Genomic DNA, 281162 nt, shown 5'->3' with positions numbered 1-281162 from the left:
GTTAGTAGTTCAGATTCATGTAGAGAGCTTGCAATAAATCTTTACAGCCATTTGAACTACCTGAATCTCCTGCTTTCCCGGGGGGTTGACAATAGCTGCAGGAATCTGATGCTGCAAATGGTTCTTAAGGCAGCCTTTGCCAAGAGCCTGAAGTGTGGTCATGTGAAAACGAAATTTCGAACCCAAAAGTCCCCCCAGATATGTCCACCATAGCTTGGAATGGCCACTGAGCTACCAGTTGTAAGTCAAGGGCTACCTCTATGCCAGTGTTTCTCAACCTTGGAAGCTTGAAGATGGGTGGACTTCAATTCCCAGAATCCCCCAGCCAGCAGCGCTGGCTGGGGGATTCTGGGAGTTGAAGTCCACCCATCTTCAAGCTACCAAGGTTGAGAAACACTGCTCTATGCAATGTTCTGTTTATGTCAGGGGGTTGAGCTTGCAAAGTTTTTATGCTGAACCTATTGAGCATTCATTAATCGTGGGCACAAAACAGACTGTCAATTAAAAATGTGTCAGGAATTATCTTGTCAGGCTGTGAAAGGCTTTTCCTGTGAAATCCTCAGCATCTCTACCCCCCTAGCATTTCCCTTACGGGTATCCCAGACTGCATTATGCATTTACTGTTTTTTACTGTATATTAAAGATGAAAACTTGACATGAATTCGATTCAGAGTATACACCTTTTCCGACACGGTGAAATATGCCCTTAATTCTACTGCTTTTACATAAAGCCACATTGCCTCTTGCCACAGTAGGTGGCAGCATCAACCAATTTTGGCCATTCTCCAAAAAAAAAAAAAAAGCAGATTTAGATCTAGTTAGCTCAAAAAATGCAGCCTTTCTTAACATGAGCGCAGTGGTGAAATGTAAAATTTGTTACTACCGGTTCTGTGGGCATGGCTTGGTTGAGGGTAATGTGACTGGGTGGGCGTGGCCAACTTTTTTGTTTTTAACTTTTAAAGCATTTTTTCTACAACCTCTTCAGCCGAAGAAGTTGTTAAAAAATGCTTTTAAAAGACTCTGACGATCCCAGCTGAGTTGCCTGATCGTCAGAGGCTTTTTTTTTCTTTTAAAAACATTTTTTTGGCCGAAGAGATTGTAGAAAAAATGCTTTTAGAAGTAAAAAGAAAAGTCTCTGATGATTGCGTGGCTCAGCTGGGCATTGAGGGGGTGGGGCGCAGGGATTTTTGCTACCGGTTCTCCGAACCACCAGCCGCCATCGCTACTGGTCCGAACCGGGAGCATTTCACCCCTGCATGAGCATCAGTGTCTGTAGGGGGGAACAAGAGGTCAGACTACACAAATATTTGCCCATTCAACTCCCAGAATTTCCCAGTCAGCCCTGCTGGATGGGGAATTCTGGAAGTTGAAGTCCACACATCTTTGAAGTGGCCAAAGTTGACAAACACTGTACTAGTGAGTATCTGCGCATTTTCCGCCGTGCTCTTAAAACCCTCCTATTCCAGCAAGCCGGCCTAGCCTAATTTTCTCCCCTTTCTTTTAATTTTTTAAACTGAAATTTTAATTTGTTTTAAATTATTGGGATTTTTAATTGTCTTGGGCTAAATTATTTAATTTGGTTTTAAATTGATTCTAACTTTTGTATTTATGTATTTTATTCTGTGCCTGTTCACCGCCCTGAGTCCTTCGGGAGTAGGGCGGTATATAAATTTAATAAAACATAAACAAACATAAAACATCTGAGCGTAAAGGTTAAAGATGAAGGAAATAGCTTGGTTGAAAGAAAAGGTGCAGGTGCACCGGACAACCCAGTGCGATGAGCTTGAATCATCACCTTTTCTAAGCTCTCAGAAGAGCCTAGATGAGAAACACCAAAGCCCTGAAAAGAGAAAACATTAAATTGTCCTCTCACACTCCACACTTAGGTAAGTAGGTGGCGAGTCCTCCCCCATGCCAACATCATTTTCTGCCGCACAGTGATAGGGCTCCAAGTCTTTCCGGATGTCCTTCAGCTTCACCTCTGGTCCACTACCTGCTACCTTCAGTGGTGCCTTTTCTGGCCCAAAGAACCAGTGGTAGGTGGTGGGTGATGGGTTTCCATGGCTCTCGCATCTCAGAGTGGCGTCGTCGCCTTCTTTTAGCCTTTGATTCCCAATGACCAAGATAGTTGCATTTTTGGGAGGATCTGAGAGAGAAAATCAGAATGCAAGGAGGTTTGTATAGGCTGGGCTCATCGCACCTCCAAACATTGCTGTCTTCTTCATCTCTTTCCCTGCCCCCACAGATCAAAAATAGGATTCAATGTCAACCAAGGCATCGGGTTCTAAAGGCAGTTGACCTTCAACTCTAGGCAGCTGCAGCTGGTGTGGCCAATAAAGATTGGGAGTTGTGGTGTACAACAGTTGACCAGCTTTGACCTATATATTACTGAATCCATAAGGAGCATGCAGACAGAGGTGGAGCCTTTGCAAAAACTCATTAAGGGGTTGCAATCATTGGTGGATCTTTTCTATCTTGCTCTACGGAGCGGAGAGTTGGTCTCTGACAGAAAGCCACTTGAGGAGACTAGAAGCATTTAAAATGTGGATTTACAAGCAGCTGGCTGTTACGTACAAACTGGATTGACAAAATCACAAATGAGGAGGTGATAAGCTGCCTGGGAAAGCCAAGGGAAATCATCAAAACCATAAAAAAAACAAAAGTTAGAATATTTTGGACATGTGATGTGACACCCGGAAAAATATGGCATCCTTCATTTAATCCTCCAGGGAAAGATTGAAGGCAAATGAGGTTCAGGCAGAAGAAGAACATCCTGGCTTCAAAATCTAAGGGATTGGTTTGGATATAACTCAACAGCACTTTTTCATGCAACTGTTGATAAAAATAGGATCGCCAACATGATCGCCAATGTCTGATGATGGATATGGCACAAGAAGAAGAATCATTGGGGAGCAATGTGTTCTCCTAAGTATGTTTTGGAAGGGAGGGGTGGGCTTCTTCCCAAGAAATTTAAAAAAACAACAACCTGTCAATCAACAGGAGTGCTGATCTACCCCCAGCTTAGCAAGTACTTAGGAGGCAGAGGCTTGGCGGCACAAGGAAACAACAGCCAATGGTTTAATAGCCAGCCAACAACATCCCAATCTTACATCTAAAAAGCTGAAGAAGCTTCTTGGATGAGAAGCGAAACATCTTCAAACAAAAACATGAAAGTTCAGTTGCCTCTTGAAAAAAGCACCTTTGGGACAAGTATGACCTGGATGACCGAGAATCTTCATAGATGTACATCTAAAAAGCTACACACGACAGCCACACAATACCACACCAGAAGAGCACATAGCACACTGAGAAGTTCCCTGAAGATGGCCTCCATCAGGAGTGCAAAAGCTTGGAAAACAAAACCTCTGTCCCTGTGACAGGCCCAGATTGGATCCTGCATTAAAAAAAAACCCTCCAAGCAAGATGTCAGAGGGAGACCTTTCTCTCCCCCATTCAATCAACATGAGGAACCAACCCCCTTGAAACTTCAGAAAAAAAGGAACAGAGTGGGAAATAGAAAACCCTGGAGGAGAAAATAAGATCCAGATCTTCCCAAACTTATATTATATTTGATATTGCCCATTGTGGGTGATATCAAATATATGTTTACTGTTTACTATTACTATTTTTACTATTAACTATTTACTAAGACTATATTACTATTCTTCTTCTCATCCTTCCTGTTACCTATCTCCTTTTCTATTTATGACTATAACCTTGTTGCTTGTATCTTTACGATTTATATTGGTTTTATTTAAGTTTCCTAGTATGATTTTGATTGCTTATTTAGCAGCCTATGACTGTCACTAAGTGTTGTAGCTTTTGATTCATGATGAATGTATTGATGATGACTGATCATGATTTGTCATTTATATCTTCGATATACACTGAGAGTTTATGCACCAGAGACAAATTCCTTGTGTGTCCAATCACACTTGGCCAATAAAGACTTCTATTCTATTCTATTCTATTCTATTCTATTCTATTCTGTTCTGTTCTGTTCTGTTCTGTTCTGTTCTGTTCTGTTCTGTTCTGTTCTGTTCTGTTCTGTTTTGTTCTGTTCTGTTCTATTCTACCCTACCCTACCCTACCCTATTCTAGCCTACCCTACCCTACCCTACCCTACCCTACCCTACCCTACCGTACCCTACCCTACCCTACCCTACCCTACTCTACTCTACTCTATTCTAGCTTTGTTCTGATTGTTCCTTCCCAAGACAAACCTAACAGAGGTTGTCCCAAAAATGCTTTTTCAAAAGGCAACTGGGCTTTCTTTGTTTTTCCTTGAAGACATTTCGCTTCTCATCCAAGAAGGGAAGAAAATTCTTGGTTGAGAAGCAAAACATCTTCAAGGAAAAACAAAGAAAGTCCAGTTGCCTTTTGAAAAAGCACCTTTGGGATAACCATGACCTGGATGATTGAGAATCTCCATAGAGACCTAACAGATATTAGACCCAATCAATAGCATTGGCATGGGCACCATTATACTGATAAGTATCACAGGTATTTCAGAATAAAATAGACCAGATCAGGTGCCATTTCCACTGCTGAACTGGGACACTTACACTGAATATTCAGGCTGATCCCATTGTAAATCTGTTGCTTGTTTGGAAATGTTGCAGTACATCGCAAGTATCTGCCATGGTCTTTGTGGGAAGGGATATAGTTAAAACTTGATTCTGTCCGCCAGGATCCACCTGTTAAATATTCTTGGATTGTGACAGCTTTGTTTTCGTCTAGATTCCAGGTGAGGATCGGTGGAGACAAAGGACAGGTGTGCAGGACTGAACAAGACACTTGGGTGGGATCCCCTTCCGTCACTAGTCCCAGATCACTCAACTCCAGCTGGTTAGGGACATCTGAGAAGGGTATCAAAAGAGAGCAAATGAGTTGTAGGATGAGTGGGGACACTTACCAGTCAGCCAGAATTACTACAAGTAGTAATTTGGTCTACCCAATTATGGGTATGGTCTACCCAATTATGGGTAAATGCTCCGTCCCTTTATTTTTTTATCGATAAAAACATAAATTCAACACTACAAGTAGTCCTTCATTTATGGCCACTTGTTTAGCAGCTGTTCAAAGTCACGACGGTGCTGAAAAAAATAGCAAAAAAAAAAAAAGATTGTAAAATCAGGTGCAACTCATTTAACAACCACTCCGCTTAGCAACAGATAGTCTGGTCCCAACTGTAATCATAAGTTGAGGACTTCCTGAAGTTTTGCTATGGAACACTGGGCTAAAATTTGTACTCTTTTTTTTTTTTAAAAAATGAAAGACATCAAAATAATTCAGGCAATAGATATAATTTACAGTATCACCATCATCTTTTAATGACCCCATAATCCTTTGTGGGGTGGAGTCTGGGAAACTGAATGAAGCTGAGTGTTTACTGGCCAGATGCCCTTCCTGTCGCCAATGCAGAGTTTTGTCCAGCAGATATATTCTCATTATGTCCAGAGAGAGAAATATCTGCCTCTACCTAGGATTGAACTCATAGCCTTCTGATTGTGAGGTGAGAGCTCCACCTCTAGGCCACTGCACCACTCATATAATTTACAGTATCTGAAATTTAAAATACATGTGCAATTACATGTGCAATCTTTGCCAAAATAACAATGGATGCAGTTTGGGTTATGAAAGAGAGGGGCGAAGTGTAACTGCAGCAACTTATAGGGGACAATTGGAGCTGGTAGCTCCTCCTCTGACCACACCAGCAACCATATTATGACTGAAGCGTGCTAGATTCATGGCAAAGATGGAGCTGGGAGAAGAAGAAGAAAAACACTAATTTACAGCTAAATGGCTAGATACTGTATAGCTTAGTGTCAGCACTTCAAGCTGCATTTACTCTAGTGCTGACATAAGAAGGAGAAGCGGAGGCGTCTGGAAAGGGACGTTTGACTTTTCACCTACTTATTTTCCCTGGAGATAATATCCCCTAGGAGATGGGATGGGAGGGGGGAAATTCCTTTGAGCTGGAGCAGTAGATTAGGGGTAGAGTGACTTGGAAGATGGCCAATGAGTGCAGGGGAGTGGGGAACGGAAAGGGAGGGTTTTGGGTCTGGAAGTCAGTGTTGGCTACGATGAGTCGGATTTAGAATGTCGTGCTCAATAAATGGGAGTTTTTATCAAAGACTTTGTTTGAAATGCAATTTATTTGAGACGACCTCGAAACTTGACACTTAGTCCTTCAAACCAACATTGCTTATTGGATGGGATCCAAAGCAAGTCAACTCTGTCAGAGCATATTGGATGGTCAGATGTTACAAAAGGCAGATAGTTCCTCAACCAGCTAAGCCCCCTAGGCAGTGGTGGGATTCAAGTAATTTAACAACCGGTTCTCTGCCCTAATGATTTCTTCCAACAACCAGTTTGCCAAACTGCTCAGAAAGTTAACAACCGGTTCTCCTGAAGTGGTGCGAACTGGCTGAATCCCACCACTGCCCCTAAGGCTTTATAGGTAATATCCATCACCTTCAATCACCCCTGGAAGCCAACTGGCAACCACTATGGCTTATGTAGAAGGTTATTACATGGCAGAGCAAGGCTTGGCCATCATTGCTAGGGTTGCCACGTTTTGGACCAGCTGTAGTTTATGAATGGTTTTCAAAAACAGCGCGGTATACAGCAAATTGCAACAGCCACCTACAAAATGACCAAGGTAGAAAGAAATGCAATTGGCACATAGGTTAAACTTCTACAAAAGTCGTTCTGGCCACAGCTTTTATCTGTTCCTCAAAATCCAGCTATTTATACAACATCCCAACCAGGAAAAGATTTCCATCCTCAGAGGAGATTTTAGCCTAAAGATGCACTAACCTGTTACCACTACCTGGACAGTGACATCATGGAAGGGATGATTGACCGAGCCAGGGTTGATCCAGACGTAATATCTCATGGCATCCTCCATCTCTACTGGATTGATGCTGAGAGTACAGTTGCCTTTTTGCAGATTTCCCACCACTTCCGTTCGTCCCTGGTAGGCTGGAAGGACATTTCTTAGCGTTTTGCTGTTGTAGATTTCAGGGTAGTTCCAGAAATGATACTGGTACCAAGCCACACTGCTGTCCCGAGAATCCCATGAATCTGGGAAGGTGAAGGAACATGGGATGACCACACAGGATCCTTTTAAGGCTTGGATGGAGCTGGGCAGGATGGAACTCCAGGATGCAGAGACAGGGCTGTCAAAGAGAACTGGAGAAAAGTTGGGGAGGGGAGGTAAAAAAAAGGAGAGGGTTTCAACTGGAGCTAAGATACCCCATGGCCAGTGGTGAAATTCATTTTTTTTTACTACCGGTTCTGTGGGCGTGGCTTGGTAGGTGTGGCTTGGTGGGCGTGGCAGGGGAAGGATACTGCAAAATCCCCATTCCCACCCCACTCCAGAGGAAGGATACTGCAAAATTCCCATTCCCTCCCACTCCAGAGGGAAGGATATTGCATTCCCACCCTACTCTGGGGCCAGCCAGAGGTGATATTTGCCGGTTCTCTGAACTACTCAAAATTTCCACTACTGATTCTCCAGAACCTGTCAGAACCTGCTGGATTTCTCCCTCTGCCCATGGCCCTCATCATCTGAAGGGAACCAATTGTGATGTATCTTAGTTCTTCTGATTCTAGACAAGTTGGGGAAGGGGAGGATGCATAGTAAAAGAAGCATCCTGCTGGAACACATCAAATATCTATCTTAGGGCTGTCAGGCCTGTGGGGCCAGCCTGGAAACAGCAAAGGACCAGCCATCAGTGCCTCTGCCAGCAAAAATGGAACTCGGTGGAGCTGCGTGGCCCCCCAAGCTCCGTTTTCACTGGCAGAGGGCTGCAGGAGGCTGTCACGGCCAAAAACGGGGCACCATTTTTGCTGGCAGAGGGCTATCACAAGAAACTAAAAACAAAACAAAAGGAGAAATGCTTCCCCTTTTGCATTTGAGCATGTAAGAAGGGACAAGATAGGAGAAAGGGAAAGAGGAAAGACAAAGAAAAGAAAGGGAAGATGGGAAGAGAGCAAGGAAGGAAAAATAAGGAAATGGGAAGGAAGAAGAAAGGAGAATGAAGAGGGAAGGAACAGAAGAAAAGGAAGGAAGGAAGGAAGGAAGGAAGGGAGGGAGGGAGGGAGGGAGGGAGGGAGGAAGGAGATTATAATGAGAGTGAGGGAGGGTCTCAGGGAAGTCCTACCTTAGCATTTGGCCACCCCAGGTGCCCCCAACATGAGTGACATCAAGCTGGCCATGCCCATCATGGCCACGCCCACAGCCCAACCAGAGGTGAAATGTACTTACCTTTCCTACCAGCTCGCTGATGTGCATGCACCAGGTTGTCATCTGTGCATGCGCAAAGTCTTCTGCACATGCGCAGATGGTCAAAACCTGGTTTTGGGGGGGCGGAGCCTCCCGCCGCCAGTGCTACTGGCTCTCTGAACTACCCTACCAGCTTCCGTGAGCTGGATAGAGCTGGCAGCATTTCACCCCTGACCCCAACCCTCCGAGGTCAAACACAACCCTAATGCACCCCTTAATGAAATCGAGTTTGACACCCCTGATCTATCTAGTCCACCATTCAGTTGACACAATAGTCAATTAATTGTCAATGGAATCCTTCATACAAGACCTAAACATGATGGCCACTTATGGCCCCCAGCAACCAATCCAGAAGACCACTTTGTCCTGATGCTTTATAACTTACCTAGGAGAAATGTCAGAGGGAGATATTCATTGGATGGTTTCATGTTGCAGAGTCTCTTTGGGGGTTGCAACTTGGAGATTGCCTCAAGGGTGGGGAACGGCAACTCCTTGTTCTGGTCTTCTCGGTCATGCACAATCAAACTTTCCAATGAGCAAAATTGATTGGAAGAGAAAAAGTTGAAAAGCTGAAGGAGATGAATCAGAAACCGAAATTGAGACTTTAGTAGAAGATTGTTTTAAATATAAATCATGGCCAAATACTGATGAAAAAAATTCATCCTATGCATTCTGAAAGACATTGTAGATGAAAAAAATTTTTTTTTCTGTTGTCTTTAAATTGTATAACCTGTAAGGCTTGAACCACCAACAGAAGGACTAACTCTCCACATTGGGAGGACAAATAACCTTTGTCTTTTGGGTTTCTGCCACATCAAGAATGTTGAAAGCCTCCATCATCTCTGCCATTTTTTAAAAAAAGATCTCCTTTCACTTTTGTTGCTTAAACATATATTAGTGTTGAAACACCGTCAAGCTCCTGGCAGAGATTCTTCTAATCTGACGAAAGTGGGAGAAAGGATTCTTGCAAGAAATGGCAAGAGACTACCCCATCCCTCTTCTCCAGCCCAGCCCAACCCAATCCAACCTCTTTCATGGCTTAGGGCCTGGGTATCTGTGAGACCACCTTCTGCCGCCAATAGCCTCCCACCGACCGGTTCGCTCGCACAGAGAGGGCCTCCTCAGGGTGCCGTCGGCCAGACAGTGTCGGCTGGCGACCCCCAGGGGGAGAGCCTTCTCTGTGGCAGCACCCGCCCTCTGGAATGACCTACCCCCTGAGATACGCACGATATCAGACCTCCGGACTTTTCGTCGGGCCCTGAAAACACACCTATTCCATCTAGCTGGGCTGGCTTGATCCCATCCTCTCAGTTTTAATTGAATTTGGTTTTAATTGGGTTGTTTTTAATATCTTGGGCCGAAATTATTTAATTGTTTTTTAAATTGTTTTTAAATTTTATATGTAATGTTTTATCTTGGCTGTACACCACCCTGAGTCCCGCAGGAGAAGGGCAGTATAGAAATAAAATAAAATAAATAAAAATAAAATAAATAAATGAAAAGCAAAAGTGATCAAGGAATCACCTGATCAGGCAATGAAAAACACCGAGACCAATTTTTACCTCCACTAATTTCTCTCTGATGTTCCATTGTTGATGTCCTTCTATGGCCGTGATGGCGAATCTATGGCACGTGTGCCACAGCTGGTACGCAGAGCTCTCTCTGCGGGCACGCGAGCCATCCCCAACTCAGATCCAGCGTGCATGCGTGTGTGCACCTCCCGCCTCCCAGCCGATTTTTGGGATGCGCGGGGAATGGGGCACATGCAGGAGACGCGTGCACATGCACGGGGGAAAGGGGGTCATGCACCAGGAGGCTGCAGGGAAGCCTCCTAGGCCCAAAATGGGGGGCGGTGGGTGCAGGGTTCCCCCCTATAGCCCATTTTTGGGACCAGGAGGCTGCAGGGAAGCCTGCTAGGCCCAAAGCAGGGGGCAGGGGGGTTGCGTGCGCATGCACGGGGCAGGGGGAGTGGGGGGAGTCACGTGCACATGTGCGGGGGCAGGGGGTGGGGGGGTCATGCATGCATGCACGGGGGGGGCACATTGCAATATGGGTGCCGGCACACGCACATGCCTTCGGCACATGACGTGAAAAAGGTTAGCCATTACTGTTCTACAGATTCCTGAGCAGATTATTAACTTCTTTTCTGAAACATGATTATTCTCACAATGATCACCCATCTCAGCACTGGTTGGCTTGCTATTGATGCCCACTTAAACTGTCCTGAGATATTTGGCTGCCTAAGATCACATTTAAGATGATACTCTCTCCTTTCCATTGCTAGGGTACAAAGGGATCACATCGTCTGAACCAAAGGATTTATTCATACAAGGTGTGGTGGTGACTCATTAGAAGAACTGCGTGTATTTAAAGGTCATTTGCTGCCCTCTGCACGAAACGTGGACTACAGTCATTAGAAGTAGTTTCCTGATGAGTAACCGGCTACTTTATCCTTTGGCTAAGGCTGCTAGACGAGTAATGAGTAGTCTAACCTGGGGGTGAAAAACTGCACGCTTGATCTTGAGAAGGGAGCAATGAACTGTTAAAGGAGGAGGAAAAGATCAGCTGGTCTGGGGGAAGGGAAAGAGTGAGAAAGAAATTCAAAATAACCCCACTTACTGCCCCTGTGTATGGTTTGCCAATTGCACAGTGACAGATAGGACACCACTCCAGAGGGTTAATGTCATTACACAGAGGATCATTGATTGCCCCCTCCCCTCTTTGGAAGAGCTCTATAGCCCCCACTGCCTTAAGAAAGTTCAAAACATTCTTAAAGATCCATCTCATCCTGGATACCCTTTTTTTTTTTTAAACTATTACCATCTGGCAGACGGTACAGAGCAATAAAAACAAGGACAAATAGGCTGAACAACAGCTTCTATCCCAGAGCAGTAACTATATTGAATTCTACTATGGTGCAATATTAATGCAATATCAGGGGGTTTTAATTCAATTGTATAGAATGTGAAGGATGTGTCTTTTCCATTTTATTTTTTTATGTATAATGCATACTGAAGATGGCATTTCATTTCGTTGTATGAGGTGCAATGACAATAAAGTAAACTAAAACTAAAAATTTTGGGGTTTGGGGTTTTTTTGGTATAATATGTGCTGAATAACTTCCAGCCTGCACTTCAGGGATAACATTTCTCTCTGCTATTGAGACTCATTTTATTATTATTATTATTATTATTATTATTATTATTATTATTATTATTATTATTATTATATTTATTTTATAAAGATGGTTGGTGGCAAAATTCAGATCCTGGTGCTAATTTTAAGAAGGGCATTTGGCTAAAAGGCCTCCTCCCTCTCTGAAAAAGAAAGAAAGAAAGAAAGAAAGAAGAAAGAAAAAAAGAAAGAAAGAAAGAAAGAAAGAAAAAGAAAGAAAGAAAGAGAAAGAGAGAAAGAAAAAGAAAGAAAGAAAGAGAAAGAGAGAAAGAAAAAGAAAGAAAGAAAGAAAGAAAGAAAGAAAGAAAGAAAGAAAGAAAGAAAGAAAGAAAGAAAGAAAGAGCAGCAGCAGCAACATTCTGGCTTCCAAATGCGACACATTTCAACTGCATGTGAATTTTTGTTTCAGCTCCGGGCTCTGGACACAATTGTCAATTTGCTAATGATCGTTGTGCATGGAAATTGCTTGCAGCGTAAATGCTGAATCTTTCCTCTCCCATCTCTCTCTCTCTCTCTCTCTCTCTCTCTCTCTCTCTCTCTCTCTCTCTCTCACACACACACACACACACACACACACACTCACACACACACACACACACACACACACAGACAGCCAGACAGCCAGACAGACCAGTGGTGGGTTGCTCCCAGTTCACACTGGTTCTATAGAACCGGTAGTAAAACCGGCGGGAGGCTCCGCCCACCGACCCTGATGTCATCAAAATGCGCATGCGCGTGGCCCCATTGCGAACCACTAGTAAAGGTAAGTAGAACCCACCCCTGAGACAGACAGAGATCAGAAGTGAAACCATAAACTGGGCAGCTGTAACTACTGCTCGTGTCCTATCCTGTCCTTTTCTTCCATCTCTATAAAGTTTCCGGTGGCATCTCCACAGCCTTCCTTCTCCTGAAGCCAGCTGGGTGACCTTGGGCCAGTCCCTGACTCTCAGCCCTAGGAAGGAAGCAATGGCAAAGCACTTCTGGAAAAAAAAAAAAACCTTGCCTAGAAAACTGCAGGGAACTTGTCCAAGCATTCTCTGAGAACTGGTCACAATTGAACAGAAAAAAAACAAAAACAAAAAAAAAGGGGGGGACCCACCTCATTAGATCATTCTTTCTCAATGCGCACACATAAAGCACAGCTGGTGCTCACTGGCATTCCTACACTTCGACGTTAGATTGGTACCCCCATCACTCTCCATCCTTATTTTTCTGACAGTTTTATCATTTCAGCCGAGGTAACAGAAGTAGTCAGTCACACAATCACATTCTTTCCAAGGGGCCAGAAGAACGACACCTTAAGAGGGCACATTTCCAGCAATTTCCTAACCCTCACAGTATAAGTTTCTTCAATGCTTTAAGGGTCGATACGAATTGTTTGCCTTCGACTCAGTGCAGTGGTGGGTTGCTACCGGTTCGCCCCGGTTTGGGCAAACTGGTAGCAGCGGTGGCGGGAAGCTCCACCCACCCGCCCGGACGTCATCAAATACAATCTGTGCATGTGCAGAAGTGGCATGCGAGCGAACTGGTAGCAAAGGTAATTGAAGCCCACCCCTGACTCAGTGTGTTCATTGAATCCAGCGGCTGTGGTTTGTAAATTAAGGACTCAAGAATTCAACTACTGTGATTTATATCAATAAACTGCATCGTTAAATGAGACATGGTTTTTAACATGACAACACCGTGTCGATTTCCACTAAACCTGGAGATCTTGGAAGGACTGGAACAACTTGCAATCTCCAGAATTTGTTGAGATTTTACAAATATGCTAAAGAAACTGGATCCTGAAGCTGCTCCCAGCCTGTACAGAATATATTGACCATATTAAATGCCTCCAGTGACACTTAGACCAAATGGACAGCCTTGCCACCAACAACAGTTTTTCTTTCTGAGGTTGAGTAGATATCAGCCTTGCACATATGTTCATATTTTTGTTAGGTACAGTACCAGAAAAATACATACATACATACATACATACATACATACATACATACATACATACATATATATATGTAGGTCTTTGGTTATTCGGGTCTTCTCCCACGTAAAATTGGAAGTGTCTTGGTGACGTTTCGACGAAGTCTCATTCGTCATCTTCAGGCTGGTGTTCTTGGCTTCGTGCTTCCAGGAGCTGAACCAAGTTCCCACCCAATCAGCTCACACCCCCACTAGCAGTTAAAAGAAAGAGACAGCTGCGATCTCACATCGCTCCTGGAAGCACGAAGCCGAGAACACCAGCCTGAAGATGACGAATGAGACTTCGTCGAAACGTCGCCAAGACACTTCCAATTTTACGTGGGAGAAGACCCGAATAACCAAAGACCTACATACAAACACCCGCGAAAACATATATATATATATAAATAATAATAATAATAATAATAATAATAATAATAATAATAATGGGGAATTTGTATTTAATATTGCTTTGATGGCAGCAAGAATTGTATTTGCACAGTATTGGAAAAATGAGGAAACCCCGAGAGAAGAAGTTGTAATTAAAAAAAAATATTAGATTGCGTAGAAGTGGATAGGCTGACATTAAAGATAAAAGAAAAGGAAGCTACAGAGTACTTTCAGCTATGGGATTTGGATGGTTGGATAGTAGAGGTAGAAATTAGGAGCTGGGAAAAACATTATTATGTAAGCAATCAACCCAGACAGTACACTATTCGCAAAGCACTTATGTATGTTAAATGAAAATGTACAAATAAACTGTTTTTTAAAAAAAGCTCGAAGAAAAATGTTCCTTTCCAGTCTTGAATGGGACACCATGCCTGAGCCCAGAGATTATTCTAGCAGTGTGTCGTCCCACCACCTCCCGTCTAGATAAAATTCTATGTATATTTTCTTGGCTTTTGTGTTTTGTGCACAAAGCTATTGCTTTAGGAGAGGCATGTGGCTCTCAACCGCTTGCAAATTAGAAAAACCTCTTCTAAAATAGGCTTTTCCACTGTGGCATTTCAATTTTTTTAAAAAATATATATATTCTATTTTAATACAAACATTTCATCTTTCATTAAACAGCGTGTCATCTGGGTACAAATATTTTGTGCAATAACAATTAACATGTACAGCCATATTTGATATTTTGTCTATTCTTAACTTAATACTAATACCTAACATGCCAGCTATTATAACAATTCTCTTCTTAGCTTATTTAACTTTATTAAAGCATTTTCCCGTATTTCACTTCTCTATTTTTCTTTCATTTTCATATTTGTCCTCTAACCATTGATAGAATAACTCCCATATACTATACTAACCAGAATCTTTTCCTTTCCTTTAATTGTGTGACGCTGTGGCATTTCAAAATTATTGCAGGTGCACAGGCAGATAAAATATTGACTGATGGATCTCTTAAAACTATGGGTGCTATCTAATATCAGGAATAAAAAGTTTCTGGCACATTAGCTCAATAGACTGACCAGCTGTCAAAGCCCTTTTTGTTTTAAGCATCAAAACTGTGGGATGTTGAGTGCAAAAATATAGATAGCAAATTCAGAATTTGGTCGGGATCTGTCTTATCCCTTTGGGAATGTTGTCCCAAAGGTGCTTTCTCAAGAGGCAATTGGACTTTCTGTTTTTTCTTTGAAGACGTTTCGCTTCTCATTCAAGAAGCTTCTTCAGCTCTGACTGGATGGTGGGGAATGGAAGGATTTATACTCCTTGATTCCCACCATCCAGTCAGAACTGAAGAAGCTTCTTGGATGAGAAGCGAAACGTCTTCAAAGAAAAAACAGAAAGTCCAGTTGTTTCTTGAAAAGGCACCTTTGGGATAACCATGATCTGGATGACTGAGAATCTCCATAGACCCCGGGAATATTCCTCTTGTCTGTGGAAGATGCCAGGGATCTACCCAAGGGGGAGGGAGAACAAGATTCCATCCCAGCTGTCTAAAACTGATGAAGGCACCAAAGCAGATATACTTTATAGAATCTATTAAGTTCAGGTTGGATACTGTAAAACCCTGGTAAGATCCTGCTCTCTGCTGGAGCCCTGTGCAGATTTGCAGGTATGGGTCTGTGCCCCAATTAGTGGAGAGATGCCTTCTGCTGAAGTGGGATGGCGGGCAATTCAAAGGAGGGGGGGCATGAGCCCAACCTTCTTCCCTCCCCCCTCTCCCAATTCCTCTCTCAGCTATGAGATAACTAACAATAGTTTTTTTATCCTGGCTACCCATCTTGGCTCTGTTCTTAAATGCCTCTCCCAGATCGCCCTCCTGTCCCCGAGCTCTCCCAGAGGGGCTCACCTGTCACAAGCCGGGGGGACCCCAGCTGCTCCCCCCCATCAGCACCTGCACCGGGAACAGCGGCTTCTTCATGCTCTATTTCTTCTGCTCACTGACAGCCTGTTTACCACTTCATCCCGCCCTACTCGCTCTCCCCCCCCCCCGAATGCTCTCCCCGTGCTTGTCAACTATAAATAATACTCTCGCGTGTAGCCAGGAATTGCCAGGTTTTGCTGAGCTGCCATTCTCAGCTTCAGCTCAGTTTCGATTGGCATCCCAGCCCTGCTACATCTTGTCCGTTACCTGCTGCTTCAGAATGGCAAGCCAAGTTGAAATACAACTTCCCTGCCGTCTTGCTTGCTTTTTCTTGAATGGCCTGTTTTTATTTTATTTATGTATTTATCATGTTTATGTGGCTGCCCATCTCACGAAAAGTGACTCTGGGTGGCATGCCTACTGCTCTTAGGATAGCTTTCAAATCTCCATTCTGCCACATGGGATTATTTGATCTGTTCCATCCCTAGATTGGTAGGTGGGATAGAGGATGGAGGATGGAGGAGGAGGAGGAGGAGGAGGAGGAGGAGGAGGAGGAGGAGGAGGAGGAGGAAGTGGTGGGAGAGGGAGAGGGAGAAGGAGAAGGAGAAGGAGAGGAAGAGGAAGAGGAAGAGGAAGAAGAAGAAGAAGAAGAAGAAGAAGAAGAAGAAGAAGAGGAGGAGGAGGAGGAGGAGGAGGAGGAGGAGGAGGAGGAGGAGGAGGAAGTGGTGGGAGAGGGAGAGGGAGAGGAAGAAGGAGAAGGAGAAGGAGAAGGAGAAGAAGAAAAAGAAAGAAAGAAAGAAAGAAAGAAAGAAAGAAAGAAAGAAAGAAAGAAAGAAAGAAAGAAAGAAAAATTGGTAGAGGACGAGACAGATAGACAGACAGATAATAGAGATAATGGGTGAAGAGAGAGAGTGGAAAAATATTCTGTCTGTGTCCATCTGCCTATCTATATTTGCAACCACACAATTTAGGGAGGTTCTTACCTTACTCTCAAGGTCCTTATCTTATTCTTGAGAATTTCTTTTGAGTTCCTTTTGGTGATATTTCCAAGTTTCTTCTGCTATAGGAGGAGATGGCAATGGGGGGGATCCTTCTAGTATTGTTTCTGAGCAGTGTTGGCTGGCAACATGGAAGAATGCCTTCTCTTCAGATTTCATAGAAGATTGGGATGTCAAGGAGACTTGACTGGAGGGAGGTTGGTCATAGAGTAAAAGGCAGGACATTTGTACACTTTTCTTAACTAGCATACCACTCCTAAGTGCGAGAGCAAACCCCCCCCATGCCACCCACAATGACTTCTCTGAACCCCCTCCCAGCAAGCAAATTCTTTCATCATACTGAAAGAACATTGCTTCATTTAGTCCCTCCCATACCCACACCCCCACTTTCTCTCTTGTTCATTTCTCAATTCTCTTTCTTCATTTTGGACTGCTGATCTTGCTTTTTTTTTTTTTGCTTTTTTTGAATCGATGCCCACTGGGCTCAAGATTTGATTCCTCAAGCAAAGTAGAGCCAAACCCAACATCTGCCATGCTCATCTGGATGCAGATTCCCTCTTATTCCCCCATGAGTTACAACATAGGGCTTTAAATTCCCATTGATGTCACTGGTAGTTAAGACGAATTACCCCCCCAATTGAAATCAATAGGATTTCACCAGGCCTTCCTGTGGCTGTTAGAAGAAAGTGGCTGAGAGTGAATTAATTCTCAGCTGTTTTAATAAAATAAGTTTGTTCAGGACTGAACTATGTTTGGTAATCACTATGAGGGCCTCAGTCACAACAGTTGGTCATCACTGGCCTATAGACTCCTAGGTTTCTTTGATGAAAGGGTTGATTTAGGAAGCAGGTCAATTGCATGAAAAAGAACCCAAGTGTAACATTGGAAATTCTTGGAGTTGAAGTCCACAGATCTTGAAGTTGCCAAGCTTGAGAAATACTGACTTTAGAAAGACACTTCCAAGAAACTCAGGCACGGGGTAATTTTGGCTAATGTCAGTCTTGGCTGGTTTGTTGATTTGTGTGTTTATAGTTCAGCGTACTGTACACATTCAGAAAATGTGACACAATCTGTGATTTCCAAGGCTGACATGCTAGTGGGACATAGGACAGTTGTGTTAGCAACATATAGAGATGTCTTTGCAAGTGTGCATCCATGGCTGAGAGAACACAAAGACAAAAATTAGAAAAGCAGAAAAAGTTTCTTTTGCTTCTTTCTTTCTCACCCACAAAGTGGTCATTTGGTTATATATATATATTTATTCATTAACTGTTTCCTCTTTCTGCAGAGCAGAAAAGGAAATGTGAGTGAGCGGTGCTTTTGTGAAAGGCTTTCTTTAGGGTGGGGCAATGGAAGAAACTTGAATTTTCTTTCTTTTCCCCCCCACAAGTAACATCATTATTTTTGACCCAAGCTATCTTGCCCCCAAAAACTAAGATCATGGCTCCCGGCCCTCTCAATTCCTGGCAAATAGATGGGGAAGAAATGGAGGTAGTGACAGATTTTGTTTTCCTGGGCTCCAAGATCACTGCACATGCGGACTACAGCCAAGAAATTAAAAGACAATTGCTCCTGGGGAGGAAAGCCACGGCAAAGCTAGACAGCATACTAAAAACCAGAGACATCACCCTGCCAACAAAAGTGCGTATAGTCCAGGCGATGCTGTTCCCAGTTGCAATGTATGGCTGTGAAAGTTGGACCATAAGGAAGGCTGAGTGCCAAAGAATTGAAGCATTTGAACTGTGGTGCTGGAGAAGACTCCTGCAAGTCCCTTGGACTGCAAAGCGATCCAACTGGTCAGTCCTAGAGGAGATCAACCCTGACTGCTCCTTAGAAGTCCAGATCCTGAAGATGAAACTCAAATCCTTTGGCCACCTAATGAGAAGGAAGGACTCACTGGAGAAGAGCCTAATGCTGGGAACGATTGAGGGCAAAAGAAGAAGGGGACAGCAGAGAAGGAGGTGGCTGGATGGAGTCACTGAAGCAGTTGGCGTGAGCTTAAATGGTCTCTGGGGAATGGTAGAGGACAGGAAGGCTTGGAGGAAAGTTGACCATGGGGTTGCAATGGGTCGGACACGACTTTGCGACTAACAACAAATCTTGCCCCAAAGCAGGCTGATCTGGGATTAAATAGCTACAAATCTTTAAATTCAGCGCCATTTGTTCTCTTGCTATCACACTGTTAAAGTAACATGCCAGAGACATTGATTTATTTACAGGTAATCCTTGCTTAAACACCACTTGTTCAGCGACTGTTGAAACTCACAATGGCACTAAACAAGGGGCAATTATGACAGTCATCATACTTACGCCCGTCACAGTATTTCCACTGATACTGATCAAAATCTGAGACTTTCCTTGCTGGTTTCCAACAAGCAAAGTGAATGTGGAAAATCAGCAGGAAGTCACAAGTTATTGTGCTGTAGAAAAAGAAGAAAAAAACCTCTGAAGAAAGTTCAGTTGCCTCTCGAAAAAAATACCTTTGGGACTTAACAACAGAGTTTCCATCCCCAATTAATGTTGTTAAGCAAAGATGATCTCAATTAGATTTATACTGTCCCTTTATTTTGTACAACTCAAAGTGATGTACATAATCCCAATAGCAAAACTAATTTTGTGAGGTGAGTTGGGCTGAGAAAGAGTGATTGGCCCAAAGTCACCCAACTGCCTAAGATGGGACTAGAACTCACAGTCTCCTGGTGATTAACCCAAAATCACCCATCCAGCTTTCATGCCTAAGGGAGGATGAGGAGTCAGGGTTTCTGGTTTCCGTGCTTTTAACTACTACACCAAACTGCTCCTTTTGATATAATAAATGTCACCATTGTAATTTAGGGTATACTGAGCAGGTGTCATTGTTTCAGAATGTTGAAATGGAGCAAATGATTTTTATAGTGACATTTGTGGGCTTCTAGAAGGGGTGAAATGCTCCCGGTTCGGAACAGATTGCCCGATCCGGTAACGATGGCGGCGGGTGGTTTGGAGAACCAGTAGCAAAAAATCCCTGTGTGCCACCCCCCATGCCCAGCTGAGCCACGCGATCATCAGAGGCTGTTTTTTTACTTTTAAAAGAATTTTTTTCTACAACCTCTTTGGCTGAAAAAATGCTTTTAAAAGTAAAAAAAAAAAGCCTCTGATGATTGCACGGCTCAGCTGGGATCGTCAGAGGCTTTTAAAAGCATTTTTTTCTACAGCCTCTTTGGCCGAAGAGGTTGTAAAAAAAAAAAAAAACAACCTCTGATGATCCCAGCTGAGTTGCCTGATCGTCAGAGGCTTTTAAAAGCATTTTTTTCTGCAACCCCTTTGGCCAAAGAGGTTGTAGGAAAAAAAAATGCTTTTAAAAGCCTCTGACGACCCCAGCTGAGTTGCCTGATTGTCAGAGGCTTTTAAAAGCATTTATTTACAACCTCTTTGGCTGAAGAGGTTGTAGAAAAAATGCTTTTAAAAGTAAAAAAAAAAAAAGTTGGCCACGCCCACCCAATGGCATTACCCCACCACCACCAAGCTATACCCACAGAACCGGTAGTAACAAATTTTACATTTCACCACTGGCTTCTAGATATTGGTGGATTTCTCATTCCAGCAATCCCTCATCACTGGCTGTCAACTGAGATTTGCATTCAGCCCTACAGTATCTGGAAGACCCAAATCTCCCAACGCAACTTCCAGTTGCAATCCTTGTGGCTGCATTTGTCCACATTATTAATTTTTACTATGTTATTTCTGGCTTAGTGCACTGTATAAATCCAACCACTGGCTGTCAGCTGCCACCTTATGCTTTTTTTTTAAATTTGATTTATATGCCGCCCTTCTCTGGAGACTCAGGGCGGCTTACAATGTGCTCAGAAATAGCCTTCATCCTTTTGTATATTTATACAAAGTCAGCTTATTGCCCCCACAAACTGGGTCCTCAATTTACCCACCTTAGAAAGGATAGAAGGCTGAGTCAACCTTGAGCCTTGGCGAGATTCGAACCTGCAGTAATTGCAGGCAGCTGGTCTTAATAACCATCTTAATAACAGGGTGCCTTAGACCACTGTACTACCAAGGCTCTTTTTTTTGTTTGTGTGCTTCGCTAGCTACCATGCGGTGACAGCCTTGAACTCCAGGGAGGGTGCATGGGAGTGGGGAGAATGCTTGAAGTGGGAAAGCGAAAGTTTTAATTGCTGCATCTCCTCGAGATGCTGCTTAAAGGTCACCAGGCTGGGAGAAGAATGCAACTGCATATCCACCTATTCTTGAAGTGACCATTCTGAAAACATCTTGTTTCAACCTGATTGGATGTGTGTGTGTGAGAGGGGGGGGAGAGAGAGAGGGAGGGAAAGAGAGAGAGAGCGTGCAATGGAAGGCAGTGAAGCAGTGATGGTATTCAGTCGGTTCTATCTGGTTTGGGAAAACCGGTAGTAGCGGCTATGGGAGGCTCCGCCCACCTGCATGGACGTCATCACATCCCGTTTTTGACACTCTGTGTATGCACAGAAGATCCTGCACATGCACTCACATTTGCGAACTGGTAGCGAAAGTAAGTGAGTACCACTCCTGCAGTGAAGGGAGGAAAAGGTGGAACTTAGGTATTTTGGCACGCGATTCTCAGTTCTGGCTATGCATTACTGCAATACACTTGGCTCCTAATAAAATTATACCTTTCTCAATAAATGAGCCAAAGATCATTTCGATTTGGAGGTTTAAGTGCTGGCGGGTCAGACACTGGCATTAGTTTATGGTTCAATTTACTAGCGCAGATCTAGTAAATCGATTGATTCTATAACCAGCTTAAATGTGCTGCGTGAGCAGATCAGTGCCGTGTGCCGGATTCTGTAAAGTTTGGGAAAAAAAGCTGCTCCTATTGCATTATTTCTCCGGATTCTACCGCAGATAGTTGCAAAGAAGGTATGTGTTGTCTGTTCCAGGCTACAAAAGGTTGGTTTGAACCACACCCTGGGAACTTTTGATCTGTTGACTTGCAAAAGGTAGCTGCTCTGATAGAAAATCATTTGTGCAACACCCAGTAGGGCCAGAGGCTTTCTGGATTCTGCGTTCTAAGTGTAATGGAGAACATTTGCCAGGACCACAGGCCTTCTAGATTGTAAGGTGAGTGGAAAGAGAAGTCAGGGGGAACCAGAGAAGCTAATTAGGAAGAGCTGTAGAGTAATAAAATTGAATAATTTTGATTATTGCTCATCTTCATTGGTTCGTAAATGCTTTGTAATTGTTAGGTTGTTTATCCAATAACTCCCACTTCCTGAAATAGTTAAGCCGAAGAGATGCGAGCCATTCAAGGTCATTCAACGGGTTTCCAAAATGAGCACAGATTTTGAGCCGGAGGCACCTCAGATGGCAACCTCCCCCCCCCACACCACTCTATATTTAATTGAGTTTTGTGCTGAAACAGGGTCACCGTCTCTTTCTACCAGAGCCTCTGGTGCCCCGGATGGCTGCTTAACAGATGCTTGTGTAAAAACGATGTTCGATGCTTCCAAAGACAGAAAGAATGATTCAATTGCCAGGCCTGCATACAGCTACTAAAAGGGTCCTGAAGGGAGGCTCTATTTTTTTTTTTAGAATAACAGAGTTGGAAGGGACCTTGGAGGTCTTCTAGTCCTACCCACTGCCCAGGCAGGAAACCCTACACCACTTCAGACAAATGGTTATCCAACATCTTCTTAAGAACTTCCAGTATTGGAGCATTCACAACTTCTGGAGACAAGTTGTTCCACTGATTAATTGTTCTAACTGTCAGGAAATTTCTCCTTAGTTCTAGGTTGCTTCTGTCCTTGATTAGTTTCCACCCATTGCTTCTTGTCCTGCCTTCAGGTGCTTTGGAGAATAGCTTGACTCCCTCTTCTTTGTGGCAGCCCCTGAGCTATTGGAACACTGCTATCATATTTCCCTAGTCCTTCTTTTCATTAAACTAGAGATACCCAGTTCCTGCAACCGTCCTTCATATATTTTAGCCTCCAGTTCCCTAATATTCTTTGTTGCTCTTCTCTGCACTCTTTCTAAAGTCTCCACATCTTTTTTACATCATGGCAACCAAAGCTGGATGCCGGATTCCAAGTGTGGCCTTACCAAGGCATCATAAAGTGGTATTAAAACTTGACGTCATCTTGATTCTATCCCTCTGTTAATGCAGCCTAGAACTGTGTTGGCTTTTTTGGCAGCTGCTGCACACTGCTGGCTCATATTTAAATGGTTATTAGGCAATTAGGTCAGGGAGATCAGAACATGGCAAAATATTGCAGAATTCCATCATCATGTACCTTTAAACAGGAGCCAGTCAGCAGACAGATGCTGCCTATACCCCAGCTCCTAAATGCTCCTGTTGTGGCCAGTCAGCCGCCAGCCTCTCCAGCAGCTGAATCAGAGTAGGAGGAGGTGTGGGAGTCAGGATCAGCAGCAAGGCAACCTGAGAGTTCCACTGGGGAAGAGGGAATGGGGCTGACACACAGACAGAGAGCCTGGGCTGTCCATCAGCCTTCAGATGGAGAGTCAACAGCTCCCAGGTCTGGAGGTGACTGATGAGGAAGAGGAGGAACAGCTGGGTCCAGTGCCTGACACACGGCTGTGCAGAAGGCAGAGGAGAGAAGAGCAGTGGAAATCCATGGGCCGATCCTTGGGAAGGAAGACCCACTTCTGCTAGCAAGGCCCCACCCTAGCTCTGGGGATAAAAGAGCCCTCATAGCGCCGCAGACTAAAGCACTGTTATTAACATCAGCTGCCTGCAATTACTGCAAGTTCAAATCTCACCAGGCTCAAGGTTGACTCAGCCTTCCATCCTTTCTAAGGTAGGTAAAATGAGGACCCAGACTGTGGGGGCAATAAGCTGACTTTGTATAAAAATATACAAAAGGATGAAGGCTTAACGCATTGTAAGCTGCCCTGAGTCTCCAGAGAAGGGCGGCATATAAATCAAGGTTTTTTAAAAAAGACAGGGGGTGGAGATGAATAGACAACTATCCATCTTCTAGATGGGCAGACTTGTTGGTCTGTGTTGAAAGAAACTTTTTGCCGGCGTGGCTGGCACTCCTGATAAAGGCATCTTTTGAGTTCACTTCAGAGGGTTTGTCATGTTTGGGAAACAGCTCCTTCCAAATCCTTTTCTAAGAACACACACAGCCTGATTCTTTGAAACTGATTTGTAAAATGCCATACTGTGCACACACACAGCATGGTCTCATAGTTGGCCCCTCTCAACCCAACTCAACATAGCCTTCTGGCTGGGTCCCTGTCCTTAACTTAGAACAGGACTAAAGATGGCATTGCCTGGAGTAGAGAAAGATATTTCTCACTCGAACCCTTTAACCACACTACTGGAGGCAGCTACAGTTTATTATTGCTCTGAAATGCTGGAATGCAAGCTTAACCTTTTTAGCTTCTGTTATCAGCTCCTCCCTTTGGTTTCCTTGGAAAAAGGTCAGGATCACAAGGTCCATTTTTGTTCAGGGTCACTTCCTCTTCTCATTGAGAAGGGAGGGTGAGCCGTTCAATTAGGAATAAAACCAATAAAAGTTGGGCAGTAAGCCAAATCCTCAAAAGCCTTTAAACCTGCATGGGAGTATATGGTTCTTTCTCACCTAGGAGATAAAAAGCTGCACAGCACTGAAGAAGCTGAGAAGCCAGGAAACTTACCTGTGACCATCTCCATGTTGTCCTTCCTGCATTCTCTATGTGACGTTTTCTTCCGTTTTCTCTATCAACCAACCAATTAAATTGTGATGTGGAAAATCCTGATTTCAGAACAATTTTGGGGAATCTAGGTAAAGGTAAAAGTAACGGTTCCCCTCGCACATATGTACTAGTCATTTCCGACTCTAGGGGGCAGTGCTCATCTCCATTTCAAAGCTGAAGAGCCAGTGCTGCCCGAAGACGTCTCCTTGGTCATTTGGCCGGCATGACTCAACGCCAAAGGTGCACGGAATGTTGTTACCTTCCCACCAAAGATGGTCCCTATTTTTCTACTTGAATTTTTTACGTGCTTTTGAACTGCTAGGTTGGCAGAAGCTGGGACAAGTAACGGGAGCTCGCTCCGTTACGCGGCGCTAGGGATTTGAACCGCTGAAGTGCTGACCTTTCTGTTCGACACTGTGTCCCCTTTTGGGGAATCTAGATAGTATCTAATATCCCAAATGAAAATTATACGGCCACATGATCATTTCAAAGCGTGGACCAAAGCAAGTGGAATCTCTTCCATGTACGAAGCCAAGGAATTACTTCATTCCTTCCTACAGAAGGGCCCTTGGTGCTCTGTGAGCTTGGTTGATTTCTTGCAGATGTTTCATTACCCAAATTAGGTAACATCCTCAGTGCTAGTAAGCAATAGCAATAGCACTTAGATTTATATACCGCTTCACAGTCCTTTACAGCCCTCTCTAAGCAGTTTACAAAGTCAGCCTATTGCCCCCCAAAATCTGGGTCCTCATTTTACCAACCTCGGAAGGATGGAAGGCTGAGTCAACCTTGAGACTGGTGAGATTCGAACTGCCAAACTGCTGGCAGCTGGTGATCAACAGAAGTAGCCTGCAGTACTGCAGTCTAACCACTGTGTCATCACAGTTCATAAGGAGTGGAGTTTGCTGTCAAGTTTATATCGTAGTGACTTGTCCTGTCAGTGTTGGTGGGGGTGGTCTCAGAAGTTATTTATTCAGGTTGTTTACGCTTGGCTTGTTTTGTGCAATTCTTTGATTGGGGTATTGTTTATTTGATTGTTGGTCTGACATTAATCTTGGAGTTAACCTATGCTCGTAGGGGTGCTGATTGCTGGTGGATGTTTTGGTCTTTTTATTCCCTTTTTGATTTGTTGATCGTCTCTTTGTTTTGGCTTGTTGATACAACATACTTTTGCATAGTATGTAGTATCAAAAAAACTCAGAAAGCACCAAGGACCATGTCAGGGTTCCAAGTAACACCCCCAATGAAAGAAGACTCCGAGGCTTGAAATTCCTCAAAGTTCCATTTTATTAGAGATGTCATATTGGCACATCTGGGAAAATCCGAATCTGAAAGCTTCCAGGTTTTCCCCACCCAAAAGAAAATCGAAGTCCTTGCCCAGCACCCACATGTCCATCACATGGTCTAATCAAAGCACTGTCCCAACTGGAGATGCTTCCCAGTTCCAGCCCTCCAGGTGCAGGGCAGGATGTCCTTGACTCTCTGAGAAAGGAATGTTATTATGACTGTATATCACCCTGGCTCCATACAATCCCCCCCCTCCCAGTTTCCCACAGTAGTAAATGTGGCAGGCCTGAAGGCCCAATGCAAAAGGTGGCTCCCAGGCCTGACAGACCATTCGTTTTAACCCTGAGCTACAAATATTCTCCTTTATTGATTCCTACAGAAACTCTGGCATCCTTTCCTCCCGTTTCTAGTTCTGCAGATGGCTGATTTTGCACGTTGTTCGCATCTAATCCAGGGCTATTGGGATCAGCTCGTGCATTGGCTCGAACCATGTCCAGCTCCTCTACTTCACTGGCTTCATGGCTCTGCCCTCATCACTCGGTCAGAATATTTCTCCTTGCTGGAGGTCAGACCCAAGAAGAACCAGGTCATGTCCATTCTGGAGAGGGTCTGCAATGAGCCAGCAGCAAGCCAAATATTTCTGGAGAAGCTGAAGGAACTGCAAGAGATCTACAACCCTGAACTTCAGCGCTGGCTGCAAGAGACGGTCTTCACGCGGAGCAAAACAGAACTTTTAATAATTCCACCAGGTATACATATGGCTCAATTGGTATCTGCTAAATGGGATATAAGGCCAGGGGTGGGCTGGTGGGGGTACGCAGGGGTTCAGGAGAACCTCTAGCTAAGATTCTGTGCAGTTCAGAGAACCCCCGAATCCCACTCCTAGCAGGCCCCACCCTGCCCCCCACCCCTCCCAGGAGTCCCCCACAATGCCCGTTTTGGATGTAGGGAAGTGCAGGGTGTGCACGGAAGCTCGGGGAGGTTTAAAACGGGCCTACCAGAAGTTCAGGAAGGCTGGAAACAGGCCCATTTCCAGCCTCCAGAGGGCCTCAGGAACCTGAGGAGGCCGTTTTTGCCCTCCCGGAGGCTCGAGAAAAGCCTCCGGAGCCCGGGGAGGGCAAAAACGCCCTCCCTGCCATGGTGCAGGAGGCCGACTAGACCACGCCCACCATAGCCACGCCCACCCAGCAACTGGGCAGAGAACCCCTTGCTAAAATTTTTGAAGCCCACCCCTGCGTAAGGTCTGACTACATACTTGTTATTCAAGGGCTCTTTGTCTTGGGATAGGCAAGTCAGTCACTGTTCATCTCCCAAACCACCTCTCAAAGATTCTGTTAGTATCGCTTTATAATAAAATTAGTATTGTTCTATGTGTTTGGTTTGGTTTCCTGGTCTAGTCTACCTTGAAAGGCTGACATCTCCATACCAGAAACGAGGTTGAGAAAAGAGGTAAAACAGAGCAGGTTCTGACCAGTTCTGGAGAACCAGTAGCGGAAATTTTGAGTAGTTCAGAGAACCGGTAGTAAAAATTCTGACTGGCCCTGTCCCCATCTATTCTCTGCCTTTTAAGTCCCAGCTGATTGAGAGGAAATGGGGATTTTGCAGTATCCTTCCCCTGCCACGCCTACCAAGCCACACCCACAGAACCGGTAGTAAAAAAATTTGAAACCCACCACTGAGGTAAAACATTAAATTACCCGGACAGCTAAACGTTCCTTGAAGATGCTTCACTGTGTTTAAAAAATGTATATGCCACAAGGCAAAAAAATGGTTACCGGTGTATGTTCATCCTGCAGTTAATGGGAGAAGAAAATGAACCCAACAAGAGGAATGATTTTAAAGTCAAGAGTTAGACTTTATGCAGCTTCTACATTCTCTCTCTTCTTTCTAGATCCTCCCCTTAAAACATCCAGAAGGAATTTGCTGATGTTTTGGCAAACCAGAAAATATAAATTGCCACGGATATCTGCAGGCAAGTTACGTTCCCAAACGACCCTACGAGAAGTTTTGATTCGTGTATCATATTTATTCTTGCTGAGATAGCCATTTTCAAACTGCTTACAATTAAAATGGAGGCTAATTGACCCAATTTCTTTAAATGGATAGAATGTGGGCCAATGCTTTAGGACATTCAATTGATACCTGAGTTCCCACGTTGCGATAAGCTAGTGTTTCTCAACCTCAGCAATTTGAAGACATGTGGGCTTCCCCTCCCAGAATTCTAAGAGTTGAAATTCACACATCTTTAAGCTGCTAAAGAGAAATACTGCATTAAGCTATGTAGTTTGCTTGTTTCCCGCTTACTGATAGTTGCGCATGCATGCGCACCCAAAACCCGGAAGACAAACAGGGAAAGCCACGTGTGCTGGACGACATGGTTTCGTACGCCACTTTGGGCACGCGTGCCATAGGTACGCCATCATGGACCTAAAGGAACAAGAAGTGTTAAAAGTTTGACCAACTAAGATCAGCTAAGAGCCACCAAAAGCATTGTAGAAATTTCACATGGTAGCTAAATGCAACTGTTCAGGACAAGGTGAAAATTATAAACAGGAAGCTGAAGAAGATGACTTGATGAGCTTTGTGAGACTCTTGAGGCTTTACTAATTACCCAACAAGGTCAGGTCTTGGCACTGTCCATTCTGCGGGTGGAAAGGGTGGCCCAGCAGAGAAAAAGAGCCTTGGTGGCACAGCAGACTAAAGCACTGTTAAGTAACACCAGCTGCCTGCAATTACTGCAAGTTCAAATCTCACCAGCTCAAGGTTGACTCAGCCTTCCATCCTTTCGAGGTAGGTAAAATGAGGACCCGGTTTGTGGGGGCAATAAGCTGACTTTGTATAAAAAAGAACACCGCTTTGGGGGCGGGGGGGGCAAAGCCCTACTAAGCAGGTTTATACAAAGGCTATTGCTTAACGCATTTTAAGCCGTCCTGAGTCTCCGGAGAAGGGCGGCATGTAAATCGAACCAATAAATAAATAAATAAATAAATAAATAAATAAATAAATAAATAAATAAATAAATAAATAAATAAATAAATAAATAAATAAAAACTATCACTCCTTGGAAGTCAATGGAAGAGGAGAGGCCAATTCCAACATGATTTTCTCTTGTCCCAACAGATATGCAAAAGAACAACAGCTCAACTTTCCGGAAGGGCTTGGACCGGCAACTCAAAGGTAAATATATCAAAAAGATAGTAAAAAAACCCCAGAGATGATGTTATCAGCAGGTTTGGTGTGAGATTCTTGCAGACCAGTTGCCTAATTCTTTCTTTTCCTTTGAGGCCCAGCAAGCTCAGATTGAGTGGAAAGCTCCTAGTTTTTAGTGGCAGGCACAGGTATTCTGTATCCTCCTTTGTATTTTCCTGCCAGCTGCCTTCTTGACTGCCCAAACTGTTTGTTGGTGAGAACATGCTGTTAAGACTCAGAAAGGATGCTAATTCAGTTCCCTCTTAATTTAAGATCCAGAATAAAATCCAGCAATCCAAGCTGGAAGAGAAGGAGGAGGTGAGGTCAGTTGTCCATCTTTGGATAAGATCACCCAGCTAATAACACAACTCTTTTTTTTTGGGAGTTTCAAGATAATCCTATTCCACTGCTGGAATGGCCTGGGAATAGCCCAGACCTTCACCCCATTGAAAATCTATGGAGCTGACTAAAGAAACTTGTTAGTCAGAAGCGACCCAGCAATAAAACCCAGTGAATAGAAGCAATCATTCAATCTTGGTTTCACATTAGAACAGCTGCAGAACTCAAAGACTTGGTTCACTCCATGGGAAGACGCTGTAAGGCCATCATTCATGCTAAAGGTTACCCAACTAAGGATTAACTGATACGGTGATGATTTTGTATATCTGGTTTTTCCTCTGGTGATAATTTTTGTATATCTCATTTTTTTCTACATGTTTCACATTCCTTCTTTATACTGTAACTGCTATTCTAATAGCAAATCCTTCATGAAAGTTATTGCATTACATTCTTGATTAAATTATCTTTCCATTGATATGTAATTTTATGGTACTACTCAAAATAATAATAATAATAATGGTGTTATTAGCTAGTTTTAGAAAATACACTTTTCCCAAAAGGTTTCCACAATTTTGGCCACTACTGTAGCTGAAGGGCAAAGAGAGGTTTTGTGGAGAAAGATAATCCACTTGAAGGTATGCCACTTGAACGTGCCACTTGAAGGTAGAGTTGAGGCTTATCTTATGTGTATCTCAGCCATCATCTGGAACAGGTGTGTCCAACCTTGGCAACTTTAAGACTTCTGGACTTCAACTCCCAGAGTTCCTCAGCCAGCTTTGCTTCAACTTCTGGGAGTTGAAGTTCACAAGTCTTAAAATTGCCAAGGTTGGAGACCCCTGATCCATAACATTCAGCGCTGCAGATTTCACACCAGAATCGTTCCACAAATGTACCTCTGCTTTTGCTTTCCCAGCTGCCCTGCAAAACCACCGTCGCTTGTTACTGACCCAAACTGAGAAGCTGCGCACTGATATCGAAGATACCGAGCCATGCAAATGTCCAGAAGTCTACTACCCCGACCTCCTGCTACTCAACAGGCTGTCCTATTCCAACCCCACCAGTCATGATTACTTGCAGCTGGCTTCTCATCAGACTTGGCTTCATTCCTACCATGCCTCTTCCCATCTGGACCTGTGTCATCTTTTCTCTCCTTTCCCCCAGGAGAGCTCCCTGCCTCACCGGGTGATGCTGAGCGGCCCTGCCGGTATCGGCAAGACTGTCCTTGTCCAGAAGATCCTCCATTATTGGGCGCTAGGCAGAGCCTTCCAAGGCTTTCTTTGCGTCCTGGATTTTTCCTTCCAGGAGCTCAGCCTCATCACCACAACCCAGAGTTTAGAAGACTTGATTCGCCATAAGTTCGCGCATCTGAACAATGTTCTTTTTGCCCTGCTGGAGCGACCGAGGGAGCTCCTCCTGATTTTGGATGGACTGGATGAGTTCAGGCATCCACTGGACAGCAAACATCCCTGCCTCTGGCCGGAAGAGTCAGGCCACGTGAAAGATCTGGTGTGCGGTCTCCTCTACGGGACCTTGCTTCCTGAGTCCACCATTTTGGTCACGTCCAGGTCTTCTGTTCCTCTTCCACCGGAACTTTTTAACCGTCATGTTCTTGTCCTTGGTTTACAAGAAGCGCAGGTGAAGGACTATGTCTCCCAGTTCTTCCAGAGCTCCAGACATGGCACGGAAGTGATGAGTTACCTCTCAAGTCACCATGGCTTAGCCAACTTCACCTTCCTTCCTCTCTACTGCTTCATTCTCTGTACAGCTCTGGACCAATGCTTCCCAGATGAAGGGGTGAACCGAGTCTCCCTACCCAACACCATCACTGAGCTCTATCTGCTTTATGTGTGCCCCATCCTGAAGTTACACCAGCCTCCTTCTGGACAAGACGAAGGAATGAAGTGGGATTTGAGGTGGGAGAAAAATTTGCTGCTGCAGCTTGGTCAGCTAGCCTATGTTGGTCTGCTAAGGGGACAGACCGTGTTCTATGCAGATGAACTACACGAGTTCGGTTTTGATCTACAGAACCTGCCACCTGTTTATCTGAATCAGATCTTCTTCAAGGAGACCGATGAAATCTACAGTTTTTTCCACTTGACCGTACAGGAGTTTTTGGCTGCATTATACTCCGTGGTTAACTTGGACTTCAACACTGGGGAATTAACTTATTGCCTGGATCTCTGGTGGAATGGAAAAACTCCAGATGATCGAGACACCAGTAGCTTTCCGAACCCAACAGAGGGATCTGCTAGTGGATTTTACAATTATACCCAGCAATCTCTGTATAGACACCCACAGTGGGACAAACTGCAAATGTTTTCCAGGTTTTTCATGGGGTTGTTGACCTCTAGATTGGAAGGCAAGTTGGAAGGACTGCTTGGGAACAGTTGGGAAGGAGACCCAGCTGTACTTTTGGCAGACTGGTTTGGGAAAAAGGCTTCGTGTGAATCAGGTCAGAAGTTGCTGTCCTTGATACATTGCTTAGCGGAGCTGCACCAGGACGACGTGACTCAGAAGGTCATTTCCAAGATGGGCGAGGTGGATCTGTTCAAGGTGACACTGAACCGAGCGGATTGCGCGGCTTTGGCCTATGTCCTGAGTTGCTCAAACTCTCGGGTTCTCCAGAATCTCAACTTAAGCTACAGCAATATGGGCACTGGAGGACTGAAACAGCTGCAGGACCATCTCCATCGCTGCAAAACTTTGCAGTGAGTATTGGTTTGGCAGTTGGTTGCCTTTGACCTAAATAGACAGGGATGATGAGATTGGAAAGGAATCAATATCCTATTCTCAGCTCCGCAAGAGAGGCAGAATTGAAGGCAGATCTACTCCGCATTGTAGAGATGCATTGCTTTTAAATGACTTTAAATCGGGGGAAATCATAGTTTTATGGATGTGGTGGTTAAACTTTTAAAGCTAACGCTAGAACCTCTCCTGTTCATAAAAGCATAGTTGCTAGTATGACCTTTGCAGAGAAGGAAGGACTATTCGTAGCCCCCTTCGTTAAGTTATTCAGAATTCGGGTTATACTATTGGATTCTTCCCAGCTCCTATCCACAGTTTTTGATTATTATTTTTTTAAATTTGATTTATATGCCGCCCTTCTCCGGAGACTCAGGGCGGCTTACAATGCGCTAAGCAATAGCCTTCATTCTTTTGTATATTTTATACAAAGTCAGCTTATTGCCCCCACAAACTGGGTCCTCATTTCACCTACCTTAGAAAGGATGGAAGGCTGAGTCAACCTTGAGCCTTGGAGAGATTCGAACCAGCAGAAATTGCAGGCAGCTGTGTTAATAACAGGGTGCATTGAACTCCATTGGCACGCAATGCTATACTTCCACCCTAGTGGGGCTTCAATCCTTTCCTGGGAAATTCAAATCAAGAGGTCAACCCGTCCCTACAGTTTTCTTATTCTTAGTCATCTTATCCAAACCGCATTATGGAAATCAAATACTTAAAATGGGAGGCGCCGTTACTGTTCTCTTACACTCTTACCCCCTTCCATTTTAATGGGAATTCTGGGAGTTGAAGTTCACACATCTTAAAGTCGCCAAGGGTGAGAAATACTACTTTGGCCTATCACTTTTGTGTCTCCTAGATTTCTGCCACCATGACCAAATTGTTCACTTCCGCCATGTTTCCTCTGCCCCCTCGTTTTCATTTTCTCAGCTTGGTTCTGAGTTTCCACCCAAGTTTCATTTCTGGTCTTCCTTTTTTTTTTAAAAAAAAAAATCCCCTCTTTTGTTTAAATCCTCTCATTTCCTTTGTTTAAAGCAGGTGTGTCCAACTTTGGCAACTTTAAGACTTGTGGATTTCAACTCCCAGAATTCCCCAGCCAGGTCATGTGGGTTGGAGGATTCTGGGAGTTGAAGTCCACAAGTCTTAAAGTTGTCAAGGTTGGACATCCCTGATTTAAAGCTTGTTTCTTTTCTTTTCTTTCTTTCTTTTTTTAATTTGATTTATATGCCGCCCTTCTCCAGAGACTCAGGGCGGCTTAAAATGCGTTAAGCAATAGCCTTCATACTTTTGTATATTTATACAAAGTCAGCTTATTGCCCCCACAAACTGGGTCCTCAATTTACCTACCTTAAAAAGGATGGAAGGCTGAGTCAACCTTGAGCCTTGGCGAGATTCGAACTTACAGTAATTGCAGACAGCTGGTGTTAATCACAATGCTTTTAGTCTGCTGAGCCACCAGGCCCTTCTTGCCCTTGTCAAAGAAACTCTTCCCATCGCAACTGAGTGATGCCTATTTATGCATCCTCCTCAATCTAGGGCCTTCCAAATGGGTCAGGTTCAGTGGTGTGATACAAAAATTTTCCCTACCGGTTCTGTGGGTGTGGCTTGGTGGGCGTGGCTTGGTGGGGTTGGTCATGTGACTGGGTGGGCATGGCCAACTTCTTTTTTACTTTTTTAAATGCATTTTTTAAACTTAAAAAAAGTTTTAAAAAAGCTCTGACAATCAGCTGTGCCCATGATCGCCGGAACCTTTCTTTAAAACTTTTTTAAAGCATTTTTTACTACCTATTTGCCTGAACCTGTAGTAAAAAAATGCTTAAAAAAGTAAAAAAAAAAAAAAAAAGATTCCGATGATCAGCTGTGCCAATCAGCTGTGCCGTGTGATCGTTGGAACCTTTTAAAAAACTTTTTTAAAGCATTATTTTTATTACCGGTTCGGGCGAACTGGCCAGAACCGGTAGCATTTCACCCCTGATCAGGTTATATTATGGAAATCAAGGAACTGGACTTCCAGCACATCTGGACTGGGTAGAGCAAGGAGTTGTGTGTGTGATGGTGATGCATTTTAAAATATCACACAAGTTCCCTTTTCTGGGCCTTTAAATCCAGATCACACTTATCTTACAGAGAAATGTGACCTTTAAGCTACCAGGGTAGCTAAAGGCAGTGGCTGTAACTGCACAAGCATGTCAGAAATGGTTAGCATTAACCTTGATATTTAACCTGTTTGATAAGCTGTTGATCTCTGTGGGTTGTGCAACGTTCAGAAAATGGGTTCGTGCTGTAGCTAAATTAAGTCCATTGTATTTCAGATTGCAATACAATTCTCTAGACTGGGAAGCCGCAGAAATCGAAGCAACGATTCTAAGGTCCCCCCGGTGCTGTCTGGAAAGACTGGTGTAAGTAGAGAGGCTCATCAAATGCTTCCTTTAAACTGCACGTTGGCATGTTGGGAACTCTGGGAATTGAGCCGCCAAGGTGGGAAAAACGTAGCTTGAGGGCTACTCTCTTTGTGTGATTAAGCGAGCTACACTACGGAATGAGGGTGGAGGTTGGTTCTCCAAGCTTGTGGATTGGTTTCCGAACGTTTCGTTACCAGGCTAGGTAACATCTTCAAGGGAATTTAGGGGATGTCGGTGTTCTTCTGCTTATAAGGGCTTCGGATGATCAGCGGGTCCTGTGATGGGGAGGTCACATCAGGGAGGTGAAGTGCTGGTTTGGGAATTTTATAGTGGGCGGGCTTCAAAACCTTTAGTAAGGGGTTCTCTGCTCGGTTGCTGTGTGGGTGTGGCCATGGTGGGTGTGGCCTAGTTGGCCTCCTGCACCATGGGGGGCATTTTTGCCCTCCTCGAGCTCCGGAGGCTTTCCTCGAGCCTCTGGGAGGGTGATAATGGCCTCCCCAGGCTCCGGAGGCCCTCTGGAGGCTGGAAACGGGCCTGTTTCTGGACTTCCTGAACTTCCAGTAGGCCCGTTTTCCCCCATTCCCGAGCCTCCGCACATGCCCTGCACTTACCTGCATCCAAAATGGGCTGCATGGGGACTCCTGGGAGGGGCAGGGTGCAGTGGGCAGGGCCAGCCAGGAGTGGGATTTGGGGGTTCTCCGAACTGCACAGGATCTTAGCTAGAGGTTTTCCCGAACCCCTGCGAACCTCCAACAGCAGTGGTGAAATCCAATTTTTTTTTACTACCGGTTCTGTGGGCGTGGCTTGGTGAGTGTGGTGTGGCTTGGTGGGTGTGGCAGGGGAAGGATACTGCAAAATCTTCATTCCCACCCCACTCTGGGACCAACCACAGGTGGTATTTGCCGGTTCCCCGAACTACTCCAGAACCTGTCAGAACCTGCTGGATTTCACCCCAAACTTTCCAGCTTTATGGCCCGCAGAGGGTGGAAAAGGGAATGGTTCTTCATGCTCATCCTCCACTTCCATGGCCCGGTTTCAAACAACTCAAGGCTCTGATAGTGGGCCACAGTCTGGGGGGGGGTTGAGGACCCCTGCTTTAACACTTTCTTCATTTTTTTTGGACGGGAGGTTTTCTTTGGAAAACCCTAAGATCTGCCAGGTTGAATCCATTCTGGTAAAGCTATTTGCAATTCCCTGCTGGAGAGACTTTACTCAACGTTGTGAGTGGGAATGTGAGATTTAGATGATTTTGCTGGGCTAAACAACCGTTGCTTTGCATACAACTTTCTACTCTACCCAAGGCTTTGTGGGAACCGGCTGAGATCCAATGGGGCGAGTCTCTTATGGAACGCCCTTCGCGATAACACCACCCTAGAAGAGCTTCATTTGGACCTCACGGATCTTACGGACAGAGGCCTCGATAAGATTTTGGATTGTCTATCAGGAAATACAACTCTCCGGCTCCTGAGGTGAGTTTGCTGAGCTGCCTATTCATTGTGAGACTTTTCACCAACATTCCGATGGTCTTAATGTTGAAGGACTAGAAAAGACGAGAACTCTGCCCTTCCCCAGTTTCCTCCAAGGCCAACTCTCAATCTCTGGCGGCTCTTGTTCCAGCTCAACTTCCAATGGGAGGTGGGGAGCATGACACCAGCATTGGCATCTGGCTTGGGAATTCAGGGAGCTGAAACCCTGACATAATTGGAGGGCCCACAGTTTGGGGAGAAGGCTACCTTAACAGTCCCAAAGGTGCTTTTTCAAGAGGCAACTGGACTTTCTGTTTTTTCTTTGAAGATGTTTCACTTCTCATCCAAGAAGCTTCTTCAGCTCTGGCTGGATGGTGGGGGGGATGGAAGGATTTATATTCTTTTTAGAGAGTCGTTGAGGCCACTTGGAGGTTTATCTCTATCCTCAGGGTCAAACTCAGTAGTACCGTATCTGTATTGTGCTTCTGTTTAACGGCACCTTATTTAATTTATTCTTACAAATAAAGAAACTCTCAGAAAAAAATAATTAATTTTAACATTTTATTTACAATTCTTACTTTAGATCAGAGGTCTTCAAACTTGGCAGCTTTAAGACTTGTGGATTTCAACTCCCAGTATTCTCCAGCCAGGTATGAATTCTGGGAGTTGAAGTCCAGAAGTCTTAAAGCTGCCAAGTTTGGGGAACCCCTGCCTTAGATGACCAGTTCAGCCAATGAGATTTTTGAGAGAAGACAGACATGTACAGAGCAGCCACTAAATTTTTTTTTTTTGCTGTTATCTCTGCAAATAACCAGAAACATATGTTGATTTTTGGGGTTGCAAATAAATTTTAGCGAACAGGCAAACTTACAAATATGGAACCTGCAAATCAGGGTGGATTTGATTTAAATCGAGTTGATTTAAATCATGATTTAAATCACTAGTAAAAAGGCTTGATTTAAATCAACTCGATTTAAATCATAATTTTTAAAGAGCAACTGTCATCTCTGCTACTCCTTTGACCCACTGTTGACTCACCGATAGTCCCAGTATTGCAGAATATACAGCCTCATGCTATATAACTAAGCTCCATTTCATGCTGAATAAACTAAATTATTTATGTATCTTAAATAGAAAACTATCTTACGATAGATTTTTACCCCAAAAGTTTTTTATTAAAATAAATTCGATAAAAATCAAAAAAATCCGATTTAAAGAAAAAAAAATCCGATTTAAATCAAAAAAATCTGATTTTTTTTTTGATTTTTTTAAAAAAATCATTGATTTTTATCCACCCTGCTGCAAATACTGTTAACACGGATTTCTTAGGCACACAGCAAACCCGTTAGAAAGTATATCCAATTGTATCTGTTGCTTTCAGTATTGGAAGTAATTCATAGCATATTTCAGCTTTATTAGCACATCCTTCAACTGGGCATTGCCATATTAATTTCAATATTAATATGTATTAATTAATTAATATATTAATATTAATTAATTTCTTTCTCAGCCTTACAGGGAACAGATTTAGCCAAGCAGGCCACCATATCCTCTCTGAATTGGGTCGCATAAAACCCAAACTTAAGATCATCAGCAGTTTCCTGTCTGATACGGCGTTGCTCCAGAATTATCTGGATTGGGTGGACGAGATCACAATTGAGCAAATGGAGTCGGTCAACAATGCTGGAGCTCTGGACATGATTCTGGAAACTTTGATGGACACAGATGATCCAGAAGCTAGCCAGGAAGCTCAGGAAAAAGCTGGAGAGCTAAAGAAAAAGATCTGCGCTATCCAGAATGACGACAAAAAAGAAGAAAAGAGCAACAAATCCTATTTAATCTGATCTGTAAAGCGGGACAGTTTTTGTGAGCTAAAATACGTGCCATCGCATAGAATTTCTCGCCTCTTTATTTGAGCCCATCCATGTTTTTCATTAAATAAAGGAATACGGGTAGTCTTGGATTTTGCAAGCATTCGTTTAGCGACCGTTCCAAGTAACTTACGACCAGTAGTCCTCGACTTACGACTGTTTCTTTAGTGATTGTTCAAAGTTACCACGGCACTGAACAAAGTGACTCATGACCATTTTTCACAGTTATGACTTTCGCAACATCCCCCAAGATCAGGCGCTTGGCCACAGGGTTCATATTTAACTTGAAGAGGCGTGGACTTCAACTCCCAGAATTCCCCATGGCTGGCTAGGGAATTCTGGGAGTTGAAGTCCACATATCTCAAAGCTGCCAAAGTTGAGAAACACCGGCTTAGATCTGAGATGCCAAGAGACTAAGGAAGCCCAAATCATCCCTCTTTTCCTTCATCTCAGAGAAAGGAAGGATTTTCAGAAGCCCAAATTTGTTTTTCTGACATTTCTGCAACGTTTAAGGAGCATAAGCTACAACACCTTTCCCCCACCCCCTAAAAAAGCCATTAACAATAAAACAAATCTATTGACTGAAACGTGCAGTGTAAGACTTTGGGTAGATCTAAAACGCGTGTCAATCTTCCTAATGGACATTTCTTCACCCTACCTGTGTCGGCTTCACCACAAAATTTAGATAAACAGAGTTGGAAGGGACCTTGTAGGTCATCTAGTCCAACCCCCTCCCCAAGCAGGAGACCCTACACCATTTCTGACAGATGGCAGTCCAATCTCTTCTCGAAAGCCTCCAGGGATGAAGCTCCCACAACTTCCGAAGGCAACTTCTGTTCCACTGGTTGACTGTTCTCACTGTCAGAAAAATTCCCCTTATTTGCAGGTTGAATCTCTCCTGGTTCAGTTTCCATCCATTATTCCTCTTTTTGGACTCTCTAAATGCCACGCGCAGCCACGCGAGCTCCGTCTATCCGTGATACCGGAGGTGGAGAAGGGTTGTCAGCAGGATTTCCTTAAAAAAAAAAAAAAACCACCCCATGATTTTACGCTTATATAAGAGCCTGGTGGTGCAGTGGACTAAACTACTGTTAAAGTAGTATTTAGCTGCCAGCTGCCTGCAATTACTGCGAGTTCAATTCTCACCAGGCTCAAGGTTGACTCAGCCTTCCATCCTTCCGAGGTACGTAAAATGAGGACCCGGTTTGTGGGGGCAATAAGCTGACTTTGTATAAAATAGAACACCGCTTAGGGAGCGGGGGGGCAAAAGCCCTACTAAGCTGGTATATACAAAAGTGTGAAGGCTATTGCTTAAAAGCATTGTAAGCTGCTCTGAGTCTCCGGAGAAGGGTGGCATATAAATCAAACTAATATTTATATTTTTTTTTGCTTTAATTTATATGCCGCCCTCCTCCGGAGACTCAGGGCGGCTTACAATGCGTTAAGCAATAGTCTTCATACTTTTGTATATTTTATACAAAGTCAGCTTATTGCCCCCACAAACTGGGTCCTCAATTTACCTACCTTAGAAAGGATGGGAGGCTGAGTCGACCTTGAGCCTGGCGAGATTTGAACTTGCAGTAATTGCAAGCAGCAGATGTTAACAACAGTGCTTTAGTCCACTGTACTACAGGCTCTTGATAATAAATAATATATAAAGCCAGATTGTATCCGGCACCCTCAAAAAAACTACACAATAAATGTGTTTGAAACTAAATTATTAGGATTGCCAGGAGGTGGCGGTTGTTCCTTCCAGGATTTTGCACAAATCAAAAACAGATTCTAAGCAAAGGAAGGAAGGAAGGAAGGAAGAAGAAAGAAAGAAAGAAAGAAAGAAAGAAAGAAAGAAAGAAAGAAGAAAGGAAGAAAGAAAGAAAGAAAGAAAGAAAGAAAGAAAGAAAGAAAGAAGAAAGGAAGGAAGAAAGAAAGAAGAAAGGAAGAAAGAAAGAAAGAAAGAAAGAAAGAAGAAAGGAAGGAAGAAAGAAAGAAAGAAAGAAAGAAAGAAAGAAGAAAGGAAGGAAGGAAGGAAGGAAGGAAGAAAGAAAGAAAGAAAGAAAGAAAGAAAGAAAGAAAGAAAGAAAGAAAGAAAGAAAATCAATCAATCAGTGTTGAATCTAAATAATTGCTGCCTGTTTAATGCATAACGCTATAATGTCAGGGGCAGAAAAATGCAGGCTTCCTTCTATTTTAAAATAAAACTTGCGTTTAAAACCCCAGGATTGGCAATCCTGGAGGAAGGACGAGAGAGAGACAAACAGAAAACGAAAGCGTGGGGAAAAATGCAGCAAAAATCCACCTCGCTTCTATACATTCCTTGCTTTATTCGCCTTCGACCCGCCCCCTTTCTCTAGCCACGCCCCTAGTCCAGCCTTGTGCTTTGCCTTTGCGTTATACGAGATCGAGATCGCTTGCTCTGGAAAGACCCGGGGAAAAAGCCCACGCGTGACCCAGATTGTCTAAAGGTGTGGAGACCGTGAGAGGTCTTAATTTCCCCCACCCGTTATCGCCGGCAAGGGGATTGCAAGAGCCCTTTCCCGTCCCCATCACTCTACAAACTCTCTCGTGTTGGATGGGTGGGGAAAAAAAAAAAAACTCGCCCCGATGCGTGGAAGATCTCCAAACTGGTTTAAACTGCAAGAGATGCATTGCATTAAGCTTTGGCTGGGGATCATGGGAGCTGTAGTTCAAGTGCTCTTATAGAAAGTGCAATATAAACAAGATCTATGGGGGTAGGGGTGAGAATTTCAGCTTTGAAGAAAATATTGCAGATTCTTAGATCTTTTTCATGGCTCCCTATCCTTAAATTGGGCAGATACAGAGGGGTTTTTTTGGTCAACTATGGAGTAAGTCAACCACATGGCCTTTTCAGTAAATAACAGTGCTGGAAAGAAGAGGTTTTGGGTTCCTACCAGGGGTGGGAACGGGTAGCGGATGTTTTCAGTAGTTCAGGAGAAACGGCAGATACCACCTCTGGCTGATCCCAGAGTGGGGAGGGAATGGGGATTTTGCAGTATCCTTTCCCCGCCATGCCCACCAAGCAGTGCCATGCCCACCAAGCCACACCCACAGGTGGCAGAAGGTGGTCTCGTAGATATCCAGGTCCTAAGCCATGGAGCGCTCTAAAGGTGCTCACCAACACCTTGAATCGCACCCGGACGACCACCGGGAGCCAGTGCAGCTCACGCAGGAAAGATGTTACATGGGAGCACCATGACACTCCCATAATCACCTGCGCGGCCGCATTCTGGACCAGTTGGAGCCTCTGGGTGCTCTTCAAGGGGAGCCCCATGTAGAGAGCATTACAGTAGTCCAGGCAGGACTCCTGTTATTTATTGTGTTTGTTATTTATTTATTGTTAATGTTATTTATTTGTTTTGGGGGTTTGTTGATGGTTAGAATCTGCCGTCGTGCGTTTCCTATGGAAGGGAAGGCAGGAAGGGGACGTATAGATTAATGGATCAGACTTTGGTCTCTGTAGACCAAAAAGAGGGAAAAAAATTTTTTTTTTCAAACCTATTGAAAACATGTTTGAAGAAGTAGTTTTCTTGACCGTTGGTTTTTGTGTTTCTCCTCTTTCCTACAGTCTTTGTGTCTCCTGGGGGCTTTAGAATCACGCAGAAGGTCCTATGGCTGAGAACCAGCAGCTCGTCAATGGTGAGGCCCCTGAGAGAAGGCTGGTCCTGATGCCATCTGGATCATCCTCCAAAGAAGTGTCCACACCTGGAACTTCTGAGCTGCATCTTAACTCCTTGGGACATGTGACACCATCAAGCAATCTCTCCTCCTTAACGGTGCCTGTACGCTTGGATGTCCTCTACTTCTTGCTCAACAGTGCTGCCAAAGGGGCACAGAATGCCCTGGCTCCCCTACCTATTCTGAGTGGGCAAGGATCTGTCTCTGCCTGTCATGGCCCGGGTGCTTTACAGGCAGGGAGCTGCTGTAACAGCTGCCAACCCACCTGCCATAAGGCTTCTGGTGGTGCTCCTTACGCCTGGCACTCTAGTGCGCCTCACCGTGATGAGACAATTTATAGAAGCTGTCATTCTCACGGCCAATCGAGCGCTGGAATCCCAGATAGACAAAATAACCAACGTGTCAGGGTTGCCCAATGGGATGATGGGAAGAACTGGGCTGGTACCCCTCAAGCAGAACCAGCAAGGGGATGGAAACGATCCCAGTCCCCCTTGGGATGGAAGGAGAGGCAGAGAGATGAAGGCGGGAGGTATTGGAAAGGGGACAACTGGCAAGGGAAGGAGGGAAATTTCAGGAAGTCTTGGAGCAACCACAGGGAAAGTCTGGCTGAGTCAACTCCTTGGTCTTCAGGCCCGCCGAATAGAAAAAGGGAAGGCACATCATCATTTGGAGAATCTTCTCTGAACATTAAGAAGCAGCGAGATGGAAATTGTTGGCAAGAGATGCGTGATGCCTCCAAAGGCCAAAGATACTCGGCCCATGCCCAGTTTGACTGGCAAAAGATCCAAAGGCCACAAGAATCTGCCGGCTTCGTAGATAATATGATAGCTGTTGAGAGGACCACTACAACTGGCCAGGATAAAAGTGAAGATTGGGAGGCAGAATATAAGAATACCCAAGAAACCATCAGTGCTCCTGAGTGTTTTGCCAGTTCTTCCCTTAAGAACAAAGAAATGAATACTTACAAAGCAGGAGATAGTTACGATGTAGAACGTGTTCCATCTACCGATCTACCCAAACAGAAGCTGGAGATCTCTCCTCTTCCCAAGTCTCTTTCCAAAGACCAGGCAGCTACATCTACTGAGATGGAACCCACCGCATCTGACTCAGATTGGAAGAAGAATGGCAAGTTTGCCCATTATCTCCAGAGCCTTTATTCTGATGTCCCGGAGAAGTCAAGTTCTGAATGTTCTACAGATCTGACCATCGATATAGATCCAGAGAAATCCAGACCAGAAGAAGAAGAGGCCATGAACAGTGCACCTGATGGAGAATCAAAACCTTTGGAGTAGAAGATTATGGCTGGGAGATTAGCTGGAAGGAGAAAAGGAGGATACTGTGCAGTTTACAAATTTGGGAATCTAAGAGGAGATTTCTCCAAAAGGTTCCATTTCTGGAATTCCAGAACTGTTTAATCGGTTAAGATAGATGTTTGACTCCAGTGTAGGTAGGTTGTCATTATTATGTCTTGTTTTACAGATTATTCACAACCTGGGCTGTCCTTTATTCCTGAAATAAGGGTTCTTCTGACATAATCAGAAACGTCTGTTATCCTTTCCAAAATAGGATAGATTATCCAGTAAATAAGCAGTACTCAGCCAGCCACCTTGCTACTTGAAGAGAATGGAAAAAGCAATGGAGAATTGCATTAGTGGCATCATTTATTCTTAGTCCGGTTACTCTTAAAATAGATCACCAATGGAAACCTACTTCAGATTGTGTTAACTGTCACCGCTTGGATTTTTCATTTGGCAGTTTGTTACAATGGAAGCATCCTACTGTCTCCATGCAGTCACCCACATCCATCGGTGACTTCTACAAAATGCCCATTGGGGGTTCTGTAAAAATAATCCGTGACTTTTAAACTACAGACTGTCTGATTTGAACCCAAAGGTTAACGCATATTACATCTTAAGCACAGAAGCTTGAAACCATCATGCAAATCTCAGGAGACAGACTTACATCGTTTCAAAAGCGGTTATCATTTCACTGCATGGGAGAAATGGATAGCAAAGGCCATCCGTATTTTTTTATTTTTGCACACAGAGATGGATATGTTATTTTAATAACGATGTCTGTCTAGTACATCTAAATGCATTAATCTTGCTGTTTTAAGTGTTCCTGGCTGTTAAACACTGAGTTTGTTTAGAAAGCTTTAAAACCCTTTTTGGATATCTTATGTGGGTTTAAAACCCAAGAAAAGCATCTGTGGTGATTTGAAATACTTTATAGTAAAATATTTTTGTTTTTCCCCTAGGGGAAGGTGGGAATTTGTGTTTTTCTGATAACTTGTCACGTGTTGCAATAAAGTTGGCATTGTGTTAGCAAGATGGGCTGTTCTCCTTAATATACAAGGCATGGGCACATTTATTTAAACTTGAGCAGAGTTGTCATGGTGGGCATTTCAAGAAAGCCAATAAAATTTAAGATTCAATTTTATTTACCTAATTTTATTTATCCAAACAAACTAGCATGATCAAAGCAGTATGATTGAAAGAGGGCCCTGGGGAAGTCAAAGAAGAGATTGTCTCCCTACCTAATAGCGCAGTATTTTATTTTTATGAGATCATTTCTCTTTGCATAGCTACTGTTTATTTCAATTGTAGATACCTAAAAACAATTAAAAGCCCAAAGATTAGGTAGATGATAGCACAAGAGATAAAGAAAAATATACTATATATACAGAGAGAGATAGATGGATGGATAGGTACAGATATTTGATATATAAGAGATACAACAGGGGTGTCAAACTCGTGTCATCAATGGTGTCACATGACGTATTGTGATTTCCCCCCCCCCCTTTGCTAAACAAGGCGTGTCCAGCGTGTGACACATCCAGCGTGTGAGTTTGAAAGCCCTGAGATAGAAGATAGATACTGGAGAGTGGGTGGGTCAATTTTGCAGCTTCTGGAGGTACTCCAGAGCCATGATGGTGCAGTGGTTAGAGTGCAGTACTTCAGGCTACTTCTGCTGACTGCCAGCTGCCTGCAATTTGGCAGTTTGAATCTCACCAGGTTCAAGGTTGACTCAGCCTTCCATCCTTCCGAGGTGGGTAAAATGAAGACCCAGATTGTTGGGGGCAATAGGCTGACTCTGTAAACCGCTTAGAGAGGGCTGTAAAGCACTGTAAAGCGGTATATAAATCTAAATGCTATTGCTACTCCTAAGTAATTTCAGAAGTTTCTTTGTAAGGAAACAGACATGACACCATTGAATCTTTGCTCATTATACTTCAGACTCTTCACAATTTAAATTGCAATCAAAACATTCTTTCCCTTGTTGCACAACATTAATCTAATTGGCCAGAAATCTTGGGGACAGAAGAACGCAGAAGCCTCATTGGTCGGAATTTGCACCCATCAATGCAGATTCCAGTGGTAGCCTAGAAACCTGTGATGGTCGTCGAGCAACCGAGCAGATCTCAGAAGTGGTTGCTGTTTCTTCATCCTTGCTTCCATTGCAGAGAAGCTGCCCCAAATGGCAGAAAGGTGTGGCTGTTGGACCTGTTGTGGGAGGGAGAAAGGGGTAAGGTCTTAACAGATTTAACAGATTAACAGAGTCGGAAGGGACCTTGTAGGTCATCTAGTCCAATCCTCCCCAAGCAGGAGACCCTACACTATTTCTGACAAATGGCAGCCCAATCTCTTCTTGAAAGCCTCCAGTGATGAAGCTCCCACAACTTCTGAAGGCAACTTCTGTTCCACTGGTTGATTGTTCTCACTCAGAAAATTTCTCCTCATTTCCAGGTTGAATTTCTCCTTGTTCAGTTTCCATCCATTATTCCTTGTCTGGCCTTCAGGTGCTTTGGAAAATAAGTTGAGTCCCTCTTCTTTGTGGCAGCCCCTCAAATATTGGAAGACTGCTGTCATGTCTCCCCTGATCCTTCTCTTCACTAGACTAGCCATGCCCAGTTCCTGCAACTGTTCTTCATCTGTTTTAGTCCCCAGTCCCCTAATCATCCTGGTTGCTCTTCTCTGTACTTTTTCTAGATTCTCAACATCTTTTTTATAGTGTGACCAAAACTGGATGCAGTATTCTAGGTGTGGTCTTACCAAGGCTTTATAAAGTGGTATTGGTACCTCCCTTGATCTTGATTGTATCCTTCTGTTAATGCAACTTAAAAAAAGAATTGGAAACTGTGACCTGCATTTTGTCCTGCCCCATTCTTTTTTTTTTTTAATTTTTATTATAAACTGAAGACAAAAAAGAAACAAAAAGAAGACGATAACAAAACAAAATCACATACATACAACTGAGGTCGATTCAGCCCCCATATACATACAGTTCCTAAGTAACATTACATACCATCCTACTACATCTTCGATTAAATTTTCCACATTGCATCTTACACTTGTTAATCTTCTTACATCTAGTATTACCTTATATATATATTTAGCTTAGTATCAACAATTCTATGCTATATGCTTTCCTAACATCGACCTCATGGCATTTTTACTTCTATCCATTTGTACCATTTATCCCAGCTTTGATTGAAAGTTGATTCTTGTCTATCTTTAAGAATATATGTTAAGCTATCACATTCTGCACACCACAATTTTTTTTTTAATAATCATCTGGTCCGATGATACTTCTTTCCCTTTCCAAAATTGCGCACATGCAATTATTATATAATTATTGAGTTCCAACCTCTGTTCTATCAGATCTTGCAATCAATACCCAATACTTTCCTGCAAATGACCATTAATCAGGAATTTAAAAAATACATTAGAAATAATCATAATGACTCTAATTTTTTTTCTTCCTCCTCCATCTAGAGAAATCCCTTCCACTACAGTTTCTTTAACAAGCGTCACCAGTTTAGAGATAAATTTGTCTTTCTTGAGTCAACCTCTGAAGATTAGCAGTGGCATTTGCTCAGCGGGAAGTCTGCTGTTGGAGTATATGTCCTTGAGTACCTCTTACTGGGTACTGGAGACAACTCACAGAGGCATGGTTTATAGTGGTCTCTGGAACATCTGCTTAGAATCAAAATGCAACCTGTACCAGTTTAATCTCTTAGGTAAGATCTCTCTACTCCCTCTTGTGATGTCTTAAAGATCATTCATTCATTCATTCATTCACTCATTCACTCATTCACTCACTTTATATTCTGCCTTCCCTCCATGAAGTCAAAACAGTATACATCAGGGGTCGGCAACCTTAAACACTCAAAGAGCCACAAAGGTCCTAACCGGAAGCCCCCCATTCATATCTGGAGCCAACCGGAAGTCCGGTTCCCCCACCATAGAGTCTCCTCCTAGCGTGGCATCCTTTTTCCTGTCCTAACTGAAAGCCCTATCAATTGTGGAGCTGACCAGCAACAGGGAGCCGCTGCATTGGGATGAAAGAGCCACATGCGGCTCCAGAGCCGCAGGTTGCTGATCCCTGGTATACACAATGCCCACTTCTCTCATTTTTGTCCACATAAAGGCCCCTGAGAAATAGGCTGCGTTTCAGCAATAGGAGGCTGCTGTAACTTCAGGTGAATTTACAATCAGTTAAAAATAGAATTCTTTTGGGGGCCCATTTCAGCTGCTCTGTTAGCTGTTGGACCCGCTAGTTGATGGTGGCTTTTCCTGACCCAGAACAAAATGAGCAAACTGAATTTATAATGAGTGTTAAAAGGCAACCCCTTTTAGGAGCTACAGACAGTGATTTACCCATGCCTTTTCCCAGAGATGCGGTGGCTCAGTGGCTAAGATGCTGAGCTTGTCAATCGAAAAGTCGGCAGTTCAGCGGTTCGAATCCCTAGTGCTGCGTAATGGGGTGAGCTCCCGTTACTTGTCCCAGCTTCTGCCAATTTAGCAGTTCGAAAGCACATAAAAAATGCAAGTAGAAAAAATAGGGACTACCTTTAGTGGGATGGTAAAAGCGTTTCGTGCGCCTTTGGCGTTGAGTCATGCCAGCCACATGACCACGGAGACGTCTTCGGACAGTGCTGGCTCTTGGCTTTGAAACGGAGATGAGCACCGCCCCCTAGAATCGGGAATGACTAGCACGTATGTGCAAGGGGAATCTTTACCTTTTCCAGGATACCGATCTGATCTTCCAATCTAGCCTCTTACTTTCAGACCCAAGCCCAGAGACAAAACAGTGAGAGCCAATCAAATCCAAGCCTTTATTTGCTTACACCTAAAGAGACAGAATTGCCTAATTAAAACTATAACCTTCTAATCTAGCAAGTATATATCCTGAGGGATTTTAGGCTGTGGCCACCCTGAACCTCTTCCTTCCTCCCCATCCAGTTCAGGACAGCAGAGTCTCTTAATCCAAGCTTCTTTCTGGGAAAGCTCAGTATTGCCAAGATTCCCTCTCTACTCCTGCAGGTATGCATTACACTACACTACTGCACTAATCCCAGATTTTCCCATGCAATCACTAGTTTCAGGATCAGGCAAACCTGGCTAGGTGCTGCTATCTATCGGGACCAAATTTCTAAATTGACATCCCAATTAACGTTTAGGTAGACATCTAAACGTCTAGGTAGAGATGGAACTAGGTAGAGATGGAAAACCCAGCTTTTTTAAACCCAGCTTTTATTTTTTTAAAATTCACTTCTGTGCAGATCTCACTTCTATTTTCACCATTCAATATTCGATAACAAGAGTAACGACCTTTGTCATTCATTTAATTTCAGCATTTTTTTTTAAATATCCAAGGGTTGCTAGCAACAGTGAACCAGATTGGAATTCAAAATGTTTTTCTTTTTTTTAAAAAAAAAATGTGAAATTGTAGCTGTGTTAGTAAAAGAGGGGCATCAAATATATTGGAGGTTTAACATGCCTCTTTACGAGCGTTATTGTTTAGGCTTGGCAACTTGCTACGAAATGTTGCGGAATTTTTGGGATGCTCTTTGAGGTGCAAGGACAGGGTTATGGGGCTGAAGTTGTACATACCCACACCCACATACTAATGTTTTCTTTCTTTTCTTGGGCACAGCTTTGCACATCCATGTTACCCGCGCCTTCCTGCTGATGGCCCTCTTCTGTGGCTTCATAGGGTTGCTTTTCAGTTGCATCTCTTTTGAACGTAACAAGCTATACGATGTATCGGTAATAAAAACAGCAGCCATCTTCAGCTTCAGTGCAGGTTGGTAATAGACTAAGGGCTGTTGTGACTCCGACCCCCGAGGCCGATTTATCGGAGGGAGAAGGCTCCAAACATGAAGGAGAGGAGTTGGCCAAGCCTCCTTCTCCAGGACCCTCCTCTCTGGCAATGCCTCAGGTGTCTCCCGAGGGAGAAGAGATTGGCCAGGAGCCAGGTATCTCCTCACAGTCAGACAGTGACGGAGATAAGTCTTGGCTGGATCCACGCCAGCGTCAGAGAGACAAGCGTACGCAGCAGGAAAGGAGGCGTGCCAGAGATTAAGCTGAGTCACTGGACCACACCCCACAGGGGATATAAAGGAGTGAGGTGGCCATTCAGATTCTGTGATGGACAAAACTAACTACTAGCGAGTCACATTGTATCTTTACAACAACAATATCTGCCTTGGATTTAATATGGACTGGACTTGACAATTCTTGAACTGTGTGTATCTTGTTTGGCTTTATCTGTCGGAGGAACAACCCTTCCCTTTATGGGTAAAGTTCTTGGCAAGCAGCTACTGGGTTGCTGCCAATCCTCTTATCGAAAGAATTTGTTGTCTGCCAGTTTTATTTAACCCCTGGATATCTGTTTGTGTGCATGTGTGAGACGGGGACAGAACAGGGGCAGCCTTTTAGAATTATTCCAGAAAGGGGTTTTGGAGTGGATACAGAGTGTAAATGTAGCCTTTGCCTGCAACTCTTTAAAGCAGCTAGGTCTCTTCTTGGTATTGTTGGAAGAAAAATCAGATCCAGTTCCAAGCCGGGAGAAAGACGCTGAAAATAAGTTGGATTCTGGAAAGGAGATAATTTAGTAGCCAGAAACTTCAATGACAGCAGCATATTTCTGGGGTGGCTGACAAAATGGGGCTGAGATAGGTGAGCTTTTATATATTCTTTGGGGGCCTTGTGATTGAGATGTCTGTTCCTGTGCAAGTACATGTCCTTTTAATATTCTAATGGCTGTTGTCACATTCTTATGGGGTCATGTAAGAGTAATGGCTGGCTCTACAGGCAAAACAGCTCCTAGCACCCTTGACTATTTGGTTGATGGGTGAGGTTGCTAGATTGCTGTTCAACTCCCACTCCACATTTCTTTTCCTTTCTCTTTTGCCCCTAGGTTTCCTTGTTCTGGTTGCCATGTCTCTGTTCACAGCCATTCTTAGGAGATCGCCAGGATACGCCCAACGTTTAGTAGTATTTGGTACATCCTTCAGCTTGGGCTGGGCCTCCATTCTTATGTATATTGTCACCGGTGAGTCATTTTCTTTTTAGAAGGCCTAGATATTGATTTAATGTCATTATGTTTTTGACACTAGGGATGGTTTGAAGGACTTCACCATTCCTTCCAGTGGTGGGTTTCAAATTTTTTTACTACCGGTTCTGTGGGTGTGGCTTGGTGTGCATGGCATGGCTTGGTGGACGTGGCTTGGTGGGCATATCAGGGGAAGGATACTGTAAAATCTCCATTCTGTCCCCAATCCAGGGGAAGGTTACTGCAAAATCCCCATTTCCTCCTGATCAGCTGGGGCTTGGGAGGCAGAGAATAGATGGGGGCTGGGCCAGTCAGAATTTTCCAATTTTCCAATTTGGTTCTCCAAATTACTCAAAATGTCCACTACCGGTTCTCCAGAACTGGTCAGAACCTGCTGAAACCCACTTCTGGTTCCTTCCCTTCAGCCAAACTGGCTGGGGCAGTTGGGAGACGAAACCAGGGGTGCTATTCAGCAAGTTCTGACAGGTTCTGGAGAACCAGTAGCGGAAATTTTGAGTAGTTCAGAGAACCGGCAAATACCACCTCTGGCTGGCTCCAGAGTGAGGTGGGAATGGAGATTTTGCAATATCCTTTCTCCAGGAGTGAAGAGGGAATGGAGATTTTGCAGTATTTTCCCCTGCCACGCCCACCAAGCCACGCCACGCCACACCGCACCCACCAAGCCACGCCCACAGAACCAGTAGTAAAAAAAAATTGAATTCCACCAACTGGATGATGCCCCAAATATCTGAATTTTCAAGACTTATAGATAGGTGTAGATAAGCATCAGGCAACATTTTAAAATCAATCAATTATATTACTATTTCTGGCTTTGACAGATGACTTATATGACTCGTTTTTATTTCCTTTCTCCCCCAGGTATTCTACTTTTGTTGACTGAAAAAACCATCATTTCTTAAGTCTAGGCATCTACCCTTCCACTGAGACTTTTGAAAAAGTCACCCATCGCACATTTGCTGGTTTCATAATCATGGAAACGATTATGCGCTGGAGCATTTAGCTGGGGCAAATGCAACCTTATTCTCTAGGTATATGAAGACAGTGTCCCATTTCTCCGATGTAATTGGACCATGATTTGCTACTATGAAGGGCCTTCAGCCAGTTCTTTCCCAGCTTGACAGGACATTGGCATGCAATATTTTATGATAGCTGGAAATGACCATGGCGTGCTATGACATCCCAGAAACTATGATCTGGGGGGGAGGGAATCGGAGCTTGCTTCACCTTTAAATTGGAAACTGGGGTTTGGCTTCTAGTTCTGACTTGCAGCTAAGTAATGGTTCATGCTAATTTCACACATGTTGGGTATCATAAGGAAACAGAGAGGGCTGAATGAGAAGAGACAGATAAGAAGAAAGCACATGTGATGCTACTCCATGGCAGCCATTGTAAATAATACCTCATTTGTCTTCGTACACCTCAAAAAGATATCTTACAGCTATCTTGCGGCAGTGAGCCAAGGCAGACAATATTTCAGCCTTTCTCCAACTGAAAATCAATTAGACAATGCATAGGTTTGCCGAAGGAGCATTAGCTTCCGGTGTAAGTGAGTGAGTATATGGTGGTGTAACGAGGGCGGTAAAATGGACATCTTGAGGAGAACAGGGGTGTCCATTTTGCTTAGTTGTCTGAGGATCTGTGCAAAAGCATGGGAATCTGGCGTGTAAATATCTCTTTGTGGGGATCAGTTAACCTGTGGATTGTATTTGTCAGTGAAAACATATATGAATATGGTTTTGTTTGTTAGTTGTTGTCAATAAATACACTCCATCACTATGTATTTTGCCTCATGGTTGCCTAGCCTTTCTTGTTCCACCCAGATTTTCTTGAGATCTTTTTTAGATCACGCCTGTCTTGTTTGAAATCAAAGAAACAATATTTCAGTGCGTGCAGTGACTTGTTTCCCTCAAAAACAAACAAACAAACAAACAAAAAACCCAACTGGCATGGTGAGATATATAAAGGATTTGACTAGGGTGAAGAGATCCAGGTTAAATATTTGCTTAGTCATGAGGCATTCTTTATACAGACAAGAACCGTAATTTGTTTTGGCTTAACGTCAGTGTCAACCCAGTCAGCTATGTTTTATTGAAACGATCATGATTCATTAAACCATGTCTTGACATGTTAGATGGACCTAGTTGTTCTCTCTCTGACTTATTTCCTGTGATTGCTGGAAGGCCACAAAGGGCTGAAGTGAGAACCAGGGCCGCTGAGAGGATTATTAAGTGCTGGAACAAGACTAACATGGGAACCCCGCCCAACCGTACATGTGTGCGCGGCCTCCCCGCATGCCCACCGCGCATGCGTGTGTAGTCCCCAGGCACTTGCCCCGCCCTCTGCGCACGCGCGGCAGAGACCCGAAGACCATTTCCAACATGAATTAAGTGTGCGACATCCAAATTCAATAAATTACATAAATCACTGTTCACTGAGTTTCAGACTAATAAAGGTTATGTCAAACAAGGTTGCAAGGCGGTTTTGCTATACACACAAAGTATAGAGCCGTGATGGCGAACCTATGGCACGCATGCCACAAGTGGCACACAGAGCCATATTGGTGGACACGCGAGCTCAGCTCCGTTTTCAGGCCGCCTGGGCCCACCAGAAGTAGGGAAACAGGCTGTTTCCAGCCTCCAGAGGGCCTTGGGAGGTGGGGAAGGCCGTTTTCGCCCTCCAAAAGCTCCTAGAAAGGCTCTGGAACCTGGGGAGAGCAAAAAATGGGCCTTCCAGTCCCACCAGAAGTCAGCAAATGGGCCGTTTCCGGCCTCCAGAGGGCCTCCGGGAAGTGCGGGGGTTGTTTTCACCCTACCCAGGCTCCTAGAAAGGCTCTGGAGCCTGGGAAGGGTGAAAAAACAGGCCCACCATGCCATCGCGTGCCAAAAGCGGGAGGAGTGCGGGGGGTGTCATGTGCACATGTGCGGGAAGGCAGGGCGCATAGATTTATGGGTGTGGGCATGCACATGGATGACCCCCCCCAGTGCTCCCCCCGCTTTTGGCACGCGATGGCAAAAAGGTTAGCCATCACTGGTATAGAGTATGAAGTATATATCCAATATCGTTTTTCTTTTTAAAAATTTGGGTTTGTAAAAATGTTTTTTTAAAAAAATGTCTCCTTCATGGGCCCCCTTTGAGCTCTATGGGCCCCAGAACAATGTACCGGCTGAACCCTCGTCTCCTCAGGCCTGGTAAGAACCAACAAATGCCATCATCCGCTCCGTAGAGAAGATGGGAAAGAAACATCATAAATAAAAGCACTTCTTTTCGTGCCTCATTTGAGTTGACTTCAAATACAGATGAAACGGATTAATATATTTAAGGCAATGGCGACGCCTGGCCTCAGACAAAATATTTTGGTTTCCTTCAACTGTAGGGTGAGTTCTGAAGAGATCGTGACGGTGGAGTAATCCTTTCTTTAAATGGGTTTTAAGTACTCTTTTAAGTACAGGTGATCGTCGACTTACAACAGTTCATTTAACGAACATTCAAAGTTACAATGGCACTGAAAAAAGTGATTTATGACCGGTTTTCACACTTACGACCATAGCAACATCCCCGTGGTTATGTGATCAAAATTCAGACCATGGGCAACTGACTCCTATTTATGACGGTTGTAGTGTCCTGGGGTCACGTGATCCACTTTTGCGACCTCCTGATAAGCAAAGTCAGTGGAGAAGCCAGATTCTCTTAACAACGGTTGGACTAATTTAACAACTGCAGTGATTCACTTAAAAACTTTGGCAAGAAAGGGCGTGAAATGGGGCAAACTCACTTAACAAATGTTTCACTTTTGTTAAGAAATTCACAGAAATTTGACAAGACAGTACTATTTCCTGATTGCCCTCTTCAAAAATCTCCTTCAATACTGTTATTGTTTAGCATCATTTTATGGGCCTGTATATCTTTCCTTTATCTAAAATCTCATCCCCTTTTGTGTTCAGTTTTCGAAATCATGAAGTTGCTTACATTTGTTATGTCTCAAAGAAACCAGAACAGGATCAATTTCCCACAAGAAGCATTCTGCTCTTTATTTATTTATTTTATTTTATTTTACTTTGAATTTATATACCGCCCTTCTTCTTGGGAACTCAGGGCGGTTTACAGCCAGATAAAAACACATAATATAAACATTAAGAACAAATTAAAAGGAAATATGATGGATTCTTACATCTTCTTGTAAAGGTTTCAATATCCCAATTTTATCTGTACTCTTAGTTCATTTATGGGAGTCTTATTGAACTTTCCATTGTTTATTTCAGTTTTTTTTTTCAATTCCTTAGCTCATAACTAAAAATTTCTTTCATTCAGGATTGACTCATCTGCCATTTTCAAACTTGTCCCAATTGATGGAGGACCATTTTCCCTGTTGCTTCTCTGATTGGTTTAAGTTTCCACATGTAGAATTTTCCAAGAATCTGATTGGTCAAATGTTATGTTGCTTGGCAGTGACTGGATCAGGTGTCGTCTCCTAGGCAACTGGATATATTTCTGAAGGGGTTGATGCTTCTCCAGAGTCAACCCCCAACATAAATATGGTAGACAGGTATGACAACGGGACAACCCCTTATGGTAGGGAAAAAGGGAGGATGTGTAGAACGGACAGCATGCCATGGAATACACGAGGTATAAAGGCCATTTGAAGCTATCCAAGTTTGTGAATTGATGTGACAAATGAGATAGGGCATGATCTCATATTTCAAGCACCACTCTGTGACCATATAGCACCAATCTATCTTCTTATTCTTCTAGAACAGTGATGGCTAACCTTTTCTGGACCGAGTGCCCAAAGCGTGTGTGCAAATGCGCATGCACCCGAATCCCCAAAATGCGATACATGTGTGGCCCCTGTGTATGTGCCCCGTGCATGTGCGTGCAGCCCCCTGCATGTGTCCCACACCCCCGTGCATGCATGCACCCTCCTGCGTGCACTGTGCCCCTGCGCATGTGCCTGCAGCCCCCCGTGTGGGCCCTGCCCCCGTATGCACACATGCCCCCCGTATGTGCCCTGCCCCCTATGCATGCATGGCAGAGATCCGAAGATTATCAGTCATAACCGTCAGCCCAGGATTCTAACCTCGTGAGCCACCACTTTCCCTACAAATGTGGATAATGACTCACTTCTCTTCCTTCCTAGGACTATCTCAACCATATCGGTGTATTCTCAGACTAACTTTCGTTTCTTGATGCAACCCCTCTGGTTCAGCAGCCTGATTTTCTGCACTGCAAGTCTAATGTTGATGCTGGTAGCCTTGTTCACCCCTTACTGGGTGACCGAAAGTACGCCTCACGGTCTGCTTCATGGGGGTCTCTGGAGTATTTGCTTAGATCCAGATTGTGACTTTTATCCAATTAACCTAGGTAAGACTTCTTGCTTTGAATATTGTGCAAACATTACGCAATATTATGCAAGCTCTCCGCTTCAAGTTCTCTCAAGGTCCCATTTTTGCCCTACACATATAAATACATTTATGTTACATCTGTTCTATGTCTGCATTGGCTTATACATTTGCCATGGGACAAAGCCCTACAGAGAATGTTTTTTTACATTAGCAGGTATGGTGGCAACGAAGATATTGTTATTTCAAGGAGCTTAGTGACATATTTTAATTTCTCCTTCATATTAATAAAAACCTAGATGTTCAGAGCTCATTCTGAGCTAACACGCTTGGATATTTTTACTTATTTACTGAATACAGGTGGATGTGTGGATATTTGGGTTTTGTTAAGTATTTAGGAGTTAAGCGCAATATTTTCATGGAACAGGCGTGGAATTTTCTTTGTTACTTTTGCTGTTAGAATTTGCCATGAAAGCAATTTTGCTAAAATTGCTAACAAGAAAGCATCCTGCTGGGAACCCCACAAAGATACAACATAGAGCTTCACGGTTATTCTCCAACATATTTCTCCGGAGGTTTTGCTGATGGCAAAACTTAACCTGTTTTTGTGAAGGTAGGATAAAGAGGGTCCATCCATCTTTGTACCATCGCTGCCTAATGCTTTTGTAATTCTCTTTCTCCTCGGCTCTTAGCATGGTTTGTCCACACTGCCAGGACTTTCCTGGTGCTCGGAACAATCTGTGGCTTCCTGGCTTGGTGCTGTGTCTCTTTTTCTTTTCTTCGTACCCAAGTCAACTCAGTCTCCCTGGTCCTGCTCGCCTCTATCTTCAGCATCACAGCAGGTAACAGTGCTTGAGGTATCCTCCATTTTTATTTTACTGTATCGGTAGGCCCGTTCTTCTTTCTTGAAGGACCCTATTGCAAGGCTGAGGGAAAAGTGATTTAAGATGGGCCATAAAATGCCCTTCTTCATGTTGCACTTGTGCGGAATGATAACTGCTAATTTGGAAAACCTTATGAAGTGGATTGAGTGAATCCATGGGGTATTATTCTTGAGATGGTATTCGAAGGCATGCTGCCCTCAACTTGGATTAACACTGGGTTACCTTGAAGAAGGGAACAGCATCGCTTCAAATACTACTTGAAAATGAGATCTGTTTTCACGTCCTGTTTCTAAGTCCCTCACAATGGTTGGTCATGGTGATGTTAGACCATGATGTGCCTTTGCCTGTTCTGGCAGGGCTATTCTTTGGTTCTTATCCATGGGAGGCAAATTAGAGCTTTTAATTCCCTTGAGCCTTTGGGAAGTGATGTATTGGCACCCCAATTGGAGAATGATATCACTTCTGTTTGGACCACCATTTTCTTATTACTGATCAGTTTCTGTTCTGTGGTTTTGTGTCCTCTTGGTTAAGTTTTGTCAAGTTTGCTATAAGCCAGCCAGAATTGGTTGAGCTGGACACCTATGCAAATGTTTTTAAACAAATTAATATTATATGCAATGTTCTTTTGAAGTAAATTCCTTTGTTTTTCTTTTTTTCTCCCTTTCTCTCCTTCTCCTGTTTGGCCCTAGGTACTCTCTTCTTACTTGGCATGTGCATATTCACATATATATACAGGAACAGCAGGCCTTATACACAGCATTTAATTATCTTTGGGTCCTCCTACAGCTTGGCCTGGGCTTGCATTCCAATGTTCATCATAACAGGTGAGCCACGACATCCAATGGGGCTCATCTTGATGGCCATCTGCTTAGAGAGAATGTCCACCAAAGGAAAATACACCATATGCAGAATTCGAAAATAAATAATTTTTAACTATTGCAGGGAAGAAGAACAATACCAGCTATCTTAGCAGTGAACATTCATTTTCTAAAATAAGATCTTTAGGTACTATACAATTAGTTTAAAATGAAATAGGGGAAAAGAAAACAGATGTAAAAACAAAAAAGATATAGATAGCTGGATAGCTGGATGGATGGATGGATGGATGGATGGATGGATGGATGGATGGATGGATGGATATATGATAGAGATAGTTAGTTAGTTAGTTAGTTAGTTAGTTAGTTAGTTAGTTAGTTAGTTAGTTAGTTGGTTGGTTGGTTGGTTGGTTGGTTGGTTGGTTGGTTGGTTGGTTGGATGGATGGATGGATGGATGGATGGATGGATGATAGATGATAGATGATAGATGATAGATGATAGATGATAGATGATAGATGATAGATGATAGATGATAGATGGATGGATGGATGGATGGATGGATGGATGATATAGATAGAAATAGACAGATAGATAGATGATTGATTGATTGATTGATTGATAGAAATAGATGGATAGATAGATATAGAGATAGATAGATAGATAGATAGATGATAGATAGATAGATAGATAGATAGATAGATAGATAGATAGATAGATAGATAGATAGCTGGATGGATGGATGGATGGATGGATGATAGATGATAGATGATAGATGATAGATGGATGGATGGATGGATGGATGATATAGATAGATAAATAGACAGATAGATAGATGATTGATTGATTGATTGATAGAAATAGATGGATAGATAGATATAGAGATATAGAGATAGATAGATAGATAGATAGATAGATAGATAGATAGATGATAGATAGATAGATAGATAGATAGATAGATAGATAGATAGATGAGAGAGATGCTTGATAGATAGACAGACAGATGGATGGATGGATGGATTAGATAGATAGATAATAGATGATAGATAGATAGATATAAAATGAACAAAAAAAAAGAAAGAAAACCAGCATTTTTTTAAAAAAAAATGCAGCTGGAATAAAATAAACATGATTAGGAGCTTTTTTTTTAAAAAAAATCAGCCAAGAATTCCACCAGGAGTGTATAGAGTGCAGGAGCACCAATATATGCTAAGCATTAATTTAGTAAAAGCTGAAGAAACACAAGGAAACCACTTAGCAACCAAAGCAAATATTTTAGCAGCAAACTCAGTCCGTGTTCAGTAACAGGATCCCTGGATTTCTTCTGGAAGCAAGTTTGCGTTCTATCCAAATGTTGCAATGGGAAGAAGGTACCAGAGCTTTGTGTGTGTGTGTGTGTGAGAGAGAGAAAGGAGTTACATCCCCAGTATGGGAACTTTACTCTTTGTAAACAATTAGAGCTAGTTTGGATGAGTCTCAGCTTGTCTGAAATTAACTTCTTTCTCTTTTCCCATCAGGTGCTTTACTGATGAAGACGCATCGTATTCTCTTCCAGTGATCCTGTCCAACTAGCCATGATAGTCACCAAGGAATGCTTCTGTATGATTTTCACCCCTTTGGTTGTCTTGGCTAGAAAGAACATAGCCTCATCCTAGGAATGAGGTCACAGTTACAATATTCCTGTGCCTTAGTTGGAAATATACTAAGTATGTCCTATGAACTTTTCTGTCTGTTCTCTAACTAAGTAGAGCTAAATCGAAGTCTGACAATTTAGAATATCCCATAACATTTTTTAACAGAATAAGGACCACTATTTTAAAGGATTTAGCTTTCATTTCAAACAGGCCTTCAGCTAATCAAAGATTTTCCTTCTTCCTGTCTTGCAAGCGGGCACATCTAACCAGTTTCAGTTAGCTTTATTGATTAGCCTAGTATAGGCCATATCAAAGCACAAGGTGCAAACACATATCACCAATAAAATCTTATACAAACAATTTCAAATAAAAGTAGGGTAAAATACAATAGTTATAGGATAAGACACAAGATAATTTAATACATAAATACATAAAATAGCATAAAATGACATAAAATTATATTTCGGTGTTACCCTTACAATCTACCCCAATCAGGTCCCACATATGCAGATCTCAACTGAACCATTTTGTTTAAGTCCTGTGCTGCGTTAAATGTTATTTTCAGGTTCTGGCCACACATAAAGTAAGTTGTTTTGATATGGGGATCCCAATGGGTCATTTCGTTTGCTTGTCTGTCATCTTCAGAGTCTTATCTAGTTTAGAAGCTGTGGGTGTGCGAGCTCCGACCTCGCAACACACCCACAGCTTCCAAACTAAGATAAGAGCCTGAAGATGACAGGGTTGTGAGCCTGTCGAAACATTGCTATAAAGAAAAAGTTTTAAGGTACTGGTAGGATTTTAGCTAAGGTTTTAAAGGACCTTGCAGAGTGCTCTGTAAGGATTTTTAGAAGATTTTAAGCTGGGATTTTAACCAGAATTTTAAACATTTTAACTTATTTAACATGACGCGGGAAAACACCCGAGATTTTAATTTTTTGCATATATATAGCAAGTTACTCACAACGACCAAAGGGGAGTTGAAAAAGAAATCATATTCCCCATTCCTCATATTGAGGAGTGGCTGAATAAGTTTCTTTTTCTTCTTTTTTATTTCATTTCTAGTTATGATGTCGACACCTTTCCAGCAGCAACTAGCAATGAATCAGGAATTCTAGATATAGAACAACTTCAAAAAGAACAATATAATACTGGACAAAATGACTCAGAATGACTTGAACAGGTTTTAGGGTTGGGGGTCCACACAGTCTAAGGGCTGGTTGGCCCCATGATAAACCCCTCCCCATCTGCATTCAAACTCCTAGTCTCTCCATCGTAGAACTCTCCATTTTTGGGGGGTAATTGTATAATGTTGTTTTATGTTTTTAAATTTTTTAATCTTGTCACTTGGTTTTTCATGTTTCAATTTATTAATTAAATTGTACGCCACCAAGAGCTCCTCTTTGAGAGAGATGGATGGTTAAGAAGTTTGATCTATGAATAAATTAGTAAAATGTTAATGGATTTTTTTGAATGAATTGAAAGGCATGGAAACTTAATTAATGAATAAAATTGATTTTGTAGATGCTAAATTCAATGGTTCAAACTGGAGTGACTCTTGCATTGGCTGATGTATGGCAATCGTTTTAAGATCTCAGAGAGCCAAGAATTAAGAAATACAACAGGAAACACATTGTAATATGGGTGGGGAAAGAACCTAGATATCAAGAGTCCCTTAAACTGTAAAGGAAGTGATAGTTCTCTGTTAACATATAGTTAGTTAACATATATAGATCTTCATTTCAGAGAGTTATCACCTGCAGGAAGGTCAAGGAACGGATTCTAAGCTGGTGAGACAGCATTTCTTTATTTCTTTAATCATTTAAGAATTGGCAAATTTTATTCTGAATGAGCTTCAAGAAGTACTGATGGGATCTAATTGTAAGCTTTTGAAATCAATATTTTACGCAAGACTCCTTCACTTAAGATTGTGGGGGAAGTTGCATATTTTTTTTCTGCTTGCTGAATAATACTTCTAAGTGCTATTTGTTCCATCACTAGTGAGGCTAATCGTGGCTCGATATATTAGGTCAAGATTCCTTGAGAAATCCTGAAGCTCGGATCTTCTTTAAGATGCTTGGCTTCTGAAAATGTTCGCTCATTTCTGATAAATTTGATCAGTCGTCCGTTTCAATGAAAGCACTCTGGGTTTTTGAATGAAAAATGTGCTAAATGTGCTAACATTGAAAATAAAAGGACACAGACTTCCAGTGGCAATCCATTGGAAAATGGATTGGATGTTTTTCAAATTAAGAAGGAAAGGCTGAGAGGTTTGAAGGAGTGTAACCAGGAAATATTGAGAGAGATTTCTCCAGAAGCTTTGATACAGACAACTGGAAAATTGTCAGGAGGTGTTGGGATCTCTAATATAAGAAGGAGGATTCGAAGTGGAATTTTACAACTTTTTTACAAAAATGGATTCTCAATCGCAATTAAAGAGGTGTGTTTAATGAAAGGAATTACTTTGCGAAGAGAAAAAGAAGATGGAGGAATAAGACTGAAGAAGAAGGTTCGCAAAAAAGTCAGGAAAAAATTGAGATGGAAAAATTACAATCTTTTTGCCTGGGGAGGATAGTAGTAGTGGAAATGAATGACTAGACCTGTATTTAGGAATATGATTTGTTTTGAAAAGTTATGTTATAGTGTAAATGAATGATTTACTTATATTTAGGGACATGATTTGTCTTGAAAAATTATATTAAGTAATGTTACGTTTGAATTGTTATGGGCTACTGACCAAACTTTCACTTTTGTCCTGAAGTATATTAACACTAAAGTTATATTTCAAGGAATGCTTTGCTGAAAAATTTATATAAGCTTATAAAGAATGTTTTGTTGAAGAATAAATATAAACTTGTGGGTTATAAGGAAAATATAAGTGGTGCAAGGGTTGAGGGAAGGTCTTTTACAATATTTTTTATAGATATCAAATAGTGAAGATGTTATTTGATTATAAGCAGTGGATTTGTAGAGAACAAGATGAATAAGTTTATGCAAAGCTATTAAGTAAGGAATGTTCCCAGGAAGAATCAATATGAGTTTATGGGGTAAAAAGTACAAATAAGGTTTTTACAATATAATTTATTTAAGATTGGTTAAAATATTTTGTTAATGTGTTAATATATGTAAGGGTTGGAGATGTGATGTTAATTGTAATTGGGTGCTGATTGTGCAATGCTGGAAGAAAGAAGACTTGCTTATTATTGAAGAACGGACAAGAATGAAGTTGGATTGATTATTTTCAAGCAATAATTGGTTTAAATAGTTATATTCAGATATGAGCAAGGGGAGTTAAAGTGCAAAAGGGAGAAAAATCTATAGATAGTTGGTTTTTTTATATGTTTGTTAAATGCTATAGCCTATATTTGCTCTGGGAAGTCCTGGGGGCGGGGGGGGGGAGGGTTGGGGCAGGAGGGGGGAGGAGGGAAGGGAAAATATGTGTAAATTTTTAAAAAACTTTTTAATAAAAGAAATGAGCTATGAGAAAATGAGCTATTGAATCTGACAGCCAGAATTTGTGTAACAACTCTTTGAAATCCGTGGGGCTAAATCGAACTTCTTGAACAGAAATATTCAAAACACATTCTTTTTTTTGGGGGGGGGAAATATCTGACCTTTTTCTTTCTCTCCACTTCCTAGAAAAAAAAATATTAACTTTTCCTTAAATAAGGAATTATAAACTAACAATGTCCACTGCATATAAAGAAAATCAATATAAAATATTCTACAGATGGCATATGCCGCCTGAGAAATTGGCAAAAATGTTTAAAGATAAATCAGCTAAATGTTGGAAATGCCATCATTTGCCAGGTTCATATTATCATAAGTGGGGGATGTAACCAGAAGCAAAGAACTATTGGAATAAAATTAAGTTATGGTTGGAGGAAATGATACAACAATGTATGGATTTAAAACCAGAGCTGTTCCTACTGGGTATCTTACCAGAGAAAATTAGTAAAGAAAATATATATTTGATTATACATGTAATAACAGCTGCAAGGATTATTTATGCACAAAATTGGAAAGCAGAGAATATACCATCAGAGGGAGAAGTAATTAAAAAAAAATTAGATTGTGCAGAAATGGACAGATTAACTATGATGATAAAAGAAAGAGAAGATTCAGAATACTTTAAGATATGGAATCAATTTTACTATTGGTTAGAAAAGAGATATAAATAAGTTTTAATAGAGATAGATAAAAATGTTACAATTAGAATATTCATGGAAAATTTTTGTAATGGACTTGGCGAGAACGAAGATAGAAGAGTTAATAGAAAAGAAGAAGTTTTTGGAGATAAAACCGAGATATCACATGGAAGAAATGAACGATTTACTAAATGTTTGTCTTTAAAAAAAATAAAAAAATATATAATGTTTTTCCTCTAGCCAGGTTTTCCCTACGTAACCAAGGTTTTTCTGCAGAAGTAAGAATATATATATATAGTCTTATGGGTCTTTATTTGAACAAAATATAGGATTGTATGTATGTGTGTGTGGGGGGGGAACCCTCTTGGTGGAAGGACAGGCTCAATTCAGACTGGAATGCTCCCTAAGAGACAATTGCTTTATTTTACAATGCATTGTGAAATACACATCTATTGGTAAGGAATTGTGGTGCACATGTGCAGCACATGTGCAGCAATTGTGCAGCACATGTGCAGCAATTGTGCATCACATGTGCAGCAGCCCTGGGACATTCTCCCGCAGCACCGCTGCCGCCACCCCTCTCAGCTCCAGCACAGCACTCAGTCTCCCCGAAGGGCTGCCTGCCCACGAGCCGGGCCAGAAAGCAGGCAAGCATGACAGGGCCACGGGGAAAGGAGCTAGCGAGCTGGGCGGCCCTGACATGCTTGCCTGCCTTCCTGGCAGTCCCCGTGGCCAGGCCCGCTTGCCTGCCTTCCTCACCAACCATCGCCTCTTTGTTCGGCTGCTTACCTTCTGCAGAGGCTGGTCCAGAGTCGGGAAGACAAGCTGACTTGAGTTTTCTACAGCCCTCAGCCGGACGCCACTGCTGGAAAGCGGCTGGCCAGGAAGCCTCCAAAAAGGCTTCTTGGCCAGCCACTTTCTCCGCAGGCTGCCAAAAAGTACCGGTGGGAAAAGTTGCTGCCGTCGTCACCATATTCTTCATGCATGCACATCCCATTGGACTTACAAGGGAATGGATGCACGTGCACGAAGAACATGGCGGAAATGAACTTGCTGGCCGGGGCGAGCGAGCGGCAACTGAGGGACTGGTTTGGGGGCATGGCCAGCCAGCCATTACTACCAGTTCTGCGATCAACAACAGATTTTTACTACCGGTGCGAACCGGGAGCAAGCAACCACTTTACTAGGCCCAAAACGGGGCAACCTGGCACGTCCCTGTCCTCCCCGTGACCCATTTTTGCTCCCAGGGAGGTGCAGGAGGCGAAGTGCTGCCGGTCACACCCCTGGCCAGACCCACCATGGCCATGCCTCCCAGCCAGTCATTAGGGGAGAGAACCAGTTGTTAAATTATTTGAATCCCATCACTGCACATTTTCATGCTTTTGAACTGCCAGGTGAGCAGGAGGTAGGTCGCATGGCATTTCAGGTCTTGAACCTGGGCTGCCAGCTATCCAGCCTAGTGTCTTAACCACTAAGCCACCACCTGGCTCTCAACAGCTCTCATTTTTCCCAGGGAGTTTACCGTGCACTAAAATCACACACAGACACACTCAAATTGTTAGCAGACAAAGTAATTAAGATGCGTTATCATAAATGATCAAAGTAATGAACAACATAATGAATAACATAAAATTAATGTCCTCCAGTTCCATCCTAGATCTCTTGACCAGTGGCAGACCAGTGCATCCCATAGAAATGAGTGCCCTGCATATTGGTGCTGGAGTGTGTTCCTGCATCAGCCTTCTGTGCCTGCTCCTTGCCTTGGGCTCAGACTATTGGATAGCAGATTCCGGAATACATGCGGGTCTATGGAAATATTGTGAACATGAATTATGTAACTCACTTGGTGTGGAAGGGGTGTCAGGTAAGATTCAATATTCCAAATGCATCACTCACCTGAAAGGCCCAGGAGCCTCCGCCTTGAATTCTTATCTTGTGTCTGCATTGGCTCCCTACAGCTTCTTTTCATGCCATCCGAACCTTCATGTTCCTGGGGATGATCGCTGGAGCTGTCTCTCTCGGTGGGCTTTGCACCATGAATAGGCAACCCAGTCTTGGCAATATCTCCATGAGCCAGATCACATATATTGCCAGCTTTACTGCAGGTAAGAACGTTTACAAGAGTCTTTTCCCAGATATGGTTTTTTTGTGTGGCTTAGTTCAAACACTATCACTACTAGTGTGTGTGTGTCTCTGTGTGTCTCTGTGTATTATAGTACTGTACTAGACTAGACTAGACTAGTGTTCTGACTCAGCCTTAGCAGAAGCAAGAAACGGACTCTTTGTCATGAAAAATCCCTTTTATTTACCTTTTGTGAATTAATTGCCTTCACCCACCAAAAACTTCAGTCCTGCAAGGAGTTAACTGCAGCAATAGGCCTTATCAGTTCATTCAGTGCAAGGCTGTGAGCTCCCAGCCGAAAGGCTACAACTTAAGTTCTGGCAAGCAATCCTTGTTGTATGAAACACAATGAGCAAAATCTCTAGGAATACGAACCCTTTCCTTCTATTTATTCCCCAGCCAGGGAGGGACCATTCAGCGTCCACGTTTGCTTTGCTTCCTGAGTCAACTCCTTGTTCTCCCTTGTTCACCTCTCCTAACTGCTCTGCGCATACGTGCATCTGGAACAGGCCCCAGCTGTTCTTCCTCCTCACTCATCTCAGCCTCCAAAGGCAGCTGCCTCTCCCGTGGCTGGGAAATGTCGGATGGCCCTGGCTCTATCTCTGTGTCAGACTCTGAGCATCCATCACAGCCTTCCCCAGGCTCCAGAAGTGGCCCATGTTCTTCCCCAACCTCCTCATTGACCAAGTCTGCCTCAAGCTCTGCTGGCAGCTGGCGGGCCACAACAACGAGTCAGGGTGGCACAGTGGTTAGAATGCAGTATTGCAGGCTAATTCTGCCAACTGCCAGCAGTTTGATCCTGATGGGCTCAAAGTTGACTCAGCCTTTAATCTTTCCAAGATCAATAAAATGAGGATCCAGATTGTTGAGGGCAATATGCTGACTCTGTAAGCTTCTTAGAGAGGGCTGTCAAGCACTATGAAGGGTTAAATAAGTCCAAGTGCTATTGCTATTTGAAACTTCCTGTCGGCTTTCCAATCTGCGTCTATGCGAGCACCTAAACAGTCAAAGCCAGGTCACCGGGGTCGAATGATTAGTGCTTGGTTTTTAATTCGCTATACATGGGAATCAGGAAAAGACAAATACGCTCCATACAAAGTCAGCGCTGAGAACAACCGCCGCTCAGCACAATTTAAATAAGCCATGCTGCCTACGCCCCACCCTCTTAGCACGTCTCAGCTGTTCGGAGTTTTTGGCAGCCGCTTCCTGCTCGCTCTAGCCAGGATATGGGATCACGGCGCTTCCGAAGCCACAATGCTGTTGATTCGTCGGTCACGTATCCCCCCATCTCACACCCATGCTACCCCCACCAATAGTCCATTAGAGAACCACCGCCACCCCAACTGAAACCTAGCCACCAGGTGCACATTACCTCCTGGAATCATTGCAGAAACATTGTGTGTGTGTGAATGTTCTTGTGACGAGCCGTGGCTGGGCTCGACACTTCCACTTTATCAAGTGATCTAAAAAAAAAAACATCACCCATATTGTAATTCCTAATTCTATATTTTGCCTGTTTTTGAAGTTCATTTCAGTTCAAGTTTTCTGAGGAAGGTTCAAATAGCAATAGCACTTAGAGTTATATATCGCTTCACAGTGCTTTACATCCCTCTCTAAGCAGTTTTAAAAGAACTCTTTATCAAGTGATTAAAACACCCATACTGTCATTCCTAATTCTATATTCTGCCTGCTTTTGAAGTTCATTTCTTCATACGTTTTAGCCACTTTAAAAAAAAAAAAAAAAAAAGAATTGTAATATTAGGAGCCCTGGAGGCGCAGCAGACTATAGCACTGTTATCAGCTGCCTACTGCAAGTTCAAATCTCACCAGGCTCAAGGTTGACTCAGCCTTCCATCCTTTCTAAGGTAGGTCAAATGAGGACCCAGATTGTGGGGGCAATAAGCTGACTTTGTATAAATATACAAAAGTATGAAGGCTATTGCTTAACACATTGTAAGCCGCCTTGAGTCTCCGGAGAAGGGCGGCATATAAATCAAATTTTTTAAAAAATATTACATACATCTCAGAAAATAGTAGAACCTATCTGCTGTTGGATGACCTCAAACATCTAAGCAATATTGAACCCGCCTAATACATGAATGGGACTCCACCCCAAAATCGCAGAGATGTAGGCAAGACAGGGAAGTTGAAAAGGCATCCCAAAATAATGGACATGGCTGTGTCTAAGGATGATGATGATACAATCAGAAAGGTACAAGGCAGTGGATCAGGGGTGGGTGCTACTTACCTTTACTACCAGTTCGCAATTGGATCGCATGCGCAAATCACCGATGACGACATCCGGGGCAGTGGGCGGGGCCTCCCACTGGTTTTACTACCAGTTCTTGCGAACCGGTCCAAACCAGGGGCAACTCACCATTTCAGTGGATGCAATTCACTGTTAGAGCAGATTTGTGAATAGAAAAATATGAAACCGAGGTGGGGGGGGGAGGCAAATTAATCCAACCTTCCCTATGCCAGTTTCTGAATTTGGAGGAAATATGAAATACTATTCTAATGCAATAAGAATCCCAAGAGGCTGTCGACTTCTTTGTAATGAGAAAAGAAAAACCCATTGATGTCTTCCATACTTCTGAAGGAAATGTTTCTACCTCTACCTCTACCTTGATTTTCAGGCCTCTGCGTCATGATTGCCGTGTCCATTTTCTCAGGAGGGATTGGTCCCACCAAGCTATATGGATGGTCTTTCGGCTTCGGTTGGGCCTCTTTTCCTTTGTACCTTCTAACTGGTAAGGATCTTTTTTTTGGATACCCTGGTGAGAATTTTTAAAAGATACATCTTTATGCATTCTGTGTATTTTCACAACGGTGAAATTTATGTCATTTTGGGTTGGGAACTAAGCACATTTCCCTGGCAGAAGATGTTGGGACTAAAAAGATTTGAAGTTCCAGACATTTAGGAAACACTAGTTTATCTCTATACCTGACATTAAGATTGTGCACAGTTATTAGCAATAGATCTATTCTGGACCATTGATTTTTAAGGATTAGAGTTTGGTCATAAACAGATGAATAAAGAGATGAGGTTGAGTTCAGAACTCCATAGATTCCTGGTTATTTATTTTTTTAAAAATTCTACTTCATCTGATGGGTGGCTAATCCATTATTTTTCCCTTCGGACAGGTGGTCTTACTTATAAATTGCATAAGAACAGAGCATCAACAGCATAGGAGAAATATGACACTGTCTTTGGAGATGACCAGTGAAGCTGCATTGGTAACCTGGAGGCACAGATCAGAATTATTGGCCCTGCACCAAATTTATAAGAGGAAGCATGAGGGCAGAAGAATTAGTTTAGCCATACATTCCCATCCCCTGCCCATCCCATTTTTCTCTAAAATATCCAGATTATTTCTTTCTGAAGTCCATTTATTACCTTTAAAGCCCTATATGGCTCAGGGCCAGGCTATCTTCGAGACCGCCTTCTACCGCATAGCTCCCAGTGACCGGTAAGATCCCACAGAGTTGGTCTCCTCCGGATCCCATCAGCTAAACAATGCCGGCTGGCGGGCCCGCGGGGGAAGGGCCTTCTCTGTGGCTGCCCCAGCTCTCTGGAACCAGTTACCTCCTGAGGTCCGGACCATCCCCACCCTATTGGCCTTCCGGAAAGTAGTGAAGACCTGGCTTTTCCGGCAGGCCTGGGGCCGTTGATCTCGCTGTTGCGATCTGGCGAGATCCGGCCATGAATGGTGTGCATGGGCTTTTAATGTTTTTAAAATGTTTTTATAATTTTTTAAAATAATTTTTTAATGTTCATTGTTGCATTATATTTGTTGTAAGCCACCCTGAGTCCATTGGGAGTTGGGCGGCATAGAAATGCAACAAATTAAATTAAATTAAATTAAATTTGGATTTGCAAATGTGAAAAACTTTGGGAGACTCCTGCAAGAAGGTCCCAGAAAGCAGGAATTCTAGTCTTCTCCCTTTTTTCCTCCTTCCAGGAAACTAAAGGTGCTTTTTGGTTTATCTGTGGTCTCCAAGGTCCACACCTGGGGTCTGCAACCTTAAACACTCAAAGTGGCATTTGTACCCGTTTCCCACAGAAAAAAAAAAAACCACCGGGAGCCACAAAACCTGGATGGGCGTGGCCAACTCAACATCACTCACTTCCACCAGTCACATGACCCCCTAGCCATGCCTACCCAGCCGGTCATTAGGGCAGAGAACCGGTTGTTAAAAAAACACCGGGAACCACAAAACCCATTTGATGTCTCTCTCTCTCCCTCCCTCCCTCCCCCCTCTCTTTCCCTCTCTCCCCCTCTCTTTCCCTCTCTCTATGCCTCTCTGTCTCTCTCTCCCCCTCTCTCTGACCCGCCCGCTTCTCCATCCCCTGCCGTAGCCCTTACATTCTCAGGCCAGGCGAGGAGTGACTGGAAGGGGAGGGTGAGGGGCGGGGCCAGCCAGTGGTGGGATCACCCGACAGGGAGCCACAGCAGAGGGTCCAAAGAGCCGCATGCAGCTCCGGAGCCGCAGGTTGCTGACATCTGGTCTACACCCATTTGCACTATTCAGATGACCCAGAGGGCATAGATAAATTTCCAGGTGGCCTCCATGACTTTCAGAAAGAGTACTAACGACCAGATGACTGCAAGGAATATAATCCTTTCTCTCCTCCACCATTCAATCAGAACTGAAGAAGCGTCTTGGATGAGAAGTGAAACATCTTCAAGGGGGAAGAAAAAGTCCAATTGCCTTTTGTAAAAAGCACCTTTGGAATAACCCTGAGCTGGATGACTGAGAATCTCCATAGATTCTTTCAGGAAAGTTGATTTCCATTCTGCCCAAGGGAAAAGAAAAAAGAAAATTAATTTTCTTCCTGCCAAAAGAAATAGGATGGAATTATCCCTGCCATGCCTTCTTTTCTTCCTCTGATGGGGATCAAGAATTCTCTGGATAACCACCCCCCCCAACCTCACCTTCGTTGCATCTCAGATTTCCCCCTTTTCTATATTGCACCTTTAAAATTTTTATTTCCTAGAAATCAGAGTTTTTGCATTTTAGGATAAGGAACTCTAAAGAATTGTATAACTCGTGGCATACGCTCTCAGGCTTTGGCATTTATAATTGTATCTGTTTAAATCACCTCTTCTTCAACATCATATCTGTATAATCACCTGTTCTTCTTTCACCTGTTCTTCAACAGAGTCTTTAGGTCTGAAAATATTTGGAGAGGAAAATGATATTTCCAATTCAATTGAATTTATGCAATTTGAACTACTTTTGTATCAATGACTGAACTTTTTAACTCTAAATATGTGCAAAATATATTCTCTAATAAAAAGGCACAAATATTTGCAGTGTTTTGTGAGAGTTTCAATGGAGAAGGGAAACTTGATTGGAGTTGGATGCCAACTATGTCAGCTACCCCTCAGCACCACTGAAATTAATGGGAACTAAGTAATCATTCATTTTCAGTGAGTTAGGGACTTATTTGTAATTTAGTGAGTCCAACATAGAATTTAAGACTCTGATAAGTAACAAAGCTAAGACTTCAATCACCATAAATAAGGGCTGTTAAATATAAAATGTGTTCAGTAGCCAATGTTTGAATAAATAAGGAGAAGGAAATGGATATAAAGAAAATTTTATTTGATCACAGACTAAAATGCCTAGGACCAGCTGAATGTCACTCATGATTTACCATAAAATATAAGGAGGGAGAGCCAGTTCGGCGTAGTGGTTAAAGCATCAGACTAGAAACCAGGAGACGGTGAGTTCTAGTCTGGCCTTAAGCAAAAAGCCAACTGGGTGACCTTGGGCCATCCGTTTTCTCTTAGCTCTAGGAAGGAAGCACTTGTGAAACATCTTCCCAAGAAAACTGCAGGGACCTATAGAGACAGTTTCTGAGATGGAATAGATCTGGAAGGGACCTTGGAGGTCTTCTAGTCCAACCCCTTGCTCAAACAGGAGATCCTGTACCATTCCAGACAAGTGGCTATCCAGTCCCTTCTTTAAAATCCTCTAGTGATGACGCACCCACGACTTCTGGAGGCAAGCTGTTCCACTGGTTAATTGTCCTCACTGCTAGGAAGTTTCTCCTCAATTCCAGGTTGCTTCTCTCCTTGATTAGTTTCCATCCATTGTTTCTTGTTTCGCCCTCTGGTGCTTTGGAAAATAAGTTGAAACCTCTTCTCTTTGTGACAGTCCCTCAAATACTGGACTACTGCTATCATGTCCTCCCCAGTCCTTCTTTTCTCTAGATTACATTCTAGGAAGAATGGTAAAGGAACAATGTATGTTCCAGAAGTTGAAAGGACAGATAATAGCAACATAACATTCTTCCAGTAGTTGAAGGTGTGTCCCAGGGAAGAAGATGTGGTTAGATGTGATTTATGATCTACTGCTCCAGAAGACAGGACAGGAAATAATGGGTAGGAACTTTACAGGGAGACATTCAAATCTGAAATGAGATGTTTCCTGTCTGAGTGGTATTAAGCAGTGGAAGAGCCTACTTCCTTGAGCGAGAGGGGTTCAATCATGGGAAGTTTTCAAACAAAGTTTGGATAAGTATTTTTTTTTTTTGTGAAAGGGTAGTATGATGAGTCCCACTTCTTCTAACCCCATGTTTTATGATCCATAGGTACAAGCCTATGCCATTCAGTTACACGTTACCACCTGGTCTTTACTGGCAGAGTAGCCAAACTTAGCAACTCAGTGTGATGTTTTGGTCTTGGTCAATCAGAAGCTGTCTAGCATGTCCATATCTAAGAAAGGATGAATTTCTCCTCCCCTCCCTTTATTTTCTCGCTGTGATGTCACCACTTTTTCAGTAATAGCTAGAAGTGAAAGAGATCCGCCAGTTGCGTCCCTTTCTGGATCGGGACTCGTTACGCACGGTCACTCATGCCCTCGTCACCTCCCGTCTGGACTATTGTAACGCTCTCTACATGGGGCTCCCCTTGAGGAGCACTCGGAGGCTCCAACTGGCACAGAGTGCGGCCGCGTGGGTGGTGATGGGAGCGACGTGGCGCTCCCATGTAACGCTTCTCCTGCGCGAGCTGCACTGGCTCCCGGTGGTCTTCCGAGTGCGCTTCAAGGTTTTGGTTATCACCTTCAGAGCGCTCCATGGCTTAGGGCCGGGATATTTACGGGACCACCTACTACCACCAATAGCCTCCCACCGACCAGTACGCTCCCATAGAGAGGGGCTCCTCCGGGTGCCGTCGGCCAAACAATGTCGACTGGCAGCCCCCAGGGGGAGAGCCTTCTCTGTGGGGGCACCTACAATCTGGAACGAGCTCCCCCCGGAGATACGGAGGATTCCGGATCTGCGTACCTTCCGCCGCGCGCTTAAGACGTTCCTATTCCATCAAGCTGGCCTGACCTAAACTTTTCCTCTTTTTAAATGGGAATTTTAAATTTGGTTTTAAATTGGGGTTTTAAAATGGTTCAGCCAAATTTATTTAATTTGTTTTATCTCTATTTTAAATTTTGTATTTATATGTTTTATTTTATGGCTGTTCACCGCCCTGAGTCCTTCGGGAGTAGGGCGGTATACAAATTTAATAAAATGAAATGAAAATGAAATGAAAAGGGAAGTCCAAGTATCCACTCCTAGGTACAGAACAATCCAAAAATAGAAAACCTAGCTCACGATATAAAGCTACAGAAAATAATTCAGAACGAACTGAAGGGATTTCTTAACGGGCTTTTTGAATGAATTGAAAGGCATGCATGTCGTCCTCAACTTGCAACCATTCATTTAATGGCTGTCCAAAGTTACAACAGCACCGACAAAAGTGACTTAGGACTGGTCCTTGCACTTACTTTCATCACAGTATCCCAACAGTGAGGTGATCGAAATTTTGCTTGGCAACTATTACGGTATAAAGTTATGGTCATTGAAGCACCCAGAACTCATGTCATTAACAGCCACCATCACTCCTCTACAGGATTTTAAATAGACTAGTGGCCAAAATTGTGAAAACCTTTTTTTTTGGGGGGGGGGGGGAATGTAGGGGTAACTTTGTAGGTTGTCTTTTGAGTCCCAGCCTGGTTGAATCTTGCTAGGTGATGATGTAATGAAGAGGGTTTTGGACAATTCCTATTATGGCTGAGGGCTAATCCTACCTTTGTTGGATCTTGAGTGAGGGCATTTTCTTATGAATAGACCTAGCTATCTCTTTATCTCTGAAGTGCTGGCATCTGCTGTGGGCTATTGAGGAGGGTGGGGGCTATTAAGAGTGAGTCTGCTTCCTGCCTCAAAAAACATGTTTCTCCATTTCTCATCCAGGGCGGTATAATATTCTGCCTTTTTAAATATTTCCTAGAATATTTCATTCTTCTTGGTGAGGGGTGGGTGCTAACTTCCTACAAAACAAAATGCCTTTTGTAACAAAGAAATTCAAGATTATAATAAACTATTTTGTTTTCTCAAGCTTATCATTCATTGCAACCTAATTTCTGGGGATGGTCAGTGTCCGATGAATTTACAATAAGCAAAATGGTGATTTCATTATTGGGAGTTGTCATAATGTGATTGTTTGATACGCTCTCTGTGTGTCGATGAGCGCTTAACCAGAATTACCTAGAAAGCTTTTCCTTTTCTTACTCTTTCCCATTTTCTGCAAAAGCTTCTTGGTGAGAGCATCCCTTTTTAAGACAAAAGTCGAAGCCGTGACTTGCATTTCACAGAACAAACTTGTCTTCTTGGCTTTGCATAGCAGAACTTTAGCTTATTCGCTTGTTTGTTTTTTGAGCAGCTCAAAAAAATCAAAAGTACGGCATTTATTCAGAAGCAAGTTGCTCATAACGATCAAAAGGGAGCCAAAAAAGAAATCAGATTCCTCATTCTTCATATCTAGGAGTGGCTGAATAAGTTTCTTTTTCTTCTTGTTGCAATATTTTTAGGATCAGACTCAATAATGATAATAAAGATTAGAGGTTCAAATATATCTCTTTTTAATCTTAACAGGCATTCTATATTCACTGAATATTTACAGATAGAAGCAAAGGGAAAAGGTGAGGGTGGCTCCTTATATATACAGGGGGCGGAGTCAAGGATGGGAGTGGTGAATTATGAATACATTAGGGAACAAAGAATAAGTTAACCCCTGATATCCCATATATACATTATTTACAGATTAGGGAATAAGGCATTTACATCTGACAAATCCCCCTCTAAATGCCGGTTCGCTATACAACACCAATTACATTCAGATTCAGGACAATATAACACATATAATTTTGAAGTTAAATATTTGTGCTGTTTAGAAGGTAAAGGCTTCGTTAATATGTCAGCTAATTGTTCAGAGGTATCACAATGCACTGCTTTGATAAATCCATCTTGAGACAATTGTCTCACATGTTTGAACTTTATATCTATATGCCTGGATCTTTGTCCAATGGCATCGGATCTGGATATTTCAATGGCTGCTTTATTATCTTCATGCATAACAAAAGGTAAAGCAGGTTTTTTCCAGACATCTGAAATCAAATCATTAAACCATACAAGGTTATTTGCAGCTTTGGATAAACAAACATATTCCGCTTCTGTGGTTGATGTGGCTACCAGTTCTTGTTTACCAGTGTACCAGTAAACTGGACAGTTATTTAATAGAAAAATATAACCAGAAGTGCTCTTTCTGCATGATATATCTCCAGCCCAATCCGCATCTGCGTAACAAGTAAGTTTTGGCTCTTTGTCATTACTAGGTTCTAATACTAAACAAAAATCTAATGTACTTTTTAGATATCTTAGAATTCTTTTGACAGCTTCCCAATGATACATAGTTGGTTTACTAACATGTCTTGACAATAAATTGAGAGGTAATGCAATATCTGGCCTGGTCCAATTAGATATATAAAGAAGTGAACCTATGACTGACCTATAGAATGTATTATCTTTAAATTCAGGGGAAGACTCATCATTGTTTCTAAGGAAATCAGTTTGCATGGGAGTGTCACATGGTTTAGCGTTGTTTAAATTGCATTTGTTTAGAAGTTCAATAATCTTATCTTTCTGAGTGAGTTTGAATCCCCTTCTAGTTTTGTTAATTTGTACACCAAGGTATTTGTTTACTTTACCTAGAGATTTCAACGAAAAATGTTCGTTTAGCTTATTTACAAAGGTTTCTCTTCTCTCCTTGTGTTTTCCTATATATAAAATATCATCTACATAAATTAACACGAATTCAATGTGATCATCACTTTTTTTTACAAAGAAACAGTTATCAGCGGTGGTAGCGTTAAAATCCATGGTCTTAAGTACTTTTACCAAACAATCATACCATCTTTTGCCAGATTGTTTTAACCCATATAGACTTTTGTTCAATAGCCAGATTTCATTCTTATTAGTGTATTGACTGTGTGGTGCCCTTACATATATTTCCTTATCTAGTTTCGCGTGTAAGTACGCAGTCTGTATGTCATATTGGAATACATCAAGATTGAGTGCAGATGCCACTACCAGAGCTGTTTTAACACTCTCTGTTCTCACTGTGGGAGAGTATGTGTCAGTATAGTCCTCCGGATATTTTTGTGCATAACCTTGTGCAACTAATCTGGCTTTGTATAGAGTATTGCCTCCTTCTAGATTCTTAATTTTATAAATCCACCTAGTACCTATGATTGTTTTATCTTTAGGTGCGGTCGCAGGTGTGAATACATTTAATCCTTGCAAACTTTCCATCTCTTTTTTCATAGCTAGTTCCCATTTTTCTTTTTCTTCATAAGGGAGTTTTAATACTTCCTCATATGTATTAGGTGTTATTTGTTCACCATCCATATACATTATATAATCTCTGTATTTACCTGGTATTTGATTTCTATTGTTTCTAATAGCTCTTTTAGGTTTGCTATGGTTGTCATGCAAATATCTTGCTTCCTTTTTTGTTAATGTGTCTGTCTTTATTTTGTGCTGACTATTTGTCCAAGTTTTGGTTTTGTTTGTATTTTTGTTGATATTTTGATTCTCTATTGTTCCTTCCTCACGAGATTTTGTATCTTTGTATTTATCTGGAAATATTTCATTAAGATGTAATTTAGACCAATTTGCTTGTTCATGAAACACAGCTGTTCTGGAGACTATAAATTTGTTATTATTATCAATGAATCTGTACCCTTTGGTGCCAGTTTCATATCCCATAAATCTTAATCTTCTGGATACGTTTTCTCCCTTTCTTCTCAACTGCTTAGGTATATGTACGTCTGCAGTGACTCCAAATATGTGCATGTGTGTATTTGTGTGATCATGAGATATTTCACATTCATCATTGTCACTGTTACTAACATTTTCATCATCTGCCTCAATACAATCCTCCATATTTGAGTCAATGTTATGTAACCATCTTTCTTTTGTTACTAGATAGGGTAGGCCTCCTTTAATCATCACAGTACCTACATTTGTTTTGTTCTTCTCTAAAGTTGCTTTCCCCTTTGAGAAAACTATATTGATATCAGAATCTCTACTTAGTTTTATGACACTTAGTATGTTATGAGGTATTTCAGGGATTAACAATACCCCCTCTATTTTTCCTAGACCAGGCAATGTTATGTTTCCTCTGCCTAATACTTGAACTTTTTCTTGATTAGCCACCTTTATTACAAACTTATCTTCTGTAAATGAAGATAGAATATTTTTGTTATTAGTGGTGTGATTGGTTGCCCCAGAATCGATAAGCCAATTATTGTTCTCATTTTGTTGTGTTTTAGTGTTGTCTTGTTTATTTAGTCCATTCAGTGAACCAGATTTTCTCTCTTTTGAATTTTCTCTACCCCCTCTACTCTCTCTGTAGTTTGGTGGGCTTCTATATTTATATCTATCTGTGGAAGACTGTCTATAATTGTATCTGCTTCTATATTCTGGTCTATGTCTCTCCTTTGATATTTTGGGACAGTCTCTTCTATTGTGTTCCCTGGACCCACAATTGTGGCATTTAAAAGTTTCATTGTATTTTTCTTGGAAAGCTACCTTCCTAAAAGATTTGTGTTCTGTGTGATTGCTAGAACGATTTTTTCTTGAATTGTCTTCAGCTATCAATTTGTTAGATAGACTCTCTATGGATAAATATCCAAGATTGATGGTGTCTAAGTGTGACATAAAACTATCCCATGATGAATCAAGTGAATTGATAATAACACTTTTCATTGTTTGATCTGAAATCACTTCCCCCCTCAGATGCAGTTCAGCTCTTATTTTGTTTAGAGATATCAAATGCTCACTTATGGAAACCCCTGGTTTTACTCTAGAAGAAAAGAAATCCTTAGACATTCTCGTAGTGGTAGCTACACTGTCGCTGTGGAATAGATTAAACATGCATTGAATTATTTCTGAGACAGTTAGGTTTGGTTTGATACTATGATACATTGCAGGAGATACGCTAGATATTATTAAGAAGAATGCTCTATGATGTAAACAATCTATTTTTAAAGTCCAAGGTCTTCTTGGAGGACTAGTGATAAAGAATAGTAAATTTTCTTTCATAAAGACAACCTGGAGCTGTTGATACCACTCTTGCAAATTAATGCCATCAACTCTAAGTTTTGGGAAGTCACTGGGTAAGTTTCCCACATTATTTTGTCCATTACTTACAACCTGAGGTAGTCCGTGATCTCGCAAGTGCAGGAAATTGCAAAACGGCATAGGGATGCTCGCAACGAGTCTGCGCGGTTCTCTGGCCAGTTCAAGTCTTTCCGGACCGTCTGCGTGGTTTCGCACATGCGCGCTGCTCATTTCTTCTTTGGCATCGTCGTGGAAGGTTCTCTCCATTTCAGCTCGTTCGCTCTGCTCCTCTTCAGACGAGTCGGTCTCTGGCTCGGTTTTAGGAGTTCTGATGGCGGCGGCTGTTCTTCTCTTTCTCCTGTGTGCGTTGATGTTTGATCCGGTCTGCGGCGTGGGGCGGAATCGGCATGGCTCTCTGGGTTCGGGCGTCGTCGCTCTCGAAGTCAGGATGGGAGCGTGTAGGTCTTGAGGTATCGGCTTGTTCTTTTGCTTCTTCGTTGGCGCTTTGGAGATTTTTAATTTTGGTCCAAATGCAGCAAAAAGCGTCTTCATTGCTGATTTTATTTGGGATTTGGCAAAATCGTCTTCGCTATCTGATTCGGGTTCTTCTGGAGATTTCGAATCTTCCTTTTCGCTTTCGTTGTCTGATAACGTTTTTCGCGCCAGAAATTTTGAACTGAGCATTTTGATTGGCTCTGCTTCGCTCCCTTTGGAGGCTTGTTGAAACCAAGATGGCTGCCATTCAAAATTTCGCGCGGCATCACATCTTTTCTTTTTCATAACGACTTTCTCTGTAGTCATTTCACTCACAGTTTTTTGGTCTTTGGGTTTCTCTTTGACGATGTTTTTCTCTCTCGCTGCTCCGCTGTTTTTCAGTATTTCTTGGAGATTCGCGATGAGACTTTCATCATTCTTCTGGCTTTTTAATATCTTTAATATTTCTGACCTGAGTTCGTTATTTTCTATTTCGATTTCCTCCTGGTCATTATTTTCATTTATTAGTTCTTCTTCTTCTGTGGTGTACTCTTCGGATTCTCTCAAAATCGCGTTTGTGGATTCGTTGATTATTTCTTGTTCAGTTTCTATTTCTTTGCTGTAGGCCCTGGTGTTGGGCCTATCTTTCTTAGACATTTTTAATTATTTATTGAGTCAATTAACCATCCTCTGCTACCAGTTTGTTGCAATATTTTTAGGATCAGACTCAATAATGATAATAAAGATTAGAGGTTCAAATATATCTCTTTTTAATCTTAACAGGCATTCTATATTCACTGAATATTTACAGATAGAAGCAAAGGGAAAAGGTGAGGGTGGCTCCTTATATATACAGGGGGCGGAGTCAAGGATGGGAGTGGTGAATTATGAATACATTAGGGAACAAAGAATAAGTTAACCCCTGATATCCCATATATACATTATTTACAGATTAGGGAATAAGGCATTTACATCTGACACTTCTTTTAAAATTTCATTTCTTGCTGAGAGGTCGGCACCCTTCCAGTAGCAAGTAGAAATGATACAGAAACTCTAGATATAGAACACGAGCCCCTCTTTGAGAGAGGGGGATGGTTAAGAAGTTTGACCTATGAATAAATGAATAAAATGTTTATGGACTTTTTGAATAAATTGAAAGGCATAGAAACTTAATCAATGAATAACATTTATTTCTAGATGCTAAGTTTAATAGTTCAAACTTCAGTGACTCTTGCATTGGCTGATGTATTGCAACCATTTTAAGATCTTAGGGTGTCAAGAATTAAGAAATTCAACAGGAAACGAATTATATAGAGGTGGGGAGAGTCCCTTAAGCTGTAAAGGAAGTGATAGTCGTCAATATAGTCTCTGGCAGTGGAGCTCAAGCATTCTAGATCTCTACTCCAGAGAGTTATCACCTGCAGGAAGGTCAAGGAACGGATTCTAAGGTGGTGAGATTGTATTTCTTTATGTCTTTAATCATTTAAGAATCGTAAAATTTTATTTATGTATTTTGTCAAGCATGTATTTGATAACAGATACAAGTGTAAACATAATTATTAATACATGAAATGGATACGAATAAAAGGAAACGTTAGGACAGGGACGGTGGGCACGCTGGTATCATCTGTAACATATTCTGCATGCTATTTACTGTCAACTCTGTTCTATCTTTTTCTTTCCCCAACATATTTTCTATTGACCTTTGATTTGATGGGGAGGCCATAGGTAGGGGATTGGTAGTAGGTTTTCCCCCTGTTTTAGCTACAGTTGCCGTGGATGACATTTTTAAACTCCGGGTGAAATTTTTCCACAATATCATGTATCTGCTCAGACCTTGGCATAGAATTTAGGTGTTTATGCTAGCCCTGCTTGTTGAAACAGAAAGGTCTTCATGGCACGTCAGAAAGTGCGAAGATCTGGGATTATTCGTATTCCAGGGGGTATTTTGTTCCAAAGAGTATGTGCCCCCACAGAGAAGGCTCTCTCCCTTGGAACTACTAGACGACATTGTTTTAATGATGGTACTATGAGTAGGCCTACTCTGTGAGAGTGTATTGGTTGGTGGGAGGTTATCGGTTGCAGCAGGCGGTCTCGTAAGTACTCAGGTCCTAAGCCATGGAGCATTTTAAAGGTAAGAACCAACACCTTGAAGCGCACTCGGAAGGCCACCGGAAGCCAGTGCAGCTCGCGTAGAAGAGGTGTTACATGTGAATGCCATGTTGCTCCCATAATTACTCGCGCAGCCGCATTCTGGACCAGTTGGAGCTTCCGGGTGCACTTCAAGGGGAGCCCCATGTAGAGAGCATTGCAGTAGTCAAGTCGGGAAATGAATTATTATTGAAGAATGGACAAGAATGAAGTTGGATTGATTACTTTCAAGCAATAATTGGTTTAAATAGTTATATTTAGATATGAACAAGGGGAGTTAAAGTGCAAGAGGGAGATAAATCTATAGATAGTTAGCTTATGTTTTTTTTATGTTTGTTAAATGATTTACCCTGTATTTGCTCTGGAAAGTCCAGGGGGGGGAAAGGGGGGGGCAGGAGGGGGGAGAAGGGAGGGGAAAATATGTGTAAAATTTTAAAAAACTTTTCAATAAAAAAAAGAAGAACATGGCGGCAATGAACATGGTGGCCGGGGCGAGCGAGTGATGACTGAGGGACTGGTTTGGGGGCATGGCCAGCCAGCCATTACTACCGGTTCTGCAATCGACAACAGATTTTTACTGCCGGTGCAAACCGGGAGCAAGCAACCACTTTACTAGGCCCAAAACGGGGCAACCCAGGCGAAGTGCTGCCTGTCACACCCCTGGCCAGACCCACCATGGCCATGCCTCCCAGCCAGTCATTAGGGGAGAGAACCAGTTGTTAAATTATTTGAATCCCATCACTGCACATTTTCATGCTTTTGAACTGCTAGGTGAGCAGGAGGTAGGTCGCATGGCATTTCAGGTCTTGAACCTGGGCTGCCAGCTATCCAGCCTAGTGTCTTAACCACTAAGCCACCACCTGGCTCTCAACAGCTCTCATTTTTCCCAGGGAGTTTACCGTGCACTAAAATCACACACAGACACACTCAAATTGTTAGCAGACAAAGTAATTAAGATGCGTTATCATAAATGATCAAAGTAATGAACAACATAATGAATAACATAAAATTAATGTCCTCCAGTTCCATCCTAGATCTTTTGACCGGTGGCAGACCAGTGCATCCCATAGAAATGAGTGCCCTGCATATTGGTGCTGGAGTGTGTTCCTGCATCAGCCTTCTGTGCCTGCTCCTTGCCTTGGGCTCAGACTATTGGATAGCAGATTCCGGACTACATATAGGTCTATGGAAATATTGTGAACATGAATTATGTAACTCACTTGGTGTGGAAGGGGTGTCAGGTAAGATTCAATATTCCAAATGCATCACTCACCTGAAAGGCCCAGGAGCCTCCGCCTTGAATTCTTATCTTGTGTCTGCATTGGCTCCCTACAGCTTCTTTTCATGCCATCCGAACCTTCATGTTCCTGGGGATGATCGCTGGAGCTGTCTCTCTCGGTGGGCTTTGCACCATGAATAGGCAACCCAGTCTTGGCAATATCTCCATGAGCCAGATCACATATATTGCCAGCTTTACTGCAGGTAAGAACGTTTACAAGAGTCTTTTCCCAGATACGGTTTTTTTGTGTGGCTTAGTTCAAACACTTTCACTACTAGTGTGTGTGTGTCTCTGTGTGTCTCTGTGTATTATAGTACTGTACTAGACTAGACTAGACTAGTGTTCTGACTCAGCCTTAGCAGAAGCAAGAAACGGACTCTTTGTCATGAAAAATCCCTTTTATTTACCTTTTGTGAATTAATTGCCTTCACCCACCAAAAACTTCAGTCCTGCAAGGAGTTAACTGCAGCAATAGGCCTTATCAGTTCATTCAGTGCAAGGCTGTGAGCTCCCAGCCGAAAGGCTACAACTTAAGTTCTGGCAAGCAATCCTTGTTGTATGAAACACAATGAGCAAAATCTCTAGGAATACGAACCCTTTCCTTCTATTTATTCCCCAGCCAGGGAGGGACCATTCAGCGTCCACGTTTGCTTTGCTTCCTGAGTCAACTCCTTGTTCTCCCTTGTTCACCTCTCCTAACTGCTCTGCGCATACGTGCATCTGGAACAGGCCCCAGCTGTTCTTCCTCCTCACTCATCTCAGCCTCCAAAGGCAGCTGCCTCTCCCGTGGCTGGGAAATGTCGGATGGCCCTGGCTCTATCTCTGTGTCAGACTCTGAGCATCCATCACAGCCTTCCCCAGGCTCCAGAAGTGGCCCACGTTCTTCCCCAACCTCCTCATTGACCAAGTCTGCCTCAAGCTCTGCTGGCAGCTGGCGGGCCACAACAACGAGTCAGGGTGGCACAGTGGTTAGAATGCAGTATTGCAGGCTAATTCTGCCAACTGCCAGCAGTTTGATCCTGACGGGCTCAAGGTTGACTCAGCCTTTAATCTTTCCGAGATCAATAAAATGAGGATCCAGATTGTTGAGGGCAATATGCTGACTCTGTAAGCTGCTTAGAGAGGGCTGTCAAGCACTATGAAGGGTTAAATAAGTCCAAGTGCTATTTGAAACTTCCACTTTATCAAGTGATCTAAAAAAAATCACCCATATTGTAATTCCTAATTCTATATTTTGCCTGTTTTTGAAGTTCATTTCAGTTCAAGTTTTCTGAGGAAGGTTCAAATAGCAATAGCACTTAGAGTTATATATCGCTTCACAGTGCTTTACATCCCTCTCTAAGCAGTTTTAAAAGAACTCTTTATCAAGTGATTAAAACACCCATACTGTCATTCCTAATTCTATATTCTGCCTGCTTTTGAAGTTCATTTCTTCATATGTTTTAGCCATTTAAAAAAAAAAGAATTGTAATATTACATACCATCTCAGAAAATAGTAGAACCTATCTGCTGTTGGATGATCTCAAACATCTAAGCAATATTTAACCTGCCTAATACATGAATGGGAAACCACCCCAAAATCTCAGAGATGTAGGCTAGACAGGGAAGTTGAAAAGGCATCCCAAAATAATGGACACGGCTGTGTCTAAATTGATGATGATGATACAATCAGAAAGGTACAAGGCAGTGTACAAACTTAAAGCATCAAAACAACAGCAATAACCACAAGCCCAAATATAGACATTTGAGTTTTGGGAAATTGTATAATTGCAGTTGTTTCTACAATCTGTCATCAACCAGACAGGATTACCCCATCCTCTGGCCCAGTGGTAAAATTCGCACAGTTCTATCCAGCTCACCAAACCGGTAGCACCGGAAGGCTCTGCCCATTCACCGGGATGTCATTACATCCCATTTTTTTACCCTCTGTGCATGCTCCTGCACACTCCTGTTCCTGAACTGGTAGTGAAGGTAAGTGCATTTCACCACTGCTCTGGCCCCCTTGAAAACTATTGATGATACAATCAGAAAGGTACAAGGCAGTGGATCAGGGATGGGTGCTACTTACCTTTACTACCGGTTCGCAACGGAATCGCATGCGCAAATCACCGATGATGACATCCGGGGCAGTGGGCGGGGCCTCCCGCAGGTTTTAGTACCAGTTCTTGCGAACCGGTCCGAACCAGGGGCAACTCACCATTTCAGTGGATGCAATTCACTGTTAGAGCAGATTTGTGAATAGAAAAATATGAAACCGAGATGGGGTGGGGGAGGCAAATTAATCCAACCTTCCCTATGCCAGTTTCTGAATTTGGAGGAAATATGAAATACTATTCTAATGCAATAAGAATCCCAAGAGGCTGTTGACTTCTTTGTAATGAGAGCAGAAAAGGCCATTGATGTCTTCCATACTTCTGAAGGAAATGTTTCTACCTCTACCTCTCCCTTGATTTTCAGGCCTCTGCGTCATGATTGCCATGTCCATTTTCTCAGGAGGGATTGGTTCCACCAAGCTATATGGATGGTCTTTCGGCTTGGGTTGGGCCTCTTTTCCTTTGTACCTTCTAACTGGTAAGGATCTTTTTTTGGATACCCTGGTGAGATTTTTTTAAAATATACATCTTTATGCATTCTGTATATTTTCACAACTGTGAAATTTATTTCATTTTGCGTTGGGAACTAAGCACATTTCCCTGGCAGAAGAGGATTCAGCAAAGTTTAAACATCCAAACATCTTATATATTGTTCTGTCCCCCTTCCCCACACAGGCAAACACACAACCAGGCACGCCTGCCAAGATTTTATTAAGCAATCAGACTAGACACCCTTGCACATAAGAGTTTTGGCAGTAAACTGCGAAATGCCTGCCAAGTCAGTTTTCACTCACAGTCAGCAAGAGAGAGTTTATCCTCTGTCCGGTTCAGTAGCAAAAAGTAATCCATGAAACAAGAGTTAGCCAAGGTCCAATCCAAATATGCCAGATTTCAGGTAATGCGATGTGACTCTCAGGTTTTTAACTTTGACCGTCACAAAGCCTGAAGAGCAATCACACCCACTTTTATTCCTTATGGGTTGTGGCTCAGTGACTCAGCTCAATCTCTGGCCCTCCCATGCCTCTTTCGTTGCTGCACACGCTTCTCCCTCTGACGCTGCCTGGGATCAAGCCAGGATTCAACATCCTCGCTCCCTATCTGTTGTTGTTCCAATATGCTTTCCTCCTGGCATATCCCAGGCTGTTCCTCTTGGCCTTCGGATGGAACCTGAGGCATTGCCAGAGAGGAGGGTCCTGGAGAGGGAGGCCTTATCAGTTCCTCCCCATCACCTTCTGAGTCCTCTTCCTCTGTTAGGACAGGCTCAGGAGTCGGGGTCACAACATGTATCCTGTATTACAGTTTATCCAATCCCTTGCTTGGTTGGGACCAAAAAGATTTGAAGTTCCAGACATTTAGGAAACACTAGTTTACCTCTATACCTGACATTAAGATTGTGCGCAGTTATTAGCAATAGATCTATTCTGGACCATTGATTTTTAAGGATTAGAGTTTGGTCATAAACAGATGAATAAAGAGATGAGGTTGAGTTCAGAACTCCATAGATTCCTGGTTATTTATTTTTTAAAAAATTCTACTTCATCTGCTGGGTGGCTAATCCATTATTTTTCCCTTCGGACAGGTGGTCTTACTTATAAATTGCATAAGAACAGAGCATCAACAGCATAGGAGAAATATGACACTGTCTTTGGAGATGACCAGTGAAGCTGCATTGGTAACCTGGAGGCACAGATCAGAATTATTGGCCCTGCACCAAATTTATAAGATGAAGCATGAAGGCAGAAGAATTAGTTTAGCCATACATTCCCATCCCCTGCCCATCCCATTTTTCTCTAAAATATCCAGATTGTTTCTTTCTGAAGTCCATTGGGATTTGCAAATGTGAAGAACTTTGGGAGACTCCTGCAAGAAGGTCCCAGAAAGCAGGAATTCGACACTTCTCCCTTCTTTCCTCCTTCCAGGAAACCAAAGGTGCTTTTTGGTTTATCTGTGGTCTCCAAGGTCCACACCTGGGGTCTGCAACCTTAAACACTCAAAGTGGCATTTGTACCCGTTTCCCACAGAAAAAAAAAAAACACCAGGAGCCACAAAACCTGGGTGGGCGTGGCCAACTCAACATCACTCACTTCCACCAGTCACATGACCTCCTAGCCATGCCTACCCAGCCGGTCATTAGGGCAGAGAACCGGTTGTTAAAAAAACACCGGGAACCACAAAACCCATTTGATGTCTCTCTCTCTCCCTCCCTCCCTCCTTCCCTCCCTCCCTCCCCCCTCTCTTTCCCTCTCTCCCCCTCTCTGTCTCTCTCTATGCCTCTCTCTGCCCCACCCGCTTCTCCATCCCCTGCCGTAGCCCTTACATTCTCAGGCCAGGCGAGGAGTGACTGGAAGGGGAGGGTGAGGGGCGGGGCCAGCCAGTGGTGGGATCACCCGACAGGGAGCCACAGTCCAAAGAGCCGCATGCAGCTCCGGAGCCGCAGGTTGCTGACATCTGGTCCACACCCATTTGCACTATTCAGATGACCCAGAGGGCAAAGATAAATTTACAAGTGGCCTCCATGACTTTCAGAAAGAGTACTAACGACCAGATGACTGCAAGGAATATAAATCCTTTCCCTCCTCCACCATTCAGTCAGAACTGAAGAAGCGTCTTGGATGAGAAGTGAAACATCTTCAAGGGGGAAGAAAAAATCTAATTGCCTTTTGTAAAAAGCACCTTTGGAATAACCCTGAGCTGGATGACTGAGAATCTCCATAGATTCTTTCAGGAAAGTTGATTTCCATTCTGCCCAAGGGAAAAGAAAAAAGAAAATTAATTTTCTTCCTGCCAAAAGAAATAGGATGGAATTATCCCTGCCATGCCTTCTTTTCTTCCTCTGATGGGGATCAAGAATTCTCTGGATAAACACCCGGCCCCAACCTCACCTTCATTGCATCTCAGATTCCCCCCTTTTCTATATCATACCTTTAAAATTTTTATTTCCTAGAAATCAGAGTTTTTGCATTTTAGGATAAGGAATGCTAAAGAATTGTATAACTCGTGGCATACGCTCTCAGGCTTTGGCATTTATAATTGTATCTGTATAAATCAGCTCTTCCTCAACATCATATCTGTATAATCACCTGTTCTTCAACAGAGTCTTTAGGTCTGAAAATATTTGGAGAGGAAAATGATATTTCCAATTCAATTGAATTTATGCAATTTGTTTTTTTTTTTTAAATACTTTATTGAATTTTCCAATTTTTTAAAAAGACAATATACAATCACAATCTTGATCCGAGGTGCAGTGTTTACACATTTCATAGATCAAACATTAGGCAAATTCCATCCATAGCTATACAATATACAGTTCTATACAATTCTCTACATTTCTATACAATTGAGTCCATTTCGGGTGTCTAACAAATCATAGCCTATTATCCTATTTTTATCCTATTCTTTAACCAGTTATACCAAATTCCCCATACTTCGTAGTACTTAGAGTTCTCTTCATTTTTTAGCTCGCTCGTCAATTTAGCCATCTCTGCATTTATGCAATTTGAACTACTTTCAAATATGGTTTTTGTATCAATGACTGAACTTTTTATCTCTAAACATGTGCAAAATATATTCTCTAATAAAAAGGCACAAATATTTGCAATGTTTTGTGAGAGTTTCAATGGAGAAGGGAAACTTGATTGGAGTTGGATGCCAACTATGTCAGCTACCCCTCAGCACCACTGAAATTAATGAGAACTAAGTAATCACTCATTTTCAGTGAGTTAGGGACTTATTTGTAACTTAGTGAGTCCAACATAGAATTTAAGACTCTGATAAGTAACAAAGCTAAGACTTCAATCACCATAAATAAGGGCTGTTAAATATAAAATGTGTTCAGTAGCCAATGTTTGAATAAATAAGGAGAAGGAAATGGATATAAAGAAAATTTTATTTTGATCACAGACTAAAATGCCTAGGACCAGCTGAATGTCACTCATGATTTACCATAAAATATAAGGAGGGAGAGCCAGTTCAGTGTAGTGGTTAAAGCATCAGACTGGAAACCAGGAGACTGTGAGTTCTAGTCTGGCCTTAAGCAAAAAGCCAACTGGGTGACTTCAGGCCATCCATTTTCTCTCAGCTCTAGGAAGGAAGCACTTGTGAAACATCTTCCCAAGAAAACTGCAGGGACCTATTGAGACAGTTTCTGAGAATCAGAAATGATTGAATGGAATAGATCTGGAAGGGACCTTGGAGGTCTTCTAGCCCAACCCCTTGCTCAAACAGGAGACTCTATACCATTCCAGACAAGTGGCTGTCCAGTCCCTTCTTAAAACCCTCCAGTGATGAAGCACCTACAACTTCTGAAGGCAAGTTGTTCCACTGGTTAATTGTCCTCACTGTTAGGAAGTTTCTCCTCAATTCCAGGTTGCTTCTCTCCTTGATTAGTTTCCATCCATTGTTTCTTGTTTCACCCTCTGGTGCTATTTTTCTACTTGCATTTTTTACGTGCTTTCAAACTGCTAAATTGGCAGAAGCTGGGACAAATAATGGGAGCTCACCCCATTATGCGGCACTAGGGGGCAGCACAATGCTGAAGGCCTGGTCCTTGCATTAATAGACCAAGGATTTGAGGCAGCTTTCAAAGGCGCTACATCACCATTGCTGAAAAATGACATGGAAATGCCCATCTGATCAACTTTTGCAAATAAATTGAGAAGAACCAAAGAATCTTGACTCAGTTCCAGAAAATAGACCTGAAGCAATCAAAGAGAACAAGAATCGGTCATTGGGACCTACCTCCCAAAAATATTAAAGGTAAAGGTTCCCCTCACACATATGTGCTAGTCGTTCCTGACTCTAGGGGGTGGTGCTCATCTCCGTTTCAAAGCTGAAGAGCCAGCCCTGTCTGAAGACATTTCCGTGGTCATGTGACCGGCATGACTCAACGCCAAAGTAAGCCCCGCCTATTTTCTCCTTGATCTCTAAACCACGATAATAAATCTTGAGCATATAATGACACTCACTGTACTTTGTTCCAAGCCTTTCATAGCTCTTAATCTGACACGCTCTGTTACCTGTGGTATTATTCCACCTATTATTTCATCCTTCACCTGAGGTTCCTTGAGGTGTCTTATCTCGGAGTTGAAGCAAAAACTGAAGCTCAATTTCCTAGAGTTTCCTGAATCAGGAATACTGACAATGTGGTGGCCGCTACTTCTCCTAAAGATCTTCAGCCCTATTCTTCTGACGCTGGCTTCTGCGCTTTTGTTCACTGGCATATTCACCGAAAACTGGGTTGTTGTCATTACTCCTCTGGGAATATACCATGAAAACTTGTGGAAATCTTGCATTGAGTCAACCTGCTTTTCTTTGGATCGGGATTGGGGTAAGCTGTTTGTCAGGATGCAGCATGTGACGCATCTGGGCCACTACCTTACCTGAGGTTGCTAGTTTCTTTGAAGATCTAGGTTCATAGTTCTCTTGGGAAATGACTCTGCTTCCAGAGCTGCTTCTCGTTTGCCACTGAAAATGGTTAACAATATGAACAGGATAGGATAGGATAGGATAGAATAGGTTAGGATAGGATAAGTTAGGATAGGATAGGATAGGATAGGATAGGATAGGATAGGATAGGATAGGATAGGATAGGAGCTGGAAGGGATCTTGGAGATCTTCTCCCCTTGCTCAAGCAGGAGAACTTACACTATTTCAGATAAATGGCTGTCCAATCTCTTCTTAAAAACCTCCAGCAGTGAAGCACCTACAACCTCAGGTGGCAAGCTGTTCCACTGGTTAATTGTCCTCACTGTTAGGAAGTTTCCCCTTAATTCCAGGTTGCTTCTCTCTTTGATTAGTTTCCAACCATTGTTTCTTGTCCTGCCTTCTGGTACTTTGGAAAATAATTTAAACCCCCACCCCCACCTTCTTTGTGGGAGCCTCTCAAATACTGGAATCCTGCTATCATGTCACCCCCCCCCCAGTCCTTCTTATCTCTAGATTAGCCAGACCCAAATCCTGCAGCTGTTCTTCACATGGTTTAGTCTCCAGGGCTTCGATCATCTTAGTTGCCCCATTAATTGCCCACAAATCTTTTAGTTGGCCACATTTAGAAAAGTATTTTGAAAAGGGCTGGGTAGTCCTCCCCCAATCCTTTAAAGTTTTGAGAAGCTGATGACCAAAAGATGAATATCTAGAATGCTTTGTGTTTAAGATTTGAGGGTGATGTTTATATGAAGTTAAACCTGAAAAATTTGGGGATATTTATATTAATGGATGGCTTCAACTGTTTTCAAATTAAATCTTAAACTATATCCTGTCTCTCTGGATATGAGAGTCTGGTCACACCCACTTTTTCTTCTTCAGCTCATTCATCGTTTCTCTTCTCGGCGTCTCTTTTTCTTGAAACATTTTTGAGGAAATTTTATTCCTGCTTTTCTAACCAACCGTTGAAAATAAAACTTAAGGCTATTAAACATTGGGAAAAATAACACAGCGGTTGGATTTTCACAACGTATTAGACTTAAGGCTTTGATGGCAAATCTTTTCTCCTCGGCCTTTCAAAACTTCGACAAATGTGTCACTTGACTTTGCTGGGTTATCACACTCCCCACCACACACACAAAAGCGAAACAATTATTCACGTATTATCTTTTCTTTCTTTCTTTTTTTAAAAATGGTGGACAAATGGAAGCAGCGCCAGGTTGGGTGGGGTTTTCTTTCTTGAAGTGGCTTAAGAGAATGCTCTTTTGCTGCCTGCACAACCTACAAAAATCGTATGAAAACAGATACCATATTTAGGGGATTTTTGGAAGCTCTGTGACACACACACACACTCTCACACACACACACATTATCACATGGTCTCCGCAGCCTCTGCAAATCACGCAAGACCAAGGCATGTTTTTAAGAATATTTGTGTTGTTTGGTATTGGTGAATGCTATCATGCCACCCAAAAAATCCTGGCATGTCACCTTTGATAATATCTTGCGCCCGTCGGAGTCTGAATCTGAGACAGAAGATGAACAGCTGACAGAGAGCGGGAGAGTGGCTCAGTTGGCTGTGGAGGAAACTGGGGAAGGGCAAAGTCAGGCTGGGCAGAGCAGGGGAGAGGTAGAACAGGGGAGAGGGGGTTCAGATGAAGACCAAGGCCCACCTCCTCCTCATCCTAGGGGGCACAGGGAAGAACGCAGAAGTGAGTAACGTGGGTTGTGTGGCTTACGGGGAAGGAAAGGCCCCGATTCTCTTCACAAGGCACACTTGGGGATGGAGTTTAAAGGAGAGGGAGTTGGGAAGGGCGTTTGTCGGGAACAAACGCTGAATTCATCTAGTATTGAGAGTTGCGGCCTTCATTCCTGGCATTCCTCCTGACAGTTTGAATTAGAAACGTGCTTCTGTGTGCTTATCTTGTCTTGCTAGAATTATTCTTGGCTTCCTGGACTCATTATCCTGCCCTGCTGGAGTGATTGATTGTAGTCATTCTGACTACAGCGCTTGGACAGGAGTAGCTGCAGCCGGAAGCTGCTGCAGGTTTGTGGGAGAGCTTTTTTCCAGGCCGGAGAGTAAAAGGGACATTGGGGGCAAAGTTGGTGCCAATAAAGGGACTCATACCGGTTCTCTGGCTGTGTTGCTTTCATGCCACGCCCCAAGTCATCACAGATACGTGTATCATAGCTTCCCCCATGCCTGGATTAGAAACTGGCATTGTGTGATCTAAGCTGTTGTCAAAACCCTATCATTAGCCACGAGGTATAGCCACCGTAAGGATGAGCTATTGGGCATAAGCCATAATGTCAGCTAGCAACTGTACAGGTAGTCCTTGACTTACAACAGTTCATTTAGTGACATTTCAAAGGTGCACCAGCACTGAAAAAAGTAACTTATGACCGTTGTTCACACTTATGACTGTTCCAGTATGCCCATGTTTTTCATGCGATCAAAATTCAGATGCTTGGCAACTGACTCATATTTATGGTGGCTTGCGGTATTCCTGGATCTTCTGACAAACAAAGTCAACAGGGAAACCAGATTCACTTAACAAGGACAGTGTTTCATGTAACAACTCTGGCAGGAGAACTCGTAAAATAGGGCAGAATTCGCTTGGCAACTTTCTCACACAACAACAGAAATTTTGGGTTCAATTTTGGTCATACGTTGAGGACTACCTGTATTTACGAACCTGGGGTTTAGGATTATAGTGTTATGTGAACCCAGCCTACTATAATGTAACTCCAAAGTCTTGTCTTGTTTTGCATTCTGAATGTTCTCTCATTATTCTTTTGCAGTATTTGATATCTTTGTCACTGGGCTTCTGGGTACAGCGGCAGGATATTCAGTCATACTCCCCATTATTCTCCTCCTGCTGTACATCTGCAAGACGAACAAGTTCCTGTCCAAAAGATTCAATCAATCCGTTTTAATGCCAGGTATCTGCAACCCCAAATTCCTTTTCTGAACCAGAATGGATTGGCTTTGGTCACTTAAAGTTAAGGAGAAACTTCCTAAGAGTGAGGACAATTAACCAGTGGAACAGCTTGCCACCTGAGGTTGTGGGTGCTCCATCACTGGAGGTTTTTAAGAAGAGGTGGGTAAAATGAGGAGCCAGATTGTTGGGGGCAAAAGGCTGACTCTGTAAACCGCTTAGGGATGGCTGTAAAGCACTGTGAAGCGGTATATAAGTCTAAGTGCTCCTGCTATTTATTATGCTCTGTGAAATGATGACAGGTTCTTCTTAGCCTCAGCTCTTCAACCACATATAAAGTCGCTTTTATAATTAGACATGATTGGGATGCTTTAGTTCTGGTTTCCCACAATCAGTTTCCTCTATGGGCCAGTACTTCTCTAAACCACTTCCTCTTATATGCTGAACTCTCACACACTTTATTGTCATTGCCCTTGTGTGTTTCCCTTAATGGCAGTTAATCCCCTGAAACTACACACATAATTTCTCTAATACCTTGGGCCAGTTAAAAAAGTATTGTGATACTCTTCCCCACCAGTGGTGAGTTTCTCCCGGTTCAGCCCGGTTCGGCCAAGCCGGTAGCAGTGACGATATGACATCACCAAACCGGTTTTCTTTGTCCAGGAGCTGGGCCCTCCTGCCCGCCCCAGCGTTATTTCTACCTTATATTTCTTTATTTTTAGCACAGCTGATAGGTGCAGCAGAGTGGATTGCCGCACCTCAGCTGGGCATATTCCTAATGTGCTTGCGCAGAGCGCAGGTTTGGTGTCCATGCAAACGAAGCGAGCTTGCGCGCGGCAATCGCGCGCAAAGCGCGTGCACGAAAAGAACCGGTAGTAAAGCCGGTTTGAACCCACCACTGTTCCCCACCCCCCTCCTTTAAAATTTTGAGAAGCTGCTGACCAAAAAAATGAATATCTAAAATGGTTTGTATTTAAGATTTGAAGGTGATATTTATATGAAATTAAACCTGAAAAAATTTGGGCATATTTATATTAATGGATGGCTTCAACCAGAGATGGCATTCACTTACCTTCGCTACCGGATCACAAATGGGAGCGCAAGCGCCCCCTCTATGCATGTGCAGGATCTTCTGTGCATACGCAGAGTGTTGAAAACTGGACATGATGATGTCTGGATGGATGGGCGGAGCCTCCCACAGCCACTGCTACCGGTTCTCCCGATCCGGATAGAGCCAGCTGAATAGCACCACTGGCTTCAATTTATTTCATATTAAATGTTAAGCTCTTTGGATATAAGAGTCTGGTCACGCTCACTTTTTCTTCTTCAGCTGATTCATACTGGAATCCTTGTTATCATGTCACCCCTAGTCCTTCTTTTCTCTAGATTAGCCAGACCCAAATCCTGCAGCTGTTCTTCACATGGTTTAGTCTCCAGGGCTTCGATCATCTTAGTTGCCCACTTAATTGTCCACAAATCCTTTAGTTGGCCTCATTTAGAAAAGTATTTTGAAAAGGGCTGGGTAGTCCTCCCCCAATCTTTTAAAGTTTTGAGAAGCTGATGACCAAAAAATGAATATCTAGAATGGTTTGTGTTTAAGATTTGAGGGTGATGTTTATATGAAGTTAAACCTGAAAAATTCTGGGATATTTATATTAATGGATTAATGGACAACAGCCTTGGTAGTACAGGGGTTTAAGGCACCCTGTTATTAAGCTTATTAAGCTTACTAAGACCAGCTGCCTGCAATTACTGCAGGGTTCGAATCTCGCCAAGGCTCAAGGTTGACTCAGCCTTCCATCCTTTCTAAGGTAGGTGAAATGAGGACCCAGTTTGTGGGGGCAATAAGCTGACTTTGTATAAATATACAAAAGGATGAAGGCTATTGCTTAGCACATTGTAAGCCGCCCTGAGTCTTCGGAGAAGGGCGGCATATAAATCAAATTAAAAAAAAAATGGATGGCTTCAACTGATTTTATATTAAAGGTTAAGCTATATCCTGTCTTTTTGGATATAAGAGTCTGGTCACACCCACTTTTTCTTCTTCAGCTCATTCATAGTTTTTCTTCTCGGCGTCTCTTTTTCTTGAAACATTTTTGGGAAAATTTTATTCCTGCTTTTCTAACCAACCATTGAAAATAAAACTTAAGGCTATCGAACATTGGGAAAAATAACGCAGCGGTTGGATTTTCACAACATAATAGATTTAAGACTCTGATGGCAAATCTTTTCTTTTTTAATTTGATTTATATGCCGCCCTTCTCCGGAGACTCAGGGCGGCTTACAATGTGTTAAGCATTTTCTCCTTGGCCTTTCAAAACTTCGACAAATGTGTCACTTGACTTTGCTGGGTTATCACACTCCCCACCACACACACAAAAGCGAAGCAATTGTTTGCATATTATCTTTAAAAAAAAAAAGATGGACAAATACCTTGAGTCAGTTTGCCTACACATTGATGGTTTTGTTTTGTGCTGTACGCAATCGCATTATCACAATTAGCCATGATATTTTAGAACCAATCCTCTATCTCTAACACATTTCAATTCATTTCTTCCTAGCGGTGGGTACAATGATTGCAATGTCAATTTATACTGGACATTACACTTATGAGGTGGAATATAAAGACCGTGGATTTTCCTTCTGGCTGGCCTGGTCTTCCTTCCCCATCTCCCTTGTTGCTGGTAAGTTCGGTGGTGGTATTATGAAACATGGGCTCCATCCATCCTAAGCTCCTTTTTCCAAATTGAGCTTCCGATTGTTTTCCAAGATAAACCATCTTGGTTTAATTAAAGACACCTTTGAAGCTAATTTGCTCTGGGTGAATCCAGGATGTGTGTTTCCTTAACCATACAGAAGTGTTTTGCCACTGGGTCCTTCTGCAGTGTTTTGTCAACTTTGCAATTAGTTTGGAGTTCTGAGATTTCCTAGGGGTTGCCCATTCAAATATTAACCAGCGTCAAGATTGCTTAGTTCTTTCAAGACAGGCCAAGCTTGGCTTGGTGTTTCCATTGACTTCTCATTTACTGTGATGAAAACACAAAATGGTGGGACATCAGAAATATGTGTGTAGCTTCTCCAGATGTTGTGGGTGCTCCATCACTGGAGGTTTTTAAGAAGAGATCGGACAGCCACTTGTCTGGAATGATATACGGTCTCCTGCTTGAGCAGGGGGTTGGACTAGAAGGCCTCCAAGGTCTTCCAGTATTTGAGAAGTTGCCACAAAGAAGAGGGAGTCAACTTATTTTCCAAAGCACCAGAGGGCAAAACAAGAAACAATGGATGGAAACTAATCAAGGAGAGAAGCAACCTGGAATTAAGGAGAAACATCCTAACAGTGAGGACAATCAACCAGTGGAACAGCTTGCCTTCAGAAGTTGTGGGTGCTTCATCAGTGGAGGTTTTTAAGAAGAGATTGGACAGCCAGTTGTCTGAAATGGTGTACGGTCTCCTGCTTGAGCAGGGGGTTGGACTAGAAGGACCTCCAAAATCCCTTCCAATGTTGTTATTCTGTTTTTCTTAGAAGTTAGAAAGAATGAGGTTTGTGCAGCTTCATAGAACTTAGAATGAATGAGATTTCAAAACAGCATTTTTATGCAAGCAGAGAAAGTAGCAAGTTTTTCTCTTCTAGACCATCTCCTTAGCAATTTAGCTCACGATGTAGCTCAGACAGGAATGAAATATAGAGAATGGTTGCTGGAACTGGGTATGTCTAGTTTAATGAAAAGAAGGACAAGGGGAGACATGATAGCAGTGTTCCAATATCTCAGGGGCTGCTACAAAGAAGAGGGAGTCAAGCTCTTCTCCAAAGCCCCTGAGGGCAGGACAAGAAGCAATGGATGGAAACTAATCAAGGAGAGAAGCAACTTAGAACTAAGGAGAAATTTCCTGACAGTTAGAACAATTAATGGGTGGTTATGGGAGCAACGTGGAGGTCCCATGTAACACCTCTCCTGTGCGAGCTGCACTGGCTCCCGGTGGTCTTCTGAGTGCGCTTCAAAGTTCTGGTTATCACCTTTAAAGCGCTCCATGGGTTATCTACGGGACCGCCTGCTACCACCAATAGCCTCCCACCGGCCAGTACGCTCCCATAGAGAGGGGCTCCTCCGGGTGCCGTCGGCCAAACAATGTCGACTGGCGGCCCCTAGGGGGAGAGCCTTCTCTGTGGGGGCACCTACGATCTGGAACGAGCTCCCCCCGGAGATACGGAGGATCCCGGATCTGCGCACCTTCCGCCGCACGCTTAAAACGTTTTTATTTCATCAAGCTTGCCTGGCCTAAATCTTCTCCCTTTTAAAATTTTTTAAATTCAGATTTTAAACACTAATTTTAGTTTGTTTAATTATGGGATATTTTTAAAATTTAGCCAAATTGTTTAATCTGTTTTAATCTATTTTAAATTTTGTATTTCTGTGTTTTAACTTTTGGCTGTTCACCGCCCTGAGTCCTTCGGGAGAAGGGCGGTATAGAAATCTAATAAAATAAATAAATAAATAATAAATAATCAGTGGAACAACTTGCCTCCAGAAGTTGTGAATGCTCCAACATTGGAAGTTTTTAAGAAGATGTTGGATAACCATTTGTCTGAAGTGCTGTAGGGTTTCCTGCCTAAGCAGGGGGTTGGACTAGAAGACCTCCAAGGTCCCTTCCAACTCATTCTATTCTATTCTATTCTATTCTATTCTATTCTATTCTATTCTATTCTATTCTATTCTATTCTATTCTATTCTATTCTATTCTATTCTATTCTATTCTAAATGTTCCAATGCAAGACAAGAATTGGATAGGATTTCAGGGTGAAGATGATCAAAGCTGAATTTTCAGTGTATTTTTCAAGTTAGTCTCCACCAAATCCTAAAGATTGCGATGCACGTTTCTTTGACTTCTTCTTCTTTGTCCCTTCCAGTTTTTTCAGGATTGTGTCATAATATACTCCAGGAAATCGAAGAAGAAGATGAAACCGTATCAAACGTAATTCCAGAGAACTGAAAAAGCTCCAGACCATGGAATGTGGTTTACAGATTTGGAAAGAATATTTCTTCTTTAAACGAACTAGAACTACATCCAAAAATGCTTTGGAAATGCTCCTTGGTTTAGATGTTTAAAGTTACTCAGTGTGGCCTTTTATTTATTGATCTCATTTCCTTTTTCTTGAAGCAGAATCGAAATGCTCTATTAGAGATTTTCTGTCGCAGCTTATTTTAGAGCCACATTTTGTCTGGAGCAGTGAATGCGCAATTGAAGCCCGCTGGAGCTGTACGTAAATATTCCAAACAGTTGTTGTGACCCGTAGTTGATATTAAATGCAAAACAGTTCCCAAAAATAAACAGATTTTATTAAAACAGCTGAGAATTAACTCATTCTCAGCGTATTCTAAATGAAATGAAAGCAAAGTCTTTAAAACACCAGTCTTTAGTTTATCTCTGATCTTGGGATTATTAGGCAAACTGCCAAAGGCTTTTCTTGGCAACAGTTCAGGAACAGAAGAAATAACTACAGTCAAACAAGAAGCAATTCTCTCAACAGTTGTTTTCCGGCAAAGAAGCCAAGAGCCATTGCTGGTCTTTTAAACCTTATGGGAGGGGCCAATCATCTCTTGGCCCTACTGCCAAGTCGTCCTCTCTGCTTTAGCTGCTCCTGCCTTCTGGCAGCTCTTCTCATGTGTGCACTAGGAACAGGCTCCTCCTGTTCCTCTGCCTCTCTACTGTCAGCCTCTGGAGGCTCCGAAGTCCGCACATCACTCCCCGATGGCCCTGGCCCCATCTCTGCCTCTGACGCAGAGCCCTCATCTGGGCCTTCCCCAGCCTCCAGGACTGGCCATATTCTTCCTCAGCCTCATCGCTGTCCGACTCCTCTGCCAACTCTGCAGGCTGCTGGTGGACCACAACAACAGTATCATTTTCATGCTTTCCCTTTTCCTCAACTCCCTTAAAAATGCACAGAGACATCAAATACAAATAAATCCACACAGAGACACAGACGTGCGTGCCTGCACAAAAACAGACAGGGTGTCAAGGTTCGAAGTTGTCTCAAAATAAATCGCACTTCAGCCAAGTTCTTTATGAAAACCCATTCATTTATTAGCACTACATTCTGTTCCAAAACTCATTGCAGCCAGCAATGAGTTCCTGCTTCAAAACCCTTCCCTTCCTGGCTTGCTCTCCTGTTCTGATTGGCCATCTTCCACGTCATTCTACTCCTATCTACTAACTAAGCTCACGGGAATTCCCCCCCCTCCCATCTCATCTCCTAGGGAATAATCTCTCCAGGGAATTAACTGGGTGAAGTGTCAAACGGTCTCTTGCCAGATGCTTCCCCCTTCTTCTCTATGTCAGCCCTGAACGAAGTGCAGCTTGAGGGGCTGACATCCGGCCCCTCCCCCTTCATTTTCCCAGGGTGACCTGTGTAAGACAAACAACAAGTTAAGTACCGGTACCCCGGCTGGGAGTGTGTGTCCCGTCCCCTCCCGCCTTGCCCGGATGTTCTGCATGGAATTTGGCTATACGGCAGTCAGCTTGGATGTTTCTGCTTTTCACCCGGGAGGCCTCTGATAAGGGGTAACCCTTCCACTTGATTAAATATTGGAGGTGCCCCCTGTGCCACCTCGAATCGAGAATTCGCTATACCTCATATTGAGTGTGGCCCCCAATAACCAGAGTCTCAGGGGGGTCACGTGGCACCGGTCTTAAAGTCGACCCCACTATAGGTTTCAGGAGGCTACTGTGAAAAACGGGGTGTATCCTCCCTAGTAATCGGGGCAGCTGTAGTTGTACTGCGACCGGGTTGATTACTTTTACTATAGGGAATGGTCCTATAAACTTCGGGCCCAGTTTCCTGCTCGGGAGTCTAAGTCTCAAATACTTGGTAGAGAGGTAGACCTTCTCTCCCACTTGAAATGGTCTTTGGGGAGTTCGGTGCTTATCCGCTATAACGTCAGGACTATTCCGTCACTCACTCCATACGTCTGGAAGGGAGCTGGAGATCTGGAAGTCAGCCAGTTTGGCTTGGAAAGGATTGCTGTCTGTCTGTCAAGGTTCGAAGTCGTCTCAAAATAAATCGCACTTCAGCCAAGTTCTTTATGAAAACCCATTCATTCATTAGCACGACATTCTGTTCCAAAACTCATTGCAGCCAGCAATGAGTTCCTGCTCCAAAACCCTTCCCTTCCTGGCTTGCTCTCCTGTTCTGATTCCACGTCATTCTACTCCTATCTACTAATTAAGCTCACAGGAATTACCCCCCCCCCATCTCATCTCCTAGGGAATAATCTCTCCAGGGAATTAACTGGGTGAAGTGTCAAACAGTCTCTTGCCAGATGCTCCCCCTTCTTCTCTATGTCAACCCTGAACGAAGTGCAGCTTGAGGGGCTGACACAGGGTACAGTTAGTCCTCAACGTACGACCACAATGGAGCCCAAAATGTATGATATTAAGTGAGAAATTTTGAGTCTTGCCCCATTTTATGACTTTTCTCGCCACATTGCTTAAGTGAATCATGGTAGTTCTTAAATTAGAAACACGGTTGTCAGAGGTGGTATTCAGCTGGGTCCTACCAGTTCGGGCGAACTGGTAGCAGAAATCGTGGGTGGGAACTGGTAGCAGAAATCGCAGGTGGAAACTGGTAGTGGAAATGGAGGGTGGGCCCATCCCCCTACCCCAGCTCTATGCCGTCCTATTTAGGGACATTTTCGAGGCCGGGAGCATGTGCAGAAGATGTGCGCATGCATGGCGAACTGGTGGTAAGAATATTGGAAACCCACTGCTGACGGTTGTTAAGTGAATCTGGTTTCCCCATGGACTTTGCTTGTCAGAAGGTCATAAGAGGAGATTGCCATGACCCTGGGAGACTGCAACCATTGTAAATGTGACGAACCTTGCTTGCCACAGTTGTTAAGTGAATCACTGCAGTTGTTAAGTGAGTAGCAATGGTTTTTAAGTGAGTTTGCTTCCCCATTGACTTTGCTTATCCAAAAGTTGCAAAAAGCTGATCATATGACCCCAGGGCACTGCCACTGTCATAAATACGAGTCAGTTGCCAAAGCATCCGAATTATGATCTGGTGACTGTGGGAATGCTATAAGGGTTGTAAGTGTGAAAAACGGTTGTAAGTCCTTTTTTTCAGGGCCCTTGTAACTTTTTTTTTTAATTTAACTTTTTATTAGTTTATCAAAGTATAAAATACAAAGAAAAAAAACATGGAAAAGTAAGAAGAGAGGGAGGGAAAAAGGAGGAATATAGCGTAACAGGAGGGGGGGGGAAAGGCACCAACTTCCGACTCTCTCTAGCACCGTAGAAGGTAACAACATTACAACCACAACTTTTTGCTTTTACACAAAAGTATGTACAAGCCATTTCTATAACAATAAGCCTGTCTAAATCTACAAAAACAGAATCAAACTTTCATTCTTTCTCCCCTCCCCCCCCATTGCAAACCCACAGAATCCAGAAGCGATTTCAAAATAGAGACAACATTAAATTGGATTTAAATAAATTCTTTTATTTGGATAAAAGAATCAGTTTAGCCATCTCTGCTTCTCTTTGCTGTGGGGGATGATATTTCATTCATTCTCCTGTTTTCAAATCTAGTCCATAATACCTTACAAACTTTGGAATATTATTCAGCATTACTTAAAGAACCCTAACCCGAACCCGAACCAACACTGCAACCATCATAAATGTGAATCAGTTGTCAAGCATCCAAATGTAAATCATGGGGTTGCTACAATGGTGTGACAAACAGTCGTAAGTCCCCCTTTTTTCAGTGCCCTTGTAACTTCGAACGGTCACTAAATGTTGTAAGTCAAGGACCAACTGTATTTGCAACATCACCGATCTCTTTTATGGAAAAACAGCAGCAATTTCAGGTCTATTTTCCTGGTTCTTTAACCGAGAGAGGCTGGCTGACTTCTTTATCGACTAGACCTGTGAACCAGTGGTGAAATGTAAAATTTGTTACTACCGGTTCTGTGGGCATGGCTTGGGGGTGTGTGTGAGTAATATGACTGAGTGAGCATGGCCAACTTTTTTTTTTTTTTACTTTTAAAACCATTTTTTCTACAACCTCTTCGGCTGAAGAGGTTGCAAAAAAAAAAAATGCTTTTAAAGCCTCTGATGATCCCAGCTGACTTGCCTGATCGGCAGAGGCTTTTTTTCCTTTTAAAAACATTTTTTTCTATAACCTCTTTGGCTGAAGAGGTTGTAGAAAAAATCCTTTTAAAAGTATCTGATGATCCCAGCTGAACAGTGTGATCATCAGAGGCGCTTTTTTTTTTTTACTTTTAAAAGCATTTTTTTGGCCAAAGAGGTTGTAGAAAAATGCTTTTAAAAATTAAAAAAAGTCTCCGATGATTGCACAGCTCAGCCGGGCAATGGGGGAGGGTGGGGCAGGGATTTTTGCTACTGATTCTCCGAACCACCCGCCTCCATCGCTACCGGATCGGGTGATCCGGTCCGAACCGGGAGCATTTCACCCCTGCTGTGAACCAATGCTGATTACCCTTACTGACTTATACACAGGTATGTCAGAGTTTCTTGCAAAAATCAAATCCAGAAGCACACACAGATAACTGATTCATTAACTTCTTTTTATTCATAATAACAGATAAAATATATTTACAATACCAACAGTGGTTCTTCAGCTCAGATCAGCAGACATGTTCACACACAGAGTACAGCAGTAGAGAGATTAACTGTGAAGTTTCCGAAAGATGCTCTAATTAAATCATGAGCCTCGAGCCAAGTTTCAAAAGAAATCCAGTCATTTATTAGGAGCACCATTCCGGCAATTACTCAAACAGAGTCAGCTCTAACCCCCCACGTGATTTGCGGGCCCCTATGACCCTGTTCCTCCCTTCCTCCTCCCTGGGCATGTCATAAATCACATTCTCCAATGGACCATGTTGGCGGGCTGAAAAACCCCACCCCTCCTGCTGACCTCAATAATCTTTGACAATCTATTTCAAAATAGATCTTTGAATCTATTTTCCGTTGGGGCAGCTGAGCAGCTTCGTCAGTTCTCCCCCTCCTGCTTATGGCAACTTGAAAGCTGGTCTGGAAAACTTTGCAAGTTGACATTAACACACACTCACTCTGAATAGTTTCCGTTTCAATTCTCTGCACAGAATCAGAAGCTGCAGTCTAAGACACGCCCTGGCTCCAGTCTGTCTCAGCTCCCAATTGGCAGCTAGTTACCTTGTTACCATGTCTTTCCAGGCATGAATATTCTGACAAGGTAGCCCTCCACTTTCGACCACGGTTGACCCCAAAATTTATGTTGCTAAGTGAAACATTTGTTAACCCCACTGTATGTCTTTGCTTGCCACAGTGGTTAAGGGAACCATCGCAATTGTTAAGTGGTTGTTAAGTGAATCTGGATTCCCCATTGACTTTGCTCATCAGGAAAAGGTGATCGTGTGATTCCAGGATTCTGCAACCATCATAAAAACAAACCACTTGCCAAGCTTCTGAATTTTGATCATGTGACTGTCAGGCCTGGAAGCCATCTTTTGCATTGGGCCTTCAGACTTGCTATGTTTACTACTGTGGGAAACTGGGAGGGGGAATGGTATGGAGCATGGGTGATATATAGTCATAATAACATACCTTTCTCAGAGAGTCAAGGACATCTTGCCCTGCACCTGGATGGCTGGAACTGGGAGGCATCTCCAGTTGGGATGGTGCATTGATTGGACCATGTGATGGACATGTGGGTGCTGGGTAGGGACTTGAACTTTCCTTTGGGTGGGGAAAACCTGGAAACTTTCAGATTTGGGTTTTCCCAGATGTGCCAATATGACATCTCTAATAAAATGTAGCTTTGAGGAACTTCAAGTCTCTGAGTTTTTTTCATTGAGAGTGTTACTTGGAACCCTGTCAGACTGACTTCTTTGTTGACTAGACTTGTGAACCAATGTTGATTACCCTTACTGGCTTATACACAGGTAGCCCTCGACTTACGACCATGGTTGAGCCCAAAATTTATGTTGTTAAATGAAACATTTGTTTGCCCCACTGTATGCCTTTTCTTGCCACAGTTGTTAACGGAACCATTGCAATTGTTAAGTTAGTAGCATGGTTGTTAAGGGAATCTGGATTCTCCGTTGACTTTGCTCATCAGGAAAATCATGATCGTGTGATTCCGGGCCTCTGCAACTGTCATAAATATGAACCACTTGCCAAGCTTCTGAATTTTGATCATGTGACCATGCGGGATGCTGCAATGGTCATAAGTGTGAAAAAACACTCATAAGACACTTTTTTTCAGTGCCGTTGTAACTTTGAACATACACTAAAGGACAAGGGTGAAATGCTCTGAAGTCTGCTAAAGGTTCGCTGCACGCGCGCATGCACGATGCGTGCCAAACACAGACTTCACATGCATGCGCACTGCAGGCGCTACCGCACAGCGCTGAAAAAAGAAGCTGAAGAAGCCTTTTCTAAGGTAAGTAGAACAGCAAGGGGGGGGCACAGCTGTGCCGTGCAATTTAGATTCACTAGAAAGGCACAGCTGATTATCGGAAATACCATTTCATCCGAACTGGTAGCATTTTTTAATTACCGGTTCACCCAAACTGGTAGCTTTTATTACTAACGGTTCAGGCGAACCGGTCCAAACCGGTAGCATTCCACCCCTGCTAAAGGACCTGTTGTAATTCGAGGTTTTATACTGCGGTTTTGGTTCTTTTTGTCAAATTTCTGTGAGCCAGCCATGCAAATGTTTTTAACGTTTTTAATGTGGTTTTTTGTTCGTTTGTTTGTTTTTTGTTACAGACTACTTTCCTTGTCGATTAGACTTCTGGGCCAACATTGACCATATTTACCTGTGCTCTGTTTCAACTGCGCTGAATTTTCTAAACCCCAATTCTTAGGCAGGACTTTTTCCTGTCGCAAACGCATCATCTCCCAGATGGCCTTTTTGTATGTATCTCCTTGCTCTTCACTAGTAAACTCAATTCAGTGTGTCCATGCTCAGCTGGAAAGAGGTTTCCATAATATGTATGTTGTGCATCCATGTGTGTGTTGCTATTTTCTCTCCCCATATATACATAGCAGCTATGTGATATCGGGAGTGTCAATCAAGAATTAGGAAACTGTCTCCTGATCTCTGCTCGGCTATAAATTTTTCAGGGTGTGTGTTGAGTTAATCATTACCTCACCCTCAACTACCACAGAGATAATTATGAGGATAAAGGTGTAAACCATAATCATTTTTAAATGTCACAGCTTAAGATGGCATTTTAGGCTGCCTATAAATGAACAAGTAGCCGCTATAATATTGCAATAAAAAGAGAAAAGAAAAAGTACCTAAGATGTAGTCACTAATATACCAATGCAACCAAACATTAACAAGTAGAACGACTTGCCTCCAGAAGTTGTAAATGCTCCAACACTGAAGGTTTTTAAGAAGAGATTGGACAACCATTTGTCTGAAGTGGTATAGGGTTTCCTGCTTGAGCAGAGGGTTGGACTAGAAGACCTCCAAGGTCCCTCCCAACTATCTTAAATCAGAATAGAGCTGGAAGGGACCTTGGAGGACTTCTAGTCCAGCCCTCTGCTCAAGCAGGAGACCCTATCGGGTGGGTTCTACTTACCTTTACTACTGGTTTACAATGGGGCCAAAGCGCAGAAGCTTCTGTGCATGCGCAGAAGCGTTTTGATGATGTCGGGGTCGGTGGGTGGAGCCTCCCTCCGGTTTTACTACCGGTTCTATAGAACCGGTGCGAACCGGGGGCAACCCACCACTGCACCCTATACAATATGAGACAAGTGGCTATCCAGTCTCTTCTTCTGTTCAACCTGGAGTGAATTTTGTAATCAATAATTCCTCTTTAATAAAGTCACCAGGCTATAAACCAGGAGACTAGTTTTGACCTTCAGCAGGAGGTCAACTAGATCAGAGGTCTCCAACCTTGGCAACTTTAAGACTTGTGGACTTCAACTCCCAGAGTTTGCTGGCTGCAGTTACCAAGCTTGGAGACCCCTGAACTAGATGACTGTTAACCAGTCTCTCTCTCTCTCTCAGCTCTAGGAAGGAAGACTGGTGACCTGTTTTCAAAAGTCTTGCCAAGAAAAACCACTGTGACTAATCCAGGCAGTTGCCAGGAACTGAGGAACCAAATTTATGTAAAACAAAAATACTACTTAAGCATGTGTTCTGGCTTTCTTTTTGGGTTCACTTAGTAGACCTCGTCTCTTTTTGATACTAAATTGCTTAAGGAGCTTCAAGAAGATCCTTTGTCAAAACCCTTGAACTAGTTCACCTGACTTTCTACCAAATCATGCAGACGCTTGCCCACTCCCCAGAAATAAAACCCACCTGCAATTTCCTCCACTGAAACTTTCAAAATGAGATGTGAACTGTTTGTAGAAAAGAAGAAAGCAATGGGGGAAGGGGACTGATGGCAAAACATCATCCATGTTTCATTGTCTTCGGAGTTTCTTTCTTTCCCCCATCTGCAGTTGGTAGTTAATTATTTTAAAATGAGCTTGAAGCAACCTCAGAGATTTCCTAGTCCAAACTCCTGTTCAAGCAGGAGAACCTGTATTTCAGACAATAGCTGTCTAGTCTCTTCTTAAAAACCTCCGGTGATGAAGCACCCACAACTTCAGGAATCAAGCTATTACACTGATTAATTTTTCTCACTTTCATGTTCATTAACTGTTCATGTAAATGTTCATTAAGGATATTTCTTCTTAATTCCAGGCTGCTTCTCTCCTTGATTAGTTTCCATCCATTGTTTCTTGTCCTGCCCTCTGCTGCTTTGGAAAATAATTTGACCTCGTCTTCTTTATGGCAACTCCTCAAATACTGGAATACTGCTATGCTGTCACCCCTAGTCCTTCTTTTCTCTAGAGTAGCCATACCCAAATCCTGCGGTATACCATTCTTCATGGGTTTTAATCATCTTAGTTGCTCTTCTCTACACTTTTTTTTCCAAAGACTCAACAACTTTTTTGTAATGTGGTGACCAAAACTGTGTCACCGCTCTTATTTGTTCCTCACTCTGACTTCTGATTTATACAACAGAAATACACAACATCTGATCAGCCCTTGTAATAGTTCCGGCATCACGTGGACAGGAGTTCCATGACAGTTGGTGGAGAACATATAAAACGGCCACACTGGGCATCAGCCAATGGGAATATTCTCCAGGAATCTCATTTCCCAGGCTCCCTTACCAGTCCCTTCTACTTTTCAGGGTGCTACTGGGAGCAGGAAAGGATCCAAGTTGAAGAAATTAAGAAAAATGCCTTTACCTTCATGCGTTCGAAGGATACCCCCTAGACTCGTATGCTTTTCCCTTTGCTTTCTTAATGTCATGCTCATAATGCTAACACTTGGTTCTCATGGATGGACTATGCATTTTCCTGACACCGATATTCACAGTGCTGGACTCTGGGTCATCTGTTCCAGGAGGTATGGATGCCAGTCCATGCAGTCTTCTGATGGTATGCTACAGAGGGTCAAATGAAAATAGCACTATTAACCTGTGAACTTTAGCTGAGTATGCACGCAAACTGTAGAGAGAAATATAAGATAAGTCCTCAAATAAGGAAATACCTACCAGCAAAGACAGTCCTTCTCTTACCGCCTCAAATTTTTGATGTTTCTTGACTTGGCATTGCTTGTGATATAATTGAAGCATTTCTTCAATTTCAAGGTATTTTCCTGGCCTTGGGACACCCTAGACTGACATTGTCACATCGTTGTCACGTGACATATCGTGACTCTCCCCCTTTTCTAAACTGGGCACAGGCGTGGCCAGCGTGTGACGCATCTGGCCCATGGGCCCCAAGTTTGACAGCCCTGCCCTAGACTCTTACTAGTTAGATTAAAATTTATTTGGGATGGGCAGTCTGTGGTCAAGCCAGGTCCCATGTGGTCCTCATCCCTTTTGCGTTGATGGCCAACAATTTGTGTCATGAGAGGTGGCATTTTGTGGCATTATCTGCCACGGTGGTGCAGTGGTTAGAGTGCCATGCTGCAGACTACTTCTGCTGACTGCCGGCTGCCTGCAATTTGGCAGTTCAAATCTCACCAGGCTCAAGGTTGACTCATTGACTCAGCCTTCCATCCTTCCAAGGTGGGTAAAACGAGGACCCAAATTGTTGGGGGAAATAGGCTGACTCTGTAAACTGCTTAGAGAGGGCTGTAAAGCACTGTAAAGTGGTATATAAATCTAAGTGCTATTGCTATTGCTAAAAGGGTGATCTTTCACAGGATGGTTTTTGTTGGTCTTTTTAGAATCAGTTGAAGTGGTGAAATAGGTGCTATAATCTTCTGTCAAAAGAAAGGCAAAAAATATTATTTTGGGGTAGGGGGTGGGGAAGGAGCATATTGCAAAATTTTTATCAACTATGTTCTTACAATTTTTTTTCCAGATATAATTCATAGCAATCACAGTTTCTGCCCCCCTCCCCCACTAGCTGCTAGTTCTATCTTACGGAGAGTTGTGCAAAAAAAGAGAGACTGTATTCTGGCCAGGATTAATGATGATGATTAATGATGATTAATGATAAGATCAAACTCCCTCCTTACACAGCAGAAATTGGAAATTTTGCAGTGGCCAAGAAATTCACTTCTTTTTAGAGGAAAGAAAGGAAGGTCAGAGTGAGTGGGGTAATGAAGCAAAATTTGTGGGCATTCTTTAATGAATTTTTTTTTGGGGGGGATTAGAAATTGTCTCCTAATATTTTTCAATAAGGCAGTAAGTCAATGTTACCGCTTACGCTATTTTTCTTTTTCCTGTTTCCAGACAGCAGGCTGAATGTCAGCAGTTTGATCAGGGGAATTTTGGTGTCAGAGAGGAAAGGACATAGGTGGAACTTAACATATTTATTTGATTTTTATCCTGCCTTTATTACTTTATAAGTAACTTGAAGTGTGTTCTGACCTAGGCTTCCCCAGCAGCACGAAGCTGAGTCCTCATCCTGATAAACCCCTTTTATTTAATTTACAGTGAATTCCTTTCTAGCAAAGTCTTTCCTCTCCCGCAGTCTTTCAAGATAGTTCACAATTACCGACCTTTATCAGGCTTGGAAAGGCCGATATCTTTCAGACGCCACACTGTAACCGACAATACTTGGCAAGAATGCAGGAACAGATCTTCACCCAAATGAACTAATCGTCTCCTGCAGACTCCCCTCCCCTTCGCTCCTCTTTTTTCCCTAGTGGAGGGGCCATTCACTGTATACCTGTGGCTTTACTCCTGAGTCGACCCTTGTTCCTTAGCTGTTCCCTTCTCCTGGCAGCTCTGTGCATGCACACACTGGGAACAGGATCCAGCTGTTCTTTTGCCTTACTGATTTCTGACTCCGAAGACAGCTGACAACTGTCAGACAGTCCTGGCCCCATCTCTGCCTCTGATGCAGAGCCCTCATCAGAACCTTCCCCAGACTCCAGGACTGGCCCATGTTCCTCCCCAACCTCCTCACTGTCCGAATATGCTGCCAGATCTGCTGGCCATTGGCGAGCCACAACAAAGGGGCAAAAATACCTAGTATTCCTTCCTCCTCCTAATTGTCCCAAAAACAACAACCCTGTGAGACGGGTTGGGCTGAGAGAACTGAGTGACTGGCCCGAAGTCACCCAAGTGGCTTTCATGATTAAGGCAGGACTAGAACTCGCATCTTCAGGTTTCTAGCCTGATGTCTTAAATACCAAACCAAAACTTGCTTTCCGCTGTTCTTCTGTCCGAAAACAAAAATGTGGCCTTCCAAAAACCATTTGCATCCTGATTTTTTTTTTTTAATACGTTGTTTACTATGCTGTATTTTTGCACTCTAGACTAGAGCAGTGTTTCTCAACCTCAGTTGCTGAGTTGAGGAATTCTGGGAGTTGAAGTCCACATATTCTGGACAATCGCTGAGGTTGAGAAATACTATTCTAGAGCAAAGGCAGGAGGTCCAATTCTATTGGCTGGCAGTAAACTAGCTTATCTGCTTTCCCAAACCAGGTAATCTCCGTTTAAAAATGGATTCATATTTTTGAACTCTTTGACCAGGGAGCAATAGAATTCAGGCTCGGCTTGGTTGCACCATCCTTGAAATAATTACCTTTTCTTTCGGCATCAATGACAGGAAATATGAGTTTATACCCTAACCGTCATGATCGATCTGTCTCTTTTTCTTTTCCTTTTAGTTTACCTGAATACCATTCGTATTTCCATGATAACAGCTCTTCTAACAGCTGTCATAGCAATGCTGTGGACAGTAGAATGGGATCATGTCATCCACTGCAAACTCATTTTTCTTCCAAAGCCCTTGATGACTTCCATCTTTAATTTCATAGCAGGTATTGTTTGTTGGGGAAATGAATCAATATCTGTAGTAGAACAGAACAGAAGAGCAGAGTTGAAGGGACCTTAGAGGTCTTCTAATCCAACCCTTTGCTCAAGCAGGAAACCCTATACCATTTCGGACAAATGGTTGTCCAATCTCTTGTTTAAAATCTCCAGGGTTGGAGCATCCATGACGTCTGGAGGCAAGTCGTTCCACCGATTAATTGTTCTAACTGTCAGGAAATTCCTCCTTAGTTCTAAGTTGCTTCTCTCCTTGATTAGTTTCCACCCATTGCTTCTTGTCCTGCCTTCAGGTACTTTGGAGAATAGCTTGACTCCCTCTTCTTTGTGGCAGCCCCTGAGATATTGGAACACTGCTATCATGTCACTATCATGCAACACTCAGCTAAAAGACGTGTTTCACAAAATGAGGCTGTTTGGGCAGAGCTCAAAGAACAGGCTGCTCAAAATTGGTTCATAATAACAGAATAACAGAGTTGGAAAAGACCTTGCGAGTCTTCTAGTCCAAACTTAAGCAGGGGACATTATACCATTCCAGAGAAGCGACCGTCCAGTCTCTTCTTAAAAGCCTCCAGTGATGAAGCACCCATAACTTTTGAAGGCAAGCCATTCCACTGGTTAATTGTCCTCACTGTTAGGAAGTTTCTCCTTAGTTCTAGATTGCATCTCTCCTTGATTAGTTTCCATCCATTGTTTCTTGGAAACTAATCAAGGATAGAAATGCAAGGATACTATTCCGCCCATCGGAATGTCTCTCAAATTCTCTTACCCTTGGAAACACTTTCTTTTATCAATATGAAATAATAGGATATTTTCTACCTGAAATGAACACTGACCATGGTATTTTGCAGAGAAAGTTCTATACATTTGCAGTGGTACTTGAGAACTCGTGTCCTGGATACAGTAGAAATCTCCTTGCGGTGATAGTACCACCTCTCTAATTCTCTCGGGGTCTTTTCTAGGGTTCTCTGTGCTGCTAGCAACATTGGTTTTTGAATCCCAATTCAATCAGAAGTTTGTGGAACCAGCACGGAAATGGGCTTTTTACTTGAGTTACATCATTTGCATCTTCTGCTTTTTGTCAGGTGAGTATTTGTTTGTTCATCATATTTATATATGAATAAAAGGACTTATCATATGTATGTATGTATGTATGTATGTATGTATGTATGTATGTCTGTCTGTCTGTCTGTCTGTCTGTCTTTGGTTATTCGGGTTTTCTCCCGTGTAAAGTTGGAAGTGTCTTGGCGACGTTTCGACGAAGTCTCATTCGTCATCTTCAGGCTGGTGTTTTCGGCTTCGTGCTTCTAGGAGCAATGTGTGATCACAGCTGTTTCTTCCTTTTAACTGCCAGTGGGGGTGTGAACTGATTGGGTGGGAGCTTGGCTGTGTTCTGACTGGGTGGAGGTGTGTTCTGATTGGTTGGAGGTTTGGCTGTGCTCTGATTGGATGGGGGGTTGGCTGTGCTCTGATTGGATGGGGGTGTGTTCTGTTTAGGTGGGGGCTTGGTTGTGCTCGGGTTAGTCTGAGTTGCAGGGGGATTTGAGCTGGTGAGCTGCATTGTTGTTGTTTGGCTTCACGTTCGTGGTCGTGCCACATCTTCATGGTGGGTGTCAGTTTGCTTCATGTATGGATTGGAGGGGTTTAAAGTGGCTAATGACGCAGCTGTGGTCTGGCTTCTGGTTTGTGGTCATGCCTCATCGGTGTGGGTTTGCTTTTTGCGTGGATGTGTGGTGGTGACATTCTGTGTGGTTTTCGTGAGTGTGGGTCTGGTGTCATTCTTTGTGTTAGGGACTCATTTGTCAATGAGGGCGGGTTTCCAAATGACTGGTAGGTGGGAGGTACCATCTTGTTTATTCATGCTGTGTGGGCGTTTTTCTATCTCGATGGCTTCTCTGATTATTCTGTTGTTAAAGTGTTCAGTTTTGGCGATAGTTCTGGTCTTTTTAAAGTCAATATCATGTCCTGTGGCTTTAACGTGTTGGACCAGGGAAGAAGTTGTTTCCTCTTTTCTGACTGAGTTCTTGTGTTCTTCAATGCGTGCACTTATTTTTCTGTTGGTTTGTCCAATGTATGTGGTGGGGCAGGCAGTGCATGGGATTTCATATACTCCTTGATTTTCTAACTCAATTTTGTCTTTGGGGTTTCTTAGGATGGTGGATATTTTTCGGTTTGTGCAGAATGCTGTCTTGATGTTGTGTTTGTGGAGGATCTTGATGATTCTGTCTGTGGTGCCTTTTATGTATGGGAGGTGGGCTTTGCCATTTTCCTGTTCTCTGTCTTGGATTTTAGTGGGGGTTTCTTTTTGGATTAGGTTGGTAATCTTATTTCTTTGGAATCCGTTGAATGTTAGTACATTAGTGAGAGTGTGTAGTTCGGTTTTTAGGTGTTGTTCGTCAGCTAAGCGTTTTGTTCTGGAGATGAGTGTCTTGGCTACGGAGTTCACACCCCCACTGGCAGTTAAAAGGAAGAAACAGCTGCGATCACACATTGCTCCTAGAAGCACGAAGCCGAAAACACCAGTCTGAAGATGACGAATGAGACTTGGTCGAAACGTCGCCAAGACACTTCCAATTTTACCTCACCCCATTCCTAAGTGGTCTTTAAGGGATGTGCTTAAGTGCACCATCGTGCTTACCATCCCTGTCCTAATGTTTCCTTTTATTCGTATCCATTTCATGTATTCATAATTATGTTTACACTTGTATTTGTTATCAAATACATGCTTGACTGACTGACTGACTGACTGACTGACTGACTAAATAAATAAATAAATAAATAAATAAATAAATAATAAATAAATAAATAAATAAATAAATAAATAGTTGTCTATCTCCCAGTAAAATGACCCTTGGAGACTTGCAATAAAAAGAATCATAACATCCAACTAGAGACATGGTGGCTCAGTGGCTAAGATACTGAGCTTGTCGATCGAAAAGTCAGCAGTTCAGCAGTTCGAATCCCTAGTGCCGTGTAACGGGGTGAGCTCCTGTTGCTTGTCCCAGCTTCTGCCAACCTAGCAGTTCAAAAGCATGTAAAAAATGCAAGTAGAAAAATAGGGACCACAGTGTTCCATGTGCCTTTGGCGTTGAATCATGCCGGCCACATGACCATGGAGACGTCTTTGGACAGTGCTGGCTCTTGGGCTTTGAAATGGAGATGAGCACCGCACCCTAGAGTCAGGAACAACTAGCACATATGTGCAAGGGGAACCTTTACCTTTACCTTTAACATCTAACTATTAAATACAAATCAAAGACATCGACAATATTTTTGATAAAAAAGACAGTTGAGAAAACTGGTGTTAAAAACAATGAAGCCACCTCATTAAATTGCCATTTTCTTGAGATGCCCTGTGTCTGCTGACCCAGCCCATATTTTGAGGGACTTGCTGAAGGATGCCAAGGATGGGGCCAATCTCACACCTCATGGTGAGGGTGGGGGAGATGTTCCATAAGATAAGTGCCATAGCAAAAAAAAAAGGTCCATTTCTTGGGTCCATCAGATGAAACTCTTCAGCAGATGGGGCCTAGGGCATGCATCTTCTGCCAGATCTGTAATTGGGTGGAGGTGGCCCCTCCAATGTGGCAACGATGAGAGCAGCTCCTGAAGAAACCGTCTCTCTCACAATCCCATTCCACTCAATCCCACCCACAATGATAACGGAACGTAATAACAGAGTTGGAAGGGACCTTGGAGGTCTTCTAATCTAACCCCCTGCTCAGGCAGGAAACCCTACACCATTTCAGACAAATGGTTGTCTAATCTCTTCTTCAAAACCTCCAGTATTGGTGCATTCACAACTTCTGGAGGCTAGTGGCACCACTGATTCATTGTTCTCACTGTCAGGAAATTTCTCCTTAGTTCTAAGTTGCTTCTCTCCTTGATTAGTTTCCATACGTTGCTTCTTGTCCTGCCCTCAGGTGCTTTGGAGAATAGCTTGACTCCCTCTTCTTTGTGGCAGCCCCTGAGATATTGGAACACTGCTATCATGTCTCCCCTAGTCCTTCTTTTCATCAAACTAGACATACCTAATTCCAGCAACCATTCTTTATATGTTTTAGCCTCCAGTCCCCTAATCATCTTTGTTGCTCTGTTGTTGCTCTTCTCTGCATCTAATCATCTTTGTTGCTCTTCTCTGAGATATCTTGACATTAATTTCCAAGCTGGTTTAAGAAGACCTCCCAAGCTTTTCCTCTCAACCTAACCTAGTTTTGCCTCTTTTTCTCCCAGGACTCTATACCCTACTGAATTACAAATGGGCGCTTTGGGGAACACGATTACCCACCGTGGATAAGACTGAAGAGACGCATGAAAGAGAAGCTGAAGTTGCCCCATCTTTACTGCTATGAACCCCTGATTTTTCTATATTGGAATCCGCTTGGACCCTGGGCATTGTAAGGGGCCAGAGAGTCTCCCCTAAGCAGGGGAAACTTTGGGCTGTCATCACATTGTTCACTTCTATGCCATATAAAAACAATAATGCAGATTTCTCTATTCAGGGAAATATTCCACGACTCCTTTACTTTTGATTGAACTTCCCTGCAATGTATGTCCTACATAAAATTTATTATTTCGGTGGACTATCTATTGTATTTTCTCAAGAGTCCTGTGTACTTCTTAAGTATCCTCTTACACAAAGGACGCACTGAGTTTTATATTATTCCTTAACGTCTACCTTGTTCATTGCACATTTACTTTCTTATTTATTTATATTTTACATTAATATTTAATATTGTCTATTCATTAAACAAGGTATGGGGAGAGAATAAAATGGCAACTGACACCCTAGCTTATTGAAATAAATCATAACAGCGTAATATAAAATGGAGCCCGTTTAGTGGCCAAAGGCACCAGGCTAAAAATCATAAATTCAAGTCCCACCTTAGGCACTAAGCCATCTTTGAGCCAGTCACCTTCTTTCAGCCCTATGAAGGAGGCAATAGCCTGCCATTTCTGTAAAACCTTGCCAAGAAGAAGCAAGGAAGGAAGGAAGGAAGGAAAGAAGGGAGGGGGAGAGATCGAGAGAGGGAGGGAGAGAGGGAGAGAAGGCGAGAGAGAAACTGTAAAAAGTCCAAGTTCCATAAGGTATAATAAGATTAATATCTCAGCCACGGTGGCGCAGTGGTTAGAGTGCAGTACTGCAAGCTACTTCTGCTGCCTACCGGCTGCCTGCAATTTGGCAGATCGAATCTCACCAGGCTCAAGGTTGACTCAGCCTTCCAACCTTCCAAGGTGGGTAAAATGAGGACCCAGATTGTTGGGGGCAATATGCTGACTCTGTAAAACGTTTAGAGAGGGCTGTAAAGCAGTGTAAAGCAGTATATAAGTCTAAGTGCTATTGCTATCTCTACATTTTAAACAATGAAATATTTCCTCATTCATTCATTCATCCCACCCGCCCGCCCACCCATTCATTCATTCATTCATTCATTCATTCATTTTTTTTTTTTTTTTTTTAATTTGATTTATATGCCGCCCTTCTCCGGAGACTCAGGGCGGCTTACAATGCGTTAAGCAATAGCCTTCATACTTTTGTATGTTTTATACAAAGTCAGCTTATTGCCCCCACAAACTGGGTCCTCATTTCACCTACCTTAGAAAGGATGGAAGGCTGAGTCAACCTTGAGCCTTGGAGAGATTCGAACCAGCAGAAATTGCAGGCAGCTGTGTTAATTACAGGGTGCACTAAACCCCTGTACTATCAAGGCTCATTCATTCATGTATTCCTTCCTTCATTTTAAGCAGATTTACAGAGACTCAAGTGATAAGACATTCCAGGGACCCTTATCTTATTTGGATTTATTTCAGGCAAATCAGTTCCATATTTGCCACAAACTATTTTATTACCAATAAAGAGATGGCAGGGATTCACTGAGCACCAACACTGAGCACCAGCACAACCTGGTGGGATCCAGACTTGCTCTGGCTTCAAAATCCAGACTAAGTCAGCCAACATTGCCTTGGAATAACACTGTTTTAGACTCCAAGACCATGGTAGTGGACAAAAACTAAATTAGATTGAATTACAATGTTTTATACATTAAATATTAAATTTCAATTTCATGTAAATAATGTGAATTAAACTATTGATAGGATTCTTCTTCTCATTATTTTTCCTCTAGCATCATATTAACACTGTCACTCTCATGGCAGCCTTTGGAGGACACAAGAGTTTTCATCAAATTTTTTTGGGGGGGACTTCAACTGGTACACCCTAAGCAAAGTTTTTCAGCTGTACAAAAGCTTTACAGAAATCTAGTAGTCTAATCACTTCACTTTGGCTGATACTTAGCACTGTTAAAACTATATGGAGCTCTATCCTCGGTTTTAGTTCTAGGACTTATATTCACAGATGTCCCTACAAAAATGGCCAGCTTAAAAGGTAAAGGTAAAGGTTCCCCATGCACATATGTGCTAGTCGTTCCCGATTCTATGGGGCGGTGCTCATCTCCATTTCAAAGCCGAAGAGCCAGCGCTGTCCGACAACGTCTCCGTGGTCATGTGGCCGGCATGACTAAACGGCAAAGACGCACGGAACGCTGTTTCCTTCCCACCAAAGGGGGTCCCTAGTTTTCTACTTGCATTTTTTACGTGCTTTCGAACTGCTAGGTTGGCAGAAGCTGGGACAAGTAACGGGAGCTCACCCCGTTATGCGGCACTAGGGATTTGAACCGCTGAACTGCTGACCTTTCAATCGACAAGCTCAGCGTCTTAGCCTCTGAGCCACCGTGTCCCTTAAGGAAATGATTAAAGCCCTGTGCCTTTCTATGGAGATTAATGAATTTTATGCCTCCTTTTAAAAGACAAACTATGTATTTTTATCCCCATTCAGTAATTTCCCTTAGTTTTCTTTTTATTATTAATTTATAATATAAAATACAACAATACAAAAGAAAATAGTAGGAAAGATAGGGGAGGGGAAAGGGAAGGGAAAAATGACTTCCGACTCCATTTGGTGCAGTAGAATAAGATAATAATATCAAGGCTTCCTGTTTGCTGCTGGCCGCCGCCAGACGTTCCTTTGGGATCGTCAGCTTCCACTGCCTGTCAGAGCCGCCTTCACAACGGAACGGCGGCTCGAAAAAACTCCGTTCCCATGAGGAAACGGAGATAGAGCCGGCAGGGGTGGGTAGAACTCTCTGCAGAGTCCCAAAAGTTTTTCTTTTACTTTTGGGATGGAGCGGATGAGATGCCCCATATCCCCAGCCGCTGCTCCGGGCTTTGGGAGACCTCTGCTAATGCAGAGCCAGGCGTCAAAAGCAAGCCTGCGAATTTGACAGATTACTCAAAGAAAATGTGAGCTGGACCTGTAATACTGAAGCGCAAGTATTTTACTTATCTTTTAAAAATTACTTAAGAGAATAGAGGAAGAGAAAGAGGAAAAAAGTTTCTTTTTAAAATGGCGTCTGCCGCGGCTGGAGAAGAGTTTGAGAGGGAAAGTTCTTCCGTTTTTTATTATTACAATGTAGCGGAATAAATACCACTGGCTACATTTGTAGACAAAACTCCGCTCCTGTTTTTGTTTTTCTCTTTTTCCCCTGGAGGCCTGATTCTTGCTGGCTGGAAGTCTTTTGTCTTGTTTTTTTTTTTTTTTTCTAACAAAGCCTGCTTAGGTGGAAACATGGCACTGAGGCTTGTGAAGTCAGACAAACAAATAGGTGGGGGGGATTCCCCCACTAAGAATTTAAAGGAACAAGTTTTAACTCTTCAGTCCCAGAAACCTGATTTTAATATAATAGAATTTCTCTTAGAGGAGATTGAAAGAAGGGATGAGATTGTGAATCAGCAACTTGAAAAATTTAAGCAGGAAACTAAGGAATTGGTGAAATCCAAGTTTGACTTTTTGCAGCAAAAAATTTTAAAAGTGTCAGAATTCATGATTCGGTTGGATACAAATACTAATTTACTAGAGTCAAAAATGGATGAAATTCAAGATAAATTGGACAATAGAATTCAAAAAATTGAAAATGATTTGTTAAATATTCAGGATTATAGTTCAGAAGAAAAATTTAAAATGGATGCTGACCAAAAGTCTGGTAATGTAGAAAATCTGCAACAGAGGATTGAAAAAGAGGTTCTAAAGATACAATATAATTTCACAGAATATGCAATAAGACTTAGAGGTTTGCAGGAAAATAACAGAGATGACTTAAGGAAAATATCTTCTGAATTTCTAGCTGGGATTTTAAAGATTCAACCTGAGGAAGTGTTTTGTAGGATTGACAGAGCTTATCGAATAAACTCCTGGACTGCCAAGCAAAGGCAATTGCCTAGAGATGTGGTAATCTATTTTTCAGATAAAGAAATTAGGAATAAAATTGTGCAAAATTCCTTCAATTCTAATTTGCAATTGTATGGAAGAAAGATTTGGATTTACAAGGAACTCCCACCTAAGATATTAATGGAAAGGAAGAAATTTGGCTTTCTGGTGTCTGAGTTAAAAAGGAGAAATATTCAATTCCGGTGGGACGTCCCAGTTGGTATTATATTGAGATATCAAGGAGAAAGATACCAGTTAAATACTGTTGAAAGAGCGGAAGAATTTTATCAAAATAGGTTGAAAATGAATTTAACGTCTTCAGATATAATACAGGATAAGCAGAAGGAGCTGGAACTAAAGACAGAGACTGTACCAGATAAATTGCCTTTGGATTTATCGGATACCCCAGCTGGATTATCTACAAATTTGAGAGAAGTGCCATCTGATTTTAATGTGATGACTTATCAAGGCAAGGACAAGCATGGAAACCAATTAGAGGATATACAAGGGATAAAAAAGAAATGTGAGACACAAAAAATTAGGATGGAAGTCAAACCCACAAAAAGAAAACAAAAAAAGAAATAGGTTGTACAAAAATAGAAATTTCTAACCCAAGCAACAGTGAAGCCAGTGATTTTAAAATATGAATGATTATGTGAAAACATAGAGGAGGCGACATATTGGTCAATATCATCCTGAGGATAGTGGCAGATCTCTGCATTGCCGTAATTTTGGGACATGGAAAGAGCCTCAAATTGATGGTTTTGAATTATCTACTTTGAAACTTCTTTTTGTGTTGATAAATATATTATAATTATCTTGAATTATAAGGCAAGAGAATCACATTGGGATATGCAGAAGATCGGGTTGTTACCCAATACGATGATGGAAATTAATAATCCTGATGAAACCCACAATTATTATTATATGGAATATAATTATAATGTCACTCGGGTGGTTGTTTTTACTTTTATATATATAAGAAGATGTTTACTACTGATGGGGGCAGATATGATTGGAGATCTTGAATAAACTGTTGCATCAGCAAGCTATGTTACCCTATTATGGATGTTGGTTTTAACAATCCAGTGGAAAGACTTCAAGAAGATATTATATGGACTATAAATTTAAAGTTATTGTCTTTTCTTTTTTTATTTAGATACAATGGAATATATATATATATATATTTTTAAGTAGTGTGGGCAGTGAATTAAAGATATCAAGAATTGTTGTGTATGGTAAATTTGTAAGACAGTGGGTGAATAAGCTAGCTACAGACTGATTAGTTTAAGAAAAGGGATTTTTAAGTGATACATTTAGGGGAGTGGAGGAAATGGATAGAGTGGAATAAATGTTAAATTAGATTTTATGGGGAGCCCGCTTTGAAATGTTATTAAAGTAGGACTTATCGTATAGTTTTAAAGTGGAAGGTGGTTTTGAATTGTTGTAATAATGTATAGATATAAAACACTATTATGCTAAATTAGAAGTTATTTTATAATAGTTATAGTATAATGTGTTTGGTTTTTTTTGTTTTTTTTCTCTTCTTCTTTTCTGAAATGTATGGATAAAGGGGGATTTATAATACTTTTAGTAAGTAAAGGTCAGTATTTTGAGGAGGGAGTAAGTAATCTGTTATGAATTAGGGTTTTTTTTTTGTTACGAAGAAGTCACAGGGGGGGAAGGGTGGGGAGGGGGGGTTAGGGAGGGGGGGAGGGGGGGGAAAAAGGGGGAAAAATTTGTATTTGAAAACCTTTTCAATAAAAAAAAAAAAAAAGATAATAATATCAAACCTCAACTTTTTTGACTTTTACATAATAGCATAGACTTGCGATGGTGAACCTATGGCACACGTGCCACAGATGGCACACAGAGCCATATCTGTGGGCCCATGAGCATTACCCTATTTCAGCTCCAGCATGCATGTGAGCAGTGGCCAGCTGATTTTCGGGCCTTCCAGGCCCACTGGAAGTCGGGAAACCGGCTGTTTCTGGCCTCCAGATGGCCTCCAGGGGGTGGGGAAGACTGTTTTCACCCTCCCCAGGCTCCTAGAAAGCCTCTGGAGCCTGGGGAGGGCAAAAAATGGGCCTACCAGGCCCACCCGGCCAAAAACGGGGGGAGCGCAGGGGGGGTGGGGTGGTTGCGCGCAGATGTGCGAGAGCGGAGCACAGGGGGCATTGAATTATGGGTGTGGGCACGCGTGCAACCCCCCCTCCGTGCTCCCCCCACTTTTGGCACATGATGGCAAAAAGGTTAGCCATCACTGGCAGAGACATTTCTATAACAACAAACCCATCTAATCGGTAAAACCCAAAATCAAAGTCTCATTTTTTCCCCCCCCCACCTCGAGCACAAAGTCCAGAAGTGGTTTCCAAAAAGAAACAAAAGTATGGTTTTTTTTTTTTCCTTTAATCAAAGCAAACAATTTACCCATTTCTGCTAACTCCATCAACCTTTTTTAAGCCATTCATCCATTGTGGGAGTCATGTCTCTTAGTTTTCTTTATGATTTTTGTTTCTAAATTCTGCCTATGACCTAAATTGTGGCTATACTGTTCCTGGAAATGTACATTAGGATTGGTCTTGATGAAGAAACTACATCCATAAATAAATTCTTTCCAATCCTTCTTTTCTGTTATTACATTTCTTCCTCCAGTGAGGGAGTTTAGCACCCCACTGCGTTCTTGTGGATCTGGTTCTAGTAGCAGAACCACCGTTCCATGACAGTTGGAACCCAGGATGAAAGAAGACAACTAAAACCGTCACGACAGAAAAGAACCCAAGAAGGATTCCCCCTTTGGGTTTTCCCCTCTTCCGAACCTTTCTTCCCTTCCTGTCTTCTCTCTGTATGTTGCTTTCAGTCATGCCTATGTCTTCCTGCAGAGATAAAGGAAGGAGCAGAAGACTTCTGTAACAGCGGGCCCTCATGATTTCCTACAAAAGCATCAGTTGTATCCTAACCTTCATTAACTTTGTGCTCCTCCTAACTGTTGTCTTATCTCCCTTTTGGTTCGCCTATTATGCACATGTAGATCTGTATTATATGGGCCCCTGGATCATCTGCTCAGAAAAATTTGTCTGCCGAATTGTGAAAGATGTCGATGGTACGGCCTATGGGGTACTTAAAATTTCCTAGTGTAGAAATCAAGGGTGGGCTTCAAAAATTTTAGCAAGGGGTTCTCTGCCAGGTTGCTGGGTGGGCGTGGACATGGCGGGCATGGCCTAGTCGGCCTCCTGCACCACAGTGGGGGGAGGTTTGCCCTCCCTGGGCTCCGGAGGCTTTCCTTGAGCCTCTGGGAGGACAAAAACAGCCTCCCCAGGCTCCAGAAGCCCTCTGGAGGCCAGAAACAGGCCCGTTTCCGGCCTTCCCGAACTTCCAGTAGGTCCATTTTTTGCCCTCCCTGAGCCTCCGTGTGCGCCCTGCACTTACCTGGACCACGTGGGGACTCCTGGAAGGGGCAGGGTAGGTGGGGCCAGCCAGGAGTGGGATGATTGTATGTTGAGGATTACCTGTATCAGAGTGATGGATGACAAGAGTCACCAACAAATATAGAAAGAAATCAACCAGCATCTCAGCTGCTTCACATGGAAACCTTTCCGGCTAAAGTAGGAATTATTCTTAATAACTCACATTCTTTCTTTTTCTCTTCCCCAAACCCATTTTTTTCCCCAGCGTACATGATTATCTGTCGAGTCCTCTTGATGTTAGGTCTCACCGCATCTATCACATCTGTACTATGGATTCAGTTGGTAAAAAGGAACCAACTCTGTGGCCATCCGTTCCGTTGTCCTTCCCAAGCTTTGAGGGCTTCTGCCTTGAGCTTCACTGCAGGTAACGCTACAGTCTACACAATTTGCCTTAAACATATATCTGGATTTTTGCATTATTGTAAATAGAAATAGCACTTAGACTTATATACTGCTTTACAGTGCTTTACAGCCCTTTCTAAGCGGTTTACAGAGTCAGCCTATGGCCCCCAACAATTTGAGTCCTCATTTTACTAACCTCAGAAGGATGCAAGGCTTAGTCAACCTTGAGCCTGGTGAGATTTGAACTGCTAAATTGCAGGCAGTCAGCAGCCAGCAAAAGCCTGCAATACTGCACTCTAACCACTGTGCCACCATGGCTCATAATACTCCCAGGCTACAGGTTCTAGACAGTGGAGAAATCTTATTATAGTTTCTTGACAAAGCAGCTCTGTGTAGCTCATTTTTCTCTAGGTCAACTAGATTGTGACCTTGTGCAGGTAGTCCTTGACTTACAACAGTCCACTTAATGACCGTTTGAAGTTAACGGCACTGAAAAAAAGGGACTTATGACCATTTTTCACATGTACGATCCCCAGGGTTATGTGATTCGACTCATATTGATGACTCTTGCAGTGTCCCATGGTCATGTGATCCCCTTTTGTCACGTCCTGACAAGCAAAGTCAATGGGGAAGCCAGATTACTTAACGACTGTGTTACTAACTTAACAGCTGCAGTGATTCGCTTAACAACTGTGGCAAGAAAGGACATTGTCATTTTTCGATGCTATCTCAAAATAAATGAATTTCCAGACTGCCGATCTTTAAGGAAATTTTCTCTTTATTTGAGCACAGCGATCTGATCCTGGCTCTTTCGCGGTCAGTACTGACCTTTGCCCCCCCAATCCCTCCCTTTCCGATCCCCAATTCTCTGCTTCTCATTGGCTATCTTCCAAGTCACTTTCCTGATCTCTTCTTCGTCAGATCACAGGAATGTCTCCCCCTTCTCCCATCTCCGAGGAAACAGAATCTTCAAAGGGATTTAGTAGGCAAAAGTTCAAGCTTCTCCCCTCTTTATATATGTCAGTGCTGGGACGCTGACAGACGTAAAATAGGGTAAAAGTCACTGTTTCGCTTAGTAACAGAAATGTTGGGCTCAATTGTGGTCATAGGGTGAGAGGGTTGCCTGTATCACTAGGGCTGGATTTACCTTGTTTTGGAAAATATTGAAGGGAGGGGTACAGAATGACAGGTGAGTTTATTTATGGTCTCTCCCATGATAGCATTCATAGTGTTACATGCTACATGAATGTCCCATATGAAAGCCATTGTTTTTAACTGTTCAGATTCCGTGGTAGAATTTGTTTTCTTATGACTAGAAAGAGTGCAGAGAACAAAGACGATTAGGGGACTGGAGGCTAAAACATACATTGAACGATTGCAGGAACTGAGCATGGCTAGTCTAGTGAAGAGAAGGACCAGGGGAGACATGAGAGCAGTTTTGCAATATTTGAGGGGCTGCCACAGAGAGGAAGGGGTCAAGCTATTTTCCAAAGCACCTGAAGGCCAGACAAGGAATAAAGGATGGAAACTAACCAAGGAGAGACTCAACCTGGAAATAAGGAGAATTTTTCTGACAGTGAGAGCAATCAACCCATGGAACAGAAGTTGCCTTCGGAAGTTGTGGGAGCTTCATCACTGGAAGCCTTCAAGAAGAGACTGGACTGCCATCTTCCCAGAAATGGTGTAGGGTCTCCTGCTTGGGTCGGGGAGTTGAACAAGATGGCCTACAAGATCCCTTCCAACTCTGTTAAATCTGCTAAACATTTGTCTGAACTGGTATAGGGTTTCCTGCTTGAGCAGGGAGTTAGATTAGAAGATCTCCAAGATCCCTTCTAAACTCTGTTATTTGTTTCACAGGACTCAGTATGCTGGTTGCCATGTTGATCTTTGAACTGAAAATGAATGATAAGAAATCAACCCCAGTTCATAAGAAGAAATGGGCTTTTTATTTAAGCTATATCGTCATGATCCTGTGGTTCTTTATAGGTGAGCCCGATGGGGCGGGGGAGAAGACTGCAGATAAACAGAGAAAATAATAATTGTGAAATCCTTCTTCTGTGTTGGATGACCAAAGTCCAGAATACACATATACCACGTAGCGGTTGGGATGTATTTTTGGGGTGTGTTTGGGTTAAAGATAGTAATAGCACTTAGACTTATATTCCACTTCACAGTGCTTTTGCAGCCCTCTCTAAGCGGTTTATAGAGTCAACGTATTGCCCCCAGCAATCTGGGTCCTCATTTTACCAACCTCTAAAAGGATGAAAGGCTGAGTCAACCTTGAGCCTGGTTAGAGCCAAACTGTCAAATTGCAGGCAGCCGGCAGGCAGCAGAAGTAGCCTGCAATACATGCATTTAACCACTGCGCCACCATGGTCTCAAAGGGACACCAAAGAAGTGAATTTCTGCTTTCTAAACCACCAGGCCTTAATAGGCCTTCTAGTGAGTTTTCAATGTCCCAGAAAACGTAGGGCTGAAAATATTTGGGTAGGTTTTTTTTTTGAATTTGCAAATTTTGGGGAGAGGATGGGAAAGGAGATAAAAGTTTGAGAGTTTCACAAGCTACAGTGGATACAGAAGAGTTTATCCTTGACTTTCATCCATGTTCCAATCAGTTCAGGGGTGGGCTTCACAAATTTTAGCAAGGGATTCTCTGCCCGGTTGCTGGGTGGGCATGGCCATAGTGGGCGTGGCCTAGTCACCATCTTGTACCATGGCAGGGATGGTTGTTTTTGCCCTCCTCAGGTTCCAGAGGCTTTCCTTGAGCCTCCAGGAGGGCGAAAATGGCCTCCCCAGGCTTTGGAGGCCCTCTAGAGGCCAGAAATGGGCCCATTTCCGGCCTTCCTGAACTTCTGGTAGGCCTGTTTTTCGCCCTCTCTGAGCCTTCGTGCATGCCCTGCAATTACCTGCATCCAAAACGGGCCGCGTGGGGACTCCTGGGAGGGATGGGGTGGACGGGGCCAGCCAGGAGTGGGATTTGAGGGTTTCCTGAACTGCACAGAATCTTAGCTAGAGGTTCTCCCGAACCCCTGCAAACCCCCAGCAGCCCACCCCTGAATCAGTTGTTGTCCTCCCTGATGGGTTTGTTTGTTTGGTCAATTTTCTTTTCAGGTATCTATAACTTAGTGTGTTACAAGTATTCACTTTGGGAGACCATGGTCTATTTTGGCAACCTTTCTCCATCGAAGATGCAACAGGAACAACTGCAAAGGCCCCTTGAACAAACTGACCAGAATCCTGGTTGACCATGGACATATGGAGGAAATAAACTCCTTACTTGGTAATTTCTCACAGATGCCAACATCTTTGAGGTGTCTCCTTCGGAAGGGACTCATTCTACGGTGACTATTTGTCAGAAGGATTTGTTTCTCGCTGCAATATTTTCTTGACTCTAGTATGTTCCCATTTCTGCGTTGGGCCATCCTGGAGAGAGATTTCCTTCAAGAATATTTGGGTTCCTCAGTCAAACACTGAACACGTTTTTCATTAAACTTCCTTTTGCTCAATGTAGTTCTCTTCATGCTACTCAATGGGTGTAAGTGAATAATGCTATTGATTTACTTAATAAGAGCATTTTGGTCTGGATGTACCACTGACCAGGCTCATCGTTATATTATAGATGTGTACAGTTTATTAATAAAATGTATATTTTGCAATTTAATGTAGGTGCGTCATGTTACATTAGACATTTATTTTGAAATCTAAAATACGTAGAGAAATTACAATTGCAATGACCTGATTGATAATACATGAATCCCAGTGGTGGGATTCAGCCGGTTCAGGCGAACCGGTAGCAGCGACCTGCGGGTGGCCCGCCCACTCACCCCGGCGCTATACCGTCCTATTTAGCCACGTTTTCTAAGCCACGTGCATATGTGCAAGCTGCGCACACAAGCAAAGCGCATGCACGGAAGGCAGTGCGCATGCGCACATTTTCGGTGCTGGGTGAACCAGTTGTGCAAATATGTGAAACCCAATTCTGCATGAACCCAAACTCAGATTGATTATGTACCATCAAGTCAGTATCAATATTCACAAACCACAAAGGTAGATTTTCCACAACGGGCCGGATATGTGCAGTGAATGTTTGTCTCCCCCTTTGGGGTCTTTTTGGAGGGGGACAGAAATTCTGACTCGGGGCCTGCTTCAGCCTCCTGGTGTGGGACTTTGGGTGAAGGCTGGAGGGAAGTGCTGCTGGTGGCGAAGAGCCAGAGGGCCTTGTTCCAGTGGGATTGCATCAATGGTGGGTTGTCCCCGGTTCGGACCGGTTTGCAAGAAATGGTAGTAAAACCCGTGGGAGGCTCCGCCCACCAACCCGGACGTCGTCAGGAAGCTTCTGCGCATGTCCGTGGTCCCGTTGCAAACCGATAATAAAGATAAGTAGAACCCACCCCTGGATTGCATCATGGCCTGGAACCAGCTGACCATCTCAGCCCGCTGAGCCTCCAGGCGCCGGTACCTGGCCTTGCACTCCTGCAGGTCTTCCCTCTGCTTGGAAAGCCTATGCTCGTAGTCCTAAGCGAGGTGCTTCTGCTGAGCCTCCTTCTCGGTCGGATCCAATTTGAACTGAGCTGTTTTGCCAACTCTTTCTCATGGTGGCTGCTTAGCTCCCAACAGCTGCTTCCTCTTGGGATCCTAAGGAGTCTGGGCATGGAGACAAGGAGTGGCTGGGAGGGGAGGGGTGAGTAGAGGCTGGCGAGGCACCCCTCAACCTGAGTGATGTCGAGTTGGCCATGCCCACCCAGTCACATGCCCACCTAGCCATGCCCACCCAGCCGGTCATTAGACAGATCATATTAGCAGTCCGCGGGATTTAATATTATGAATTTAGTGGTCCCTGAGGGCCGAAAGGTTGGGGACCCCTGGACTAGAAGATCTCCAAGTCTCCCTTCCAGAGGTGGTATTCAGTCGGTTCATACCGGTTCGGGCAAACCAGTAGCAGAGATCGCGGGTGGGTCCACCTACGCGCTCCAGCGCGATACTATCCTATTTAGTCACGTTTTCATGGCAGGGCGCATGCACGCGAAGTGAGCCTGCGCGGATGCACGCGGGACGAACCGGTGGTAACCATATCCGAAGCCCACCTCTGCTCCCTTGTAACTCTGTCATTCCATTAAGAACCCTCTGTCTTCCAAACATTCATTTGAAAAAAAGATTTATTTTGAGTGGCCCCCATCGGAAAAAGAGATAGGCATTTTGGCGTGGAAGGAAATACTCCACTTTAGGCAGAAATCTAGAGTCGCACCTGTATTGAAAGATCATGGAATTTCAGGGGCAATCCAATTGCTGCCGCAGAGCAATCGCAGAAGAAAATATTTTTAAAAAGACAATTTCTATATCCAGACTGGCTTCTAGTCAGCTGATGTCACCACACGAATGCCCCTCTGAAAACAGGGTCCAGGGTCTTAGAAGTGCAGAAGTGAATTCTTGTGACTGTGAATGGAGAGCACAAATTGAATGGAAGATCTGGCTGAAAAAATACAGGAATATTTGTTCTCTTTTGCCTTAGCTTCAATACCAAGGGGTTACACTTTTATGAACCGAGTCCAGAAGAAGCTGGAGATACCTAAAAATAAAAAAATAAAAAGGGGGATGAAATTAGTTTTGCTATATCATCGGGTAGTTTTGTTGCTAGTCAGTCATCGGGAGCAATAGATGGGGGGGGAATGCTCTTTCAAAATTGTTTTCTATAACACCAAATGGCTAGTTATATATTAATTAATGTGCAAACGGAAAACATTGAGGTTGGAGTGTGTTTCTTTTGTTCTGTGCTAGGAAGAGTTAGAAGTCAATGACCCCTTTTCTTTCTATTTCTCTTCCCCCTTGTATCTCGCACCCCCTTTTCCACGTTCCCTTTCCCTCCCTTAATTTCCTATTTTCTTTTCTTCTCTGTATTTTATGTAATAAAATAAAAACTGATAAACTTAAAACAAAATGTTTTCAAAGAAGAGGTCTTAGGTAGACCAGGGAAGAGTTGAGCTAGCTGAGTTCAAGATAATCAAGGGCGAAACCAATCACACTCTATCATTTTGGATCAACATTCTTACAATCTGTAGCCTCATTGGCATCCTGGATTTCCACCGACATCTTAAAGTACAGGTAGTCCTCAAGTTACGACCACAACTGAGCCCCAAATTTGGGTTGCTGAGTGAAACATTTGTTAAGTGAGTCTTGTCCCATTGTATGACTTTCCGTGCCACCGTTGTTAAGCGAATTACCCACAGTAAGTAAATTAGTAACACGGTTGTTAAGCGAACCTGGCTGGCCCCATGGACTTTGCTTGTCAGAAGGTCGCAAAAGGGGATTACGTGACCCCTGGAAAATGCAACCGTCACAAATACGAGTCAGTTGCCAAGCATCCAAATTTTGGTCATGTGACCATGGGGATGCTGTGACGGTTGCAAGTCTGAAAAACGTTCATAAGTCACTTTTTTCAGTGATGTCGTAACTTTGAACGGTCAATAAATGATCTGTTGTAAACCGAGGACTACTTGTAATTTCTTCCATTTTGTTTTTCCTCTGTCTGGAAAAGTTGGGCTACCAGAGAGAGACTTCAGAGTAACAGAAACATATGGAAAAGGGAACAGGAAAACCTTAGTAGCAACCTTCACTACCTTAAGCAGTAAAGTTAGCTCCCAAACACCACTCAGAGAAATTCCAAAGAAATTATCGCACACATTGTGAAAGACAAACATTGAGAAGACAAGTATCATGCCCCCGTCGGAAGATGAACAGCTGAGAGAGAGCGGGAGAGTGGCTCCGTTGGCTGTGGAGGAAACTGGGGAAGGGCAAAGTCAGGCTGGGCAGAGCAGGGGAGAGGTAGAACAAGGGAGAGGGGGTTTAGATAAAGATCAAGGCCCACCCCGTCCTCATCCTACGCAGGGAAGAATGCAGAAGAGAGCAACATGGGTTGTGTGGCTTGTGAGGGAGGAAAGGTCCTTGATTCCCTTCACAAGGCACACCTGGGGATGGAATTTAAAGGAGAGGAAGTTGGGAGACGTGTTTGTCGGGAACAAACGCTGAAATCATCTAGTGTTGAGAGATGTGGCCTGCATTCCTGGCATTCCCCCGGAATGTTTGAATTAGCGCCATGCTTCTCTGTGCTTATCTTGTCTTGCTGGAATTATTACCAGCTTCTGGGACTCATTATCCTGCCCTGCTGGAGTGATTGATTGCAGTCATTCTGCTTACGGCGTTTGGACTGGAGTATATGCAATCAGAAACTGCTGCAGGTTTGTGGGAGAGTTTTTCTCCAGGCAGGAGAGTAAACGGGACATTGGGGGCAAAGTTGGTGCCGATAAAGGGACTCATACCGGTTCTCTGGCTGTGTTGACTTCATGCCACACCCCGAGTCATCACAACAAGTTTTAGTTCTGTGTCTTTCTGGAAACACGACAATTCCCCTTTTTTATTATATTAGTTGAATGGGTAAATTGGTTTGGTTTGCAACAGCATAAGAACAGCTTGGAAAGATTTGTACCAAACGTACAGAAGTCATTCCTTTGTCCTCATAAGAGATGCCTTATCTAATAATATCTAATTATTTATCTAATAATAATATCTAAATTTACTGGGACATGCTTCCATGTTCCTAAAATCAAAGAAAGACTTTCAAACTAATCTTTCCATTTTGGATTTGAATTAGGGTTGTGGTTTTCCTTCAATGTAACCTTATTGTATAATAAGCATCGTCCTTAGAATCTTGCTCGATCTGGATTCACTGGCTCATTAATGGATGTTCGCTCCCTAAGTTGCCGCTGTTGTCACCTCCCTCCCATTTCCAAACCTTATCAGGGATGTTATTCACCTAAGATAAAGTACATAACACAGACGCAGCAGCCTAGGTAGAAATCCCAGTTTAGACACAGAACGGTGAAATCTTCAAATTCATATTTAAGCTTCTCGCTTGTAATCACTAAAATGGCCAACAGAGAGAATGCTGCAAACAAAGAAAAGACAATTAGATTCCCTCCGATACGGTAACCTTCTACCAAGAGTGAAACTCCCTCTGAAATTAATACCCAACCTCCTGATGTGTTCTGTCACTAACTCTCCAGGCTCTTGCCATGACACTTGGAAGACCCAACACATCTGGAGGTTGCTAAATTTGGAAAGGAGAGAACATACGGCCGCCTGCATGCTAATTAATTAGAATTCTCTGCACTTACAGTCAGTATGATCCATAGAATAGAATAGAGTAGAGTAGAGTAGAGTAGAGTAGAGTAGAGTAGAGTAGAATAGAATAGAATAGAATAGAATAGAATAGAATAGAATAGAATAGAATAGAATAGAATAGAATAGAATAGCAGAGTTGGAAGGGATCTTGGAGGTCTTCTACTCCAACCCCCTGTTCAGGCAGGAAACCCTACACCACTTCAGACAAATGGTTATCCAATCTCTTCTTAAAAACTTCCAGTGTTGGAGCATTTACAAATTCTGGAGGCAAGTTGTTCCATGATTAATTGTTCTAACTGTCAGGAAATTTCTCCTTAGTTCTAAGTTGCTTCCCTCCTTGATTAGTTTCCACCCATTACTTCTTGTCCTGCCCTCAGGTGCTTTGGAGAATAGCTTGACTCCCTCTTCTTTGTGGCACCCCCTGAGATATTGGAAGACTGCTATCATGTCACCCCTAATAAGGAGTCATACGTTCTCCACCTTTGATATAAAGATCTCCCCGCCCCTGTCTACTTTCTGGGTGGGTAGACCCAATACATACATCTCACAGATCAATGAATGTACAGTAGTGGCCAAAATTGTGGAAACCTTTTGGGAAAAGTATGTTTTTGAGGTAATAACACCACTTTTTTGGGGGGGGGGAGTTTCAAGATAATCCTGTTCTGCTGTTAGAATGGCCTGGGAATAGCCAGTTGAAAATCTATGGAGCCGACTAAAGAAACTTGTTAGTCAGAAGTGACCCAGCAATAAAACCCAGTGAATAGAAGCCATCCTTCAATCTTGGTTTCACATTAGAACAGCTGCAGAACTCAAAGACTTGGTTCAATCCATGGGAAGACGTTGTAAGGCCGTCATTCATGCTAAAGGTTACCCAATGAAGTATTAACTGACATGGTGATCATTTTTGTATATCTCATTTTTTTTCTATGTGTTTCACTTTTCTTCTTTTACTGTAACTGCTATTCTAATAGCAAATCCTTCATAAACGTTATTGCATTGCATTCTTGATTAAATTCCCTTTCCATTGATATATTTAAAAAAAAATGGTGTTATTAGCTAGTTTGTGTATGTAAGTAAGGAAACACGTTCACTGCTTTTTTAGCTTGGTGTGTCGTACAAATAGGTCATTCTTATAAGGGGCATGAATTATTTATTATTTATAAATTATTTTTGAATAGGTGCTCCTCGACTTACAACCAAAACGGGGACCAGAACATCCATTACTAAGCGAGGCAGTTCTTAAATGAGGCACGCCCAATTTTACAACCTCACAATAATGCTGACAGTTTTTCACACTTAAGAATGTTGCAGCATCCCCGTGGTCAAAATTCACACACTTTGCAACTGACTCATATTTATGACGGATGCAGCGTCCCGGGGTCACGTGTTCCCCTTTTGCGACCTTCTGACAAGCAAAGTCAACGGGGAAGCCAGATTCGTTTAACAACCGTGTTACTCATTTAAGAACTGCAGTGATTCACTCAACGACGGGGGCAAGAAAGGTTGAAAAATGGGACAAAAATTCACTTCACAGCTGTCGGGCTTGGCCACAGAAATTTTGGGCCCAGTTGTGATTGTAAGTCGAGAAATTACCTGTTAATTAAAAGAAAAAAACCTATAAATTTTCTATTTATAGTTAGATGACTTACACAATACCTGTGATGAAGTGGGCTATAGAGGAAGGCAGATCTTCTGATATATTTATTTTCAGACAGCGAATAAAAAAATTCCGTGACAGAATCAAGGCAGTTAAGGAACAGATAATGGCATTTACCACCAGTGTCCGAACCAGAATCAGAGTGTCTAGAAGAAATAAGGGGGGGGAAAGGCATTAGCATTTATAATGGGTGTGGCAATCTGTAATTCCAGGGCTAGGAAATAGAATTAGAATTAGAAGGAAAGGAAAGGAAAGGAAAGGAAAGGAAAGGAAAGGAAAGGAAGGGAAGGGAAGGGAAGGGAAGGGAAGGGAAGGGAAGGGAAGGGAAGGGGAGTATCAGGGTTCCAACGGATGCTCTAATTAAATCATGAGCCTTGAGCCAAACTTCAAAAGAAATCCAGTTATTTATTAGGAGCTTCATGTCGGCACATTCCCAAGTGAAGCCAACCCTGACCCCACGTAATTTACAGCTGAGACTTAACCCTGTTTCCCCCCTCCCCCAAGGGTGTCTCATCAGTCACATTCGCCAACAGAACAATTTCATGGGTTGTAGAGATCATTCCCCTCTGGCCGCTGTGGGTAACTCTGGGAGACAGCCTTGAGAGAGATATGTCTGGAATGTGCTTTTGTTTTTGGCTGCCGTGCTGCTTCACCATTTTCCCAGCCCCCTTGCTTTTGGCAACTTGAGAGCAGGCCAAGGATGCTTTGCAAGTTGACAGGGAGAGAGGACAGGAGAAAGAAGGAAGGGAGAAGACAGAAGACGAGAGGAGAGTTCTAATTTGAAAAGGTTCTTGCAAAACAATTGTAGATCACTTTGGTGAGCTTGAGCTGTCCTTCACAACTGTTCCTTCTGTAATCTCCCTGTTCCCACAACTGGCACACCCCACCAGTAAATTATCCCTGAAAAAGATATAGCCCTTGTCAGAGAAAATATCCCCTATCTCTGGTTTAAATAGACTAACTGTGGGGGCACCAATGATCTGGAATGAGCTCCCCCCAGAGATACGGAGGATTCCGGATCTGCGCACCTTCCGCCGCGAGTTGAAGACGTTTTTATTTCATCAAGCTGGCCTCGCCTAAATCTTCTCCCTTTTAAGTGTAAATTTTAAATTTTTAATGTATTTTAAAATATGGGTATCTTAAATCATGGGTACTAATTCAGCCAAATTTATTTAATTCATTTTATTCGATTTTAAATTTTGTATATCTATGTGTTTTATTTCATGGCTGTGCACCGCCCTGAGTCCTTCGGGAGTAGGGCGGTATAGAAATTCAATAAAATAAATAAATAAATAAATAATTTCTCATTCTCACTGGATCAAGGGAAATGATCAAAGCTACTTTTTAAAAGAGGAGAATGAGTGAAAATCATATGGTAAAGGGTAGGCAATTTATAGGTATTCACAGGGGTGAAATCCGACCAGTTTGGCCCGGTTCAGACAAACCAGTAGCGGACATTTGACCTGGGTCACCGAACCAGTAGCAACCGCTGGCTGGCCACACCCCCGAGCCAGTCCTCCAGTCACCACTTGCTTGCCCCGCCCCTTCCCATCTTTGCAAAGGCAGAGCGCCCCCCCTGCAGGGCGATCCAAAGAGGGGAGGGGGATGCTGCAGAAAAGGCTGCCTTCCACCTGGGTCTGCATGCCTCCTGTGCTGCCTCCATGGGGCTTGGGGCTCCGAAGCAGCCCACTATCTTCCCACCTGGCCACCTGCCTACTCTCTTTCCAGATCGGGGTGGGCAGTTTGTATGGAGGATTGGCGCCGGGGGAATGCATGGCCCTCCGGGATGGAGACCGGGGCAAGAGAAGGTTCCAAGGTTCGTTTGGGCAGTCAAGCCAGATGGCGGAGGGAAACTCAAAGCGTTGGGGGCTTCAGAAGACTAGAATGTGCTTCAGAATATGCACCTCCTGGCTCTAACAGTGAGTGACATGATTGACATCAAGTTGGCCAAGCCCACCAAGCCACGCCCACAGAACCAGTACGGAAAATTTTTGGATTTCACCACTGGGTATCCAGATTTTGCCAGATTTTGCAACCCTCATCATTCCTGATTATGGATGAATCCCATCCACCCACCCAACATTAAGAGGACTATTGACTTGGGAGATTCCCCAAAAGTGAAACTACTATATATTACATAGAACAATTAGAAAGATACATTTTCTGATTTAACGCTAGATCCAGGAAACTACAGACCTATCAGCCTGACATCAATACCTGGAAAGATTTTGGAAAAGATAATCAAGCAATGAATCTGCAAACACCTAGCGGCAAACAATGTCATAATCAGAAGCCAACATGGGTTTGTCAAAAACAGATCATACCTGACAAATCTTATTGCATTCTTTGGCAAAAGTGCCCAAATTAGTGGACCAGCAAGATGCTGTGGATATAATTTACTTGGACATCAGTAAGGCATTTGATAAAGTAGAGGCCCTTCTATCTCTGTTATTCTGTTAAATTGAACAGTCAGCTATTCCATCAAATGCACATCTATGATGCAAGGTTATGTCATTTGTTTGCCCATTCATTCATTCATTCATTCATTCATTCATTCATTCATTCATCATATTCTTGAACTACCGATCTCCCTCAGAGAGGGACTCTGGCTGGTGTATAAAAAATATGAAAATATATTTTAGAAAGGCAAGGTTCATAAAAACACACTTAAACTTAATTAAAAGTCGGGGATCTTATTTAACATTTCCACAATTCAGTTTCAGGTTTTCACATAATTTATGTGAAAATAAATTGTCCAAAAATGAAAAGTGAAAGCTCGGTGAATCCTCCTTACTTGTACTTTGTGCAATAATGTAACACTTGTGTTCAAAGCATTTGGTCCAGAATCCCAAGGAGAAGACATATTCTCCCTCTGGATGCATCAGCCAATAGGGAGAGATGGAGATGAGCAGAAGCAGAAGACAATTAGTACAAGCCACAATATTGTATCCGGTTCTGTAATAACTGATTCGGAAGATGAAGCAGCAGACCTGCAGAGGAAGGGAGGATTGGCACCAAGGTTAAGTTAAATTACATTGTGTTTTCCTTCTATCCTGACCAGAGGTGGGATTCACTTACCTTCCCTACCAGTTCGCAAATGTGAGTGTGTGCACGGCCTTCTGTGCATGCCCAGTAGACACGCATTACATCCGGGTGGGTGGGCGGAGCCTCCCACAGTCACCGCTACTGTTTTGCGCGATCCAGACAGAACCGGCTGAATCCCACCACTTGTTCTGACCTTGCCTATTTCCTTCTCCTGGCTTCACCTTCTTTATATTTTAGTCATAACATCCCATGCAAAGGCTAAGAGCCAGTGATGGGATTCAGCCGGTTCGCACCACTTCGGGAGAACCGATTGTTAGCTTCCTGATCACCTTGGTGAAACCAGGTTAAAACTGGTTTTAACTTGGTTAAAACCAGGAAGTAACGACAACCGGGTGGGTGGACAGAGCCTTGCACCGCGATTGCTCCTGGTTCTCCGAACCACCTGCCACAATCGCTACCGGATCGGGCGATCCGGTCTGAACTGGGAGCATTTCACCCCTGGATTTTAGAGATGTAGTTGTGATCACCCCTTCTGCTTAGGCAATGAGGTCCATTTTTTTTTTCAAAATGAACTACAAGCAGCACTGCCTGGTCAAAGGAGACAAACTGTTTACACAGATGCTACTATGGTCACTTGTCATATGGGACATCTATGCACAAATTCCCAAATGACTGAGATACAGCTGCTTCTGCAGAATTGGATGCTGCCTAGGCATTGCTTCTTAGTGTTTTACTCACTGGAGTATAGTAAGACCAATCACCCATTTTTGAACTCTTGAACTCTCCTTTTACGTGCTTTTCCAAGGAAGAATATAGACATTTCTTGAGTTATGATCATAACTAACTCCTGCAATTGCAGTTGTAAGTCTTGATGACTGTAAAGTGAGCCACAGTGGCGCAGTGGTTAGAGTGCAGTACTGCAGGCTACTTCTGCTGCCTGCCGGCTGACTGCAATTTGGCAGTTCAAATCTCACCAGGCTCAAGGTTGACTCAGCCTTCCATCCTTCCAAGGTGGGTAAAATAAGGACCCAAATTGTTGGGGGCAATAGGCTGACTCTGTAAACCGCTTAGAGAGGCTGTAAAGCATTGTGAAGCGGTATATAAGTCTAAGGACTATTGCTATTGCTATTATCACGTGACTGGATCCAATTTTATGACCATTTTTGTGGTACCCAAAATGCCCTCTTGTGACCATGAGGGCAGGTTGGATGTAGGAAGTTCAAGACCTGGTCATAAGTAATCTTGGAAGTCTGTTATAAATTCAAATGGTTGCTAAGGGACTGGTCATAAGCCAAGGGTTACCTGTATGGTCTTCTAATGTTAGGGGACACCATTCATTCCTCCAACCAGCCAGGACATTGCAGGTGATAGTACCCAAAAGATAGTAGTGATGTCAAATTTTGGAGGTGAGATTTTGGGATATTCTGAATAGGATTTAGGGTGGAAACAGGAGCTGTTTGTCACCTTAAAGCCTCCCACTCACATTTCCACTACAGTATTATTTTAGAAAAGAGCAGAGGTAGGGAACGCACACTAACTTAAACATGGCTATTTGCCTGCTAAATCATTCCAAGATATTATAAGAAGAAATCGGATGCAAATGTCTAGGAGTACCCTGGAGCTCTTCACTCCCCTTCTCCCAGGATACCATTTCCTTTTGCATTAAGTGCCAAAGTCAGTGATGGGATTCAGCCGGTTTGGGAGAACCGGTAGTTAAATTACTGGCTGGCTCCACCCCTTCCTGCCCCGCCCCTTCCAGGAGTCCCCATGCACCCCATTTTGGCTCCGAGGTAAGTGCAGCACCCTCCGCTGCGACCTGTTTTCGCTCCCAGGAGGCTGCAGAGAGGCCTACTAGGCCCAAAATGGGGCGCAGGGGTTTGTGTGTCTCCCCCTGCGGCCCGTTTTTGCTCCCAGGGTGGTGCAGGAGGCCAAGTGCGGCCCGTCAGACCCCCCCTGGCCACACCCACCACGCCACACCCACCCAGCCTGTCATTAGGGCAGAGAACCGGTTGTTAAATTATTTGAATCCCACCACTGGCCAAAGTGGAGTGAGGAAAAATAAACCTACAAAGAAAGAGCCAGACCCAACACTTCAAATTTAAACAAGAAACAATTCTGCTCAGAGACATGTCGAAGCACTGAGCAGATTATTGTGACATTGTTTAAATGAGTCCCGCAAAAGTATCCTTCAATATACTAAGTCCCCTGGCCTTCCATGTTGGTTTTGGAAAGGGGATAATTTTAGGTGATAATTTTCTCGGGTAGCCACTGTTCGTTAAGACTCAGTTGAAAACGAGACTTCTTCCCCGAATATTAGTGATGAAGTTTCCAAGGATTTTGCCCCTCTACTTAGCTCCGATGTGCTGAGGCAGGGCCTCAGACCCAAGAGATGGCTGTTAAAGGAGTATCGTTTGATCCAGTTTGGGGTTAAAAAAATGAGTAACACCTGTAGGTCTCCATCCAGATGGTCTATACTGTCCGTAATCCCCTCTTCCCAGATCTGATCCATGGCCCTTGCTTAGCAAGCCCGACATTGCTTGGTTCTATTCCATTCAACCAGTTCTAACTGTCATGGAATCTTCTTCGCTAAGAAACCAGGAAGTGTCACAGGTTGGGTGTGCCTGTGTGCCAGTGGTGAAATCCAATTTTTTTTTTACTACCAGTTCTGTGGGCGTGGCTTGGTGGGCGTGGCAGGGGAAGGATACTGCAAAATCTCCATTCCCTCCCCATTCCTGGGGGAAGGATATTGCAAAATCCCCATTCCCTCCCCACTCCAGGGGAAGGATATTGCAAAATCTCCATTCCCACCCTACTCTGGAACCAGCCAGAGGTGGTATTTGCCGGTTCTCCGAACTACTCAAAATTTCCACTACCGGTTCTTCAGAACCTGTCAGAACCTGCTAGATTTCATCCCTGATGTGTGCACCTTTGAGTCCATATTGATTCTTGGAAACTGCCTGGAGAAGTCTTGTGGTTTTCTTGGCAAGATATTGGGAGGGGCTTCTCATTACCTTTTTCCTGGGGCTGGGAGAAAGGGACTGGCCCAAGGACAGCTAGCTGGCTTTGTGCTTAAGGTGGAATTAGAATACATGGTCTTCTGATTTCTACACTGATGCCTTAACCACTATACCAAACTGGCTCTATTTTGTATTATGCTGTTATAGCAATAGCACTCAGACTTATATATCACTTTTTCAGTGCTTTATAGCCCTCTCTAAGCGGTTTACAGAGTCAGCATCTTGCCCCCAACAATCTGGTTATACTTTATTTACATATATGATGGTGTCAATTGCTATTTTATGTCTGGGATAGGAAAGGATAGGATAGGATAGGATAGGATAGGATAGGATAGGATAGGATAGGATAGGATAGGATAGGATAGGATAGGGGAGTGGTGGGAACGGAATAGAACAAAACAGAAAGAATAGAATAGAGTAGAGTAGAGTAGAGTAGAGTAGAGTAGAGTAGAGTAGAGTAGAAGAGAAGAGAAGAGAAGAGAAGAGAAGAGAAGAGAAGAGGAGTTGGAAGGGACCTTGGAGGTCTTCTAGTCCAGCCCCCTGCTCTGGGAGGAGACCTTATACCATTTCAGATTAAAATTGCCTAGTTATAACCACATAATTAATAATCGTATTACTGATAATATTTCTACTTCTGAGCATAGAAGGAGCAAGCTACAGTCAAGTGCAAAAAACAAATAGATGCCTTCTCTAATGGTTTTTGGAACAAGCTATAATGACACCATCCTGCGCTATGCTCATTTCTTTGTGCTACTGCAGAAAAGTGCAAACTATCCCAATCCTTCCCTCACCAAAACTCTTTAGCAACCTGAACTTGAGTCTCCAAGGAAACCTCTGGCCTTCAAGAACTTTGGGTGCCAATTACCCGCTTCATCCCCAGATGAGAAACATCCACCAAGAAATATGTCATTTGCATTGCAAATCTATTTGTGTTCGAAATGGACCCTGTCTCAGAAATGAAGACAGACGAATCCACTTAAGGATAGAAATGAAGACTGAATAGGCAATAATCTTGTCTCACTTCAACAATTTTAATAGAAGTGTTGGTGAGTGGAGCAGGGAACAAGAAGCTGCTTCTTGTACAGCTCTCAGATGGCCTTCAGTATCCCAAATTGTTGTCGACTAAACAGCCATTCATGCAGCTTGTCTGCAGTTTGCAGGATCTCCAAAGGATGCCTGTAATTGTACTCTTCAACAATACAGATCAAGCATAGATTATACAGTAGGTTGATCAGAGTCCGATTGTGCCATCTCTTTTTGTGCTCCTGCGTTTATGTCAGAGATCCCATTTTCCTTTTCTTTGATCAAGCCCTTATGATATAATAGGCTGATTGTGCCTGGAGGGGGGGAACAATTAACAGGAATGTAAAATCCATCACACGTAGACAGAAGGTAAACAAGAAGTTACTGGTAGACTTCTAAGTGATTGACAAGAGATGGTTATAAATTTCTGACTCTTTTTTTTTAAAGTTTTTTTTTATTTTTTAAGACAAACAAACATTCAATGCATCAATCATCCCTCCCCTGTGACATCTCGGTGTTGACTTCTTCAGTTCTTTTTGTTCTTCTTGTTCCAACAGTTTCTTCTATCTTAATCGTCATCCAAACCACTATAAAAGTTCATTCCTATAACCATATTCTTGCCATCCAATTTTTACACATAGTTATAAAATTGATTATTTATACCTCTTTTCCAACCAACAATAGAAATAATTCCATATTCTAAAGTATTCTGATTCTTCCCTATCTTTAATCAACAAAGTTAATCGGTTCATTTCTGCACAATCTAAAATCTTTTTTATTACTTCATCTTCCAAAGGTGTTTTCTCTAATTTCTAAATTTCTGACTCTTAATCAGAAGTGGGATTCACATAATTTACCTACCGGTTCGCCCAGCACTGAAAATGCACAACGCCTTCCGCAACCCACCCACAGCCCACCCCTGATTTCCACTACCGGTTCTCCCAAATTGGTCCGAACCGGCTGAATACCACCTCTGCTCTTATTGCTATCACAACTGCAACAATAAAAAAGCTTTTCCCCTGCCACATTATGAAGAAGGCAGCGGGGGGAAAAAGAAAAATGGGTTTTTCAGAATTTAAAAATTCTGGGTGAAAAGTATGCTCAGATAATCTTTATCTTCCATTATCTTTATCCATATGTCCACCCATTCAACCCTTTGAGACCCTGCCTTTCGGGTTTAAACAGGCCCTTCGTACATGAGAAGGTGCTTCCAAATATTTCTGTTTGCCCTTTCTGACTGGATTCAGGACTATCATTCATTCAACCGTTCAAAAATGCTTTTAAAAGTAAAAAAAAAACAGCCTCTGATGATTGCGGGGCTCAACTGGGCATGGAGAGGGGGGTGCAGGGATTTTTGCTACCGGTTCTCCGAATCACCCGCCACCATCGCTACCAGATCGGGTGATCCAGTCCGAACCGGGAGCATTTCATCCCTGCTTTTAACCCATAATGTACTCTGTTGTCTCCAACAGAATCTTATGTCCCCATCCCTCCTCCTCCTCCTCCCCCTCCTCCTCCTCCTCCTCCTCCTCCTCCTCCTCCTCGCCATTGTCTATCCGCTGCAGGATAAAGGCCTCTTCTGCATGTTCGGCGCTTAGAATCTCTAGTATAGGTCTCATGCATGAGCATGGGGTTGGACTAGATGACCTCCAAGGTCCCTTCCAACTCTGTTACTGTTAAATGTTTCCAACCAATAGAATCCTGAGCTTTTCTTTGCCAGTTGGGCCTGCAATATGTGCTGATATCATCACTCCATCTTGTTTTAGGTCTCTTTTGTGAAAGCTTGGGATCCATGAGCTGTGGTGGCACAGTGGTTAGAGTGCAGTACTGCAGGCTACTTCTGCTGACTGCCGTCTGCCTGCAATTTGGCAATTCAAATCTCACCAGGCTCAAAGGCTGACTCAGCCTTCCATCCTTGCGAGGCTGGTAAAATGAGGACCCAAACTGTTGTTGGAGGCAATATGCCAACTCTGTAAACTGCTTAGAGGTGGCTGTAAAAGCATTGTGAAGTGGTATATAAGTCTAAGTGCTATTGCTATTCTATGACTGCCTTGGTCCACCTGCCACCAGTTCTTCTTGCTATATGACCCACCCATTTCCATTTCAATTCTTTTACCGTTTTGATGGCATCATTTATTTTTGTTTGCAGGTCTTTCTATCTTGTCTCGTGATGTCAAGCATGGATCTTTCCACTCGTAGCTTTTGTATCGATTGTGAGATTGGTGTCCATGTCAGAGGAGGTAGCACACACTGACCGAAAACTTTTCTCTTCAGGCATAGGGGAGGCTGTTCTTGAAAATTACGCTTAACTTAGAATCTTACTTACCTAAGAAGAATGATAGAAAGCAGACAAAGCAACCGATGTAAAAACCATAGTAAGTTCTCATTTTATTGTTGTATATATCAACTTTGACTCTAAGATTGCAGAAAGTAATCAACAGGGCAGATAGCAAGAAGAGTCCTGCAAATAAAGAAGAGAAGTCAGAGTTCATACTAGGAGTGTCCATATTATACAAAAAGCTGCTTCAAGAAATTGATCTTATTCGGATTTTTTAAAAAATTCACACATTAAATAATTGAATTTTTCAATCCAGTAAAAATGTACAAAACAAAGAAAGAAGCAAAAAGGTAGAAGATGAAGGGGGTGGGGTAGAAAACAAATAATAAAAATAATTGCAACCAGGATTGAATTGCCATTTATGAGATAAACAGCCCATGGATTCACCTTCCATCTCCTGATTGCTGATGTCTGCTCTCCTATTCCTTTTCCAGCATCCCCACGCTCTCCCAAAATTTCTTTTTCAATGTTCCTTCTTGCTTCCCATTCTATCTCCTGAATGACTCTTTACAGACCCCTCGCATCCTGGACATAAATTGTTTCAACTCCTACCAATAGTGGGATTCAAATCCTGTCGCAACCAGTTCACTCGTGGGCATTCGTGTGCTCGTGGGCACATGCAATGCTTCTGCGCATGTGCAGAGACATCCAGGAGGATGGGCGGAGCCTCTCGCCACCGCCACTACCGCTTCGTCCTGGATCTCACCATTGACTCCTACCCTGAAAATGACGCTATAGAGCACTGCACCAACTAGACACAAGAACAGTTTTTTCCCGAATGCCATCACTCTGCTAAACAAATAATTCCCTCAACACTGCCAAACTATTCACTAAGTCTGCATTACTATTGCAATTAATCTTCTTGTCCTTCCTATCACCCATCTCCTCCAATTTATGACTGCATGACTGTAACTTTGTTGCTTGTATCCTTACGATTTATATTGTTTCCTAGTATGATTCGATTGCTTATTTGTACCCTATACATTGTACTCTATGGCTATCATTAAGTGTTGTACCTTATGATTCTTGACGTATGTATCTTTTTCTTTTTATGTACACTGAGAGCATATGCACCAAAGACAAATTCCTTATGTGTCCAATCACACTTGGCCAATAAAGAATTCTATTCTATTCTATTCTATTCTATTCTATTCTATTCTATTCTATTCTATTCTATTCTATTCTATTCTATTCTATTCTATTCTATTCTATTGTGCTTGAACAAGGATTTGAACTAGAAGAACTTCAGGGTTCCTTCCAGTGATGAAATGTAAAATTTGTTACTACTGGTTCTGTGGGCGTGGCTTGGTGGTGGTGGTGGTAATATGACTGAGTGGGCGTGGCCATATTTTTTCTTTTTAACTTTTAAAAGCCTTTTTTCTACAACCTCTTTGGCTGAAGAGGTTGTAAAAAAAAATGCTTTTAAGCCTCTGACGATCCCAGCTGAGCCGCGCGATCATCAGAGACTTTTTTTTTTTTACTTTTAAAAGCATTTTTTCGGCCAAAGAGGTTGTAGAAAAAAATGCTTTTAAAAATTAAAAAAAGCCTCTGATGATTGAGCGGCTCAGCTGGGCAATGGGGGGGGGCAGGGATTTTTGCTACCGGTTCTCCGAACCACCCGCCTCCATCGCTACTGGATCAGGTGATCTGGTCCAAACCGGGAGCATTTCACCCCTGGTTCCTTCCATTATTCTGTAATGCTTAACAAGCCCGTGTTGATGGTGAAATTCTATAAATTGAAACGGCTATGGTTGGGCAACACTGCTCTAAAATATGATTACAGATAGTCTCTCGCTGCTTTTTATCTACAACTCCCTTCAGCACGACGACTTTCAGTGTGGTAATCTGGGCCTTTCGTGACTTCTTATGGCAGGGGCCCATCCGTATTGACCTCTGCTGAGTATTTATGAGCACCAACTAAACCTTGAACAGGTTACTTTCCCATTTCCTGATTAGTTTCTTATCATTCCTGCATAGCTGACAGGTTTACATCATACCTGCACCGAAATGAGCCAGTGAACAAATCAGGTTTTCGGTTATCTCCCGTCCTATCAAGCGAGTCAGCAGTCTCCACGCAGAAATCAAAGCAACGAAGCTGGAAAAAACAGCAGCTACAGAAAGGATTCGGGCAGCCATCAAAGGGCCTACGGGAAATGTTCAAAGGGACAATTATATTCGAAGTTGTCTCGTGCTAAGCCAAGCTTCCGATCCGCCTGTTGGATCCAGTTGTCATTCCTCCCCCTATTTTGAATTTTGGTCACATGACTATAGGGATACCACAATGGTCATAAGTGTGAAAAATGGTCATAAGTCGCTTTTTTTCAGTGCCGTTTTAATTTGGAACGGTCACTAAATGAACTGCTGTAAGTTGAGGTCTATCTTAAACGAACTGTTGTAAGTTGAGGACTATATGTACTTTACTATGGCATGAGCTGTGATCATCCACTGTAGCCTGATAGGCCACAAAATGGTGTAGTGATATCAACATGATCACAGATAACGTCCTTAGTTTCAGCCAAGCTTCTGACCTACTTGATTTTATTAAAAATCAAACAATTAAATAAATGAAATAGGATACTGGCATGCTGCAAAGCAAAGCACCAGCCTCCAGAAACAACTATAGAGGCCTCAAAAATTGCATGACAGGATAGAAATGTTATATCCCAGTTTCTTGGCAAAGGGGAGTTTGGGACCTCTGGCAGACCAGCTATTTTGTGGGAGCACCTATGACCTGTGCTCAGCTTGTCACAATCATTAGAGTCAGGAGCAAGAAAGTCAGAATGGATTAGTCAAAATAGAAACAATGAGAGTAGCGATAGCACTTAAGACTTATATACCGCTTCATAGTGCTTTTACGACCCTCTCTAAGTGATTTACAGAGTCAGCATATTGCCTCCAACAATCTGGGTCCTCTTTTTACTGATCTCGGAAGGATGGAAGGCTGAGTCAACCTTGAGCCGGTCAGGATTGAATTGCTGACAGTCAGCATAATTAGCCTGCAATACTGCATTCTGACCACTGCACCACCGTGGCGCAGTGAGAAACAGTGAGAAAGTTAATATTCATATTGTGCCACATCTAGGGTTTGCTCAGATTTTCTGAATGCACATTGTGCTGTATTATTTGCATGTCTGATAAGCTCTAAATCAGTGTTTCTCAACACTGGGCACCTTTAAGATGTTCGGTCTACAATTCCCCTAGAATGCTGGCTGGGGAATTCTGGGCATTGAAGCCCACACGTTTAAAAGTTATTGACGTTGAGAAACACTGTTCTAAGCAGTTGGACCGTGATTTGGGGTTCAATATTTGAACAGGCGAGGACACTTACCAGAAGAGGACACAATTGAACTACAACCGAACCCATCACAAACAGTCCACCATCCATTCATGAAAGAACCGTGGTATATTTTAAACTTTAACAACAAAGGAGTTGAAGTGGTCACTAGAAACAGGAGAAAGTTGACGGAAGACAGGATATTGTGCAGCTTCTTCGGGAAGATCCGGGGGGAAATCTTGTCAGACTCCTATGGGGGAAAAAAAACCTATCTTCAAAATAAGCCAGTCCGTTTATTTACTTTTATTTGATTTATATACCGCCCTACTCTCGAAGGACTCAGGGCAGTGAAGAGCCAACAATAAAATACATATATACAAAATTTAAAAAGCAGAAATAAAATCAAATTAAATAGTTTGGCCCAGACAAATTAAAACCCCAATCAATTTAAAACTTTGAGTATTAAAAATATTAAAATTATTAAAATTGTTTAAAAAGAGGGAGAAAGTTAGGTCAGACCCTCCTGGTGGAATAAAAAGGTCTTTAGAGCGCGGCGGAAGGTGCGCAGATCCGGGATCCTCCGTATCTCCGGGGGGAGCTCGTTCCAGATAGTAGGTGCCCCCACAGAGAAGGCTCTCCCCCTGGGGGCCGCCAGTCGACACTGTTTGGCTGACGGCACCCGGAGGAGCCCCTCTCTATGAGAGCGTACCGGCCAATGGGAGGTTATTGGTGGTAGTAGGCGGTCCCGCAAGTACCCAGATGAACGTTTAAAGTTCATCATTCACCTGACCATGTAAGTCAGGAGTCTCAAACTCGATTTCATTGAGGGCCGGATCGGGGTTGTGTTTGACCTCTGGGAGGCATGGCCAAGGGTGAGCATGGCCAGCTCGACGTCACTCATGTCTGGAGGTCCCTGTGGTGGCCTGAGCACTCTGCCAGCGAAAACAGGCTCCCAAGCTCCGTTTTTGGCTGTGACAGCCTCCTGCAACCCTCTGCCAGTGAAAATGGCACTTGGGAGGCCATACGCGGCCCTCCTGAGATCCATATTCACTGGCAGAGGCACCGTGGGCTGCTCCTTCGCTGTTTCCAGGGCGGCCTCGCAGGCCAGATCTAAGCATCCCGCAGGCCGGATCCAGCTCCCGGGCCTTGAGTTTGACACCTCTGATGTAAGTGAAGCATGACATTTTCATTGGACAATTATGTTAAGAAAATGACGTAGTCTCAATTTTCTTTACAACCACCCTGCTGAGCAGGACAAAAATGATATCATCTTTAGGGCAGATTGGTGTTTCTCAACCTCGGCTGGGGAATTCTGGGAGTCGAACGAATCCTTACACAACTTAAAGTTGCTGAAGTTGACAAAATTCCGGGATAGATTAAATCAAAGAGGGATCAAAATGAGCATGTTGGCCATAGACAGAAAGTGAGTTATTGATAAACAATAATAAAGGCGGGATAAAAATCAAATCAAGGAAGAAAAGTTGTGAATCATTCAGAATTTGGAAGTGTTGTCTGTGCCAACGAATCAACCATTTTAAAAAATAATTTAATCATTGCCGTTTTAACAACCATAGTAATAACCCCTAAGCCTATGAGAACAGATAGGTTTCGCTAACATGAGGCCTGATATTCTCTGGAGATGCCACCATCTGATGCTGAGAGGATGCTGACTGTGTCATTGAGATGCTGTGCATTGCTTCTGGGGCTGCTTCTGGAATAACTGTACCCCACATTTTGCATACATAGATGCCGTTTCCATGATTTTTGACCAAGGTTTCTGGATAGCCCACATCCTTGGTACATCACTGGCAGAAAGAAAATCAAACAGAATTTCTGCTGCTCAAAAACCTCTTACTCACAATCATCTTTGCCTGGAAATTATGGTGCCTTCTAGCTTCAGGCAGTGCCTGACACACATCTCCCTCTCCTTCTTAACCAAGAGGCCAGAATCTTTGTGGTTTCCATGCCTTCCTTTGTGAGCCTCAGTGATGTCATAGAGCAGTGATGGCTAACCTTTTTCCCATTGTGTTTTGAAAGGGCGCACACGGGCGAAAGCGTGTGTGTGTGCCGGCACCCATAATGCAATGCGCCCCCCTGTACATGCACACATGACCCCCCTTATGCTTCCCCCACCACTCCTGCGCAATCACGTGTAACTCCTTCACACCCTGTTTTGGGCCTAGCAGACCTCCCTGCAACCTCCTGGGCCCAAAAATGGGCCGTGAGGGGGACACAACGCCATGAGGGGGGGCAACAGCTATGTCGCGCAATTTAGATTCACTAGAAAGCAGAATTTCCTGCTTTCTAGCTATTTTAAATTGCGCAGCACAGCTGATCATCGGAAATATCGGTTCAGAGGAACCAGTAACTTTTTTTTACTACCGGTTTGCCCGAACCGGTAGCTTTCATCACTACCGGTTCACTTGAACCGGTGCGAACCGGTAGTATTTCATCGCTGATCTCCATAGACACTAAATTGGATGAAAAAGAAACTCTCAGGACTGCTGAAGAATATGAGAATTAAAATAGCTCTGAGATAGCCCCTCCTCCCCAAAAAAGCGACTCTGTGCCTTATTTTCTGATTGAGAGACATCCACTGAATGAGATGCATTTTTAATAATGCAATTTATAGGCAGTGCTCCAAAGCGATGTCTGTTCTGGAAGAGGGTATTTTGCACTCCAGGCAGAAATGTTGCACTGTGACTGTGCAGAAATTAATGTACTTTATGAATGGAGTAGATAATCCGATGGGCGGAGCAGAACACTTTGCTAAGACCTTGACCATTCAAAAGCGAGAGGTGCCAAGAAGGGCTCACAGAAGCTCTCCTGCATTCCAAATGGAGGGAATCCCACTGGTTCAATGAAATGAACTTGTTAGAATTCCAACGTCCAATCAGGCTCCTCCAGAACTTAATCTGGGTTCATAAAAAAGAATGTGTGTATTGGTCAACGTAGCCCTCAGGAATCACCAAACTTCTCTGTGTCGTCTCATTTATGCTGTCTTCAAACAAGCCAACAGGGTGCACGAGACTAACTATACCTGGAAGTGGGGTGGGGGTGGAAGAGAGGGATGGAGAATGAGAATCTGTGCAGCAGATCTGTGAATCTACCAATAGATTTTTTTTTTTTTAAAAAAAAAATGATTTGGCAACCAATCAGCAAGGATTTCTCATTCTTAATTACCCAACATTAGGCTTCTGAAAAACAAGCATTTTGGGATAAATCAAGAGTGGGTCGGAAGGTGGGTGGGTTAAAAGAATCTTGATTCTAGCACTAATCGTAGCTACCTGGAATGAGCATGCATTCAGATAGATGTTGTTCCTTTTATCTGATTCTTCTACTGGTATATTGGACCTTATTTGATATTCTCTGTTTGGATGTGCTCCTTGTAGGAGACGACCAGGCTGAACCTGGGGGAGGGGTCAAATGCATCATCAGTCATGAGTCCTTGCACCCCCAGAAGATATCTAAGTGCAGCCCACCTTGAATTCCTTTCCGTTTCTTAACTCCTGCTAATTTCCCTTGATCATTAGTAGTTCAGATTCTTGTAGAGAGCTTAAGCTTGCAACAAGTCTTTATACTCGTTTGAACTGTCTGAATTTCCTGATTTCCCTGCTGCTTGACACTCCTGATATGCACCTTCTATCTTAATCTACCTATGGATTGTATAGGTTGGTAATGCAATTTTTCATTTTCCCACCTCTGTTCTATCTGCCTAATCCACAATGTAGCCTTGTCATATATTCTAGAGCAGCGGGGTCTCCAAATTTGGCAACCGTAAGACTTGTGGGCTTCACGTCCTAGAATTTCCCAGTCAGCATGGGAGTTGAAGTCCACAAGTCTTAAATTTGCCAACTTTGGAGATCCCTTCTCTAGAGTAAAATCATGTACCTCACAGGACAATATTTTTTGACCAGAAGCAGCCAGTCCTATTGAGTTCTTCTCAAGAAGAGCTGTTGAAGGCCTCCTTTCCATGCAGGGGGAAAGGTGTAAAGGTCTGGGAGGCATACCTATAGGGCAGGGGTGACAAACTCAATTTCATTGAGGACTATATCAGGTTGTGTTTGACCTTGGCGGGCCGGGGAGGGGGAAACATGCTAGGGTGGGTGTGGCCAGCTCAATGTTACTCATTGAGGCTCCATTTTTGGTCACAATGGCCCTCCCAGCCTCTGTTTTCAGCCATCACAGCCTCCTGCAGCCATCTCCCAGCAAAAACAGAGCTCGGGGAGGCCGCGCGTGACCCGCCAAGGCTCCATTTTCAGCCACAATGGCCTCCTGCAGCCCTCTGCCAGCAAAAATGGAGCTCAGGGACGCCACACACGGCCTGCCCAAGCTTCGTTTTCAGCTGCGATGGCCTCCTGCAGCCCTCTGCCAGTGAAAACGGAGCTCGAGAAGGCCGTGCGCAGCCCTCCTGAGCTCCCTTTTCACTGGCAGAGGCAACGCGGGCCAGTCCTTCACTGTTTACAGAGTGGGCCCACAGGCCAGATCTAAGCACCCCACGGGCCGAATCCAGTCCCCAGGCCTTGAGTTTGACACCCCTGCTTTAGGGCATGTGAGAGGCAGGGATCTTCCACCCAACTTACTTTTGGCACATTAGTCAAGACCATCTTATTCCACAGAGCTTTGGTTTGGCTTTTATTGTGATGTCCTTTTTCTCTTGATTTGTGATGGTCCAATTTCACTTTGATCATAGCGCTATTATTAGAACCTGCCTTTAAACATTGGAAGCAGAGCAATCTAGAAATAATGTCATAAATAAATAAATACCTAACAAGAAGGCCAGAAGACAGGCGACACAACCTATATAAAAACCAAAGGAAGGTGATAGATATTTTTCCTCTGTATTGATCTCATGGGTAATCCCAAAGCAGATAATCATCAGAGAAAGTAGCAGAAAAATGCCTAAAGATAAGAAAAGAGAGGTTTGGTCCACATATGTTCCTACCCCACCATTTTAGCTCTTACTTCTTCTTGGCTGGGATCATACAATCTATAACAGGGGTCTCCAACCTTGGCAACTTTAAGACTTGTGGACTACAACTCCCAGCAAAGCTGGCTGAGGAATTCTGGGAGTTGAAGTTCACAAGTCTTAAAGTTGCCAAGGTTGGAGACCCCGGATCTATAAAACCTAAAGCTTAGTTAACAAGAGCTAACAGATCTTCATCTAACAGGGAAATCCTCAAAGGAAGCACGTGATTCCTTTAATGTGATGACTTGATTCACCCACTATACAAATACAGTGTTTGGGTTACCCAGGTTAGATGCTGAATAATAAAAGATCCAAGCCTTTGGGAACGGGTATAAATTTGGCCCATGGCTTAAGCCCAATTGTTGTGTCCCAGCTTGTGAGCTTTGTCCTTCCATGAATCTCTCACCCTCAACCCATCGCTTCGCTCATGTACGTGCCTTGCGCGTCACAAAACATGGCAATTCACTCGTGCATGCCATCCACACATGTGTGTGATGCAGAGGTGGGTTTCAGCAGGTTCCAACCAGTTCTGGAGAACTGGTAGTGGAAATTTTGAGTAGTTCGGAGAAGCGGTAAATACCACCTCTGATTGGCCCTGCCCACATCTATTCTCTGCCCCCCCGAGTCCCAGGTGAGTGGGGTGGGAATGGAAATTTTGCAGTATCCTTCCCCCTGGAGTGGGGTGGGAATGGAGATTTTGCAGTATCCTTCCCCTGAAGTGGGGAGGAAATGGGGATTTTGCAGTGACCTTCCCCTGGAGTGGGGAGGGAATGGAGATTTTACAGTATCCTTCCCCTGCCACACCCACCAAGCCATGCCACACTTACCAAGCCACACCCACAGAACCGGTAGAAAAATTTTTTGAAACCCATCACTGGTGTGGCGTCAAAAAACACAGCGAGATGGGAGGGGATTGTTCCCGGGTGGGTGGGCAGGCCTACCCGCAGGTCGCAACTATCAGTTCACCCGAACCGGTTTGAACCGGCTGAATCCCACCTCTGGTCCTACCCCTTTTGCAGTTGCACAGTGACTCCAGGCTAGCTCCGCACTTAACCTCCCCTCCCTGGCTAGGCTGTTTGCTTCCCAACACCAACAATGTCCTCAGATGCAACAGTTTTTAAGCTACTGAAAGGGGGATTTCCCTAATGCTCCTTTTGAGGATCAAACCTGTCCACTAATTGAAACATCTACTTAAGGTAAGATTTTTATCTCCCTGCTTACCTTCCTGTCTCTTTCTTTGACCTGAGATCTGAACGGACAATCATTTGAGTTGTTTAATTGCATTTCCCCTAGCCCCCAAATACCTGCACAGAAATTAGCCATGGTAGAAATCAGCCTTTTAGAGAATGCCGTCTGAAAAAATTGGCTGAGGTTATCCTGTGATAAAATCAGGGAAGTTAAAGAGCTGATGAAGGCCAATAGTGAAAACCACCGGGCATTTTGTAGCATTTCTGGAGAGGCTGAAGAGGAAGAGATATTGCATGATAAGTGTTGTACCTTATGATTCTTGATGAATGTATCTTTTCTTTGATGTACACTGAGAGCCTATGCACCAAAGACAAATTCCTTGTGTGTCCAATCACACTTGGCCAATAAAGAATTCTATTCTATTCTATTCTATTCTATTCTATTCTATTCTATTCTATTCTATTCTATTCTATTCTATTCTATTCTATTCTATTCTATTCTTTTCTTCTGTTCTGTTCTGTTCTGTTCTGTTCTGTTCTGTTCTGTAAGATATCAAGGATTCTTGAGCCAAAATGGTCTAGAAACAATGACAGCGCACATCAGGGGTGAAATCCAGCAGGTTCTGACAGGTTCTGGAGAACCTGTAGCAGAAATTTTGAGCAGTTTGGAGAACCGGTAGCAGAAATTTTCAGTAGTTTGGAGAACCGGCAAATGCCACCTCTGGCTAGCCCCAGGAGTGGGGAGGAAATGGGGATTTTGCAGTATCCTTCCCCTGTCACGCCCACCAAGCCATGCCATGCCCACCAAGCCACACTCACAAAACCGGTAGTAAAAAAAAAATTGGATTTCACCACTGGCGCACATCACATGCCACATATATTATCCTCCCTCCCGATTGGCTTCCAAAGCTCTTTCCGCCATGTTTCAGCAACAAAATTGGTACATTTTAAATATTTGCTACCTGTGAACTAAATAAGCTCCAAATTCAGTATTTTAGCTTGCGGGTAGCTAAGTGTTTTTCTCCAAAGTAAAAATAACTCCGCTAAACTCTCTTTGGGTGATATGATGCCTGCAACCTTTGAACACCTTTAGAAAGTCTGGAGCGAAGAGCAACAAAGATGATAAGGAGTACGAAAGCTAAGCCATATGGTGAACGCTTGAGGTAACTAGGTATGTCTAGTCAAATGAAGAGAAGGATTAAGAGGGACATGGCATCAGTCGCAATGATCATAGGTTCACCAGCTGTCGCCCCAGCCCAGGTCCACCACGCATGCACACACGATGTCAGCCCCTCAAGCTGCATTTCGTTCAGGGCTGACATAGAGAGATTATTCCCTAGGAGATGAGATGGGAGGGGGGAATTCCCGTGAGCTTAGTTAGTAGATAGGAGTGGAATGACATGGAAGATGGCCAATCAGAACAGGAGAGCAAGCCAGGAAGGGAAGGGTTTTGGAGCAGGAACTCATTGCTGGCTGCAATGAGTTTTGGAACAGAATGTCGTGCTAATAGATGAATGGGTTTTCATAAAGAACTTGGCTGAAGTGCGATTTATTTTGAGACGACTTCGAACCATGACACGCGCCTCCCGCCAGGCAGTTGATCTTTGGGTCTCTGCCGTGCATGCATGGGCGCGGGGTGCATGCGGGGGACATGTGCACACATATGCAAGGGGGCAGGGCGCATACACAGGGGGGTGCAAGTTAGTGCAGGAAGCTTTCCAGGCCCAAAACAGGGCATGAGGGGGCCTCACACACACCCCCGTCCCCCATTTTGAGCCTGGAAAGCCTCCTACAGCAACCTGGAAGCCAGAATGGGGCGTGGGGGGCCCCGGGGCACATTCACGGAGGACATGCATGCATGCACGGGGGACACGTGCACATGCACAGGGGCGGGGCACATGAGTGGGGGTTGTGCATTGCATTTTGGGGGTTCAGGCACTTCTAAGGTCCCTTTCAACCCTATTATTCTATGTTTGTTTGTTTGTTTGTTTTTAATTTGATTTATATGCCGCCCTTCTCCGGAGACTCAGGGCGGCTTACAATGCATTAAGCAATAGCCTTCATACTTTTGTATGTATGTTTGTTCTTCACCAGTGGTGGGATTCAAAATTTTTTACTACTGGTTCTGTGGGCTTGGTGGGCATGGCAGGGGAAGGATACTGTAAAATCTCCATTCCCACCTCACTGCAGGGGAAGGTTACTGCAAAATCCCCATTTCCTCCCAATCAGCTGGGACTTGGGAGGCAGAGAATAGATGGGGGCGGGGCCAGTCAAAGGTGGTATTTACCGGGTCTCCGAACTACTCAAAATTTCCGCTACCGGTTCTCCAGAACTGGTCAGAACCTGCTGAAACCCACCTCTGTTCTTCACCCTCTGGACTGTAATCTTTCCCTCCTGGGAATCCAGACTACAGTCCAACTCAATTAGACAGATTACTGAATTTGATCAACAGTAGCCGCGTGCCTTACCATTTTCCAAAGACACTTTACGACAACCGGAGTTATTGCATTTGAGCCACAGCCCCATAAAGACAAACTCATTCCTGAAATTATTCCAGAGCCAAAAGGGAGTTAAAATGACTATCAGGACAATCATGAAGTTGAGGAAGCAGAACAAGTGGTAGACAATTCTTCTAGAAGGGAGGATCTGCAGAAACAAGAAAGTCAAACATGAATCGTTGGATCAATGACCTTTAAGCATGTAGAGATTTTGTAGGATCTGTCAGAAAGAGTTGAAATTGTGAATTAAAGCTTTTGTGCTTTAGCCAGCTAAATCTTGTCAGGAGCTTGTTCTGATGATTTGGGGGACTGGAGACTAAAACATATGAAGAATGGTTGCAGGAACTGGGCATGGCTAGTCTAGAGAAGAGAAGGGGTCAAGCTATTTTCCAAAGCACCTGAAGGCCAGACAAGGAATAATGGATGGAAACTGATCAAGAGAGATTCAACCTGGAAATAAGGAGAAATTTTCTGACAGTGAGAACAATCAACCAATGGAACTGCTTTGCCTTCAGAAGTTGTGGGAGCTTCATCCCTGGAGGCTTTCAAGAAGAGATTGGACTGCCATCTGTTAGAAATGGTGTAGGGTCTCCTGCTTGGGTGGGGGGGTTGGACTAGATAACCTACAAGATCCCATGCAACTCTGTTAATCTGCATCTATCTATCCTCCTTCTTCCTCCTCCTCCTCAACATGTATCTTAGCCTCCTTTCATTTGGCTCTTGCCAAAGAGCTCTGGTGGCGCAATGGTTAGAATACAGTATTGCAGGCTAACTCTGCCCACTGCCAGGAGTTCGATTCTTATCGGCTCAAGGTTGACTCAGCCTTCCATCCTTCCAAGTTCGGTAAAATGAGGACCCAGATTGTTGGAGACAATAGGCTGACTCTGTAAACCACTTAGGGAGTACTGTAAAGCACTATGAAGTGATATATAAGTGCTAGTGCTATTACTAAATAGAAATAAATAGTAATAGTAATGGCCATAGGCTATTGTGACTTAGAAAACACATTTTACTTACCATTATGTCTTCTGGCATAATATCTGACTCTCAGCATCAAATAATAATTGTTATCACCCAACCTTCTTTTTTTGTATGCTCTGCTCAGCTAGGCAGTTACAACCTTATGAGATCTCCATGCTTACCTTTGTGAGATTTGCAGTGACCTCACAGGTTCTATACAGACAAACAGACAAACATAGAATCACCCACTACTATCATCTCTTCTTGCTTGGACTTAGAAATCTCTGGTTCCAGTGCAAGCAAGGAAGCCAACTTTCATGTACAGCTTGGCTCAAAAGTCATGGGGGGTAGGGCAGAAAACTGGAGACAATTTCCTCTAAATTTCTGCAGAAAGAGGAGAAATAGTCCACTGATTTCAGAAGGGCAGGGCTCCCCTTCTGATATCAATCAATCAGAATAGAGCTGGAAGGGACCTTGGAGGTCTTCTAGACCAAATGCGTAGACCAGTGGTGGCGAATCTTTTACTCACTGAGTGCCGAACAGCTACGCGCTTCTTGTGCTTTGTGTGCGTGCGTGCCATCCGCGCTAACGTGTGGCTGCTCCCCCGTGTGCTGCGCGTGCCACTGCACAATCTATGTATGCACATGGCTTTTGCGTGTACCCCACTGGGTGCTGCACATGCAACTACACCACCTGCGCATGTGCACGACTTTCGCACGGCTCCCCATGTGCTGCACACGCAATCACACACCATCTGTGCGCACCGGAAGCCCAAACACCAGCTGAGGCGTACGCTCATGCGCAGCTGCAGGTGAGTTGGGCGACAGCTCGCGTTCCCGGAAAGATGGCTCTGCACGCCACCTCGGGCACATGTGCCATAGGTTCCCCATCACAGCCCTAGAGTAGACCATTCCAGACAAGTGGCTGTCCAGTTTCTTCTCAAAGACCTCCAGTGATGAAACACCCAAAACTTCTGAAGGCAAGCTGTTTCATTGGTTAATTGTCCTCACTGTTAGGAGAGTATATTATTTTCAATTGTCCTCAGTGTTAGGAAAGTGTAGCAATAGTACCGTGTTTCCCCCGAAAAGAAGACCGGGTCTTATATTAATTTTTGCTCCAAGAGCCTTGGTAGTACAGTGGTCTAAAGCACCCTGTTATTAAGACCAGCTGCCTACAATTATTGCAGGTTCGAATCTTGCCAAGGCTCAAGGTCGACTCAGCCTTCCATCCTTTCTAAGGTAGGTAAAATGAGGACCCAGTTTGTGGGGGCAATAAGCTGACTTTGTATAAATATACAAAAGGATGAAGGCTATTGCTGAGCACATTGTAAGCCGCCCTGAGTCTCCGGAGAAGGGCGGCATATAAATCAAATTTAAAAAAAAAAAAAGATGCATTAGGGTTTATTTTTTGGTTAGCTCTTATTTTTGTGGAAATATGGTACTAAATGCACCCATCTGGCTGTCAATCTTAATTGGGGCTTATTTTTGGGGTTGGGCTTATATTATGAGCATCTTGAAAAATCATGCTAGGGCTTATTTTCCGGTTGGATCTTATTTTGGGGGAAACAGGATAGTATCGCTACTGAAAAAGCCCTCTTGGAGAAGTCTGATTTAATAGTCATCTAAGAAGCCAGGGAGGAAAGGGATTGAGGAAGAAATGCTTCCACCATGAGAGACAAAGCCACTCCTTAGGCATCTTGTCATGTATTCCAGCCATGGGAATTTCTATGAAAGTGTCTTCTCCTTTGAAAATAAGCTTGCAACAAATTATTTTATTTAATTCAATGGGCTGGTAGAGGAAATTTATTTATTTTTTATTTATTTTTATTTTTATTTATTTTTATATGCCACCCTTCTCCGGAGACGGCTTACAATGCGTTAAGCAATAGCCTTCATACTTTTGTATATTTTATACAAAGTCAGTTTATTGCCCCCACAAACCGGGTCCTCATTTTACCCACCTTAGAAAGGATGGAAGGCTGAGTCGACCTTGAGCCTGGTGAGAATTGAACTCGCAGTAATTGCAGGCAGCTGGATGTTAAATGCTGCCTTAGTAGGAGGCATTAGCCTCCTACGCCACTCAGGCTCCTGAGGTGAATGCGGGTGAATTTCACTAGTTACATATAAACCAGGATAAATGGCACAGATTGGGGGAAAAAATCCCATCCAAACTGATGTGGATTTGTAGACTAACAAATATATTTCGGACTCTCAATTCTGTTTTATGGCAGATTGTGACTATAACATGCAATACAGTATAAATAAATTTGGCCCCCTTGAAATAAATGCATCCAGGAAAAGAAATACCAAGCTTGGCTCTTTCATTCGGCAATATCTTGACTTCTAAAATAACCAGCAAACAGCAAAATTACAGTGAATTTATTCACAACAATGCAAATTCCATTTGAATGTTAGGAAAAACCACCTAACATAAACAATGGAATCAATGGCTTTTAAGGAATGAATGTCTTCTGATCATTGGTTGTGTGCCAACAAAGACTGGGCACCATCAACTAGGGATGATTTAATTTAGATCAGGGGTGAAATTCGGCAGGTTCTGACAGGTTCTGGAGAACTGGTAGTGGAAATTTTGAGCAGTTCAGAGAACTAGCAAATACCACCTCTGGCTGGCCCCAGAGTGGGGTGGGAATGGAGATTTTGCAATATCCTTCCCCCAGGAATGTGGAGGGAATGGGGATTTTTCAGTATCCTTCCCCTGCCACGCCCACCAAGCCACACCACACCACGCCCACCAAGCCACGCCCACAGAACCGGTAGTAAAAAAAAAATGGATTTCACCACTGATTTGGATTCCTGCATTGGGTAGAAGACTGGAATCAATGGTCTAATGGGCAACTTCAAACTCTAGAATTCTGGCTACTCCTTCATTGTCTTATGTAACCTCTTGTAACTTTGATCCTTTCACTCTCAACCAACCTCTCAAAAAATTCCTACAATGGACAGAATGTCCCATTCCTGCTTAAAATTCATCATGGGATCTCCTCTGGCAAAGGAACCAACAGAGAGTGAAACTAAGGCCATGCCCCCTTCATTCTTGCTGAAAATTCAGTCAAAGTTTGACTGTTACAGGTTTGGATTAGATACATGCTAAAATCCAGGAAGAAGTGCACTGCTTCAGGCCCAACGTATGTGGGTTTCTCCTTGCAAATCATTATCTCGAGCGGTGGTGGTGCAGTGGTTAGAGTGCAGTACTGCAAGCTACTTCTGCCGACTGCCTGCAATTTGGCAGTTCAAATCTCACCAGGTTCAAGGTTGACTTACCCTTCCAGCCTTCCAAGGTGGGTAAAATGAGGACCCAGATTATTGGGGGAAATAAGCTGACTCAGTAAAACCGCTTAGGGAGGGCTGTAAAAGCACTGTGAAGAGGTATAGAAGTCTAAGTGTAATTGCTATTGCTATCTCAAGGTAGAGATCAGCCTTTATTTCATGCAGGACGGAATGGTTCTCCTTGCAGTCCATGGGGCCGTTATTCATCACAAGCCTTGCTCTCCTTTTTCTTGCTTTTTCTCAAAAAGGAAAGGATTAAATAATGTGAAGTTAAGCATCTATAGGGCTTAGCACACATTTTGTGGTTTGTTCTTTTTAAAAAAAAAAAAAAAGAAGAAGAAGAAATGTGAAGATCAGTAGATACCAAACCATCCCCGATTACAGACACCAACATTGGAAGATGCAAAAACATGGAAAGGAACTTTTCTTCATCTCCATTAAATTAAAATGTGGCTTGTTTGGCTTTGGCAAAGCTTACTGTGGTTTCTACACGATAGTTCAAGGCCTTCAGAATACTGGACAGACCAGAGGTGGGTTTCAGCAGGTTCTGATCAGTTCTGGAGAAGTGGTAGCGGAAATTTTGAGTAGTTTGGAGAACCAGTAGTTGTTCTGTCCCTGTCTCACACACGCACACAAACAGACAGCCGGGGGTTAAATAAACTGGCAGACAACCAATTCTTCCGATAAGAAGCTCGGCAGCAACCCAGTAACTGCTTGCCAAGAACTTTACTCATAAACAAAATACACACAGTTCGAAAATTGTCCAGTTCGTAAAATAAATCCAAGGCAGATGATGTTGTTTCCAAAGATGCAATGTGACTCGATAGTAGTTAGTTTTGTCTGTCACAGAGTCTGAATGGCCACCTCACCCGCTTTTATACCCTGTGGGGTGTGGTCCAGTGACTCAGCTTAATCTCTGGCATGCCTTTTCTTCTGTTGCGCGCGCTTATCTCTGCGACGCTGCCGAGGATCCAGCCAAGACTCATTTCCCTCATCACTGTCCACCTGTGCCTGTGTGGACATGCTTGGCCCCGGCCCTATCTCTTGCCCTTTGGCGGACACCGAAGGCATTGCCAGAGAGGAGGGTCCTGGAGAGGGAGGCCTTGCCAACTCCTCTCCTTCACTCTCGGAGTCCTCTCCTGCTGATGACATAGGCTCAGGTAACGGAGCCACAACAGTAGTAACAATTTTGACTGGCCCTACCCCCATCTATTCTCTGCCTCCCAAGTCCCAGCTGATTGGGAGAAAATGGGGATTTTGCAGTAATCTTCCCCTAGAGTGGGGTAGGAATGGAGATTTTACAGTATCTTTCCCCTGCCATGCCCACCAAGCCATGCCAACCAAGCCATGCCACACCCACCAAGCCAGACCCACAGAACCGGTAGTAAAAAAAGTTTGAAACCCACCACTGGTACAGACCCATCCTGCCATTACGGCTTATCAAAAATCAAAATAAATAAAGTGCTTAAAACTATCCAGAGTTTTCCATCGCCTGTAAATAAAACACTCACTCGCACCTTCAAATCCCAATTGCCAAGGATCTGAAATTTTGTCAAGAACAAAACGTTTATTTTTCATAATGCAGTGAAGAAACAAAGGCGGCCAAGAAATTTGCAGGGGAAACGAGAAGGGGTTTTGCATTTCAAGAATGCTGAACCGTCATTTATGGAATTGTTCAACTCGGAACTACTGTTATTTGGGTGCTTGCCTTTCCTTTTATCCTGCCCGTACTCAATACTCGTCCGGAGGAGTGCCTGCTCAAACGCTTCAACACCAAGCTTCTATATTTCAGTAGACTGAGTGTGCCTAAGCAAGGGACAGAAGGAGAAGGAGAAGAAAATGGCATCAGAATAAATAAAATGAGATCCAGACAACTGTGAGGAAAGAAGAAATATTATAGCCTGAGAGCAAACGGTTTGCCTTCAGGGGCAGCTGCAGAGAAACAAGGTAAAGGGACACAGTTAAATAGTGACGCTTGTCCTGTCTAGGTGCTGATTCAGGGACCGAGGTGTCAAACTCGATTTCATTGAGGGTCGCATCAGGGTTGTGTTTGACCTTGGGGGGGGGCATGGCGAGGGTGGGTGTGGCCAGCTCAACGTCACTCGTGTTCAGGGGGCGCCTGTGGCGGCCCGAGCGCTTGCCAGTGAAAATGGGCTCCCGAGCCCCATTTTCGGCTGCGACGGTCTCCTGCAGCCCTCTGCCAGCAAAAACGGTGCTCGGGGGGGAGGCATCTGCAGCCCTCCCAAGCTCCATTTTAGCTGGCAGAGGTACCATGGGCTCGTTGTTTCCAGGGTGATCTCACGGACCAGACTTAAGCGCCCTACAGGATGGATCTGGCCCCTGGGCTTTGTGTTTGACACTCTGGTTCTAGGGTGACGCTTGCGAGCCATGTGTGTGTAGAGGTTGTGTGTGTGTCGGTATGTCTATGATATTTATTCTTGTGAACATGGAATTCTGCTGGGAGGCCTAATTTAATGAGCTCTATTTGTGTTTGGAGACCTTATCCTTTGATACCTGGATTAAGTCTGGGTAATTTATTTGGGAGTTTGAGGACGTTTGGGTAAAGGATTTCCCTCTGTCTGCAGTTTTGACTTGATGAATTTAGTTTCAGCTAATAATTACCTCAGCTAAACTCATTACCTAGCGGAGACGCCGATTTGGCAGACCATTGTGGATTCTGCTAATGCTTTAAGGAAAGATGGAAACAGTACGAAGAGTAAAAATATATTTGGATGAGGGGTGAAATCCAGCAGGTTCTGACAGGTTCTGGAGAACCTGTAGCGGAAATTTTGAGCAGTTCGGAGAACCGGCAAATACGACTTCTGGTTGGCCCCAGAGTGGGGTGGGAATGGAGATTTTGCAATATCCTTCCCCCAGGATTGGGGAGGGAATGGGGATTTTGCAGTATCCTTCCCCTGGAGTGGGTGGGAATGGAGATTTTGCAGCATCCTTCCCCTGCCACGCCCACCAAGCCATGCCCACAGAACCGGTAGTAAAAAAAAATTGGATTTCACCACTGATTTGGATATAAAACTTCTCAACAGTTCCCATATGATGCACTCACCTAAGACAAAACAGTGTAAACAGATGAGGCAAGTCCCAAAGAAACCCCACCAAGGTATGGTACGCTTCCCGATTTGATCAAGTGCAGTTTTAAGCTGGAAGTGTACAATCAGTAGCAAACTCAACAGGAAGATTCCTAAAGGGAGGGAGGGAGGGAGGGGGTTAAGGCTCCATATAGCTACCTGATCTTCAAAAAGGTTTTCCATAATATCACAAAATGAAACTTTGTAGGAACATGGCTTGTCCAGATTGGGCTAACACAGAATTTCTCAACCTCAGAAACATCAAAATGGATGAACATCAACCCCCTGGAATTTCCCAGCCAGCCATTTGTACCCTCCCTGTTGATGATATGAATTAATATGGATTTTTTAAAATATAGATCTTCTGTTTTCACATTTTAGAACAGAACAGAATAGAATAACAGAGTTGGAAGGGACCTTGGAGGTCTTCTAGTCCAACCCCCTGCTCAGGCAGAAAACACTATCATCTCAGACAAATGATTGTCCAATCTCTTCTTTAAAACTTCCAGTGTTACAGAATTCACAACTTCTGGAGGCAAGTTGCTCCACTGATTAATTGTTCTGTCAGGAAATTTCTTCTTAGTTCTAGGTTGCTTCTCTCCTTGATTAGTTTCCATCCATTGCTTCTTGTTCAGCCTTCAGGTGCTTTGGAGAATAGGTGGACCCCCTCTTCCTTGTGGCAACCCCTCAAATATTGGAAGACTGCTATCATGTCACCTTGGTCCTTCTTTTCATTAAACTAGACATACCCAGTTCCAGCAACCATTGTTTATATGTTTTAGCCTCCAGTCCCTTAATCATCTTTGTTGCTCTTCTCCGCACTCTTTTTTAGTGTCTCAACATCTTTTTTACATTGTGCCCCCCAAAACGGGAAGCAATACTCGAAGTGTGGCCATACCAAGGCATTATAAAGTGGTCATAACATTTCACGTGATCTTGATTCTATCCCTCTGTTAATGCAGCCTAAAACTGTATTGGCTTTTTTGGCAGCTGCTGCACATTACTGGTTCATATTTAAATAATTGTCTACTAGGATTCCAACTAAGATGATCAAAAATCTGGAGACTAAACTATATGTAGAACGGCTTCAGGGTTTGGGTCTGGCTAGTCTCAAGAAAAGAAGAATTAGGGGTGACATGATTTCAGTATTTGAGAGGCTGCCAAAAGAAGCGGCAGTCTAATTATTCTCCAAAGCACCAGAGGGCAGGACAAGAAATAATGGTTGGAAACTAACAAAAGAGAAAAGCAACCTGGAATTAAGGAGAAACTTCCTAACAGTGAGGACAATTAACCAGTGGAACAGCTTGCCTCCAGAAATCAAGGGCGCTTCATCACTGGAGTTTTTTTAAGAAGAGACTGGATAGTCACTTTTCTGAGATGGTATAGGACTGGTTCTCCTGCTTGAGCAGGGGGTTGGACTAGAAGACCTCCAAGGTCCCTTCCAGATTCTATTCTATTCTATTCTATTCTATTCTATTCTATTCTATTCTATTCTATTCTATTCTATTCTATTCTATTCTATTAAGATCCCTCTCACATTTGTTGTTTTTATCCGATGGTTACACACTACCCCGAAGATGCTTTTGGTGAGATTGGCGGCTATCTAAATTTGATTAATAAATTACTGCTTCAGGAGCTGCAGGGTTTGTGATTTCTAAGATCTTCCTCAGGTGATCACCCCAGGGAATAGCAACCTGGTTTACACCATACCTGCACAGAAGTTCGATGCTGAGGAGATCAAGTCTTCGATGATGTTCGTATCCACGAGGCGAGATATAAAGTCTCGCGATGAGATAAAGGCAAGTAAGGTGAAGATGAAGGACAAAATCGAAAAGAATCGGATAGTATCCAGATGGGCTAGAGGAATTTGTTTTTCCAAGTGGAAGAAGAAAGAAGAAGAAGAAGAAGAGTAATTTAATGTGAACCGTAGCAGATTAGGGAGAAAGGAAGAGGTAAGACCAGGGCCCCAAAAGTTTGAAGACCTCTGGGTACGACCAATAAAGTCCCTTAGTAGAAGCATCACTTTTCTGAATGGTGTCCAGGTCTGACTAAAAAGAGAAGGAAAAAGTCAAGATGGCAGCTTCGACCACACAGTTATAACTGCCATCTTGACTTTTTCAATCCCCACCCCCACTCCCTATCCCTGGTAAAGTCCTTGTCTTGAATCTTCTTCATTCATTGGATCGATCAATTCACTAAACATCAGTATCTAGATTTGAACCTGGGATTTAGAACATGCAGAGTAAACTCTTGGTACCGTGAAGCTGAATCTGTCTACATTTGAGGACCTGTATACTGCACGAGACAGTAAGAGGGCTGTTAAAATATCTACAGACCCCTGGACATAAACAGCTTCAACTTCTACCCTCAAAACGATGCTATAGGGCACTGCACGTCAGAACAACTAGACACAAGGACAGTTTTTTCCCGAACACCATCACTCTGCTAAACAACTAATTCCCACAACATTGTCAAACTATCTAAAAAGGCAGTATTCCCATCATTATTCTCCTCTTCCCTATTACCCATCTCCTTAACTTCTTATGACTATAACTTTGTTGCTTATCACTATTGTTGTATGTACATTGAGAGCTTACGCACCGAAAACAAATTCCTTGTATGTCTAATCACACTTGGCCAATAAAGAATTCTATTCTATTCTATTCAAAAACTGAAATGCCTAATTAATCCATTTCCGCCTTCTCCAATCTGGTAAATTTACCAGAATTTTCACCTACGGCCAAATCAGCTGAAGAATTCTGAAGTGGAATTCTTTTTTCAATGTCATCTTTTGCTTTAAAATCTCCCAGTAAAATATGTCGGCCAACCTGCCCCCCATCGATGTTGCACTAAAACCCAGGATTACAATTCTACAATTCTCATTAACCTCTGAGTTGGCCATGGTGAGTTAGCCATGGTTGAGTTGGCCATGGTGAGTTAGCCATGGTGAGTTGGCCATGGTGAGTTGGCCATGGCGAGTTGGCCATGAGGAGTTGGCTGTGGGGTTTTGGCGAATTGTCACAGACACCTTGCAGCATCTCCATGGTGATGTGATCAAAATTTGGGTACTTGGCAACCAGCATGTATTTACGAAGGTTACAGGATCCTGAGGTCATTTGATCAACATTTGCAACCTTTTTTTTTTTTGAAATTTTTTAAAATTTTTATTTCTTATACAAATAATGTAAATGTACATTCTCTTATACATAATTAATCATGCATATACATATTTTCTTAAAGAGAGCATAATGAGACATTTTCATTGTATTCGGGGTTGCTCTTCTACCCTTTCTTTTCCCTCATTTCTCCTTCTTCTTTCCCTTCCCTTCCCTACCTCCTCTCCTGTCCTACTTTCTTCCTCCTCCTCTCCTTCCTCTTTCCTACTTCCCCTTCTTTTCCCCCATTCCTCCTCTCTTTTCCCCCCTTCTCTCCTTCTCTCCTACTTCTCTCCCCTGTCCTTTCTTTCCTTCCTTTCCCCTTTCTTCCCTTCCTCTCTCTCCATTTGCAACCTTTCCAGCTGGCTTCCAACTAGCAAAGTCAACGGGGAAAGCCGGATTTGCTTAATGAGCACATCGTTCACTTAACAATTGTGGAGCTTCACTTCACAGCCACAGCAAGAAAGGTTGTAAAATCTGGTGCAACTCACTTAACAAGCACTTTGCTTAGCAATGGAAATTCTGCTCCCAATTGTGGTCGTAAGTCGAGGACTCACAATGAAGAATTAAAGAGGCAGTACAGGTAGTCCTCGACTTAGGGCCGCCACGGAGCCCAAAATTTAAGTGAGAAATTTGTTAAGTGACTTTTGCCCCATTTTACGACCCTCCTTGTCCCGTTCGTTAAATGAATCACTGAAATTGTTATTTTAGTCACACGGTTGTTAAGTGAGTCAGGTTTCCCCATTGAAGGTCCCAAAAGATGATTCCGTGTGCTAACCGGAACACCGCAACCGTCATAAATATGAGTCGGTTATCAAGAATCCGAATATAAATCATGGGATGCTGAAGCAGTCGTGAGCGTGAAAAAGGGGTCGTAACTAACTTTTTTCAGTCACTAAACGAACTGTTGTAAGTGAAGGATTGCCTGTATGTTTAACGCAACTTTCGATGGGAACATATTCCAGCAGGCAGGCAGAAGACCGCTGCCTCACTTACCTTCCTCAGAAAGTAAAAGCTCTTTACAGACCGACTCGTCACAAAAGCTCCATATCCCAATAACAACATAGTCTTCATTGAAATGTTGCTGAAGCCATACGGGAGTTGCCATGATAATCATAAGAAGCATGAAGTTGATGCAGCACAACAGGCAGTAAGTGTTTTGGTAGTAAGGCGACCACCAGATCTTGGAGTGGACCTGTAGAAAGAACCTAGCCTTTGAGGCATCATCATCATCAAAGCGATCTTATTGGACATTACAGGCAGATCCTTCAGCCGATTTGACAACCTCCTCCCCCCTCTACAATTGGAAAGAGTGTAGGAATACAGGTGAGAAAAACAGGGCAGGATCTGTTAGTAACCCAGAATTCCTAAAGATGGAGGGAAAGGTGTTTTGACCTAGGCTTCCCCAAACCACGAAGCCGAGTCCTCGTCCCGACCAAAAACCCTTTTATTTAATTTACAGAGAATTCCTCTCCAGCAAAGTCTTTCTTCTCCCACAGTCTTTCAAGATAGTTCACAATTATCGACCTTTATCAGGCTTGGAGAGTGGCCAGGCTGATATCTTTCAGACTCCAGACTGTAACCGACAATACTTGGCAAGAATGCAGTAATAAACTAATTGTCTCCTGCAAACTCCCCTCCCCTTTCGCTCCTCTTTTATTCCCTCTGGGAGGGGCCATTCATTGTCCACCTGTGGCCTTACTCCCAAGTCAACCCGTGTTCTTTAGTTGTTCCCTTCGTCTGGCAACTCTGTGCATGCGCACACTGGGAACAGGCTCCAGCTGTTTGTCTGCCTCATTGATGTCTGACTCTGAAGGCAGCTGATAACGGGCATACAGCCCTGGCCCCCTCTCTGCCTCCGACACAGACCCCTTCCCCAGACTCCAGGACTGGCCCATGTTCCTCCCCAACCTCCTCACTGTCTGAATCTGCTGCCAGTTCCGCTGGCTGCTGGCGGGCCACAGCAAAGGGTGACTTCCATGCCTATATGTAATGAGCTGTGAGAAGAACCTTGGGAGACAGGAGGAAAAGCCACAGAGTAGGCAACATTCTGCTAAATGAAGCTGAGTTCAAAGGAAGGAAGAGGGTGGAGAACATCTCAGATGGGGCCGTCCTTAGTTCTCTGGAAAGTAAAAGTAGAGAGGAGGTAAGGGCTTTCAGATCGGCAAGATTCTGGTACTGCAAAACCTCTCAATAAAGGTAGAGCTGGTATACTTTCTCAAAGTGTTTTTAAAGTTAGGCCTAGCCCTCGCCCCACCCCCTGTGATGTGAGATCCCAGGTAGCTTGGGGCTGGAGGGCTGCTAGGTTACCAACCTCTGTTACAGATCCAGTGTGCCATTTTCTTTGTTGGACTTACAATGTCAGACCAGCAGCCGGTGCAAATATTACGTCTCTCAAACTGCTGTCCCTTTGGAGGCATCTCAGATCAAGCTAGTTTGGAGAAGCAACGCAAGCCCTCCACCCCACCGCCCAGCAACTGAGCTTGAAATTCAAAAACATGGACAACTCCTTGCTCAGCTCCTTCTCCATATCTATTGGCTGGCTTACTTTCATGTCACAGTCTGAATCAAAACATCACAATTGTTCCATGGCTCCACAGAGTCACAGCCTCCAACTGTCAGAGAATCTTCTTTCCTGCAGGAACAAAGACCAAGGATGGAGGGACCCAGGGCCACCTCCTTTGCCAACCCAAGTCCTTCTGCTTTTTGGAATATATCTTTTTGATGGTCAATCTTAACCTGTGTTTTTCTCAGGGTTTCCTACCCAAAAAGCTGATGCCCAGAGGTATCTCTCTCTCTCTCTCTCTCTCTCTCTCTCTCTCTCTCTCTCTCTCTCTCTCTCTCTCTCTCTCTCTGAATCTTTTTGGTTCTGTTCTCTACAGATGGACCGCCATGCAGTGGTGAAATCCAATTTTTTTTTACTACCGGTTCTGTGGGCGTGACTTGGTGGGCATGTCAGGGAAAGGATACTGCAAAATCTCTATTCCCACCCCACTCTAGGGGAAGGATACTGCAAAATCCCCATTGCAAAATCTCCATTCCCACCCCACTTTGGGACCAGCCAGAGGTGGTATTTGCTGGTTCTCCAAACTGCTCAAAATTTCCGCTACCGGTTCTCCGAACTGCTCAAACTTTCTGCTACCGGTTCTCCAGAACCCATCAGAACTTGCTGGATTTCACCCCTGCTGCCAAGACCTCTCCATAAAAGATCTCCACCATAGATCCATAAAAGTTCTCCATCAATAACACCATTTTTGTTCATTTTCTTTTTCTTTTTAGGAAAGAACCATGTAGTACGGAAGAAAGGTGTACTTCTTATCCTTCTCTAAGCAGAACTATATTTGTGATTCTGCTACCGTCTTAACAATGGTATTAGTACATAATTAATTTGATTCTGACGTAGACTAAGGTGGCATCTAAATGTGGAATGGTTTGCTGATATGCTTATCTCCATAATTAACTTTATTACTCTGGGCGGTTTCTGTACTTTGTTCTTTCAAGGGAGGCTTAACTTTTCCCCTAATTTTCTTTTTTTTTCATGCATTGCTGAAGACCTTCATTTTTAGAATGGATTATGATTTAGTGTACTAATTTCCGGATGCTTTTTATTTTATTTTAATGATTCACTTTATGCATTTGTATCCTGCCTTCATTGTTTTTACAAATAACTTGAAGCAGCAAACATATCCAACGCATTTGCCGTCTCCTATTTACCCCACAACAAAACCTTGCCAGGTGGGTTGGGCTGAGAGAGAGAGTGACTGGCCCAAGATCACCCAGTTGGCTTTCTTGGCTAAGGCAGGACTACAACTCACAGTCTCCCAGTGTTTAGCCTGGTGCCTGAATCGCTGGACTAAACTGGCTTTTTAAAAAAAACAAACAAATAAAAATTCAATAATCCTTGCTTCTAATTCAGGGGTGGGCAACTATGGCCCTTTTATGACTTGTGGACTTCAACTCCCAGAATTCCTGAGCCAGACATGTTAGTGTCAGACTGCGATGCTATCTCAAAATTAAATGAATTTCCAAACTGCCAATCTTTAAGGAAATCTTTCTTTAATTGAGCACAGCCACCGGATCATGACTCCGCGCGGACAAGACTGACCTTTTGCCCCCCAATCCCTCCCTTTCCGATCCCCAAATCTCTGCTTCTCATTGGCTATCTTCCAAGTCATTCTTCAGACTCCTTTTCTCGTCATCTCCCAGGAATGTGCCCCCTCCCCTCATTTCCACGACAACCCTACTTCAAAGGGATCTGGCAGGCAAAAGTTTCAGAGTTTATCTCTCGCTCTCCTCTGCTCTCTATGCCAGCGTTGAAACGCTGACAGTTAGCTCAGGAATTCTGGGAATTGAAATCCACACGTCATAAAAGGGCCATAGTTGCCCACCTCTGTATCTAATTGATTCTAATAATCAGTGCAAAGACTGTTATTATTCTCATTCTGATTTCTTACATGATTTAAAACATTTGAAGATATTAAGGGATGTTATTTTTAAAACAGATTGCAATTGAAATCTAGCAATACATTCTCCAGCTCTGTCTTCTAACCAAGGTTTTTGTTTCCCAGCAGCCAAGGATGCATATCCAAGAACGTGGTAAGTGATGAAGTTTTTTAAAGAAAAACTTTTACTCAATTTGGTCCAAAGCAAAATAGACAAAGGACCTCAACTGACTCCAAGCTAGAGATATACCTCTTCGTCTTAGGTTCCATGGGGTTCTTGAAGGCTTAGGATGACATCCAACAGTGACATAGAAACAATGAAAATTTGATTTTAAAATAGGAGATTTTTATGGGGGTCTCAGTTAAGGGGGGGAGGTTGGTTTATTAAGTGAGGGGATAGTTTGATGAGGGTTTTGTTCCATTTACTGCCCAGGGTTTCATTGCTTAGAAGGCAGTGGTGGGATTCAGCCAGTTTGCACCAGTTCAGGCAAACTGGTTGTTAAATTGAGTCCCCTGAATCCCCCTGGGGAGAAGGGTAGTATATAAGTTGAATTAATAAATAAATAATAAATAAATTACCCATCCCCCCACTATCAAAGTGGATCCTGAGCACTGTGCTGCAATGGAGAAGGGGGAACGGAGCACCCGGCACGAAGGAAGGAGAAGGCTGCTTTCCCTTTTTCTTCTCCCTGCTCTTCCTCCTTCCCTCATGCCAGCCACTCCATTGCCCGTTTCTCCATTGCAGCTGTCAACTCGCAAAGCATCCCTGGCCTGCTCTCAAGTTGCCATAGGATGGGGGGGGAAGGAGGGGGGAATGGGAAACTGGCAAAACTGCAGAGCAGCCAAAAACAGATGCATATTCCACACTTATCTCCCTCAAGGCTGTATTCCAGGGATACCTACAGTAGTCGAAAGGGCGTGACCTCTACAATCCATGAAATTGCTCTGTTGGCGAATGTGATTGATGACACACCCTGGGAGGAGGGAGGAAACAGGGTCATAATTGGAGCATAAATTACATAGGGTCAGAGTTGGCTTAACTTGGGAACGTGCCGACATGAAGCTCCTAATAAATAACTGGATTTCTTTTGAAGCTTGGCTCAAGACTCATGATTTAATTAGGGCATCTGTCAGAACCCTGACAGCAGTGCAACGCCCAGGATCCACTTTGATAGCGGGGGGGGGGGAGGGTAATTTAACAACCGGTTCACCCAGGTTGAGGTTGGCCATCCTGGGAGGCTCATCCCACACATGTGGTGGAGCTAGAGGACGGGGATGGGCCACGCCTCCCACAACAGCCAACCTGACCCTGGGCGAACTGGTTGTTAAATTATTTGAATCCCACCACTGCTAGAAGGGCGGCCATAGAAGCATACATTTCAAAATTTCTTTCAAAGGGGAGAAAGGTAGGGATGTTTTTCACTGGAATGAGACAACTCGCCGTTGGGACAACTTGCTAGGGGACAATTTAACAATTCTATTTAATGATTTAAAATAAATTAAAAATTATTTTCGTTTTTGCCATTCACATTTCATTCTGTCCCTCCTTTTTGTATCTTTTCTTTTATGATTCTATTCCACTATTTCTTTGATATTAGTGGAACTCTTGGCCTGCACTGAGTTTGTCCAATGGTGAGTTGGATGTGGCGAGTTGGCTGTGGGAAATTGTCATAGACCTTGTTTTCACTGGTGGGATATGGGTTTTTTTGCCCACATTGAGTTACAAGGTGTCTCCAAGTTGAGGGTGAATGCTTATCCTTCATAAAGCATGCCTCCCTCTGGTTTTGTGCCATCTCACTGGCTTCCTATGCTCCCAAGAGGAGAGAAATCTGTCCTTCCCCTGGAAAAACATGGAGATTCCACCTCTCCCATAATGTTGGTAGAGAATTTTGAGATGCCATCAGGGTTCCAATCTCATCCTCCATTCTTGGGACTAGAAGGACATCAAGGGAATCTTTTACAATTTTGCCTGTTGCTACTCAGACAGGCCAATCCTGATGTTAAGAAAGTGGAGCAATTTGGTGGAAATGTGGGGTAAAGAAGAAAAGAACATTGTTGGTTTGTTCTAGGTACAGGTCAACTTTTGGATGTTCTTATAGATGTGAGCCAACTCAAAGAAAAAAAAAGGAGGGATACAAATCATCATCATCATCATTTAATGACCCCATAATCCCTTGCAGAGTGGAGTCTGGGCAACTGAATGGAGCTAGTAGAGTGTTTACTGGCCGGATATCCTTCCTGACACCAATGCAGAGATTTGTTCAGCAGATATATTCTCATTGTGCCCAGAGAGAGAAATATCTGCCTCTACCTAGGATAGAACTCACAGCCACCAGATTGTGAGACGAGAGCTCCACCTCTAGGCCACTGCACCACTCCTAAAGGAGGGATACAAATGTCATGATGAAATAAATAAGTGTTTCCTCCCCACCCCTTTTGTTTCCCCAAAGGTGCCCTGCACAACGAAGTCTCAAGCTTATTGTTCCGGTATCAGTTTTTCACCAGGATCTTTTCCTGTGTGGGCTTGTTTCTTTTGTTCACCACGTTATTCTCTCCATTCTGGCTTACAGTCATCCAGTCTAAAACTCCCATCAATGTGGGTCTCTGGAACATTTGCAAGGACCACACCTGCCAGAAACTTGTTGCGAAAACAAGTAAGGATTATTCCCATATTCCTTCTCTTTGTCTTCTCCGTAGGAAGTTCAGTTTAGAGATTGATGGGAGGGAGTGGAAACATGGATTACAATCAGTGGTGGGATTCAAAAATTTTTACTACCGGTTCTGTGGGCATGGCATGGCATGGCTTGGTGGGCGGGGCAGGGGAAAGATTCAGTACCAAGAGCCTTGGTACTACAGTGGTTTAAAGCACCCTGTTATTAACACAGCTGCCTGCAATTTACTGCTGGTTCGAATCTCTCCAAGGCTCAAGGTTGACTCAGCCTTCCATCCTTTCTAAGGTAGGTTAAATGAGGACCCAGTTTGTGGGGGCAATAAGCTGACTTTGTATAAATATACAAAAGTATGAAGGCTATTGCTTAACGCACTGTAAGCCGCCCTGAGTCTCCGGAGAAGGGCGGCATATAAATCAAATTAAAAAAAAAAAAAAGATACTGTAAAATCTCCATTCCCTCCCCAATCCAGGGGAAGGTCACTGCAAAATCCCCATTCCCTCCTGATCAGCTGGGACTTGGGAGGCAGAGAATAGATGGGGGCGGGGCCAGTCAGAATTTTTACTAGTTCTCAGCTGCCACAAACAACAAGGAGGGGAGGGCATGTTCCCCCCCTTTCCCCTCCCCCCAGCCTTGCCTCCTCAACTCTGTTGTTTGCATTGCAAGCAACCAGAGGAAATGGCGGGACCAGCTGCGCATGCGTGTAAGTAGTGGGTGGGGGGTTATTGGGGGGGGTGTATTTTAATGCATGCACTGAAAAGCCCGATTGGGCTTATTATCCGGAGAGGTCTTAGTTTCAGGGAAACATGGTATTTACGCAGAATAGGAAAACATCTGAGCAGAGAAAATACAAATTGCAGCACAAAATTAGACGACGACATATCACTTTGTGAACCAAAAATCTAACAGTAAAATTACTATGTTCTGATATCTTTTCAGCTGCATGATACTCAGCTACAATTTGTGAGGGGCAAATGGACATGTTTTTAAAAGAGGGGGAGGAGTTTTTAAGCATTGTATTTAGGAAAGAAAGTATTCTCTCTATAGTTTGGAACTATCAAAGCGTGGCTGGGAACAATATTTCTGCCTCTGCGTTTATTGAGCTGCATGCTTGAATTCTTTGTATGTGAATGAATAAATAAGATAATCGAAAGGGAAAACTTTTTTTCCCCCAATTAACCTTTTCTGGAAAGATGGAGAGATTGAAATAATAGAGAACAAAGGGATTTCATTGTTCAAAGACAGATGGAGAATATAGTGGTGTGGGAGTCAAACTTATAGTTCTTTGGGATTAGTTTTGTCTACTATGTATTCAGATGGATTTAAACCACAGCATCCCTCAGTCTACTAAACCATACTAAGACATGATATTCCTACTATCGTGTTTTCCCGAAAATAAGACCTGGTCTTATATTAATTTTTGCTCCAAAAGTCGCATTAGGGCTTATTTTCTGGTTAAGTCTTATTTTGGGGAAAATATGGTACTAAATGCACCATCTGGCTGACAATCTTAACTGGGGCTTATTTTGGGGGTAGGGCTTATATTATGAGCATCCTGAAATATCATGCTAGGACTTATTTTCCAGTTGGGTCTTATTTTCGGAGAAATGGTATTTGACGTTTTCAACATTTGCCCTCTTTTTATCCCCAGAAAGCCTTCATTTGATCAGAAGTTTAATGTCACTCAGCACAATCTCTGGATTAATAGCAGTTGCTTGCGTGCTCATTACCAAGCCCAGCTTAAAGAACTCCAATTGGCCTCTCTTCACCAACCTTTTTACAGGTAGAGATGGCTCCATGCCATTTATGATGACTTCTGTCCATCCTACGAACAATCTAGGAGTGGTGTCCACCTTCCTTCTTTGGGTTTTTACACTAGAGCAGTGATTCTCACCGTTGGCAACTTTTAAGTTGGGTGACCTTCAACTCCCAGAATTTCCCCAGCCAGCATGCCTGAGAAGGTCTCAGACCGAATAGATTTTTAGCACTTTATAACTGTTACAACCAGTTTGATGTGGTGGTTAAGGTTGCTGCCTAGAAACCAGGAGACGGTGAGTTCTAGTCCTGTCTTGGGCATGAAGGCCATCTGGATTATTTTGGGTCCTCTCTCTCTCTCTCAGCCCAACCTACCTCATAGGGTTGTTGTTGTGGGAAAAATAGTAGGGGGAAGGAGTATTATATGTCTTTGCCGCTTGAGTTACTTAACGTAATAAAGGCAGGATAAAACATCTAATAAATAAATAAGGTTCTTGTAATCTGGTGGCACCTTTCCACCTAAGAGATGTTTTGAAAAGCAGAAATATCCATGAGCTACAACTTACACTATGATCAAATAGGTCAACTGATGTAGGATTTAAATTGAGGGTGATGGGTTGGAAGAGGGGAGGATGTAGATGCAGATGCAGATGAAACAGATTCCCGGTGCCTTACGGATTAACAATTGCAATGGGTTAAAAGCCCATTCTGATTGTTGGGATCTTTTGAATTTGCCTGAAATGATCACAGACCAGTGTTTCCAAACCGTGGCAACTTTGACATGTGATGTTGAAAAATACATGGCCCTCTTCCTACGCTGAGTAGATATGCTGTCTCTGCAATGGTATCAAAACCTATTGTCCAAGACAGAACAAGAAGCAATGGAAGCAAACTAATCAAGGAGAGATCCAATTTAGAAGTAAGGAGAGATGCCCTGACGGTGGGAACAATGAATCAGTCAAACATTCTTTTGGAAGTTATGGGTGGTCTATCACTGAATGGTTTCAAAGAAGAAGCTGGACAAGCATTTGTCTGAAATGGTGTAGGCTTTCCCGCTTAAGCAGGGAGTTGGACTAGAAGACCTCCAAGGTCCCTTCCAACTCTGTTATACGGTTACAAAACCTTATTAAGGCTTTCGGATGCCATTTCCTCGCGGCTGGAATAACTGGCTTCATTGGTTCTGTAACCACTGGCTTTGGTGAGACATATAAGGCAAATATAGATGGGTCTTCTGTCCCCAAAACACAGCAGAAGTATCATACCCTCAAGCTGGGGTTACTAAGAAAGATGGAGAAAAGTAGAACACCCTCAATCCCAAAGGTGCTTTTCCAAGACTTTCTGGTTTTTTTCTTTGAAGACGTTTTGCTTCTCATCCAAGAAGCTTCTTCAGCTCTGAGGAAGCTGAGGGTAGACATTCCTGCCTCCCGGGCAGCAAGTCAGGCAAGGAAGGAGCTGCTTTCAAACCTCTTCGAAGTTCTCAGATTGTGCTCGTAAGTTCTTTTCCCTCTCTCCTTCTCCAGGAATCTTAGCACTAATCACGATGGTGTTGTACGGCCTGTCCCTTAAATTCAAAACACTTTTCGGTCATCCTGTTCCGGATACTACTGAACCAATTTACATCTCCTGGTGCTTTGTCATGGGTTGTTTTGCTAGCTTCCTTTTCCTACTGAATGGTGAGTTCACACACCCAACTATCTAATAGCTGAAAGCTGCAAAGAATGTTAAGGAAGGATTGAGACATATGGATAGAGATGGCTGTAAACCAGCAGTGAAATCCAACCTGAACTATCCGGCTCGCACAAACTGGTAGCGCTGGCGGCGGGAGGCTCTGCCTGCCTGCCAGGACGTCATTATGCATGCACAGAAGAGGCACGCGTGCTGCCATTCCCGAACTGGTAGCGAAGGTAAATGGATTTCACCGCTGGTGTAAGCTAATGAGTGAGCATGTGTAATGCAGTAGTTTGGCAACAGCCACAAGTGTATTTGTGTGTGTGTGTGTGTGTGTGTGTGTGTGTGTGTGTGTGTGTGTATCAGTTAAGTATCAGTTAAGAACTGATACTTAGAATGGACTATTGCTGCAGGGGCAAAATGCTAGGACAAAGATGGCAGCTCCAGTCTTTAGCAATTTAATTGGGGCAGTGGCATTCTTGTAAGTGAAAGGAAGGCTGGTTGCATTTGTTCATTTGAACCAATAAATGGATATTTTCTTGGGGAAAAAAGACAATTGTAGAGAAAAGCACTTGTAGGCAGGATGGGTGAACTGAGTAAATCATACATGGGTGTCAGTGGTGGGTTCCAACCGGTGTTACCACCGGTTCTCTTTGTGCACGCGCTTCGCTCGCACGAGTGCCAAACTTGCGCTCCACGCAAGCGCTTTAGGTTTCTATATAGCTGAGGTGCGGCAATCCACTCTGCCGCGCCTATCAGCTGGGCTAAAAAACAAGGAATAAAGGTAGGAATAAAGCAGGGGCAGGCAGGAGGGCCCAGCTCCCAGTCAAAGAGAACTGGTTCGGTGATGTCACATTGTCACCACTACCGGCTCGGCCGAACCGGGCTGAACCAGGAGCAACCCACCACTGATGGGTGTGCATCATAACACCGGGTCTTCACCACAGCAATTTTAAGATGTGTGAACTTCAACTTCCAGAATTCCCCAGCCGGTATGGTACGTTTACCTATAAGATTAAACCATAAATTATTACAGGTAGTTCTTGGTTTACAACAGTTCACTTAGTGACTGTTCAAAGTTACAATGGTGTTGAAAAAAGTGACATATTACTGTTTTTCACACTATGACTGTTGCAGCATCCCCATGATTGTGTAATCAAAATTGCTTGGCAACTGATTCGTATTTTAGGACAATTGCAATGTCCCAGGGTCATGCAAGGTTGATTCAGCCTTCCAACCTTCCGAGGTGGGTAAAATGAGGACCCAGATTGTCAGGGGCAAGAGGCTGACTCTGTAAACCGCTTAGAGGGGGCTGTAAAACACTATGAAGCGGTATATAAGTCGAAGTGCTATTGCTATGTGATCATATTTTGCAGCCTTTTGACGAGCGAAGTCAGTGGGGAAACCAGATTTACTTAACCATAGAATATATGGTATAGAATATAATTTTTTATTGGCCAAGTGTGATTGGACACACAAGGAATTTGTCTTGGTGCATAGGCTCTCAGTGTACGTTCATCAGGAATCATAAGGAACAACACTTAATGATAGTCATAAGATACAAATAAGCAATCGGGAAACAATATCAATATAAATTGTAAGGATACAAGTAACAAAATTACAGTCATACAGTCATAAGTGGAAGGAGATGGGTGGTGGCAACGATGAGAAGATTAATAGTAGTGCAGACTTAGTAAATCAATCAAGTGTTGAGGGAATTATTTGTTTAGGAGAGTGATGGCATTCGCAACAACTGCAGTGATTCACTTAACAATTGTCATAAAAGGAGGCAAAACTCAAGAACAAATGTCTTATTTAGCAACAGAAACTTTGGCCTCGATTCTGGTCGTTAAGTCAAAAGACGAGCCGTATTTGTAAATCACAACAATGAGTTACTGTATCACACTAAGCCAGTGAAATGCTATCTAGGGACCTCTGGGAGTTGAAGTTCCTATTAAAGTTACTGAGGTTCAGAAACATTACATTAAGCCAAAGGTATGCAAATCACACCCCCACACAACACAGGTGAGTGAGTGGTGGTAGTGGTGGGGAGTGGGGGAGAGGTATGAGGAAATGAAACAACAATGTTCCTCATCAACATGAAGCTCACCAAGGACGTACGTTCTCAAGTGCTCTGGCACCTGGTTAGAGGAGAATAGTTCTAGGGGCCACGGTGTATGTATTGAAACACAACATTGCTGCAGAATGATTGTACTCCACTTATACCAACAGCTTGAGTTTTCTCAATTTCCTCCCAGGACTCCTTTTCATACTGATAGCAATTGAGGAAGACTCTACCACCCATTTTTACATCCGGGAGAGGAAGAATTTGGATGAGACAACATAAGATTCAAGAATGTGGACACACGGGACTGAGAGTGCACTGGCACCAATGTACACTGAAGTAATATAAAATAGAAATAAAGACAATGGAGGAAAGGGGAAAGGAAAGGGAATAGAGGAGATAAAGTGAGGATTAAAAAATAACAAAATGCAGTCATTTCCATTTTTTTTTTTGACTGCAGTAAGATCATATTGAAGAATCCTAAGCTCTTGTACTTTCCTTCTGAAATAAAAACTCCCTTCACATACACACCCACACCCACAGACACACATGTAGCACTGATATTTTTGATTATTTAACTGATTCAGACATAACGCAATTTTAATATCTTCACTTTTTGGCGTTCCTTTGCTAGTGCTATTTTCTATGTATTGCTTTCGAAGGAGGGAGGGAGGGAGGGAGGGAGGGAGGAAGGAAGGAAGGAAGGAAGGAAGGCTCCTCCTTCAAACCAGAAGCAGCAAATCACCTGAATAACTCAAGCTATCAGTGCATCGTTCCTGTTTATTTAAAACTAGCTGATAACCCGGCATTTCCCGGGTATTTATTTATCCCAATCCTGTATTAAACAGGAAGAGCAGCATAACCCTGAGCCCTGATTTCGGTGAGAATTAAATTAGTTAAAAATGTTTTCCCTGTGCCTCCAGAAGTGCCAAGTAAAATGATACCACCTTGTTGTTTTGCTAGCTGATCCATGATTATTTTGTATGCTTTTTTCTGATATTGATTTAGAAGTGGCTTCTTGTCCACGATATATGCACTAAGCTGTTCAATGTTGTAGTTCTTTTCTCATATACAATCTGCGTGAAGTACGTCATGTCGGTCTTGTAGTGGTGATCATGGACATATATTTGTCCTCAAGAATAATCAAAGCCTTGTTGAAAATGTCCGGACCAAACATAATTTCTAATGTTGGATTTTCCCCCTTACCAGAGGGAGCCCCCTTGTGGACTACTGTGAAGCCATTACCATGGCAACTCCACTGTGCTGTACAGTAGAAGCAATTTTAAGGGAGTACAGTAGAAGCCATTTTAAGATACAACAGGCTGTATCTTAACAGAACACACACCCCGAGGGGTATTAGGAGTGTCTTACCCCCACAGTATTTTTTTCCAGAGAGTAAGTCATCAAGTTTGGTTGAAATTGCTCGAGGCGTTCCAGAGTTATGCTGGAACATACACACACACACACACACACACACACACACACACACACACACACACAGAATCATATATATATATATATAAATTTAAATATATATAAATTTGATATCTATCATAGATAGATAGATAGATAGATAGATAGATAGATAGATATAGATATAGATATAGATATAGATATAGATAGATATAGATAGACAGACAGACAGACAGACAGACAGACAGACATATAGATATAGATATAGATATAGATATAGATATAGATATAGATATAGATATAGATATAGATATAGATATAGATATAGATATAGATATATAGATATAGATATAGATGGTATAGATGGTATAGATGGTATAGATGATATAGATGATATAGATATAGATATATACTCCTTAGTTTGGTCCCTACCTACTGGAACAAGTGGAAAATAATATTTGCTCCATCATCTGTTGATGACTTTGTTTTAAATATTTGAAGCTGAAGATCCCAAACTCCTTTAGATATTAAGCCTTAAGTCCCCAAGTTATAGCTTTCTTATTTGCAATCTTAAAATGGAAGCTGAGGAATCAGCACAAAGAAGGGGAGATATAGATAAGAAGGATAATGCAAAGGAAATACAATCTACAGATGTACAGGACATGTATTTTTTTTCTTTTTTACAACCCTTTAATCCATTTATTTGGGGTGGGATCATGGCAACTGAATGGAGCAGAACGGTTACTGGCTGGATGCCTTTCCTGATGCCTATGTGGAGTTTGCAGCAGATATTTTCTCTTTTGCACCCTGACAGAGAAATATCTGCAGCTGCCTAGGATTGAACTCTCAACCTTCTGAGTGGGAAGCGAGCATCTTCACCTCTAGGCCACTGCGCCACTCATACGGAACATGTACTTTATGGGGAAGAAAAAGTGGAGGGTGGATTCATTAACATCAAAGATCCTGGAGAAGTGGTAGGTTTCTGGATGTCTTGAGTAACGTGGCTTCTCTGAAATTATCTTCTTTTGAGGATCAAACCCTGGGAAATTGATAACACAAGACCTTTAAGAATTGCAGTACCACAAATAAAACTAGTAGAATTAATCATAGTTATTACATTCAATCAACATATATTTCTCATAATGATACACATTTATATTAAATTGCAATCTGTCATTATTCAATTATTTCATGCTTTCTCTTATTATTGCCCTTCTCTTATTTCTATCTCTTATTCTAACTTTTAATCATGTCACCCTTTATTAAAAGAGGTTTTCTTTCTATCCTACCTAACTTCTAGTCATGTCACCTACCTTTAAAAAAGGAAAGAAAGAGAGACAAAAGGAAAAGCAAATCAGAACAACAACAACAACAAAGAGAAATCATCTATCCATCGTCTCTTGTCCACTTCAATACTTTAATTGCTAAGCCTTTTTTTGGCTTGCCTCCCATATTCTTCTCTTGGATTTTTATCTCTGTCTACATCTGCTTCTTGGCTGTTCGATTCTACTAGTTTTGTTTGTATTAGAATGTATGACACCAAGTGCCACACTGTTCACGCATTGGTATGTTTGTTAAAAAATAAAAAAATAAAAACTTAAAAAAAAAGATTTGCAGTACCACATAAGAATGCAAAGGATTGCAATGGTTGATATAAAGTTGTTCTGCCGAGCTCCCCAGAATACAATCAGCGGAAGGTCCAGAGCTTATAAACCACAATGCCTTGAGCCACCCAGCTTCAATAAAATAAATTCAAATGCAGCTCGAATTTGAAAAAGTGATAGGAAAACAAGACCTCTCTTATGAAGAAGAATTCAGGAAACCAAAGAACAAATTCAGTCTCAGCTTTACCATGTCTGCTGGCTGACATTCCATCATTTGATGGAATGTCCAGTGGCAGCCATGGTAACCAAGAAGCTAGTGATGGAACCTGGAATGGTGTGTGTGTGTGAAGGCTCTGAGGTTTAATGGTGCAGAATGGTGATTTCCTCATCATTCCAAGGAATAAAGGGCAGATTCTGATTCCAGTAAGGTCTCCAATGTCCGTCTGGAAACTCATCATTTCTCCATATACGTGGGTTGGGTGTGAAGAGCTTGCCTTAAGAGGAAGACATCTGCATTGAAGAAAGGCCTCAACTTTCCTCAATTCAACCATGTCGTGGAGTGAAAGAATGGCTACAGTGTTCACCCTCAGCACTCTCTTCAGTCTTGTTTTTGTTATCATGAACCATCAATGGATCAAAGTTGAGACTGAGATGCACATTTACTACAGTGGCCTTTGGAAAGTCTGTCTCAAGCTGGTGTGCCCTAATCTTGTTGCTTCTGCACGTAAGAGAATGCACAACTTTTGCTTCCCAGAATTGTGGGGTCCCTTTTTCCAGAACTCCTTCTTCAAGTTTGGGTCAAGAGTCATCCCAAAGTGGCTATTTAAGCTTGTTGGGTTCTTCCACCGTACCTTCTAAAACTCTTCTATGTCTCTGCACAGAGCACCTCTAAATCACCTTGCTTCAAGTGGTACAAAATATGGGTGCAAGGATAGAAGATGGTGTTGGATATTTGACACACGTAACGCTACCTCTGCCTGAACTGCATTGATTGCCTGTGTTTTTCTGGGTGTAATTCAAGGTGTTAGTTTGTCACCTTTAAAGCCCTTGGATCCAAGTTACCTCAGGGACCATATTCTCCCAGTGGTTTCTACCCACCCAATTTGGTCCATCCTGGTTGGGCATGCTATGGATCCCCCCCCCAACCAAAGAATGTCAGCTGGTGGAGACTAAGAGAGGTGCCTTCTCTACTGTAGCCCCTGCCTTCTGGAACATTCTCCCTTCAGAATTGAGGATGACCCCAATCCTGTTGGCCTTTCACAAGGCCTTGAAGTCCTGACTCTGTGTCTAGGCCTGGGACTCTGAGCATAAAAAAGGCTCTGTTTCCTGGCTGTATTTATTCATGATGACACTTTTTTCCTCAGCTGCCTTATATACAGTATTTAATTCTGTGGTATTGTTTTATGATTGTTCGCCGCTCAGAGTCACTTGATTTGAGAGCAGCTACAGGAATTGAATAAATAAATGAACAAAGGTTTTCCAGAGCATTCTAGCAGTTACAGTTTGGGTACCCCAAGTGCACATCTGCACACATTCCTTGGTGAATGTGTAAAAGGGTGATTAATTTGAAAGAGCCTGATCTATGTCAATAACCGCTTCTGATACCTGAGATACGGGATCTTGGAAGGCTAGAGAGGGTTTCTGGTATGGATTTATAAAATGATCTGTTACCGTCCAGCCATTTTTGATTGATGCATAATTCAGATTTTGAAAGATGTGTATAAACATGTGTGCACACATGGAGAATAGCCCTGCTCTCAAAGCTTCTAACAAGCAATCTTCTATTTTACTGTCATTACTCCACAGCCAATGTCAATGGTGCCAAGACCCTCCTAGTAATGGCTCTTTTCTGTGGATTTGTTGGGGCATCATTTATGAGTATCACTTATCACTATTCTGCCACTTCTGCAACATATCGGTATCTGGTGCCTGCCGTGGGATCTTTCATCGCAGGTAAAAATTTATGATATTGGTGGGCATTCAATTACTAAAAATATACTTACTTGCTTGCATTGCTTGCTTACTTACTTACTTACTTACACCAGGGTTCCAAGTAATAACTCCATAGAAAAAATAACTCCCGAAGCATACAAGTTCCTCAAAGAACAGTTTTATTGGAGATACCATACTGGCACAAGCCAGTGAAAACCGACTCTGAAAGTTCCCGTGGTTTTCACCTGATTAAGAGTGAAAGTTTCCTCTTTCCCCAAACAGTCACATTGTCCAATCAAAGTGCTGGCTGGTTGCCTGGATACGGTGCTCTTCCTCCATTCCACCTGTTGGAATGACCTTGGTTCCCACAGGAAACAATTTTGTTCTGGCTACAAGCCCCCATCTAACTGTGTTTCTCCCCCCCCATCCCTTCTTCACACTATGGCAACCCTGAAGCCTCCAAAATGGCCCCAGCCAGGTTCACTTCAGAGTTGACTACTGACTGACTGACTGACTGACTGACTGACTTAAACATATACGCTACTCATTTCACATAGAGGCAACTCTGGGAGTCTTACAACCAATAAAAACAAGATAAAACATTAAGACAATGAACATTAACACTAAAATTGCCTTAACAATTAACAAAGATCGTTTTGCTCTGATGGCTCAGCAGACTAAAGCACTGTTATTAACATCCACTTACATCTGCAATTACTGCAAGTTCAAATCTCACCAGGCTCAAGGCTGACTCAGCCTTCCATCCTTTCTAAGGTAGGTAAAATGAGGACCCAGATTATGGGGGCAATAAGATGACTTTGTATAAATATACAAAAGTATGAAGGCTATTGCTTAACACATTGTAAGCCGCCCTGAGTCTCCGGAGAAGGGCGGCATATAAATCAAATTTAAAAAAAAAAAAAAAAGATGACAAGGAAGGGAGCAAAAGGCACACAGGGGAAGGTGGATCTTATCTCAATTTGTTAACTACCTCCAGTATGAAAACCTCCATCAGAACTCCGGGCCAGCTGGCAGAGTGAAGTCTTCAGGGTCCTTCAGAAGACTGAGAAGGTTGGGGCAGATCTCACCTCAGGATGACAATGTTCCAGAGGGCAGGAATCATGACAGAAATGCTCTTCTCCTTGATTCCCCACCCCCCAGCTGGAATTCCTGGACCAACGTCCACAGTGTCTCCCTTCTGCCTGTGTGAGTGGTGGGTCAATCCCATCGAGGTCAGAAGGTTTCTCAGATAACCTTGTTTTAAAATATATTTTTAAAAAAAGAATCTAAAAAAGTTTTAAAAAGAATCTCAAAGGAATCTAGTTCATCATCTTCCTATGCTTCCGCAGCTGCCTTGGTGTTCCTCGGCCTAAGCATTTACACCATCCGGATCTCCACGCACGGCATCAGCAGAACATCTGCCGCCTCCTATCAGTGGCCCTTCTACCTGGCCTGGACCACTTGTCCCTTCTTTATTTTAAGTGGTGAGATGGAAGAATATCATTTGCATGTTTGTATGTTTCCAGAGGGTGGGTTTTTAGTGAGGTGGTAGGGTCGGTTTCCTAACTGGGGAATAAAGGGTTCCCTCAGCAGAAGGCAGGCAGCCATCTTTTGAGATGCTCTATATCAGTGATGGCTAACCTTTTTGCCATTGCATGCCAAAAGCAGGAGGAGCGCAGGGGTGCTGCGTGTGCATGTGCCCACATCTATAATTGTGTGTGCTTGTGTGTGTGAACCCCCCCCCAGCAATCTCCCTACTATTGGCACATGATGGCACAGTGGGACCGGAAGGCCCATTTTTCGCCCTCCCCAAGCTCCAGAGCCTTTCTAGGAGCCTGGGGAGGGCAAAAACAGCCTTCCCCCATCCCACCCCAGAAGCCCTCTGGAGGCCGGAAATGGCCCATTTCCCGATTTCCGGTGGGCCCAGAAGGCCCCAAAATCAGCTGGCCTGCATGTGCATGTGCGCTGGAGCTGAGCTAGGGCAACCCTCGCGTGCCCACAGATATGGCTCCACGTGCCACCTATGGCACGCGTGCCATAGGTTCGCCATCACGGCTCTATATCAAGTTATGTTTTGCAATGAGCCAAAGGCGGATTGGGGAGCTTACAAACCTCATCCTGACATTGGGAGTCTACAACCAAATATAAAGATTGCTTATATATATTGTCTTATTTTGGGGAGGGTGGATGGTTGCTAGCAATGGCACTGGTCCATCAGTATCCTCAGATGAGAGAAGCAGAAGGGGGATGCTACTGAGATAATTAGATCAAGAAATGTGCATAAACCCTAAATTAGTCGGCACTTTTTATTTAGACTATTGACTGTTCTTGTAGATCAGCCTAATCCGTAGGGACCCTGAGTGTCAAATAATTCCAAACTACAAAAAGTTAGAACAATTACTAGAGATGATGATGATGATGATGATGATGATGATAAAAAAAAAGCCAACCATAACATCTAGTAGTGGGTTTCAAATCCCATCGCTACTGGTTTGCTCGTGGGCATGTATGCGCTCACACACGCGTGGCCTGTTTCTGCGCATATGCAGAGATGTCCGGGCAGGTGGACAGAAACTCGTTTGCCCGACCTGGGGTGAACTGATAGCAAGCCACCACTGGTAAAATCCATCCAAACCCAGAAATCTGAAAGTACCCCTTTCCTTCCTTAGTTTTAGTCTTCCCACAACCAGGGAGGATCTCTTCTGAGACGTTTTCTTCACCCCACTCTTCTTTTGGACTTAAATTTCCTTTACCAAACCTTTGTCTAGGTCCCAAAGGTGCTTTTTCAAGAGACAACTGGACTTTTCTGGAGAAGCTTCTTGGATGAGAAGTGAAATGTCTTCTAAGAAAAACCGGAAAGTCCAGTTGTCTCTTGAAAAAGCACCTTTGGGGCAACCATGACCTGGAGGACTGAGAATCTCCATAGACACTTTGTCGAGGCTGCACGACTCCTGTCTCCCAAGGTCATTCCCACATATCATTACACCTCCCATGGCAGCTGTATTTCCATAGACACAACCCCACCCCAGAACATCTCCAGAAAACAGTTGTCAGGGTTCCAAGTAACACCCCCAATTAAAGAAAACTCTAAGGAACTAAGGAAAACGGTCCTAGGTGTGAAAAACGATCCTAAGTCACTTTTTTTCAGTGCTGTTGTAACTTTGAACGGTCACTAAATGAGCTGTTTTAAGTCAAGGACCACCTGTAAACATAACCCATTGGGAAGGTACAGAAAATGACCCAGTGTTCTGACCTAGGCTTCCTGATATAGTAAAAAGTACACAATTAGTCCTAAAAACCCATTTTTTATTTTAACGGCTGTGAATTCCTTTCATTCACAGCACGTGCTAAATCACCAAGAGTTTATAAATAGTCCAACAGAAGTCTGCCACAGTCCTTCGGATAAGGCTGGTAAACACCCACCTTTATCTTCTTTGACACTGCCAAAGACCTAATTGGCAACTATCTTGGCAAGGCCACACGGAAACACAGAGTCAAAAACGGAGCTTCAAAGTACAAACTGACACCATCCACAACATTGCTTCCTGCAAAGGCCCACGTGCCTTTGCTCTTCCTTTATGTCTTATGGGAGGGTCCCTTTTGTTTTAACTGTTCTTGCCTTCTGGCAGCTCTAAGCATGCGCGCACTAGGAACAGGCTTCCCCTGTCCCTCTGCCCCTCTGGAGTCCGCACATAACTCCCAGATGGCCCTGGCCCCATCTCTGCCTCCGACGCAGAGCCCTCATCTGAGTCTTCCCCAGACTCCAGGACTGGCCCATGTTCCTCCCCAGCCTCCTCACTGTCCAACTCTTCTGCCAGCTCCTCAGGCTGCTGGCGGAGCACAACACTCGGTGTTCAAATTGTTTAGTGTATTTTCTCATGGCCTTCTGCTCTCCCCTCTCTATCTGCCCGCAGGTTTTCTAGGGCTTGTGGCCCACCAGCATATGTTGATGCACGGAGCTGTTTTGTCCGATAGGGAAAGCAGAGAGTCCGAAACCTCCTCCATCTGGAGCTCCTCCAGCTCCTCTTCTCTCTTTTGGGAGGAGGGAGAGAAGGACAGCAAAACACAGTTCCCAAGGGTGTGAGGTGGATTGCTTCGAAGAAATCCCACGGGATTCTGAAATCACAAAATGGCCTGCCTGAAATGTGTGTCTCTGTCTCTCTTAAGGATTGCCAAAACTCTGAAACAACAACAAAAAAAACACCTTAATTTTCCTGTTTATTAATGATATCAAACCTATTTTGAATTGTTTGTAGTCAGTATTCTGTTTTCCAAATATAGAATATTTCTTGCCAAATGTTTCGGTCCTATTCTATCTATCTATCTATCTATCTATCTATCTATCTATCTATCTATCTATCTATCATCTATCATCATCTGTGTTTATCTATCTATCTATCTATCTATCTATCTATCTATCCATCCATCTATCTATCTATCATCTATCTATCATCTACCTGTCAATCTATCATTCTATTATCTGTCTGTCTGTCTATATCTAACTATCTATCTCTATCTATTTATTTATCAAGCTATCGATCTATCATCTATCTGTCAATCTATCATTATCTATTATCTATCTGTCTGTCTATATCTAATTATCTATACCTATCTATCTATCTATCCTATCTATCTATCTATCATCTCTGTCAATCTATCATTATCTATTATCTATCTGTCTGTCTATATCTAATTATCTATATCTATCTATCTATCTATCTATCTATCTATCTATCTATCCTATCTATCTATCTATCATCTCTGTCAATCTATCATTATCTATCATCTATCTATCTGTCTATATCTAACTCTCTATTTATCGATCGATCGATCGATCATCTATCTGTCAATCTATCTGTCTGTCTGTCTGTCTATATCTATCTATCTATCTATCTATCTATCTATCTATCTATCATCAGTGTCTCTGTCTATCTATCAATCTATCTATCTATCTATCTATCTATCTATCTATCATTGTCTGTCTATCTATCTATCTATCCTATTTATTTATCATCTGTCTGTCAATCTATCATTATCTATCATCCATCTATATCTAACTATATCTATCTATCTATCTATCATCTATTTATCCTATCTATGTATCTATAATCTGTCTGTCAATCTATCATTATCTATCATCTATATCTAACTCTATCTATCTATCTATCTATCTATCTATCTATCTATCCATCCATCCATCCATCCATCCATCCATCCATCCATCCGTCTATCATCTGTCTGTCTGTCTATCTATCTATCTGGCTGGGGAATTTTGGGAATTGAAATCCACTCATCTTCAAGTTGCCAAAGTTGAGAAACATTGACCAAGTAGCCAAGTTGCTCCTGACTTCACGTTGGCCAGGGCCTCAAGAGGCGATTCATGCAAAGATAGTTCCAGATTAAAAGAGAGATAAGAATGAAAATAAGTGCAGCCGCAAACATATCATTAACTCAGAAGCGAAGTGCAAAGAAGAAAACCAGACCCGAACAGAAGTGTGAACGAGGGAAAGGAAGTGGGTGGGCAAAGATGAAAAAAAAGATAGAGGTGAGCTATAATATCCAGACAGGACGTTATCTCGGGCTTTGCTGCCTCTTCAATCTTTACACCTACAGCGTTTGAAGGGTCCTCTTCCCAAGCCTTCTTCCTTCAGCCTTTATTCTCCCTTGGGTTGTTCAGATCACCTTCGTCCCAGGAAAGAATCATTCTACAAGAAGATTCAGGTAAGGATGGAAATACCCCTGGTTTCCTCTCACTTTTTTCAGAGGAGGCCCATAAAAAAAGAAAACTTGGGCACAAGGGAATAATCTGAAGGTTAGAAGCATCCTTTGGGAGTTGCTGATAAATGTTTCTGCCCAACTCTAATGCACCCATCTCAACTGCAGAGGGCAAGTAGCAGGAGAAACTCCTCTCTTCCACAGTATTGCAGCTCTAAGATTTAATATTCTAGCTTTGCAGCATACATGGCTAAACCATAAGATCTTTTTCGGCGGGTTTATATTTTTGGAGGGTGGGTTTCCCCTTGGAAACAGGAGCTTACTCTGGCCCCTGTGGTGATCCCAGGAACAAGCCACACAAAACCAAATTTTGAGTCTTCATTTAAATTCCTTACAAATGAGGAAATCAACTTTTCTTTGGGGGTTCTTCGAGTTAGCATTTCTCACACTGAGCTAAAGATACACTTTCTTTCATTCCTTAACTTTGCATCTCGGTCTGCTGAAGGGAATGACTGGTATTTGTGGGAGAAAAGACGTCAAAAAAGGACTGTTGCTACCGTCCTTCCTGTTTCTTCTCTTTCCTCCCTGGGAGCGCAAGGTATAAATTGATAGTACTACCCAAAAGGGCTTTTGAGACCCTCATGTCAGGGATCACATCAGGGGTGAAATCCAGCAGGTTTTGACAGGTTCTGGAGAACCGGCAGCGGAAATTTTGAGGAGTTCGGAGAACTGGCAAATAGCACCTCTGGCTGGCCCCAGAGTGGGGTGGGAATGGAGATTTTGCAGTATCCTTCCCCTGCCATGCCTCCCAAGCCATGCCCACCAAGCCACATCACGCCCCCCCAAGCCACGCCTACAGAACCGGTAGTAAAATAATTTGGATTTCATCACTGGATCACATCCAGTTTTATTGGTCCACTTTCTTGGCTCACATAACAGAGAAATAATGAGCTGAAATAATTAAAATCCACGGCAAGGAGATTTCTCCCATTTCAACGTTAATGAGAACCCAAAGTTTAAGAAACCCTGCTATAGATCATCACGTATATATACGTATATATAAATAGTCACAATGTGACTAGGTGGCTCAGTGGCTAAGACACTGAGCTTGTCGATCAGAAAGGTCGGCAGTTCGGCGGTTCAAATCCCTAGTATCGGTCTCCTGCGTGAGCAGGGGGTTGGACTAGATGACCTCCAAGGTCCCTTCCAACTCTGTTACTGTTTACTGTTATGTGTCTTTAAAAAAATAACGAGGGGTTTCAGAAGAAAGCCCATCATTCCCTCCCATTCTTCTAAACCCACCTGTTCAAACTCTGAGGTTTTGCTGAGATCACCGAGACATTTAAGTGTGTAAAAAGGATGCAGGAAGTGGCTTGAAGTGAAGTCCATGGTTGACTCTGCAAAAGACTTCAGGTAACCACTAGATTCAACCCATATCTCACCACCTTTCAGAGCGAGAATGTTCATGGTTGCATTTACGCTTTGCTCTGCTGCAGATTCTTTTAAGCCCTCTTCTGTGTAGGAAGTTAGCAACCAGCCCTCTCCTAGAAAAATGAAATATTTTAAAAAATATTAAAAGGGCAAAATATTTCCCCTAAAAGGGAGACAGAAACTCACCCCTCCCACCTTTGTCAATGGGCCATGAAGGCCTGGGCCAGTCTATTCCATATAACAAAGATCTACCTCTTTCAGGCAGGACCACAGTAGGAATTGCCCAAAGCTCCTTCCTTACATCATCACCCAGCAAGGCTCAACCAAGCCTGGGACAAAGACAACCTACAAGGTTACCCCTGCACAGCCCCATGGGAGTCTGACAGACAATCAGAATACAAGCTCAAATTCAAAAGTCCAGAAAGGGCATAAAACCCAGGCATTCTCAGCATCTCTTCCTTTTTTTTGCCCAGGACCTCAAAACCATGTGGTCCTGTCTACCATTAAACCATCTTTCCAAAGGCTGAGTCAACCTTGAGCTGGTCAGGATCAAACTCCAGCCTGTGGGCAGAGTTTGCCCGCAATACTGCATTTTAACCACTGTGCCACCAGGAGAAAGCAAAACCCTCAAGAATTCTCTGGATCCCATCCACTCCAGTGACTTCACCGCACTCTCCTGCACTAATAGAACAATAGTGAAATACACACACACACACACACACACACATATAGTTCTACTAATGCTGTTCCATGTTTGTCCCTTGGGGATAAATTGTCTCCATTTAATCTGTTTTTTCCCCCTAGGGTGTCTAAAAGTTGGATACCAAGCAAAGTGACTGTTGAAACACCTTTGTCTTTGCATCAGGATGTTGTGCTGCCGTATCTTCAGCGTGTTGATGGCATCCTTGAGCATCAGCCTACTTTTGATGGCGCTCAGCACCGATTACTGGAAAGTATCTTTTGCTGCTGCTGGGACGTCCCACAGTGGGCTATGGCAGTACTGCATTAACACTGGATTAGCCGAAAGCCAATGCTTTGCTGTAAAGGATGCCTTTGGTAAGGTTTATGGCAGGAAGGCCTTCATTTTTTCCCCCTAAATATTTCCAATAAGGTGCATCAGTATTTGTGTCTTTGTGTCTTTGTCAGGCGCCAGGGAAATCAGGAGATATAGACAGTTGAAATAGCACTTAGCAATAGCACTTAGACTTATATACCGCTTCATAGTGTTTTACAGCCCTCTCTAAGCGGTTTACAGAGTCAGCCTATTGCCCCCAACAATCTGGGTCCTCATTTTACCCACCTCGGAAGGATGGAAGGCTGAGTCAACCTTGAGCCTGGTGGGATAGCTCCCTTTCTGGAAGGTAGTTAGAACGTTTTCTGAACAAGCAATCTACTGGGGGTGAGGATGCTCTGATATATTGAGAACCAGTTTGGCGCAGTGGTTAAGACATTGGCCTAGAAACCAGGGGAATGTGAGTTCTAGTCCCAGCTTCGACAAGTAAGCCAGTTGGGTGACTTTGGTCCAATTGCTGGGAGATGGTGAGTTCTAGTCCCACTTTAGGCACAAAAGCTGGCAGGGTGACTTTGGGCCAATCATGCTCTCTCAGCCAAACCCACCTCATGGGATTGTTGTTGTGAGGAAAACAGGACGGGGAAGGCGTATTATGTATGTTCACCACCCTGAATATTATACAGTAATAAAGGCATGATAAAAATCTAATCAATAAAAAAAACCCAACAAATATTACTGCAATAAGGATTGAAAATAGACATAACCTTTTGCATCTATAACTTTGCTTGCAGGCTACATCATAGCTGCCCGTGTGTTTCTGATTATGGCTTCTCTAGCGGCGTTGGCATTACACGTCTTCCTGATTGCCGCCTTCATGCCTTCCATGTGTGGCATCCTAGGCAAACCCTTGATTGCTTCTATGGCTGCCTACATGGCTGGTAGGTGTTACCAAAAATGAAGAGGTCAAGTCTTCAGTCATGGGGAGGGTGATCTCGAAGAGGTCTGGGGGGATCTGGGGGAATCTGGGGTGGTTCAAAGTTTTTTTTCAATAAGGCTTTGACTGTCTTCTCAAATGATCAGAGCTTGGTTGAAACCTTTGGTAACCGAGCGGATATCTGTAAAAAGTTTCTATTTATTTTTTTTCAAAATATAAACATTTCATCTTCTCTTAAAGAGTGTGTCATCTGGGTACAAATGATCTCTGTGCAATAACCATCTAAATTTATAACATCATTCACTGCATTGATATTAATTCTCTGATCTTACAATTATAGTATATTAAGCAATTGAGCATAGTAAACTTATTCAATTTCCCCTCTCACCGTATTCTAATAAGAATATAATAATGTTAAACCTGATAGTCATAACAATTACCATATTGTTTACATCTCTATCTTAACATATTTTCTACTCTTCTTTAATCTCCTTCTTTTTTCCAACTTCAATTTTTATTCCCTAACCATTGATAAAATAATTCCCATATGATGTAATATTCAGTTTCTTCTTTCTCCTTAATTGCCAGCGTTAATCTGTACATTTCTGCACAGTCTAATATTTTTTCCTTAATATTTTCACTTTCTCATCAGTAGGGATCGCTTCACTTTTCCAGTTTTGTGCAAATACAATTCTAGCTGCAGTTAATACATGAATAATTAAATATGTGTTCTCTTTACTATAAGTAACCGAGCAGATATCATGGCCCCAAATACTAAACAGATAGAAGCAATTCTGTAAAGCTGCAACGGAAGAGGAAACCGCCAAAAACAGGGGTATTACTAGGAAATTCCTAGAGGATGTTAATAAAAATCTTGGTGGACTTCACCTGCTAAGGTTTTCCAGAGAAAGACCACTCTGGAAAATGTCTTGCATTAAGGCAGGGATGTCAAACTCAAGGCCCAGGAACTGGAGCCGGAGCCAGCCCACGGGGTATTTAGATCTGGCCTGCAGGGCTACACTGGAAACAGCGAAGGACTGGCCCCGCGGTACCTCTGCCAGAGAAAATGGAGCTTGGGAGGGCCACGTGTGGCTCCCTTTTCACTAGCAGAGGGTTGCAGGAGGCTGTCGCAGCGAAAAATGGAGCTCGCAAGCCTGTTTTCTCTGGCAGAGCGCTCTGGCCACCACAGGCACCCACAACATAAGGGATGTCGAGCTGGCCACGCCCACTCTGGCCCCCCGAGGTCAAACATAACCCTGATGTGGCCCTCAATGAAATCAAGTTTGACGCCTCTGCATTAAGGGAAGACATCCCTTCATTTAATCCACAGGTCTTTAAACTTGGCAGCTTTAAGACTTGTGGACTTCAACTCCTAAAATTCTCCAGCCAGCAGACCTCTGTTTTAATCCATCAAGCCAAACTGCTGTCCAAAGCAAGCAAACAAAAGCTATGTGTTGCAGATGCCCCAAAGAGAAAGGGCCACAGGAAATCAAGGGCCTTTGCCACCAAAACTAGTTATAAAAGCTGATATAGTCCTTGAATTACGACCACATTTGGGACTAACTGTTGCAGTGATTGAGTCATGGCAAATTTTTTTTTGCCATGATTGTTAATCAAATCGCATGGTTGTTAAGTGAATTTGGCTTCCCCCATTGACTTTGCATGTTGGATACTGGTTGGGAAGGTCTCCGAGGGTGATCATGTGACCCCAGGATGTTGCAACCATCGTAAATAGATGCCAGTTGCCAAGGGCCTGAATCATGATCGTGTGACGATGGGGACACGGCAATGGTTGCAAGTGTGAGGACTGAAGTCACTTTTTTTCGAAGCTGCTGTAACTTTGAACCGTCACTAAATGAATGGTCATAAATCAGGGACTACCTGTATCTTCTTTGGGATATCTACCTGGTGAAGGTGAAACTGGTTTCACAAATGTGATTCATCCCTTTCAAAAATCTTCTGAAAATGAAAGCAGACACACCAAAGAGCTTTCAGAGAATGGTGACCAGAAATTCACTTACCTTTCCCTACCGGCTCACAAATGTGAGCATGCGCAGAGGGTCAAAATGTGAGCATGCGCAGAGAGTCAAAAATGGGATGTGATGACATCCAGGCGGGTGGGCGGAGCCTCCCACCGCCAGCACTACCGGATCGCACGATCCGGATAGATCCAGCTGAGTTTCACCACTGATTGTGACTATAATCCCATGGCTACGTTCATATAATACATTGAATCAGGGTAAGGCTAGAAATGCATTTGCATAACCTTCTAAGTTTACGTAATTGATAACTCAGTTTTATATGGCTTGGCATGTTGTATAAATTTAGCAGCAGTTAATTCTCAGCCCATTGGGTTAGTCCATGATTCAGTGGAGCATGCAAATTCAGGAAATGGGTTGAGTCAGGCTAAGGGGGATGTGGGAATGCAAGGTGTGAATTCGGGGTTTTAAACACTTTGTGTCAATACACAAACATTTCCTGCACAATGTATGTGCAAACCAAAGTGGGGGGAATAAAAACCTCACGGGTGAATCATCACAGAGCTGGGTTAATCAGCACTGATCTTCTCTCTGCTTTTTTGAAAGGACTCTTCACTCTAATAGCCCTAGCTGTTTATACAGCTGAAACATGGAAAGAGAAGACTTCATCTCAACTCCAGGTCTCCTTTGCATGGTCTTTCTACTCTGGATGGATCACTTTCCCCCTGTTTCTCTTGGCTGGTGAGTCTACCGCAGTGTTTTCCAAAACACCACCACTTTAATCCATAGACCAGTTCTTCTCAAATGTGGCCCCTTTAAAGATGTATGGGCTTCCATTCCCAGCATGCTGGGTGGAGAATTCCGGTTGTTGAAGCCTGCACAACTTTTAAAAACAGCCATATTTGAGAAGCACTGGGCTGTTATTATACTGCCCAACCTCCAGCAATTCTGGATGGTTCACATATAAAAATATTGAGAGTCATAAAATAATCCAAATATTTTTTTTTAAAAAAAACACCTACATATTATAGCAGCGGTCCCAATACTTTTTCACATGAAGTACCAATTTCTGGAAAAGACAATTTTTCTACCGACTTGGTGTTGGTTTCGGATGGTTATCTAGATCTTGCACATGTGCAGATGCAGCTTCCCTCACTTCTGCGACCCACGTCCTACAGGCCATGGACCAGTACCAGTCCAAAGCCTGGGGGCTGGCGACCCCTGTGTTATAGGACAAACAGTCATCACTTTAGGAACTGAAGATATTTTTACATGTTTAGTTGGTTTGAGGTCCCATAGAAAATGTCCCTTTTCCATTAACCCAATGGATTCCTGCCTTAGAAAGGTAATCAAGAGATCAGAACATTTGCATAAGACCAGAAGCATTTCTCTTTAAAAGAATTGCATTTTCCTGCCATATTTTTTTTTAAAAAAAACTTTGAAAAATGGTGGCACAGTGGTTAGAGTGCAGTACTGCAGGCTACTTTTGCTGGATGGCTGCAATTTGGCAGTTCAAATCTCATCAGGTTCAAGGTTGACTTAGCCTTCCATCTTCCAAGGTCGATAAAATGAGGACCCAGATTGTTGGGGGCAATAGGCTGACTCTGTAAACAGCTTAGAGAGGGCTATATAAAGTGCTGTGAAGTGGTATGTAAATCTAAACGTTATTGCTATTTTGCATTCAGTGGAAAGAACAATATATTTATACAATAGCAGGTTATTATGTTTACACACACACGCAACTCAACACAACCTTCAAAAACAATTATGCCTGGGTGATCCAAGGTTGGTTTGAGCATCTCAAGCTGGCCTTCTTGGTCCTTTACCTGCTCTTGTTTTCTCACCTTGCAGGCATTTTCAACCACGTTGCCTCCTTGAACGCTCCATCTTCCGGTTATGAAAGAGTATGAACGTCTTAGTCAACAAGAGAGCAAGCACAATTGTACGGAAGCTTTCTCTCAACAAAGAGGGTACCTCGTCCATGCTTCTCCTGTAACAATGCATTTCCCCATCTACAGTATAGCTCAGCTATACTTTTTTTTTTTTGCTCACTTTCCAAAACTATTATCTTGTATTTTATAGAGATTTAGAATAGAATAGAATAGAATAGAATAGAATAGAATAGAATAGAATAGAATAGAATAGAATAGAATAGAATAACAGAGTTGGAAGGGACGTTGGAGATCTTCTAATCCAACCCACTGCCTAGGCAGGAAACCCACCACTTCAGACAAATGGTTGTCCAATCTCTTCTTAAACATTTCCAGTGTTGGAGGATTCACAACTTTTGGAGGCAAGTTGTTCCACTGATTAATTGTTCTAACTGTCAGGAAATTTCTCCTTAGTTCTAAGTTACTTCTCTCCTTGATTAGTTTCCACCCATTACTTCTTATCCTGCCCTCAATGCTTTGGAGAATATCTTGGCTCCCTCTTCTTTGTGGCAGCCCCTGAGATATTGGAAGACTGCTATCATGTCTCTCCTAGTCCTTCTTTTCATTAAACTAGACATACCCAGTTCCTGCAACCATTCTTCATGTTTTAGCCTCCAGTCCCCTAATCATCTTTATTGCTTTTCTTTGCACTCTTTCTAGAGTCTCAACATCTTTTTTACATCATGGCGACCAAAACTGAATGCAATATTCCAAGTGTGGCCTTGGCATTATAAAGTTGTATTAGCACTTCACATGATCTTGATTCTATCCCTCTCTTTATGCAGCCTAGAACTGTGTTGGCTTTTTTGGCAGCTGCTGCACACGCTGGCTCATATTTAAATGGTTGTTCACTAGGACTCTAAGTTCCCTCTCACAGTTACTACTATTGAGCAAAGTACCATATATACTAGTTATTTCAGTAACTAGGGATCATTTTGATAAGTAGCTGGCTTGTCAATAAAGGCTTTGAGTATCACCTATGGCAGTCTTTCCCAATTTTAGTCACATTGAAATGTGTGGACTTCAACATGTAAATGCTGGCTGGGGAATACTGGGATTTGAAGTCCACACATGTTGACGTGATTACGGTTGTGAAACATTGACCTATGGTCTGTCAAATGTGTTTGGCGAAAGGTTCTGGAGCATGCCCTAGGGCAACCTTCAAAAATTAAGCCCTATATTTGCAGCCCCCAAAGCTCACTCTGCCCCTAAAACTATGCTACCAAAACGTGTTGGCAAAATTGTGATTTCAGGTGGCAAAATTACCAGTGGCTTTTAAGAGGTCAGGTAGGTAGGCCTCTATTAATCTGAAAGGGTTTATTTCTCCTGATCTTCAGCTCGGCAGGATATTGAGACTCTACCTATCTTCTGGGAATTCTGGGAGCTGAACTCTTAAAGTTGTTAAGATTGAGAAGCATTGCTCATAGTACCATGTGAATTGTCTTTAGTGCTTTAAAATCAGGATTGCTTCACTAGTCCTTTTCTTCTGGAAGTACCATCCTCTGTTCACTTACTTTTCAAGAAGTGTCCAATCATTTCATTTGCAAATTATTCCATTCCAATGTATTCTGATTTGTGTGGTTTTTTTTAAATGAATGATTACAATAGCCATGTTCAGGTTGCATAAGATTGACTTTGGATGTTGTCTGGGTATCTTAAATTAAACAATGCTTCTGTTCAAGTTCTGCCTTTTATTTTTACCCATTGGGCAACCCACAGCAAAAATTAGCGTGCAATAAGATGGAAGAGTTTCCTATAGAGGCTTAGAATTCTACTTTTGAATCCATGGGAGTAAATAAGCAACAATGAATTGTGTGAGATTTCCTTGTAAACAAATATAGGAATACCAGAAGCTTTTATTCTGATTTAATCATTACCAGTGCAAAGATCTGTATGTAGGTAATAAAGCAATCAGTCCAGTGGTTGGTTGCTACAGGTTCGCCCTGGTTCGGGCGAACCAGTACTAGTGGCAGTGGGAGACTCTGCCCACCTGCCCGGACATCATCAGATATGCGAGCGAACGAGTAGCAAAGGTATGTGAAACCCACCACTGAATCAGTCTGTAGGTAATAAAGCAATTACACAAAAATGCACTATGCTGGAGAAGAAATGACTGTCTCTTCTGCTAATCCAGAGCTGCAGAGTTTTCCGGGACCCGATACTCCCATATTCCACCACTCCTGCGCGGCTTGCATTGATTGCCGGTTGCCCTCCGGGTGAGATTCAAGGTGCTGATGTTAACCTATAAAGCCCTTCATGGCTTAGGTCCAGGCTATTTGTCGGACCACCTGCAACCAGGGTCAGCTTCCCATCGCCCGGTACTCTCTCACAGAGAGGGCCTACTCAGGGTGCCGTCAGCGAGACAATGTCGGCTGGCGACCCCCAGAGGTAGAGCCTTCTCTGTGAGCACCCCCATCCTTTGGAATCAACTTCCCTTGGGGCTCCGGTTGGCTCCTGACCTTCATACCTTCTGCCGTGAACTGAAAACCTGGCTATTTATGTTCCCCGGTCTGGACTGATCGGGTAGTATATTTTAATTTTTTAAAACACTTTTTTGATATTTTTTATGTATATTTGTCATTTTTAACAGTCGCTTGGTCGATTGTTGTTGTGAGCCACCCTGAGTCCTTGGAGATAGGGCGGCATACACATTTTATAAAATAAATAAATAAATAAATTGTGGCAAAGCAGCCAAAGCCATAGATGCCCATGCTGGGCATACATCCAATGGAAGGAACACGCCAACCAAGCTTCTTCAGAACTTCCAGAACACTGGGGTTACTATGGAAACCTTGTCCTGCTTTACTACGGTACATTTTTCAAGAAAGGTTCCGAGTGAAAACCTGTGGAGATGTGGGTTTTATATGGTTCATCCACAAGGAAGCACCTCCTGAGGTTCAGAAGAGACCGTATTCGGTCTTGATCCTTTCATTGACCCATCATTATGGATCGCTTCAAGAAGTCCCTTTCCAAGTGGCCCATCATTGTGTGGTTCAAGAACTTGAAGGCCTATGACTGGGTCTGCCTGGGTGGGATCTTCTTCTCTTGCATAGCTACTTGTCTACTGATGATAGCCATCTGCACGGAGTACTGGGTCAAAAGATTTGTCCGGGGCATCTTTGTCTTCCGGGGATTATGGACAGATTGCCAACTAGGGCATTGTTCCCTTCTGGGAAAAGTACCATGTAAGGGCTATGGAATCTTCAGAACTTGTGTTGCCACTAAAGAAGCCACTACTCGGTTTGAGCAGGCCCTGTTCGGGGTGTTCCCTCTGCCCCTTCTCCTCTTTGGATCGCTCCCCCATCAGCTATTATTCTTTCACTCAGCCATGGGAAAGGCAGAGATGCCAGATTGCCTCAGAGCTAGCATGCTCTACAAAAGGAATGTGTAGCCAGCCAAATGGTCATGACTTCACCAACCCAGCCACTCCATGTTTAATAAATCACTTGAAATAACCTCCAGGTTTTCTAGGAGGGGTTTGGTGATAAAAGATGAAAAGAAAAAAAATAGTTCCAGAGCAACAGATGGAACTAATCCAACTGATTGTTGGTTTGGACTGAGGTTGCAGTTACATCTTATAAATAAATGTACAGGTAATCCTCAATTTACAACCAAAATTGGGACCAGAAGTTCTATCACTAAGTGATGCAGCTGTTAAGTGAGTTACATCTTATTTTAGGACCAATTTCCCGTGGTTGTTAAGTGAATCACTCGGTTGTTAACTGAATCTGGCTCCCCCACCCATTGCTTGTTGGAAACCCCCTGGGAAAGCTCATGAATGGCAACTGTGTGATCCTGAGTCACTGACACAGTCATAAATACGTCATAAGTCACCTTTTCCAATACTGTTGTCATTTTGAATGGTTGTTAATTGAATGGTTGTAAGTCGAGGACTACTTGTAATAACAGTAAAAGCATTGGACCTCGATCCAGGCTAATGTTCTCTGTAACAATGGAGTTTACTGGGCAACATTGGTCAATCTTTTTCAATCCACTCTAGGAATTGTTGTTTCGGGAATATAATGAGGAGAATTGTCCCCTCTCCAAAGACACTTACCACCTTTTGCTTAGAGAAAAGATGGCAAAGGATCACAATAAATAAGTGTATTAGTAAAAGTCAGGAATTAGAAGCAGGAGCATGGGCAAAAGGTAGATGCTTGCCTTGTTCAATGATATCAGAAGTGGAATCACGCTGCCTCCTTCTCAGAAAAAAGAACTTTTAAACAAGAAATTATTCAATCACTGCTTTTTCAACATGTTGCTAGACTCTGGTGTAGAGGCACAGCTGCACACCTTCACCTCATGTTTATAGTCTGCAGCTTCTGGTTCCTCTATCATTAGACACACTGCATTTGCAATAGGGAGGCCCAAGACTGCCAGGTTGTGATATGAAAGAAAACAGTCAGAACACTGAAGGAATACGGAAGGTGATCTGACCACATATACCTCTCCTTGTTTTATAAACAAGACATATTTCTTTCTTCCTTGGATGAGCTCTGAAGAAAGAACATCAGTGGGTACCATAAGTTTTCAAAGTAGATCTATTGAATAGGTAGGCAGAAGGTGCCAACTACTACCTACAATGCCATTCACATGCCCATCTAGTAAATCTAGCCAATGTTGCATTCGTTTTAAGGGGTGCACCTATATGTAACCGTATAGCAATCAGTTCTGACATTTCAAATAAGGAGCATAATAAGGCTCAGCTGGTGTTTAGTTTGCTGGTGGCATAAACCGGAGGGGTGGGGGAAATCCAAATATTTTTATTTGGGTTTACTAGAAAAGGTGAACCAGTACCCCAGTAAGTTTGTCCTTAAAATCCTAAACTTGCTGATAATCAGTTCATAAATTTATAGTCTTGCCTACTTCTCCATGAGTCTTTATCTCCATCTGCTGGTTAATTGGTAACATTCAAGTAAGGAAGCATTAGGAATTCATTCTGTAACTTTTGCTGGTGACTCTATTCTGTAGGTCCCTATTTTTAAACCAGAGGTGTTAGCAGCAAACTGATTACTTCCAAATGACAGAGATATGGGGACATCATGGCACAATCCCTATCCTTATGTCCTTCTGATCGCTGAGATAAATGCACAAATCACAGCTTCAGCATTATGACTTTCCAAACTACATTTCATCATCAGCATGCCCTGTGGGAACTTGAATCTGATTCCCCCATCGAAGTAACTCTTTGCCATGCATATTCTCTTCTGAGAAGATTTCAAAAGAGCAGCAAGAATTATCCAGTATTTCCTAAAAGCTTCCAAATAAGATTTCTATTTGGCCTAGAAATAGAAATAGTGTTTCTGCAGGCAGGAGGAAGTAAATTGATGCTCAGGTTAGAAGGTAAAGGAAAAAAGATTGTGGGTGCTCCATCACTGGAGGTTTTTAAGAAGAGCCTGGACGAACCATTTGTCTGGAATAATATTGGGTCTCCTACTTAAGCAGGGGGTTGGGCTAGAAGACCTCCAAGATCCCTTCCAACTCTGTTATTCTGTTAATCGGATTGAAAGCTGCAGGCCTGCCTGTAGTGATTCTAGAAGGCAATTCTAGATTTTTTTCACAATTTGCTTCCTCTTTCTTTTTCTCCTAGTCTATATTGCCATATCTATCATTTTAATGCTGATCTCTGCTATAGCTTGCTATTCGGCCGTGATCTATGGCACACGTTCGCTCGCTGCTACCGAGACGTCACAGAAGCTCTCCCACGCTGATTTAGCCATCACTCTGAGTTTCTTTTCAGGTAAGAAAAACAACAGCACACACTCCATTTCATTTTCCAGATGTTGCAGGAAGATGGAAGTGATTTTAAATTAGCTTCAATCTCAAAGGAGGAAAGACAAACTCAGAACCTGAAGACTAGATGCCATCCTTTCAAGTGAGGTACAATAGTCATAGATAGATCCCACTAAGTTGAATTCACATCCACAATCTCATTGTGATGTTTGATTTGGGTTTAGCAGAACCAAACTATTAGAAATCATGGATATTTGCAGCTGTTCAAAAAAGCAGCGGGAAAAAAATAAGTGTGAAAGAAAGGAAATGATATCCCCACCCCTGCCCTTCCCCGAGTTAAGGGAAAACACTGAACAAAAGACATGTAATTATGATGGAGTGTTGGTGGGAGGCTCAAAACTGAAAATGGTATTAGCTGGGCAAAAAGTTGAACCACAATGATCTTTTATCCCAGGTTACACTCTTGCGGTTTCCCCTTTCCATGTCCAGTTTTGGTAAGCATGATTATTGTGGCCATACAATTGAAAAAGTCAAAATCCTGACTATCGGATAATATCGGAGTTGGACTTTGGAGTTTGTATTTTAATATTTGTATTTGATGTTTTTACTTGGCTGTTCACCGCCCTGAGTCCTCAGGGAGAAGGGCGGTATACAAATTCAAAATAAAATAAAATAAAATAAAATAAAAACTTTTAAAGACCTCATCTTTTGACCTTCATCCCTTTTTGTCTTTTAGGCTGCATAGGAGGAGTTGGACTGTTCATCTTCATGAGATTTGCAACTGATGAGCCCAATACCTTCCTCTCCTGGTCAATGGTCCCAGGATGGTTATCTCTTGTGGTAGCTTCCATGGCAGGTATGAGAAGCAGAGTAACAGAATAAGAGAGTTAGAAGGGACCATGGACATATTCCAGTTCAACTCCACTGCTCAAGCAGGCGACCCTATACCATTTTAGATAATGGTTGCCCAATCTCTTCTTAAAAACCTCTGGTGTTGGAGTACCCATAACTCCTGGAGCCAAGCCATTCCACTGGTTAATTATTCTATCAGGAAATTTCTCCTTAGTTCTAAGTTAGATCTCTCCTTAGTTTCCATCCATTGCTTCTTGTCCTCCCTTCAGGTGTGTTGGAGAATAGGTTCACCCCCTTTGTGGCAGCCCCTTAGATATTGGAACACTGCTATTATGTCAACCCTAGTCCTTCTTTTCATTAAATTAGCAGCAAAAATCAGAATAATGGCCAAAGGTGAAAGGAGGGAAGAGGCCTGCACAAAGCCAAATAGAGAATGGTTAAGGGAGAACAACCTCTCATTTTGGCAATTCTTACGTAACACTTGGCCCCTCTTCAGGTTTCAGCATTCTTTTGAGCATGGCACAAGAAACAAAGCAGTGCAGCTCTTGAAGTGTAATAACCATTCAATTCCTTTTTATTTGTGTTTCCATGACTTTAATCCGAATATGAAGGCCTTCAGTTGATATTAGCACCCCAGGTGAGTTTGGCTGATCCCAAGAAAACAAGCTAAGCAGGGTTGTACTTTGTTACTGCTTGGATGGGAGACCACCAAGAGCTCTCAGAAGTTTATGTTAAACTGTGAGTTGGAGAAAAAACTCTGAAAGAAGTTAATAGCAAATCACTTTCATATAGAGCAAGTTTGGTAAAGTGATTAAGCTGTTGATCTAGAAGCCATGAGATGATGAATTCTAGGTCTCCCTTAGGCATGAAAGCCAACTGGGTGACTAATCACTCTCTCTTAGCCCAACTCACCCAACAGGGTTGTTCTTGAGGAAAATAGAAGCTGCAGAAGTATCAGGTATGTAGCCATAACTTGATTGAATATAAAGACGAGTATGTTTGCTACCTTAAATTGACCAAGTATAAAGGTAGCATAAAAAAAATCTAATAATAATTTGCCAAGAAAACCACATGAAATCCTGAAGTATTGATCTCATTTCAAGGAGTATCCTCCTTTTAGGTTGATAAATATGAGACACAGAATCTTACTGGAAACTAAAGTTTGGGTGTTTTTTTTTTTTTTTTCCTTTTTACTTTTTAGGGGTTTGCTACTTTGTGGCAAAACGATGGGAAGAGGAGGAAACCGCAGAGGCTCTGACAACTACAGAAGTATTTACACCCTGGGCAGAGGACCCTTCCAAGAAGAAAGCGGACTCCAGTAGCCAGAAACGGAAGTAGGAATAAAAGCGGGAATAGGAAAAGTAGGACTAAAAGCCAGGCACCAAGCACCATGGGAATGGCATACGATTAGCAGAGTCTGATCAAGCACAGCGTTTGTTCGGAACAGAGACAATTTTGTTCGTGCTGGGAGATGCTGTGATGTCCCCATGTGGGGTGACATCCCGAGTTTACTATTCCTAATCCTCAGTGTCATCAGGGCGGATGACGACATGAGGGTGCAAGCCAGGCTGCTGCCACAACAGCAAGAGAGATGCAGTCTGTCTGTCCAGGTTTCTTTCTTTTCTTTCTTTCTTTCTTTTTCTTTCTTTTCTTTCTCTTTCTTTCCTTCCTTCCTCCCTCTCTCTCTTCCCCTCCTGTTTTCGTCTTTTCTCATACTTCCTTTCACCTAAACTACAATAAACTCATTTCATGCACTTGGCTGACATTAATTCAGGTTCTTTTGCTCAAGGGGGAAAAAAAAAGATTCCCGTGGCTAAGGATGATGGGTGATGTAGTCCAGCCGCGGTGCAGATCCTTCATCTGAATGCGATCTCCAGTGGGCTCTGCAGCTCTCCCAGAAACAGCATTTTCTGAAATCCCCCGGTTGTATTTTTATTACCGCCTGGGGGCGGAGGGAAGGAGAAAATAAGACAGTCGGAACGGCAGCGAAGCAGAGACGTTTCTTGCCATCACGTACAGATATCCGGGTAACGCATTCAGACGTGCTTGGGGTGACGCGAGTTTAGAGGCTCGCACGGGCAGATGGTCCTAAAGAGTCACCAGAGCGTCAAGGAGACTCTTACTAGTTTACAAGGGAGGCCGCCAGTGCCAAAAAAAATGCACGCCCCGATACGAAGCGGGTGCGTCAGCAACCTGCCGCGCGAGACGCTTCCCGCCCTTTTGCCACTCTTCTGGGACAACGTCTCCTTCACCTCAAGAAGCCGCGGGAAGATGTGTGTGTGTGGGGGGGGGGGAAGAAGCCGCACTTCCTATTGGCTACCCTCTACCGGGGCGAAGAATGATTGGCCAAGAGGTTGATTAACGTCCTTTTCTTCCCGCCCTCTGCCACGCGCAGAAGCCCGCTAGGATTGGCTCATCCTCAACGCCAATCATTCCCTTTCGGCGTTGTCCCGTTCACTCTGTTTTCCCCTCCCATGAAGTTGTTTTGCCGGAGAGACACCGACCCCCCTCCCCGACCCCAACTGTCTTGCACTGGGAGTGGTGGATATTGATCCGCTTCCTCGGATTGGCTGAACCCATAGAGGGGGCGGGGAGTGTGTGTGTGTGTGTGGGGGGGTGAGTGAGTGAGTGAGTGAGAGAGAAAGAGAGAGATGCGTGCGCAGGGGTGGGCGGAGCCGCTGACTTCAAGAGCGGCAAGATGGCGGCGGCCGGGCTGAGGGCAATGGTGGGAGTCAAGCGGGTCATTGACTATGCCGTTAAGGTGCGCGCTTGCCGGGCTTTTCGGGTTCTCCTCTTCCCGGACCGTGAATTTCGAAACTGCACACCCGAGTTTCGTGTCTGTTATTATTTAGGACCTGTCTCATCCCCCACAAGCCGCTTCTCTTGAATTAGGCCCCTCACAGGCAGCATCAAATCTCCCTCCTGCTTAGCCGTAGTTTCGTGTTGCTTCCTTGGCAACAATGAAGAAGCCGGTTTGCTGCACATCTCTATCCCGGGGTTGTCTATAGGCGTTGTTGGTGGTGGGGAGGGGGGGTTTGTCTCCTGTGGTGGTCTTTAGCCATCAACTATCGAGAACATGATGACGTCATCTGTTAGGGACTCCCAGAATTCCTCTTGCCTCTGCTCGCTAGGAATCCTGGGATCTGTAGTTCTAACTGCGATTTAGGGGGGAAAGTCTGGCTTTGGAGCCTCAGAAAATAGGGTTTGGGAAGATTTTTTTTTAAAAGGCCCAGTTTCTTGCCAATACTATTTTTTATTTTCTGCTAGCCTGATGAAGAGTTAGAAGGGATTCTTTCCTGCTCTCCTTTTTCGACTTTAGACAGAAAGGTAGTCCTCAATTTAACGACCGTAATCGAGACCCCAATTTATCTTACTGGGTGAGATGTTTGTTAAGTGGGTCTTGCCCTGTTTTACCGCTTTTCTTGCCCGAGTTGTTAAGTGAATCATTGCAGTTGTTAAGTTAGTAACCCGGTTGTTAAGTGAATCTGGCTTCCCCATTGACTTTGCTTGTCACGAAGGGGGACAATATGACCCCCTTCGGACTTTGCAAAGGGGGATCAATATGACCCCTGGGACAAATTGACATACTAGAATAGGATGGTCAGAAACTATTGTACAACATTAGCACTGTTTAAAATAGTATATATGTTATTCTGTTTTTTACTTTTGTTTTATGGTAAGTGGAATGCCAGGACACTTACACTGTATTCAATATATTCATATGTAAACAATAAAAATATATCTTAAAAAAAATGACCCCGGGACACAGCAACAGTCGTAAATCTGAGCCAAATATGACTTTTAATCACGTGATCATGGGGATGCTACAACAGTCGTAAGGGTGAAAAATTCTCATTAGTAACTTTTTTCAGTGCCGTTGTAACTTTGAACGGTCACTAAACGAACTGTTGTAAGTCGAGGACTACCTGGTTACCTTGCTCTCCCTCTTGAGAATGTGTGGTAGTCCCTGCTCCTGTTTGTGTCCCCGCCGCAAAGAGTTCTGTTGAATAATAGGTTGGGGTGACTAGCCTTGAATCACCAGGTGAGTTTCAGGACAGGACAGGTCTCAGTCCAGCACTATAAGACTACAGGATGTACTCTGGCTTGCAAGTGCTGCCTGCCACAACATCCACTGTGGGATAGGTTGTTCTTAAATATAGCATGTGGCTCAAAGTTACCCAGGGGAAACCTCCATGGTGGTCGAGAATGAATTTAAATTTAAGTATCTGGTCCTAGTCCTCCGTGAGTTACACCTTTGTGACTAGTTTTTTAATGTGCCACATCTCCTTGCCCATTGTGGCTCTTGCTTAGGGGTGTTGCATCACTGCACAGTAAATAATGAGAAGGAGAAGATGGGCTGTATTGACAGGCATGGTGTTTCGTGTGCATCTAAGTGTAATTTACTGTAATTTTCATGCCTGCTCAAGGATAATCATGTAGAAAAAAAGCAATAATCAGAAATAAATGCATAATTTAAAGAATGGCTGCAGATAAGTCTTGAGGTTAATTTCAACTTTACCCATCTACCATTTGTTGCTATTTTTAAAAAGATACTTTTATTTCCATACTGTAAAATGTATCATTGTGTGCATCTATGGAAATTTGACAGCTTTGACCTGTAAACTAAAAATAATACAATGAAATGAATCAGCTCTGAGGTTATACCAGAACTGTGTGTTTCTAGTAAACTGACACATGACCCAGATGGAAAAAGAGTCTTGCCTAAGAAATTTATTCTCGGTTAATTTAACTGAAATCTTCAAGGTGCTGTGCATTGTACGTGCTTAGATGATCGGAGATCTGGTGAAATAGAAACTGCTGATTTTTCAGCTGGTAAAATGTGTGGTTTGTATTCTTTGGGCCAGACAAAAATTGCATTAAGTTACCAAATCTCATTCTCTTAATGAGGGGGTTTCTCAGCCCCAGCAGATTTAAAATGAATGCAGCTCAACTCCCAGAATTCCCTAGCCAGCCTGGGGTATTCAGGAAGTCGAACTCCATACATCTTGGTGAGTTGCTAAGCTTGCTGAGAAACACTGCCCTAAAGAACTGGAAACGTTTTCTAAACGTTCTCTATTTTTGTGTTTCCCTGAGATTCTTTCTTAATAGATTGTCTCCTTTTGCAGGTACGGGTAAAACCAGACAATTCGGGGGTGGTGACCGATGGGGTCAAACACTCAATGAACCCCTTCTGTGAGATCGCTGTAGAGGAGGCTGTCCGTCTCAAGGAGAAAAAACTTGTCTCGGAGATAATTGCTGTAAGCTGTGGCCCACAGCAGTGCCAGGTAAGAATGCTTTTCCCTTGAGAAGGAGGAGGAAACAAGTATCAATCTGAGGTTCTCGAAGAGTAATTACCTGTAATTTGGTCTGCTTTGCCAATATGAAAAATATGAATGTTCCAGTTTGGTGCCCATCTCTTTAATAATATCTAGAAACTAATTGCCATGCTCTGGAACTGCTGCAGTTCCTTTCAGTGTTGCCCATCAGTTTTTATTTGCATAGTGTTGGGTGCTGAATTAAAATTCTGATCATCCTGTATGTTAAAAGAACTTAGCTTATATGAATGTTGTAGTCAATAATCGGAGGTTTTGAAGCCATCTTTATCCAGAAGTTTATTGTGCCCTCATTTGCGTTTTCCAAAATTTTAGTTTATTTCTGGGATAGAAGAGAGTGAGCAAAGTATTTCCATGTCACGTCATTTGGATAAATATTTTGGGGCTCCTGCTTCATTTGGGCAAGAAGGCTTCTTAGCAAGACAGGTGGATATAAGTCTATTTTCCACAAATCTTCTTGCTAAGACATTTGCTTTCTCAGGGTCCCTTGTGCTGCTGCATTTCAGATCAAGAAGGAATTGAATAGGATAAAGTACTTGGCATATTAATGATCAACCATATATAAATAGTTTCAAGAAGCAGGCTAAAAGCAGCAGATTGAAATTAGGAGCTTAAAGAAAATCAAATGCATAGAAATCTGCTAGGGAACGCATGACTCAGCAGTACTCTATTGGAACCATGACAAGCTGAAGATGAGTCAGCAGTGTGATGTAAATGCAGAAAGGCAAACACGAGTTAGGATGCAGCAATAAAAATTCCCAAAGCACCAGAAATAATAGTTTCACTATATCAGACTGTCCTGTACCATTCCTATTTCTGGGCATCTGACTTTTTAAGAATCGTTCAGGCAAAGTGAAACAGGTGCAGAGAAGGACAATGAGGATGATCAGAGCACTGGGAACTAGGCCTCTGGGAGAACTCTGTGTTTAGCCTAAGAAGTGATGCATTATTCCTCAACTACCTAAGAAAGCACAGTCTATTATCTATTGTTGTACAGCTCAGGGTACAGAATAATGGATCTAGAAAGCAGGATTCTAGAAAGCAGCCATGTGCAGCAGCTGCCAAAAAAGCTAAGACAATCCTTGGTTTTCTAAACAGAGGCATAGAATCAAAATCACATGAAGTATTAGTACCGCTTTATAAAGCCTTAGTAACACCACACCTGGAATACTACATCCAGGTTTGGTCACCACATTACAAAAAAGATGTGGAGACTTTGGAAAAAGTGCAAAGATGATTAAGCAACTAAGATGATTAAGGGCCTGGAGATAAAAACATATGAAGAACGGTTGCAGGAATTGGGTCTGGCCAGACTAGAGAAAAGAAGGAGTAAGGGTGACATGATTGGGGCTGCCTTGAGGGACTGCCACAAAGAATAACTTATTTTCCAAAGCACCAGAAGGCAAGGCAAGACAAACAATGGATGGAAACTAATCAAGGAGAGAAGCAACCTGGAATTTAGGAGAAATTTCCTAACAATGAGGACAATTAACCAGTGGAACAGCTTGCCTTCAGAAGTTGTAGGTGTCTCACCACTGGAGGGTTTTAAGATACTGGACAGCCATCTATCTGAAATGGTATAGGGTAGTGATAGTTAACCTTTTCGGCACCGAGTGCCAAAACTGGAGTGCACATGTGCACATGTATGCGCACCCCAGAGGGCCGGAACCCGGAAGAGCAGCTGGCGATGGCGTTCCTTTCCCACAGAGAGGGTTCTGCGTGCCATTCTGGCACACGTGCCATAGGTTCACCATCACGGGTATAGGGTCTCCTGCTTGAGCTGGGGGCTGGACTAGAAGATCTCCAAGGTCTCTTCCAGATCTATTCTGATTGATTTGACAAAACAACAAAGAAAGGATCTACCTAGCAAGGGGGTAAAGTAACTTTCACTGGATGTATTCAAATAACCATCTTTTAATGGTATTTGAAGTAGTCTGGAGTCTTGTACTAGCAGGCAGTTGAACTTTGAGCACCTCCAACTTTCTAATTCTATAAAACAAAAATTATCTCAAAGGGTTGTGCTTAGCTTACTTTATCAAACCTTTCTGATATTGAAAGTTATTATCACTTTTTTATTTAACTTCCTACATTTTAACCCAGTTTTATTTACTTAATAAGTAACTTAAAATGCAAGGCGTACTTAATACTTCATCCTCCTATTTTCCCCGCAACATAAAGACTGTTTGGTGAGTTTGGCTAAGATAAGAGTAACTGGCCCAAAGTCACCCAGCCATTTTTTCCATACTTAAGGTGGGACTAGAACTCCCAGTCTCCTGATTTCTAGCCTGGTCCCTTCACCGCATACACCAAACATACTTCTTCTTTCCAATGCATTTCACCCTTTCCTGCCAGAAACTGGAACTCTTGATTCCTTCCTTTCATGCAAAGTTCTTGAGTCATCTTCATGCAAAGATGGAGTCTAGAGTATGTAGTGAATGAATGGCTGATTATGAAGGGAGAAGGGATAGGGTTGGCTTAGCTTCTCAAAAGGATCTGGTGGCCACCAGGCGGCACCAGCTGCACACGAGAGAACTTGGTGACGTACTTCTGTGCATTGTGTAGGAGGCATCAGTGACATAACTTCTTTCTCTTCAAATACAGAAACAACGACCAAAGCAAGTGGGGAAGTGTAGCTTGTTCAAGGTGGGGTCGATAGAACAGTTGAGTTTCGGACTGGGTTTTCATGTGCATTTAGTGGGGCTTTCTGATCTGAAGCACAGAAGGCTGTAAAACAAGCTTTCGAAGGTAAGGAATTCTGATTGGAATATGTGCCTTACAATAAATCCCAAGCAAGCAAACAGAAGGTTTTTTTTAAAAAAAACAAAACAAAACAATAATCATGATATCTAACAAGCCAAAACCAATCGTAAAAATTGTTGTGCAGGGATGAAGTTAATACCAAGTGGTAGTTCAGAGGATAGGAAATAGCTCCAGGAGTGAATTATACCTTAGACAGACTTACACGTGAAAATTTAATACTGCATTTCAGTCCTAAAGAACAAGAATGTTTGCAGAGAGAACATTTTTCTTGCTTCTTTTTAATAATTTGACAAAGGCTTATTTCCCTCTACTGAAATCCTTCCAGCTGTCAATAGAGTGAAGGAACATATGTTCTGCCCCCTTCTCTTCTAGGATTAAGTCAAATGCCAGTTTGATCTAACGGTTAAAGCATCAAATTAGAAACCAGGAAGATTGGGAGATCCAGTAGCATTCTTGGACTCAGGTGTGATGCCAAAGTTGGGATTATTTCCTGCTCTTTTCCTGCGGTCCCAAGATTTTTGTTGATATTGTTTCTCTGGTGTTTTCAGCTTTCAGCTTATGCCAGTACCTGACTCAGCCAGGCCTCCTTTTCTCCCCTGCCCCTCCCCTCCTCTCCCCAGATCTGGCTCTATTCTATTTTCTGTCAATGAGGCTTCCTGACAGCTCCGCCGTCATCGGTTATTTTCTGCACTGCTGCTCCCACTTCCTCATGACCTTCACTTGCTGGGTTGCTCTTGTAGTCTTTTTTTTTTTATTGTTATTATTTATTTATTTTTGGCTGCCCTGCCTTTCCTCAAGCATTAGCCTGCTGCTGATAATCCCTTAGTCTCAAAGATTTGGGGGTGGGGAATATCTCCAAGGCTGCCTTCCCCTTCTTTTACTGATTATTTTCTCTGATAGTATAAGGGTCTGCCTGGCACCGGGTTGCCTTTACATCTGCTAGCTCAGCAGCTTCTGTGCATCTGATAACGGATGTGTCTTGCACCTTGGCTGTGTTCCCAGTGGGGAAGCATCCCCTTCCCCCCTAGACGTTCTAACAGTTGCTATCAACAACAACGCTGGAAAAGCAATCTCCGGTTCATTCATGCTAGCCTCGTACATCATTAAAACATCACATCAATTGTCTTTCAGCTCAGCGTAAGATAAATATTCCATATGGACAACATTTCCACCAAATGACAAGATACGGGGAATAGGTGTGCTTGGTGGGAGACACATGCCCACATTAAATCTCAGCCTTGGCTTTCAAGCGTCTTTAGAATAGCATTGTTCCTTTTATGTTAGCTATCTCTGTTGCTAGTGAAGTGAATAGATCTGATTTGTGAATGGGGACCAGTGCGGTGGCGGCTTATCTTATAAATGCTTTGCACCTTGGGCGAAACGATGGGGCTGTTCTCCAGCGTGAACATTCACAGGTTTCTGCTGTACAGTTTCTGACACTCTCTTTCCTCATTTCATTGATATGTTACCTACCACAGTGGAATTGCAGTTTTGGAGCAGAAGGTGGGCATACGGATTTTCAAAGGATGCTCTTGAGTAAAAATGCAACAGAGTTGGTGGTGTAGCTCATCCTAATAAGGGAGTTGGCAAGTAAGCCCAATGTTAAATAGACACACGAGAGACCTGAATTCCAGTTTAACCATGATATTCATTGGACAGCCGTATTTTCAGCCTTGGCTGCCTGCAAGGAGGGTTGTGAAGGTGAAATAAAGTCGTTCCACATAGGTTGCTTTGAATTCCAGTATTTCTGTAAGCAAGGATACAAGGCAGCTCAACTCTGGAATCCCCAGGGCCCTGGGTAGATATCTGGGTATTGCTTTACATAGCTTAAAGCGATGTTTTTTCAAATTTGGCATCTTGAAGATGTGTGGACTTCAACTCCCAGAATTCCCCAGCCCAATATTTGCTGGGGAAAGCATGCTGGCTGGGGAATTCTGGGATTGAAATTTCACACATCTTAAAATTGTCAAGTTTGCAAAACTCTGGTTTATCACATTTTCCATCTTAAGGGCGCAATGCAGTTACAATGTGATGGTTATTTGTCTTTAACTTTATCTGTCTTCTCTAGCTATCCAAAGTCTGCTGCAATAAAAGCATCCTATCCTGTTTTTGGCTGAGGGCTGAGTTATGAAATCTGTAACAGTAACAGAGTTGGGAGGGACTTTGGAGATCATTTAGCCCAACCCCCTGGTCTCGCAGGAGACCTAATTATTTCTGATAGATGGCTGTCCAGTCTCTTTTTAAGAGCCTCCAGTGTTGGGGCAACCACAATTTCCAACTGCCAAACTCTTATGTGGTTTCCCAGTTGTCATTAGGCGCTGGCTATCAAGTGCTTCAAAACAGAGAGAGAACTCTAAGCCAGACTCCAGCTCTAGAACAAAACTGGAGTTTTAGAAACACTGGGGAAACAACCACCTTTGGAGGCCTGTCTTTTTGTCGCATCTGCAGGAGACGATCCGCACAGCCCTTGCAATGGGAGCTGACCGGGGGGTCCATGTGGAGATTCCTGCAAAGGACTATGAGAGCCTCACCCCCTTCCAGGTTTCAAAGATCCTGGCAGCGCTTGCCAAGAAAGAAAGTGTCAATCTTCTGCTCCTAGGAAAGCAGGTGAGAGAAAAGGAAGGGAGGGGCTGCATTTGGAGATAAATATTCCATGCAGAAATCAGTGACGCTCTGAATCTTGGGCAATCTCCACCCAAGGCTACGTTTCTAGGCCTTAACATTTTTCAGAAGGCAGAAGGCCAAAGTATAGGTAGTCCTTGAGTAATGGACCCTGCCCACTATGGTCATAATTCATGACAGTCATAAGATGAGTCATATGACAGATCCAATTTTACAAACTTTTTTATGGTGGTCATTAAACAACTCCACAGACATTAAGCAAACCAGTAACTCACTATGGGCGTGGTTTTGCCAAAAACCAGAAGTAAATGCCGGTTTTGGACAAAACCGTTGTAAGACATGGTCACGTGACTGCAAACAGCTGACAACGCAGGGCTGTTGGAATTTCAAATATGAATCATACTGTAAGTAGCTCCAAGTAGGCCTGACAGAATTTCAAACAGTCGCTAAGTGACCGTCTTAAGTCATAAGTCGAGGACTACCTGTACCCAACCAGTCAGCATTTCATATATCGTAAAAGAGCAGAAGCTTACTCTGGATAGCAACAGAGCAGGGAGTAAGCACATTTCCAATCTGATAAAACAAGCATGGCCAAGGAAACGGGCTCCATTACTCAACCGAGACAGATGGCAAGCAAGGAAAGGCCGATGATGCCAAAAGGTCCAGGCCTGAGGCCAGAAGAGGCAGAACTGAGCCTTGCAAAACCGATGGCTTTCCAAGAAAATGCAGGAGTGGATCTGATCCGGCAAGGCTTATGCCGTCCTCCCTGATAGCTGGAAAGCTGGGCTATAAGAGCCATTCAGGGTTTGAGGAAGGAATGGCAAAATATGGCAGGATGTTGTTGTTGTTTTTCCCTCTTGCTAGCTGAAGCTGCTTTTCTGGCCCCGAAAAATGGGGAGCCTGGTTTTGCCTTGGCCATTACTGAGCACAAGCATTTCTCTGTTGGTTTAATGTTGCGGCTGTTGACATTTCTCAGAAGGAAAGGGTGACATGAAAGTCAAACCAGCCCTACCTTGAATTGGAAAAGTGCGTTTATTTCTGTACATAATGCATTCTTGTGATCTTAAGTCAACATTCCCAAGCCAAATTTTGCAGCGAAACCAATCATCCCCACCTAACAGCGTCCTTTGTAGTACATATTTCCTGGCCATTATTGGGGAGTGGGGGTGGAAATTAACCTGTAAAACCAGCAATGCTTCCTGTGACCTTCCCTCTCTCCATTTTCTCTCTCTCTCTCTCTCTCTCTCTCTCTCTCTACCTCAGGCCATTGATGATGACTGTAACCAGACAGGGCAGATGACGGCAGCATTTCTTGACTGGCCTCAGGTAAATTAGAAGCCTCTCTATTTGTGCCCCTGTGCTCAAAGGTACATAATTGTTTCCTTTGCTTCAGTGAATGGAACAGTCAGATGGACAGTCGAATGGTGGTTTGATACTTTGATGTCCTAGAACAAATTGTCTTGTAGTAAAAGAAGGCAAGGGACATGATGGCTCAGTGGCTAAGACACTGAGCTTGTCAATTGAAAGATTAGCAATTCAGCTGTTCAAATCCCTAGTGCCGTGTAATGGGGTGAGCTCCCGTTACTTGTCCCAGCTTCTGCCAACCTAGCAGTTTGAAAGTACCTAAAAAATGCAAGTGGAAAAATAGGGACCACCTTTGGTGGGAAAGTAACAGAGTTCCATGCGCCTTTGGTGTTTAGTCATGCTGGCCACATGACCATGGAGACGTCTTCGGACAGCGCTGACTCTTTGGCTTTGAGCACTGCCCCCTAGAGCCGGAAAGGACTAGCACGCCTGTACGGGGGGAACCTTTACCTTTACCTAAAAGAAGACGGGGAAAAAATAGGAGGCCAGCAGAGTGGGTAGAATAGTCTCTCTGCGATGTAACTCTGTTTGGTATCCAGTAATGAAATACAACAGCTTCTTGGCCAAGGAATTGAATTCTGCTCTTTTTTCCATCTCCCAGCTGATCACTGTAGGTCTAAGAAAGTTGAATGTGGAAAAGCAGGAATTGTTCTCGAAAATATGGGGCTTGCACAGAAAACACGGTCCTTCAAGATAGCCAGCATTTCACTTTTGTTTGTGCATTCACTGCCAACTTGTTCGCACTGATAGATTTATACAAAAATGTATCTCTCTCTGCTTCCCCACAACCCGAGAATATAAATCCTTTTCTTTCGTTCGTTTGTTTTGTTTGGAATAGAAATCTCTGTGCCTTCTTTTAAAGGCAGTTAGTCCTTTGGTCCTGTTTTCTTCATCTTCCCAGAGGGATAATCCTTCACGGAGACTCTTTTTTTTCTACTGTGTGACTGGATTTGTGGTCTAATCAGCGGGCAGGCAAACCTTGTTAGTGTCCAGCTCAAATTTTACGCTTTTGCACCGTGGCCACATTTCCAGAAAGATGGTCACGGCGATCTGTGGCTGCTTGACAGTGGAGTCGAGGACATGTGAAGTGTGCAGGCCTTCATATGATTCACTGGTGGGTTTTTGTGGCTAGGATCTGCTTTGCTTGGCAGGATGCGTTTGGAGCCCTTGAAGCTATATCACACAGGCTGGCAGATTCGGCTTTAGGGTATTTTAATTCTGGGATGCATTGTTGTTATTAAGAACTTAATTGCCTAACTCAGTGGTCCCCAATCTTTTGGGCACCAGAGGCCGGTTCCGTGGAGAGAGGTTTTTCCCTGGACCAGAGGGAGTGTGGTTTTCTGTGCTGCCTGCATCCAGCGGATGGGGCTTTGCTTGTTTGCACAGCCCAGTTGCTAGTATGCTGTGGTCCTGTGGGGACCCCTGGCCTAGCTGGTGTTGCCTGGAGTTTGAAGATGGCATTGCAGTAAAGCCACCTCAGTTGTGTGTAGACAGATGAGTATTGTCTCTCAATCCTCACTTATGACCTAGAATCGTTTTCTTTAATAGGGTGATTTGAAAAGACTGGTACATACGTTGAGGTGTGCGCAGCGACACACCTCACATGGTCCCGGTTTAAGGAGTTTCCATTTTGGGGCAAATCACACTTGCCCTGCTTTTCATGGAAGCAGCTCTTCTTTTTCCTCGGCAGGGAACCTTTGCCTCAGAAGTGAGCCTGGATGGGGACTGGCTGAAGGTTGAGCGGGAAGTCGACGGGGGTCTCGAGACGGTGCGCCTGAAGCTGCCTGCTGTGGTGACTGCCGATTTACGACTGAATGAGCCTCGCTACGCGACTCTGCCCAACATCATGGTAGGATCCTGACACCTCTTTCTTACTCAGCTACTCTTTTACCTGCTCCAGCAAAGCATCTCAGCGAGTGTCCAGCTTTAAGATTAAGAGAAGGGCTTCCCTGGTCATCATTTTGGAGCTGCATGGCTTTGGAGAAGAGAGAGGTGGAACTTGAAGATTCTGGGAAGCTCATAGAACATTTTTTTTTAATTTTTAAAAAAGTATTTTATTAAATAAACATTAAAAACATTGCAACACAGCGTGACCATCCTGGTCTTGTCATATCCATACATATTTTTAACATAACAACAAATATAATTACTTTTAATTTAATTTGTTAATTTAAATTTACTTGGTCTGTTGTGTGGATGTTTGGGTGATTTAAGGGTGAAGAATTGTGGTGGGTGGGAGTGTGTTTGGGGACTGTTATGTGCGTTAGACCTGGTCTTTGGATGTTAAGTGAATTTCGTTGTATGGGTATACTGTGTATACACGTACAATGACACTAAAGTTATTTATTCATTTATTATTAAATAATTACCATACATTGCTACTTTGTTCTTATTTACATATCCCTTGTCCTCATTTACATATTTGTCTAAATATTATCCCGTATTAATTCTACAAACACTAAATCTTTTTTGTTCCAACTCCCTTTCTCCTTTCCAACCATTGGTACACTTCATTCCAGATTTTATAGTATTCTGTCTTTCACAGAACATTTTTGATAATGACATGAAAGTCTTCCCGATAGCTCTGGATGGAAATATAGAATAGCGGCCCAAAGGAGAACTCTATCACCTGCAGTCAGTAATGATACTGTTATATTTAATAATTTAATTTTACCATTAAATATAAGTGTAATAACCTTTGAATTTAATTCGTCTTTGCCTTATCTTTTGCAATGCTTTCTACACTGAACAAGGTAAGTATTCAGCAGTTTGGAGGCTATACAGGTAATCCTCGACTTACGACCAAAGTTGAGCCCAAAATTTCTGTTTGTTAAGTGAAACATTTGTTAAGTGAGTTTTGCCCCATTTTATGATCTTTCTTGTCACAGTTGTTAAGTAAAACACTGCAGTTGATAAGTTAGTCATCCAGTTTGTTAAGTGAATCCGGCTACCTCATTGACTTTGCTTGTCAGAAGGTCGCAAAAGGGGGATTGCAAGACCCCGGAACACTACAGCCATCATAAATATGAACCAGTTGCCAAGCATCTGAATTTTGATCACGTGAAGCATGGGGATGCTGCAAAGGTCTTAGGTTTTTCAGTGCCTTTGTAATTTCAAATGGTCACTAAATGAACTGTGGTAAGTCGAGGACTACCTGTATTGACATCTCTTAAGTGTTTAAAATGCTCAAGTAACAGAAAGGGAGGTGCAGGTTTGCATGGAAGCGTTGACTCCCCCCACATCTCTTGTTGGTACTCATCACAGGAACAGCCAGTCATAAAACTTCAGAAGAAACAAAAATCTCCAGCAAAACTAGACAGCGGTTGGTTAATTGTTCCCCGTTCCCCTCTTCTTTCCCAGAAAGCCAAAAAGAAGAAAATGGAGATGGTGAAGCCATCTGATCTTGGTGTGGATCTCACGCCTCGAGTGAAGACTCTGAGCGTGGAAGATCCTCCTCAGCGCAAGGCCGGAGTCAAAGTGGAAACGGTGGAAGATCTAGTTGCTAAGTTGAAGGAGATCGGGAGGATCTGAGCAATTTAGGTAATTTTGGTAAGGGGGAGGGGGAAAGGGTGTGGAGTAGACCGGTGCTGCATAAACTCATTGCAACTGTAGTCCTCAACTTACAACCATTATTGAATCTGCCCACCACAGTCATAAGTCATGACACTTGTAAATTGGGTCAGTCACACAAACAACCCCAATTTTGTTAACTTTTTTTGCAGTGGTCATTAAGTGAACTAATGGTTCACTATGAAAGTGGTTTTGCCAGAAACCAGAAGTAAATGCCGGTTTTCAACAAAGCCATCATAAAATGGGGTCACCTGGATGCAGGATGTCAAAATGGCCATGAATGCAAATAACCATAAATTTTGCAAATGTAAGAACCTTTTTGACTCTTAAGGCAAATTTTGATCTATAGCATGATGGCGAACCTATGGCACACGTGCCCAAATTGGCTCGTCACGCAGCCCCAACGAGCATGCAGCAGTGCTGAAAGTTGGCCTGCGCATGCACGCCAGCCAGCTGATCGTCTGGCGCGCATACATTCTAGAACCTGGAAGTTCAGTTTTCCCGGAGCGCCATCCCTTCGCACGCGCGGCAGTGCCAAAAACCATGTAAAAACCGTGCATGCACCGGTCAACTGATCGTCGGGCACGCATTCACGCTAGAACCTGGAAGTTCAGCTTTTCCTGAGCACGGCCCTGACGAGCGCTTGCACGACATTTCCGCACGACCTTTTCGGCACTCGGTGTCTTCTTCCAGTGTCCATTTATAGTGAGATGAATTCATAAAATCCAGGATTTTGGCCAGGGTGGGAAATGTAGACGACTCGGTTTCCCACCCCAGGTATGCACCAAAGTGGACCCCTTATTTTCTTCCTCCTTATAAGGGGAAATCTTAGAGCTGTCTCCTCTTTCTTCATGGGGAAAAAAAAAAACATTAGCGAGGAAAGAACTGCGAAGGATTAAATAGTGGATGTTTGGGGCGGACTAGTATCAATATTCAATTAATTGTATCCCCATAATTTAAAAGAATCTAACACATTTAATAGATTAATGGCTCAGTTGAGAGAATGGCCCTTGTTTCTCGCTTCTACTGATGAATATGGGGATTTCACACTTGGTAACAGCTCCCTGGAGGAAAGAGGGTTGTCACTGGATCCTGGCTTTATTCTCCCTGACATTGTGTAGCCTACTTGTCTTTCCTGTTCCTGCCTTTTTGCCCGATATTTGCCATCAGGTTTCAAAGTCTTCCGAAGGCCTGAATTTATTTTTCCGGCAAAAATAAAAGGAAATAGATGCAAATCTGCTTTGATTTATTAAACCCCTGAGCGCTAAAATCAGGTTTTCTTGGCTCCGCAGAGAATCAAAACCATGAACTCATTGAGGTTCGTAGTGACTTTTTCATTTTTAAACACGGCTAAAATCTGCTCTGTTTAAACTGGAAGGGAACACGCAAGCAATATGTAAAGCGTGTTTGAGCTATCCTAAACATGTTTATCTGTGTAGAAGGCAGATAGGCCAGAAGATAGTTTCTCTTATTTATCGCCCAGGTCTTCCTGATCTCAAGATACACATATTATATTCGCCAGACCATAACTCTGGGATGTAGTTTGGGCTGCGAAGGAATGATTTTTCCAAAATTTGACTCAATTTGGAGTCTTAACCCAAATCCAGCATCTTTGTTCTGCCAGCTCATTCCTTTTTGCTTTCTCTCAAGCCTAGGCGAACTGGGTTTGATTTGCTTTGTCCATTTGATCCATTCGGTTCAAAAAGTGTCAAGTTGAGTCCATTCATTTTTCCAAATTAGATTTTTTTTGGGGGGGGGGCACCTTTTGTGCAGATATAAAAGCTTTCTGCATTGCCTCACCAATTTGAAACGCATTCGATTTGACAATTAAATCGGCTCAGTTTTGAATCCCCTTCAAACCGAGCCTCCAGATCAAGGCTTCGCGCAGGCCTGCATTGCCTAAGATGTTATGCATGAGTTTTCCAAGGGCCCAGAGGGAGAAGCAAGGGCCATTGACTGGTGAGTCATCCCTTGGATTCGTTTTTTACTGTCGGGCCTTCATCTCATTAAAAATGGAAACAAAGAGCGCAAGAGCTGTGTGGCTGGAAAAGACGAGCACCCATCAAATCCAGCCTTGTCCCCAGCTGTGGCTGGCCAGATGACCCTTGGAAAGACTCAAATCATAGCAGCCTCCAGTTCTCTTTGATGCATGCTGGTTTTGGAGCTGCACTGCTCTATCACATCCCGAGTTCCCATTCAGTGTCTAGGATCCTACCCTGAGCTAGGCCTCTCTTTCATGATACTCCCTCGCGCTGGCATTTTAGCAAGCGAAGTGAATGGTCAGCAGTATTTTAAGTGTTTAGGTTTTTCTTATTGATTAGATGAAGACATTTCTTTTAAAAATATCGCCAGTGAATGAATATATCCCTCCAACCCTGATGGATGATATTTTGTAGTATCAACATAAAAGAAAAGCTTCAGTCATTTATAATCGTCTAAGAAGGATATGTCCCGTCCGTTGAGGCTGCCTCTCCCAGATCCATCATTATGGAGCCTATTGTTTTGGGGCTTCTTTTGGCTTTCTTCCCCTTCCACGGGATTTTTCACAGCATTTAGCAAGAAATGAAAACATGCTCCTAATGTACCTGTACCATAAATTTATATAAAGGTTGTAAGTTTTTTTGGGGGGTGGGTGGGTGGGAGGATGAAAATAAACATTCATTTTATAAATCCCAGTAGGCTACAAAGTATGTCATTTTCCACGATATGCAAGCTATTGAAAAAAGAAATCCATTATATCATCAAAGATTAAAGAATAGGCATTTATACATGAGAAAGATCCATTTTCTCATGTTAATTAACTTCCACAATGAGTTTTTCTTTATTTGAATTATAGGGCAGCTTTTCCCAGCCTGCTTGATTCCCACCATTTTGGTTTATTTCTTCCATCCTCCCCGGCTGACTGAGACTTTCAAGTAGCAATAGCAATAGCACTTAGACTTATGTATCGCTTTACAGTGCTTTACAGCTCTCTAAGCAGTTTACAGAGTCAATATATTGTCCCCAACCATCTGGGTCCTCATTTTACCCACTTCGGAAGGATGGAAGTCTGAATGAGATGGGTTGGGATCCTGGTGAGATTTGAACTGCCAAATTGAAGACATCCAGCAGTCAGCAGAAGTAGCCTGCAGTACTGCACTCTAACCACTGCGCCACCATGGCTGAAATACTTATCCAGTTGTCATGTTTCATCATCATTTAACGACCCCATAATCCTTGCGAGGTGGAGTCTGGGCAACTGAATGGAGGTAGCAGAACATTTAATGGCCGGATGCCCTTCCTGTTGCCAATGCGGAGCTTTATTCAGTAGATATATCGAGTTGTCACGTTTGTTATCCAAAAATATTTGACTTTGGTTAATAGCTGGTATAACATGCCTGAATTCAACTGGGTTTTTTTTAAAGCTCTGAACATCCTTAATTGGCAAAGCACCGGCTTTTCTTTTTCTTTTTAATTTATAAAGTATCTCAATCTCTAGGAGCTATGCAAAAACTAAGAACTGACACCAGAGGCCAAGTTTAATGACTCATTTATGATGGAATCCACTTTCCGAGGTTCTACTGCCGAGTATAGTTCTAGTAACAGGCCTAAAGGAACCCTTTCTTTTCTCTTTCAGTCTTGCCTTGAGATGCTGCTACGGGTGGATCTCCTGCTTTAAGAATGGGTGTGGCCTTCAGAGAGCCCGTCTTCCAGTCTTGGAGAGCCCATCCTGTCGGGACCCGGGTCCCTCTGAAATCACCCAACCATGCTGCCTTCCATCTCAGCTGGCCGCCGGAGCGAGCCAAATGAGAGTTTAATTCTATTTTCTGTACTAATGATGGGTTGGTTTGCAATAAACGTCACGTGATCTTTTGAAGGTGCTCGGAGCAAATGTCATGTCTCTGCTGTTTTCTTTGCATTCCCAATTAATTGCTTCAGTCCTCCTGCAGTAAATGATCTGCCCTAGGCATTCAGAAGGATTTCTTTTGTGTGTGTGTGTTTTGTTTTGTTTTGTTTTTTTAATGGCCCATGGTTTGTAGATGTAGTGTCTGAAAGTTCACCTTTTTTTTTTTGCAAAGCATAGTTAGCGGCTAACTTGCCTTCATTAAACGGGAGCAGGATTTCAGGACTAGCGCTGAGTTCTTGTTGGCTTTTAGGAAAAACAAAACAAAACCAAAAGAAAGGCACAACCACCGTTCTTTTCTCTATACTCCGTGAGGAGCCTTATATTGGGAGATATTCCGTTTATAGCCCCTCTGTCTTTTGTTGCCAACTACTCTGGCATCTGAAAAAGGTAGTTAAACATTGTGCAGGTTTCTGCTCTATTCAAATCAGTCTCTAAGGTGTACAGCGCAGCGCAGCCTTTAAATAATAATAACCTGAAACTGACACAGCTGTCGATATCTAGAAGCCCGTTTCACGTCAGTTGCCCTTCGGTTGCCCTTCTATTTGTGTAGGCTAGCTCTTAAGCGAAGGCTGAGAAAGAGAAGACACACTTTGATTATCTAACAACCCTTTATAGATTTTTTTCTTTTCCTGGTTCCCTAAAATTAGCATAGCGGGGTTTACGGCTCCGTCTTTCCAAGATGGATGTGAAATGTCCCTTTTCAGGGCTCATTGGATCAAAGGGCCCTTCAGAAGCTTTCTTTGAGGTCGGGCTGGGTCCAAAGCCTTCTTTGCATCTCATATTCATAAGGGAGGGAACAGCAGGAGGTTTATTGACAATGCGCATCTGATATACGTCAGTTCGTTTCTGACTAGGACAGAGAGGAATGCATATGTACGGTTCATCCCTTAAAACAATCCAGCGCGTTTTCACAAAAGAGCATTCTGTCTCCTCTGAGAAATTTCCACTTGCACAACCATCACAAAACAGGAAAAGGACTAGAATTATTTTTTATTCATCGCCTTAATGCAGGGGTTTAATGCAGGGGTCGGCAACCTTAAACACTCAAAGAGCCATTTGGACCCATTTCCCACAGAAAAAACACCGGGAGCCACAAAACCCTTCCTGTGCCTGATTATTTCCTGAGCGGCCACAGAATTAGCATATGTAGTTTAATTAAACGTTCTGTTTTCTTCTGAAACTTTTGTTTTCTTGGATTTATCCATGGTTGGCCTACTGGGGGTCAAAAAGCTCAAAAAATCGTGTGCCGGAGGGTATCACACATCGGTGGTTGTGACGCATATTTTGAGCGACGGAGCCGCAACAGAGGGATGAAAGAGCCACATGCAGCTCCAGAGCCACAGGTTGCTGACCCCTGCCTTAAAGGAAAACAAACTTTCTTAAGTCTCTAGGTTGGGATGGACTAAGCTCTGCACGATTAACAAGTTGCCTTTTTTAAAACCAGAATTTACCATTCTGCAGTCAGTACTGAAAATAAAGCAAGATTGGGTAGTTTTATAGAAGCTAGTCTCTACAGACCTGGTTGGCTGGCTGGGGAATTTGAGGAGTTGAAGGCCACACACCTTAAAAGTGGCCAAGGTTGAGAAACAAACACTCTTCTAGATGAAGAAAAGGCTTTTGCAAAAGGTGTTGGGGTGTTGATGCCAGAGATTGAGTGAGGGGAAGGTCTGTATTGTATGTTTTATTATATATGATGATGTGATTATATTTTGCCACCTTTTGTGAGCCACCAGGAGTTTATAACTGCAGCAGGATCGAAATACGATTAATTAATCGATCCAGGGGTTATTTCACAATGGGATATAAATTGTGTACATAAATAAAAATAAAATAAAATCAGTAGTTACGAGATCTGACACGGTCGTGCTGTTGCTGGTTTATCGGCACACGATGCATTTTGTGAGCAGCCCTTGGAATTCAGCAACCTGAGATTAACATCTAAGCACCTTCAATGGACTCAAAATCTTTGTGCTGAATTCTGCAGCAGTAAATCAGCATTCCCAAAAATCCCCCTTTGCACACACTTCCGTTCAGTGGGATTTTTCATGGCCCGAGTCTGTTTTATAGACTTTTTGCCAGCTGGTAGTATATAACCCTGTTTAATCAGCCTGTTTATCTATAGCTGTGTAGAGTTTCCCCCAAACCAGAAGCGGAGATTCAACAAAGAACCCTGGTTTTGTCCGTAGAGAATAGCGAAGAGCCAAATTTGCAGAGACAATGGTTTGTAGCAAAAAGTGCACTGGGGTCTTTGCTAACTTGGTCAAGGGGAAAGGATTTTAAAAGTGATTGCAAGCGGTGCAAAAGGAAGAGTGCAGAAAAATGCCAAACGACACAAAACTCCTAGTCTTGGATTGACATCCGTTGGAGCAGAAGCCTCAGCCGTCTTTGAAAGAGTGATAATAATTAAAAAAAAACCTAAGCTTCCTTCACCATTGGGAATTTTTCTTCCTGCTGTTTGCCTAGTGCAAATTGTTGGCAGACGCACTAGGAAAGGGATAAACGTGCCAATGAGCGATTTAATATCTTTAAAGGCTTTGGTGATCCCCAAAATACTTGCACATCATCCACATAAGTTTGGCCAAAATTTAGCTGCCCCGGCTCTGTTTAAATCCCTCCTTGAGCCTGTCAATCAGCATCTGCCACAAGCAGATAACTCTATTGTCATTCTGCATCAGATACGCTTGGACTGTTCGGCGGTTATGGAGGCCAGAAGGTAATCCTGATTTATAGACGGCACAAAGGGTGCCTTGAAACGAAGTCAGGGTTCGGCCCCCGCCCCCACCAATCATGCAGATTTATTTGAGGGAGGGGTGCTGGATTAGTGTGCATCCAATTTCCACTGGCCAAGAGCTGTGATTTTGGATAGCCAAGTGTCCTTTGTGAAATCCTGTTCCAAAGCCATGAGGTCCACCTTGGCCAGGACTCCCCCCCACCCTTGTCTTGCCGCCAGTGCCCTGCTCCAAACCCTTGCAAAATAATTGACAGCTCCCCAGCTGACTTTTGAATACGCTCCTCCCCTCCTTTGTTGTGACTTTTCAACAGGTTTTGCTGGTGCATAACTTGAATAGCTGAACTGCTTTTCGCCTGGCCCACTGCCCCAAGGGGAAGGATTAGGTCTCCTCCTGGGCCTTTGGTTCGCTGCTGCTCTTTCTTTTTTTCTTCCTTCCGCTACCTGGTGACACACACACACACATACACACACCTGCCTTCCGGCATCTCCAACAGAGGCCCTGCTTTCCCCTTGGCACTCGGGGTTGGGAGCCCTTCTTCGATCTCCGTGTCCTTCTGTGCCTCGACCTCCTCCCACTCCACCCCACCTTTGAGCCAAGCTGGCATGGCTTGCTGGCATCCGGGCGTCCGTTTTTCTTCCAGCCTGACCATCTGTCTGCTTTCCCTGCTGGGTGAGTTTAGGAAACTGGGCTCTTGGGTTTCTTTTTTCCCCTCCCCCACCAGCTGGTCTGATCCTTCTGGCTTCTGGCAGAATCTGAGTCGCTTTTGAGGAAGGAAGCAAAGCTCTCGTCCTATTCCTAAGGGGTACGAGGGTTGTCTCTCCCCATCAGCCGGGTTGGAACAAGAATTGAAATGCAGGGAAGGGAGCCGGAGCTGGCCCTGCTACAAGAGCAGCGTATTTGGGGCAACGAGGAGGAATTTGATCCGAGGAGGCTCAGCTGAAGGTGAACTTTAGTCCGCTGCACCTCGGTGGTGCAGCGGACCAAAGTGCTGTTAAGTGCTAGCACTTAGCTGCCAGCTGCCTGCGATTAGTGCAAGTTCGAATCTCACCAGGCTCAAGGTTGACTCAGCCTTCCATCCTTTCGAGATAGGTAAATTGAGGACCCGGATTGTGGGGGCAATAAGCCAACTTTGTATAGAACAACACCACTTAGGGGGGGGCGAAAGCCCTAATAAACAGGTATATACAAAAAAATATGCAGGCTATTGCTATAATGCATTGTAAGCCACCCTGAGTCTACCGAGAAGGGCGGCATATAAATTGGACTAATAAATAAATAAATAAATGAACTGCCTTAAGACTCACCTATGCAAAGCATCAAATCCCCCACCCCACCCCAGTTTAAAAGAGCCCTGAGAAAGATGGAGCTGTTAAAGGTAAAGGAAAAGGTTCCCCTCGCACATATGTGCTAGTCGTTCCCGACTCTAGGGGACGGTGCTCATCTCCATTTCAAAGCCAAAGAGCCAGCGCCATCCAGAGACGTCTCCATGGTCATGTGGCCAGCATGACTAAACCCCAAAGATGCACGGAGCGCTGTGACCTTCCCACCAAAGGTGGTCCCTATTTTTCTACTTGCATTTTTTTTTTACGTGCTTTCGAGCTGCTAGGTTGGCAGAAGCTGGGACAAGTAATGGGAGTTCACCCCATTACGCGGCACTAGGGATTCGAACCGCTGAACCGCCGACCTTTCGATCGACAAGCTCAGCGTCTTAGCCACTGACCCACCACTTAGTTACCAAATCCTTTTGATTTGCCACACCCGGCCTGGAAATACAGAAGTGGGCGTGTGACACACCTCCACTCCAGCAACACAAGATCCCCCCAGGTTGCCATCTTATTCTTACAAGGGTATTTATGCAGCACAGTTGGCTTTGGCAATCAGAACTGTGCCGTGGAAGCCGCCTCATCTAAAAATGGTCCACTTTGAGGAGAGGGGGAAAAAAAATGAAACAAATATTTTGCTGACTTTTCAGCTTCCCCCGTATGAGCTGTCATGGCATTTCCCCCTCTAAATTTGGACGGTCTATCTCAGAAAAAGAACCCGAATGGTACTTGTTTAAAGTGGTGATTTGAAAGGTTTAGTTGCTGCCTGAAAATTGCTGTGTTTTAACTCTGTTCCCTTTGATCCAGTTTTTTTTAAGAAAACTGAGGCAAGGAGCGTTGTGTATCTCTGTATGTGTACAATTTCAGACCATAAGCCAGGGGTGAAATCTACTTACCTTCCTTACCGGTTCAGAAGTGCACACGCCATGTGCGCCCGCTCGCTTCGCTCGTGCATGCATGCGCATCACATGCACGCATGGACCCTCTGAGCATGCGCAGAGGGTAAAAAACACATTACTTCCTGGTTAAAACCAGGAAGTAACGACACCCAGGTGGGTGGGCGGGCGGAGTCTCGCGCCGCCATCGCTGCCGGTTCTCCGAACCACCTGCCATAATTGCTACCAGATTGCCCGATCCGGTCCAAACTGGGAACATTTCACCCCTGCCATAAGCGCTCTGGGTTTCTGTGGGCCATTCTGAGCTTCTGGGCGTTGGCCAGAGATTGCTGGCATTCTGCCTTTCTCTGTTCAATAATCAGGAGGTCAGGGTGCAAAGCAGAGTTTCGCCCAACTTGCTTAACTTGGCCACTGACTTCACCTAATTGCAAGCTTGAGATTGGGCTCACCCAACGAGCGAAAGCCACAAAATGAATTGACCAAGGTTAACACTAACCAAGCTTAGAATGTGCAGCCTGACTTGCTCCATATTTATTTATTTATTTATTTATTTATTTATTTATTTATTTATTTATTTGTTTGTTTGTTTGTTTGTTTGTTTATTTGTTTATTTATTTATTTATTTATTAATCTGGATTGGGAAAATGAAAGAAATACTCCAGAAGAACACAATGGCAAAACCTTCTGTATTTTCTACAACAAAACCACAACAGTGTGTGTACTTCTAATCACAGGTGGTTGAGCTCAACTCAAAGCAGATGTTATTTTCACCTTGACTTTTCAGATCCAGCCTGAATCTCATTAGGAAAAAGTAACTAATGTACTTTGGAAAAAGAAAGGTGTTCATGCAACCGGTTTATTCATCATCCAAGCCCCAACCCAGGGGTCAGCAACTTTAAACACTCAAAGAGCCACAAAGGTCCTAACCAGAAGTCCCCCGTTCAATTCTGAAGTCCGGTTCCCCCACCATAGAGTCTCCTCCTACCGTGGTGTCCTTTTTCCTCTGCCCACCGGAAGTCCGGTTCCCCCACCATAGAGTCTCCTCCTACCGTGGTGTCCTTTTTCCTCTGCCCACCGGAAGTCCGGTTCCCCCATCATAGTCTCATCCTAGCATGACGTCCTTTTTCCTCTACCTGTCCTAATCGAAAGCCCTATCAATTGTGGAGCTGACCAATGACAGAGAGCTGCAGCAGAGGGATGAAAGAGCCACATGTGGCTCCAGAGCCATGGGTTGCCTACCCCTGCCCAAACCTTTGGCTTAGTGATGTGTGAATGTAACACATTCAGTAAATGAACCATGACTTATCTCCTTATCTCTGGGAACAAGGCAACCAACACTGATTTTAAAGGAGTTGCCTGATCGAACTACAAGCTTGAAAGCAATGTGAGGATAGTAATGGTGGCACATGGGTGATTGTCTAAGGCAAGGGTGGGGAACTATGGACCCTTTATTATTATTATTTAAAAAAAAACATTTTTATGAAGTTATAAAATATTATAAAATACAAAAGTAGAGCAGCGAGGGGGAGGGGAAAGGGGAAAGAAAAGTGAGGAAAGGTAGGGGAAAGAAAAGAAAAGAAAAAGCATTGACTTCCAACTCTCTCTGTTGCAGTAGAATCAGGCATTAGCATCAAATCACGGCTTTTTGCTTTTCCATAATAGTATGGATGAGTCATTTCTATAAAAATCTATCGATCTAATCTGTAAAACCCAAAGTCAGAGTTTCATTCTTTGCCACATCAAGCATGAAGTTCAGAAGCGGTTTCCACGCGGAAGCAAAAATACTCCTGTTCTTTTCTTTAATCAAAGTGGTCAGTTTTGCCATTTCAGCCAACTCCATCAGCTTCTGCAACCATTCGTCCATGGCAGGTATCAAAGAGTCCTTCCAATTTTTTTTTCCCACAAACAATAGTCTTGCTGTTGTCAACATCTATAGTAACAAAGTTCATTTTTTTTTTATCCATTATTAGACCCAAAAGGAACTATGGCCCCTTTATGACTTGTGGACTTCAAACTGGCTGGCTCAGGAATTCTGGGAGTTGAAGTCCACAAGTCATAAAGGGAGCCATTCGTTCCCCACCCCTGGTCTAAGAATAGCATTTCTACCTGCCAATCTCTGCTCTTTCCTGTCTCAACTTTCCCATCTTCAGTTGCCACCTTATTTTGGTGATGGATAGAAGTGAGCGGGTGGCTCCCTTAACAGCAACAGGACAGACAGCAGGCCTTCTTCCATTCCTTCATCCTAGCCAAAGTGTTCCCATGCTGATTTCCTCCTGTTAACCTCAAATGAAGACTCGGGGGGGGGGGGAAGAAACCTTCGCAATTAAAAGATAGCCACCTTTCGATCAATGCCTTCTTCAACCGGAGCCCAGCACAGGGCTTCCTGTGTTCACCCCCTCCGACCCCTTCCTGCTAGATTTATGGCCTTCTCCCATCCCTACCCCTCTCTCTCTCTTTCCCCTTAGGGGGCTGGCCCATCCATTACGGCTTGTGGTGGCTGCTGAGCTCCCACTGAGCCAATTTTCATCCATCTTCTCCTGTCGTCTTCCCCCGCTGACTCCCGGCTTTTCTCACTCAGCTCCTGCTAATGCAGCCCCTGGCGTGTGGCCGATGCTGTTGTACAGCTTTTAATTTACAAGGGCTCAGACCTGGAGGCCCTGCTGGCTTCAGGGTTTGTTATATGGATGGCTCGAAGGAGCTGGAGATGGAAAAAAAGGAAGGGTTGGGATTTAGCCTGGCTCCACTCAATCGGAGGACATTGCTTCTCCTTGGTGGTGCTGACAGGCAATAAATGGACTTGCAAGAGAAAATGGAAGGAGGACGGGAGGAAGCTTTGGAGATGGGCTTCGTGGCATGGCATGCCACATTTTCAGCCAAACAGGGAGGAGGGAGGTGTCAATTTTCTCATTTTATGGCTCCCTATAATATGCTTGGGACAATAGCATCACGCAATGTGGAAGCATTAAAAGGCTGCTTCTAAGTTTGACTGCTATTTTGTATTCTCAGTAGGCTAAAGACCAGGAAAAGAGAAGAGAGACCAAACCACCCTATGAGCCTTCGAAGTTAGGCCTGTTCAGAAAGCAGGTTGTGTCTCTTCAAAGGACGTAGGGAAAGGAGTAGAGTTGTGCTCATTCATGGATACCATTGTCTTAATTGTCTATCCGTTTTGTCCTGTATTGGGTGGAAGATCTGATGCAGGAGAGTAGACGACTAGCAGCAATCTTCTCATGAACTTACCTAAGTCCTTCAAGTTCAGAGTCCTACTTCTTTGAGGTGCTCAGTTGATGGACCATAAATGATTGAACTCATCTTGGGTCTCCATCAGACATTCTGCCCCATATATATTAATGTGGGGATGGGGCCAGTCTACGTATTTCATCGCATGTCCTTTGTATGTGTGCCGATGAATTTCAGACAGGAGCTACACCAGTGGTGGGGTTCTCCTGGTTCTGTCCGGTTCTATAGAACCGGTAGTAAAACCGGTGGGAGGCTCTGCCCACCTGCCACGACATCATCATGGGTCATCTGTGCATGCACAGAAGGTTCTGGGCATGTGCAGAAGTGCACACATGCGCACACTCCCGCTACAAACTGGTAGTAAATGTAAGTAGTACCCACTCCTGAGCTACACAGAGGGTGGAAACAGATTAAGACTACTAAAGCCGCTGAAGATAACTCACCAGATTGTAGTGAGGTAGATGAGGTGCTGGGTGGGGGGAAAAGATTAAAGTGATTTGATTTCAGGGGTTAAGTTATGTTTTAGTAGAACAGGTGCGAATTTGGCCAGGCTTATGGCAAAGGTTGGAGCGTTGAAATGAGAAGATGTTATAGCTTATTCCAATATCTATAATGTTACAGGCTATTCCAATAATAGAACGATCCATTTGAATTGCCTGTTGACGGAGCAATCCCTCCGCACAGTGGTTTAGCAGGGAAATAATTCAATAAATAAAGCGATTCAGTTCACGCTGAGGCAACTTCAGGCGTCCGATTTAATCCTTTTTCTTCCTAGCATTCTCATTGTGCTAAGCCATGGTTTGTTGAATAAGCTACAAACTCGTTGAGTTCACACAGCATATTAAGTCAAAACCCAACCCAAGCATTTGAGTTGGGCAAAACATTTCAAGAGCTCTTGAGCGTGGTAGTAACTTGAGCTCGAAATGAAGGTTTGTTTGTTTTTTTAAATCATTTTGGAAGGATTTTTAAGGTCAAAATGTCAATCTTAAACTGAAAACACTTCTAGAATGCCCGCCAAGCCTGTTTCATTCTTAACATTCTTGTTTCCCAACCTGGCAACGAGTGTTTTCAGCTCCCACCCTTACAAAACACGGGATTTGGGAATAATTGAAGGAGGACAATGAAGTTAAAAGTTTGCTTCGGGAGTATCTCAGGTGTGTAAAAAGGTCTCCGGTGTGTCTTGAGGCAATCCTTTGATCCAGATGGTTCCATCCATTAACTCTAAGTGGTCCTTCCAGGCTGTAAACTGAGTCACTCCACCTTGATGCCTTGAGACTTGATTTGGCAGGCTGCTTTGTTTAATTATTTTTATTTCATTAATTACTAATTAAATTTGTTTGCCACCCATCTCACTGTAACATGATTCTGGGCAACTTGCAATGTTTTTTTTTTTTTTTAAAAAAGAATTTTAAAAGTACAAAAAAATGCATACGATAAAAATAAAACACTCTAAAAATACGAAGGATCACCTATAAAAACCCATTGGGTTTTAATTGGATTGTTTTAAATTGTGGGCCAAAGCTGTATAATTCTTTTAATTGATTTTAAATTTTGTATTGGTATGTTTTTATCCTTGGCTGTGCACTGCCCTGAGTCCAATAGGAGAAGGGCGGTATATAAATTGAATAAATAAATAAAAGAGCTGCGGTGGCGCCATGGTTAGAATGCAGTATTGTAGGCTAACTCTGCCCACTGCCAGCAGTTCGATCCTGACTGGTTCAAGGTTGGACTCAGCCTTCCATCTTTCCAAGGTGGGTAAAATGAGAACCCAGATTGTTGGGGGCAACAGGCTGACTCTGTAAACCACCTAGAGAGGATTGTAAAGCAGTACGAAGCGGTATATAAATCTACGCGCTATTGCTCTAACTAAAAGTTGGGATGGCTTTACTACTGCACCTGTCTGCCAACTTCATGGAGGGCTCTTTCTAACCCAGTGATGGTGAACCTATGACAGGCATGCCAAAGGTGACACGCCATGACATTTTGGGTGGCACGCCAACGCTTTGGAGGCCCTCTGGAGGAGGCCCATTTTTCACCCTCCCTAAGCCTCCGCAGGCGCCCTGCACTTACCTGCATTCAAAGCAGGCCATGTGGGGACTCCTGGGAGGGGCAGGGCAGGGTAGGCAGGGTAGATGGGGCGGAGCCAGCCAGGAGTGGGATTTGGGGGTTCTCCGAACTGCACAGAATCTTAGCTAGAGGTTCTCCCGAACCCTTATGAACCCCCACTCCTGCTCTTGCCTTATAATTAATTACCAGGCAGAAGTCCTTCATGTCATTAAATGTGAGGTTCAGAAGATACCTAAAGCATCATCTAATGCAGTGTTTTTCCAAACTTAGTAACTTTAAACATGTAAGCTTCAACTTCCGGAATTCCCCTGTCAATTCCTGGGGAATTCTGGGAATTGAAGTGCATATATCTTAAAGTTGCCAAGTTTGAAAAACATAGATCTAGTGCCCAGGGTAGGAATTCATTATTATAACACCCACTTACATTTGCTACGTACTGTAAGTATATACTTTTCTGTTCTTCTGCATAAAAGAAACCAATCAAACGTTCTATTGATGCATGAAGAGATTGGGGTGGGGGGGGTTGTCTTTGGGAGCTTATCTCTTAGGGGAAAAAATCATAGAGGAATAGAATCGAAATGGCAATTCTTGATATTACTTATTAAGAAATTCTAGCTTTCTTTTTCTAGTAAAATGCCATGGTGATGGGCCTGCCTTGTAGAAGTAAATTATTTAACGGAAATTTAATTTATTTAAATGTATACAAATTTAAAACAGCTGTTGGCAAGCTTGGGGATTGCGTTTTAATATCAGTGCTCATGACTATATAATGTTCATTACAACTAATTAGGAGAGAAAGCTGAGGTTACAGAAATGAGGGTGGAAGGTGGCAGGGGAAAAAACCTTTTTTGTGTGTTTTTTTAAAATTAAATTTTATTTTTGTCTGACCACTTCAGTCGGGTTCCCATGTTATGCTTAGCCTCAAACCAGCTTCATTCAGCCTAGGATCTTACAAAAAGGCAGCTTTTATCTTCCTTCTCTAGTTAAACTGAAGGTGGTAGTAAGGATTCTTAATATAATTCTTATTTCAGTATAGGGAAGGGAGGAAAGGGAGGAAAGGAAAGGAAAAAGGAAAGGAGGACAGGAAAGGAAAGGAAAGGAAAGGAAAAAGGAAAGGAGGAAGGGAAAGGAAAGGAAAGGAAAGGAAAGGAAAGGAAAGGAAAGGAAAGGAAAGGAAAGGAAAGGAAAGGAGGAAGGGAAAGGAAAGGAAAGAAGGAAAGAAGGAAAGGAAAGGAAAGGAAAGGAAAGGAGGAAGGGAAAGGAAAGGAAAGAAGGAAAGGAAAGGAAAGGAAAGGAAAGGAAAGGAAAGGAAAGGAAAGGAAAGGAAAGATCCATTTTCCCTTTCTCTTTAACTATGATAATTGGGCCCAGGAATTAGTAAATAGATAGGAAAATATTGGATGCCCTGGGTACTTGCAGGATCACCTCCTACCGGCCTCCCACCGCCCAGTGCGTTTACATAGGACTGCCCTCCTCCGGGTGCCATCGGCCAGACAATGTCAGCTGATGGCGCCTAGGATGAGGGCATTCTCTGTGGGCATACCGATCCTCTGGAATGGGTTACGCACTGAGCTCCGGATGGCCCCCGACCTCCGCTCTTTCCGCAGTGACCTGAAGACGTGGCTTTTCCAACAAATTGCCTGATCTGCTGGGAGTCTTAGTTTTAACTTCTTGGGGATTTTAATCGCATTATTTTAATATTAATTTTATTGTTCCGTTGTTTTATCTTTGTGAGCCACCCCGAGTCCTTCAGGAGAAGGGCGGCATATAAGTATGAATAAACTAAACTAAACTAAACTAAAATCCTATTCGTTTTCAAATGTAGTACGTTATACACCCTGCTTTTCGCACAACTCTGTGAAACTGGCCATTTCTGGGGAAACAAAAGGCCAGTTGATTATACTTAAACAAGGTTTAAGGCCAATATTTTTAGGCCTGAGGCCCACTGCTCCCTTCCAGGGAGTGCAACATCATGGTACCAACTTCAGCGAGTTTTAAATGTGACCACGGGCAGCAATATTTGAAGCTGTCTTGACAAGCTTAAGTTCTTTTTGAGATAATGATGCCTGAACGTTGATGTTTGTACATGTTTTTTTTTTTAAAAACTAGGCATTTGGCAAGAGCCAAGTCGCGTGGTTTATTATCCATTTTAAAAAATGTGTTCTTTGCGTGAACCTGGAACAGGGAAGTTATCTCTCTTCCACAGTCTTTAAGCAATCTTTATGGTTCTTTGATGGCCCATGGAAGGACAGAGATAATTGGGTGAGTGTCAGTGTAGGGAGTTGATGGAGAAAGTGGAAGGAATCTAAGAAAATTTATGTGTTGATTTGCTTATTTACTTATATTCACACGGACAGAAGCGATTGCTCGAGGATAGCCACTTATTTAAATTGGCATTGCTTGGATTTACGGCTCGGATGCAGATGGGGGAAGATGTTTTGATGTCTGCTGCAAAAACTCCATGATTGTTAGGAAGTTATTTGAAAAGTAAATAACTGACCATTTCCTTGAATGAGGGGTGAAGGCAGGAGTGGCTTTATATCATAATGGGAAGATGATTAATACAAGGAAGAACTGATCCATTTAGCTGTGTGGCTGGGCCAAAGTGCTTTGTCTAGCTTCCTATCCACCCAAAATTCTCCACTTCATTTGCATTTAATTTTGTGTTGCCTTTTATAGCAGTCATTTCCCCCTCTGCAAGGGCTACCATATCTGGGCAGCAAAAATCTGAATGGCAATAGCACTGAGACTTATATATTATCTGTGCTTTTACAGCCCTCTCTAAGCGGTTTACAAATGTCGGCATCTTTGCCCCCAAACAATCTGCGTCCTCAATTTACCGACCTTGGAAGGATGGAAGGCTGAGTCAATTTTGAACCAGGATCGAACTCCAGACAGTGGGCAGAGTTAGCCTGCAATATTGCATTCTAACCACTGTGCCACCACAGCTTTAAACACTAGAGTCATTCAAGGGCTGCAAGAAAACTCTTTGCTGCCTTCAAGTGGTCATGAAAATTTGTGCAATTTTCCCGTTGCAATGATTGTTGTGTTTCCATTGATAGCAGAGAAAATTACATTGACTGCTTACTTGTTCTCTCTGTTTTCAGCCCTATTATTCCCTGTTCTATCTTCATTCCCTCTGGCTGTGCTTGTTGGGAATTCTGTTTCTCTCCCCATTCCATTCTCTTTACCCTCTGCTCAGGTCCAAATTGCTATCATCTGGAGAAGGAATGCGACCATCCTGGCAATGGGAAACCTGCGTCCAAATTTTACAGTGGAGGTAGATACCAGCTTCCAGTCTCAGTTCAGCGTGGATCCCGTGCATGGCAACCTCAATATTTCTGACCTGAGGACCACGGATTCCGGCATGTATTCAGTGGAGATCTTCCCCCTGGGGAGTGTTGCCCAGAAGGGAAACATCACTATTAGAGTTTATGGTGAGTTGGACTAAGTTTGAATGCCATTGCTATGAAGCTGCTTTCTTTGGTGCCACTAATATCTCAACAGCCCAGTGGTGAAATCTAAAATTTGTTACTATCAGTTCTGTGGGCATGGCTTGGTGGGAGGGGTAATGTGACTGGGTGGGCGTGGCCATTTTTTTTTTACTTTTAAAAGCATTTTTTCTACAACCTCTTCAAAGAGCTTGTAAAAAAATGCTTTCAAAAGTCTCTGACGATCCCAGCTGAGTTGCCTGATCATCAGAGGCTTTTTTTTCTTTTAAATGCCTCTGACGATCCCAGCTGAGCCACGTGATCATCAGAGGCTTTTTTTTTCACTTTTAAAAGCATTTTTTTGGCCGAAGAGGTTATAGAAAAAATGCTTTTAAAAGTGAAAAAAAAAAAGCCTCTGATGATTGTGCGGCTCAGCTGGGCATGGGGGGGGGCAGTGATATTTGCTACTGGTTCTCCGAACCACCCGCCTCCATCGCTATCGGATCGGGTGATCCAGTTCAAACCGGGAGCATTTCACCCCTGCAACAGCCCTATTAAAAAGGAAGTTCCTGATCTTGCTAGCCAACTCTTCTGATGTATTTATCCTCTCTTTTTTAATTTTTGCTCTGTCAAAAATTTGGAGCCAATGATTGTTAGTGTTGAACTTCAGTCCCCAACAGCTGTGGGTTGGCACACCAATGGTCAGAGATTCAGGGAGCTGTAAGTCAGCTGTATTTTGAAGTCCATATTTTTCTCCCCAGCCCTGTGCCACAACCTAGTTAACAAAACACATTTCTCTGTCCATGTGGCATCACATGCTACATCCAAACAAATGTACTGATTAACAGATTAACAGAGTTGGAAGGGACCCTGTAGGTCATCTAGTCCAACAGGTTTCGATGTCATCTCAAATAAAATAAATTGCATTTCCAAACAAATAATCTTTGATGAAATCTTTCATTTATTAAGCACGACAATCTGTCCCCGATTGTGGCGTAGCCAACACTGACTTCCTGACCCCAAACCTTCCCTTTCTGTTCCCCAATTCTCTGCGTCTCATTGGCCATCTTCCAAATCACTTTCCCCATATCTACTATTTCAGCTCCCAGGAATGTCCCCCCTCCCATCTCATCTCCTAGGGGATATTATCTTCAGGGAAAATAAGTAGGTGAGAAGTCAACCGTCCTCTTTCCAGCTGCCCCCCTCTTCTCCTTCTTATGTCAGCACTAGAGTAAATGCAGGTTGAAGTGCTGACACCAACCTCCCACCCAAGCAGGAGACCCTACACCATTTCTGACAGATGACAGTCCAGTCTCTTCCTGAAAGCCTCCAGTGATGAAGCTCCCACAACTTCCGAAGCAACTTCGGTTCGATTCGTTGATTGTTCTCACTGTCAGAAAATTTCTCCTTATTTCCAGGTGGAATCTCTCCTTGCTCATACCATATTCCAGGCTCACAAATATGCAAGATACTTCTGAAATCTCACAGCAGTCACAAATTACCTTATCCCATTTTAACTTTCATCTCCTTTCCTGTGGGAACGCGCCTCCTAGGTTCTGGCCATCATGGTTTGCTGCTTGCCTTAGTGCTGACTTTTGTTGCACAAAGAACTGCAAGAAAAATCTTACTTCCATATAAGCAGGTCACTTCATTAACTTGAGGGACTTTTTTTGAGAGTCCTTGCCTTGATTTTTTTGTTTGAAAAATACAATAGATAGCTCATATATGTGTGTTTCTTTAGAGAAGGTGGGCAACATCTCTGTGATCCCACCATCTGCAGAAGTGATAGAAGGAAGCAGTTCAGTGGCCTTCAACTGCACTCCAGTCCATGGTTCTGTTTCCTGGAGCAAGGATGGTCACCGCCTGGATGATGATCCCCATTATTTGCGTTCATCTGGCTACCTGCAAATCAAAGACCCTCTACGGACTGATGCTGGTGTCTACTCTTGTACCATCTCCAACCCCTTTGGCAATGCCACTGCTACTGCCAACCTTACTGTCTACTGTGAGTACCCTAACCCTAACCCTAACCCTAACCCTAACCCTAACCCAAACCCTAACCCTAACCCTGACCCTGAGGAGCCTGAATGGCGTAGGAGGCTAATGCCTCCTACTAAGGCAGCATTTAACATCCAGCTGCCTCCAATTACTGCAAGTTCAATTCTCACCAGGCTCAAGGTCGATTCAGCCTTCCATCCTTTCTAAGGTGGGTAAAATGAGGACCCGGTTTGTGGGGGCAATAAGCTGACTTAAAATATACAAAAGTATGAAGGCTATTGCTTAACGCATTGTAAGCCGCCCTGAGTCTCCAGAGAAGGGCGGCATATAAAAATAAATAAATAAATAAATAAATAAATAAATAAATAAATAAATAAATAAATAAATAAATAAATAACCCTAATCCTAATCCTAACCCTAACCCTAGTCCTAGCCTTAACCCTAACCCTAACTCTAACCCGTAACCATAACCCTAACCCTTGCCATAGCCATAGCCAGTTTTACATTTTCCGTTTGATAGAGCTGTAGAATTGTAAAATTAAATGGACCATTTTAACCAGTGAATGTAATTCCTTGGCTGATGGCTCTGGTTGGACAAATCTCATGAATGGGAGCCAAACTTCAGTTGAAAAAAAAAAATCTCACTTGCACAAATTTACTGTTAAAAAACTTTTCCTAAAGTCCCATTGGTACCCACCATGCGCAAAGGATTGGATGGAGTGACTTTATCCGTCCCTGAAGTTGGCATCTCCTTTCTCTGAATGTTTTGGGAAGAAGGAAGTTCAACCCAGATGCAAACCAAAGCAGATATTCCCAGCCTTGCAAACTCTTTGTGTATCACAGGGACTGGCTGAAAGTACAGAAGATACGGCTCCTTTTCTCTAGATAAATAGTTCTCCATCAAATTAAGTAGCTCCATCCATCAATAAGATCCATGGCCTGGGTGTAATAATGGTATGTGGGAATGACCTTGGGAATGGGAGAGAAGAGATTGCTGCCTAGGGAATGGTCAGATAAGAGGCAGCACAGTCCAAGGCTACATAGTAGGTGAGGCCACGGGTGGGATTCAAAAATGTTAGCAACCGGTTCTCTGCCCGGTTGCTTGGTGGGTGTGGCCTACACATCCTCCTGCACCACAGCGGGGGGGAGGGTGTTTTCACCCTCCCCAAGCTCTGGAGGCTTTTTTCAAGCCTCCGGGAGGTTGAAAATGGCCTCCTCTAGGCTCTGGAGGCCCTCCGGAGGCCGGAAACTGTCCCATTTCTGGACTTCCGGAACTTCCAGGAGGCCCATTTTTTGCCCTCCCAGAGCCTCTATGTGGGTCCTCCACTTGCCTGGCATTCCAAACAGACCACGTGGAGACTCCTGGGAGGGAAGAGGTGGGGTGGGCGGAGCCAGACAGTCCTTGCAACTACGGTTCGGCGAAGCAGATATAAAATTAGTAACCGATTCGCCTGAGCTGGTCCGAACCGGCTGAATCCCACCCCTGGGTAGGGCATTGGCTCAAAAGGGATCCTCCGATTGCCTCAGTACAACAACATCAAAAAGGAGGTGGTTCAGCCTATTATCCCCTCGACACAATTGGCAGTACCAGTAACTACCAGAGCACAGGCAAAAGCCGAGCCAGAACTCACGGGAGACTTGCTTAAAAAATTGCAGGAAGCTCTGGAAACTGACGAGTGGTTTAGGAATCACTCAAATGAATGTACACTCCGTGATGGACTACCTTGGATTGGGGCGAAATTGTATGTTCCGGCCAAGTTAAGAGTAACAGTATTGCAATATGCCCATGATGCCAAGGCAGCGGGACACTTTGCATTTGTTAAAACTCTACATTTGGTTAAGAGACAATTTTGGTGCCCTGCACTCAAGAAGGATATACAGGCGTATGTCGCTAGTTGTCCAGTGTGCGCCTCGGCTAAAAGACCTCCAGGGAAGCCACCTGGATTACTTCAAAGTGTGGCTAGACCGAATACCCCGTGGAAGGAAATATCCATGGATTTTATTGTAGACCTGCCAGAGAGTGAAGGGTGTACTGTCATTTGGGTGGTGACAAATCCTTGCTCAAAGAGGAGCTCCAAAAAGAATAATCTCAGACGGGGTGTACAGTTTACTTCCAACTTCTGGAAGGAGTTTTTGAGCTTGATAGGCTCCGCCCAAGGGCTAATTTCCAGTCATCACCCCCAAACAAATAGGGCTTGTGAAAGGACCAATGGGGTTTTAGAACAATACCTGAGATGTTACGTAAATTACCAACAAGACAATTGGGTAGACTTATTACCATTTGCAGAAGTGGCATATAATAATTCCGTACACAGTAGCACCGGTTTCACTCCGTTTAAGGTTGTATCGGTCCAAGATTTTGTACCAATCCCCGAACTACCACAAGATGATCCCCAAAACCCTTCTTTGATGGACTGGATTGAACAATTAAAGAGCACTTGGGCAGTAACTCGAAAAGCATTAGATGAGGCACACCGAGCCCATAAGGCACAAGCCGATAAGAAAAGGTCCCCAACACACGTCTATAAAGTGGGTGATAAAGTCTACCTCTCCACTAAGTACTTACAAACTTCCCAAAAGTCAAAAAAGCTTGGTCCCAAGTATGTGGGTCCATTTCGTGTGATTAGATTGGTTAATCCAGTAACAGTGGAATTAGAGTTGCCAAAAACACTGAGACGTATACACCCTGTATTCCATGTTAGCTTGCTAAAACCTGAACACTCGTCTCCGCTAAGAGCTAACCAAAGCTCCCCTCCAGTTCCCATACTCATAGAGGGGGAGCAACATTTTGAAGTTAAAGGAATCTTAGACTCTAGGAAACACCATGGTAAAGTGCAATATCTGGTGACCTGGAAACATTTCCCTTTGTCTCAAGCTGAATGGGTAAATAAACGAGATGTCTGGGCTCCAAAGAAAGTACAGAAATTCTATACAAAATACCCAGATAAACTTTAATTCCTGTATATATTTTGTTTCCTCTTTCTCTTCTTTCCTTCTATCTAGGACTAACGTCCCTTCTGCAGAGGGGCCGAATGTCAGCCTCCGCTTTCACTGCTTCAGCTGCCATAAGAAACGGGGGGGGGGGGGAACCAGTCGGGGGGGGGAAGAGCGCAGGAGGTGTCTTTCCAAGAAATGAAACCTATTCTCCAAAGGAGCCGTTAGACCAACTGTCACACATTCCTGATGGATGACATTGCCAGACGTGATTCCACCTGACCTTTGGGAGACCTTTGGATTGGATGATGGATGATGAACACGGGGGGGGGGGGATGCTATCTAGATGCTATTTCATGCGTTTTGCTCACTTCCAGCTTTACCTAGGTTGCGATCATTTCAATTTCAGTAAAAGTACTAATCTCTATAAAATATGGAGTTTGGGTCTTTCTTTCCTGGAATTTGAAGGAAGCATACCTGACACCAGGGCCCTACAGATGAGCCCGATAGGTTGTATATAAACAAACAGATATTGCATGAGTACAGTTAATGTTCTTTTGATTTCACCCAGATGGTCCCGAGACCCCAACAATTACTGTCTCGTCCTCTGAGCAAGATTCAAATGCAGGGAATTTTGTGCTAGTGAACAGCACTGTCAATCTCACTTGTTTGGCACCTTCCAACCCCCCGGCAAAGATCTACTGGAATGTGGCCGACAATATGGACCTTGACGTCCCTTCCTCGCCTGTCCTGCCGCTCCACAGAGTGCAGCTGAATCAGGGAGGGCTGTATTCCTGCCTGGCTATCAATCAGAAGACGAAGCTACAAATTCGTAATACTCGTCTTATCAACGTTGTCCGTTAGTTGATTTTGCCTTTATCTTTCTTCCCTGCTGTGGGTGGGATGTGTGTGTGTCCAGAAGACATTAGCACATAAGGGTCTGAAACATATTTCTGGAAAGGTTTGCAGATAGTCCTCGACGTACAACCACAATTGAGCCCCAAATTTCCATCACTAAGCGAGACACTTTTTCAGTGAGTTTTGCCTCATTTTATGACCTTTCTCGCTACAGCTGTTAAGTGAATCACTGCAGTTGTTAAGTTAGTAACACAGCTGTTTCCTGACAGTTAGAACAATGAATCAGTGGAACAACTTGCCTCCAGAAGTTGTGAATTCTCCAACACTGCAAGTTTTTAAGAAGAGATTGGATAACCATTTGTCTGAAGTAGTGTAGGGTTTCCTGCCTAAGCAGGGGGTTGAACTAGAAGACCTCCAAGGTCCCTTCCAACTCTCTTATTCTATTCTATTCTAAATACGTACATTCTCTCTCTGTCTCTCCCTCCCTTTTTCTGTCTCTCACACACAGAAACACCCACCGCCACAGCCAACTCATCATGGGACAACTCACTGCGGGACAGTTGAACAATTCTATTTAATTATTTAAAATAAATAAAACATTATTTTATTTTTTTTGCCACATTCCCATTTCATTCTGTCCCTCCTTTTGCATCCTTTCTTTAATGATTGTACTCCACCATTTCTTTGATATTAGTATAAACTATTGTCCTGCAGCGAGTTGGCCATGGTGAGTTGGCCGTAATGAGTTGGCCATGGTGAGTTGGCTGTAATGAGTTGGCCATGGTGAGTTGGCCGTAATGAGTTGGCCATGGTGAGTTGGTCATCGTGAGTTGGCCATGGTGAGTTGGTCAGAATGAGTTGGCCATGGTGAGTTGGTCGTGGTGAGTTGGTCATCGTGAGTTGGCCATGGTGAGTTGGCCATAATAAGTTGGCCATGGTGAGTTGGCCGTAATGAGTTGGCCATGGTGAGTTGGTCATCGTGAGTTGGCCATGGTGAGTTGGCTGGAATGAGTTGTCCATGGTGAGTTGGCCATAATGAGTTGGCCATGGTGAGTTGGTCATCGTGAGTTGGCCATGGTGAGTTGGCTGTAATGAGTTGGCCATGGTGAGTTGGTTGTGGTGAGTTGGCTGTAATGAATTGGCCATGGTGAGTTGGCCGTAATGAGTTGGCCATGGTGAGTTGGCCGTAATGAGTTGGCCATGGTGAGTTGGTCATTGTGAGTTGGTCGTGGTGAGTTGGAGAGGAACACTATCCTCTATAGATGAAAAGGTCTCCAAAGTTGTGTTCTTTGACAGAATTCCGGGAGCGAAGTTTCTTTCGTCAAATTGAATAGAACTGGAAGAAGGAAGAAGGGAGGGAAGGTGAGGAGAAGGAGAAGATATATTGTATTTTCAATACAAAAGGGCCAGTTGAGAAATTATAGTACCCAGAATGCCTTGAAGAGCTTTCAGGATTGTATGTATAAATCTATCATCCTTTAAGCTCTTCAAGCAGAGGGTTACAGATGTTACCTTATGTCACACCCCAAGTTACAAGATTTCACATGACTGCTATATGCAAACACACCCTTGAAATCCAAAATGGAGCTCGGTCTGCCTGTATAACAGGAGTAAAGACAACCTGTTTCAGATTGGAAGCTGTATATCGAATAATCTATTGAAGGAGTCATACTAGTTATGACTAAGGAGGAAGTCAAAGAAATAAGAGATAAAATTGTTTACTTTTTCTATCTCTGCCATCATTTCCTCTTTTCTCCACCCTACGGTCAACCAGATGAGAGAGATTCAAGGACTGAGCTGAGTGATAGCATTTAGACTTATGTACCTTTTCACAGTGCTTTTCAGCCCTCTCTAAGTGGTTTACAGAGTCAACTTATTGCCCCCGACAAATCCTCATTTTATTGACCTCGGAAGGATGGAAGGCTGAGTCAACCTTGAGCCTGGTGAGATTTGAACTGCCAAATTGCAGGCAGCCGGCAGTCAGCAGAAGTAGCCTGCAGTACTGCACTCTAACCCCTGGGCCACCGTGGCAAAGACCTATGGAAATTAAGCCCAGCATTGCAAACTGGGTTGATCTCTATTCAAAGCAACTGTTTTCATGGATTTTTCTCCCTCGTCTGAGCCAGCTGAGCTGCACTATACTGCTGCCATTGGAACAGAAAAGTGGCCCAGAACTCAGAATGACACTCATATAAATGACCATCCTGAAATGGGTTTTGAGTTGGGGTGATTGCGGATGTGCTTTGAGAACATAAACGCGGTACGTTGTTAAGAATAATGTCCCTGCACTTTTCCGGGAGACGTTGAGTTGGTTGGACTGGTAGGAAAGATTGAAAAATGCTGACTGTGAGTAACACTGAATTTCAGGAAGAGAAAAGTTAAGTGGTGATTGAGTTACGGGAAAGAAACTGCGAGCTTCAAGAAATGAACCAGCTCAGCTGTTCATCTCAATCTGCTCTTGAGATTGTGAAGAATTCCAACAAAAACGCCCTCTGTGGTCCTTTCTGGTGAACTCAGCCTTTGCGTCTTGCTCTGTCTTTCGTCTAGGAGCACCACAACCATGGAACCCAGCATGGGTGGTCTAACTTGTAGTTTTCTAATAAAGCCCACCCCTCTAATCAATTATTGGAACTGGGTTTTAAAAGCAAAGCATGTGGTGGTCCATGGAAAGAGAGAGAGAGAGGGAGGGAGGGAGGGAGAGGGAGAGGGAGAGGGAGAGAGAGAGGGGGGGAGAGAGAGATGGAGAACACCAAGAGAAAAATAGTTTATAGTACAGGTTGTTTGCTGTTTGACATGACAAGAATGGTCCATACAAGTATATCAAGCTTGTTTGCCTCTTTTTTTGCAATGTTAAAATATTCTGAGTCCAGAAAAGTGCATGAATAAATACTCATCCTCTTCTCTCTCTCTCTCTCTCTCTTTTTGTTACTGCTCTCTAGAAGCTCCTTGGGGATCTCCGCGTTGTTCTGTGACTTCAGTGCAAAATGATTCTGCCTTACTTTTCGTCTGCTCCTGGACTGGAGGGTCACCTGCTCCCAGTCTCACTTTCCAGGGACTCCCTGTGAGCAAGACGGAAATCGGTGCCTCTAAATTGCAGAGCTTGCTGGTCCCCCCCTTCCCTGCTGGGATCAGTGGCACCAAAGTTACTTGTTTGGGTCATCATATAACTGGGCAAGCCAATTGCACCTTGATTCCAGGTAAGCTGAAGAAAACAGCTGAGCTGAGACCTATCCTGTCTAAAATGGCGGCTGGCTGTATCTGGGTGATGGGATTGGAATGGTGTGTTCTCAGCAGATGTAAAATGCTCCCGGTTCGGACCAGATCACCTGATCTGGTAGCAATGGAGGCGGGTGGTTCGGAGAACCGGTAGCAAAAATCCCTGCCCCCCCATGCCCAGCTGAGCCGCACAATCATCAGAGGCTTTTTCTTTTAATTTTTAAAAGCATTTTTTCTACAATCTCTTTAAAATGCTTTTAAAAGTAAAAAAAAAAAAAAGGCCTCTGATGATCGCGTGGCTCAGCTAGGATCGTCAAATGCTTTTAAAAGCTTCTGATGATCCCAGCTGAGTTGCCTGATCGGCAGAGGCTTTTTTTCTTTTAAAAGCCTCTGACAATCAGGCAACTCAGCTTGGATCGTCAGAGGCTTTTAAAAGAAACCTCTACAACCTCGCCGAAGAGGTTGTAGAAAAAAATGCTTTTAAAAGTAAAAAAAAATTGGCCACGCCCACCCAGTCACATTACCCCTCCCACCAAGCCACGCCCACAGAACCGGTAGTAACAAATTTTAGATTTCACCCCTGGTTCTCAGGGTCTTAAAAGGTGAATGAAGTGAATGATTAATTTCATCCAGTTGAACCTCATCAATGTGAGTTTGGCCCCAACCCTCCTGTCCTTTCATATGGGCCTGACTCTGTCAGTTGGTCTGGCCCCAATGGGGGAACAGCACAGCGGAGGTGGTTGATCAAGTCACAACAGATGCCACCTTCCCCATTCTACCCCTGCCCTCCTCCTATAATATTTTTTATATGACTGTAAAGCCGCCCAGAGTTACCTTACGTGGTAAGATGGGCAGCCAATATATTTTATAGCAATAGCAACGGCACTTAGACTTATAGACCACTTCACAGTGCTTTACAGCCCTCTCTAAGCGGTTTACAGAGCCATCCTATTGCCCCCCCCCCAACAATCTGGGTTCTCATTTTACCGACCTCGGAAGGATGGAAGGCTGAGTCAACCTTGAGCCTGTCAGAATCGAACTGCTGGCAGTCGGCAGAATTAGCCTGCAATACTGAATTCTAACCACTGTGCCACCATGGATGGATGGATGGATGGATGGATGGATGGATGGATGGATGGATAGGTAGGTAGGTAGGTAGGTAGGTAGGTAGGTAGGTAGGTAGATGATTAGAGAGAGACAGACAGACAGACAAGCATGCAAGCAAGCCCCTGATCTGAGGAAATTAGAGGTTTAATCCCCCATGGATTTGAAGTATCATCATTTGTCCTTCATCCTGATCTAATTCAAAAAGTTGTGGTTCTGAAGATCAGAGGGACAAATCCCCACATTTTTTTTTTTTTAATTTGATTTATATGCCGCCCTTCTCCGGAGACTCAGGGCGGCTTACAATGCGTTAAGCAATAGCCTTCATCCTTTTGTATATTTTATACAAAGTCAGCTTATTGCCCCCACAAACTGGGTCCTCATTTCACCTACCTTAGAAAGGATGGAAGGCTGAGACAACCTTGAGCCTTGGAGAGATTCGAACCAGCAGAAATTGCAGGCAGCTGTGTTAATAACAGGGTGCACTAAACCACTGTACTATCAAGGCTCTTCCATTTGTTGGCCTGAAAAACCTGGGAAGAAAATAAAGGCAAAAGAGGCAAGGGAAATCGTAAAACAGAAAATTCCTTGAAACGACCCAAACTTCTCATTCCTGCTTTTCAGATCTGAGCTAGCCTGCTATGTGCTGATGCAACATTTAAATCACAAGGGTCACCGTTCAGACTTTTGAGACCATGTCTTTTTTTTCATCCGTGTCTTTGTCTTCCCTGTCTCCAGAAGCCCCCTCAGGGGTTATATTGTCATTCCAGACATCCAGTGACCCCAAAGGGCTGGTGACTATGCAGCTGCGTTGCCAGGGTACCTTCAATCCTGTGGAAATTGAATGGGTTAGAGATAAGCAGTCGCTGATTCCTGCCGGAAGCCGTTATCAGCTCAGTCCTGATAAAATGCATCTCACCATCTGGAATTTCACTGCTCCCCAGGATCTGGGAGATTACAGCACCATCTGCTCCAATCCACTGGGATCACAGCGATCTAACCTCACTATTATTGGTGAGCTATCCCCACCCGAGGACAGACAGCACTAGACAAGTTATATTAGTACCGGTTGTTTTTTGACTCATGAGCACAATTGGGTCCTGAATTTCCGTTTCTAAGCGAGGCAGTTGTTAAGCAAGTCACACCAGATTTTGCAAATGTTTGGGTGGAGGTTTTTTTTTTTTTTGCCACGGTTGTTAAGGAAACCACTTTCGTTGTTAAGGGAATCATACAGTCATTTCCCCAAATGACTTTGATGTCAGAAGATGGCTGGGAATGTTACAAATAGCGATCCCACGACCCCGGGAATGCTGCAACTGCCATAAATACACACCAGTTGCCAAGGGTCTGAATTTTGATCACGCGACCATGGCGATGCTACGATAGTCATAAGTGCGAGGACCAGTCATCGCATTTTTTCCAGTGGTGTTGTAACTTTGAATGGTTGCTGGACAAAGTTGAGGACTTATCTGTACGTATACGGAACGTCAGTTTAGTTGATGTCAAACTTTTAAGTTCTATCTTTCTCATCAAATCTATGGTTTTGTTCTGACCCAGCCTTATCAGAAGCAAAACCCCTCTTTATTTACCTCTTGTGAATTCATTGCATTCATCCACCAAAACATCCAGGCAAGAGTCCTTCAAGGAGTTATTGTAACTGCAGTAACAGAGCTTATCAGTTCTTTGCGATAATTGCAAGGCCATGAGCTCCCAGGCAAAAGGCTGCAAATTAAGTTCTGGCAAGCAAGTCTTTGTGGCACGAAACACAATGAGCAAAATCTTCAGAAATAAGAACGGTTGTCTCCTACGACAACCACTCCCCTTTCCTTCTATTTATTCCCCAGCCAGGGAGGGGCCATTCACCGTCCACATGTGCTTTGCTTCCCGAGTTGACTCCTCGTCCTCCGTTGTTCACCTCTCCTAACTGCTCTGCGCATACGTGCATCTGGAACAGGCCCCAGCTGTTCTTCCTCCTCACTCATCTCAGCCTCCAAAGGCAGCTGCCTCTCCGGTGGCTAGGAAATGTGGGACGGCCCTGGCTCTATCTCTGCATCCGACACAGAGCATCCATCAGAGCCTTCCCCAGACTCCAGAACTGGCCCAAGTTCCTCCCGAACCTCCTCATCATCCGAGTCTGTCACCAGCTCTGCTGGCATCTGGCAGGCCACAACAGGTTTTGAATAAGGCCCCAGTATTAAACTCTCTGCTCTCTACTATAAACCAGGATTACGGAGTAGGAAGGGGTACTTAAAAGAAAGAACAACCATAGCCATGATGCTTAATTCTTGAAACGAGGTGTCTAAAATTAGAAGATAGTTGCAATGATAACAAGTATGAATTAAGAAGTAAGGTTGTCAGTTAGGAGTCTTCTTCAGTCTTCTCCTTGTTGTTGGGAAGCTCAATATGGAGCACAAGGGGATGTCCTCACAAGTCACTTACAAAGTGAGCAGAGCTGAGAACTAGAGATGGGTGTAAACTTATCTAATGAGAACTTGTACTCGGATCTCTCTGATTCGAACACATTCACTAGTATGTTATTAATTAATAAATTTGCAAACTGTTGCACTGGATGCCAGCCCTTCCCAGGTAATCCAGAGAGGAAACGTAAGTTAATTCTACTTTACTATAAAGCTGCATTAACAAAATCTTGCAAGTCTGAAAGTACAGTTCTCCCACCATCACCCTTCCAGTCCAGTAACTTAGGGAGGGTCCTTTCCAGTGGTGGGATTCAGCCAGTTCGCACCACTTCGGGAGAACCGGTTGTTAACTTTCTGAGCAGTTTGGCAAACTGGTTGTTGGAAGAAATAATTAGGGCAGAGAACCGGTTGTTAAATTACTTGAATCTCACCACTGGTCCTTCCTACACTCTTGCTCCTTCCAGTGTGCAGCTGTGGGCTGTGCTATCTCTTATCCAACTGTTTCCTTGACAACATTTCTTCATCTGTCTCCCAAGGTCATTCCCACATGCCATTATATGACGCATTTGTAAGCCAATACACAATAGGTTTTAACTTGGGGAAGGTCTAATTGCTTGCATTTCATATCTATGGGAAAAAAACAGGGAGTTTGCTTCTCTTGGCAGGCCCCTCGATCTCTGACTGGACTTTGTCAAGTGGAAGCCATCCAGGCACTGCCTCTCTGACTTGGACAGTCCCAAATGGGTCAGCGGTGACCAGTTTTGCGATTCAGATGCGAGGTCCAAAACAACACCGTTCTGCTGAGGAATGGAGTACGGTGGAAGTACTAGGAGCTGCCAACAGATCCACAACTGTTATAGGATTGCAGCCCCAAACGACTTATGCTTTCCAGATAGTGCCTTATCTGGGATCCCAAGCTGGGAACGCCACTCAAATTCACACCCTCCACCCAGGTAGGTACTCAGATTTAGTAGCCGCAGGGTTTGCGGGTGGTTTCGGGAATATATTACCAAACCACAGTAGGATGTACTATCCTATCTTCACACATGCAAACAAACACTAATGAGTATCAGAAACAACAAAATCTGCTCGGAGCTCTTATGCATTAAACTTCAAAAGCTGATAATATTTAAGAGCAACTTCTTGGCTTTTTGGGAGAAACTGTCAGGGTTCCAAGTAATACACCCATAACAAACAAAACTCCGAGGCAGGTAGATTCCTCAAAAAATAGTTTATTTGGATGTATCATATTGGCACAAGCTGGTGAAAACCGACTCTGAATGTTCCCGCAAATGTTTTCACCTAATTAAAAGTAAAAGTTTTCTCCTTTCCCCAAAGAATCAGTCACATGGTCCAATCAGGGTTCTGTCCCCGCAGCCTGTGTTTGGTCCCAGGAGTCTGCAGGGAGGCCTACTAGGCCCAAAATGGAGTGGGGAGAGTCCGCGTCCATGCGCAGAGTGGCGGGGGAGCATGGGGGGTCACGCACACCTGCATGGGGCATGGGGGGGTGCAAGGGGGGTGTCGCACATGCATGAGCGGGGCGGGCAGGGGGCGTGGGGGGGTCATACACTCATTGCATTATGGGTGCCGGCACGCGAGCGCACACAATTTCTGCCCATGGGCATTTCCTACCATTCATTCCAGCATCCAAAGAAAGCGCAATGAAATATTTATTTAGCAACATGTAGGAAGAAGACTAAAATACCTAAGGGAAAGGCTAGCTCAATGAAACCAGAACTGTGGAAAATCAAAAACACCTCCGATCGTTTGTGTACCCACTGCTCAGATGGTACAGGTGTTAACGTGAGAGAGCCATAACATACTCTTTCCGTTCATGTTTGCTCACTTGAAAAATGATGCTTTTTTTAAAAAAAAAATGGTCATTTTTTTTTAAAAAAAAAGGCACAAAAGAGTGAGATTTTTATAACACTGAACAGACAGCAGAAGCGGTTGAAACGTGAAAAGTTTTTAATGCCAATTCAAAATATTCCCAGTTACCGTTTTTAAAGAAGCACATCTCAGCCATTTAAAGTGCTTTATTGTGGTTGTTAAAATTGAGGCTTATTAATTGGAGGTAGTAGAAGGATGGGGTTTAATGAAATGTGTTCTCCTTGTGGTGCAACGTATGGCTTTCATGGAATAAGAAATATCTTTTCTTTAGCCCCCTAAATGACCGTTCCTCAGCTTTTGGCCGAGGAATTCTAACTCCCAGAATTCCCCAGCCATCATGGAGAATTCTGGGAATTGAAATCCAGACACTTTAAAGTGGCCGAGGTTGAAAAACATTGTCCTAAAGGATGTAATTGTTCATCTTTTTCACTGTTTACTGCCACTGCAGACCATTACGGCACAGAATACAGATGGTATTCAGCCGGTTTGGATCGGTTCGACTGAACCGGTAGTGCTGACCTGTGGGTGGGCCGCCCACCTGCCCTGGCACTATGCCAACCTATTTAGGCATTTTTTTCTAAGCCGCATGCACAGTGGTGAAATTCAATTTTTTTTACTACCGGTTCTGTGGGGTGGCTTGGTCGATGTGGTGTGGCTTGATGGGCATGGCTTGGTGGGCGTGGCAAGGGAAGGATACTGAAAAATCTCAATTCCCACCCCACTCCAGGGGAAGGATACTGCCAAATCCCCATTCCTACTCCACTCCAGGGGAAGGATACCGCAAAATCCCCATTCCCACTCCACTCCAGGGGAAGGGTACTGCAAAATCCCCATTCCCTTCCCCACTCCTGGGGAAGGATATTGCAAAATCTCCATTCCCTCCCCACTCTGGGGCCAGGCAGAGGTGGTATTTGCCAGTTCTCCAAACTACTCAAAATTTCCGCTACCGGTTCTCCAGAACCTGTCAGAACCTGCTGGATTTCACCCCTGCGCGTGCATGCATGCAAGCCACTCGCACGAACAAAGCTCAGTGCACAACGAACCAATGATAAAATTATCTGAAACCCACCTGTGCACATAATCAAAATCCAGATGGCTGGCACTGACCCATATTTATGATGGTTGCAGTGTTCTGAGGTCATGTGATCAGCTTTGGCGACCTGCTGATGAGCGAAGTTGATGGGGAAGCCAGATTCACTTAACAACGGTGTCTGTTGCTATGTGAGACATTTGGTTTGCCCTATTTTATGGCCTTTCTTGCCACAACTGTTAAGTGAATCACAGCAGTTGTTAAGTCAATGACACCGTTGTTAAGTGGGCTCAGTTGTGGTCGTAAGTTTAGGACTACCTCAGTGGTGGATGATCCCAGGCATTTATAAAAGAAAGGATATATTTCTTAATGTGATGACATCACTGAGAGCAACGACAATCGCAGTACTGTGGTTACATTAGTAAACTCAGCAAACTCTGATAAGTATTGAACAAATCCGCAGCTTTGATTCATTATGATGTTGCTAAAATCCAATAAAGCCAATTCAGTATAAGAACAATGCTTGCTGTGTACTTTAAACCCTTTTACAGTAATCATCAAAGTATGATTGAAGGAGTTCTGTATTTTTCTGCGCTGCCAAAAAATCTTTAGGAAAAAATAACTTACCGGGATTCTGGCTTCTTATAAAACTAGCCATGGATTTAAAAACTCAGAATCTAACTTCACTTTTAGCATGAAATTTGGGAATAGAGCATGTCCCAAGTCATCTGAGAATAGAATAGAATAGAATAGAATAGAATAGAATAGAATAGAATAGAATAGAATAGAATAGAATAGAATAGAATAGAATAGAATAGAATAGAATAGAATAGAATAACAGAGTTGGAAGGGACCTTGGAAGTCTTCTAGTCCAACCCCCTGCTTAGGCAGGAAACCCTACACCACTTCAGACAAATGGTTATCCAACATCTTCTTAAAAACTTCCAGTGTTGGAGCATTCACAACTTCTGGAGGCAAGTTGTTCCACTGATTAATTGTTCTAACTGTCAGGAAATTTCTCCTTAGTTCTAAGTTGCTTCTCTCCTTGACAAGTTTCCATCTCTTCTTGTCCTGCCTTCAGGTGCTTTGGAGAATAGCTTGACTCCCTCTTCTTTGTGGCAGCCCCTGAGATATTGGAACATTGCTATCATGTCTCCCCCGGTCCTTCTTTTCATTAAACTAGAGATACCTAGTTCCTGCAACCATTCTTCATATGTTTTAGCCTCCAGTCCCCTAATCATCTTTGTTGCTCTTCTCTGCACTCTTTCTAGAGTCTCCACATCTTTTTTACATCGTGGCGACCAAAACTAAATGCAGTATTCCAAGTGTGGCCTTACCAAGGCATTATAAAGTGGTATTAACACTTCTTGTGGTCTTGATTCTATCCCTCTGTTTATGCAGCCCAGAACTGTGTTGGCTTTTTTGGCAGCTGCTGCACATGGCTGGCTCATATTTAAATGGTTGTTCACTAGGACTCCAAGATCCCTCTCACAGTTACTGCTATTGAGTGAGGTACAACATATACTGTACCTGTGTGTTTTGTTTTTCTTGCCTAAATGTAGAACCTTAAGAAGTTCTTGGTGGAACAAACCCTTGGCTTAATCCACTGACACAAATCTGTCTATTTCTACTTTTAACAGATTGTAGAGTGTTTTGAAAATCTAGCACAGTGTTTCTTAATCTGAATAACTTTGAGATATGTGGACTTCAACTCCTAGAATTCCCCCAACATGCTGAAGAGGGGGGGGAGGATTCTGGGTGTGGAAGACCAGACATCTGAAAATTGCTGAAATTGAGAAACACTTGATTTAGGATTTCGAGGAAGCATTACATGGACGGATTACTGGATCTGAACTATTTCTGAGCGAACGGATTCTTGGAACAGTGGCTCTAACTAGCTCGACAGCAGGGTCCAAAATTAAGAAAGGAAGCAGGAATTGGGGTGGATTCAATCTTGCACGATGAATATGACATTTAGAAGCTCTCACCGAATAACAAAGCTTAAAAACTCCACATGGTTTTAAATCTGGGTTCTCTCTCTTCCTCTGCCTTTCAGATTCATATCTGTCCGGTGGGGCCATTGCTGGGATTGTGATTGGCTGCATTTTTGGGATGCTCCTGATCATTGCGCTCATATTCTTAGTGGTCTGGCTGGTCTGCCTTCGGAGAGGTGAGTTGGGCATTAGGCCAGTCACAAACAAAGTTGAATTCACTGATAATCTGAGCTCAATCAGTCAGGAAACCATTGGCCATTATCATCCTTCTATATCAGAGGTGTCAAACTCGATTTCATTGAGGGCTGCATCAAGGTTCTTCTCCCCTTTTTAAATGTAAATTTTAATTTGTTTTAAATTATGGGGTATTTTAAATTTAGCCAAATTATTTAATTCGTTTTTAATTCATTTTAAATTTTTTGTATTTATGTGTTTTATCTCGCGGCTGTTCACCGCCCTGAGTCCTTTGGGAGAAGGGCGGTATAGAAATTTAATAAAATAAATAAATAAATAAGTAAGGTTGTGTTTGACCTCGGGAGTGGGGGGGCATGGCCAGGGAGGACATGGCCAGGATGGGTATAGTCAGCTCGACATCACTTGTGTCGGGGGGGGGGGGGACATAATCTTCCTTCCTTCCTTCCTTCCTTCCTTCCTTCCTTCCTTCCTTCCTTCCTTCCTTCCTTCCTTCCTTCCTTCCTTCCTTCCTTCCTGGAACCCTGGTGAGGCTGCAAACAGTTGTAAGTGTGAAAAACGTAAGTCATGAGTCACTTCTTTCAGTGCCGTTGTCATTTTGGAGCATCACTAAACAAACTGTTGTAAGTCGAGAGTTTTCATTCCCAGTGCCCCAAATTGAACGAGGAAACAACTTGTTCTCACTGCAAAGTCAAAGTGATGTTTTGTCTGCTTTTACTCCTTGTAGCAAAGGAGAAATCTCCACCAACGCCACCAGAGATTCAGCACCACTATCTGTCACGCCAGGTGAGACCAAAAGCGATGGGAGCATAATGAGAGACTGGGGGCAATCTGAAAAAAAATGGCAGATTGTTGTTTTGTGAAACTCGCTGGGAAATGCCCATTTATAACTGCTCGGTCTTCTCGGCAGAAAGAGATTGTTGATCAAAGCAGTCAAGTGGAATTGACTCTCTGATCACAGAGCTTGTAGTGAATATTTGCCCAGGAAAAGAAAGGGAAAAGGACTTCTGGCACAGGTAGTCCTCGAATTACGTCTGTAGTTGAGGCGCAGTATCAGTTGTTGTGATAGTCAAAAACTGGCTCATCCTGTGACCAACTCAAACTTATTACCTTTTTTTTTTTGCCGTGGTTATTAAGGAATAGGATAGAATAACAGAGTTGGAAAGGGCCCTTGGAGGTCTTCTAGTCCAACCCCCTGCTTAGGCAGGAAACCCTACACCCTACAGACAAATCAACAAGTCAATCCAACCTTCTAGGTCAGTGATGGCGAACGTTTTTGGCACTGAGTGCCGAAAAGAGAGCGTGAATGTGTGCATGCTTCCTGTGCACGAGCGTGCTTGTCTAATCCGCAACCTGGAAGAGGAGCTGCCCAGGGCGCATGTGCGTGCCCGAAAATAAACTTCCAGTTTCAGCTACTGAACTTCCGGTTTCAGACAGCTACTCTTCCAGGTTTCTGGCAGGCATGCACACGCGATGATCAGCTGGCCGGCACGCATGCTCATGCAGGAAAACGGAAGACCAGCTCTTCTAGTTTCCTGTACTGCCGCAGGCAAAAAGGCCAGCTGATTGTCACACGCACATGCGCACTAGAAACCCGGAAGAGGAACGGGCAACACCACGCGTGCCAGGCAATATGGCTCCATGTGCCACTTTGGGCACGCGTGCTATAGGTTCGCCATCATGATTCTAGGTGCAGAGTGACTTGGATACGTTGATATTAAAAGCTTCTCATTCCTGTCCCCATGCTTTCTTTCAACATGGTTTTAGTTTCCAAATGGGAGGAAAGTTGAGCCAAGTGACTCTTGGGATAATCCTCGATGGTCATCAGGAGACTCCGACATCTATGCCATCACCTATGAGGAACATCTGCACAGATATCTCGGCCCAACCACCTTGGTAGGTTATGTAGTAAGAAATATCTTGCTATGGAATAACATAGCAATTAACTGAATCATGCAATCGTTAAGAGAATCTAGCTTCTACCCAGTGCCATTAACTTAGTTTGTTGGAAGCTGGATGGGAAGGTCCCATGAAGGTCCTATCACACAACCCTGGGACACTGCAACTATCTTATTATACAGTAGTGGCCAAAATTGTGGAAACCTTTTGGGAAAAGTGTATTTTCTAAAACTAGCTAATGACACCACTTTTTGGGGGGAGTAATACCATAAAATTATATATCCATGGAAAGATAATTTAATCAAGAATGTAATGCAATAACTTTCATGAAGGATTTGCTATTAGAATAGCAGTTAGTTTAAAGAAGTAAAGTGAAACACGTAGAAAAAAAGAGATATACAAAAATTATCACCATAGAAAAAAAACGAGATATACAAAAATTATCATCATGTCAGTTAATACTTCGTTGGGTAACCTTTAGCATGAATTACGGCCTTACAATGTCTTCCCATGGAGTGAACCAAGTCTTTCAGTTCTGCAGCTGTTCTAATGTGAAACCAAGATGGAATGATGGCTTCTATTAACTGGGTTTTATTGCTGGGTTGCTTCTGACTAACCAGTTTCTTTAGTCAGCTCCATAGATTTTCAATTGGGTGAAGGTCTGGGCTATTCCCAGGCCATTCCCGCAGTGGAATAGGATTATCTTGAAACTCCAAAAAAAAGTGGTGTTATTAGCCATCAAACCTCAAAAATACACTTTTCCCAAAGGGTTTCCACAATTTTGGCCACGACTGTAGATGTGGTTGCAAGAAGAGCATTTCCTGTTCAGATTCCCTGGTGGTCTCTGATGTTCTGCCAGAGTCTCTGACCAGCACAGACTATAATGGGGAATTTCCTTTCCGTTTTATTCTCCAAATACTTTCCCCCTATTTCTCATTTATTCTGTATACAAATTAATCTCAAACGCTCTTCTAATCCTACATGGAGAAACTGAGCACTGCGTACCAAAGGTTGGTATAACAATATCTTCTGATTCCCCCCCCTTTTTTTTAATGTCATGCCTAGGAAAGAGGATGGGGTTGTGCAGCACCCCAATATTGCCTTAAATAGATTGCTGTTGGAACTGATGTTGTTTCCAGTATTATGGGTCCTTCGTGCTGCTTTCCCCTTCCATCGTTCCTCACACTCCCTCTTTTCCTTTCTTTCTTTTCCGTTCTTCCTTCCCCCATGCCCACATCGGAATGACAAAGCCTGCCTTTTAACTTAAACTGGTTTTGCCTTGGTTCAATGAGCCTATTACAAAATCTGAGGGCTGGCATGACTCCGCTAGGGATTTTAAAAAACCTTGCTGAGAAATATTGCGACGTTTACAAAAACAATTTAGGTCCCCATAAAATTACTGAATTTTTCAGACTATAAGACACACCGGACTATAAGACACACCTAGATTTAGAGAAGGAAAACAAGAAAGAAAATAGTTTTTGGCCTCCATGCGTCCTGTTTTTGCTCTCCCCGCCCCCCTCAGAAGCACTTTGCAGGCAAAAACAGGCCCATTTTGGGCAAAAACGGGATTCGCGGAGCAGTGGTGAAATCTACTTACCTTCCTTACCAGTTCGGAAGTTCATGAAGCGAGCATGCGCGCAGACCTTCTGTGCATGCACAGAAGGTAAAAAAACACATTACTTCCTGGTTAAAACCAGGATGTAATGACACCTGGGCAGGTGGGCAGAGCTTCACTCCACCATTGCTCCCGGATCACCAAACCACCAGCCAAGATTGCTACTGGACTGGGCAATCCAGCTCAAGAGCCTGGGTAGTACAGTGGTCTAAGGCACCCTGTTATTAAACTGGTTATTAAGACCAGCTGTCTGCAATTACTGCAGGTTCGACTCTCGCCAGGCTCAAGGTTGACTCAGCCTTCCATCCTTTCTAAGGTAGGTGAAATGAGGACCCAGTTTGTGGGGGCAATAAGCTGACTTTGTATAAATATACAAAAGGATGAAGGCTATTGCTGAGCCCTGAATCTCCGGAGAAGGGCGGCATATAAATCAAATAAAAAAAATACGGGAGCATTTCACCCCTGATGCAGAGCACTGCAGAGTGCTTCTGGGGGCCGGGGAGAGCGAAAACACGATGCGTGGACTGTTTGGGAGGCCAAAAACAGGCTGGTATTCAGTCTATAAGATGCACCAAAATTTTCACCCACTTTTAGGAGGGGGGGGAAGTGCGTCTTATACTCCAAAAAATATTGTACTCATTTTTTTCTGAGTAAAACGGACCTCGTCTCCAAGCTTGGGTGCTCTCAGTGTTTGGATGGTAAATAATCACACAGTGGTCACCTCTCCACAGAAGTATCTTTCCTCCCACACTTCTCCTGAAAAGAAGGGGAAGTCAAAATTGTTGAAAGAAACATCGTGGGCTCTCCCCTGATATCACTAGATGAGATTGCTAGAGCTCACTGCCTTAGAAGAGTGAGGAAAATCCTCAGGGATGACTGTCACCCTGGTTAGCACTTGTTCACCCTCCTACCATTGGGAAGGAGATATAGAAATATAGCCAGCCATGCAAACAGGCTGAAGAACAGTTTTTATCCGTGGGCTGTCAGACTCCTGAATGAGAAATAACATCATAACTACGTAGTACGATGGACTTGCAGGGCCGGCACAATGTGTAACATGTTCACACTGGTGCAATATGCAAAACACACTGGTGTTTTGTTAATATGATTTATTGGGTTAGGGATTTTCTGTCTTCACTGTGAGTTGTTTTGTGTTTGGGGGGGGTGCACTGAGGGAGCTCCACCCATCTCATTGTACATATGTTGCGCACTGACATAAAGCTTTGAATTGAAGAACAAAATCTGGTTTCTATCTCCATTCCAAACAGTTTGCTAATGACACTGTTGTTTCTCTTTTCCCCGATTCTACCCAGCCTATCGGTATCAGGGAAGGCACTTCCTCTTCCCCAACTGGGCAACCTGGCAAGAGGATTGTGCGAAATGCTACCCAGGTCTGAAATGGTCACGATCACACACCCTGCCAGACGTGATCGCTAAAATGGGACTTGTGAAGATGACACCCAGTTGGTTACGGTCACTGAAATGGGACTTGTGAAGATCTCACCCAGCCAGTTACGGTCACTAAAATAGGATTTGTGAAGATGACACCCAGCTGGGTTATAGTCGCTAAAATGGAACTTGTGAAGATGATACCCCGGCGGTTAGGGTCACTAAAATGAAACTTGTGAAGATGACACCCAGCGATTATAGCCGTTGAAATGGGATGCTGAGATCCTGAAATGGATTTGTGCCTTCGTCTCCTACCTTCCTTAGAAACCGACAGATGGATCTCATCAGCATGAGATGTGAACTTAAACATTCTCGGCGAGTGGAAATCTCACTCGTCTAGGTAAGAACCAACAGACTTAGACCTTCTAAGAAGCTCTATTTTGCATCCTCAAAATTTAGACAATTATGTTTTGGATACTGAGATTTCCGATGCGGTTTTTGGGACAGAGCACACCGCAGTGTGACCTGATTTGCAGGCCTCCGATAAGTCTTCTAGAGAGCTGCTGAATGGATGGTATGTTAAAATCCCTAAAGCGCGCTTTGCTGCCAAGGACAACGGACAATGTAAACGAGGTCGTAGATCTTACAGGGGAAATGCTTGGATACAGTGGCAGGTAGGGAAGGATACGGCTGTCGTTGGATTGAGATGTGGCTTACTTTTCCAAAAAACCATTTTATCACATGAAGCTGCTTATATTCTGAGGCTGCACACACCTGCCAAGGTTCTCCATTCTGTTATCAAAAGCACGGCCCTGGAGTCTGGCCCAGTTTCTGTCTTGGAACCCAGTCAAGATCCCCTTCTTGGATACCAGGGGAAAACGACGGTGCTTTTAGAGCAGGGAAAGATATATCTTCCTGGCTTTTCTTTTCATTTGAAGATGGAGTCCATTCTTCAATTCTGAGATCAGTGTTTCTCAACCTTGGTCATTTTAAGCGGTGTGGATTTCAAGTCCCAGAATTCTGGGAGTTAACGTCCATGCTGTTTAAAATGACCAAGGTTGAAAAATACCGCTAAGATTACCAAATGGTCTGGGTGGAGGGGGTTTCCATGAATTCTTACAGCCCCACTCGACCCCCCACTGGCACTAAAGCGAGGCCTCCAATCTTCGAAATAAGGAGAAAAAGAATTCTGGGAGAGAGGGGTGGTGATTGGAGTACGAAAGGAACAGAAGATGCAGTTCAGTGGTGGGATTCAGCTGGCTTGGGCCGGTTTGGGAAAACCGGTAGTTAAATTGCTGGCTGGCTCCGCTCTACCCCGCCCCTTCCAGGAGTCCCCACGCGCCCCATTTTGGCTCCCGATAAGTGCAAGGAGGCCTCTTAGGCCCAAAACAGGGCACGGGGGGGGGGCGGCCCCCCCCACGGCCCGTTTTCACTCCCAGGAGGTTACAGGAAGGCCTACTAGGCCGAAAACAGGGCACAGGGAAGGGAGGGCGGCGTGTCCCCTCCATGCCCCATTTTTGCTCCCAGGAGGCTGCAGGGAAGCCTACCAGGACTAAAACAGGGCATGGGGAGGAATGCGTGTCCCCCTCCCCCACGGCTCATTTTTGCTCCCAGGGGGGTGCAGGAGGCCGAGTACTGCCTGTCATACCTCCTGGCTATGCCCACCATGTCCACGCCCACTCAGCTGGTCATTAGGGCAGAGAACTGGTTGTTAAATTATTTGAATCCCACCACTGGTGCAGTTGATTAACTCTTTCCAACTTGACATATTCTTTGCCCGACCAGCCAGTAACTGGGATAAAATGCGAAGTAGGGTTGCCCAGACTTTCTGGACAGGTAAAGAGAGGGTGGTGCTTCCTGGTTTTGGCTGAGTTGGAGAAGGCAACACCACCTCCAAGAGAGAGTAAGAAAAGATTGCAACTTCCTTGTTTGGGTTAGGCTTCAACAACCTGGAATGGTTGAAAAAAGACAAGCTGGTTTTTGATGGAGGGTGAGCTATTTGAAACCTCTTAGAAAGGATTCTGGAATTCTTGGTCTTTGTGATTCACTATATCTCTGAGGGCTTTAGGCCCACAAAAGATATTTTGCGCAGTACGCGATAGTGTGTGTGGAAATGAGAGCGCTCCATTGAATCAACTTGCAAGACTCTTCTTTTTTTGTCTAAAAACATTCTCTGTTGCAATGATAGCTTTCATAGAACCAGAGGAAGAAGTTCTCAGCGTTGAGAAGAAGACGGAGGGATCCCATGGTCATTCTCGTTGGTTTTGCTCAATGAGGATGCAGGCTCCTCCCGCCCCACCCCCACCCCAGTTTCCTTTTCGTCATTATCTTCAGATTTTTCTTTGCCAGCTACAGGTAGTCCTCGACTTACGACCAACAACAGAGCCCCAAATCTATGTTGTCAAGGGAAACATTGGTTAAGTGACTTTTGCCCCATTTTACGACAATTTCTTCCCTCGGCTGTCACAGCCGTTGATCAGTTAGCAACCTGGTTGTTCAGTGAATCTGGCTTCCCCACTGACTTTGCTTCTCAGAAGGTCTCCAAAGGGGAAATCCCATGATCTTGGGACACAGCAATGGTCATAAAGACGAACCGGTTGCCAAGCATCTGAATTTTTGAATTGAGATCATGGGGATGCCAGGAAAGTCATCACTGTGAGAAACAGTCATAAGTCACTTTTTTTCGGTGCCGTTGTAACTTTGAACGGTCACTGAACAAACTGTTGTAAGCAGGGGAGGGCTTCAAAAATTTTAGCAAGGGTTCTCTGCCTGGTTTCTGAGTGGGTGTGGCCCTGATGGGTGTGGCCTAGTCAGCCTCCTGCACCATGGCGGGGGGCTGGGCTTTTGCCCTCCCTGGGCTCTGGGGGCTTTCCTTGAGCCTCTGGGAGGGCGAAAAGAGCCTCCCCAGGCTCCAGAGGCCCTCTGGAGGCCAGGCCCGTTTTTCACCCTCTCCGAGCCTCTGCACGCACCCTGCACTTCCCTGCATCCAAAATGGGCTGTGTGGGGACTCCTAGGAGTGGCGGGGTGGGCAGGCCCAGCCAGGAGTGGGATTTGGGGGTTCTCCAAACTGCACAGAATCTTAGCTAGAGGATCTCCTGAACCCCTGCAAACCCCCAGCAGTCCATTCCTGGTTATAAGTCGAGGACTACCTGTAATCAGAAATTTCCAAATATGCACCCAAAGAAGAACCTTGCTAGTTCTTTAAAGAAAAGAAAAACCATGATGACATATCAAATAAACTGTCTGAGAACGTGTTGGGTTACTGTTTTGTAAAACTGACTCAAAATCCCCTTATAGCTGGCACAAAGGAGGCTGCAGTTGCAAGAAAATTAAAACTGTGTTAATATATAACACAGTTTTAATTTTCTTAGCAATACTACAGTTCCCTCACGATAGCATTAACGAGAGTACTTATTTGCTTCTGAAGGGTAATACGGAACACCTTTATTGAATTTCCTCCACAGTGGTGTAATTAAGGCGGAAGGGAGAGGGCCCAACCTGGATAAAGTTAAAAACAAAACAAAACCTGGGAACCGAAATTATGTAGTATGAGAGTTTTTAGGTAACACATTCAACAGAAGTTCTCAGGAAAGTGCCCTGTTTCCCCCAAAATAAGACCTCCCCTGATAATAAGCCCAATCGGGGCTTTTGAGCGCATGGAAATAAGGCCAAGCGCTTATTTCAGGGTTCAAAAAAATATAAGACAGGGTCTAATTTTCAGGGAAACATGGTAGCTAAGGAAGAAAATCCGCTGAGTAGTGGGAACAGAGTTAGGATTGTGCCAGATGAGAAGCAAGAAACAAATATGGATCTAATATGATCAAGATGCTTATTGGCAAGGTGGGATGTGAAAGTTTCAGCTGCTGCAGAGTTCAAAATGGAAATAGTTTGAGGATGTTTTGGGGTTCTACAGATGGACAGGGTCATTGGAAGCGCAGATACTCAACTTGCAAATTTTGACCAGAATTTTCATTGCTAAGTAAGGCAGTTATTAAGCAAAACATGCCTTGTTTAAAAACCGGGTTTTTTTGGGGGGTGGGGTTGCCACATTGTTAAGGAAATCACTACAGTTCTTAAGCGAATCACACAATCCTGTGTGACGTTGCTCATTGGAAGGTCTGGGAAGGTCACTTTATGGCAATCTAGGAAGTTGCAACCCTGGTAAATACATGCTCGTTGCCAGATGTTTCAATTCTGGGAGTTGTAGTCCCACACAGTTTAAAATGGTTGAGGTTGGGAAACACTGATCTACCAAATAAAATTGCTCCCAGCAATGAAGATAACACGCCAAGTGATACACACCCAGGAGAAAGAAGCAAATGGAAAGTTCACATCCGTAATTCAGTTTAACCATCTTGACTTTGGAAGTAAATCTCAGACCAACGTATTTAAGTCTAGCAGCATTATTGGTGTGGAGAACGCTCTGTGGCTCCGGTTATGTTATTTGTGGCATTGAAATTTTATCATGACACAGTGGCGGTTCATTTCCCTGGAGAAATGGGGTTCTTTAAGACGACAGTGTTGCAAATAGTATTACAAACTGAGCGGAAACTCCACTATTTGAATGAAGATGCAAACTAGCATTCGGCTAATTTTGTACTTGTCCTAAATGTTCCAATGAAATTTTCATCTATTTTTTTAAAAATCAAAGTGTGTATTTTTTTTTAGAAAGATACTTGTTGAATTTTGTATTGGGGAGGAAAAATAAAATATATTTTAATATATTTATGTTTGTATGGATTTTATTTTGAAAAGTGTAGCTTAATGGGGAAGGGAGGCATGGCAGATAGAATACATTGAATGAACAATGTGGCAAAGAGAGGCGGGAAGCAGGTTATCGGTCATTGTTCTGCCTCTGATGTCAAACAGGTCTAGGACAACTCGCCGTGGCCAACTTACCACACCTATCTTGCCACGGCCATCTTGCGGTGTCCAACTCACCGTGACTGAGGAATTCTGGGAGTTGAAGTCCTCCAGGCTTAAAGTTGCCAAGGTTGGAGGCCCCTGTTCTAGTCCAACCCCCTTCTTAGGCAGGAAACCCTACACCACTTCAGACAAACGGGTGTCCAATCTCTTCTTACAAACCTCCAGTGTTGGAGTAACCACAACTTCTGGAGGCGAGTCGTTCAACTGATTCATTGTTCTCACTAACAGGAAAGTTCTCCTTAGTTCTAGGTTGCTTCTCGCCTTGATTAGCTTCCACCCATTGCTTCTATTCATGCAACCTGGGCTTTTCCTTTTTCATGCCTTTTGGCATCAGTTCTATTTATCTTTCTGCCCATATACACACAGCACAACTGATAGGCCGCAGTGGGTGTACCAGACCGACTGGAACAACGGCACAGGGCTGTGGGCCCAAATGCTGGTGCGGGATGCTCTCTCCACATGAGATAGTGACCTATTGTATGGTCCTGCCCCCCCTTCCTCCTCCTCCATCCAAAAGATGAGCTTTTTGGTATTTAGCCCTGCTAATCTGGCCTGATGGCCGACTCCCTCCTAGCTGTTCAATCATTTTTGTTGCTTTTAAATGGGAACCGAGATGAAAGCTAAATGAATGGCTGCACTGCGATGGGCAATTGCTCTGATTGCAGGCAGCCCAGGGGAGAAGAAAAGAGACAGAAAAAGAGAAAAACAGGTCCAGCTGGATGTAAGTCGAGGGAAAGCTGCAGGAAGACTGATAGGAATTCTTCTGTCCTGGAGACGAACAGATGACTTAGTGCAGGGCATCCCAAACTTTTTTCCTTCATTAATCCCAAGCTGCCGATCAGAAAGTCTCATAGATCGTTAAAGCTCTTTCCTTCAGCACTGCCGTAACTTCAAACAGTTGCTGAACGAATGATCGTAACACGAGGAGAACTCATTTTACAAAAATAGTATCGCTGAATCAGCTTTCTGCGAAGAGGGAGTGGGGGTCAATCTATCTTCCAAACCACCTGGAGGCAGGACAAGAAGCAATGGATGGAAACTCATCAAGGAGAGAAGCAACTTAGAACTAAGGAGAAATTTCCTGACACTGAGAACTATTAATCTGTGGAACAACTTCTGTCCAGTTTTGCTGCACTTATCTCTTGTCGGTGTCTTCTGCTTTTGAACTTTTGCCAATTAGGCAAACCTTTGGCAGTTTGCCTAATTATACCAAGGTTGGTGATTAGACTGAAGAATTTGTGTTATGAAGAGTTTGTTTTAATTTAGTTTGGACTACACTGAGAATGAGTTAATTCTCAGCTGTTCTAATAAAGTTTGTTTGTTTTGGAACTGTTTGCATCGATTACTACCTACTTGGGCCTGGGTCACAACACTGCCTGATGTATTCCTCTGAAGCCGATGTCCACAGGAAGATAATAAATCTTCTCGCCTTTGTAAAATTTGATCATTGGGGTGTACAATCATGAATCTCTCTGGATCATCTAGGTAAACAGCATTGACATAAATAATAGAGAGCATCTGTTTTCCTCTGTCTATACATGCAAATACATAGGATTGCGAACAGGATCGCCAACATCCATTGATCGATATGGCACAAGAAGAAGAAGAAGAGATATGCAAAAAGTTCCACTTTGTGGGAAAAGACCTGTGTTTTGCACAGTGCCATGTTTGCTCTTTCAGAAATCATTGATGAAAGATTTCCTCCAATTGCTTCTCAGGTAAGGATGGTTCTTGAAATCATTATGAATAAATAATGTTGGGGTGTTGGGTTTTTTTGCATTTTTCTTTTCTTTTTTCTTTTTGGCAGCTTTAAATTGGCAGTAAATGAAAAGAGTTCATCTCGGAGTATGTTTGTGTATCCTTGTGTGTGGTATAGGAATGGTAATCGTCTTCTACTGATTCAACAAGATTGGACAATAAATTACAACCCGAGATTAATTCTTTGCGCTGCAAAATCCATTTTGCTAATGCCCTGTCAAGGGGAACACTGACCTTCCGGGAAAATGGTTTCCTCTGTGATATTATCTCTACATCTCTATCACCTTTTCTTTCTATACACGCACTTTCTCCCATAATCTAGGAATATCCTGGCCCAATCAAGTTACTAATTCAATCCAACCTTGTTTGGGTTTTTAAGGTCAGCCAAATTCCTACCTGCTGTAGGAATTTCATTTATAGGATGTGATTAACCGAGGATAATAGCATCTACCATACATCTATCATTCTCTTCAGTCTTCCTGTGTTGTGTGTTGAGTCATGACCTGGGGCTCACCATACATGGGGGGAGGGGATGCAGTGGGAGTGACGAGAGAGGTGGCGGCTCAGCAGCGGCGGTCCCACATCTGATGACACCAAATATCCGCGGTGTTCCCCATCGACCCTTCGCCACCCAGCTGCCCAATCCTGGCTGAATCTGCCCAGCCCAGTTGCTTGATCCCCATCTTGATGATGCCAATCAACTGCAGTGTTTCCTGCTGAACCTGCGCTGCCCAGCTGACGATCCTGGCCGACTATGCACCACCCAGCTGATCAGTCCTGGCAGCCTTCCACAGCAGCTCTGCACCACCCTCTGGGCCATTCTTGGAGTTGAGGGGCCCATTTGCCGCTGGATGGGTGTCGGCCCTGGTGGACACTGTGGCATCCGGACATACGCTTCCCCAACACCAACAGGCGGCGGATGGTGGTTACTGGTGGGCGTGGGCAGCCAGACAAACAGGGGGTGCGGCCCAATGACTTGAAAAGGCGCTAGGAGGCAGACACTCCCAGCGCTGACGTTACAAAGAACCTGTTGCCTACTCGTCGCATTCTGAGGCGCCAGCCTGTTTGTGGGGATTAAAGCAGAGTTTTGCCGCATTTCCTGCGCGTGTCCTGGTTCCCTTTGTACCTATCAAATCCGGCCTAGATTGGCTGAGATTGTGTGTCATTAGGATCTGAACAACACAGAAGAAGTCATCCTATGGGAGAAGTAATATTTAGCCTGGTATGAGTACATTTTCTCTTCCTTATCCATATGAAGAAATCCAGGATAAAAAGCAATAAAAATCTTGTCTTCCCGTTGTATTTAAATGCCTGAGCATCTATCTATATGGCTAATATTCCTGTTAAAACTTGATTTTCCAATCTGAGCCTAAAGAGATCTGATTTGATGAAGCGGTATAATTCTACATTAAACGCCGTTCATTCCTGGACTTTTTGCATTATTTAGATTGTTAATAGCTTGTTTTTCCTTTTGGATTTGAAAGGCATTTTAAAGACAACAAACACGTTATCTGTTTCATGCCAGTTTTACCACCACTGGGAAGTGTAGTTAATGAAATGTTGAAAATTTCGATCAGGAATTCTCCCCACCACCCTGTGCTCCCATCCTTTAATTCTCAAATCCCTAAATTACATTTCTCATTTGTATGGTTTTTCAATACCCTTTTGAGGCCTACAGGAGCTCCCAACCTACAAATCTGTGCAAAATGGCTATTATCAGACCAACTCTCACCACATGAATCTGTTGTAAACAGAATAGAAGTAACTGTGATTAAAAAAAAAAAAAAGAATTTCTGATATGCACAGTTATGTTTGCTACAGGGTCTGTCTGTATAACAAACTACCTGTATACAGGTAGACCTTGACTTACCTCTGTAATTGGATGCCACAATTATGGTCATACGTTGTGATATTTGTAAAGCAGGTCATCATGTTGCTGGACCTTTTAGGGAGCAGTTGTTAAGCAAATACAATAGTCATTAAATGATCCCATTGTTTGCTATGGAGTGTTTTTTTTCTGGAAACCAAAAGTAAATGCCAGTTTTCAGAAATAAACATCATAAAATTGTTCTCATGTGATCTTAGGGTACTGCAAATAACTTTAAAGGCTGGCCAGGTCCCCAAAAAGCAGTCACATGACTAGGGGGGGTGGCTGTTAGAACTTTGGAATTGGGTAGTAACTTTTGGGGAGGAGCTGTCGTAACTTCAAATGGTTGTTAAGTGAATGGACGTAAGTGAAGGATTAGCAGGAAATTACCATATTCTAGTCTAGCACATGTTGCCACCAACCCTTTGTGGTTATTTTGTAATTTAGTGGGTCTGAGATCAGATATTAACCACAGACCAGGGGTGAAATGCTACTGGTTCAGACCGGTTCACTCAAACTGGTAGTAATAAAAACTACCGGTTCGGGCAAACCGGTAGTTAAAAAAATGCTACCGGTTTGGACGAACCAGTATTTCTGACGATCAGCTGTAACGCACGATTTATATTCACTAGAAAGCAGGAAATCCTGCTAAGTGAATCTAAATTGTGCGGCAGAGCTGTTCCCCTTCCCTCACTGTTCTACTTACCTTAGAAAAGGCTTCTTAAACCTCCTATTTCAGCACTGCACGTGTTTGGCGCACATCATGCATGCAGACGCATTTGGCACATACCACGCATGTGTGCGCCGTGCGCACAGCGAACCGGTAGCAGACTTCGGAGCATTTCACCACTGCCACAGATGTGTGTATCACATGAATGGAACATTGTACTACATGGAATTAGAAATTTGTGATGGTATGGAGGTAAAAATAGGCAAATATCACCCACAGGATAGTTCTGCAAAAGATCCGCTGGAGAAAAAATAATAAAAAATTCCACAAAAAGGCCGAGCTATCCCCCTCCCTAACTTCAGCATATTCTACTCTCTAACTCAACATTTTCACCTAATCTGTTTTCTCCTCTTAATAGATGTACCAGCTGCTAAAGAAATGTAAGAAACGTTTTTTTTAGAAATGTTTTATGTTTCGTTCGGTGTAAAATGTAATGATCCTTTCCAGCACATGATAAATGATAAAAATCCAACATCATGTTTTTTTTCTTACGAGTCTTGGCAGAAGTAAAAAATATATCCAGCCTTAGTTTGAACATATTCCAGGAAGTATTTAGGGGAAAATAATAGCCATCAAAGTATTTATAAATTCAAGTTTTTGAAAGGGATGGCCATAACTCAAACTTTATGGCGCTCTGTGTGTGTGTGTGTGTGTGTGTGTGTGTGTGTGTGTGTGTAGACATGGTTACTCAATTTTTTTAAAAATTCATTCATTCTTGTAAGGATACCATACCAGCTGCTGCGGTGAAGGCTGAATTCATAAGAAGCACACAACCAAAATATGGGTTAGGTGTACCTTAGCGTTTGGGATGAAGCCAACTAAATATGGTTTACTCAGTAGGTCATGCTTAAGTAAACCACGTAGATAACCACAATTTATACTCCGACATGAACACATGACTCGCTTTCATGGTTTTTCTATGATTTTATTGAAAAAAGGATTATTTTAGTACTTTCATTTGTAATTTTTTTTTTTCCCTCATGGATTTGGCAAAAATAATAAATAAATTAAAAAAATAACCCAGAGACTCGGGAATTCTTCCGCAAGGTTTCCCTCCCCTTTTAGGTGTTGGATTCGAGCCCCTTTGCTTGAGGTGTGTTCGAATCCCACGCCTTTGGGATGGGAGGTACGGTTCCCCTACAATGGGGGTGGCCCTTGGCGGGGCCTGCGTGAGATGGAAGACAAGGTGGTTTGTTCGTTTTGCTTGCAATAAAAGTATTTTTTTTTTACAATATTTTCTCTTTTTTATATATATAGTTTAGTGTTGAGGTACAGCATCCACTAACATGCCCCCACCCCTGTCCAGCTGCCCTTCTGCCCTACCCTCTAATGCAGGAATCTCCAACCTCGGCAACTTTACGACTTGTGGACTTCAACTCCCAGAATTCCTCAGCCAGCATATGCTGGCTGAGGAATTCTGGGAGTTGAAGTTCACAAGTCGTAAAGTTGCCGAGGTTGGAGACCCCTGCTCTAACGTTTTTGACAGTAAGAGTGTGGGACCACTGATGGAGCGGGTAGACTCGATTGGCCTGCTATCAAGCATGGTTGCCCTTCCATAGATCTGCCAGTTCCCTTCTCCAGGTTCACCTCTCCTTCTGCACCTGGCCAATGGCTTTCCTGGACAAGATCAAGATCTCTCTGCTGCTTCCTGTCTTCTAATTACGGCACCAGCCACATTGTCCTTGGAACTCCTGCAAAGACCATGAAGATGAGGTTTCTCTACTGTCTTGGTGCTCTACACCTCCATAGACTTTAGGGCTATCAGAACCAGGTTGTAAAGATACATGGAGTAGAAACTTCTACTATCTCTGGTTATCACTGCAATTTCCTAGTTTTCTTGCCTTACTAGGCACCGATCCGTCCTCTGTGAATCTGCCCAATGACTGCATTTTAAGACCGTGTTCACAAAACCATTATATATACACCTGGCTCGGTAGTTTACCAAACCTGGTTTGCTACTTCTACCTTGCTGCGTTGACTCTTCTTTACCCTGCCTTTCCTTCTATATCAGGTTTCTTCTGCTTTTCATCTACTAGGCATACCGTAGCTGGGTTGTAGAACTCTGAAGAATCACAAGGTGGCACTGAGTGTCCCTTTGCTTTCTTCTGATGGTCATCTGCAAATTTTGCAGACCAGATATTGGTAGCCTTGAAATCCAGGTCCTTTATATAGGATTCCTCCTTTGCTGTGAAGATGGTCCTAGGCATTTAAACAGCTGGTAGAACATGGCATAGGAGAGTTTATCCTGCAGGACCAAGTCTAGTGTGCCTCATGCTCAGCTATGCTATTTATGCTTTCCGCTCAGAGGCTCTGCGACTAAAGGGATGGGGGGATCATTTTTTTGGGCTCTATTTCCCAGAACACTTTGCTCATTTACAGTGGTTCCTACTATATATCTCTCTCTGACATTATCACAAGGGTTTCCACAAGGTTTTTCTCCAACCCTTCTGCATGTTTTGCGACAGGTGACCAATGGTCTCACCTGTAGAGGTGTTTCCCATAGCATCTGCACACCTCTGTTTCATTCTTCCTCACTGGTAGGCAAGTCCATCCCATGACTTCAATCCAACTATCCATGTGACTAACAAGGGCAGCCAAATGATAATTGTTGGAGATCTTAGAACTCCAGAGCTGCTGCTGAATCAGAGCTCCTAACAGATTCAGACAAGAGCTGGTGAAGAAGATGGGTGGTTGAGGTTCAGCAATAAAGGCCTACAAAGTTCTCAACTTTCCTATTAGGGCCTCATCAATTTTCTAAAAAAAAATTTTTTTTTTCAAGTGAAGCTCAACTCTCGGTCACTTCATGGACTCGCTTATTAAATTTACTTAGTGGTTTGACATCAGAAAGGGACAATTCGCCATAGCCAACTCACTGTATGGACAACATGCCACGGAAAATTCCACGTGGGATAACTCAACACGATACCGGTAAATTTTATTTGCCGCTGTTTCTTTGATGTTATTTGCATTTTTCGTTTTTTGTTTTTTTTTTAATTTGATTTATATGCCGCCCTTCTCCGGAGACTCAGGTCGGCTTACAATGCGTTAAGCAATAGCCTTCATTCTTTTGTATATTTTATACAAAGTCAGCTTATTGCCCCCACAAACTGGGTCCTCATTTCACCTACCTTAGAAAGGATGGAAGGCTGAGTCAACCTTGAGCCTTGGAGAGATTCGAACCAGCAGTAAATTGCAGGCAGCTGTGTTAATAACAGGGTGCACTAAACCACTGTACTATCAGTGGCGGATAACATGTATCGTAGTGGGTTATCCCATGTGGAATTGTCTGTGGCGAGTTGCCTTATGGCTAGTTAGCTCCTGTGGCTAGTTAGCTGTGGCGAGATGGCTGTGGCGAGTTGGCCACCTGAAACGAGGACTCCCCATCCCAAACTGAAGCAGACCTCCCCTTGCTTAGATAAGGGGCTCTCTGCTAAGACTATCAACTTACTAGAGGCTATCAATAATTACATGTGCTTTTAATTGTGAGTTGCCATCTTTTCTCCCTGCTTCAAGGTGCCCTTCATAGAGTAACAGGCAAATACAGTAACTGGCCTTTCTCTGCCTCTCGATGCTCTGGGAAACTGAACCCCTTGGACTTCTGCCTAATCAGGCCATTGTTAATTCCAGAATCTTTGTGGTAATGGAAGTGACAAGCTCTACCTCTAATAGAAGATACTCTCTAAAATCACTCAACAATGCAGAGTTAAACCAAACTTTCCCCAACTGGGCACTTTCCAGAAACAGCAGGCTATAATTCCCATTATTGGACTTGTAGCCTGGCCCTTCTGGAGGACGATACGTTGGAGAAGGCTGTTTTAAATGTGGCTCTTTAAATGAGAGAGAGAAAGAGAGAGGGAGTGGGAGAGGGAGGGAGAGAGAGAGAGAGAGAGAGAATATGAATGAATGAGAATACAGGTAGACCTTGACTTGCAACCAGCCAATTGCGGCTGAAATTTCTAAGCCAGACAGTTGTTAAGCGAGCTTTGCTCCATTTTGCAACCTTCCTGGGCACCGTTCTGAAGTGAATCACTGCACTTGTTCAGTTAGTAACACGGTTCTTAAGCGAATCTGGCTTCTTTCCCGTTGACTTTGCTTGTCAGAAGGGTTGCAAAAGGTGATCGCATGACCCCGGGACAGTGCAACCGTCATAAATATGAACCAGTGGCCAAGCATCTGAATTTTGATCACATGACCCTGGGGATCCTGCCATGGTTGTGAAAAACGGACATAAGTCACTTTTTCTTCAGTGCCGTTGCAACTTTGAATGGTCACTATAAACGAACTGTTGTAAGTCAAGGACTACCTGTAACTCCAGATATCAAGTCTTCCTTTCTCTGATGATTGCTGATGGCAACTAAGAGCATAGACCTCAGCTCTGGGCCACCCACTCCATCAGAAATCACTCACACTCTTTCCCGGGGGAGGGAGGTGGAAAATAATAATACATTCTCCCTCCCTCAAGTTTTACAGGTTTGATACGGTGCATACTACTGTAAATTAGTGGTTTGCACAAATAGTCACATGTGCAGACAAGGTGTAAAGTCTGTGTAAAGCCTGGAGATTCACCTTTTACCATCCCTTCCTATTTTGCAAGATAGGTTTGCATCCTTGTTTGCATACTCTTATTCCAAAAAGATTACATTTGGTTTACATAAACATAAGGGGGAGAGTTTGCAACTCTGTTGAAACCATCTTGTCCAAACAGCATTTTAACAACTTTCTCGGGGTTATAATACCCAGTGTTTATGCCCAGCTAACAATGACTTTCCACATGCTTTCCATAGAGTTTACACTCTGTTTCGACATGCTTAATGAATTGTTTACATCTGGTTTGCAAAACGCCAGACTCTCTGCAGCACACACACACACTTTACAACTATTTTACATTTGGCTTACATGTGCTTCACAAATCATTTACATCCATATTTTTTTTTTGTTTTTTTCTTTTGCACATACTTGACATGGTGTGATAGTTGGCAAATAGTTGCACTCTGCTTACACATGCTTTTACAGAGCTTTTTCACGTGATCTACGCCAAGTTCACACTTTGGTCTGCCTGTGCTTTATAATGAATTTGCATATGCTTTTTAATGAGTTTTGCACTTTGTCCGGCATGCACTTTACACAGTGTTTACAAGTGCTTTACACAAAGTTAATGCCTTGTTTACACATAGTTTATACATGGTTTGCAACTTCTTCTTTTTTTTTTGTAGAAGATTCTTATTTCACATGGGCATTAGAAATGTACATGGTCTTGACACATTCCAGAACTTTAGAATGTGTACCTGCTGCTCAGATATAGACTGAGAAAATCTCGTGGCTTGATTTGAAAACACCAGTTAACTAAAAGAATAATAACTTGAGGATAATAGCCAAGATATGTTGTTCTGGTACAAGGCATAATGATTGAAAATCATAATACACTTCCATCACTATGAGCAAATATTGGCTCGTGTGTGTATGTTTTAATTAGTATTGACATGTATTACATGTGGATTTTCATGTGACTTACACATGGTGTAGACATGGGTTGACACATGGTTGACACATATATTTAAGTAATTTTTGCACTTGGTATTCACATGCTTAGCACGTGAGACACATTTTTTTTGGAAGAGAGTAACTGTGATTGGCACGAAAGTGTACACAGAATTGTTCAAAAAGTTAAATGTCACACATAGTTAACACATGCTTTACTCATGGTTTAACGCCTGCTTTACTCACTGATTTCTCATGCTTTACATTAATTGCTTGTGATGAACTTGCAAATTGAACATGACTTCCTCGCGACTATCACATTGTCTACTCATGCTTTGCACATGACTTACTAATGGCTTGCAAAAGGTTTATTCACTTATTTCTGGTGTGTGACTTATGCACAAACACATGCATGCACATTCATTGCTTGATTTCCAAGTGCGCAACATGTACTCACTCCAGGCAGGAAATATACACGTGACCTTAATCCGAACTGAGGTTTACTTCACACACATGGCTATATATACTTCTGCAGGTAAATTGCACACGGTTGACACAGACATCCTACAAAATGCAGTTCTGGAGACATTCCCCCCCATAAGGCTGAAGAAGATATGTGTGTGTAAAGCAGGATTGTAAACTCATGAAAACATTGTCAACTTTGCATGGACTTGTTAAGATGTCAGAAGCACAGTTCCTATCTCAGGGATACTAACAGCTTGGACCACCAGAGAGATCCTATTGGACCTGTTCTATCCATAACTGCAAAACAACAACAACACAACCCTATCTGACATTCTTTGGGGGTAGGGGGGATTTAATGTTATTACTCAAACATGAAACAGTACCATGTGTGAAGATGATATTGTTACGTTGACTAACAGCAGCAGAAGTTACCGCTAGAAGCAACTGGGACTTCATGCCAGTGGTAGTAGATACCGGTTTTGCAATGGTTCAAGTTTATTTCTTTATTTATTGCACTGATTTCACAAAAGCAAAAATAAAAAATAAAAAAAAAAGACCCAAGAAAAGAAAAGAAGAGGGATGTGGGGAGACACCCTTTTCAAAATCTCCAAGCTTTCTCCTGAGAGTTTTGAGAGAAGCGACGGATTAAAAATGAATACAAAAACCATGTTTGTTTGTTTTTTTTAAAAAAAATTAAACTCAGGTCCTATTAAACGGCTGCAAATATTGCATAGTGCCCAATCTTCTGCTGTGGGAAACCACAGCTCACCTCTTCCCCTCCCCGTTGCGATTCAGTCTGCGTGGAAAAAAGCATCAGGCTGGGGACAAATAATTAAAACCGTGCTCACATCTCTAAACCCCACTCCCCGCTCCCCATTTATGCTCTCCCCTTCCCCTCCCCCCATTTGCTGCTCAACATGAGTGAGTTGTTACAATGCAAGGCATTTTGGAGTTATACCTAAAGGTTTGACCTCAGTCTTGGGTTCAGGATAGCACGCGTGCAGCAAGTCATCCTTGGATTCTGCCGTCCTCAAAGGGTGAGCTGGCATGGGTGGAGGAAGCCAAATCTCCAGCAGAAGGAGATTCCGCACTCCTCAAATTTTATTTTATTTATTTAATTAATTAATTTATTGGAATTTGTCGAAAACAAAAACGAGAACAAGAATAAGAGAATAAAAATACAATGACAAGGGACGATAGGCATGTTAGTGCACTTATGCACGCCCCGCTCTACTGACCACTTAAGTATGAAGTAAGGTTCCACGGAAGTCAAATTGTTAGGATTTACTTTCTGTAAATGCAACTCTGATGACATTGCTCAGAAGATCATCATCATCATCATCATCATCATCACTTCAATAGAACTGTGGTCCATTTCAGTTGTTCTGAAATGACAGTCATGATTTTGTCGATTTCTTCCTTATGCACACGCTAGCTTTCCCCCCTAGTTCCAATTCTGCTAGATTACAGAGAGGACTGCAGAATAAATGTTTTAAAACCCATATTTAGAGAATAGGAATTAGAATTCAGCTGAGATTTACAGCATCTTCTGACTGGCCTGCCAACGCCAATCTTTACTGCCTCATCAAAGTTATACTGACTGGATCTCATTGGCATGATTTTATGTCCCAGGAAATTTGCAATTTTCCTCCTTCCCAACGCCATGGTGTAAAAGCTTTCAGAGTTCTTTCTTCAATGTTTTGGGGAACTCTGCTCATACCAAATAAGCCTTGATCGACACCGGTAAATCCGCATGTCTGCGAGCTGGAGATACAGGGGAGGGATCTGTATTTTTTACCCTCCTGTAGGAATCCCTGTGGAGTTTACTCCATTGGTTGCTGAGTACAGGGGGCAGTGCTCATCTCTGTTTCAAGGCCTTGAACCAGCACTGTCCAAAGATATTTCTGTGGTAATGTGACATCATGCTGTTACCTTCCCACCGAAGTGGTACCCATTTATCTACTCGCATTTGCATCAGAGGTGGTATTCAGCTGGTTCTGACTGGTTCACCCGAACCTTTAGTGGAGATTGCGGGTGGGTGGGCCCACCCACCCACCTGCCACCCGCCACCCGCCACCTGCCCTGGTGCTATGCCGTCCTATTTAGCCATGTTTTCGAGGCCGGACACATGCGCAAAAGGCGCCTGCACACATGTGCAGAAGGTGGTAACAATATCTGAAACCCACCGCTGATTTGCATGCTTTCGAACTGCTAGGTAGGCAGGAGCTGGGGCGAGGATGGGAGCTTACCCCATCATGTGGAACTCGGGTCTCGAACTTTGGGCTGCCGGCTTTCCAGCCGACAAGGCCAGAATCTTAACTGCTGAGCTACACGCTGCCCACACTCCTGTAGGGAGAGTAAGAAATATGTCCCATTGGCTATTCCTCAGCTCATCAAAACCCAATCACCCATCCACCCAGGAGGATATTTGACAGGATATCAATAAAGACCCAGAAATGCTAACACTATGGCAAAAGATAAGTGAATTGCTATAGTTATGACAGGACTCCAGTAAGGATTACCAGTAAAAAAAAAAAAAAAAAGGCTCAATCCGTTTTACAAATTGTCCTATTAAAGAGAATAGGTCTCAGCAGGCCCCAAAGTCTAATGAGATAAAGTAGTAGCTGGAAGGCAAAATGAAAAGATGGGAAAAGGATACGTGAATTCAAAAGCAAGCAAGCAAGCAACTCAACTAAAGAGCGAAAGTTTGCTTCTAATTTGGCCCTCTCATTCTTCTCTCAGGAAACCAAGGTGGGATACTTAATCTGAGAATAAATATCAGCGTTGCTCAATCCCTAACTCTTTCAGTTTTAGCATTGATACCTCCCAAATCCAAATCCAGCATGATGAATTAGACAGTGCATCAGATTTGGACATTGGTCACAATGGACCCTTTGGCCATATAGCTGAGTGGATAGATCACTATTCGTGGTTTTGATTGCAGAGTAATCATGAAGCTATCCTTGATTTCTCCATTCATATCTTAAACTGGTTATGCTACCAACTATTGAAGGCACTGAGGCTAGAGGAGGTCATTATGTCACAAATTCCTAGAACAGAGGCAGGCTTTATGACCTGTGGGCTCCTTTATGGCCTGTGGGCTTCAACTCTGAGCACGGCTGGCTTGGGAATTCTGGGAGTTGAAGTCCACAGGTCGTAAAGGTGCCATATTTGCTCACCCCTGTCCTAGAAGCAGTGGTGGGTTCCAACCGGTGTTACCACCGGTTCTCTTCGTGCACGTTCTTTGTGTGTGATCGCCGCACACATACTCGCTTCGCTCGCATGTGCGCCAAACTTACGCTCCACGCAAGCGCATTAAATTTCTGCCCAGCTGAGGCGCAGCAATCCACTCTGCCGCGCCTATCAGCTGGGCTAAAAAATGACAAATAAAGGTTGGTATAACGCAGGGGTGAGTGGGAGGGCCCAGCTCCCAGTCATAGAGAACCGGTTTGCTGATGTCACATCATCACCACTACCTGCTCGCCCGAACCGGGCCGAACCGGGAGCAACCCACCACTGCCTAGAAGGAACAAGAGAATCTAGAATCCAACTGGCCAACGTGTGAAATAGAGGGAAACCTCAGTATCTGAATCCAAACTTAAGCATATTAAGCAACAGCCCTTGAAATGAAGCAAAGATAATATCAATGCCATGATTTTAATGAATTGTCCCAAATTTACTCCCAAAGAGACATGATATGCTACCCCATTCACCACTTCAAATCTGGATCCCAATGTCACTTGTTTTCTATAATTCTCATGTTTACTCATGGCTTACTACCCAACCACCCCCTGGGTTCTTTTCTTTGGGTGAGCACTTTAAGGTAGATAACAACGTTTTTAAAAGCATAACTTCTGAGCAGCCAAGACTCCCGTGCCCTCACTTTCCCCTATTGTTTCTCTGGCAGCCTGCAATTTAAGAGGATTTGTAAGAGATAAACGTGATCTGGAGAGACACATATGAACTTTAGCTCTTCCAACAGTGTGAAAAGTTCTCAAGTGGCACGGTTCTTGAGCCGGGCAGCAAATTGTTCGACTTCCGTTTCTTAAGCCTACTGCTGACCCCTAAAAGTTCTCCATTTTAAAAAGTAGCAATGGACAGCAAAGCTCACCCAATTATTCACTAAGTTCCTAAAGCAAGCACAATGTGAGGACTTCTGGACACAGCCAACTGCTTAGTCTGTGTCCTTCTACTGCCCAAAGCTCTCGTGCATTTTCATATAGCAAAAGCATGATCCCCATGGGCCAGAGGCGGGAAAGCCACAAAACAAAGGGGGTATCCTAGAGGTCATTCATTAGGTCTTCGAAGTGTACCTGCAGCCACAATGCAATGCTGCAAAATTCTCTTAGAGTTATGGGATGAGTATTATCAATTGCATAGCTTATACTGGTCCATTTATTTCCTTCTAATCTGGCCATGAGTACTGATTGTAATGTAACAAAAATAATGTGTGTTGGACTTCAGCTCCCAGAATGTTCATTCACTAGTCACACCGGCTATCGGATTCTGGGATTTGAAGTCCACCCACTTGGGAATGGCTAAGGTTGGGAACACTGCATTAGTGGGGACCCTGAGATTTGCAAAACTGTTTTTTTTTTTAAAAAAATAAAAAAATAAAATAGACGAGCGAACCCTCAGAAATCATCCAAGGAAAACTCAACAGCTCTGCTTTGATCTCCTGAACCACCCGAAGGCAGGACAACGAACAATGGATGGAAACCAATCAAGGAGAGAACCAATCTAGAACTAAGGAGAAATTTCTGAACAATGAGAACAAGTAACCAGTGCAAGGGTCTGCAACCTTAAACACTCAAAGAGCCATTTGGACCCATTTCCCACAGAAAAGAAAACACCGGGAGCCACAAAACCCTTCCCATGCCTGACTATTTCCTGAGCGGCCACAAAACTGGCATATGTAGTTGAATTAAACCTTCTGTTTTCTTCTGAAACTTTTCTTTTCTTGGATTTATCCATGGTTGGCCTACGAGCGGTTGAAAAGCTCAATAAATTGCGTGCTGTCAAGTGTCGCACATTAGCGGTTGTGACGCATATTCTGAGTGACAGGGAGCCGCAGCAGAAGGGTGAAAGAGCCGCATGCGGCTCCAGAGCCGCAGGTTGCTGACCCCTGAACCGGTGGAATGTCTTGCCTTCAGAAGTTGTGAGTACTCCAACACTGGAGGCTTTTAAGAAGGGATGGCCACTTGTCTGGAATGGTAATAGGGTCTCCTGCAGTGGGTTGGACTAGAAGACCTCTAATAACTGTGTTATTCTGTTATTCTCCAGAAATCTCAGTGGCTGCTTCTGATAAAGGGGCTTTTAACTATTATCCTTTCTTGAGGATCTAGTTCTATGATAGGACTGTGAGGAAGTGACACTGGAACTCTTATTTCCTCCAGGGCTGGGTCCTTGGGCCCCACCACCACGACCGCTCATTCATATCCTCCCTTCTGTCTAATCCCCTTTGCCTTCATGGCAATTAAAATATCAATTTTAAACAACAAAATAACTCCAATTACACTTGAGCCCATTAAAACGTATCCTTCAGAAATCTCGTGCAGAGAATCTAGAGCCACATCTTAGCAAAAAGATCTGCTCTTCTTTAATTTTTTTTTTTAAAAGAAATATACAGTACACCTGGGACTCTGGACAGCTAACAATACGTCATATCCATAACCATAAACCTCCACAGTTGAAAAAAAAATGAACACGATGATAACCTTAATATAATGCAGTTATTGTCCTCAGGCTGACTTTCATCCAGGGGTGGGTTCTACTTACCTTTACTACCCGTTTGCATTGTGCCCGTGCGTGCACTCTTCTGCATATGCGCAGATCACCTATGATGACATCCAGGTCAGTGGGCGGAGCCTCCCACCGGTTTTACTACCGGTTCTTGCGAACCGGTCTGAACTGGGGGCAACCCACCACTGCATTCATCCAACAACACAACCAAACCATCAAGCTCAGTTAGCATCCTGACCCAATATCTGAGGGAACAACCAAGGTTTTAATGCCTTTTGGAAAGCCAACAGGGTTAGGCCATCTAAATCTCCAATGGTTCTTCATCGGAGAGGCATTATGGTAGAGTAGGCACATCTCCTGGGTCCCTTAGGTGACACTGCTTCAAGGAAGAGGCCCAGAGCAGGCCCACCTCGTCATGGCTGGTGGAATTGGAGACAGATTTCAAACCACAGAGACAGTAGAGCATTCCTTTGAGAGAGAGAGAAAGAGGGAGGGAGGAAAGGAAGGAAGGAAGGAAGGAAGGAAGGAAGGAAGGAAGGAAGGAAGGGAGGGTCAATTTCCCTTCAAAGTCTTGCATGTCTCTGGAAATGTGGACACCCTCCCATCTGATCATAAAATATAACAATGCTTAGAAATGTCATCAAATTGTCAATAGAATCCCACCACCACCTGAAGGAGATTGTCACACCTTGCTGTTCACTGTAAACATCCTAGTTATCATCCTTCAAACCTGAGTACTTTTCCAGTGGAGGAAATCTGAGCTTCCTTCTCCATTCCCATCAATCAATGGTGGAGAAAGTATAAGAACGTTGCATTTCATGGGGGAAGTAGGCGATTAAAAAAAAAAAACGGCCAAGACATCCCCATCAGCGTGAGCTAAGCCGGAATCTATTGATAAAAACGTTCACAGCACTGAGACTATTTCAGAAGAAAGTTATGGATTCTGCCATTGATCAAGGAGATGCTTGCCCTACTCATTGCTTTTTGCAAAACACCTTTCGCCTCTTTTGAGAGATGGAAGCAAAACTGCCAACAGTTACGAGCCATGGCAGTTCAATCACAGACCTGTGATTAAGGAACACTATTGACTTGGTAACATAAATCCAGGCAGTTGCCATGGGTGCCTGATGTCAGCTCTTCAACTTAGGGAAGGTCACGAAACCAAGGAGGGGAGGGAGGGCTTTGAGGAATACTCTTGCGGGGTGTAATGCAGAATCTTGAAGACTGCCAGAATTTTCCTCTACTCCATCTTACACCAAACAAAATCAAGGCAGGGCTAGTCTGAGCTTCTTGCTCATGTTTTCTTCTTTCCCAGGACCGAGTAATCTTTTCTGAACTCCTTTGCCCTTAACCGCTTGCTCCTCATTCCCAGACTCAAGTTTATATTCCATCACATCTGGTATAAAACACAAGCCATTGTCTATCAAGTTGTACTCCAACTTATTTTCCAAAACACTGAAAGGCAAGACAAGAAACGATAGATGGAAACTAACCTAGAACTAAGGAGAAACTTCCTAATAGTGAGAACAATTAACCAGTGGAATCAGAAGTTGTGGGTGCTTCATCCCTGGATGTTTTTAAGAAGAGACTGGACAGCCATTTGTCTGAAAGGGTATAGGGCAGTGATGGCTAACCTTTTTCCCATTGCGTGCCAAAAGCAGGGGGAGGGGGGGTCGCGTGCGTGTCTGCCCACATCCATAATTCTATGCACCCCGCCCCCTCCACGCATGTGTGCATGACCCTCCGCACTCCTCCTACTTTTGGCATGAGATGGCCTGGTGGGCCCAGTAGGCCCGTTTTTCGCCCTCCCCAGGCTCCAGAGGCTTTCCTGGAGCCTGGGGAGGGCAAAAACAGCCTTCCCCACCAGTCGGAGGCCCTCCAGAGGCCAGAAATGGCCTGTTTGCCAACTTCCAGTGAGTCCAGAAGGCCGGAAAACCAGCTGGCTGGCGCGCACATGAGTGCCAGAGTTGAGCTCGCATGCCCACCGATATGGCTCTGTGTGCCACCTGTGGCACGCATGCCATAGGTTCGCCATCACGGGTATAGGGTCTCTTGCTTGAGCAGGGGGTTGGACTAGAATTGAGAAATACCAGTCTAGGGTGAGGATCCACATCAAAGGCAGATATTCCTGTCATGGCAGCTTTCCCCTTTTAACTTGGTTTCAAAAAACAACAGAAGGAAAGACTTAACCTCATGGAAAGCCAATGACAGACCAAAAGATGTAGAAAATCTGGGTGATGCTGTAATTGTCTCCTTTTCTCATAAGTAGAGACGTTTCATGGAGGAAGGAAGGGATGGGAGAAAACATGGCTATCTGAAGAGATGAACGGTTATTCACCTGGACTGTTCTCCTCCTCACTTACTGCATCTTCCCTTATAACATAAACTTACGTACATCCGTGCAGAAGTAACTCCCTAGTAGGCATGCTTAAGATTTCTGTTTTTTCTTTGAAGATTTTTCACTTCTCATCCAAGAAGCTCCTTCGTTCTTTGCCATTCAGTCAGAGCTAAAGAAGCTTCTTGGATGAGAAGCGAGACATCTTCAAAGAAGAACCAGAAAGTCCAGTTGCCTCTTGAAAAAAGCACCTTTGGGACAGCCATGAGCTGGATGACAGAGAATCTCCATAGACATGTTTAAGATTGTAGCTTTTCTTAATCCATGCCGTTCCTCAAGCAAACAGCAGCACCAACTCTCTGTGAGTCGATGGTTTCCAAAGCTAAGCTGGGTTGTTCCTGAGTAGAACTTGAATGAAGGACCACCTGAGATTTCCAGGGCTATTCGTTAGAGAGAGAGAGAGAGAAAAAAAATAGGGGGATTTCTTTGGTCTGTCACCATAAACAAATACATTGAATTCTGGAAGAAGGCAATTATAAACCACTTCTGTGTTGTGGCCAAGATAAGCCCATGAATGCCTTTACCAGAAGCTGAGCTTAATTAGATGTCTTTATTCCCCCCCCTCACAGTGTTAGCTAATAGCTGGTGAAACTGACTATATTGGGTATCAGTTGAGGAAGGTCTCCTACAGATTCAGTTCAGTTCTTTGTGATTTTAGGGACACAACTACAGAACACAGGAGAATTTCCTCTTGGAGAATTTGGTCACAAAGAGTCTGACTTATCCAGCGAGGATGTCTTTCACGGAATCATTTCTTAAACTGAATCCATTTTCTGTCAGGAAAAAACTCCGTAAATCCACCACATTCACTCAGATGGAAGTATCTTCATGTATTGGTGTCACTATTCTTCTCCTGTGTAATTACGGTAGTGAACAGTCAGGGAAGGTGTCTCAGTACACAATTCTGGTGCAATAATTGGAAATTATTTATTTTTGTTTTTCTTGGTTGCTACTGTTTATCCTATGGAATTTACTTCAGAAGATACTTTTCATGATCTCTGACACCTTGGGACATCCACTGGGACAGGGGTGAAATCCAGCAGGTTCTGACAGGTTCTGGAGAACCGGTAGTGGAAATTTTGAGTAGTTCAGAGAACCGGCAAATACCACCTCTGGCGCTCCCCAGAGTGGGGTGGGAATGAAGATTTTGCAATATCCTTCCCCCAGGAGTGGGGAGAGAATGGGGATTTTGCAGTATCCTTCCCATGCCACACCCATCAAGCCACACCCACCAAGCCACACTCACCAAGCCACACCACGCCTACCAAGCCACACCCACAGAACCGGTAGTTTAAAAATTAGGATTTCACCACTGCACTGGGATACTAAAACAGTCAAGAATCATGCAGTTGCAACCTTACCTTTTGACCTGTCCAAGGACTAAAAATAATACTGGCCAAAGTTTATGAGATCTGTGGTTTATAACCAGGGGCTTCTCCATCCTTTCTTTCTGGGTCACCAAAAATGAAATAACAATAAGATATGTTATCATAGCTTTACTAAATCACTTTGTGAAGTTCTAATCCAGGGGTGTCAAGGCACACAGGGTGCTTAGATCTGACTCACGGGAATGCCCTGGAAAGAGCGAAGGACTGGCCCACGATGCCTTGGCCAGCGAAAATGGAGCTCGGAAACCCGTTTTCGCTGACAGAGGACTCGGGCCACCACAGCCCTCCCCCCCGACATGTGTGATGTCAAGATGGCCACGCCCACCCTGGCCACACCCACCCCAGCTCCATGAGGTCAAACACAACGCTAATGTGGCCCTCAATGAAATCGGGTTTGACACCCCTGTTCTAATCTATACAGAGGTTGTATTCTGAACGACCGAGATGTCCAAAGGCCCAATCCACCCGTGCTAATATAAAAGCAATACTGAGCAGAATCATCACTGTCACAATTAATTCTCCTTTTCCACTTTCCTCTTCTGCAAGAAAATAGCTCAATAGCTCAAAAGAAATACAGGCAGCCCTCAATTTACGCCCACAACGAAATACCGAATTTCTACCGTTAAAGTCGTAACTGTTGTCAATCCAGACAGCCACCTGACCGACCTGATTTGACAACCTGTTTTGCAGCGGTTGTAAAACAAACGTGCTAGTCATAAAGCAAGCCCATTCATTCCTATAGACATTTTTCATCAGAACTCAGCCAACACCAGAACTGGCAACAACAACAAATATATCAGATCGTAAGTACCTTCTGTGTGGTGTGTCTGTTGTAACTTTGAACAGTTGTCCTCATTAAGTGAGGACACTTTGTATGGTAGTAATCTAAACCTTGGGTGGGCAGATTTCAGATTTACAAGTCTTCTTTGCTCTAGTCCTCAAAACAACAAGATCCAGACGTCAGAGCAAAA

General features: G+C 43.3%; 19 protein-coding genes across 34 annotated transcripts in view; 14 read left to right on the top strand and 5 right to left on the bottom strand.

The window, feature by feature from the left end:
* LOC117669360 (myelin-associated glycoprotein-like) overlaps positions 1-17099 on the bottom strand; it is a 24366-nt gene extending 7267 nt beyond the window's left edge. Inside the window, exons 1-5 of one of the 2 annotated variants that reach the window (XM_034423740.3) lie at positions 16718-17099; positions 8679-8862; positions 6823-7197; positions 4566-4859; positions 1874-2146 (exon numbers count right to left, since the gene is read on the bottom strand). In XM_034423740.3, coding sequence (XP_034279631.2) covers positions 1874-2146; positions 4566-4859; positions 6823-7197; positions 8679-8721 — 985 coding nt within the window. In that variant the 5' untranslated portion in view covers positions 8722-8862; positions 16718-17099. Of the gene's footprint in view, positions 1-1873; positions 2147-4565; positions 4860-6822; positions 7198-8678; positions 8863-16717 lie in introns of those variants that run through there. The other variant, XM_034423744.3, reaches the window with a different exon arrangement.
* A 9006-nt stretch (positions 17100-26105) lies between these two features.
* On the top strand, positions 26106-37789 carry LOC117669246 (NACHT, LRR and PYD domains-containing protein 12-like). The gene is made up of 6 exons (XM_087876314.1): positions 26106-26436; positions 28808-28864; positions 30129-31923; positions 34270-34356; positions 35661-35828; positions 37336-37789. Exons 1-6 carry the CDS (start codon positions 26106-26108, stop codon positions 37667-37669), a joined length of 2772 nt encoding a protein of 923 aa, XP_087732440.1. The 3' UTR covers positions 37670-37789.
* A 2286-nt stretch (positions 37790-40075) lies between these two features.
* LOC117669269 (uncharacterized) lies at positions 40076-43717 on the top strand. Its single transcript, XM_034423568.2, has 2 exons — positions 40076-40158; positions 41280-43717. Exon 2 carries the CDS (start codon positions 41323-41325, stop codon positions 42679-42681), a length of 1359 nt encoding a protein of 452 aa, XP_034279459.2. The 5' UTR covers positions 40076-40158; positions 41280-41322; the 3' UTR covers positions 42682-43717.
* A 2385-nt stretch (positions 43718-46102) lies between these two features.
* On the top strand, positions 46103-51528 carry LOC117669270 (protein NKG7-like). Its single transcript, XM_060694012.2, has 4 exons — positions 46103-46409; positions 48329-48478; positions 49595-49729; positions 50609-51528. The coding sequence occupies exons 1-4, from the start codon at positions 46130-46132 to the stop codon at positions 50647-50649; spliced, it is 606 nt and encodes a 201-aa protein (XP_060549995.1). The 5' UTR covers positions 46103-46129; the 3' UTR covers positions 50650-51528.
* Positions 51529-54228: 2700 nt separating this feature from the next.
* Positions 54229-58503, top strand: LOC117669271 (uncharacterized). Its single transcript, XM_034423570.2, has 5 exons — positions 54229-54293; positions 54885-55108; positions 55779-55928; positions 56660-56794; positions 58301-58503. The coding sequence occupies exons 1-5, from the start codon at positions 54283-54285 to the stop codon at positions 58339-58341; spliced, it is 561 nt and encodes a 186-aa protein (XP_034279461.2). The 5' UTR covers positions 54229-54282; the 3' UTR covers positions 58342-58503.
* Positions 58504-59093: 590 nt separating this feature from the next.
* Positions 59094-69996, top strand: LOC117669362 (lens fiber membrane intrinsic protein-like). 4 transcript variants are annotated; one of them, XM_087876706.1, is made up of 5 exons: positions 59094-59201; positions 64209-64426; positions 64521-64667; positions 67321-67434; positions 67829-69996. In XM_087876706.1, the coding sequence occupies exons 2-5, from the start codon at positions 64258-64260 to the stop codon at positions 67873-67875; spliced, it is 477 nt and encodes a 158-aa protein (XP_087732832.1). In that variant the 5' UTR covers positions 59094-59201; positions 64209-64257; the 3' UTR covers positions 67876-69996. The 4 variants fall into 4 exon arrangements, with proteins under 4 accessions (XP_087732832.1, XP_087732833.1, XP_087732831.1 ...); XM_087876707.1 differs by lacking the exon at positions 59094-59201 and adding an exon at positions 59273-60204; XM_087876705.1 differs by lacking the exon at positions 59094-59201 and adding an exon at positions 60211-60854.
* Positions 69997-80800: 10804 nt separating this feature from the next.
* LOC148112383 (lens fiber membrane intrinsic protein-like) lies at positions 80801-85913 on the top strand. Its single transcript, XM_087876704.1, has 4 exons — positions 80801-81013; positions 81108-81254; positions 83509-83622; positions 84724-85913. The coding sequence occupies exons 1-4, from the start codon at positions 80845-80847 to the stop codon at positions 84768-84770; spliced, it is 477 nt and encodes a 158-aa protein (XP_087732830.1). The 5' UTR covers positions 80801-80844; the 3' UTR covers positions 84771-85913.
* Positions 85914-105642: 19729 nt separating this feature from the next.
* On the top strand, positions 105643-113387 carry LOC148112382 (uncharacterized). Of its 3 annotated transcripts, none has more exons than XR_015729448.1 (4): positions 105643-105792; positions 108645-108797; positions 109767-109889; positions 113038-113387. XR_015729448.1 is itself a non-coding variant. In XM_087876285.1 (4 exons), the coding sequence occupies exons 1-4, from the start codon at positions 105851-105853 to the stop codon at positions 113154-113156; spliced, it is 465 nt and encodes a 154-aa protein (XP_087732411.1). In that variant the 5' UTR covers positions 105799-105850; the 3' UTR covers positions 113157-113387. The 3 variants fall into 3 exon arrangements, 2 of the variants coding, with proteins under 2 accessions (XP_087732411.1, XP_087732410.1); XM_087876285.1 differs by lacking the exon at positions 105643-105792 and adding an exon at positions 105799-105920; XM_087876284.1 differs by lacking the exon at positions 105643-105792 and adding an exon at positions 105799-105952.
* A 6422-nt stretch (positions 113388-119809) lies between these two features.
* LOC148112381 (uncharacterized) lies at positions 119810-124531 on the top strand. Its single transcript, XM_087876380.1, has 4 exons — positions 119810-120170; positions 120740-120898; positions 122734-122862; positions 123988-124531. Exons 1-4 carry the CDS (start codon positions 119993-119995, stop codon positions 124119-124121), a joined length of 600 nt encoding a protein of 199 aa, XP_087732506.1. The 5' UTR covers positions 119810-119992; the 3' UTR covers positions 124122-124531.
* Positions 124532-126014: 1483 nt separating this feature from the next.
* LOC148112380 (uncharacterized) lies at positions 126015-136325 on the bottom strand. The gene is made up of 5 exons (XM_087876878.1): positions 136200-136325; positions 133503-133698; positions 130708-130854; positions 128684-128815; positions 126015-126442 (listed from the first exon to the last, which is right to left on the bottom strand). The coding sequence occupies exons 1-5, from the start codon at positions 136260-136262 to the stop codon at positions 126402-126404; spliced, it is 579 nt and encodes a 192-aa protein (XP_087733004.1). The 5' UTR covers positions 136263-136325; the 3' UTR covers positions 126015-126401.
* A 1457-nt stretch (positions 136326-137782) lies between these two features.
* LOC117669363 (uncharacterized) lies at positions 137783-145344 on the bottom strand. Of its 2 annotated transcripts, none has more exons than XM_034423749.2 (5): positions 145265-145344; positions 143460-143655; positions 142129-142275; positions 140120-140254; positions 137783-138107 (listed from the first exon to the last, which is right to left on the bottom strand). In XM_034423749.2, the coding sequence occupies exons 1-5, from the start codon at positions 145268-145270 to the stop codon at positions 137986-137988; spliced, it is 606 nt and encodes a 201-aa protein (XP_034279640.2). In that variant the 5' UTR covers positions 145271-145344; the 3' UTR covers positions 137783-137985. The 2 variants fall into 2 exon arrangements, with proteins under 2 accessions (XP_034279640.2, XP_034279639.2); XM_034423748.3 differs by lacking the exon at positions 145265-145344 and adding an exon at positions 145022-145155.
* A 643-nt stretch (positions 145345-145987) lies between these two features.
* On the bottom strand, positions 145988-153176 carry LOC117669365 (uncharacterized). Of its 2 annotated transcripts, XM_034423751.3 has the most exons (5): positions 153077-153176; positions 152030-152207; positions 149679-149834; positions 148173-148307; positions 145988-146445 (listed from the first exon to the last, which is right to left on the bottom strand). In XM_034423751.3, the coding sequence occupies exons 1-5, from the start codon at positions 153092-153094 to the stop codon at positions 146327-146329; spliced, it is 606 nt and encodes a 201-aa protein (XP_034279642.2). In that variant the 5' UTR covers positions 153095-153176; the 3' UTR covers positions 145988-146326. The 2 variants fall into 2 exon arrangements, with proteins under 2 accessions (XP_034279642.2, XP_034279643.2); XM_034423752.3 differs by lacking the exon at positions 149679-149834.
* Positions 153177-157853: 4677 nt separating this feature from the next.
* On the bottom strand, positions 157854-165051 carry LOC117669272 (uncharacterized). 4 transcript variants are annotated; one of them, XM_034423573.3, is made up of 5 exons: positions 164905-165051; positions 163544-163742; positions 161103-161249; positions 159371-159505; positions 157854-158112 (listed from the first exon to the last, which is right to left on the bottom strand). In XM_034423573.3, the coding sequence occupies exons 1-5, from the start codon at positions 164965-164967 to the stop codon at positions 157982-157984; spliced, it is 675 nt and encodes a 224-aa protein (XP_034279464.1). In that variant the 5' UTR covers positions 164968-165051; the 3' UTR covers positions 157854-157981. The 4 variants fall into 4 exon arrangements, with proteins under 4 accessions (XP_034279464.1, XP_034279466.1, XP_034279465.1 ...); XM_034423575.3 differs by having other exon boundaries at positions 164467-165050; XM_034423574.3 differs by having other exon boundaries at positions 164862-165050.
* A 114-nt stretch (positions 165052-165165) lies between these two features.
* LOC117669273 (uncharacterized) lies at positions 165166-175577 on the top strand. Of its 4 annotated transcripts, none has more exons than XM_034423579.3 (7): positions 165166-165332; positions 165827-165916; positions 167119-167143; positions 169560-169643; positions 171310-171441; positions 172934-173086; positions 175340-175577. In XM_034423579.3, the coding sequence occupies exons 2-7, from the start codon at positions 165914-165916 to the stop codon at positions 175426-175428; spliced, it is 486 nt and encodes a 161-aa protein (XP_034279470.1). In that variant the 5' UTR covers positions 165166-165332; positions 165827-165913; the 3' UTR covers positions 175429-175577. The 4 variants fall into 4 exon arrangements, with proteins under 4 accessions (XP_034279470.1, XP_034279468.1, XP_034279469.1 ...); XM_034423577.3 differs by having other exon boundaries at positions 169440-169643; XM_034423578.3 differs by having other exon boundaries at positions 167116-167143.
* Positions 175578-178597: 3020 nt separating this feature from the next.
* On the top strand, positions 178598-184390 carry LOC117669274 (uncharacterized). The gene is made up of 4 exons (XM_034423580.3): positions 178598-178887; positions 179970-180116; positions 181445-181579; positions 184010-184390. Exons 1-4 carry the CDS (start codon positions 178713-178715, stop codon positions 184177-184179), a joined length of 627 nt encoding a protein of 208 aa, XP_034279471.2. The 5' UTR covers positions 178598-178712; the 3' UTR covers positions 184180-184390.
* Positions 184391-185673: 1283 nt separating this feature from the next.
* LOC117669366 (protein NKG7-like) lies at positions 185674-194778 on the top strand. Its single transcript, XM_034423753.3, has 5 exons — positions 185674-185816; positions 188046-188297; positions 189045-189191; positions 191773-191907; positions 193018-194778. The coding sequence occupies exons 2-5, from the start codon at positions 188108-188110 to the stop codon at positions 193074-193076; spliced, it is 531 nt and encodes a 176-aa protein (XP_034279644.2). The 5' UTR covers positions 185674-185816; positions 188046-188107; the 3' UTR covers positions 193077-194778.
* Positions 194779-196041: 1263 nt separating this feature from the next.
* On the top strand, positions 196042-201436 carry LOC148112379 (lens fiber membrane intrinsic protein-like). The gene is made up of 4 exons (XM_087876425.1): positions 196042-196282; positions 198688-198837; positions 199567-199686; positions 200884-201436. The coding sequence occupies exons 1-4, from the start codon at positions 196042-196044 to the stop codon at positions 201018-201020; spliced, it is 648 nt and encodes a 215-aa protein (XP_087732551.1). The 3' UTR covers positions 201021-201436.
* A 904-nt stretch (positions 201437-202340) lies between these two features.
* On the top strand, positions 202341-219203 carry ETFB (electron transfer flavoprotein subunit beta). Its single transcript, XM_034423756.2, has 7 exons — positions 202341-202443; positions 204809-204967; positions 210224-210382; positions 211661-211723; positions 213453-213611; positions 215123-215302; positions 218949-219203. Exons 1-6 carry the CDS (start codon positions 202381-202383, stop codon positions 215291-215293), a joined length of 774 nt encoding a protein of 257 aa, XP_034279647.1. The 5' UTR covers positions 202341-202380; the 3' UTR covers positions 215294-215302; positions 218949-219203.
* A 3124-nt stretch (positions 219204-222327) lies between these two features.
* On the top strand, positions 222328-260166 carry VSIG10L (V-set and immunoglobulin domain containing 10 like). Of its 2 annotated transcripts, none has more exons than XM_060693886.2 (11): positions 222328-222619; positions 232675-232909; positions 234645-234908; positions 238407-238694; positions 241633-241890; positions 243752-244027; positions 246096-246383; positions 250407-250520; positions 251264-251322; positions 252304-252432; positions 255367-260166. In XM_060693886.2, the coding sequence occupies exons 2-11, from the start codon at positions 232720-232722 to the stop codon at positions 255448-255450; spliced, it is 1950 nt and encodes a 649-aa protein (XP_060549869.2). In that variant the 5' UTR covers positions 222328-222619; positions 232675-232719; the 3' UTR covers positions 255451-260166. The 2 variants fall into 2 exon arrangements, with proteins under 2 accessions (XP_060549869.2, XP_060549868.2); XM_060693885.2 differs by having other exon boundaries at positions 222331-222619; positions 232580-232909.
* The last annotated feature ends 20996 nt before the right edge of the window (positions 260167-281162 follow it).

The sequence above is a fragment of the Pantherophis guttatus genome, chromosome 10 (genome assembly GCF_059756535.1).
Source record: "Pantherophis guttatus breed Tessera chromosome 10, ASM5975653v1, whole genome shotgun sequence".
Lineage (NCBI taxonomy): Eukaryota > Metazoa > Chordata > Lepidosauria > Squamata > Colubridae > Pantherophis > Pantherophis guttatus.
Note: the sequence above shows the minus strand (reverse complement) of the source record. Positions and strands in the feature narration are given on the sequence as shown.

Bases quoted from the DNA above. Each gene is read 5' to 3' on its own strand.
- LOC117669363 (XM_034423748.3), bottom strand. From the start codon at position 145,138: ATGTGGGGTACAGTTATTCCAGAAGCAGCCCCAGAAGCAATGCACAGC. The intron at 143,656-145,021 runs GTTAGCGAAACC...TTTCCCCCATAG, and splicing joins CAGAGAATATCAGGCCTCAT to GAGTCTGACAAGATTTCCCC. The intron at 138,108-140,119 runs GTAAGTAAGATT...CCCCCCCTCCAG, and splicing joins CTTTCTATCATTCTTCTTAG to GCACAATCAGCCTATTATAT.
- ETFB (XM_034423756.2), top strand. From the start codon at position 202,381: ATGGCGGCGGCCGGGCTGAGGGCAATGGTGGGAGTCAAGCGGGTCATT. The intron at 202,444-204,808 runs GTGCGCGCTTGC...CTCCTTTTGCAG, and splicing joins TCATTGACTATGCCGTTAAG to GTACGGGTAAAACCAGACAA. The intron at 210,383-211,660 runs GTGAGAGAAAAG...TCTCTACCTCAG, and splicing joins TTCTGCTCCTAGGAAAGCAG to GCCATTGATGATGACTGTAA.
- LOC148112380 (XM_087876878.1), bottom strand. From the start codon at position 136,262: ATGGATCAGATCTGGGAAGAGGGGATTACGGACAGTATAGACCATCTG. The intron at 128,816-130,707 runs GTATTGTGTAAG...CTTTGTTTGCAG, and splicing joins TATAGCCCACTTCATCACAG to CATTCTCTCTGTTGGCCATT. The intron at 126,443-128,683 runs GTGAATAACATC...TTTTATTTTTAG, and splicing joins TGTTATGTACTTTATCTTAG to GTATCTCCAGCTTCTTCTGG.
- LOC117669274 (XM_034423580.3), top strand. From the start codon at position 178,713: ATGTCGTGGAGTGAAAGAATGGCTACAGTGTTCACCCTCAGCACTCTC. The intron at 180,117-181,444 runs GTAAAAATTTAT...ATGCTTCCGCAG, and splicing joins CGTGGGATCTTTCATCGCAG to CTGCCTTGGTGTTCCTCGGC. The intron at 181,580-184,009 runs GTGAGATGGAAG...ATCTGCCCGCAG, and splicing joins TCCCTTCTTTATTTTAAGTG to GTTTTCTAGGGCTTGTGGCC.
- LOC148112382 (XM_087876284.1), top strand. From the start codon at position 105,823: ATGCTCATAATGCTAACACTTGGTTCTCATGGATGGACTATGCATTTT. The intron at 105,953-108,644 runs GTATGCTACAGA...TTTTCCTTTTAG, and splicing joins GTCCATGCAGTCTTCTGATG to TTTACCTGAATACCATTCGT. The intron at 109,890-113,037 runs GTGAGTATTTGT...TTTTTCTCCCAG, and splicing joins CATCTTCTGCTTTTTGTCAG to GACTCTATACCCTACTGAAT.
- LOC117669270 (XM_060694012.2), top strand. From the start codon at position 46,130: ATGACTCTAATTTTTTTTCTTCCTCCTCCATCTAGAGAAATCCCTTCC. The intron at 48,479-49,594 runs GTTGGTAATAGA...TTTTGCCCCTAG, and splicing joins CATCTTCAGCTTCAGTGCAG to GTTTCCTTGTTCTGGTTGCC. The intron at 49,730-50,608 runs GTGAGTCATTTT...TTTCTCCCCCAG, and splicing joins TCTTATGTATATTGTCACCG to GTATTCTACTTTTGTTGACT.
- LOC117669271 (XM_034423570.2), top strand. The intron at 55,929-56,659 runs GTAACAGTGCTT...GTTTGGCCCTAG, and splicing joins TATCTTCAGCATCACAGCAG to GTACTCTCTTCTTACTTGGC. The intron at 56,795-58,300 runs GTGAGCCACGAC...TTTTCCCATCAG, and splicing joins TCCAATGTTCATCATAACAG to GTGCTTTACTGATGAAGACG.
- LOC148112379 (XM_087876425.1), top strand. From the start codon at position 196,042: ATGGATCGCTTCAAGAAGTCCCTTTCCAAGTGGCCCATCATTGTGTGG. The intron at 196,283-198,687 runs GTAAGGGCTATG...TTTTTCTCCTAG, and splicing joins CCTTCTGGGAAAAGTACCAT to TCTATATTGCCATATCTATC. The intron at 198,838-199,566 runs GTAAGAAAAACA...TTTGTCTTTTAG, and splicing joins CACTCTGAGTTTCTTTTCAG to GCTGCATAGGAGGAGTTGGA.
- LOC117669273 (XM_034423576.3), top strand. The intron at 167,144-169,439 runs GTAAGTGATGAA...GTTTCCCCAAAG, and splicing joins GATGCATATCCAAGAACGTG to GTGCCCTGCACAACGAAGTC. The intron at 171,442-172,933 runs GTAGAGATGGCT...CTCCTTCTCCAG, and splicing joins CTTCACCAACCTTTTTACAG to GAATCTTAGCACTAATCACG.
- LOC117669246 (XM_087876314.1), top strand. From the start codon at position 26,106: ATGGCTGATTTTGCACGTTGTTCGCATCTAATCCAGGGCTATTGGGAT. The intron at 26,437-28,807 runs GTATACATATGG...TTGTCCCAACAG, and splicing joins ACTTTTAATAATTCCACCAG to ATATGCAAAAGAACAACAGC. The intron at 34,357-35,660 runs GTAAGTAGAGAG...ACTCTACCCAAG, and splicing joins TGCTGTCTGGAAAGACTGGT to GCTTTGTGGGAACCGGCTGA.
- LOC117669269 (XM_034423568.2), top strand. From the start codon at position 41,323: ATGGCTGAGAACCAGCAGCTCGTCAATGGTGAGGCCCCTGAGAGAAGG.
- LOC148112383 (XM_087876704.1), top strand. From the start codon at position 80,845: ATGAGTGCCCTGCATATTGGTGCTGGAGTGTGTTCCTGCATCAGCCTT. The intron at 81,014-81,107 runs GTAAGATTCAAT...GGCTCCCTACAG, and splicing joins TGGTGTGGAAGGGGTGTCAG to CTTCTTTTCATGCCATCCGA. The intron at 83,623-84,723 runs GTAAGGATCTTT...CCCTTCGGACAG, and splicing joins TCCTTTGTACCTTCTAACTG to GTGGTCTTACTTATAAATTG.
- LOC117669366 (XM_034423753.3), top strand. From the start codon at position 188,108: ATGTTGTGCTGCCGTATCTTCAGCGTGTTGATGGCATCCTTGAGCATC. The intron at 189,192-191,772 runs GTAGGTGTTACC...CTTTTTTGAAAG, and splicing joins TATGGCTGCCTACATGGCTG to GACTCTTCACTCTAATAGCC. The intron at 191,908-193,017 runs GTGAGTCTACCG...CTCACCTTGCAG, and splicing joins CCCCCTGTTTCTCTTGGCTG to GCATTTTCAACCACGTTGCC.
- LOC117669365 (XM_034423751.3), bottom strand. The intron at 149,835-152,029 runs GTAAGGCACGCG...CTTCCTCTTCAG, and splicing joins TAAAGTGTCTTTGGAAAATG to CCTCTCCAGAAATGCTACAA. The intron at 146,446-148,172 runs GTATTTATTTAT...CCCCACTTCCAG, and splicing joins TCTTCTGGCCTTCTTGTTAG to GTATAGTTAGTCTCGTGCAC.
- LOC148112381 (XM_087876380.1), top strand. From the start codon at position 119,993: ATGATTTCCTACAAAAGCATCAGTTGTATCCTAACCTTCATTAACTTT. The intron at 120,171-120,739 runs GTACGGCCTATG...TTTTTTCCCCAG, and splicing joins AATTGTGAAAGATGTCGATG to CGTACATGATTATCTGTCGA. The intron at 122,863-123,987 runs GTGAGCCCGATG...TTTTCTTTTCAG, and splicing joins GATCCTGTGGTTCTTTATAG to GTATCTATAACTTAGTGTGT.
- LOC117669272 (XM_087876355.1), bottom strand. From the start codon at position 164,644: ATGTTCTCCACCCTCTTCCTTCCTTTGAACTCAGCTTCATTTAGCAGA. The intron at 161,250-163,543 runs GTAAGTGAGGCA...AAATTCCTCTAG, and splicing joins GCTTTTACTTTCTGAGGAAG to CCCATCTGGATACTATCCGA. The intron at 158,113-159,370 runs GTGAGTGCATCA...TCCCTTGCTTAG, and splicing joins TTTACACTGTTTTGTCTTAG to GCACACTCAGTCTACTGAAA.
- LOC117669362 (XM_087876705.1), top strand. From the start codon at position 60,829: ATGGATTCTCAATCGCAATTAAAGAG. The intron at 60,855-64,208 runs GTGTGTTTAATG...AATGTCCTCCAG, and splicing joins TCTCAATCGCAATTAAAGAG to TTCCATCCTAGATCTCTTGA. The intron at 64,668-67,320 runs GTAAGAACGTTT...CTTGATTTTCAG, and splicing joins TATTGCCAGCTTTACTGCAG to GCCTCTGCGTCATGATTGCC.
- VSIG10L (XM_060693885.2), top strand. From the start codon at position 222,553: ATGGCTTGCTGGCATCCGGGCGTCCGTTTTTCTTCCAGCCTGACCATC. The intron at 246,384-250,406 runs GTAGGTACTCAG...TCTGCCTTTCAG, and splicing joins AATTCACACCCTCCACCCAG to ATTCATATCTGTCCGGTGGG. The intron at 252,433-255,366 runs GTAGGTTATGTA...GATTCTACCCAG, and splicing joins ATCTCGGCCCAACCACCTTG to CCTATCGGTATCAGGGAAGG.